The sequence below is a fragment of the Camarhynchus parvulus genome, chromosome 3 (assembly GCF_901933205.1).
Source record: "Camarhynchus parvulus chromosome 3, STF_HiC, whole genome shotgun sequence".
NCBI classification, from domain to species: Eukaryota; Metazoa; Chordata; class Aves; order Passeriformes; family Thraupidae; genus Camarhynchus; species Camarhynchus parvulus.
Genome location: NC_044573.1, coordinates 100,503,224 through 100,791,581, shown reverse-complemented (window position 1 = coordinate 100,791,581; position 288,358 = coordinate 100,503,224). Strand labels below are relative to the sequence as shown.

Here is a 288,358-nt window from a genome sequence, read left to right as displayed (position 1 = left end):
TTCAACATTTAAATTTTTTTTTAATAAGTAATAATTTTACTTTAAAAAAACAATTTAATTAATTTGCCCATTAGAAAACATATTCAAGCAGAAAACAAAATCATCTTTTACAATCAAAAAAACTCAAACCAAATAAATTTGTCAAAACTACTCTTGTAAACAATTTTGCTTTTAGAAGACATGTATTTTCTGCCAGCAAATACTAGGTCTTGTGCAAAGGTTTTGATTACTTTCATCAAAATTTGTATTTTAGTGACAAATGATGCTGACAAGTACTTTCATTAATCTGTATGATTAATAAGCAGTAGAACTGAACTTAATATTTTCTAAATTAAGAATTCAAATGATTAAGCGTCAGTTCTGTGTATTTGGTAGCAGACCTCAGATCAAAGCAACATGGTATAAGGGTTTAAAAAAGTACACAAATTCTTCTTTGTTACAACCAAATGCCAATAGGAAGGATTCCAGTACCATACAAAGCCCTTAAAGTAGGTACCTTCCAGAATTTAATGATGGAACTGAATTAAATAAGAAGCAGACTAAGTACTTCAATGTCTAGCATATATTAGTTTTGGTTTTAAGAAAAAAGGGTCCAAAGAACTAGAACTGTGCTGCCAGTACCTAGTAATAGCTAAATTTCCTGTTCCTAGTTCAAAAGGTTATAAGACCTAGACCAAGGTTGGTCATCACAGATGGGAGAGAAATGGCACAGTACTAGAAACCAATATTTCAAGAAAAGTCTTAAACATAAGTACATTTGCTGGATATTACAATTTCTCCTCTACAATTTACATTTCAGGGTGCTTTTCATATGTTCAGAATAGAACAAATCGCATGAGAAGCCAAGTATGCTGCTCTTGTACTAGGTGCAACATAGTTCATGTCTAATGGGATCCCAATTTCCTGCCAGATGTCAAGTCTGAAGTTCAGTTTGAAACTAACATACCTAGGTTTGGATGCCTTTAGATAGGTGCCAGAAGTGGGGGATATGTTAGAATCTTATCATGTTCAAGTCCTCTACGCGACTGCAGAAAGGCATGGGAATCTCCTAGATTTATGTTCTATCTACCAGCCTTTTGTGAATGTCTTAAACATCCTGTGCCATTTTAATAGCAGAGACAACCTATACATGGTCATCTGTGTCCATAACATATAAAAAAACATCAAAATTTAGGTATTTAAAGCTAAAGCAGATTTCTACCTTGAATATAACACCAGTTCTTAAGGTACATCTAGCTCAAATTGGTATAGGAAAGCTTCTGAGCAAGAATCATTGCCACAATCCTTTAAGAGGTACCTAAAAAGCCATGAATGTGGTGGAATAACTGCTTCTGTCTATCCAAATCTAGAATACATCATTCTTTCCATGGGATGTGTTCCCTGTCAGTCACAGAGCTTAAACAGTTTCAGTTAGCTGAAATGGTGGTGGCTTAGGCCTGGTCTTAGAATAGTCAGTGATGTAAAAGCAGCTGGAGACTGGATAGTAAAAACATAACTGAAGACTTTGCCAGGCATTTCTCCTTAAGAAGTCTTAGGTGACTGAAAGAAAGAAGTCCTAATTTCTTTCAGCCTAATAATCCCCTTTGCGTGGCATGTACTGACAAGTGGCGATAAGACAGACATAAGGGATGTTTTGCTATTTCACTAACTGATAGGAAAACATTGACAAAGGAATCAGTGGAAATTGCTGTATTACTATATACATAAAAACAGAGATAAATAATCATATGTTCTCTTAAATCAGTCCTCTTTGTTTCCCTTTCCCTTTTTTCCCCTTTCCCTTTCCCCTTCAAGCAGAAATGTCCTCCAAGGAAAGCTATTGTTCTGTCATGTTTCTGGAATGCCAGAATAGAGAACTCCTAAGCATTTCAACTCAATTCAGGTTGCTGCCGAAAATGCTTAGTAGTTTTTCTTGGTAAAACTTATGAAAGAGAATGGGAGGAAGAAGGGAACAGGAAGACAAATTATAGAGAGTAATAAGAGGACATATATGTTCTCAGTTTCCTCATTGTTGCAATATTTGTCCCCTCAGACGACTGAGTAACTTCAGGTAAGGAAAAAGCAAAAGCAAGAGCAAAGCCAACAACAAGACTAGGAAACGCAAAATAGCTTGCAGAAAACCAAGAGGGACTGTTAACTATCCTCTTTGGTATGCACCATTGCTTGTTTATTGGTGCAGATGGGATAGAGTGAATATGGCTGTGAATTTGGCATAAAAAGTGAGAATTCAGATTAATAACTCTCAATTCTAGAGAACAGAATAGCTGGTTATAGATTTTAATTATTCAAAATTTACTATCTTCCATTTGAAAGCCACAAGAGGACTTAGGCATTCCTCATTGTTTCAGTAGATTTGGTCCATATCCTTTAGCACTGAAATATTAATATTAAATCTGGAGATTGGTGTTTAATTTGATTTCATAGATCAGTTAGGCAACCAAGGGAGCAGATAATTGGATAGCTGCAGTCTGCTCTTCGCTGTAGAGGGTCTTTTACAAACCTGACAGTCCACTTATTTTTTGGATTTAGTGGTTGAATAATTGGCTGTAGAGAATAAATTTCAAATGTTGTAATAATTTCTTAGAGTCCTTTAAATAGAAGGAGCTGGTAACAAAGAAGCCATCATCTAATTTCATTTCTAATGTAATTGTGGGTGTTGATGACCGTATAAAACTCCTTAGTGACATTGATCAGACCATCTCAAATGTTATTTCTCCAACATGTGCTGATATGGCTGACTTGAATACTTAGGTTCTCCAGTTGAATCCTGGAAACTGGGTTATTGGAGAAGGATCATAACATAGCTGTCTATGGGATTCACTCCCTCTTGTGGCAATAAGTCACAACAATTGATATGGTTTACACATTCTGCATCTTTGTTTTTTAAACAGTTCCTGCTACTGTTATTACTTGAGACAACAGTTATGCCAGCATTCAGTCTGACAGTTTGTAAAGATAAATGAAACACTGTTTCAATTCCACTGGGTATCAGTGTCTGTTCACACATAGTGTGTACATATTGTTAATGTATATACAACTATAAACTGTCACATCACAAATATTTAAGCACACTGATCAGGCTAAAGTGGACCAAAACCAACCCACAACAAATCTTGCCTAAAATATTTTCTGACTACATTTAAAAAACCCAATCTACTTTCAAAGGATTTCTTATTGAGGCTAAACTGTCTTATCATTTCAGAGGCAGTCCGCTGCAGATTCTCCATAGGAACATATAAGACTTTGTAATACTGGATGTATTTTGCAAAGGTACTGCATGCACTACTGAATAATGAAGTACTCAATATTCTGCAGAATGTCAAGCCTTTCAATTTATGAGACCCAGGTTACTTTAGCATACTGGATAAAATTTTTTTTTAGTAACTTGGAATTAAAAATAAATTGGACACTAGATCATGCTTTAAAATCATGGCCTATAAAAAAAAGTTTTAGATGGAACTGTTAGGTTATCTGGAACATCCAATGGAATGGGCAGAAAAGTGGCCATATGCTAGTGCAGAAGATGTGCATATGCTGGGTCATAAGGATAAAAGCAATTACATTTTTGTAAGAACAAAATTGTGAGGGGCTCCCAAGATTAGCTGCCTAGTGGTTAGTGTGACAGGTGGAACCCGACTCATAAAAAAATGAGACAAAACCAGAGTATTTTGAGAACTTAATAATTTTGTAGTGAGAGCAGACTAGGCACTGGGTGCAGAGGTTTAAGGAGACAAAAGAAGCTCACCTGTCCTCTCTGCCTACCCTTTTACCCAGTTCTTTTCCATATGGAAATAAAACACAGTCATGATCATATTATGTACCATGCAGCAGGAATGGTAAGATCAGAGAAGTAGATTGTTCACACACAAAAGAACTTGCAGAGTGTGAACTATATATATGAAATGTAGGACACAAACAAAAAAAGGATGAACGGTGACAATTTTGAAAAAGGTCATTAAGTCTTCTGTGTTCTGAGCATACCAAAAGTGAAAAAAAAAAGGTATATTTCTTTTTCTTCTTCAAGAGTGCTTTATCTTCTATGAAGAAAAAATCTGAGTATAAAGAGACCCTTCCTGACAGCAAAAAATGTGTAGCATATGCTAGGTTTCAGGCAACCTGCAAAATGTTGCTGGTTGATTTTTTTTCTTTTGTAAGTTTAAACCTTGCACAGAAAGACTAGCAGTTGAAAGTGCTAAACTACTAAGAATGAAACATTTTCATAATTACTTCTGGCAATGGTGTCAAAGAAAAAAAAAAAGCTTGGTACTACTCTTTATTTGGAATTTAACATCTTGTCTCCATATTCTTTTCCAATTTTATGAAAAACACGGCTAAAATAAGGGGGTTTTACATGGCATCCTTTAAAATATTGTCTCCATTAAATCTCCATTAACAGTGTTTCAAGTGTAAAGACTAGAGATCATAGCAACTTCTGCTTAAAAAAAGCAGCAGCACAAGAATATCTCTAAAATCCAGTACCATCTCCAAATAAAAGAAACAAAAATCAAAGTAACAGAGCAACCAAAAGGTGACAAACGGATTTGTTGTCTAGAGATAATCGGAGCACAAGCTGGTGCCATTTAAACAAATATACTGCAATTGAACAGCAAGCTGGATCCATAGGAACAATTGAATGCTAAGTGAGATCCCTAAGAACTCTAAAGAGATTAGTAAGTGAATTTACAGGGAATACTGTATGAACTGATAATGACAAATTCACCAAATTCTCCAAGTAAATGGCTTCCACATGTTCACTGTTCCCATTATTGTTGGGAATCCAAAGACACATGGACACATATGAGGACATATGGGTATTATTTCAGGCCATTTTAAAACAAGCAACTTCATCACTTATGTAGATGCTCTTTGCTGGTTTTTGTGGGGTTTTTGTGGTTTTTTTTATTTTATTTTCTAATATTTCTGTTGATCTAAGGATCACTATATAGGGATATTTATGGGACTCAAGACTCAAGTATGTTCTCATTAGGTTTTGATATGACTAAATCTGCTTCTTAAAAAAAATCACACCATGTACCAATTTGCATTACAGATACCCAAACTAATTTAAAAATCTGGAAAGAGATATTACTGACTTGTGTGCAGTACAAATTTCACATATGTGAGAACTGAGAAGGATCTCAGACTTGCTGGGTTTTGTTTGTACCCAATGTCCTTGTGAAAACTTGTTTTCATTACTGTGAAGTACTTCCTTCTTCAAGTGATAGATTTATATTTAGTAATTGATTAAGTCTGAGATTGCTTTTATGCAAATTTAGCCATCAACACTGAAATGTCTTTTCTTAGTTTTCTGTGTGGACAATGAAGAGACATGTTCTTTCAGAGGGTGTTTCTGCCTATCCTAGTTAAGATATCAAGGCAGTGGTGATAAGTTTCTTTTAGGGAGTTTGCAATTTACCTTCAGATGGTCCTAGCTTTAGGCCCAGCACAAGGATCCTGGATGATTACCTTAGGTTTGACACATAACTCTAGTCATTGACTCCATATGTAAGGAATCATATCCTTAAATTATTACAAATATTACAGTGTGAAGGGCCACTCATCCATCTGCTGGATTCAATAACAGGTCTTTGACAGGGGCTTACAAGAGATACTTGACAGAATACACAAAAATCAAACCATGGACAAGCCAGATAAGAAACCGCTTTTCTGTTTGGTACATTTCAAGTTGATTAATCAGATCGTGGTTTATGTCTTTAAGCAAGTAGATGAATATGAATTCCTATTTTTGGGTGTTAAACATATTAATTATCCTTGAAGGTAAAGAACATAAAACCCCAAGAAAAGAATTTCCAGCACTTTGTTTAAGTGTGGTTAAAGAATTGTGCCACATATTTATAAAACAGGGAACTTCTGCTCCTCTGAACTCTACCACAGCACAACTCCTGGTGACAAATGAACTCTGTCAGAGCAGGTAGTTCAATGGTCCTTTCTGCTGCGGAAATACAATGTGACCACACTACTCCTAAGGCAAATATTATTCTCTCAGAATACTTTGCTCCAAGTTATAACTTGCACATTCCAACCAGTCATGCAATGAAAAGTTAAAGAGAACCTTGTAGAGGAAATCAAGCATATTGGGTTATGTTTTGTGATACATGGTTCAATATTAAGCGCTGGAAAATAAGATGTATATGATATGAAGAGAATTCCCATGTGCATTTGAATACTTCTTTCACATAAAGGCTTTTTTATAATAAATTGGAATGACACAAAAGGAAAGCTGTAGGGTTCATAATGTGCAAAAAACCTGTCACTTAAATTATCCTCTAAACATAGGTTCTGTGGTTGCACTAGAACTATAATATAATTGAATTAGTTTCATAGCAGTTAGAATGTATATAACCTTAGTCAGTGTTAAATAATGTGAAAGGCAGTAACCTCTGTACCAATGCGTTATGCTCCGGCGAGATATGAAAGTATATTAAATACTTGGCTTGTTTATCATTATTGTTTAGCCTATTATTAATTTAAAATTACAATTATAATTCATATTGTTAGACTTTAGGACTTGAAATAATGCATGACACTCCTCAGATAAACAATCTGCCTATATTGTATTTACAGAAATAAACAATTCTTACGCACTTTTACAGAATGAATGAAGGGCTAGTCTATGTTTTGCTTTCAATAAGTCTTTTGCACTACATTTCAGAGATCTATTTAAGAAATAGATGATCACACAAGTCTTCAAATTTTGTATTTTCAGAGATTCACAAGCTGAGTACTCAAAAATTTTTTTATTATTTTCTATTACATTCTTTCTGTTGTGGATTAAAAGCATCAGGCTGGACTCTTCTGGAGGGATCTTGCACAGAAGTTTCAAAATTGTGGGGTTAAGACATTGCAAATCTCCCAAAATTTTGACTTCTGTTGACTTTCTTTAAACATAAAAGAAACATGATGTGCAATAGTCAAGCTGACTTCCACTGGAGTTCCTAAATATGATGTGCTATCCTTATTTCAGGAACCAATTTTGATTTTTTTGCCCTTTCTCAGTGTTGTTAAAATGTGCATCTACTCTCTATTTTTGAATCAATGCTATCACTACAGTGATCCAAAGAATCTTTTTCTAGACTTTGCCGGTCGTATATTGCATTGCAGGAAAGGTCTGTTAGCACTGAGTGCAATGAGTAGAAAATGCCAGGCTTATTTTCATAGACAGATGGTGACTGCAAGTAGTGCCATCCATCCTACCTTTCTGTGTATGACTTTATGCAGAGTGTGATTTGAACTCATCCTTGTGCATTCGAATATCTCACTGGCAACACTAAAGAAGAAGAAGAAAAGAAAGCCAGCAATGAATTTCAAGTAGAGCCTCTTAAAGAAATCCAAATATTGTAATAAGTATTCCACCCTTTTCCTGCTAAACTGTTGTGACTCTGCATTGTCTCCAGTGACATACAATGTTTAGAGCTGAGACTCAAAACACTCCTTCAAAGGCTAAAATTCAACTGGAATTGATAGTTTAATTCCAGGGACTTTAGTACTGTATTACCTCTTGTTAGCCAGAGGAAATGAAATGCATTGGGCTTATGCCTAAATCATATGACTTAATACATGTAGTAAATATCCTTGAAATAATAATTAAAATGGGGATTTTGCATGATTCACTTAAAAAAAAGATTATTTAAAAAATAGTTGGCATGTGTTTTTTTAGGGGAAATTTTTATATTGGATTATGTGTGTGTAAAGTTAGTTACACGAGAGACTTTATTGATAAACTTTAAAGGTCACTGTCTTGGAAAAAAAAGTCCTGCAATTGAAAAATATCTACTTTAAAGTGTACAGTCATTCTGAAATTGAGGCAAGCACAATTTTTAAATTAGAGAAGTAGCATGTTGTTAATTGGCATGCTCACATTAAGTATTTAAGATTATAATTAATTACTTTCTATACTCTTAATTGAAACATTACAACATACTTGGTTACTATTTAATTAGGAAACACATTAATTATATATTAAGGTCTTCAATTGTTTATATAGCCAAGCCTCCCCTTAGTAGGGAATTCAGCAGTAAACAAGCCAAGGCTCAGCAGAGCATTCTGGCATGAAGATGCAGCAACATCGGTGTTGTTTTGACTTACTCTGATTTGCATGGGCTAAGCAGTGATCAGTGAACAAATTCATGGGAATTCAGCCTGCCCTGCTCGGATGAGTCAGGAGAGCAGGCGTGTCTCAGGGCACTCAGAAAGGGTTTTGTGCACTTGCCCAGATGCAGGCAATGTGCAATCACATGGAAAGATGCTGTATTAGCAATTACTGTAGAAAATCCTCAATGTCTAATAAAGGGAAGGAACCAATTGTAAAGGAAACAAATTTCCTGCTGTTAATTTCTTCTGATGTAGTCTATTCTAGTTCTCTTAATATTTGTTGAAAAATTTAAAAAAGAATAATAGTTGCCTTGTACAGTTATATTTAAAATATTTTTCACTTTTGGGAGGCAATAAATTTTGGTAATTTATACACCACCTATATAGGGGATTCTTGTATAAAAGGGGAAATAAGTTTAAATATCCTGGAAATGAAAATGCACAAGAAAATCTTTACTTTAGAAATACACTGAACTAAAAGAAAACCCAAAAGAGCCCCAAACAAGTACATGAAATAGCAAGACCCAAGCCCACAAAAGTGTCTCAGCAAGATACAGGCTTTATGACAGACAAAAATTAGAAATAAATTATTAGAAAAAAGAAAATAAGTTCAAAATTTTTGTTAGTCATAAAGGTATCATAGTAACAAAATGATTTTTAAAATTATCATGTGTATGTATCTTGTGCATTCAATGTGTGTTCAAGGTTAACTTCATATCATACTTGAGGCAAAGTAGAGACTATATAAGGAAAAAAGTTCTATTTTCTCCATTTTACTGCTGAACCTTTTTCATTTTTTACAAAGTGTGTACAGTCCATTTTTTAGTGTTATCATTCTTTTGTTTTCTGATCTCTTTTCAAATATAAAAAGACATAAATTCTAGACTAAACATGTTAGGATTCCTTTCCCCTCTTTGATCCCTCTAGTTTTGCTGACATTTTTCTCTGTGTTTGATTCCAGCAGTTTTGTCATCTCTGCCAGGAGACAGGGGAGTACATGGAACTAGGAGACTTGTTAGCTAGACAAGGTTTGACTGTATTCCAGTGCAGAGCCAATTCTGTGCTTCTTCCTATGGCTGAAGGGTGATATATTAGCTGATAGTGCTATTGGTATGCACACAAACCTTGTAAAGCTTTCCCTAAACACAGGAGAGAAGCGATTCCCAAAGTCATACCCTAATGACACAAAACCACAAAGCCGGGAGAAAAAAAAAGTGACAACCCCGCTCCCAGGAAATATAAGTAATTTTAAGATACACATAAAGTTCAGAACAGCTACCCTGTGTGAAATCCAGTCTTCACCTGGAAAGCAAGATATCTGTGGTTACTGACTTTATAATAAAGATTGTGCTTCTCAGTCCTGTTAAAAAGAAATTGTGGACTTCAGTTTGAATTATATCTTTCACTGAAATGGAAAGTTCACCAAAGTCAGCTCAACTTGTCCCTCAGGTATGGTTAACTAATTTGTGCCAGAAACCAGCACAATTCCAAATAATACAATTTTATGTAAGAAATATATAAGAAAAAATGTCCTATAAAACTGGAAAACCTGGACAATTCAAAGGACATGATATGAAAAGTGAGGCTGATGCTCAGCTGGTTTGAATTCCTGAATCTATCTCCAACTGAACAGTCAAGAGCTGGCTCATGGAGAAGCCATGATCCTTTTCTAATTGCTTTGTCTGTGTCAGTAATCATATCAGAGAACCTCCTTGCTAGGAAGACAGACAGGTGGGAAAAGACAAGTAAAAATATTTTAGGAATAACCTAAGATTTTGGGCCAATTTTACTTTGCTAAAATTATATACTATGGCAGAAGTTCACAAAGCTATCATCAGGATCTAACTGACTGAAAAAAACAATATTAGCAACAATATTGTACCAACAGTATGGTGAGAAAAGAAGGGATACTTCTATTAACTTCAAGGTCTGTCTATCTCACAGGTTATAATGTGATAAGTGTGAGTTGACATTATGCTAGTCCCTCTATTATATACTATTTTATTTATATTCACACACATACATGTATATATATATTATATAATATATATACAACCTTTTACTCTGTGACAAAAGTGCAGCAGAGCACCCATCACCCAAAGGGAGTAAATTGCTCTACCTCACATTTAATATGAGAAAACAAACAAGAAAAGTGGTTTCTTTGCAGTAATGGCTTGACTGATACAAATTCATTACATACCTTAGAGTGACTTTTCTTTATGTCAGTTCCTGTGGGACCATGAATGGGGTCTCTCCTATTTACACAGCTATAAAGATTTAAACTTTGATTTGTTATGGATATGTTTCAGCAGATTCTACATCAACTGCATTGGGAACTTGTAGTAAACTGAGTCAAGAGTGAAATTCAATCATGGTTGTGTATAAAGCAGTGAAAGTGATGGATGTTAAACTATGTCAGAGACAAACCATTGCAGTACTATTGTGTTGGAGAATATTTCTCAGTCTTATTATAGCCTGGGTTTAATGTGTCATTGGGTACAACACCATTCAAAATATTTAGAAATAGGTGAAAAATCTAAACAATGCAAATTAAGAGCAACTGAAATACATTAATTTGAATTCCAGTTGCATAAATCTGCTAGGGGCCTTGTTTCCCCTTAGGATATTTCTGCCATCACATATGACTAGGATTCTAGGGAGCAGGTCTTTTCCTATCTGGAGCTTTATAGTTGTGTTTGTGTATGAGTCACGTTGCCTTTTCTTTAGCTGATTTAATAAAAGCCTATAGAAAATAATGTTCTGACACTGAACTTGTCCCAGAAGACTAACAAACACTGGATATTTCATGATCAAAATTATTTTTTACTCAAAGTCTCAAGATAAAATGCAAATATATAAACCTGCTTCACTACATGAATTTGCATATTTCTCTCTTTTACTGCAAGTGTACATAAATTACAGCATGAAAAGCCACTAATGCTTAAAATGTCATTTTAGTTCTAGTGAAATTCTTTACAAAACCAATTCAAGAGACATACATTTTTTTGCCTCAAGATACAACAATGCAACTATCTATCTTTCTGAAATCAGTATGAATAGATTAAAATAACTGGTTTTGCATGCCACAGTACATGGTAGTTATCATTGCCAGAAACAAAGGCCATCAGTCTTTTAAGGAGATCACTAGCCATGAAACCTAGAAAACTCACTCTCCAGAATATGTCATGATAATACTGTGAAGTTATTCAAAAGAAATTTTTATGGTGTAGAATTCGGTTTCCACTGTGCAAATTCAAAGGCTTATATCTATTTTGAAATTGTATTCAAAATGGTATTTAATTGTATCTATTTTTCTTCTTTCTTTATAATCTCTGTTGAATCAAAAAATACATAATTTAATCCATGTTATTTCCTTGCATAGTCCTTGAGAGAGATGGAAAAAATATAACCAAAAAACTGACAATATTATGACAACTATAATATTGTGTGTAATTGTATGTTTCACCAAAAACACCCCAAATAGATACACCAAAACCACCTCAAATAGATAGGGTCATAGATTAGAAAACAAATATTCTTTAATAAGGTTTATCTGTTTCAGCTATAAGGCTGTGGACTGGATGTCAGATTTTCTTCTTGTCATCAACAGGAAATACAATTCAGTGAAGGCCAATTGTGAAAAAATTCAGTGAACAAAACTTGTGTGGGTGTCTCTTTCATAAGGACACCCTCACTGTCTCACCAAGGTGCTCTGGGGTATTTTCTGCTTGGTACTATTTGGACCTTCTACTTCATTGCTATCCCTGCTACAAGGCAGCACAGAAGGAAGGCCATAGAAAGGAATTTGTGTAAAATTTGCCCTGATCTCAGTCTGCCAGAAACCTCTGAATCAGATAGCCCAGAAATTATAGTCTTAATATGTGGAGCGAGGCACGATGTGTTTGTTTAAAAGAAATTAAAATCTAGCAGGCTTTCAAGGATAAAACTATTAATATTCAGTAATTTCAGTTAGAGCAATTACAGAGACTACATAACTGCAGACAGGAGACAATATTAATCTGAATTTACAAAATAGATGTTTCTGTCACATACAGAGTCACAGAGAGAAAGAAGACAGAAAAATATTTACCATCTAAAAAGACAGCAGGTTGTAAAAAACAAAAACCACCTGCCAAATAAGATCTTCAGGAATATAAATACGCCTTTGCCAAATTTACAGCTGTTCACAGAGGAAAAGCATGATGAGAAAATTCATCAGCAAAGAGAAACTTTCCAGAGAGGAACATTAGAAAACAGCAGAAAATCTTAACACATAAATAGAGATAATATAAGTAGAAATGAAAGAATGTTAAATTTTCAAACCAGAAGTTTAAAACATGAAATAATTTCTATATTGCACTTCTAATACCTGTATGAGATGCTTTTTAACTACCTAGGTCACTCAAAGTATCTCCAGTGGCCATTAGCCATCGCAAAACTTGTGGAGTTGAATTTCAGGGCAGGTAACAATCTAGTCTTTGTCAAGGACATAGAATCTGGATTGCCATTATTTTTCTTACAAAACTGTAGAAAACAAAGTATAAAGATATTCCAAACCTGCTGATATCTGAGCTGATAACAGATTCTTGAAAAGCCCTAGGAAGCCCCAAAGTGGCTTAAAAACAGCCTTGCATTTCTTGATCCAATCACAAGAACATGCAAAAATGAGACCCCTTTTTATTCTAAATAAATATTTGGCTGTTGTTTTGTTACCAGTTACTTAAGGTACCAATGGCATATTTATGATATTATAAGGAGAGGGATATCTGTAACACTGGTTCCCAATCCTCACAGATGCTTAATATAATTTATGATGATGAAAGACCACTGAGTCTATCTTTCATATAATTTCTTGATAAAGGGGCTGTTCCCACTTGTAAATGAAGCAATTTTAATGTATTCCTGTTTATTCACTTTGCATTCTATTTTGGCAATTTAAAATGACCTTGCAATTAGTAAATTGCCATTAGTAAATAATAACACTTCTCTACACCTGACGACAGAGATCACTGCAAATGTGAATCATGCAGGGTGTAAAGGTAGCATAAACTGATGACACACATAGGAAGAATTCAGTACAAGATATGCTTTAGAAATACTTAGAGGTCAAAGTAAAACAGGTTTAGTTGAAAAAAAGTTTAATATTTGCTTGAACTTTTTTTCAACTGAAGCTGAAAAAAAAAATTGAAAAATATGAAGCATGTTTTTGCTGACCAGTTTGTTACCCTGGATTTAGCCCCCTTCATTGATTCATACCAAAGCTTCTTCAATATTCCTTAAATTGATGTCTTCATTTTACTGCAAGTCAGCTCCAAGTCCAAATAACTTCTTAAGATTTCTCTGTCAAACATTTATGTATCAGTGTGTGTGTTTTCAGTGTTCATTATGTTTACACCATCTTCTAAAAAGCTTCAGATTACAATGACTTAATTTTTTATTTTATGCTTTTCATTTACTGGAGCAAACTGAAATGTGCTCTCTTCTCCTTACTTTTATTACACTGTTGAAACCTCTCGGTACTTGCAGGGGGAAGATAAGTCTGGAAAAGATATATCTCTCACTTGGCTATTGTAATATGCCAGTACCCAAAAGGAGGCCTTCGCGCTTAAAAAAAATTTTGTACTTGACTGCTTTCCTGCTGTAGAATTCCAGAATGTCACGTATTCCTTTGGAGGTATAAATAATGATGCCCACAGAGACTTAAACATTGACAAGAAGTTGAGCAGTTGAGTTTCTGCAGCTCCTACTCACAACACAGACATCATAAGCATCTGCTTCAAGCCATGGAAAGGAACAATAGAGAACAAAACAAAAGGAAGTAGCATTAGGGTCTGCCAGAAATGTCAGCTCTGTATGACTTATATCTACATAAGCCTTCAGAGTCCACTAATCAAACAGCAGCTAAAAGAATAGAGTTTACACATATACCTAGAGGAAAACCCAGTGGTGACTAGAGGTGGTTCTGGGACATGAAATCCTGCCTGTTTGCTGCATTACAAAGATAATTTTATGGGATTATGGACTACAAGAGTTAGAGACATTCAAAGAAACTGTCAAGGTGCAGGATTCAAAAAAAAAAAAAAAGCGAAAAAAAAGGTTACCAACGGACAAACATTTGTTTTTTTACTTGGGCAGTTTGAGTCACCTGCACACAGATGTTATTGGTCCTCAGATGTTATTAGTCTATCCTCCATGCATGTTAGACTGCTCCTGGCAGAAAAAAAGTGGTGTCTCCTCAAGCAGTGTTTGGCAGTGGTTTGGTATTTGGAGTGGTTTATTGACAAGGTCAATGAGGAGCAGTGACATAAGAGTGTGGTTTCTGTTTCTTTCTTTCACAGCAGTGATATTCTAACCAGACTTCACACATCTTTATTCTTTTCAGTTCTATCTGTACCTGTATTTTCCTCCTCCTTTCACAGTAAAAATGAACAGACTCCCTGTCATTATTTGTTGTTAATGCCTTTTTTCACAATGTCCCAAGGTGAATTTTAAAAAGGGCTAGAAGTGATCACAGTGTTTAAAAGAAAGGTAACACTATTAAAGTTCTGATATCACAGAATAAATGGATGTGGAGAGAAAAAAAAATAATTTAAAAAATAAATAGTAAAATTTCTTACTAGAGGTCTCATTTTTGTCATAAAATTACTGCCATTTTACAGACTGCCTTTAAAAAAATTTATTATTATATTTCATAATTCAACTTTCAATATTCTCTGTCAAACCAAGCACGTTATAGATTAGGCTGCCTTATATCTATAAAAATGTCCCAAAGTAAAAAAAAAAAAAAAGGCCCTGTAAATTTTGGTAGCTGTGACATATGAAATTCACTTGAACTTACTTTTTTAGTAGGGGATCATTATGCTTTCCACTTACTGTTAGCTTGATACATTTGATTAAATTTAAACAGCAAAAACCAAAATATATTTACTGCAGGTTCTGACCCCTGTTTTTTATACATCCTTGAAAGATCAGACCTGGAAAAGGGTTTGCAATTTGGCAACTCACGTCAAAACTTTCCCTAGCGTACCTGGGAATATAGGAAAAGTTGGTCCTCTGAAAGCACAGAAAAGGCTACACTAACACAAATGAAAATAAGTAAATTAAGGGAAGAACATATGAAAGATTGGAGATATGATACTAGAAGCAACAGGATTATGCTGATATATTCAGATTATTTAGTTTTTTTTTCCTAGTATTAATACCTTTTTAATCTTGGGGGGAAATGTTCAACTGCAGCTGAGTATCCAATGCTTCTGATGAAAAGGCTCCGAAAGTGCTATCTTAGCAATTTTAAGTATAAACCTTAGATTATCCCTGAATGTGAAGATTGCTTTTGTTTGGGATAAGATTCCTGATATAAAAAAATTGTTCTACAGGTATAGAACAGGTTCCATATTTGATGTACATAAAATAAATTGTATTGCAAATATACTCAGATGTTGGTTTACTAATTAAATATTTGATGGCCAAGTGACATGTGAACTTCTGACATCTATTAAATCTCATCAGTATTTTTCAGCATACTTTAAAAGGGTTGAGATATTAATTGCTAAAAACAATGATTTTAAGCTAAACAGTTTTGAACAAAGATGTCACAAATAATTATGACTCCTAAAACTTTTATTTTTTGTTGGCACATAGTATACACAGGAGAAAATATAGTAATCACACCCAAGCCAAAATGTCCTTTTAATTAATTATCCAAAATCCTTTCGACTCCTCAGATCAAAGCAAATATTGTTAAAAATAAATTTTCAAATCTGTCTGAATCCTCACGGATTTTACTTTTACTATGATGTTTATTCAAAATAAAAGGTAAATATCTCTTGTCTTCTGTAGTATTTAATTCTTTTATAAAAAGAGAAATAAAATCATCTGGAGGAAGCTCTTAAATCTGCTTTTCCCATTACTGGAACATGAAAAAATAATGCTTGTAAAAGAAATATGGCCAACTGAAGGAGATTATTTTATATAATGGAATTTTTCTCATCTTTCATTCACAGATAACTTTAGATTTGGTTTCAGCTGACAATAAAATTCTTTGTCTAAGGTTACAAAACAACAGTCAGACAAAAAAATCCAATGGAATTTATCAGTAGTATTGTCCTATAAAGATTTTGTCCTATAAAGATCTTTGTACATGCTGCAGAGGAACATGTCAATAAAACCTTTCAGCAGCATTCAAAAGCTCTGGGTTTTCCGCCCTTAATGTTGTTATAACTGTCTGAATGAATCTTAGGAAGTCATATAGGTCTGGGCAAATTCTCAAATGTATTCCTTGCTCTTATTTTGTAAACCAAGCTTCTCAGATATGTCTCAGGTGAGCATGTGCTTATGCATTTCCCTATTTCATGGCTATCTGCCTGTGGTTCAGATCCTGAAGTGCAAAAGACAAGTAGCAATACTTATTATACCTGTGAGAATAAGTCTGTCAATACTTATCCAGTTAGTTGAGTGACAGATTACTTAAATAATAAGAAAGGACACAAAGTGGACAAAAACTGGTTCCTTTTGTTGGGTCTTTTCAAATTCCTGATAAGGATTAAGGTCATAGTGATAGATTCTCAGATATCTTGCATCTCCTAATGTGACCCGGGATGCCTGTATTATTTCATGAGTCCAAATTCTTGCTTAGTTCAGTAGAGGGGTAGAAATTCTTAAAAGGTGTAGACACACAAAACTGTGTAATAGAGATCAGTTCTGACACCAAGAACACATCTCTATTAATGAAAACTGTGAATTACTCCACCTATATTCAGTAGTATGAGGTGGGGAGGGGGGCACTACAGTGCTCATCTGTTTTGTTGGTTTTGTTGCTGTTCTTTCTGTTCCATAAGACGCATTGGCTTTTATATAAGTGCTTGCCTGGAATTCACATTTAGAGAAGATTATTGTTATCATTTGGATTCTACTTTATTCTGGGTCTAATTGACCCAAAAATTAGGAGTTTTGCTTGTTTTTTCTTCTTTTGAGTGTGTACCAGCAGAAATAAGGGCTCAGGTGTTTTGAAGCTTATATACATCTGAGGCATGTATGCATCAGGTGTCTGGAAGCTGGTTACTCTTGGGTGGGTGCTCAGCACATTTGGGTCAAGGAGATTTGGAAGTTAAGTTAGAAAGAAAATAAATGGCATGTGAACACCAGATATACTACGTTTTTGATACAACATTCATATTGTTGTTCTAGTAAATTTATTTCTATATATACGATGCAGAACTCCTAATATTGGCCATCTGGACTAAAAAGCTGATTAAATATGAGTATATGATGGACTTCAGAGAAAATCACTTTGGGGAGTTTCTCAATTGTATATTTCTCATGGAAAACACAGAACATTTGTGTTTCATTCTGAGATCTGACAGATAGATACATTTATTTATCGTGAACGATGCTTTTAAAATTGCAAGCTGGATTGCTCAGTATTATAGGGAATGGCTTTGTATAGAGCAGTCAAGCATAAGAAAAACAAATATGATGAAAATGAAAATGTTAGCCAGTGAGATTTTGCACATCTCCCCTAAAGAGGACAAACAGTTTTCTGAACACTAGAGGACTTTGAAGGGCCTACTAAACAGTTATCTTGACAAAACAATTTCTTTACTTTTCATAGACTTAAAACAGGGATCTCTGTACCTCTGTAAGTCTACTGTGTTCTTATTTACCTATATTGATCCAAAACTTTTTCAATTTTAGAGCTAGAATACTTTCAGCTCTGTCTTCAGATTGACTCCCTAGTGCCAGTATTAACAGCTGAGTAGGTTGCTATATTTCATCTAAACACACTTTATCACAGTTTTCTATTGCCCATATGACAGAACCTCCAGGAACTTACTGCAGCTGTGCTGCTATGGACTGACCCTGTGAAGTACTAGGTGTCTCTTGGAAAGGTGCTCAGCATCCACAAACCCCGTGGGCACAATGATGTTCAGCAACTCTCAGAATCAGGTTCTTTGCCCTTAAAGTTGTAGCTTTTCAGCAGCAACACTCATGAGAGTGTGTTGTCCTACAGCTATAATATTGCCCCACAAAGGAAAGTCTGGAGAAGTTTCTTAGCATTTGAAATGATGATGATAATAATGACCTCTGTGTTGTTATTTATTACATCTATTTGCATTGAAATAATATGTTGTAAGCTGTGTTTAGGTCAGCATAACCCTCTGTAGCTGCTGATGGACCTTACAGGAGGGCCAATGAGTTTTTATTGCTTTTACTGCAAATTAGAAGAAAGTGATAAAATTATCTCCTAGGGCAGCATATTTACCAGAAAGGGGAAAGAAAGCCTAAAAGCAAGTCAATCAAATCATAATTTGCCCAGAGAACCCAAAATGGAAGGTAAAGGAACACTGTTATTTTGTAAGTAAACTATGTTTAAGATGCAGAAAGAGCTGAAAAGAGAGTTTGCTCTGTAAGAAGGAATTAGATTTTATTATTGTTTACCACCATATCTGCTGATTTTATTTTAGCTTGATTGCAAAGTTGTGATATTGGACTAAATTTTAAATGGTAAATTTTCTTTATGGTGTCACTATCATAAATTTCTTCTAAGAACTGTTTTGAGTGTCACAAGGAATTTTTTAATGCAAGTAATTTAATTCAAGCTCCACATGAGTTTGTCCACTTACAGCCAAATTTCACATCCTGGAATCCTCTTCAGTTGCTGTAGAATTTTTCAAGAATATAATCAAAAATTTCTTACTGTATCAGCACTGCTGCCCACAATGTATTCTCTGAACACTTCTTAGAAAATTTATTTGACTATTGATACCAAAGATTCTTTCACAGGTTATGGATCATTTACAGAAAATGAATTTTGAAGGAATTAAAACATCTGAATAGCCAGATCAAACCTGAGTCTATACATGCTATTGCTGACAAAATGTGACTGCAGGTCACTGGATCCATAGGTGATGTAGAATGTGATCGTCTGCTGTGTCAAATTACTTCCCAGTGTGGTCAGGCAAAAGGGATCCTGTGATTTTCAGTATATAAAATATTTTGACCAAGACTGGAAAAAAACTAAAAAATATATCTAAAACAAGCTATCAGCTACTACTGATTTGTCATGTTTTGGGTTTTTTTCTTTTTTTTTTAATTTTCATTACTAATTCTACAAATTTAAATTGCACAGACACATTTCTGTATCACAGCATGAGGTGTCTTCTAAATGACAATGGCTATTGGGTAAAATTGTCACAGTGGCATCTCATTAATAACCTTGTTATAAATGACAGAATATTCTGAGTTGGAAGGGACCCACAAGGACCATTGAGTCCAACTCTTAAGTGAAGCCCTGTTGTACAAGTTTAGTATGATATAACTTAGCAAATATATATAATTGTGTTTCACACATGAGGAAGGAGGCAGAGGAGCTTTCCTGTGCTGATTGAGATGTAGATATCTGAAAGGTGGTATTGGGCAACCCTTGCTGTGCTCCTGGAACAGCAACACACAGGCTTTTCTTAGTGCATTAGCCACACTTCTAACATACACTGGACATTTTTTTTCAAAGGTTCAGTGTGACAGTACTCTGTATGCTAAACTTACTTCCCTCTCCCTTTTACATCCAGTTCAATGCTACACCTCTAATCTTCAAAGCTCTGTCAGTATGGCTTTAGGCTAGTTCAGTGATTGCCTGCCACAGAACAATATGACTTTGCAGACAGTGATTTAGGAAATAAATATGTGTTTTTAAGGGTGCAGGGCAGAGTTAAATAATAATAATTCTGAATTCAGAATTTTCTATTTGTACAGAGAACACATTTAAAGAAGAAATGAAAATTACCTCCATAGTCTCCAAAACCAAGTGCCAAGGCTCAAATATTTACACTCCCTTTTTTAAAATTTATATCTTATTTGTGCAGGAAATATCTAGAACATTTCAGAAGCAGTATTGCAGTAGAAAATGTTTTGGGAGCTTTTTTGATTTTTTTTGTGGTTTTTTACTTTTTCAACCTTACCTAAGTCTTATTTTTTCCTTTAAATTTGTATTCTTTTCCAAACACATAGGCACAGAAGAGCTTCCCATAGAAAGAGGTTTATGATATTCAGCTTTCTTAAAATTACTGACAAAATTGCAGAAGTTTTCTAATGCTGCTTATCTCTACAGATCTAGTCCTGACAGAATGATTAAAAAACACCCTATTGACTACAGATAATTTTATCATTAAAGAAAGCCGGGCAGATCTTACATCACTGTAAGGACAAAATTACTATACATTATTTCATATAAAGCTACTTTAAGCAATCAAATTAAATATATTTTTGAATCTTTGTGTAAATATTTACATTAAGTCAGAAGAAGGTGATAACTATTTAAGGATGAACCATCTAGAAAATTGAAATTGGCAGATGTCATATATTAAATGTTTTTTTCAGAAAACATGTAATAGTAATATAATTTTAACAGTCTTGAAAGACATAACGTATCCGATATAAAATTCAAATATTATTTAAGTTACACTGGAAGAAAGAAGCCGAGAAATATATAGTGCAATTGATGTAACTATGAATCTCATAAAAACATAGCAAAAGGTGAATACCACAGAGTTTATGTATGATATAGTCATCTACAAAATGATCCCTGCTTTTCTGCAGGATCTCAAGCTAGAACTGAAGAATGGGCTTAATCACTGGAAAAGATTATTTTTAGACTACCCTGCAGTCAAGGTTGCACACAGTTTTTTGCACTACTAAACTAATTATTTCACCAGGATCAGAGTTTATCTGGACCTTTGCTTCACCCACTGGGTTTATATAAGGACTCATGAGCAGTTAAAATGTAGCTGCTTAGCTATCAAATGCACAAGTAGCAGCTGACAATATTAATACCTCTATGACTTAGGTATCAGACAGACTCCAACAGGCAGTCAGTTAAGGCATTGAGATCAGCAAGTCATTCTGTAGGTGGTGTATTACATCAAGTGGGTCCTTGTACAGTTGAGCATTGGTGGTTTCAGAGCAGCCAAATTTAGATTAGGAAAGAGATCATAACTGCCTCTCCCTATAACATGACTCCATAGGCATAGCGGTGATCATCTGCAGAAAAAGAGATGTTTGTAGTGTTAATGTGACACTAAAATAACAGCTGACAAAATTATTTCCTCAGAAAATGTCAAAGAGAGAAAATGGCTTGAGGATAATGAAGGAATAGTGTAGCGTTAATCCATGCTATATTTTAAAATTAATTAGCAATGTGATTAAAGAGTTAATTAAAGGTAAAATGTTTCTCCAGTAAATTGCTTTGTGCGCCTGATAGCATGAGATATGCCACTCAGACACTGGTTTACCCATAAAGCCTGTAAGTTTACAGCCTGCTTACAACATTTGTAATCATCTGTCTAATATGTTTGGGTATTACTAAACATAAGTCATTGAAAGAGTTACTTTTACTTGAATAAATGTCCATTGGTTGTGTAAACTGCCTGTTTCTAAACACAGACTTGGGTTGATAAATGCCAGGATTGTTATTTCTGAAACCAGCTGTATAGCTGTGACTTCAAGGAATAAGGCAAGTTCTCTCTTTGCATCACTGTAAGTTTGTCTGACCAGAGCAGCACCGAGTCAGATCAAACAGATTGATACTAATGCCATTCTTTCCAGACAGTTAACTTGTTGAATGACTCTAGGGAAGGTGAGAATGGGATGTGATTAATTTTTGTTTGTTTGGTTGGCTTTGATTTTGGTTTTTGTGTTGTTTATTTGTTTGTTTGTTTGTTTTGGTAACATATACAACAACAGTGTAGGCAAAATCCGTTAGCAGAATTCTTTAGCTTGCATGTATTGAACTAATAAGTGCACCTCTGGGTAAACTCAGTTTGTGCATCTTTGTGGTGTATTTTGGTTTTTTACTGCTCCATGGACTTTCTGTTACAGAAGGTTAAGAAAATAGCATGACTGTCTCTGGTCAAGTTAAACATAATACAAAAGCAAAAGGCTCACTTCTCCTTATGTGCACCACACCCATGGTTTCTGTTTTCAGACAGCTCTACTCTCTGTTCATAGGCACAGAAAAATATGAACACTTTTTTTCCCACATTTTTGGGGCCACATCTGTAATGCTACATCCAGTTTGGAACTTCCTAAAGCTAAAGATATGATGGAAAAATTGGAGGGAGTCCAATGGAGGGTCACCAAGATAAATGAGGGGCTAGTGCACAGGATGTGTAAAGAGATAGAGAGAATGTTTTTTGTATTGTCTAGAAAAGAAAATGCGAGAATAACACTGAATTTATCTAATTTATAAGGATAAGATTGTGCAGAAGAAAAGCTCCTACTCAGTCATAACAATAGGACACAACTCCAAGTTTCAACAGCTAAACCCTATAGTAGGATTACAGTATCTTCAGTTTTGGAGATACTTGAAACTTGTCTGAGCACAAGTCTGAACAATCTGATCTGACTTAGAAATTACCTCTGCTTTGGGCAGGAGACTGCTGTAGATGAACTACAAATTTCCCCTGTAAATGAATTGCGTTATATTTCTAGAAAGTCTATTTATTCTTTGATTTGGAGTCTGCTTGTGTAAATCCTTGTGATACATGATTTTCCAAAGAAAGCACCAGTGTTAATCTTTGTGCAAGGAAAGGGTGCCATGTATAAGCTTCTTGATCATTAACACATCCAAGACTAAAAGACAGATCATATGAAACGCTGTTTATAAATACAACCAAAATATTTGACACAAATTTGTATTTCACTTGGAGCCTCGGAGGGTACTTTTATTATTTTTATGGATCAAGCCCCTTTTTGGCTCTTTTTATGGAGACATTACACATATTTCCTTAAAAGACTTTCATGCCTCACTGTGTTTGGATAGGGGTAAGGTCAATGTTCATTCATTCCCAAATTCCATTGTTTCCCATAGGACAATCGTTTTTCCTTATGGAAAATTTTATTTGCTGTACTCTACTGAAAGACCTGCAAGCTTGATGTCTTTTTCCACCACAGAAATAACATGTTGATGTCAGATACTCCCAATACATTTAAGATTTTTAGCTATTCCTAGTTGACATGACTGGCTAACAAAGAAGGTCAGATCTGAATTCAAACTGAGCAAAGTGAATAGATTTATTCAAAATGTTCTGGAATAGACTAGACATACTCTGTCTTGTTTCTGATATTTTAGATGTGACCCTATATATCTCCTTTCTTTTGTGAAGAAAGACACCAGAGTTTGATAAACGGGCAATTTAAAGAGCATAAGTAATATCCTGCCCTGCCTGCTGTGAACACCACAATTAACCTGATTCATGGGACATGGGTGTCATGAAATACTTTGTTTGACATGCACCCTAATTACTTATACTAACAGCAAGTCTGAAGACTGCAGTTGAAACAAATCTGAACCCTATATATCATAAAGTTTGCTGCAGCTTTCTCCACAGTTTGCCAATCTTTAGAGGATACATTTTTTTGGAATTTTTAAATCTATTTTTTTAACCTCGAATTTTATAAAGTTTCAGACAAATTTGAGATTATATATTTATACAGAGCTATGTCTGGAATGGAAAATGAAACTTTGGATTTTGGATAGGATACTGAGATAGATATCAGAAACAAAAGAAAATAGCCAGAGTGGTGTTTTCTTTCTTTTTGTCTTTTTAAAATACAGTTCTAATCTTCAGCTGTGTACGAAGCTGTTTGCTACCGACATTTAATTTTCTTTATATGTCATTGAAGTGAATATAATATTTAGTCTTGAACTGTCACAATAATCAGAAGCTTGGCGTTTATGTTGTAACCTCTTCCCATATTTTCTGATTCCAAGTGTTTTCTTAGATAAATGAATTTTTTGTGCCAAACAAAAGAATAATAAGAAAAATAGCAGCCTAAACCAAGCATTTGTTTGTCCTTTTCAGAAGGATTTTCATCACCAGTGACACTTATTTGAAAGACTGTACTCTAGCTTTCCTAAATCTCTGCAGTTTTAAAATATAATTTCCACTGGGGGCTTGCTTGAATATGTGGAAAAATTTTGAACTTTTAGCTATTTGATGACCCACAGAAACAATTTTGTGGTTTAAATCCACTTCTTCATTTGCCAATGTCTTTATCACCAAAACAAAAAAAAAAATTTAGCAGCTGAAGTTATTTCTGAGAAATTAATCTGAATTAGCCCTCAGAATACATTTCAATCCATAATGATTATTTATCATTTGTGTTACAGCACACTCAAAGTATGATAGAAGACAATTTTCTACCTTTAAAGAAGAATTAATATTTAAAAAAAGATGGATTTTTTAGGAAGAAAGAAATACTCTTAAAGCTTGATTTTGACTTAGAGTGTTGCAATAAGATATCTGCGACAAATGGAAGAAACATTAGATGCATTAGATAATTTATTCTGAAAAAATATTTTATAATTTCTGTCTTTATTATTATAATCAGATATAATTACACTTAAATTATCTAATTATTGGCAGCATTTATATTCAGAGCTCAGGCTATATATTAGCTTCAAAGTAGCTAAAATAATAAATATGGAATACATTACGTATAAAGCAGGAACTGAAAATTTTTATGTGTGCAACAGCAAAGGTAAGAGGGAAGTACAGAAAAAAAAGTGAATCTATTAAAATGAAGCAGGCAGAAATCAAGCCTGGATAATAATTGGTTAGAGTGGACCTTGGAGATTATTATCAACCCTTCCCAAAAGACTTATTTTTTAATGCAATAAGATTACTCTCACAATCTACTTCTTTAATCCCAAAGTGAACACAAAAAATCAAAATGATGAATCTGTATATAGTTATGCTTACCTATGTGAGAGCCATGGTGAATACTTCTTGAAGAAGTGTTCACACAGCCCATTCATATCATCCATACAAAACATATTTGTGGGAAAGAATCATCAGTAGTTTAATACGAACTATTTTAATTTTGAGGAAACAAAGAAAAATACTTCAAATAGAAAGTTAAAAATGAAGCTTTTAAGCTGGATAAAGCAAAACATAATAAAGGAAAAAGAAACTCTAAATAGCAAGTATATGCACCAAGGAGCTAGACCTCAGGCAACAAAATGCTTAATAATTCCTCTTTATTGTGGCCTACATCTCTATCCATTAGTGTTAATCTATGCATTAGTATTAATGTTTGCATCAGCTTTGATGCACACCACATCTGGCAGAGTAATGGCAGAACCAGGCACATACCTGCAGGTAATTTACTGACATACATTGCACCTATGGATTACACACTTTGATCTGCACCTGTTTTTACCTTCTTTTAGGTGTGAAGATTCATGTTTCAAAATAAGTAGAGCACATTTAAAACATTTTACTGAGGTTTGATTTCCTCTCTTTTTTACACAGGATGTTTCAGTTTCTAACTCCAAATAAATTTTTGGCATTTCTTGCTAAAAAAAGACCCCCAAAATTTCATAAAACTTAATCAAAACCCTGTGATACTAGAAGTTTCCATGGATAAAATACCTGATTTTTTAAAACCATGTACTGTATGCAAAAATGCATGTATTTTCATGCCTGAATACCTACTGGTATATCAAGAGTCAGGCAATCAGTTTTGAATCTGTTCTCAAGTATAATTTACTATGAACATTGTAAACCTTTTATGCTTCTTGAAGGCATCCCACAGAGTTAGTGAATCCAGTGCCTTTGCAGTGTCGCGTGATCCGAAGTTCCTGCCTCTTAGATTTGGTCATTTTAGTATCAGAAAGCAATTAACAAATTTAATGCATAAATAGGTGTCTCAAACCTTTTTTCTAATATTGTGTTGACACTTTTACAAAGCAATGTTAAGATCCAGTTATTGAGAGATGCTTCTGTCTGAGTGAAGGTGCAAGTCAAATCATATGCCAAAGGCACTAGTATGGATTTTATTTAATAGTGCATGTAAGAGCAAGAAAGAAAATGGAATGGGATGGGGAGAGAGGAAGAAAGAGAGGGAGGAATTGGATTTTTTTTATTGTCATCTGCTCTGATTTCAATTTTTTTCCAGGGTTTTCGTCTTGTTTTTTTAACCCTCCAAGTATCTTATTCCAACAAATCATTAAAATTTATTTTCAAACGATTATTTTTTAATTAATAAATTAAATTAGGAAAAGCGTACCCAAAGGGTGGAGCTTTTTGTGTTCTATTTTTTTTTTCACTTCTAAACTTTCATTATACAATATTCTATTTACATATTTTTGCTATTCAAGAACACACAAAGCTGGGACTGGTTCCAACTCACAAAGAAGGCATTATTGCACTTCACTGAAACAAAAGCCGAAGCTCTGAACATTGTCACATAGGCAATAAATGAGGAAAATTTATTCTAGTTTTCCTAAAAGGGAAAATAATTTAGAACATGAAAAACATGGATTTAACCAAATGATTTACACCCTGGAGGTACACTAGTGGTCACAAGCACTTATATGGCAATGTGTGGAATGCCATCCATTGCCTTTGCACACAATAAACTATTTTTTGTTAAGAGTAAACTAAAAGTTATAAAAACAACAAACTTTCTGTAATTGATAAGACAAAAGAAATATTTATGTGAGTATTCTCCTGCCAGCAGTGGTGAAACATGGAGGCCAGAAACAAATTAGGTGCGTGAATATAAACATATTGAACACTCCCAAGTAAATAGTGATAGTTCTTCACAGTATCCTCCCCAGCTCTAAGAACTGAAATATCAGTTTTATCCTGAAGCAATGGTCATATTTTTGAATTACACATTCCTTTTAACTTTCCATGTAGTTTCTCTAGTTAACACAAGAGTTCCTGCAGACTTTTAGCACTCCCACATCTTGAGCCAAGGAGCTTAACAGCTTAACTGCAGACTGTCAAGAAATACTTGCTTTTCTTCTATCTGAACTTGCTATCTACTGCCTTTCCCTGATGCTAGTTTGTGATTGGCAAGGAGCAGTGAGCAACTGATCCCTCTTAAAAGCTCCAAAGAGCCATTGACATTCTCTGGGCCGCCCTTTTGATTGTTTATAGGCACAGACTTGGCAGTTTCCCGTGTATGTACAATTATTCACATTGATAAATATATATTTATATACATATATGTATTTATTTATTTGTTTGGTTGTTTGTTTATATCTATATCTGTGAATATAGACATTAGATAGATTGCCTTAGAAATATAAACGGCAATCTTTCACACAGATTAGATGCACATATTCCCAAGATAGATGCCTTTTCACTTACAGACATTACAGACTTACATTTTGTACTCTACAGGAAATAAAAAAGGTAATGGTCATCAGAGGATTGCACTGTAGAAGTAAACTCTTTACTGACTTTAAGCTGATGCAGGTACTTGGTGCCAGTCACCTACCACAGTGCTGTAGAGGGCAGGAGGAGTGTTTTCTGTCTGTCTGGAAGCCATGAAGCAAAACAGAAGCTAGATAAATTGTCATTCCTTTTAGGTTTTATCCCCCTGGATAATGTGGCTGTCCTTTACCGCCATTGTGATGAGTTGTTAGGATTAGCTAATTTATTGGAGGCTTGTTTTGTTCACTATGGACTGTTTGTGCTCATTTAGTACTTTTTGAAGCTAAATTTAAGGCTTTAATATTTTTCCCAGCATTCTGTAAATGAGCAATAACATTTATATTTTGTACTGTTAAGAATTCAGGATAAGGAATAAGAATATGAAATATATTTTTTCTTCAACAAAAAGAGAAAAGAAAATAGAAACATAGAATCATTTCTGTTGAAAAGGAGCTTTAAGATCATTGAGTCCAATCCTTAACTGCTGAGTCCACCACTAAACTATGTCCCCAAGTGTTGATGGTGGTCACAAGGGTGTTTGGGATGAAGGAAGAGATGAGATCCTTGACTCATGATCAGAAGGCTTGATTTATTATTCTATGATATATACATCTATTTAAACGATACTAAAAATAAAAAGAAAGGGAGAGTTTCCAGAAGCTGCTAAAGCTAAGCTAAGCTAAGAAAAGTATGATAACACACAAGCTGGCCTTGACAGACTCCTCAAGCCAGCTCTGCTGTGACTGGTCACTGAACCAAAACTTCCCCAGGAGACCAATCACAGACCCACCTGTTGCATTCCACAGCAGCAGACAATCTATTGTTTACATCTTGTTTCTGGGGCCTCAGCTTCCCAGAAGGAAAAAATCCTAAAGAAAGGATTTTAGAGAAAAGGATGTCTACGACACCCAAGTGCCACATCTACACATTCACCTTTTAAATAACTCCAGGGATGGTGACTACACCACTGCCATGGGCAGCCTGTTCCAAAGCTTGACAACCCTTGTAAAACAAAGTTTAACAAAACAAGATAAAAAGAAGACAAAACAACAGGTAAGAATATTTTCTTTAAAGATACCTATATATTTCTGGACACAACTAAAATCAGAAAATTTGTAAGAAAGAGAATGCAAAGAATTTAGCCTCAAACAGTTAAAATAAACTTTTTTAAGCGAGGATGGTGATATCATAAAAGTCAAGTTTCTCCTGAACTGAGATGGTTAATCTGACTTGAGATCACTCTTCACTTCCCTTCCTGGCATGGACCAGAGTCTCATTCCCACAGAGACAGAGCAGTTGAGATATCAGTAAGCTTGATATAAAGAATTCAGGTCTGAGCTCTGAAATGGAACTTGTACACAGCATAAAATATTACTGGCTAACTTCCAACACATAAAGAGTCTCAAAGCTTTTGATAGGAGCAGCAATGAACTGACTTGCAGACAGCTAATGATTTGGTTTCCAGACAAACAAATCCATTTGGGAAATGGCAAACCAACCATCTTTAAAAGGCCTCCAACTGTGTAGGTCACTATACCATATCTAATGGAAAGGTCATCTCTTAGGAAAGGTTAGAAAACAGTGAGAGCTCTTCACTTTTTTTCCTTCAGATCATTCCATTAAAACAGAGGGAAGGAGATGGTTCAGTCGCATGGTTGCACATCATGACTGCCTGGCTTATCAAGAGAGTGCTGAGCTTTAGCACAGAAAGAAGTATGAAGTGGGACAACAGAGATATAAACACCACTACAAAATGTATATTTTACTATTGCTGCAAAAACAGCAATTGAGGCTGGCTGCCTGATAACGCCATGATCAGCAAATTTTTTTTTAGCTATAAAAAAAAAAGGGATGATTTCTACTAGGGACCTTTTCAATGTTCCTGTTTTAATTGGCCCATAGTTCACAGTTCATTCCACGCGTCTTCCTACTTTTTGCCCTGCAAATCAGAAAAGCTATCTCTTTCCTAAGCTAAGAAGATAAAAAATCCCAGCCTACCCTGTCCCTGTGTACACTACAGCAATTTTTGCCTTCCAGTAACCATGCAGTTATAAAGTGAATCTTCCTGTTAGTTCCAGGTCCAGAAAATTTTTTAATGAGTGGCCTCTTATCAGGTGATAAAATAAGAATGGGCCAAATCCATGGTAATATGATATGCATTTACATACAGTCTGTTGATGAACCTTTGTGTCTTTTGCCAACATTTGTACCACAGACCATTTTTTATTAATGATTCATTTTTATTACTGATTTTTTTATTATTTATTCCAGGTACTAAGGGTAATTTTGCCATCGCACAAAATCAATTTCTTGTGTTATAGTGATATTGTAGTAGTGTGATCTTTTGGTGCCTTTTTGAGTGTACTCTGAATGTTTTGACACACATGGTTCTCATTTTTTCAGATCCATAATTCATCAACTGCTTTTGCTCAGTATTTCATAATTTTGGATCATTGTTGGTAAAGATCTGACATTTTATCTGCAATAATACTAATCCTGTGCAATTTCAGACAAGAGAAATTAAAAAGATGATAAGCTTTTCATGTTAGTATTAAATTATTCTTTGCCTCATTCTTTATGATGAAGATTGGCTTACATTTAATTTTTATTCATGGAAGGCAAAGGCAAGCCAAAAGGGCTTCACATATCGTAATTCACAAAATGACTAACATTTTCTTCAACATTTAATTCTAATGAGAAATAGTTATTTTCTGTCATATTTATATTTCAATGTATATTTGATGAAAAGAGGTATTCATTTTAAAGACAAATTAATAAAAAAGAAAAACAAAAGGAAATTAAAAATAACGATTATTTTTAATATCTTATTATGTGTCAAACATAAGTCCTAAAAAGTTGATGCAGCTTGTACCTTGTAGATTCTTCAAGGAAGATTTTAAAATTTTATTTGAATTGTTTCAAAATCAAAGGCATTTTTATTAATTTATATAATATGCAAATGCTGTATTATACTTTTTTGAGAGTCTGGAGAATATGTGACCAGGAGAACTTACTGCGAGAAGTCCTGTGAGTGTTTACTCCTCAAGTATAAGATTTCTTCTCCTTTATTTCTTGTATTGCTTCAGATTTGAAAACGTTAAAACAAAAAGAATAAAGACTTTTCACTAAAAAATATTGTTAGTGGGAAGGGTGTCAGAAGGGAAAATACATTACAAATGTGTGTAATTTAAATGTTCTTTTCAATGGTCATTTGTACTGAGAGAATAATTTTATAGCAATAATTATGAAAACTTTCTGCCATTTAATCTTTTTCTAATGTTCACCAGGTTTTGTTATTCAAAATTCACTTTTTTCCAGGGAGAATTTTTTTGGGGGTTGGAATTTACTTTAATCAAGAAAATTACTTTTGAATTCTCAATGGAGAATTCTCATGTAATAGTATTAGGTAAATAAATTATGCATTATTATTTGAATTTCATATAATCATAAATATGTAATTTCTTTATGAAAGCAACTGGTTTACTTTGAATTTCAAATAGCAGTTTGACTCTAACTTTAATATCTTGCATTATGCTAGTTATTTATATCCTTTGTACACATGAAGTGTAGATTACTTTAAGAAATATTATAGGTGGATACAGATGGAAAATCTCTTCTTCGGAAATACTGGCATAAGAAACAGTAATTTCTCAGAACATTCACACTATCATATATCAAACACATAAATATATTTAGAAAATACATGCAAAAGAGCTCTAGATTTGAAGTGCAAATCTGTGCCCATCATTCAATTAGTACTCGTTTCTGCACTCTTCAAGCAAGTGCATTTTCCTGCATGAGGTGTACAAATACTTGATGCACTTTAGTTTGCAGAATCATCATAGAATGATGATAGTTTGATGCACTTTAGTTTGCAGAATCATCACAGAATGGTTTTGTTTGCAAGGCACCTTAAAGATCATCAAGTTCCAAACCCCCTGCCGTGGGCAGGGACACCATTCACTCAACCACTGTAGGAGGTTTTCCTGGCCAAGCTTTGGTAGTGATGAGGAGGGCTACAGGGGTGGCTTCCATGAGAAGCGGCTAGAACCTTTCTCCATGTCCAGCATGTCCAGCATGGCAATCCCTGGCATCTCCAAAGATGGACCTGCTGCTGGTCGAGGCTGGGCCAATTAGAAATGGTGGTAACCCCTCTGTGATAACATATTTAAGTAGTAGAAGAAAAAAAATGTAATTGTGCAGCTGCATTTGTAACCAGAGAAGATCAGAGTGAGAATTTATGAGGAACAATTATGAAGATGCCAAGTTCAGTGGAGAAGGATGGGGAGGAGGTGTTGCAGGAACTGGAGCTGAGATTCCCCTGTAGCCCATGATGGAGACCATGGTGAAGCAGCTGTACCCCTGCAGCCCACAGAGGACCACAGAGGTCCAGAGATCCACATGCAGCCTGTGGTGAAGACCCACAGCAGAGCAGGTGGGTCCTTTACTCATGAATTCATTATATTCATCAACTCAACCTTTCATTATATTTTCTTTCCTCTGTCCAGCTGCGGAGCAGAGTCAGAGGGTAGTGAGTGCCTGGCATCCAGTCACTACAACCTAGCTGCTCAAAGCCCCATTCAACCTTGCCTTGAACACTTCCAGAGATTCCTGTGGACAAGAAGAAATAGCCCTTCATTAAATTTAGAGACTTCCCACTCATTCAGACTACTTTGTTTAAGCTAAATGATTGAGCCAGCATATGATTCATCTCTTTTCCTTTCAAACAATTTCCCTAAGAAGTGCAGATGGTGGTTCTTCAGAGTCTTCCTGGGCAAATTTGGTTCCTTTAAGTTGTTATTCAAACTGGTCTTTGCACTAAGTTTTATTGAAATTACAGTGTTACTCATGAGCTATCATTTCCCCTGGAGACTATTAAATCCTATATGGTATGGGTTTGAACTCTCACTGGGAAAGGAAGGGAGGGAAGAGAGAGCTATATATCTTTCATGTCAAACATTGATTCTTTTACTTTAATTTTCTAATCTTTGAACATTTTTAAGGTTATTGCAGGTGATAACAAAGAGAACAGAGAGTAGATATAAAATTGTATTTACTCCTTACTCTTTTAGCCATAAACATGAACATTAGTTGATGCTTTGCTTCACAGCATTATTGTTTCAGCAACTTTTTGCATCTGGTTTCTTTGTCATTGCTGATTTTTTTCTTCCTTGTCAGAACTATTGATTCAGTCTTTGTTCTGCATTATCTAGGAATCAATATGTAACTTTATGAAAATATTAAATTATTTGGGTTTTGTGATCTAAGCTGTGGATGTGGCTTTCTAATATGACATTATTCCTTTATTCCCTCAGTAAATTTCAGTGTGGCTTATCTACCATTGCAACTTTTATTGTCTAGAAAAATTGAATATTAGATGTCCATCTTATAGTCTTCTGTTATGCTTGAAAGTTTTTACCTCTTATTTTGAATGAGATAGTTGATGCTACAGAGGATTTCCTTTGTGACTGTAAAATGTTTTTGAATTTAAAACTATTGCATCATATATTTACCTTTTTTTTCTTAGTCAACAGGAGAAGTTAGAAATTTAATCTACATTTAGGCAACAATGTCCCATTATAGATCCTTTGCAGCTTAGCCTCAAAATCTTTCTAGCTCAATTTCCTATGAAGAAAAGAAACCTTACATAGTATTAGAATAAACTATGCTGTGAAACTGATAAGCCACTTAGTAATAGTATAATATGACATACATTAGATATCCAAGACCTCTAATAGGGCTGTTAAGGAAGTTGCAATTGTTTTTCTTGAAAATACTTACGTTTTTTTTTTTTTAGTTAAAACAACTCCACAATTAGCAAATTTGTGAGTTTTGTACTTCCAAAACACAGCATTTTCTATGTGACGCCACAATTTCTCCCCAAACAACAAAAACCCATGACAGGGGACTGATCTGTATTTCTACACTGTGACCATAAAAGACAATGGAAATAAAAGACATAAATAATATATATATATGTATAGTGAGTTACTTCAGGGAAGTGATAAAGTTGGAATCTTTTTATTGAATGTTTACATCCACCTTGAAATGTTCCTCGGTCATAAGTATAAAAGATATATTTGCTATTAATCTTAAAAAATTTAGAAAGTTTAGAAAAGTTTAGAAAATTATTTTTATATATTTAGAAGATGTGAAATTTATTAAAATAATTTATTCTCGCCTCTTTTTAAACCTGATCTTTTCTCTTACAGCACTTTTATTATATATATGACTCTGCCTTAGTGACTGTTCTACAGTTGAAAGAAGTCCTTAATTTATGGTCTCAACCACAGAGTGATATATTGTAAAAAGGATTCTGTACAGTTGAACATGACAGTGTGTTTTCTACAATTTTCATTATTCCCTTTCTAATGCTGAGAAATTCCTTTTTCTTTTTGACGTGATGGTGCCTGCCATTTTGTATTTCAGGTTAGACATAGAATATCAATTTTTTTTCAAACGTGAGTTTAAAATTAATCTTATGTTTTAAACTATGAAAGAAAATGTTTCTGTAAAGTCGAGATATTTTAAAAATAGTTTTAATTATCAAATGTATATATCCCAAAGAGTAGAAGCTCATATTTCTTGGTATACTTTTTTTCTCCTATTGTCTTATGAGAAGTCAGAATTTGCATTGCAGATCTGTCACACTCTACTTTTAGTATGTGAACTGTAGGTCAAACTCAAAAATGCAGCTCAAGAAGAAAAAACAAAAGAAAGTCAAGATTCATTCCAAACCTAGAAGAGTAAATTATTTTTAATTTTAGATCTTCTGCAACATTTTAAATTTAATTTACAGTCCTCTACTTGAAACTTAATGTGAAACATTTGTTCTTTAACTGGTTTCCTTAAGGATAAGAAGACTTCTAGATGGAATGTGCCCAGACCTGAAGTAAACTTTAGTCACTGCAGGGTTCTTCTAATTACTTTATGTTCCTTGGACATGACAAGTTTGTAAATGACACTAAAACCTAAAACTACATGCGTGTCTAGTTCATGTTTCCAAGCTGAAGGAAGTTCTTGGACCAAATTTAAGCTGCAGCTTAGAACTCCACATAAAGCTAGGAAGTCTCTATCACATAATCACAGAGTGGGTAATGTTGGAAGGGACCACAATGTGACATCTGGTGCAATCTCCCTGCTCAAGCAGGGTCATCCCAGAGCACATGGCACAGGATTGTATTTAGATGGCCCTTGAATATCAGTACCAATTCTGCTAAATTGAGCTGATGTTTACTTCAAACCTAGGACAAGACCCTTAATCCTGGATTGGCAAAATCACAGAATAAGATGGGTTGTAAGGGACTCACAAGGGTCACTGAGTCCAACTCCTGGCCCTGTACAGCACCATCCCCATGGGTCACACTCTGTGCCTGAGAGTGTTGTCCAAATGATTCTTGAACTCTGTCAGGCTTGGTGCTGCGACACCTTCCCCGGGGAGCCTGTTCCAGTGCCCAAACACCCTCTGGGTGAAGAACCTTTTCCTGATATCCAAACTAAACCTCCCCTGACAAAACTTCAGGCCATTCCTTCCTGTCCTATCGCTGGTCACCACAGAGAAAGGACCAGTGTCTGCCCTTCTTCTTCCCCTCCTAAGGAAGTTGTAGACTGCCATGAGCATTCTCTTCAGTTGCCTTTTCTGCAGGTTGAACAGACCAAGCGACAAAGTGACCTCAGCCACTCCTCAAAAAGCTTCCCCTCAAGTCCCTTCACCATCTTTTTTGCCCTTCTTTGGACACTCTCTAACAGCTGAATGTCATTCTCCCACTGTGGCACCCAAAACTGCCCCCAGCACTGGAGGTGAGGCTGCCTCAGAGCAGAGCAGAGAGGGACAATCTCCTCCCTTGGCCAGCTGGTGATGCTGGGCCTGATGTCCCCCAGGACATGGTTGGCTCTCCTGGCTTCCAGGGCACTGCTGACTCATGTTCAACTTTCTGTTGCTTTAAAAATATTTTTTTTTACAAGATGAATTACATAATTTGTTATAAAGTAACATCAGTCCTGGATGAAGCATGAACATGTTGATGGCAGACTGCTCAATTTCCTCAGTCAAGGATTCCTTCACTGACCAGAGAGAGCAGCACCTCCCTCCCTGCTATTCTTCATGACTGTGGATGAAGACCTGACACTGATGACCTGGACACAGGCCCATTTTCTTGTCATGCTTTAGCTGCAGGGAACTGCACATGGCTGTCTGACTGCTACCACCAGGCAGCGTCAGACACATGTCTGGACACTCTCTTAACACCTTTTCTGTTTCTTGGCCTTCTTTTCAACACCTTTGTTCTCTTCTTTCTCTGCTTAGTGTTTGCCCAAATAGACAACCTTCCCTAATTAACTTTTTCTCCTGATGCTAGATGTGGTACATTAAAACAAAATTTATTTCTGATAGTTACCTAGTTAGGCTCTACCACCTATGCTAGTGGTGCTGTGATTAGTTAGGTGCTACTGGTCTTTCAAGACTGGTGCCCGGTTTCCCTCAATTTTTCTGTGAATTTTAAGTGCTTCTTAGTTAACTTCCACCTTAATGTCCGTGAGATCTGGCTGGATTTGTAACTTTTGTCAGCTTCTCACACAATTTCTTCTGCTGTCCAATAGCTTTCCATGTCCTGCTCAGCTGCCTCAACCTTAAGTTGGCTGAAAAGTCTCATCATTTGGCTGCAGTCTAACGAGTCAAACATGCACTGAAACCAAGAGTGTGAACTGAAAAGCAGGTGCTGTCTTTCATTGTGTTAGCTTAGGTAAATGGGTTTAGAAAACGATGCAGTTAAACTGGTGTGACTTTCAGGTATACAGATGCTCTGAGAAAAAGATACACTGGTACTACCTAAAAGTTCTCTCTCTGCACAAATACTTATTTCTACACCGGTGATTTTTAGTGAATAAATATCCACAAATTTATCCCACCTATGCAATGAATAATTGCTATAACAATAACTATAGTAATAATATATAAGCTTCAGAAAAATTGCATAAATTCATACTCTAATTTTAGACAATATCCTAAAGAAGAAATGAAGGCCAAAACTAAATTATCTCCAGAATATTGATTTCTTTCCTTCATGCTGTAGATGCTTTGAAAAGCCATATATAAAAGATATCTCTCTTGGCATCAGTAAATGTGAATACCATGATAGTTCAGGCATTAGCAGATAAACTTGATTGAAAACATTTTTACATTTATCAGTAGCTAAATCTTTTCTGTTGTGGGGAGATGCAGTGTTTAAATAGCTTAAAAACTACGTTTCAACAAGAAAAAAAGTATCTATTCAAAGAAGGCTCCTGACTGTACACTAAAATATGACCCTTTTGAATGAGTCTTGCACGTGCGTTTTCTCACGTGCTGTCTAATACAGACATCTCCTGAGAATACTTTCCAGTTGCTTTCCCAGAAGAACAAGGATGCTGCATTATGATGTGGTAACAAGGAAGCAGAAACTCCACCTTCAACCTTCATTAGATAGGTTGTGACTTTTCTTTTATTAATATAAATTGCTTCATTATAAGAGATCATCTAATTATTTCTGAATTCACAAAAGGATATTCAAATAACCCCTAGGGAGATTTAAATTTCAGATTTTGCTAGAGGATGATGGACATTTGAGACAGTTGTCAGGGAGCCTCCTATTATAGGTAGCCTGAAAATTCCAATAGCTCTGAAATCAAGCTCACTGGATTGACAAAAGCAAAAGAAAGAAGTAAAAGAAAATGTATGTGTAAAACTTTGTGCAAGATAATCACAGTGCTTAGAATTGCATCAATCTAACCATCAGGGGTTTGTAACAGAGTTATAAATATTTTATTGGATTTTTAATCATAAAAAACTCTTAATGGATATAATATAGGGTGAGTGCACTACTACTTGAAAGCTTTGATGTATGGAAATTCCATCAGCTTTGAGCTGAATCGATAAATCTCACAAGTTTTTGCTATGATGGCTTAGTATCTTGTCATCTACTATCCAATTACAATAAAAAATGAAAAACTATAATAAAAACATACAGCTGTGTTTTGGAAGGTTTTTTTCAGAAATTGAAACATCCAGGAGTAGGACAGGGCAAAAAACTTTCTTTATTTCTGGGTAAAAGTAATTTATTAATTTTTTTTCTTTTTTATGATATCAGGAAAATTAAGCACTCATCTACATGGGGAAGAGAACAATTCCATGTTCATATATATCCCAACAGATTTAAACTATTAAATTCCACAAGGAACCCTGAGTAAGAGAGTACTTGAAAACTGTGCCTTCTCCTTGCATGATGCTGTCTACGTTCTTTTTCAAAACAAAATATGCACACAACCAAACCTGGACTCAGGTTTTGCCTCCCTTTAAAAAGAGAATTGCCAATATAGGCACTTATTCTTGTTTGCTTGTAGGCTCTTGTCCAGGAAGTATATAAATATTTAAATGCAAAGCAGAATTACTCTAATCAAAGGTTGTGTAGTGGCTCTGATTCAGAACAGTGGGTGGCCTGGCCTCTCAATTAACAGCGAGATAAAAATCTGTGTCCTGAAATGGATTCTGAGGATTTAAATCTTGACAGTGTGGTCACACCTTAGAATTATTAAGGCAGAAGAGAACATCACTGCATCCAGCAGTCTCAGCTGATAATGTTGAACAAGTTTTACATGCATTTGGAAGACATTTCATAAAAATAAAAAAGTGAAACATTTGATGACTTCATTATTTTGCTGCTTTCTTTATCTCCTCTTTACATCTAACTTTTTCACCACAGTTCTCTGATGGTATTTTGTTGAAAAGATAGTATATGTAAGTGTACCTGCTTCTTTATAAATTATTAAATAGGCAATGTTTCCATTTGGAAAGCAATAGGAAAAGAAAGATAAATTATTTGAATACAGAGAAAAATATTACTGAAGGTAAAAAATAGCTTCTAATAATAACTACCAAAACACCTAGTTGGCCTTGTTCTTGCAATTCTACTTGTATTAAACTACTCCTTCTTAAACTAAAATTTGTCACTGAACAAAAATTTAGGATATATATCAGAAGCTTTGAAGACCTTGTTGTATCAGATATTAGAAACATGTGAAAACTACTGAGGAAAGAGCTGCCATGTGTAAACCAAGAATTAAGCATTTGAGGGTTGGCCTGATTTTTATTTCTTGATACTCAGTGCTTTTCTGGTTTCCTGTAATTGACTGGGTCCATTCCTCCACCTTTAGCAGGCTTTTACACATAATATTTTCATTAAGAGTTCCTTTCCTGATGTATTATATACTTAATCTGGTTTGTAGGATCTCTATATTCAATTTCTTAAAGGAAAAACTCTCATAGTCCGAGTTTCAAAGAAATGTTTGGGTTTTTTTTGGTGTTTGGTTTTTTTTTTAATAAAGATAAACTGCTTCAGAGAAGCTGCATATCCAGTAGTGGCATCTCAGTGAAGCTGAAGTTACAGGAATTTTTCAGATGATATCAGTGGAATTATGGTTTAAGTTTTGATTTCCAATTTGGTCTTTTGCAAGCATCTATGTCGCCTTAACTATGTATGAAAATATCCAGACTTTTGAGAGAGTCAAATATTTGTATGGGAAAGTGGTCAATTAGTATAAGATTCTTTATCACTGTCACCTGACATTTATGACAAGTAACTTTAGTGCAATGCATCTTGCCTAATTTTATTGATTTCAGAATGTGTTCCACATGATTAAGGACTGCAGACTGTTCTCAGGAATCTTACAGTCCCTTTAACTTCTTTATACTTAGAGTGTGGATTTTAAATAGTATTCCTCCAAGTCTGCCAAAGTTTACATCAGTGCTTGTAATTCAAATCTGAGGATTCTGAGAAAAAAGTTTGCTATAATAAATCTAAGAAGAAAAATAATGTAAAAGTAAAATTCTGTTTTCTAATGATTTTTCTGTGGTATTCCATGTTATCATATGAAGCAGCTTAAATAATTTCTCAAAGATTTTGTTTCCTGCATATTTTATATTGAAAGAGCTCCCATTTGGCAAATACAGCTGTTGCATTTTTCATTCATACCAGAAAGCTGAGTTCAGCTCATGGGTCAGTTTGTTGAAGCGCCAACACACAAAGCTTTGGCACCCTTCACATGGAATTACAATTTCTAGGGTCACATATTGTACATCACTAAGACAAAGTAAGCAAAGAGTGAATGTTCTTCCATGTGCCTCCTTGATCAGGACAGGATTACTTTAAATATCTGGTGAAATAAAGCCTTTGTTTATTTTGTGCTATTTTGCATTCCTTCATGTTAACCATTTACATGTATCTATGCTTTATAGACTTTTTATCAGACCAACCCTGGAAAAGACAACACTTTTCTTCACCAAAATTCATTTTTACTTCTACTGCGGGTTTAAGGAACACGTGCTCTGTGTAGCAAATGAGATATTTGTACTAGCCACACTGCTAGTACAAATATCTGAAGAAACATTCAGTACTGAAGAAGCATTCAGTCCAGCATTTGTAATCAGAATTCTTTTGACTTCTCCTAAGAAACAGGACCATTATTTTGCTCCAATTAAAAACAAAATTAGCTTTTCCAGAATTTTTTTTGTTGTTCATTATTTGACTTTTCTGTTTCTCCCAGTCAGATTCAAACAGCTCAAATAATTCTGTGATGCTTGATTATTTTTAATTCTTTTGGTTTTCTTTTTGTAGTTGAATTTCGATAGTATATGGAAAAAGTTGTTGGGTGTTTATATTGTATTTCTTCATTACATGCTTGTTTAATTCACATATTATAAAACTATGTCTACCTAAATAGTTGTACTGAAATCTAGAATTAATAGCCAAATTTCAAAAGTTAATACACTTTATTCCTGCATATGTATGTATCTATAAAAATGTATTATATCCTTTGTACTAGATTATACAAAAGAGTTATCTGGCCCAGCGTTGTTTTTGCATCCAGACTTTCCTGGCTAAGAAATACTTCTGGATTATTATGTCTAGAGGCTACTAGAGAATGTCATGAACCTGGCCAACTATAGATATGTTTACCTTCCCAACAACCAGAGAGACTGAGTTCAAAAATTTCATTATGCATATTTTGAAAAATATCTATATTTTTCTTTTTCTTATATATATTGTAGAATGGGCTGTCCTTATTTGTTCTTTTTATTAAATTTGCAGTAAATGGGAACATAGTCCATGAAGGGCATACCAAATCTGGTTAAAAATTGCATGATTCATTGAGTAAAATCAAAAATCTGTTGAGCTACATCAAAAGTTCATAACTAAGCTTTTTCAAGCTTGGGCTTTTCTAAATGGTGTAGACTTTTGAAGCTGTGGCTGTGGTTGCAGATGCCTTTCTATGAAGAAAGAAACTAGTATAGAGCTGAGTCTATGTCTTCCATGAAAATGTCACTAATGCCAAGAGCTGAATAAACACAAATTACTTCTGCTGTTGCTTTTCTTTTATCAGTTTGTAGTTTATGTTCCCCTGAGGAACATTGTTTCTCTTGAAGACCAAGAGAAACAATGGTTATCTCTACGCTCTAAGAAATTGCAATAATAGTGAAATTTTTATTCTATATGAGGCAAAGCAAGAGAATGACAAATGCAATGAAATGTCTTGTGTCAGGTCATGCAAGCATCAGTTCTTCACTTACAGTGCAGAAATGCACAGTGTATATCCAGAAGGCAACTCAAAATATTTGAGGTTCTGGGCCTATGTGAATTTAAATAGCCCCATGTTTTTACTGATTTAATGGAAGCTGAAGATCTCCTATCAGTTCCAAGTAGTTATATGGACAAAGAAATAGAGCAGAAGCTGATCTCTGCGTGGGGAAGCATGCAATGTTTGCATCACCTTCATAAAGGAAGTCTGAGAGTACCTCGTTGTGTATAAATGTGTAAGAACTACATTTGGTCAGATATGCAACCTCTTTTGGAGGCTGTCATGCAGAAAGTAAACCATCAACATTCAGATAGGTTGATGATGGTAGTTATAGAAATGGATAGATAGATTGGATTAAGTTCAAATATTAAATTCTATCAAGATCATGAATACACTAGCTAGATGCAGGATACTCAATACCTCTGATGCACATGTGATGTTTTACTTACCAAACTATAAAGTGAAACTGACACCAAGTGACTGAAATCCAGCTACAATCTTCTGTCCCAGTTTCTCATTCACATCCTAGTGCTTATTGCTCCTTCTCAGCCAAGATTTGTGTACAATTTCTGCTGTCTTAATGTCTTCAATCTTATTCTAATGCACTGTGTGTTTCATCATCCTAATACAAAGCCCTTTCAGGTATCATATTAAATAAGATTCATGTAGCTTATTCTTGCTTGATATTTTTTCACAGTTAGTGTTATATTTCACAGATTTATTCACTGTATTATGAATGCCTCTTTCTCTGTCACCGCCTAGCACACACTGTGTAGGAAGAACGTGATGAATTCATGAAGGAGGAGATAGCTTCTGTGCCATGGCACAGCTATAGAAGTTGCTATGGACTATTTCTTCCCAGATGCAGATGATCAAAAGTGAAACCTGCTTCACATTATATCTAGTGTTATATGCAAGACTCTATTGTATCACACAGCAGAAAACAGTTAAATCAAGACTTGTGGGTGTGCATAAAGAACTCTACTCAGTCTAAATCACATTTAACTGGAGACGAAGTCCTGAATAGCAATCTATTGCCTGTATGCCTCAGGTACTTTTATACATTCCTGTTTTATCTTGAAACTTCTGTAAGCCCATAAACTTCTGTAAGCCCATAAACTTCCCCATCTCTTCTGTGATGTGAACTTGTTTTCAACTTGTGGGTGGAGGCATCTAGTGCTTCTAATTGATCTCTCAGCTGAGATTAGACATGGAGCCTTGCTTCTGTTGCTGCTTGACTTCCCACTACTTACAGAGAGAAGACATACTTGTGTTAGGTTGAGCAATATTGTCTCCTAAAGAGTTAAGTGACTTCTGACTTCTCTCCATTACCAGAATGAAGGAATTAGAGGATGTACTTGGGTAGCCTAGTTACCTTTTTTAAAGGATGAGCACCTGGAATTGTGTTGAGACAATACAACTGCTGGAAAAAATAATTATTTTTAAGTTCTATATAAATACAATGTGTTTCAGATATATACAGCTTCATGGTATCATGAAAATAATAATAAAAATGACATATAATAATATGAAAGAATCAAATTTAAAAGGTCGTTAAGAGTTAAAGGAGTGGCATTTCTTAATATGGACTATTAATTTTCTGCTTTATGAAAAGTGCCTCCCTTTGAACCTGAATTGCCATTTCAAGTATTGTAGATTTTGAACCAAGTGTATTTGTCTTCCCTAAGTTATTGTTGCACTCAGAAAATTATGAGGGAGCATTGTTGCCTCAGTTATAGTTTCAGGCTTTCTTCACAGTCATAACAGGTTTAAATTTATTTCCTTTTTAAAACAATCAAAAACAACCAAAGAAACCAAACAAAGTCTATAGACTTAGACAATAAATTTATTCTTATATTGAGATGTTAGCAATCTTCTCCAAGGTTCCTGCATAGTAGGAGCAATGGAAAACATTGGTCCCACACCATGTCATATCTTGTACATACTCCAACTTGATTATGCAATGGCACAAACCTCTATTTGAAGGTATATAAAAATATGAAATTACCTGTGATTTTATTAGGCAGTATTATTGCTTACTATCCAAGCAGACATTTGAAGCTACTATGTTCTAGTAATTGAAAATGTCTGCCTAGACTTCTGAAATTAGGAGTCTTGAAGTACTGCCAAAATATTGTATTTTTAAAAAGCAGATGAAAAGTCTAATGTCCAGGTTCTTTCCTCCTTGTTTGAGGAATAAAATTATTAAATCTGACTGAGCAAGGATTGAAAAGATGTTTATGTTGAAATAGAAAAAAAATGGTGTTATTTTCATGTCTCTCAAAACAAAGCAACAACTTGTACATGAATGATTAGGAAATTGATGAATTTTAGATCATCAGAGTACTTTATAAACTGTGATATGAGTCTAATTAAATAGATTAAAATATTAGTGTCGCTGAGTATTATTAGAATGAAGGTCTCAATTAAACCTTTAGCATCCTCAATATTTCTGGTTTCCCATTGGGTGATTGCACCCTTAATGTAGGGCAAGATTTATATATTATTAACTAATTAATGAGTTTCCACAATATGTGAAAACCTTTGGCATGAAACATGTCCCTAGATATTAAAGGTGACTAAAAGGACAAAGGGGAAGAATACTCAGTGTGAGGATCACACCCTCACTTGCTTTTGTCATAATTATAGCTTATATCAAGTTCAATTTTCATGAGTGGTATGCAATGAAACTGCCTTACAGTACAATGTAGAAAGTACCCTGTGGGCTTCAATTTACTGCTACTTTTTATATGCACTTTTAAAAGAAGCCAAGCATAAAATTTACTCATGTATGTCCCTCTGCACCCATTATAGGAAAAGGGCAGGAATCACAAAAGGATCTCTTGGTTATACATATGCAAGGTGTGTGACTTACTGGAATTTTGTATGTGAATATAAAATAAAAATGTGTCTCAGCATGTAATTTTCACTTTCTCTGCCTTTTCTGTGAAGGAGGAATAAAAATACAGTACACAGAATCATTTTTACTGATTACAGAAGAAAAGAGTAATTTGAAGAGAAATTGGCCCTTTACATGGAGAAAAACTTGCACGCAAACCAGCAAATCTGAAGGTTCAAATGCTGCTAAGAGATGGAGTGATAGCTTGTTATATCGTGTGGTACTATTTCTTAGAATATTAAACCATTTCTTCTTATCAAAATATTCCATAAACCTTCCAAATTATTTGAAATCCTCATTGAGAACAGCAGCCTACTTGTTTTTACACAACTTCTTCTCTGTAGGAACTTGGATGACAAAAATTTTTATAGCATGGTACAAAAATTGGTGGTAGTGGTCCTTACAAACTCTGGTTTTACAGAGAGGGCTCACCTATTGCAAACATGAACCACTGACTGGAACTGCTTCCTCTACGAGAGAAATGGAACTCTCTACCTGTGTTCAAACGATTAGGTACAGCTGGTATCCTCACCACAACCTCTTAGAAGATGTTCTGTGCCAGGCAGTGGGTACGCTGCGTGTTGGCTCCTTCCTGACACAAAAAGAGCAATATGCAGAAGTGATGGCTTAGTCAAACTGCTCGTGGCTCATACCACTTACTCATGAAGCTGTGTCGAAAGCAGCAGCTGAAATTGCAGTCTCACATGGAGATTGACTATACAAAAGCAGTATGTAGAAATTGGAGCTGTACAGGTAAAAATTAAGATAAAGCTGAAGTCTTTGAAAAGCTCTCTCAGCATTTCATTACCAATGCATTTTCTTCTTCTACTAGAACAAAAACAACTCATAATCAGCAGTCAGTAAAACCCAAAATCTTAATTTAAAACTTCTGGTTGACAGTAGATAGGTTTTTATGACAAATGAAACTTTTTTTTTTTTTAATTGGGTTCTTTTCGGCATAATCTTTCCTTGAGAAAAAGCTGACAAAATGACAAAAAAACCCATTTCTGATTAATACTAGAGACAGGTTGTAAAGGGTTTCAAACACAACCCTAGTAAAACAAACTATGAAGACATAAATAAATAAATAAATAAATGGGAAAAAACATTGAAGTATAAAATTCAGAAAATGAAAAAAAATGGTGACATTTTCAATTTTTTAATGAAAGGGACTTTCAATTTGTTCAGGCAGCTTTACTGGTTTTTCTGAAAAGCAGAAAATAAATTCGCATTATAAGGAACTGATCTATGTAACTATGCTTCCAGATTATTAACTGCAGCCCACATTGGGAAAATTGCAGCAAAACAGGAAAACCTATCACTTCCCATGTGTTTCAGGAGCCTCCAGGGATTTATTGCCCTTTCTGAAAATACCATAATCAAGAAAAACTTGATAAATAAACTCCTGTCTGGATAACATTGCCTTAAAAATTATTAAATTTCTTTTGCAGACCTGATAGCCTGTAGGGCTGAAATTTATAGAACTTTTTTTTTTCTTCTAAGCAGTTATAAACATTTACAATATTACATCACAAAGCATTTGTCCAAGTCACTGTTGTATTAACTGTATCAAAAACAAGAGGCAGGATATCATAAAACTGACAGAGAAAGAAAAAGCATGTAGATGTCTTTTCTCACTTTAATAAGGCACAAAACCCTTACAAAGAGAATGTTTTGGCTTCCTTAGTGCCAGATATGCCTGTGAAGTACATGTTGCTCCTTTTTCACATCTAAGATAATTGGTTTTTACTGCATCTTTGCTCCTTCCAACTGAATAAACCTATTTATTATCACTATCTATGTACAGTTGAATGTTTAGGCTGTTTACAAACTGATGCCCTTAAATGTAAGGTCCTCTCAAACCCTTTAAATCCACATGAACAGGTAAATGTGGAAGGCATAACTTGTAGTAGATGCCTAACTTAGCTAAATCTCTCTGGGGTTGGGTATCTGGGTCCATGTGAGGTTTAAAAAAAAATCCCCTTAAGTTCCTGAATAAAAGGGTCTGAGTTTTAGAAAGGACAAGATCTTACAGCTGTCATTTAATAAACTATTTTCATTAAACCATCACTAAAGCATCTTTTTTGCATGTTTTCCCCCAAGAGCTGTATCCCTTACTTTGATCTCCATTTATATCTTATCATCAAGGGTTGCTTTGAGTTTCCAGCATGTTTAAAAAGTGAGGTTAAGATGCAGTTTAAATAGAAATGGTGGCAAGTACAAAATGAAAAGTTGAGGAATAGGCCTTCTAAATTCTCCTAGCTGTTGTTATACCTATATGTTTAATAATAATAATAATAATAATAATAATAATAATAATAATAATAAAATATAAATACACTTGGTACTATAATAGTTTCTTAGATGACAAGACGATCTTGGTTAGTCAGAATAAAATTTTTGAAACTTGCTCTTGCTTGGACCCTTCAGAAATGTCAGGAAGAACAGACTTCTGTTGCTCTGCTACTGGTTGGCTTCTGCAGCAGAACTGAACAAATTATTTTGGGAAAGAACTGCAGGACATTGTTAATTCCTGGAAGAAACAAAAAACAAGGTTTTTTCCTACATGGAGCCATAGTATTTAGTTTTAAAGTGACTGTTTGTTTACTGATTTTGAATACATTTAAAAAGACTATTGAAATTCTCTCGATTCAAAGATGGCCTTGCCCATGGCTTAACTGTTTGAATCCTTGTTCATCTCTTTACAGGAACCAGGCTGCACATGGGCCAATTTAAAATTAGACACTTATTGAATTAACAGAACCTATTAAAAGCAATGAGTGCTTTATCGCCTTTTCAGTGGTTACATAGAAAGCAGGAAGATTTTTACTACAACCTTAAATTAAAAACTAGAAGCAGAAAACTTCCTCTCCTTGTGTATAGCAATAAATAACAGTCAATATGTGGACATGCACTTTGTAGATGTAAGAACAAAATGTAATTATGTTATATCTCAATGCTAAATTGTATGTGAAATTGGTTTTTAAATTAAAATAAATTTACAAACAGTATATAAGTTTATGCCCTATACTGGCAATATCAAAACCCAAATGAGATAATACATCTTGTCCACAGAAGAGCAAAAATTTTTTTCTACCCACATTTGAAATATTACTCTCTTCTATTCATGAGATGGGGAACAAGAAACAAGTAACAATTTCTTTTGTGTTGGAATTGTTCTTTATTTACACTGAGCTGACATACTGCCTAATCTTGGATCTTCCACAATATGCATACAATAAAAAACAATTAAAACTAACCTTTTTCCATGAACAATAAGATATATTGGAATAATTTCACACTCCAATGGAATAATTTCATTTTATCTAAGTTCATTGGAAGACTGGTTGCAGAACTGATTATTTCCATGAAAAAGTACCACTGAACTGGGACAGAAATCTGATTTTTTTTAAAATTCTATTTTCAAAAGAATTAAACTTTACAATTTCATTTTGGAAAAACAAGTGAATATGTTTGGGTACATATATATTTTATAGCTAAAGATAATCCCTCTGTTACGGTCATGCTGGGATCACTGTCTTTCTGTGTCTGATAAGTCTGAGTCTTTGCCTCAAGGTTTTTATTCTAAAGATGTTTGCATTTCCTAGATGAAAGGCATTCAGACACAGGTATGCTAAAAAATTTGGTGTTGAAGACTAACAGTCAACTTCTGATTCAATGATAAAACCAGCAAAACATAAGGAAAGAAGTTTAGCATAACCAACAGATTCTGTCTCTTCCGTCAACTGAGAGAATTGCCTGCCATATTGTAACTTTAATTTATCTTCCATGTGCTCCTGGCACGGTAACTTATACTACCCGTTCTGGTTAGCAATGGTGGCAGAAGGTGGAGAGAAGAAGGGAATTTTGGATTATTCAGTATTATTCTACAGACAGATGATTTCATTCATACCCCATAGTCACAGCACAGCAGCAAAATTTTCTTTTTACATTGTTCTTTACTTCTACTAGGTAATAAGTGTTTGATTTAGAAAACACTGGCTGAAATTCTGCAGTGTGTCTCATGTAGGAGGTTCTAAGGAAATATAATGATTCTTCTGGCTTGGTGAGTTATGAGTCCATAAAAAAGGGATTAGACAAAAACTGATGACTGAGAGCTACAAGGTCCTCATTATGCCTCATTATTGATTTTCTAAATGAACTGTCCCAGTAAATCGGGGTGGGAGTGGACGGTTTAATCATTTTTCTCTGGTAATTTTAATATGAGAAAGTACACAAAAATGTTAAAGATTGAGAAAGGTCAATATAAAAATCAGGCTTTAACAATCTGAACAGTGTTCTTTGGAGTCTTCCTGACCCAAGGGACCACACAGACAACTTTCTGCTCTCTGAGAAGTGGTGTCCCAGAATAACCCAAGTAAACATTTGAGGTAAAGAAATTGCTGATTTTTGATGTGAGTCAAAGAATCCTCCCAGGGCTTCTGTATCATGAATGTTCATGGAAAGCATGTAAAGGCAGCTTTCCCTTATATCCTGGACTGAGCTTGGGGAAAACTAAAACAAGCAAAATGAGTATGTTCCCTCCATCTAGAGGCTGTGCTTGCTTGATTGTGAAGCTTGAGAAAGAGGAGACAGAAAAGAACTCACTTTTTTTTTTTTTTAAATTTTAAACTGGTAAGTGACAATTAAATAAAAGCTCTTAATTAAAAGCTCTGTTTTCATAATACATTGTACAGCATTCACTTTCACCTACATCTCTAACCTTTTAAATGTAACATGATATGAATAGTAATTGATGGGCTTGAAATCACTTCTCCTTCATGAGAGAAAATTTTGGTTCTGTCTCATCTCTGTAATTCTAGAATAGAAAAAGAATTAATATGCAGAAGTTGTAAAAGGAAGCTGTGAAAGCTCTGAAAATGTAGAACTCAAGTTTCCTTTAAGCTCTAGGGAGGTGCAATAAAAATTACAATATTTCCACTTGAATAAGTAACATGACAAGTCCTGTAGAAGAGTGACACAAAATTCATATGACACATGAAATGGTCTGAAATCTGCAGAACTGACAGGCTTCCAAATCCAACTGCAAAATATGAAATTGGCATGAGGAAACATGTTCCAGTGCAATCCTTCAGGACCTGATTTCTGACCTGAGACTGTTTGACAGTTTTATCAGTTATCAGAAAGGAGGAATATGATGAAGTTTTCAGAGGGATGATGAATGGTATAAAGGATCATCTACTGATACGATGCAGTCTGGTAAAGTTAGGCTTAAATGCACAGTGGAGTCAAATGTTTCAGGAATAAAAAATGTAGAAAGTATGACCCATGTTGGGGAGTCAGTCTGGGCACTGGAAGGGGTTTGACTAGAGTTTAATGTTTATAGTGGATTATCCATGGGATACAGATGTCCAGTATAACATAGAAGCTATAGATCTCTGTATAAACCTATAGACCTCTAAGCAGAGAAGTATCAGGAGGTAGCAGGAAAAGTCCTTCCTACATAAATTCCCATAATTTCATATTTTCAATTTAACATAGTCCTCTTCTTGGGAATTTCTAAATATTCTTTATTTTTTCAGTTTGAATAATATACACCTAAAGACTCCTATCCTATTTCTTCTAGATAATTAAAATCTGTTATAAAGATAGAATAACCATATTTTTAAAAATTGAATCAAATTAAGTGCAATAATTAGATTTTGGAATTTTTTTGCTATAGATAAACATATAAATACCACATGATGACTTCTCAAGAAACTTCAAAAGTGCTCTCTAACACCAAAAAATGTTTCTCTTGATGTCGTTTTCTCTGCAAATATCATATTCCATCAAGAGGAGAAGTTAAATTTCTTTTATTTGAGATTCATAATTCTGCTAATTCAGTTCTTCATTCTTATAACAGAAAGTGAAAAAGACAATGGAATGTAATTTACAGGCAATCAATCAGTCAGTGAAACTTCATTTCATTCATAAAGAATCACCAGACTCTGATCTAATTAAATCAAACAGCTCGCAGGTATTCAAAGAATTTTTTACATCTTTTTTTACCCTTCCCCCCACTCCTCCTCTTGAGAATGCAGACATTCTTAATGTCATTATTTCAGTTAAAGGGTTTATTTTGGTAAAAGAATAATTCTAATATTCTAGAAATATTCTATAATAGGACAACTACATTGTTTGGCATATTAATTTCTAGGAAAAAAGATATCTCTATTAAATAATTCAAAAATTGCTTCCAAACTTAGTGTATTTTTTAATGTAATAAATATATAATTTTCAAAAGAAATAAGATATTTTATGGTTAATTATGTCCATTTATTGCAGTGGGCAACAAAATAAACTAAACAACAGGTTTCAATATAAACATTCTGGTTTTTAGAATAGAAATTTTAATCTGTCTATTGTGAATATTTTGTAATAAAAAACATCATTTAGAGATGCATTTCATTAATTCTGGAATAGTCTTGAGGATGCCTTAAAAATAAGAAAAAAAATTTAAAAACCACTGTATTTGCGCACAAGCAGAGATAAAAGCACAAGCACAGATAAAAAGATAATTATTCTTTAAATTTATAAAATTTATAAATGTTATAAATTTTATATTATTTTATTTAATATATTATATATATTATATAATTATCTTTTATATTATTTTACTTACAAATTTTATTTATTTTTTAAACACATCATTTGCATTTACATATTGCAACAAGGGAAAAAGACCCCACTTCAGCATATAGAAGCTCATGAAGGGTCTCTTTCTTCCAATCTTTATAATTCAGACCTGTTTGCTGAGTGGAGACTCTGTAGCCATTCAACCCTCAGTCTCCTGTGGCTGCAGGGGGAGAACTGAGGGGATGCTGCTCTGCGTGTGGATATGTACACCCCTGCTCACAAAAGAGCTGCCACTCCTGAGCGATTTGTGGCACAAGCACCTAAAGAGAAGCTGAGATTACCCAGAAGGTGACAGTGCTGAAGGCACACACTACAATGGATAGTCCCCTCTGACTTAGGAGTATGATAAGGTGTGCTGGCTGTTGGTGACAATGTGCTTCTTAGAACTTCAGCTGTGATATCAGTGAGTTAGAAAACTCACTCTGGAGCAGAAATCCTGATAGTGTATTTAAAGTATTGGCCTTGACAAAGCGCTGTGGAGTCAGCTGGCCTTTACATTTCCCAGGTGTTCATGCAAAATACTGGATATTTTCTCCTCCTTTGTATTAAAAGAATAAGGTCGAGTAAGTCCAAAATTAATTATTTGAATGCAGAGGAACTTCTGATACTTTATATAACCACCATTTCAAATAGGCAGCAATTAACTGTGATCCTCTTTATGCACTTCATTTTGCTTGTAAAAAAGAACCGCCCCACAGGTGTTTCAGTATGAAGCAATTGTACTCAACCTGGATACTACATGCATGAGTTGAGCAATGTTTTATTTTCTTTTAAAAGTGTTGACATTGATTTTTTGATATATGTAATCGAAACCACTCATTATTACCCACTTTTTATAAGCCTCAGCTCATAAACTGCAGAGGCAGCATTCCATAAATCCCATTAAGCAGCTAATACAATGCCCCGCTGATCTAAAAGTTGAGTTCATTTGCAAAACAGATATCTCATTTTTCAGGTTTTCAGAGGTTTAAGAATAAACCCCTCTCCTGGAAAAGCCAGAGGTAACTGCAGTCTTAAGTTTTAACCTTTGAGAACCTTTCACATATTACTGAACTATCAGCTGAAAGTGACATTTCAACACACTCAGTAGATAGTCGTGACTTATTAAATACCACCAACTATGAAACATTTAGTTCTCTAGTGCATCCAAGTTTTGTTTATATCTAGGGTAAAGTGCAAGCAGAAACTTTGCATTGTACAGTGTTCAGCATAGCAAAAGCTGCAGGAGTGTTGGTAACAAGAGATAGTGGCAATATACTCTGACATCAGTCTACTCCTAAATTCCCTCCTTTTCCTGTACCAGAAAAGTGCAAATTTCACCTGGTATAGGAGACTCTTCTGATGGTTTAAATCAATAGGAAGTGATACAATTTCTCCAGATGAAGTGAGAATTAGCATTACCCGGTACACTCCAAAAACTTACCTGGTATACATGAAATTACTGACTGATAAGGAAGCCACTCACTTAAAGAAAGTTCATTGCAGTCAACAGATTATTCTTATTCTGCTTTTGCTAGGTAAGTAAGACATGATCTCAAAGCTAGTCTAACCTATTTAGTTGAGACACAACAGAGGATGATTCATCCCACTTGTCTTTAAGATCTTTAGCAATGGGAGGGAGCTGAGATTAAGCCATAGACCTGCTGTCTAATAATACTTGAGTCAGACAAATACCACCATAATATTATGATTAAAATGAAGTTTCATTTGTGTGTCAGCAAAGCAATAAAGTTTCATACATCCTGGCACACCCAGAGATAAGGCGAAAGTCAGCCATGATTTCAAGTTGTTATACACTGCACATTGTTACACATGTTCTTCATGCAGCACAAACTGTTAAATTTCAGTTACCTGCAGAAATAAATTAGATTTTTATTAGTCAAACTTTTGTGGAAGAAAATCAGCAGAAAAATATGTGTATAAGTAGAGGATGAGTTACAGCTATTGCATTTCATTTATGTTTTCTTGTTTTAGTTTTTATAAAGAAATTTTTAAGGAAGATAAAACTGATGAGAAGAAAGGTACATGGGGAGGAATTGCAATTTTCCAACTTTACATTTTTCAGAAAATGTGTAATTCCCAGCTACCTATGCTACTAGCGCTAAGATCCTCCCTGTTCTTCAGTCATCGATGCCATACACTGCTAAACCAGAACTGTAAATAGCAGAGCTGTCTAGTGTCCTAATATTGTGGCATCACTGAAAGTTTACAGTGCCACAGGGACCTTTTATGTTGTCATCACACTGATACATGTCCTGTAAACACTGCTGAGATCTTACAAGTAAGCTTCCAGTATTTCTGCCCCAGTTTTAGGAGCTTTCTGAATCAAATAAGCCACATTTACAAGCACAAGTCGTAAATTCTAGGTTATCTTACTCATGTTTTATACTCTCTGGAGAGCTATACAGACACTAATGTAGAAAACTAGTCATTTGCTATTTTCTGGCATAGCTCTAGGCTGCATAACCATCAATAGTGACACAAGGGAGATGGTATGAATATACAGCAGCCTGATCTTGGATTGTGCTAAACTGGCCATGAAGCCACAACTTGCATTTCCAATCAAGTTGGTGAGATAATCAAAGTGTTGGCCTCCACTGAAAGAGGAAAGCCCCTATCACACCCAGATGCAAGTTCTCACTGCAAACAGTTTTCACTGCCCCAGCTATTTCCTACACCAGCCACGAACTAATGCAACTAATTAACCTGGAAGGAAATGAACCACAAGGAAGGTAAATACTTTTTCTTCCTTAGAGCTGGTGATCTGGAAGATGGTACACATATCAGGACTCACATGAAATTGTGACCATACTGCTAGAACAGCTGCAGAGATAGGCAGAGGAAAAATAAGGAAAAGGAATAAATGCTTTTTTTGTAAGAGTAGGTGGTTTGGTAAATTGAACTATTCAAGAAATCATATTTTGAATATCGGACCTGCTATATTTATATGAAGGAGTTAGGTTTATTCATGTTTCCATATGAACTTAATTGTAGAATATAATCTCCCTTTTTTTTTTCTGGATTCAACCATCCTATTCCTAAGATGCCAGCTTAGAAAAATTCTTTGCTGAGGAATGCAAACAGAGAGATATCTACTGGTATTTAGTGCTTCAAATATATACACACAATGGATGAAGAAAAGCAGAAATTCATCTTGAACAAACCATAAATATAAACAATAAAGTAGTGCAAATTGAGCCACAGAAGCCACTTGTGAAACATATAATTCCTAAAGAATGTCTTCAGAATCTAGATCTAAAGTGATTCCTATTCTTCATGAGTTTTTGGTTGCTTTCTTTTCCTTCTTCGTCTTCCACATACAGATTTTCTAAATCCCTTTCCTTTGACATGATAAAGGTAAATCCAGAGCATTCAAAGTTGCAAGATAGATTGATAATGCATTATTTTTAATACAGATTTTTGCTGATTCTGCAGCACAGATTAACAGAGGGGCTGCTAGCACATTTCATAGTGTTCTGGGTATTCTGGAACTAGGGAGTGCTAGGAGATTGATTTAATCTAGCCTTAGCTACCACAAAATTTAGTCTAAAGTAGTAAACTATGCTGTTTCTGTAGTTAGTGGAAAGAGGTGCATATCTTCAGAGACTGAAGCATCTCACTTCTTTTAAATGGGCATTTTGAAATGGGAAAAAATCCTCTTAGAACTTACCTATTTCTTCTTAGCACTATATTCAAAGCCTGAATTATTGTGTCATATAAGACACAGCTTTAATATCAGGTAATAGCCAAGATGACTCCAGAGAAATAGGGAACTGTTTGCAGGCACTAATCTTTTGGTAGCACTGTAGGAAATGTGATATGAATTAAAACTTTTGTTGTTTGCTAGAACCACATGATGGATAGCTTTGAAAAAGATTATGTAATCCATAGCAAGATTTGTAGATACTTTATCTATATATTACTAGCTGTGAAGAAGAGAGAAAAGAAAAACAAGATGAAGCATGACTTTAACATAATTTCATATCACATTAATATAAAATATTATTACCTTTTACAAAAAAGTAGTCCAGAACCACAGCAGGGAATTCTAAAGCATGTTCATTTGTCACATGTTACAAAATTTAAATCTCCATATTACTGGGAAATCTTATAAATAAATAGCTTTCTATGTTGGTTTTTTGAACATTCTACCATCTGGGTTTGATAGGACTCTGCTTTGAATTTAAAATCATAAATAAATTTCTTTAAAGTTTTACAATGTTTTTCAATAGCTAAGATGAATAGAAATTCTTAATTTATAAATCCTTTACAGAAATAAAAATGCACAGTCTACATGGGACGTGAATAATATAACAACCCCTTTATTTAAAATAGTTGCAAAATTTTGCCTGTTTTCAGGAGCTAGAAAGTTTTATCTTGGAATTTCCCTAACAGCCTTCAGAAAGCATTTTCTGTATTAATGTCACTGTCATTATCTCTTTAATATGGATTTAGGTACTGTAAACTTTTGTGGCTTTAGGTATTTACATCTTCACTCTTCTTTTATCTCAATTGTGACAATAGGGGCCATTAAATGTTGCTAAATTTTGATGAGGCTTTCTGGATGGTTGCTATCACAACATCATAGGAACTGTTTTACCTTCTACTGGTTAAGGATTGCAAAAACCACAGGAATTAATGCAGTCTTTAGAACTGCAGCACTTTTAACTACAAATTGTTAAAGAAGGGTATTTAAAATCTTTATTTTGAAACACTGGCTTTTACGCATTGGAGGAAAGTAATAATGGTTTTTCTTCTATCTTACATTCACTCATCTTTTCTGAATACTCACTGGTATCCAGTGAGCCCCTCATTGCTGCTGAACACTGATTTGGCAATTTCATGTGTATAGAGAGATGTTCAGAAGTCAACCAAAATCAGTGAAGCACAGAGAATCACCCAGTTTTTACTCTAAAGCCTTAATTTGTGATGTTTTTTCTAGTTAAGCACTAATGAGTACAAATCCACCCTGTGGAGGCAACCACATGCATCGTCATAGGCAAATTTAAATCAATACTGCTCCAGGCAGTTGTAGCAGAAGTTGCAGGTTGAAGGTGCAAGGAATCAAACTGTAAGTACTCGAAGGAATTGTCATGTCATTGTGCATCTGTAAGGTAACCCCAATCATCTTAGCACTATTAAAAAAAATTAAAAAAAAAAATAAAAAAAATAAAATAAAATAAAATAAAATAAAATAAAATAAAATAAAATAAAATAAAATAAAATAAAATAAAATAAAATAAAATAAAATAGTGAAAGAGAGCTTATACTCAATCTGTCAATCCTTTCCTGCATACATTTTCTGGAATCACAAGATTATAAAACTCATCACTGGAAAGTTTTTCAAATGTCCAAGTAGCCCTCAAGTTTAATATTTTATTTTCTCTTCTGATTTTCTATTTTAAAAATTATTTGGGAGTATTTTCTGCAGGAAAAAATAACACCAAATATTTAGATTTTGTTGAATCATTCTATTTTTAAAATATTCTATAGTTCCGTATTTTTTGCCCTGAAACATTTCCTCCTCATAAAAAAAAAAAGAGAACAAAGTTTATCTTTTGCCTTAAAAAAAAATTGAAAAAATCCAAATTGCATTAGATCAAGCAGACATTCCTCAGAAGTTATGAAATCCTGATGAGGTATCACATCAATAAAGCACAATATCACATTCCTTTCAAGTTACTGAATGTCTTATCAGATTAATGAGTTGTACTAAACATGTGTGACAAACAAACTCTTAATATATCATGAAATTAATTTGCCAAATTTAAACAGAAAATTACTTCTAGAGTGAACCTGTCAAATTTTATTATAAATTTTTGGTTCTAACAATGTGAGATAAAATTTGGCAATTCAATAACACATGCTGAAATATGCCTTTTCTCTTTCAGAAACATATTATGATATGACTGGTGAAACTCATTAGGATGATAATGTTATCATATTAGTGACAAAGGAATATATTAAAAGTGATTACCAATTCCCACCCACTTACCTTCACCCCCAAAGTCTGGAAGCTAAAATAAGCCTTCATCATTCAGTTAAAGTTGGTTTAGGGATGGTGTTTTTTGGTTGTTTGTTTTCCACATAGAATACTGGTTTTCAGTGATTTTTATTTTGAGGAAGTGTTTGTTTTTTCTATGAAAAGCTGTCTTACCTCCAGACCATAATTGTATCCATACAGCTCTTACTGTCCTCAGATTTCCTAAAATAGTGTGAATTCCTGTGAGGCCCTTGCAGTAGAAATATTCAAAGAAATACCAACAAACTGTCAATGCAATGGTATCAGTGTGATTTCATTTCTAGTAAGGCTAGGACCTTTTTCCTCTCTGATGGATCATGGACTCCCTTCAGTTATTCCCAGCTGCATCATCTCTGGGGTGAGAAATGCCCCATAGCACACAAATTCCCCATGGTACCCTGAATCATACAATCATAGATTGGTTTGCTTTGGAAGGGACCTTGAAGACCACCTGGTTCCAACCTCCTGCCACGGGCAGACACACCTTCCACTGGCCCATCCAACCTGGCCATGAACGCTTCCAGGGATAGGACATCCATAACTCTTTTGGGCAACCTGTTCCCACTGCCTGACCACCTCAGCAGCTGCAGAATACTGCAGTATTCTGAAGTAAGAAGTAGTGTCTACCCAATAAATCTGTCACCTGTTCAACATATTGCTCTACTCAGGAAGCATCCTACATTCAAGGTCTCTATCATCACCTTCAAGGCCACCCACAGCCAGCTCTAAACTTGTCTAAGGAAGCAAACAAATTGGTAATGGGCTTGTGGATCATATCTTCAGCTTTATGAAATAATACATTTTGTTTCCTTGCTTTTTAAAGAAACATTATGACGATATAAGTAGGAAAAAAAAATCTTTCTGGAATTTGTAAAAATACGTTGGTTTAATTTTCAAGTCAAATTAAGACAAATAGACCACAACTCAGTGAAAACAAAAAATTCTAGTCACCAAGGAAGATTTTCAAGATTATTTTGGTCTTGATATAGAAGAAAATAAAAGTAATTTGATTTTCTTTCTAAAAGTCCAACATTTCACTTGCTCAGAATGACAGGAAACGTAACATTTAAAATAGAAAACTGTAAAGATTTCAGTTTAAAGTGATCTTTATTCCATAAAAAACTGAATTAATAATGGAAGAAGACTTTAACGTATATTTGCCTCAGGTGTGGAAAAGGAAGGAGATGGCTGATAGTTGTTAACACTTTTTGAAGGTTGTATGAGTGATGAGAACAATAATAGAATGGCTGACTGGCTGGAATGTGAAAAGTAAGCATTTTGCTATGCAATTATCTGTACAGAATACAGAGATGGAAGAAAATATGGGTGAAAATGTCACGTTACGACCGAATTTGTGTTCTCATAGATTGCTCAGTGTCTTTTTCTTTCCAGACAACATTTCATGTGCAATAGAAATGAACTTCTATAGGACAGGCAATTCATCTATTTGCAATTTATAAATATATTTTAATGGAGAGCCATGTTTCTCTAGTTTTCAGTGTCATATGGAATGGTTTAAAATACCAACAGGTAGATTCACATAAGGTTGAAATTATTAAGCTTAAACAGCTATCAACAGTTTGCTGTCAAGAAAAAAGGAAAATGCTTGATGTGGGTGGCCCTGCAGAGATCTGTCTTATGTCCTGTGTTTTTAATGATTTCATTAACAACCTAGGTGATTTATTGGCCTTGACACTCAACAGTAAACCAATGAGTGCTTCAAACCCTTCAGAGGACAACTTGTGAATTTAAATTGATCCTGATAAATTGATGAAATGGTCAGAAGTCTTTAAGTCTAAATTCAACACAGTGAAGTAGAAAAACTGCACACATAAAAAAATGAAATAAAAATATACATATACAGTGACAATGGCAATGAGGCTGGGAAAGATGCAAATCTGAGATATGGAGGACTGGAAATGTGTCCAAGTAGACAACTACTCTTGTACAAACGGTATTTTCTAACATGCTAGAAAATGAGTTCCAAGCAGAAAATGAAGTGAGGTATAATTATTTCTCTAGAAATAATGTAGCTGCAGAACCACTTCCAGGTTCATATGTTGCTAGAAAACTGGAAAAACCAAGAATTGGGCAGAGGTGAATAGAATTTCAGTAGAACATGTGGGACAAGTGAAGAAATAATGTAAAACTTGGAGGACTGTTTTTATTTTATTTTGAAAGTAGGTGTTTGTATCCCAGGAGAGAAGGGAGAAATAGGTCCCAGAGATTTTATCACACTCTTCCAGGGTGAAAGCATTTCTTGTAAGAGAGAGAATGATTTTCAATCATAGAATCATAGTCTTGGAATACCAGGTTGGAAAGGGAACTCCTTGTCCAACATTTCACAGCAAAAGCACAGTCCAGACAAGATGGCTCAACACCCTGTCCCACTGATTCTTAAAAGTGTCCATTTTTGGGGAATCTAACAAAATTTCCCAGAGTAGCCTCTGGGAAGATAATTCCAATGGCTGGTTGTTCCCATTGTAAAGAATTCTTTTGGTGCCTAAATGGGATCTCTGCAGGACTAATTTGTGTGCATTACCCCTCATCTTTTCCACATGACTCCTTGGAAAGAAGGAGCCTCCATCTTTACAGTCACCCTTTAAATGTTAGAACATAGTAAGAAAGTCTTCTTCAAGCCTTCTTTTCTTAATGCTGAACAAACCCATTTCCTTCAGACTTTCCTCAACAGGCTTCCCAGTCCTTTGATCATCTTTGTTGCCTCATTTTTGTTGCCCTTCTTTGGAACATCACCAGCCGGTCTAGAACGTTTTCCATAGCAGGGATTAATACTGAATACAGTATTGCAGGTGTGGCCTGTCAAGCACTGAATAGAGTGGGATAATGATTTCCTTCTCTCTGCTGGTGATGCCATGGTTGATGCAAGTGAGAATCCCACTTGCTTCTTTGCTGCAGCAACACACTGCTCACTCATGTTGAGCTTATTGTCCAGTAGGACCTGCAGGTGCCTTTCCACAGATCTCCTATGCAAATGGGAAGATCCCAGTGCTGTACTCCTGAATTATATGTTCTGATGCGCAGTGCTTCTCCTCCAGTCTCTCCAGGCCTTCCTGCAGAGCTCTGAAGTGTTTATTTCCCCACTTGGTTTGTAATCATTGGTGAACTTTGTTGGGATACACTTGAGTCCCACTTCCACACGAAGATATCACACAGCACTGGGCCCCATACTGATCCCAGGGGGACACCACCTGGGGGTGACAAGTCCTGAGTTTCCAGAGGAGCTGATTATCACCACCGTCCAAGCACAGCCAGGCAGCCAAGTCCCCATCCACTGCACAGACTCCTTGTCTAGCCTGTCATACAAGAATTTCTCTGGGAGGAGACTGTGAGAAACCCTACCAAAAACCTTGGAGACATCCAAGTAGGAAATGTCCACCACTCAATCCATGCCCATTTTCTGTGTCCTCAGTTGTGATGACCAGGGTAATTTTTATTTTCAGGAACACTCGTTTACTTGAAGCATTAGGAAAACTTTAATCTTATTGTCAGTGTGTAAAGGGAAAAAGGGAGTAACGAATTTATGTAGATGATCTCTCTTTATTCCTGTGTTTCTAGTGGTGTTTCAGATTGGTATATTTTGCAGTATGTCTATTTGTCATTAAAACAAAATCTAATAGAGTAAAAATATACTAATCTTTCATTTCTATAAAAGGTTGGAAGTGTTAGCTATGTACATAGTTAACCATGCACAGTCTCAAGATTTCTAAGCAAGCAGCTAAAATAGATAGAATTTCAAAACTTTTATAATGGTTCTTTTAAAATCCACCACAGAATGGAGCTTCTTCACTCTTTTAATGATGTTTTACTCCATGCATTTAAGGAGAAAAGAGAAAATTAATAAGTTTAAAAATGTTAAGTATATTGGGATAATATCCTCTTATACATATTGTTCCAGGTTTTAGATCTTTCTAATAGTTGCTTTCATCTTGACAATTCATGAAAAGGCAGTAAAAATATCTCAAAATAAGGATTGTTAAAAAAAGTTCTTTGTAAAAATTTTTTGTCTAAAAGGAAAGATTGTAAAAATTACAAGGCACAATAGATTCTGAAAACTTTTCTTCCATTACAGATAAAGCAACTTAAGCACTAAGCAATCTCAAATTGGCACCAATACTCAAAAAAAAAAAAAAAGGAAAACTCATTAAAAAAACAAAACAAAACAAAACAAAAAACTAAAGGTCAGAAGATATAAGACATTTGTTTCTGCCCAAGATTATGATCCTAAATTAAAAAACAACCCACAAAAATGGTGCAAATGAGAGACAGGAGTACTGGAAATAAGCAGATGCATGGATGGACTATTCCTATTTTGGACCTGTGACTTAAGATCATGGACACAGCTTAAAGGAAACAACTCCTTTGCCCAAAACTCTTTCCAGGGGTCTTCAGGTGGCAATGAGCATATTATGACACTAGTATTGGAAGAGAAGAGATACATGACATCTCAAAGGACAAATGTATGTTTCCTAATTCATCTATGCTAAAGGGGTAAGACATTTGCATCTGTGCATTTCTGGTGTTGATTTCTGCATATTTCATCTCCAGGATCCCTTTCCCTTAGGGTGCAATGTCTGAGAGTGCAGCGTCTGACCTTGCTGGTCCCTGGCACATGTGCTCTAATCAAGTATATTTCTGAAGTTCAACCTCAGGTGGCTCAGGTCCGTTTCCCTGTCTTTCTGGGAAACCTGCTGCAGGGCTCTACAGCTCTCACTATGATTTATATATATATGTGTATACACACACACACATGAATTCACCTTGCTACATTATTTTGCTGTGTGACCATGGGAACTTCCTTAAGGAACTTGCCTCCAAGTTCTTGCAGTCATTCTTGATCATTTTGTGTCCTAGGGCCACAAGCAAAAGCCTACTTACCTCCCTTATCAGCCCTCTGTTTTAACATGGGAGCATAGCTGTACACAGGAGCTGGCTGGGCTTATGGTGATTCAGAACTTAAGAGTGATGTCATGATATTGCATTTTTGGATTTGTGTAGGGCATTTTTTTCCCAGCTAAATCACAGTAAGTAGTGTTTTCCCTGAGGGAAGAATGGGGTTTGGAAGCTGAAACAGGAGCATGATGAATGATGGGTGAATGGAAAAATTTAGTCTTCCCTCAGGCCTATATGCTAGGTAAATTTACTTGAATGGGCTTGCCAAAACCAAGTTTATTTCACATATCCTGGTTCTTAAGTCTTCACAAGCTAATTTCCACTATGAAGTCCTCTTTTTCTCTGCCAAGTATATTTATAAAACAACATCTTGTTCTCAGTCTCAGCAGTACTCACATACCACTTACAAGTTGTCAAAAGCTTAGTCAAGCACTAAGAAAACCCAAACTCACATAATTAAGTTAAACTCAGAACAAATGTTGTCAGCCTGTATCTCAACTGAAGTTTGCTACCTCTTTCAGATAGCAAGTGCCTCAAAACTCACTCTTTCATCATTTATACTAACTTGTCTAAAAAAAATTGAACATATTCTTCCTTGTAAAAGTTCAATCAACTAAACAAAGTCAATGTACAGCTTGAAATTTACCAAAGTGTAAAAAACCTGAAAATTGTCAGCAATGCCTTTTTGAAATCCAAAACCAGCAAAAATGAAATCTGCATAAAAGATTAGAAGGCTGCTCTCCCATTTATTTCTCCATTCTTCTAGGCAAGGCTTTGTTTGAGCAGTGCTTATTGATGAAGCTAATAATTTATGATGATTTTGTAATGTGTCTGGATTTCTCTGTTTGAACATGTAAGACTCAATCAAAATGTACCAGACCTTAGGCCAGGCCAGAATGGCAACAAAAAACCGAAACAACCAATACTTCTTCTCAACTTTTTCTTGAAAACCTTTCAGTATTAATAGAACTGAGTTTCTGAACCACATTAATCTATTATTCACTACATTGCAATGGCAGGAGACAAATTTTCATTTTCTGACATAGAAATTATCTGCTTCGTGTGAACACAGGGTGTCAGCTCTACTGCTTGTGTTTCTTTGGTGGCTGGAGCCCAAAGGCAGCCAAAAAATAAGGAAAAACATGTTATGCTTTTTCAAGATAAGCATGGATAAGTTCCTGGCAAAGGACCTGCTGTGATACCCGAAATAAATTTGCCTTACTTAGATCACTGTTAGAATCTAGTTTTCTTTCAAAAGTGCAGAAGTGCCTGCTCTGACCCTGGATTTTTGGGTTTTTCACTAGCCTTGTTGTGTCACAAGCCTGCTTATCCACAGAGGAAATTATAGGCTAAATCATTCCCCTGAAAAATAACATCTTGAGTTTTTGGTTGTTTTTTCAGCCAGGTGTAATTCACCCTGCAAGAGCAGAACCATTTGTGCTGTACAATGGAATGGAAGGCAAGACATGGAGAGATCATGGGGAGCATCAGCTGCAAGAGAACTGCAGTGGAAGGGAACTTAAAATAGCTGACTATCAATTTGATGTTTGAAATTAAAGGAATTCTTCTTGTTTTATTTTTGCCTGCTGATATAGTCTTAAACTTTCAAGAAGATTTTTTCTTTCTTTTCTTTATTCTTTTAGAAATTAATTATAAGTATGAATGAAAATATCAGATTATTGCATAAAAATGTCTTATTCATAATTGAAACTAGATTTATGACTATAATTCTCCTCAGTTATACTCTTACTGGAAAGACTATATCCTTTTTAAATTTAGGAAAAAAAATCCCTTGTGAGAAAAGATCAGAAACTACTTTGATTGTTGCAATTTCTTAGCATATTATGAGTAGGTTCACTAGATTGTCTGAATATTGTATCAAAAACTATGTTCAAACACTTAAAAAGTATTTGGAAATGGACTTGTGCAAGTTGTATTCACCTGAACCTTCTGGCCTGCTTCATGAGACCCTGAAGAGCTCTCAGAAAGTTTTCTCAGAATTCACCAAAATCTGTTGCCAACAAAGATGGTGAAATGCAGCGTTACAGTAACAGTAAACTGTATATGATGATACCTCCAGGTTTTAAAGAGACTCTGAGGAGCAGCTACATCTTCCAGCATTTCTGCTTCATTATGACAACACTAGTCACAGAGATAGACAATATTATTATTCAGTTAACCACAGTAGTGTCACATTATTAGATATTTAGCTGGCACAGCAGTGATTATGATGAATTTATCTACAGCCCATGCTTTTCAGAGTTTTGTCCTCTAAAATTTATTCTTTTTTTGTATCTGTTTAAATTACAATATTACCATTTTTGTTATAAATTGCTGCTCTGGCCCATCTCACTGCTTTACAGGGGGTTTGTATCCTTGGTCGCAGTACTCCCATTTTATATCCAGCCCCTAAAAAAAAAATATCCATAAAACAACAGGGAATAAAAATTAAAATAAAAATTAAATACAAGACAATAAAAACTACTACTCCAGCCTTTTTGTTTGATTGCTTGCTTAATCTATGTACACGTATTAGTTTGTAAGAAAACAGTAGTTTACGGCTAAATAGAATAAGACTACATTTTTTGCCGTTTGTTGTCATTAATGACTCATTACCACACCACCAGTTGCTACAGCATTAATATTTTTGAGCACTTGAGGCTCATCTTACAATGGGACACTTCCCATTGCAGCATGAATATACACTAGGGCAAATAGTCATTTCATTCAGCTGCAAAATGGATGTATTAGCAAATCATTGGTGACATATCAACATCCCTTCTGGCTTGGCAACTAAATTACAGAGGGTGTATTTAATTAAACAAACCCCCAAATTAAAACCTAAACCCCACAACTGAATGTAAATTTGTGTTTTTTCATGATCTATGGAATTACTTGTAACAGATACTAGAAGAAAAACCCATAAACTGTTCTTAAAAAAATACGTCTTCTATAATGTTGCTTTGCTGGCACTCTGACTAGGTATAACGTTTCACTACAAAGCTCCTGGGAAGGCTAAGAAATTTCACTTTATTAATACGGAGCATATAAGCTTTCATTATATGGAATTTCTTGACTCTCCAGGGGTGACAAGGATCAAGGTAATCCCCATCTGTAAACCAGAGGTATTAATAAGTTATTAAATTTTATGTTACGTTATATTAAGACTAGCATTATTTACATATTTTAATGATGGCTCATGAAATCTGTGCTGCTGATATTCTGTGACATGTTATAAATCTATCAGAACCCTACACAGAAAGAATGCAATGTATACATATTAAGTGTAAGGAACAGAGGTAGCCATTTCTTTAACTACAGCTTGGGATAATGCAGTTGCTTCGACATTCAGAGATTTGTTGATGTTGCCTATACTAATATAACGCCTCGAATCAAAGAAAATCTAAGCAGAAGCTTTTGTCACTGTTAGAAGGAGATTTTTTACTCTTATCTATCTAAAAAGTGATCATCTGCTTAGACTGAAAAATTCAGACCAAGACCTTCTTTTTGTGAAAATTAATTTTTATTTTTGCTTCTCCTACCATTGATCTCCACATCAGCCCATTATCCATACTGGCAGCTATGAATTAGCCTAATAAAAACACAGTTCTTGATCTGAACATTTGAGCTTACAACTTTTCAGAATCTGAATTTAGCAATTACATCTGGGTTTCAAGATGGAAATCTTTGTGCTGGAGCAGGCCAGCCATCCTGGGCACAATGAATATGTGTCTTTGATTGTCTCTTGAGGAGGTTTCCTACAGAAATTACTGATCATTCCTTATACACCCTGGAGCAACAGGTTATTGATGGGTGCTGCCCCTGGCCCACAAGAAAAAGTAGTCCTCAAGCCATCTGTGCCAGGCCATAATCAGCATAAATGTGCCTCGATGGGGCAGAAAAGTGGCAATCTGAGATCCCAAAGTGCTATCAACAGAACTACTGCCCTGGAAGGTGACCAGGGAAGTTGAATTTCCTCAAGTCTATGTGCCACTGAAAATAATGTAGCTCCGCAATTTTATATTAAGTAAAATGGGGGGGTGTCTAATTGCAAAGTTTTTACCAATATCTTGGAAAGAAACTGGTGTGTTCCATCATTTCTGATCAACCTAGCATATTCTAAAAGGATTTTTACCTATGAAAATTTTTGGTAGCACTAGGCTGCATTGCAAGTCTCAATAAAATTAGATCTTCAGTTAGATTTACAGCACATTAAATCATGAGCAGCTTCTCTAAAACTTCTAAAACAGCCTCTCAGAGTGAAGACTTCGACCCATGTCAAGTCTAATAAGCAAGACCAGGAGAGAATGCCATCAAGTTCTTCCCAATGTTTGGTTGTTATACAGAATGTGTATCCCAACTTAGCATTTTTATTCCACGCCTTAAAAGAAGGACAGGTAGTGAAATTGCAGTTTCATTTCATTCTACATAAAGCCCGAATTACAAATACTTTTTACATTTCCATTTCTATGCACGTTTGTTATTTCTGTTTCACATTTTGGTTAAAGTTTTCAGTGCCATCCATATATTGTGCCAGAACATATGTGACAAAATTGTTGTTGACATTTGACTTGAATTATGTCCTTTATTCCTACATCTTTGAACAGTAATGGTGTTCTGGTGTAATTGGTATCCTTAAAGCTTTACAGTTTTGTTTATTTGTTTTTTGTTTTTTTTTTTTAAAAACAACTGCATTACTCATCAGACAGCATTTCAAAACCAAAAAAATCTGAAGATACTGGTCTGGACATAATTTAAGGACCTCAGTTTAGCAAAAACTTTCCTTAAAAGGTAAGAGGCATAATGAAATGACACATCTACAGTATTTTACATGTGAAAATATTCGGATCCCAGTGGAAAGACATCATAATTTTATGACTAATTGTTAAATTACCTTGATTATTGTCAATTTTTTTGATTTAATTCTTTGTTTGAGAAGATGTCCTTAAAATAAAAATATGTATCTGCATTTTAAGTTACTAAATAAACTTATTTTATACAACAAACTTTATCCAACAAGCTGCAAATAAAAAATTTACATTGATTTCATTAAATAAGATGGATTGTCAGACTCCCTTAATTTCTGTCGTACTTTTTTTTAAACTTGTACTTTGATATAAAGAAAACTCCAACAAATATAATATTCTCCATTATAAATCCTTCTTGCCTGCTCTGATTTAAAGCGTTCCATGACTTCATCGGCTACAACTGTTGTATGTGGTACGTGACTGCCTGAATGCAGTAATTAAGAGGAGTAGTCTACTTTAAAATTAAAAGGAACAAGGATCTTTTTGCCACATATTCCCCAAAGCATTTATTAAAGTAGAAAACTATTTCATTTATCCTGGTACAAATTGTGTGGGCATCTTGTATGGCTGTATGTATTGGATTTTGTAGATCATAAAATCCTCTCTTCCTCCCAATTTTAATAAGACTATTTTCTTAGTTTCATAAATTCCTGTAAGTTCCACTACACACTTGGTAAATTCCTATTACTTTTAGTTATAATTTTTATTTCTGCAGTCCTTTAGAGACTGACTCAGGAACCAGAGCTAATGCAGTGTCCATAAACAAAATACTATTGAAAACTTAGACATGGTCTTAAAGGTCTTAAAATCAAAGGCAGCAACCTTGCAAAGACTTATGCAAGCTTTTAGCTTTATGTGTCATGAATAAAGGCAGGTCTATGCTACAATCTTATGTGAACACAGCTACATCAGCCAGGAATGGAAGGGAAAAATCTCACTCCCAGCTAACACTCACACCAGAAAAACTAACTGTAGACTCAAGTCTCCTGACAGAGCTCAATATGTATTATGGGATGACATGTCACATTTATACAGATAGAAAAACTCTTCTGACAGCTGCATGCAGAATTTCCATTTGAACATTTTTGGCAACAAACAAAATTTCATTTAACATTTGCTTTCAATTAAGAAAAATGTAGACAATTTAATAAAGTTATTGCAGTGCAAAATGAAAATTTTCTTTTCTTTAAAGTTTGATTTTAATTCTGATTTTTTTCTGTGCTCTGAGAATATCCCATATCCATTATATGAAAATTTATTCACTTAAAAATAGCATGACATTTATGAAAAGTATATCATTTTAACAATGAATAGCAATTTTCACAATTTTAAATGCAATTTTCACATGCTGATCAACATCAGTATGACAGTAATCACTACATGCTGCACTTTCACATATTTCTATGTAATTTAAATGTGATATTTAATTTTTTTATAGAAATACATCAAGACTAGAGTGTTTGTTTGCAGGTTATCTATTTAAAGTATTGGAAATAACTATCATGTTTAAAAATAAGCAACAATGTAAGAATAAGAATTCTGTCCTCAAAAGTGGTTTAGAAATAATCTAGATTAACAAAAATGTACTGAAATTAAGACAAAAGCAAACCCAGATGTCTGTATAAACTGCAGTATCCCTAGTGTTACCCTACAAGAACAATATTTTCCAAAGAGATCCTTAAGACCTCCATCCTTAAGACCTCCTAAGCTCTTCAGTAACTAACATTTTTGAAACTCATCATCTTTATTTTCCTGGTTAGCTGGTTAGTGACTGATCTGTCTGTGAGCACTCTATTTTGTCCCATTTTGCTCAGTCTAGCTTCCTATTATCATAAAGTCATAGACCTTAAGGATTTCCCCATGAAAAACTGGAAGATAAGCAGGCAGCCATTTATGTGCTTTTAATTTACTTTTATGTAAACACCTATGCATATTCACAAGCAATACAAAACTGAGATGAGCTGTTGACTTCCTCAAGGGCAGGGAGGCCCTGCAGAGATGCCTCAACAAATTAGAGGGCTGGAAATACAAAGTTCTACAGGGAAAGTGCTGGATTCTACCTGGGGTGGAGCAACCCAGGAGGTATGGACAGACTGGGGAATGAGATGCTGGAAAGCAGTGCTGTGGATAGGCTCAGCCTGAAGAAGACTGAGAGGAGACTTCATCATGGTCTACATCTTCCTTGTGAGGGGAAGAGGAGGGGCAGGCACAGATCTCTTCTCTATGGTAAGCAGTGATAGGACCTGAGGGAATGTAATTCCCTGAAGTTGTATCAGAGGAGGTTTAGTTTTGTTATTATAAAAAAGTTTTTCACCCAGTAGATGGGTGGACACTGGAACAGGCTCCCCAGGGCAGTGGTCACAGCACTGAGGCTAACAGAGTTCAAGCAGCATTTGGATAAAACTCAGGAACATGGTGTGATTCTTTGGGATGGTGCTTTGCAAGACCAGGAGCTGGACTTGATGATCCTTGTGGCTTCCTTCCAACTCAGCATATTCTGTGACTGTGATATATGTGCACATATTGCAGGACAGAAAAAAAATCGCTCATACAAAGGGACTCATTCAGACAGATGTGTTTACCCGCATATTTTTGAATGTGTCAACAGTTTTTTTGTTTCACAACATTTCTTTATCAAAAGGAAAATATTTTCATTGTAAATATCTATGTATCTGCCTTTCAATCTATTGTTTCAACCATTCTCTATATAATCTTAAACTTGCAGCAAACCAAAATCCAATAAAAAGGATAACTCAGTATTTCCCTAGTACAGGCTAGGCACACAGTTAAACATTCAAACTTCTTACAAATACTCAGCAAGAATAAATGAAACAGCTTTTCTGAGATGGTATTTCAACCCCTGTTTGGACCTTTCTGTTGCCACTATATACCCTGAAGAACTCTGTGACACTGGACAATATGAGTTGCACCATAATAACCTGTTCCCTGCTGTGTTGGTTTTTGAGGTTTTTTGGTTTAGGGATTTTTTTGAACAATTTTTCCTGATAGCTTCTGTTTAAGCAGCTTTACTACAGTGATAGGGTGTCCTCATGGTACCCAGGAGATTTTCTTTGTCAATAACTGAAAGATATAATAGCAGCCTGCTAAGCATCTGCTTGCTCAGTGATTTGAGCTGTATAGTAGCTGTCCTGAAATTGTCCTGGCTGGTTGCAGTCCAATAGCACCGTTTGCAATTATTGTTGTTACCACTGCCATTATTACTTTAGAGTGAAGTTCACCCTGATGCAGAGGACAGCACAAGGTCAGTTTATTTTATGAAACCCTAGATCAGCCTTTTCTGACACTGTTAAGGGAAACAAATTATGCTTTCCCCTGACATAGAATTGAATATAGCACATGTTAGGAATTTTCTGTAAAAATCTGTTGTGGAGTCTCTTTTCAGAAGAAGAGTAATGAACAAAATTTAGCATTCTGTACGATTCTATTCAAAAAACAGCCAGAGGAATAAGACCCTGCTCTATACATCTTCCTGAGGAAGTGAAGAGGCAGATGCTGACCTCTTCTCCCTGCTACCCCACGATAGGACACATGGGAATAGTTCAAAGTTGCATTAAAGGAAGTGTCGACTGGACATCAGGAAATATTTCTTTACTGCATGAAATACTGCATCAGGCTTTCTAGAGAGGTGTTTGAGACGCTGTCGATGTTTAAGAGGCATTTGGACAATGCCCTCAACAACACACTTTAACTTTTTCTCAGCCTTGAATTGGCCAGACTGTTAAACTAGATGATAATTTTAGGTCTTCTCTTCTCTTCTCTTCTCTTCTCTTCTCTTCTCTTCTCTTCTCTTCTCTTCTCTTCTCTTCTCTTCTCTTCTCTTCTCTTCTCTTCTCTTCTCTTCTCTTCTCTTCTCTTCTCTTCTCTTCTCTTCTCTTCTCTCTCTTCAATCTGGCCCCCACTACACATGAAAAAAAAGATAACAGAAATAAGCTATTGATGCAGGGAAACTAAGAAAGCAAGAAACCATCCAGCAATTTTAAAATAAATTCAGCCTCAAATCTATCAAAACAATAAAATGAAAAATTACACCAATGTCCCTAAACAAGGTATAATAGACAAAGCCGACTCTACGTGCATTGGCTTGGCTGTCTTAAAGTTACTGAGAGACTATCTTGCCAAATTACAGGTTGCAACAAGAATAAAGAGAATAAACTGAAAAGAAACCCTAAGCCAAACCAAATGAAATAATCTAACAACAAACAAGCCAAACAAGACTTCTTTAAAGAGGGAAATAAAAAAAACAATCAAGAAGAACATTTAGATAAATTGCTATTCTAAATATGATATAAATTCTGGATTAAACATAGAATTTACAGAGAGCAAGTAGAAAAGTCCTGTTCTCATAAACTGACAAATACTAATCAATATTCTCTCTTCCTCTGTAGAATGTTCCAATTCTATGAGATATAATGCTGAAAACACTATTCTTGAATTTAAAGAGTGCACAATTTATTCTCTGTATCTATCATCTTTTTCAAACAAGCAGTTCATAATCTTTATAGGTTAATGGCCTCAGGTTTAATCCATCTACACTGCAAAATAATTTTTATATATGGTGTTGCCGTTTCTATTGGCCTTTTTTGCTGAGACTCAGAAGCAATATGGCACTGAAGTGACATCAATATGAATGTTTGGGTAGAGTCTATATTTTTTGACCATCTGAATTTTTTAAACAGTTTTAGCATGAAAGAGACCAAATTGTATCACCAGAATTGCAGCTATTTTCCACTATTTATTCTTAGTTAGCCTGCCTCATTTAAGATTAGTGAATTAGCAATATATTTGCATTATTTCAGTTGCGTTTCAACTTTGTGCCAAGGCAGGGACTAGGAGGATAAAGAAATGCCCATTGTAGGAGAAGATCAGATTTGAGAACCTGAGATCTAAGGAACCTGACAGTGTACAAGTCATGGCACCTGATAAGACACATACACAGGTCATAAAGGAACTGGTGTACGAGGTGACTAAGCCACTGTCCATCATATTTTAGAAATGGTGACAATCCTGTTAAGTTAATGCTGTCCGTAAAAGGGGAAACATAACCTATTTTTTTATAAAATGAAATAGGGAAGACCCCAGGAACTTCTGGCCAGTCAGTCTAACATCAGTGCTTGGCAAGGTAATGGAGCAGATCCTCCTGGAAATTATGTTAAGGCTCATAGGAAGTAAAGAGTTGATTGGTGATGGCCAACATGGATTCCCTGTGTCTGAGGATCATGCCTGACAAAACTTGCGGCCTTCTACAACAAGGCTAGAGCCTTGGTGGATAAGGGAAGGACAATTGAGGTCGTCTACCTGGACTTCTGCAAAGCATTTGACCCTGTCCTACATGGCATCCTTATCTCTAAAGTGGAGAGGCGTATATTTGATGGGTGTACCACTTGGTGGAGAGGGAATTGGCTGGATGGTCACACTCAAAAGGTTGCGGTAAATGGCTGGATGCCCAAGTGCACAGCAGTGACAAGTGGTGTTCCTCAGACATCAGTACTGTGTCCAGCACTGTTTAATATCTTTGGCAGTGGTTTGAACAGTGGGATTGATTTCACTGTCAGCATTTTTGCTGACACCAAGCTGTGTGGTATGCTCAACACACTGGAGGGAAGGGATGTCGTTCAGAGGAACCACAACAGGCTTGAGAGGCTAGATGCAAACCTCATGAACTGCAACAAGGCCAAGTGAAAAGTCCTGCACCTGGGTAGGGGCAATCCCAAGCATAAATAGAGGCTGGGAGAATGAACTGACCGAAGTCCATGACATGTGAGTTGGAGGAGGAATGAGTTCAGAGGAGACCACAAAAAATAATCAGAAGAAAGGAGTACCTCTCCTGTGAAGACAGGTTAAAGAAGCTGGTGATGTTCAGTCTGGAGAAGAGAAGACTTCAGACAGTCTTCAGAAGGGAGCCTACAGGAAAGATGGAGAATGACTTTTTACAAGGCCATGAAGTGTTAAGACAAGAAGGAATGGCTTTAACCTGAAAGAGAGTAGGTTTTGATTTAAACATTAGGAAAAAATGCTTTATTGTGAGGGTGGTGAACTGCTGGAACAGGTTGCCCAAAGCTGTGGATGCTTCATGCCTGCATGTGTTCAAGTCCCTGTTGGATACTGCTTTGAGCAACCTTGTCTAGTGGAAGGTGTCACTACACATGGCAAAGAGGTTGGAACTAAATGATCTCCAAATCTACACCATTTTATGATTTATTCATTGCTCACAAAAATAACATAAGACCCCAAAGGTTTGTCAGAAAATGTTATTGAAGTTTTTCTTCTATTTTTCTTATTTTTGTAATTGACTTTGAGGGCAGAAATTGTCTGTTCTGCCATATTGAATGACAGTTTCAGGAAACTTTTGAGAGGAATGACATCAAAGATAAAGTAACAAATGCTTCTCTAAACCTTTATTTTACCACATTCAGAAGAAATAAGCTGATAGTCTTAAGTACATACCCAAAATATGTAAAAGACTTGAACTTCAGCCTGATTGAAGTATATTTTGTCATTGTTCCGTGTTTTGGTTTTACTTAATGTACATTACTTCTGTGAATTCTGATTTTTTGAGTAATGTTATTAGCTGCTAAGGATATGTATCTGAGACTGCAACCTTATCTTTCATATTTCTGCTCTTTTGAATACTTTATGTTCTCCATTCTGCTATTATCACTGAAAAATAGTAAATTATATATTCATGAGATTGAGTTATGTTAAATATGCATGGTAGAGAAGAAAAGAAACATGTTTTTAAATGTCAAAACATATTGTCCATGTTCAATTTGCAGGTTTTATAACAAAGGGTATCTATTCCTACCTGTCTCACCTGTATGACATTCTTTTGAGTAGTAATCTCATTCTAAACTTTTTTCTTTGAATTTGCACCGTCACACCAACTGTGATGACTTATAGAGTTTCTTTTAGTGAATACTGAAAAAAAAACCTCACAAACAAATATTTTATATTGAAACAGCAGAGTAACTACAGAAAAAAAAAGGCAAATCTAGCTATATACTGTGAGATGTTGTTGCATTTTGCAAGATAACTGTACTTATTTCTCTTTTGATCCTTTAGGGTTATTTGAGGGAAAAAGGCTGTTGCTTCTCACTAGTTAATAACTGGTTTCTTTCTCTTCAGGTGAGGCAAAGTAGACTGCCTTAAATACAAGTCTTATGGGGAGCAGCTGAGGGAGCTGCAGTTGTTTAGCCTGAAGAAATAGAGTCTTGGGGGAGATTTTATCGCTCCCTTAAACTACTTGAAAGGAGATTGTAGTGATGTCTCTTCTCCCAAATAACAAGTAGTAGAACAAGTGGAAACAGCCTCAAAGTTGCACCAAGGAAGGCTTAGATTGAAAACTAGGGGAAAAAGATTTGTCCTGCCTTGGAACAGGATGCCCAGGGGAGGAGTGGAGTCACCATTCCTGGAGATATTTAAAAGCTACATCACTTGGGGATATGCTTCAGTGGTGTACTTAAATATGTCAATGGTCAGACTCAACAGTCTTGCAGGTATTTTCCAACCTAAGTGATTTTATGATTCTGTATGCTTTTATTTACAGATAAAATGTGGAGGTGAGGGTGATGTCACTCAAATATTCAATGCAGGGAACTTGCACAAAAGAAAATTTCTATTTAAGAGAGAATTCTCACAAATATCTAAAATATACAAATATCTGTAATTTCTGTGGAGTTTCTCACATATGTGCTTCAGACATGCCTTATTTTGGATAGTTTATGATCTCATCTACAGGGTATGAGGTAAGATTTAGTTATGGAATGACTCATCATGCATCTTCTGCTACTGAAGTGTTTTTAGAGCAGGATAGGCAATCATTTGTGAGATTGCCATTGTGTCTGTGCATCAGTATTTCTTCTTTCAGCCTACGCCTCCAAGGAACCAAAAGTTCTCCAGACTGGGAGGTTGTTTTCTTTGGGATTTGTTTGTGATTGTGCTTGCAAATAGTCTGGTTTAACAGGTTTTAGCTCATTTTCCATGTGGTCTTTTGACAGTTCCAGATTTCAAGCACTTGAAACAGGAACTGAGAATCATATTTTGATAACATCTTCATCAGTCACAGCAATTTGCTTTTCATTCTTCAAAAGGAGACAAAAGAGGAGGATGTCTGTGGCACATTTCAGCATTGTCAGGGCTTCTGCCTTTGCAACAAACAACCTTACTACATATTCATCATAGAAATATTAGGACCTAGCACGTCAACCACCTGCCTGGGATACTGAGAAATCACAACACAAGTTTCAAATTTTCATTGAAAATGCAGAGTGAAAAGGCAATACTTTTAATCCTAGCCATCTTTTTTTTTTTTTTACAGGTAACAGTTTTGTGTCTAAGTAGCTCCTGTAGCACACATATTTAGATTAGCAAGGAAAATTTTGATAAAGATCTTATTTTCCACAGCTTCTTCATGCACATTTTGTTGAGAGAAATTGATATGTCAACAGTAAGACTAGTTATCCTCAGCTGGTAGGCAGGGATGGGAAGTAGAATGAACTCCCTGTAATCCAGAGGAAAGTAGTTAGTGACCTACTGAGCCAATTAAAAGCTCACAAGTCTATGGAACCAGATGGGATTCATCTTAGGCTTGTGATGGAACTGCCAGAACTCACTAAGCTGCTTTGTACCAAATATCTTTCCTCCCCTGACTAATGGGGGAGGTCCCAGTGTGACACCCATCTACAAGAAGGGTTGGAAGGAGGATTTGGGGAAGGACAAGCCTATCAGCCTGACTTGCTGCCCAGCAAGGTTATGGAGCAGATTATCCTGAATGCAATCAGCCCTACAGACAAGGGGTCAGACCCAGACAGCATGGGTTTAGGAAAGGCAGGTGCTACCTGAATAAACTGATCTTCTTTTATGACCAGATGACCCATCTAGTGGAAGAGGCTGTGGACATAGTCTACGTGGATTTCAGCAAAGCTTTCAACACCATCTCCCATGACAGATTCCTGGGAAAGCTGGCAGCCCATGCGTCCCAATCTGCATGTGCAGAGATGGGGGAAAGTTTGAAAATACTCAGAGCAAGATTAAGACACAAATGAGGTCAAATGTTTGTGACAAAAATGATAATTAACTTTTATTGACTATCAAGGAAGAGAGAAAGGAGGAAAGACAGAAAAGCAATGAAAAGCCAAAAAATTACAGAAGGGCAGGAAGGTCCTGAAGATGGACCTGGTAGGCTGGATTGATGGATTGAGATCAACAGCATGAGGTTCAACAAGACGAAGTGCCAGGGCCTGCACTTTGGCTATGAAAACCTCATGCTGAGCTACAGGCTGGGGAAAGAGTGGCTGAAAACTGTCCCAGTGGGAAGGGCCCTGGGGATGCTTGTTGACAGCTACTTCATGAGCCAGCCATGTGCCCAGGTGGCCAAGAGGACCAATGGCATCCTGGCTTGTATGAGGAGTAGTGTTCCCAGCAGGACTAGAGCAGACATTCTTCCCCTGTACAAGTACTTGTGAGGCTGCACCTCGAATGCTGTGTCGAGAACTGTGGCCCTCAATTCAAGAAGGACTTTGAGGCACTAGAGCAGGTCCAGAGAACAACAATGAAACTGGTGAAGGGTCTGGAGGACAAGTCCCATGAGGAGGAGCTGAAGGAGCTGGGATCATTTAACATGGAGCAAAGGAGGCCCAAGGGTGACATTATCACTCTCTACGTCTCCCTGAAAGGAGGTTGTAGCCACGTGGGGGTTGGAGTCTTCTCCCAGGCAAGTAGCAGCAGGACAAGAGGTCACAGTCTTAAACTGCACCAGGGGAGGTTTAGTCTGGAGATTGGGAAGAATTTCTTTACAGAAGGGATCATATAGATATTGCAATGGGCTGCCCAGGGAGGCAGTGGAGTCACCATTCCTGAGGGTGTTAAAGGAAAGACTGGACATGGTACTCCATGCCAAGATCTAGTTCACAGGGTGGTGTTCAGTCATAGGCTGGACTAGAAAATCTCAGAGATTTTTTTCTAATCTGACTCTGTGATAATGGGATTTTTTGATATAAGACATGAGTCTCCAGAGGGTGAGAACATTCAAATACTTTTTCTGATGGCTAATAAGTCTCTAGAGCACAACTAAGAAAAAGAAAAATGAATTCACTTCTTACTGTCCCTTTAGTCTGCTCAAGTTTGCAGGTTGAGAAACTCCATGTTTGTCAGTGAGTTGAAAACTGTGGCCAAAGGCATATCTCTGTCTCTATCTGATCATCACCATATCCCTGATTTAAGCTTCAAATGATGCAACTGCAGGGCATGAATAGCACCATTGGCCTTGATGTATGTCTATAAAGTTTTAACTGTGCATTTAAACTGCTAAATTATGAGCTGCAAAACTTTAAGTAGTGTCATCTTAGCTCCCAATGCCGGTTTCTATAAGATTGTAAGAGACAGTACGTTTTCCGAGCAATTAAGTTTATTTATAATTGGAAAACAATTCTGAATCATTTCCTCAGTGATGTGCAATGTTTGAGATTATGAACAGGCAATTATCATATCACATCTGATGAATTATAGATTTTAACTGTCAGAGAAATAGATTTCTAATTGGCCATTAAGTATTGCAACAAATAACTACAAGGAGAGACAAGTACAGAAAAAAAATTAAGTTTTATTCATACAACATTACATATTTATGTAGCATTTTAGTGCTGAGTAACTATGTAGACAGGAATTAGAAACGTGTGTATTCATGTTAATTTCTACCAGTTTCTTGGAATAAATAAATAGGTAAAATATTGTTGTTGTAATCCAAAGCGCAGAAAAATCAATCAACTCTCAGGTCTTTAATAGTCCTGATATACACAATCTTGATTCAGATTAGCATATTGTATTTTAAATATCTCTTTCTTTCTGGTGAGAAGGCTAGTGAAAGCAGGCTACACACACACACACACACACACACACACACACACACACAGTGTGTGTGTGCACCATAAATGTGAGTGTGACAGAGAGAGATGCTTCATGGTATTTTGCTAAGTTAAATATTTTTGAAAGGTGAAGAGTAGTATATACTTTTTACACTGTACTGGTGCTAGATATCTGTGTTATATGCAACAACTATGCAAAAAAATTCCCTGTAGATTTCATTGGAAATTTTATGCCATTCTTATGCTGCTGACCCAGTCAAAGGAATACATCCTTTGACCCATAGACATTTGACAATATAAATTGACATTAAAAAATCTTGTTATATACTACAAAAAGATGCCTCTATATTGAATCAACAATACTCTAGCCTGATAACATACACAGTATTCCCAGGACCTAACACTAAGCTTCTAGGTGCTTAAATTGGACAGCTAGTGTAGCTGTGGTTTAGATATCAGAGTCACAGGAGCAAGCAAATCACTAATGGAAAATTATATAAGGAAGAAATTTACTGTGAGGGTGGTGAGGCACTGGAAAACGTTGCCCAGAGGATGCTGCAAGTGTAACACTTCCCTGGAAGTCTTAAGGACCATGTTGGATGGAGCTCTGAGCAACCTGGTCTTACAATGTGTGGGTAAGAAATAGATGATTTTTAAGGTCTGTTTCAACAAAAACTATTCTATGATTCAGAAAGTTTCATAGAAAGGTACAATAAATTGACATGACTAGACACTAAAGCGATGGATCCTTAGGTATTCTAGGGTACAAGAGGATCACAGAGTCTATCTCTTGAGAGAATGGCCCTATGGAGATTGAACCCATAACTTTTCCATTATTAGCATCATGCTCTAACCAACTTATTTTCACACGCAAAAGCTACTTTGGTGGAAAGGAGCCCTTTACATTTATTGAAGAACAATCAAGTCTTCTAAGAAAATAGGTAAACCATTTGGTTTCTTAATTAATGCATGAAATAACTACAACTGTCATGAAAGAGAACTTTCTCTTATTTATGAATTAAAAAAAAAAAAGCAAGCTTTTATTTTTGTTTGACTCCTCTTCAGGGAGCAATTTATTCCTTTAGGATCAGGGTATAAAGGTCTCCATATGGGCTGCAGCTCTAAGTAGTTAGGAAGAGAGGCTAGTGCAATATACAGAAAATTATTATTAGCAATGTCTCACAATATAAATACATTTTGTTTTATGCTATGCTGTCTAGCTGCTAAGTCTTTACCTGGGTGTTTGTTTAAATCTTTGCATCTTCTGCAAGCCACTTGCCTAAGAACTAGACTCTTCCCTTTGTGGCAGCAGTACAGTAGCCATAAAGGGAGGAGAATGAAGCGGAGTTTCAAACTGAGTTTAAATGTGAAGGATTAACAGGAAGCAGTTTCTGTATGGCAGCCTTCATCATCCTGGCTTGCTACAAGAAGGATCTGTGGATAATTCAGATATTTTTCTGTGCTCTTTCAGTAACCTTGGGTTGAAACAAAGCTTGTATTATACTAATGTAGATTTTTGCCAGGGTTGCTTCATTAAGATTATCTATAGAATCATGATCCTATGAGCATTTTGTCCTGACATATTCTATTTAAATAAGTAATAAAATACAGGATTGCAAATTGTAATTTTTTTTTGTTTGTTTGTTTTTTGTTTTAATTATGTGAAATAAGCCACATACAAGTTTTGGTAGGAAATAAGTCTTTTGAATAAATTAAAACATGGTTTTGGGAAATAACATGACTATGTAAGAAATCCTGGGCCAAGATTTTGGTTTCCCTCCTATTTACTTCAATATCAAGTGCATTCTCATTTCTCAGTAGAAGACAGTGGCCTTTTTTCAGGGAAAAGGTACTCCAAATATTTAAAAATAGATAGTAAAAAAACCCAAAACATCATGCCACCCCTATCGTGTCTCATGATATGTCAAAGCAAAAAATTCTGCCACAATCACCTCTGTGATTTGGTGGGGAAGACCTATTCAGAGGTCAATAAATACCTTCATGATGAAACCAACGTCCTTTTTAATGGAAAGAAGATTGATTCAAACACTGAAGTTCCTTAAGCTTATTCATTGACTCAAGAATATATTGTATAGATTGAGTATCTCACCTGACCTTAGTGAAGCAGAGTACAGAGAAGAAGATGATTTTCAGCACCAAGGCCAGGCCAGAAAACCTAAAAGAAATTTTGTATTCACAATATGTGCATCATCTGAATTACATGCTGGGGTGGGTCATCATCCAGATGATCCAGATGATCTCATCTTTTTCTTCTTGTTTGCCTACATCCTAGTTTCCATGAAAAACAAATCAAGAAGAATATCCCTAACAAAAGCCAGTACATGTTGTAGAGTTACCCATTCTGGGCAATGCGGGGATCAGGTCAATACAAGTGCCCCAGTATGTCATAGATAAATGTGTGAGTGTATTGCTGCATAGAGGATAGTGTCTGCCTGTATTTGGAAAATGTCACTTTACATTCAGATATACTAGTGTAAATTAATGAAGTCCCATGTGGTAAATGTCAATCAATACCTATTCCAAGGTTAAAGTACAACCAGCAATTCTGTGATAGGGATTCAAAGCACAGAATCAATTAACTTTCATTTTGTTTAGTGCTTTTTTTCTTTTTGTGTGTCTTCTAAAGGATGTTTATGATTCTCAGTGAAACTTGGTGCAAACTTCCATAAAAACTTATTCAGTATGAATTTGTGTGCGTACATATATATCCATGTAGAAATAGCAATGACATGGATCATGTAGATTTGTAAATTTTTATTTTATCATTTGCTGATTTATCGCACAAAATTGTTGCAATATTATTACCAATTACAAAGCATGCAAGACTTCATAGTCTAACTATGCTTAATCTGCAATATTTCTCATAATTCATCTGAAAAGAAAATCAGATAAGGTCATTTAAGGCAGTTGCTGCTTTAATGAATAAGCAGCATGGATCTATCACTCTGGTGACAATCATATGAGACAGGTATATTTGCATACATACATAGAAAGAATACAGCATACATAGAAATACAGCTTTGCCTCCTTCATTTCAGTATAAGGCACATTCTTACATAGATGTATATGTATATATGGAAAGATAAATGAGTCACTGATGGGGTTTTGATTAATTTAATATTAATAATTAAAATTTATTTCAGAACACTAAAATTAACAAGTGCCAGTATCTCAAATGAAATGTGTTTGTGTTCATTTCAGGTAAAAGTTTGTCAGATTGTACAAAGCATGGAGTGAATTTCCATTCTGATGACAGAAAAATGCAGCTCTGCTTCAGTGGTGAATGAATACATCTATATCTGCCTCTGCTCAGCAGTCTCCAACCCTTTCAGACAGGGTAAGTGGGGTCAATTCTAACCAGGCCTCACAAGCACAGTTTAACCAGTTTGGAATATATTAAAAGTCAGTGCTAAGTAGGCAGTTTCTTTTAATGTTATATGAGTTTTTATTATGAGACCAGATATACCACCTTAATGCCCCAGGGCACTCTGGGGAGAGTCCAGAGAGATGTGATTAGAATCACACTGGGATTGCCATAGTCAATCCCAAAAAAATCTCTATCTGGATAATAATCAAAAGCAAAAATAAACTATCACATTATACACATATACCTCCATTTATTTGTTCTGCTAAGTGAAGCCACAACTAAGGAATGGGCCTTGTTTTAGTGTATTTTCAAGGTCACACCATGTACTTGTTTCTCCTGAAAAGGCTATAAATTTGCTGAGTGAACCCATAGGAGCAAAGAGTTGATAACAAATGGACTCTCTGAGGTAATCTAAGATTGTGCACTCAATTTCTAATTCTGTATCTTGACTTTTAAAATTACTTTGCTTTCTGTGGTGATGATGAGACTGTGAGAAAACATCCAGATAGGCCACAAATATAGCACACACACACAAAAACACACACATAGGGAAAAAAATCACTCAATCCACTGTGTTCTGGGAGAGAAGAACATAAACATATATATAGATCCTACAGATTAAAAATCCAATTAGAACAATGCTTACTTTGTTCACAATGAGGAAAGTTACTACTTAGCAGCAACCTAAGAAGTTTAGGGTCCACTGGGAACCAGAAAAGCCATTACATCTGATGAAGTCATAGAGATCATTAAAAAAAAATACAAAACCAAAGGGACCCCACCCAACAGCATCATCTTGTTTTCTTTCCAGGAAAATGATAGTGTTGCATGCCTGTAGCACCAAGGTAAGAGAGAGTGAAGAATCACACTTTCATTTAAGCACTGCTTTTCATCTGAGACAGTCCCAGGGTTTCCCTTTCAGTTCTCACAACTTGCTTTGAGGCCAGTGGGGGTTATTTTCCCACTTCAAACTAGCACAAATTGAGATGTGGAAAGTGTAATTGACTCAAGTTCATGAATCCAGTTAGAGGCAAAAGAGTGAACAACTGTGACAGTGGTCACAAAGGTTTTCAGGTGAGGGAAGAGACGAGAATGCTGACTCCATTATCAGAAGATTTGATTCATTATTTTATGATATATTTATATATATATATATATATATTATAACTATACTAAAAAGAAAAAGAAGGAAAGGTTTCCAGAAGATACTGAGCTAAGAATAGACTAGAAAGAATGATAACAAACGCAGCTGGTCTGACTGAGAGTGAGAGCCAGCTCTGCTGTGAGTGGTCACTGAACTAAAACATCTACACCGGACCAATCACAGATCTACTTGTTGCATTCTACAGCAGCAGACAATCATGGTTTACATCTTGTTGCTGAAACTTCTCAGCTTCAGCAGGAAAAATCCAGAGAAAGGATTTTTCATAAATGAAATGCCTGCGACAAACAACCTCCAAGAGGTTTCCATTCATCTCTTCTCTGAATCTCAAGCATAAAAAATCTTAATGTGCTTTCAGTTGCCAACGCTCTTGAGTTTTTTGTGCATGAATTATACTTTGTTAGTGTAGTTGGCTTGTGAATTTGGAACTTTTTCCTTCTTTATAAGTGTCTTTTTATTTCAATAACAATAAAGGGAATGCTAAAATGATCCCAATGGTTTCTGTCTCCATTGCTAAAAATATGAGCTCTTCATGAATGAATGTGAAAATAGTGTTAAAATTTGCTTTTATTATCCACAGAAAAGTTTTCCACACAATTATCTGTTTTCAGAGTCCAAACTGTAAGAGTTTTTATATTGGGTATAAGGAAAACATTTATTTGAATGAAATACAGGAATTAGCTGCCCAGGGTAGCAATAGTGGTTGTCACCATCCCTGGAGGTATTTAAAAGACATGCAGATATGACACTTAGGGACATGTTTTAGTAGTGAATTTGGCACCTGTTAAGTTAATGGTTGTACCTAGTGACCTTAGAGGTGCTTTCCTACCTAAATAATTCTATGTTTCTATGAATATGAAAGGGAAAGCGGTTTTGAATTTCTTTGTTCTTGCAGTGTAGTGTCAGGTGTTTCAACTGCTGTTTGGAGAAAGTCTCCAGGAGGGCGCAGACCTATGCATCTCCAAATAGCTGGATTATTTTGTGTACTTAGAAGGTTGCAGCAGCTGCCACTTCTAGGGAATGAATTATGCTGGAAAATTTATACTGCGCAATATGCTGAATAACTGTATTTTAATTTATGCATTGTTTGTTGGCAGCAATCTGTGACAGTATCAGCTTCTAACATAATTACTGACTATCTCAAACTGACAACAACTGATACCTTGCAGCAGACTGATAAACAATTATTATAGTGTTCACCAGAACATGCTCTGTGCTCAGTAAAGCCAACAGTGCAATACTTTTGGAATTTCTGGAGGTAGAGAGGATGTGTACATAAACCTGCCTTTTAATTAGATCTATATTAAATGCACTTTTCATCTAATCTCTCATCCTCAAAATGTAAGATACTGGCTACAAGCTTGTTGATATTTCTCTGGTAGGCTTGATGTTTCTCAGTACGTGCATATAGAAAAGCCAAAGAAGAAGCCTATTTGAAAGCACCACTCAGGTAGCTGTGACCCCCACTAGATTTGCCCAGTTCTGGCTGATTTTCAGATCTAGAAAACAAAGAAGGGATAGAGGAACTTTGTTGTGTGACTTTTATGGTGTTTACTTCACCCGTAGTGTTACACAGATAAACTGGAGAAGCAGAGGTTGATGCAAACCATCAGTTGGTCTCATATATGCTGAAAGCCAAAGGTATTGCCTTCAGCTTAATGACAAACAGGACCATTAGTGGTTTATGATGCCAATCTCTTCAGAAAATAATGCACAGCTGGAAGATAGCCCCTCAGATGTGGAGAGGAACATCCAGAGATTTGTGGTAGTGTAGTGGAGGTGGTGTTAGATGAGGCAGCCAGGTCACCATCTTCCTGAAGGGTGGGAGCAAGCATCCCTTTCCTAGATGTACCCTGAGTGCTACTAATCAGCATTTGGGCAGGGGGCTTGTTTTTGGGATGAGTATGTTGTGTGTCCTGTTCATTAAATTTTAAGCTGTGTGTCGCTGAATTTTATGGTTTAGTCCTTCTGGCCATACCATTTAAATTTCCCTGTAACAAGAAATCAGAGAGGAAAGGCTTGCTTTAAGAAGTGGACAGATGTGCAGTCAAAGCTAAAAAATACACTTAGAGAATTAAACTAAGAATAGCAAAAAAAGTAATACTGATATATCAGAAGATGATGTCGAGGAGGTGCTTAGATCCTCTACAGCATATCATCTCCTTTCAATAAAAACATCACAAAAATACAATTAAATATCAAATAAAATGAAATAAAATGTCAGGTACATATACAAAATATATAATTCTTAAGCAAATGAAGGACTTCAAACTAAATAGTAAAATGAAATCAAATAACTTGCGGCATCCTACATTACATATATTTGTCAGTGTTGCATGCATTTACTTTTAATGCATTTATTGGTACCTAGTTGTTGTGTTTTAAAGTTCTTGGACTTTTAGTTTAAGATACATTTTTCTGAATGGAAGTTACCTAGTTAAAATTTATTATGAGACATGAATGGTATGTAGGTGTTTCAGAGCTTTTAATGTTCCTCTTCTGTGTGGCTTTTTTTTTTTTAATTCTGTGTAGTATCTGTCATTGTAGATTTTCTGTGTTTAACCAGTTTTCATTCTTCCCACCTGAGCTTAGTCTGTGCACATCTGAATATTAAATATGCTGGAAAACAAATTAGCAATATTTTATCAGATCTTAAGTACTAACTGCATTTCATTTTACTGATATCTTCAAGCTGTTGCAGAGAAAAACACATCTATAAAATCCTAGCAATTTTGATATAACAGAAAAAAGGTGGAGAAGATGGAAACAGGAAATTGTATCTAGTGGCACTGAAGACAAATTGTATAATCAGAAATCCCTATGTGCCATTGCCATATTCATTTATCATTAAGAGACATACTTCAAAACAGAAAGGGGAGTAAACTTTTTCTTCACTTGTACAGAAAAAGGAGTTGAAAATCACAAAAAGGTATTATTTTTTAAAGATTAGAGATCTGTTGGTCCTTTGTTAATTTATCTATGACATACAGTTAAAAATACATTGAATCTTACTTTTACAAATAGTTTATCCATTCAGAACTGGACTTATTGTAACTGCAAATATCAGAAAATTGTACTGTTTTTTCTAAATTCCTTCCGTTTAGAGGAAATGATTTCTCTCCCTGGAATAAACGGTCCACAGGGTGAGGAAATAAAAATACTGGCAATGGAAAACTGCAAGTCTCTTATACCTGGCTATATTGCTTCTCAAATAAAGAGTTACATTTATGCACGAGTAGCAAACATTGCTGAAAAATACTTGAGGGTCAGTACCAAGAGGCAGCTCTTAAATTTTGTGTCACTCATAATATAAATGAGATTCCTGTGGGAGTGATATGCTAACACTGAAATTTTTTTGTAGTGACTTATGCTATAGTATCTGATTGTCAGGTAGATTTCCAGTTGACAAGGTGATTTCATGGAGAAGCAGTTCAGAAAGTATATTGAAGGCAGTTCTATTTATTTATGTGGCAAATAATCTTAAGTTCAGGGCTGTTAGTTTCACACAAAACAACACCTTAGCTATAGAATGAACTCTTGCAGTACGGTAAAGTCAGTTTATTAGTTACCTATTTATTATTTATGATGTACTAAAGACCTAGAAATCCCATTCAGGATCAATCCCTAATTAGGCCTAGGTTGAACAGACAGATAAGAATAAAGAAATTCTGGACTCCATAGGCTGTGCAGGTAATTATTTGCAACTTCTGATCCCCTTGACAAGAAGAAATCTGTTAGTTTCTCAGGAAGAAGTATGAACAGAGGGATTACCTTGCTGAAATCTTGAACATAAGATACTTGATGTATCAGACATGTTAACATTATAGTATAAGTATTACAAATCATGTACAGACATACCCAACACTGTAACTGAGAAGGGACTATGATCAGAAAATTGCAGATAAATCTCAGATCTGTGAAAATGTACTTGTGTGTCCAACTGCAAGACACCACTGAAATGATCCCTTGCACATGTGATATGAAAACTAAAACTTGAGATTTTAATCATAGAATCCTAGAACCATTGAGTTGGGAAAAGACCTTTAAGATCATTAAGTCTAACCATTAACACAGCCAAGTCCAATCCCAAATCATGTCCTTAAGTGACACATCAATACATATGTAAAATATCTCCAGGGATAGTGATTCCATCACAGACCTTCAAAACCTGTTCCAGTGCTTGACAATCCTTTTGATGAAGAAATTTTTCCTTCTATCCAATCAAAACCTCCCCTGGCACAACTTTGGCGTGGTTTTGTCTTGTCCTATTCCTTGTTACTTTGCCTCCAGGCAAGACAACTCCAGCTTTATCAGCTGGTCCCACCAGTCTTGTGCTCCAGACCCTTCACCAGCTCTGTTGCCCTGCTCTGGACTTCCTCCAGCACTTTGATGTCCTTCATGCACTGAGGGCCCTAAAACTCAGCACGTGATGCAAGGTGAAGCTCATCAGTGTCATGTTCACGGAGATGCCCTTATCCTGCTGGCAACACTACTTCTGATACAAGCTGCAATGCAGTGATGCATCTGAAACATTGGCCTTTTTGGCCATGTTCTGGCTCATGTTCTGCCAGCTGTTGACCAGCATCACCATCCTTTTTCACTAAGCAGCTTTATATATACTCTTAGAATCATAGAATCATTAGGTGGAAAATACCTTTAAGGTCATCAAGTCCAGTTGTTAACCAAGTCTGTAACACTGTATGGGGTTGTTGTGATACAAGGGCAGCACCTGGCACTTTGCCTTGTTGAACCTCCCACAGTTGTTATCAGACCATTGATCCAGACTGTTCACATCTTTCTGCAGAGCCTTCCTGTCCTCCAGAGGATCAACATCCCCACCCAAACTTGGTGTCATCTGCAAACTGACTGAGGAAGCACTCAATGCTATTGTTCAGGTCATTGATAAAGATCTTAAACAGGACTCACCCCAACACTGATCCTTGAGTCAGTGTTGACTCTGGTGACCAGCCGCCAACTGGATTTACCTCCATTCACCACCACTCTCTGGGCCCAGCCATCCAGAGACTTTTCTATCCCGTGAACAGTGCATTGACTGCATTCACCATGAGCAGCCAATTTCACCTGGACAATAATGTGGAGAATGGTGTCAGAGGTTTTATTGAAATCCAGGCCGGCAACATCTACAGCCTTTCCCTCATCCACTAACTGGGGCATCTTGTCATAGAAGGAGATCAAGTCAGTCAAGCAGCAGCTGCCTTTCATAAATCCCTGCTGGCTGGACACGATTCCTTGGTTGTCCTACCTGTGCCATATGATGGGGTTCATGATGATGTGCTCCTTGACTTTCCCCAGAACCGAGGTCAGGCTGACAGGGCTGTGGTTCCCCAGATCCATCCTCTGGCCTTTCTTGTAGCTGGGCAGCATTTGCCAACCTCCTGTCATCTGGGACCTCCCTGAGTAACCAGGGCTGCTGGTAAATAATTGAAAGTCTCTCAGCGAGTGCTTCTACCAACTTCCTCAATACCTTTGGGTGGATCTCATCTGTCCCCATAGACTTGTGTGTGTTTAAGGCGGGCAGCAGATCACTGACCACTGCCTCTTGGATTAAGAAACTTCATTCAGCCCCCTGTCCCTGTATCCCAACTCAGAGTGGTGGGTACTTGAAGGACAGCTGCTCTCACCGTTAAAGGCTGAAACAAAGAAAGTTTTAAGTACCTCTGCTTATTCCTCATTTATTACTGTTTCCCCCTGTATCCAATAAAGGGAGGATTTAAAATTAGGTCTTCCTCTGTTGCTTTTTCTAAAAAGCTTCTTTGTTATCTTTTATGCTAGTGGCCAGATTAAGTACTAGTTGAGCTTTGGCACAGCTGATTTTCCACCTGCATTACTCCAAAGCATCCTTGCAGTCCTGAGTTGCTGCCCTTTCTTCCAAAGGCTGAAAACTCTCCTTTTTCTTCCTGAGTTCCAGCCAAAAGTCTCTGTTGTGCCAGGTCAGTCTTCTTCCCTGATGGCTTGTCTTTTGGCATGTGGACATGGCTTTCTCCTGTGCCTGTAAGATTTCCTTCTTAATGAATGGCTGTTTTGCTTATGTGAATTTATAAAGAATGCTCTTATTTTACTGTAGACACAGTTTTGGCTTTCATAGGCTTGTTAAAGAATCTGGTGAAACGTGTTCTAGTGAGTTTACTGAACCAAAAATAATGCACAACATGATTATGCCCTTGCTTATTTGGTGTGTTCTACTATCCAGGTCTGGAAGAATATTGATTTCTATTTTTCTGATGAAGCAGGATTAACTGACCACTTATTGAAGGAAGCAATAGATTGTGGATATTAACTGGAGGAAACAGTTAATTCTCCTTAGCTGTCTATTTGCATATGAGTGCATGGCTTGAAGGCAGTTCTGGAAGTTCCTCTTAATGCTGTCCTTGAAATCTCATTTCCAGTGTTTAGACACGGTATCAAATATCTCAGCCTACAGGACCACAATTATCAGCTGCAAAATACACTTTGTATCTTATTCTCTCATTGATTTTTTTAGGCAGTACAAAGCAGTCCACATCCTATGGATAACTGAGCATATTTTTATCACATGTGAACATTTCCTTACCTACACGATAAAACTGTGGTTTTACAACCAGCTTCTTAATTATTTGCTTATTGACAAAACAAAATATGCAATTCCCCTATTCTTTTTAAACACTAAACTTTTACTAGATTCTTTTAAATGCTTTTTTTCATGTATATTCTCTGTCACTGAGAAAAAGTGATGTAGGGGCATATAACCATAGGCCATGCTATATATGTTTGTGGAAATCTATTGACCCTTAAAATAATAATAAAAAAACCCCACTAAGTTGGCAAAAAACTCCAAATATCATTAAAAATGTCTGTTTCCTGGTGTAAACACTTCTGTCCAAGGCATTGTCATGGTAAAACCATGAATCTTCAGATCTTTTCATGCTTGTCCACATGAACACTTTCACACATCACAGCATGCATTACTGAGTTGTTTGTCATATTCCCAAGTATTTGTAATAACCAGTTTTAAGTAAAATGACAGCTACAGTTATTGCTTGGGCAAAGAAATATTTTCAGACATGTCTGTACTTTCTGCCACTTCCATGCTCCTAGGAGTATGACCATTAACACAGTTGTTTGAAATTACTGTTGTTATAACACCATTTTTAGCATACTAAAATCAGAAACTTCACATTCAAGTTATTTCTACTTATTTGTTCATTTATTTAGTTAGTTGGTTGGTTGGTTGGAGGGGTGGGTTGATTTTGGTGTGTTTGGTTTTTTTTTCCTTTTGGCTTAACAGAAGGTAACTGCTGTTTTTAGTTTCAATTTTCTGTTTTAACACTCAAAGTTTCTAAATACTGACATTCTTGAGAGTAACTATTTAATTTTTTGGTATTCAGGTTTTTGTAAATTCCTAATTTCTAAATTAAATTGTAGAAAAAAATTCATCTAAATTCTTTATTGAGTAGGTTTTTCAAAGACAAATATCTTAAGATTTATAAAGAAGAAAGTATGGCTAGATTTGTGAAAATAGCATGTTGCTCACAATATATTTTGCATTTAAAACTGTCTCCTAAGGGCAAAAGCCATTAGTTACTAATCCCTTAATGAGAACAGACACTCTTAACTGTGTATTTTGCTGAAGAATAGTTTGCACTTTGCCCTCAACATTTGGCTAATTAGGTTTCTTTAATATTAATTCTACAGGAAATGTAAGATAGTTCTGGTTGCATTTGTGGCTTTTTCTGATGTTTCTGCATGCATTTTTTGTGTTGTTTCTGTATGTTTCATACTTTTCTTAGCAGCTCCTTGCATGAAGGTGATGATGGGTGTGAATGAGAAAGGGACAAAGAAGACATAATGCCTGATAGAATGTGATTCATATTGCTGTAATTCATATTTTCTGTGCTGGTAATGTGTTCACATGTAATTAGACTGCTAATGGTGAATTATGGAAATGTAGACCACACATTCTAACGGGATTAGAAATGGTTTGCATAATATTAATTCAATTTTTAAAAAAAAAAATTCTAAGTAATTATAATTTTGGGGTTTTTTTTTGCCCCCTCATTGAAAAAAAACCAACCAACAGTATCTGATGACACACTACTTGAAATCAATTACTAATTAACTGTCTGAATCAATGGGTATAATAATGAGCATGTTTCATCACAGTTTTTTTTTTACAGAAAAGGACTATAGGATGTAGTCTTAATTCAATAAAAATAATAGAGAAAATAGAATGAATATACTTGAAACCTCCTAAAAAGTCTATTTCCTAACACAAACTACTTTAATGACTTGCTCAAGACCTACTGCAGGCTTTAGCAGAAATGTCAGCATTGAATACTTAATGTGTCTCCCCTACCTCCTGCCTAGCAGCAGAGTTCAACAGTGCTTCAGAGGTATCTTATCTTCTGAAGTTTTAATACTCCTAATTTATTTTCTGAAGAGAAGGTAAAACCTTAGAGCAGACCAACTGCCTCTGACAAATTTGCTGCCGGCAGAGAGCTAAAGGGAAGAGGAATCCACAGCATTCATCTTTCAAACAAGTTGTGTATGAACCATGGATGACTGCACGTAGATGAATTTCAAAGGTGGACAGTCCTGTCTCATCTGGGTGTTGCAGGCTGCGGCAACTTAAAACCAGCAGGGATGCTTTTAAGTCAGGTTTTTTTACATGAAAAGCTAAATTTAGATAACAAACTTGATGCTTAGTTTGACTTTTTAACCACAAATGTTACTTGAAATTAGTGTTGTATTCCTTACACAAAAACAAATCTTTTACTTTTGAGGACCTTCATTTTTGGCTTCAGCCATTAGTTTGAAAACAGTTCCTCATATCAGAATTTTTTGGTCACATATAAAATTCTCTAACCAGGCAAACTATTAAGCATGCTATATTAAATTGTCCTGAGGTTCAAAAATCAAAGAATTTTCTATAAATTTAAAAGCAAGAAGAGAATTCAAGGTCTCATAAAGATATGCCTTTTTAAAGTTTAGTTTCAACCAAATGTTTAGTTATTTCATTATCTATTTGGAGCATCCATTTTATAGAGAAAATTCAGCTCAGCATCTTAGTCTTACACTGAGGATGGCAGTTCTTTATGTTGCTCTTGACAAGTTTTTTTTACTTGCACTTCTTGTTGGAAGCATAAGTTGTTCTCAAGATGACCCTATGGCAAAATAGACCTAGAAATATCATGGCATTGAAAGCCTACAATGGGACTCATAGATACTTGTCTACATATTCTTAGGAGTTGTAAGATCTTCTACAAACACAAAACGTGAGACACAGCAATAGACAAGTTTGGGTTTGTTCTTTTTACACTGAGAACTAAAACAGAATTCTCAAACTTTCAAATCTGTTTTAAATTGGAGGATGTATTTTACCAGAGTATTTTATTTATTGAAGTGTATTTTACCAGAGGACTGAGAAGCGATTATTTGAATCTACTCCATCTGTAGTCTTCCCATTGATTGCAATGGGACTTCACTTAAGCCCTTTATACACAACATTTTCTTTCATAGAAGAGCATCTGAAACTGGTTCATTTAATCTATTCTCACACTAATTTAGGGTTATTTCCCTATAGCACATGCATTGACTTGTTTAGTTTAAAATATCACAAAAAATTTTCACCAGTTCTAAAATTTTCCCCAGGACTGTTTTTAACTCATTGTATCATAGCAATTTTTAAAATTTTATTGAGCAATTAACAAACAAAAATCAAAGTTCCCCTCTTCAAGTTCCTTCACTCTTATTCTTTATAAAACTACTCTGCTTGCTATCTTGACATTTTTAAGATAGTAATATTTCTTTTTGTATATGTTCCATTACTTAATGGAATGGTAACTGGTTTTAACAGATCCTACCTGTATTTGTTCTTTACAAAGCAATATCAGATTGCTTTCTCATAGGTGTTCCTCCTTTATAATTTTCAAAAAATAGTTACTGCTGCTGTTTAATTAGTCACTGCACTGTGATTTCTCAAATATATCTGCAGGCAAAATTAGCTTTTCTCTTTCCTATTGTGAAAGAATGTGCTCCTATCTGACAGGGAGCACTGTACTTTTCTCCTAAAAAACCAGTTGTTAGAAAAAAATGAAAGGAAGGATATATCACAAATGGAACAAAATAAAGCACTACAATTGTGTATTTCTGGTCTTTTAAATCTCCATAGAAATTAACACTTAATTTTAAAACTGAGGTAATCATATTCAGTACAATGCTCAGATCAAATAGCAAAGTTTAGTTGAACATAGATTTTTTTTCATATTCTAAGATCTTGGTTGTAGTAACAATTAAGAGAACATGTAGAGAATAAACTTTCTGAGTGATCAAATAATCTGTAATTGTAGGCTATCAAATTTATCAAGCTGTATCTTAAGCATATATATCAACTTTTATAAGTGCTTTTTCTCATATTTAAAAAAAAATCAAGTTCAAAAGTAGTTTAGAACTTGTACCTTCAGGGTCTCTCCAGCAATTTTGTCATTAAATAGAATTATAAACTTCACAGTTTTTGCTTTCCTACTTCTCTTTCACAGTAGGTCCACTACTTCACTTTCAAACTGTATCCTGTGTTGCTGAAAGCAACAGGGATTTCCATGCTGGTTTCAAAGGCACAGAATACTTGCAGTATCCTCAAATATAATTGATCCTCAATAGATGGGCCATAATTTTAAAACAGTAAAATCATGCTTAGATGTTCAAGAGAGTTTACAAAGTGGAAAAAAGCATCTCTTCTAATGAAAGGAGCATGCTCTTCTTTCATTAAGAAGAAAAAGAGTCAGTGTAAGTAAGAACATGTATTAAAGGATCTTTTCCCTCCTTGTTTTTCCTAACAAAATACTTGCTTTCCAAATTGATAAGTAATATATAAGATCAAGAATAGGTGATTCTATTGTGTCATAAGTCAAGCTAACAGAACAGAAGACCAGTTTGGCTGAGCTGGGAACTTTTCATGAATCTCAAAAGGAACAAAAAATAATTACATGACCTCAGGAAGTAAGATTTGAAGGAAGAGCAGTGCTGTAGTTCATTCATGTGAAGTGAAGAAACAAAAAAAAAGCCATTTAGAGTTGAAACTGGCCAATGTTGTTTCAGAAACAAGAAGGACTATTTAAAAGCATATTAATAACAAGAACAGATATATAGCAAACATGAGACCAATACTTTTTGAAGATGGTCATCTGACTAACATGAATTAAGAAAAAGATGAGATAGTCAATGAGGTTTTAGACTCTGCTTTTAAAAGTAGTGATAGACCTTGGGATGCCCTTTCCCTTGAGTTGAAGGAGCACAAACATGGGATCAGTAGCTTTTCATTTGCAATGACTGCAAGGGTAAGGTACCAGCTGTATCAGCTGAATGTTCACACAGCCGTGGAATCTGAGAGGATTCATCCCAGAGTACTGAAGGAGGTAGCAGATGTTATGACAGGAGCTCTCTCAATCATCTCAAAAAGGGCAGTCCCTGCTGACTGAAAGCTAGCCAATGTACAAAAAAGCTAGCCTAAGTACAAAAATGGTTAGAGAAGATCCAGGGAACTATGGACCTCTTAGTCCAGGAAAATTATGGAGAAGATGATACTGAGATTGAAAGATCATATTGAGGCATATAGAAAAGCATTTTAAGAACAATTAAATCATCAGATACAGTCAACACAGTGTTCAGAAAAGAAAGTCCTGTTTAACTAATTTGATATCCTGCTATTAAAGTCACCCACGTAGTGGATGAATGAAAGATGTTGGATTTTTAGTAAAACTTTTTATATTTTCCATCACAGCATCCTTCTGGACAGTGTATTCACCTTGGGACAAGCAGGTTCACAGTGTGCTGAAGGGCAGAGGTCAAATGGTTGTAGTGAGTGGGGCTACATCTCACTGGTGACTGTTATCAGAGGTGTTCCTCAGGGTTCAGCTTTAGGGCCAGATATGTTAATAATATTTATCAATGATTTGGATGCCTGAGTTGAATGCACCATTAGCAAGTTTGCTGTTGATACTAAACTGGGACATGCTATTGACTCTTGAGGCAAGATGCCTTGCAGAGGGGTCTAGATAGATTGAAAGTTTTCAAAATAATCCTGGGATGAAATTCAACTAGTCCAAATGCCAGACTGTGCACCTAAGACAGAGTGACATCAAACACAAGCAGAAATTTGGAGATGAGTAGCTGGAGAGCAGCCTTGCAAAAGGATCTTTGTGTCCTGTGCAGTATGAGGCAGGCTGTCCTGCAGGCTCAGTATGAGGCAGTGCTGTGCCCTGGCAGCCCAGAGGGTAATCCCCATCCTGGGGTACATCAAAAACAGCAATACAAGCTGGTCAAGAGAGGTGATGAATCCACTGTACTCAGCATTGGTGCAGCCTCACCTGAGTGCAGTTCTGGTCCCCACATTTTAGGAACAATGAGAAGGTCCTTGAGCAAGTCCAGAGAAGGGCAACAAAACTGATGAAAGGGTTGGAAGGAGTTCTCATTGCCCTCTACAGCTTCCTGAGGAGGACAAGTGGAGAGAGAGGTGCTGTTCTCTTCTCCCTGCTACTCAGTGATGGGACAAATGGAAATGGTTAAAAGCTATAGATTTAGGCTACAGGAAGAATTTCTTTACTGAGTGAAGAAGCAACAGGCACTGCAACAGGCTTCCTGGAGAGGTGGTCAATACCCCAAACTTGTCAGTATTTAAGAGGCGATTGGACAATGTTCTCAAGAACATACTTTAAATTTTTGTCAGTCTTGAATTGATCAGGCAGTTGGATTAGATGATAATTATATGTCCCTTCCAACTGCTAAAGTCCTATTCCATTCCATTCCAAACTTCAAGAACAAGTTAGTCTTTGAAGAGTACATAGCTGTCATTGACACATGGATCAGTTCTGGAAAGAAATGCCAGCTATGAGAACTTCAGCCAGGGAGGAGGACTTCATTGCATTGCTTGGTGTGCTCCATGTGCAATGCCAAACAGGTCTCTGAGAACATTTATGCAAGAAAGGGGATTTAAAAGTTAGTATTAAGGCAGAGCAAAATTATTTGGACTGTAATTAGCCACATCAAACAAAAGAGACCATCTCAGTAGCTTGAAACACCATGCCTGAAGTGTTTAAAATTAGAACTAGACAGGATATTGAAAAGTATTGAAAAATAGTAAAAAAAAACCCCAAAATAGTAAAAAAAAAAAACCCCAAATAATAATAAGCATAATAAGTAATAATAATAAGCATAATCATATTGAGTGATTTTGATTGTTCACACATAGACTAGATGAACATTGTGCTATTATGTGTTACATTTTTAAAACTCAAACGCTTTTTGGAGAAATTTGCTGCTAGGAAATCACAGAAATTAATTTTTTTGATTTGTTATTGAGAGATGCAGGATGCCTGATCCAAAATTTTTTTAATAGTGACTGCGTTGATTACCTACCTTAGAAAAGCAAAAATAAAATTCATAATTCAACAGAATAGTTCTTTAGTTTTCTTTCAAAAGAAAAATGCCATAAAATTAAGCAAAACAGATACAAGATTATCTAAAAAGTGCATAAAAGGACAAAGTGTTTTCAGTAGGTATGAGGAATATCTAAAAAAACCCCAAAACATTAGGGTAAAAAAAAGGGACTGAAACTTAATTATTTAACCATAAGAGTAAAAAAAGTGGTAAGTGGTAATTTTTCATCCTAAAGTGGAAGTTTCCAATTGCATAAAAGGGAAAAGAACATTAACTCTTAATAACCAAATGTAGAATTATTATAAACCAGACCAAACAAAAAAAAAATTCTAAGAAGCAACATATAAAAACCATTGTAATTAAGTCCTTTTATGTGCTCTATTGTGCAAGTCAGATGACTGCTAGAGATGGCAGAACCCAAAACTGTCTACAAGAGGCATCCAACAATATTAAAGCCATAACAGACATTGCTGGTAAGGTGAGTCTGAAAAGCTCCTTTCTAACTGAAATGAAGTTGATGAAAAGAACATAACCAATTTGCCAGGAACAGATAGTATTCACCCAAGAGTTGTAAAGGAATTTGGATATGACATTGTTAAATTACTAATCTCAATTTATAACCTAACCTTCAAAAGAGCTGTTATGAGTGAGGTTTCACCAGGACTTTGTGCTCTGCAGTATATTTGCAAGCAGTCTCATAAAGATGATGAACACTGAGGTCACAGAAGTTGCTGATGAAACAATTAGAAAATTATTTTTAATAGAGTAAGATAAATGTGCATATAATAAGTAGTTGTAAGATCTTATGATACTAAGGATGGAATTAATGTAAGCTAAGTTTAGGTGTCTAGAAGTTTGATATCCATACTAAATTTGGCATTTAAGATTGCAGCAGAAAGTTTGGAAAGATATACATTAGGAAGCTGATTCGTCCATTTGTGCTTACAGAAAGAAGAATCGCACACTTTACTGTTTATGGGGAGATCTTACATAATGATCTTGGGCTTGACAATTTACTTTTTCACAGCTGTGAGAGGAAACCCAACAAGAGATCTGGGCAATGAAGTGCTAGACAAAATTCAATGCAAATAAATGCTAAGTAATGGATATGAGCAATAAAATTTCTATATATAGAAATGAGTCTATATATACATAGTGATATATGCATGCTAATTTATTCAGGAAATATATTTTTAATCCATGGATAGTTCTTTAAAATTGGTTATTAAGTGACCAGAAGAAGTTAAAAATGCAATGAAAAGTTGGTGTTATCTGAAGAGAAACACATATTAAAAGCTAGGAAAAATATCAACACTATGTAAATCAAAATCATTCTTATCTCCAGCACACAAGACAAATAAACTAGGGGAAAAAAATTCAGGAGAGATTGGCTGGAATCCTCAGACACACAGATGACTAACAGCCAGCCTCAATGGAGTTGCAATGTTTGAAGAGCCAGCTCTGAATGTTTTCCCAACACCCTGTAAATTTGCTAGTTGCTAATCTGACATCTCTTACATGTGTAAGTCCATTTCACAGACATTCTTTAGTGGGAGCATAAAGTCAGATTGCTGAGGACGTTGTTAATGCATGGCACACTATGACCATATTTTCTCTGAGTTGAAAAACCATGATATCTCTTTGGGCATTGGATTTTTACTGTTATTACTAGGCACATTCCTCTTCACAGGCTGTCTGGTTGGCAAAAGAAATTACCTCATTAGTCTTTTTTCTTGTCAGGATAATCTTGGCAAAAAAAACCCTAGTAGATTTCTGGGTTTATCTACTGATATTGTTGATTTATTCTGTGCTTTTAATCTGTGTTTGTTACCTATTTTGGTGAGTTTTTAGACCAATTCTTAAATCTGTATTCCTCCAAAATGAAATTTTACATTGAATTTTTAATAGCATAAAAATTGAAAAGATTATACTGTCTCGTGTATAACTGCAATTTGCTTTTTATCCCTTATGAATATTTTGGATCAAAATAAATGCCTGATACAAAGCATACTGAAATCAATCCCTAAATCCTCTACCAGACATAACATAATTGATGAAAAATTTTTCGTAGAAAACAGAGGAAGTGCAGAGGAAAACTAAAAGTTTCCAACAGATGAAGAGCCTTCTTTGATGGTAGCTTGATTCCAGAGAACCAGTGCTCTGCTTTTACACTTATATTTTACACATTTACATTTTACATTCTTTTCTTCTTTCAGTTGCACATCATCTTTTGCAGTAACTTTGGCATGGTTAGAGAGTGAACATATGGTGCTTTCCACAGAAAAATCTATGCTAAGTGACAGTAGAAATTATTAGTTAGCCATTATAGAAAACTTTTGATTAAAAAAGTGCATACTGTGGCTGCTATTTGTAGAAGCAAGCACCCTCAAGGGATTTGATTGAAAATGTCAATTGAGGTATGACAGATAGTTTGTGAAAACATTAGCAGTGTTTCATGTTCTACAACTGTTCATTATGTTTAAACTAAAACTCTACATAGATACTGCATGACAATACACATATTATTTAAAGGTCATTCCCAAAATGTTAGAGATGAAATAATGCTTCTTTTGGGTAAATATGCTTTGAGATTTGTTGTATGATTGATATTGGGAAAGGGATAGAACAGGTAATGAAAACAAGCCTGTTTTTCTCAAATGTCTTTTTTCAGCCTTTACAGAATTAGTTCCTGTGACCCAAACACCAGATTTATTATTGACTACTTGCATGTGAAAAGTTTAAAGACGTTGCTGAGGTTCTAGGAAGAAGACAACAGTTATGTTGTTTATTCTAGAAACTTAAAAAATTCCTAAGCATAAAGTCTTCTGAAAAAACCCACTTGGGAAGCCTATAAGGGAATCTAGTATGATTCTTGTAATCATATAATATCAAAAGAGTAGAAAATTGTATTGACACCCCCAATAAAAAGAGAAATATTAATAAAGTCTGCAACCAATTCCTTTGGAAAATTTTCTTTTGGAAAAATTTGGCATAAAAAATATAAACTAAACTTACAGTTGCAACACTGTCAGAGCTATTTTGAAAATACCATTCAATTTTACACATTTGTGAATGAGACAAATACTAAACTAAAGAAAACAAAGCATGTCATAAGTAGAAACATGAAAAATGTGACACTAATGGAATAGAAGTCAAGACACTAATTCCTCTGCTGCTCAGTTTACCCCTTGTACATTGTCAAGACAAATAGGTCCCTTACAGTCCATATGTTCTTATTCAAATGTGACCTAATATTTTCATAGAACAATGTTACTAGGCCTCCTTCCTATTTCTGTCTAACTGCTCATAAACTTTGTCATCTCCATCATCACTCACCAACCACTCTTCTGGCAAAGATGGTGCTGAGAGATTAAACTGCTTCAGACAGACATCATGAGGGATAAAGAACAGATAGCAGAGAAATTCTTAGGATACATTGTTTCTTCCTGATGGGTAAATGGCTGTTACCATGCTGTTTACCAGATTGAGAGACAGAGAGACAGAAAAGAAGCAAGATAGGTTTCCTTCCCCAGACATATTCTCAAAGGTAGAAAAACATCATAATAAGAGTTTCATTAATGTATTCACCATTCATTTATCTTTCTGTTTTGAGTTCTTGAAAATATTGTTGAACAGGGCTCCATCTGAAATTGAACCAAGTAAAATATTGGAATCAGATGCAAGCCTAGACTGAAGTGGGCAGTCAAATGCTCAGTGATACTGCCACTTCCTAACACTGAAAGAAAAGAGGAGGAAGGGAGGGAAGGAGAAGGGAGGGAGGAAGGAAGGATACGCTGCTCCTTTATACAAGTTATCATTTAAACCAACAGACATTTACAGACTAAGACTCAAACACATTTAACATTGTTTTGGCTAGTCAAGTGAAGTAGTCTAGAATTCAGAAAAATTTGATTGATGAATTCTGGCTGTTCATGCCTCCAGTGATTACAGAGGAAATGTAAAACAATTGGGATCTTAATTATACCTGAAAATTATGTTCTTTGCATAGTGGACTATTGGTTTTTACACTAATGACTGTATTTCTGATTCCCCTGTGTTCTGAGTTGTTTAGTGTCCAAGAATTTGAGCTGGTGGGGGCCAGCATGAACCTGGCATGAATCCTGAAAGACTAAAAAGGAGTGCATCCACAAGATAGAGACACTTTGTATGTGCATTTAGAGCATATTGAAATTGTTGTGCACATGCAAATCAACTTCACTGTTTGAGTACAATAGCTTTGCCAAATATTAGAAAGATTTTTTCCTCATGTGTGTGAAAAAGATATGCTTTACACACTTAGAGGGTCTGTTAGTTTAAATGAATATTAGGCCAAATTGCTATGCAGGAAAGCATATCTGATCTTTAAAAAAATAAGTTAATTTATAGTTTAAGAAAAGGGACAGTTAAAAGTATCAAATGACAAGTTTGTTTTAATAATGTTTGGTATGTGGAATCCAGTAAAATGCATTCAAAAATATTCAAATAGGTAGCAAGGCTTGTTCAATATCAATTTTATTCAGATTCTGTTCAATTTACAGTTTTGTTTACTAGTCTAAAGAGCTGTGTATTGTCAAATTTCTGTTTCCCCATGGTTCTTCATTATCTTCCTTCAGTCTTGAATCTCAGAATGTACATAATATCCATGTAATGGTTTCTTTACTGCTGAAAATAGGATAATATGCACTCCTTATTCTTACATAGTCGACCTTGCTTACCTTGAAGGAGTCTATCTGAGGGTAACATTAGCTTGTTAGTCACAATGAAGCACTGAGTTAATTTCCAGCTGATTATCCCCCATGGCTAAGTGTTATTATATAAAATAATGCAATTTTATGTTAATAACATTAAAAAACTGGAATCTGACCCATTCTGAGTAAGGGCAGCAAAATTTTACCTCCAAATAAAATTTAAGTCAAAAAATCTGACTTAATCTACTGACCCACAGAGTGAAATCTTTGGATTAGGGTCAGCCTCTGGTAATCAGAATGCAAGGATGCAGATACAATTTAGTATTCCTGTTTTACATTAAGCTTGGAAAACACATTTCTTTTTACTGCCAGATAAATCTTAGAGAATGTGTTTTAGCTGGAAAAAAAATCAAAGTCCTTAAGGAAAGGTTGACAAGAAGCAAAACCACCGAAAACCAAATTAATAAAGCAAACAAGATTAAAATAATTTCTTTATGAAAAACAAAGGAAAACAGCTCCAAATGGTGGCAAACACAGTTTTTTTATGTAAAAGGGCATGGCATAATGCAAGTGTATGCTATTTGCAACAGCTGTGTTGAATGGCTCACAAACAATTCTGTCCTCGCTTCTTTTGTTTCAATTCCTTTTCCACCTATAGTTGAGCAAACATCACAGAGGTCAGTTGTATGCCAAATCTGACAGGGAAAAACAAGCAAGCACACAAACCTGGCACAAAAATTGAAAAGAGAGTGTGAAATGAAAGAAATCTGTAGTTTTTATGCAACATATTTTCCTTCCGTCATTTAAATAGCTGTAATTTTATATTATAAATCTGGGAAATGCCCTAAGTAAAATAGTAGTTAAGAAGGTTTATTACGTTTTTCTTAGATGGATAATGTACTTGTAAGTAAGCACTGTGTTTTGGATCATCTCTAAGTCAGTACTCCCAAGTACAGATAATAACATGTGTCTTCAGAAATTCTTCTCTAGCTCCTCCCAAAGATAGTTAATTAACCAGAAAGCATTATTAAATGCCTGCATGCTGAAAAAACATATGGATTTTTATGGAAAATAACATGTCTCTGAATAATACAACATATTCTTTCTTGACTACCATCTTTGTCACTTCATATGTTGTCTAGCTTTATCAGAATAAGCACTTTTATATAGTTCACCCATTAAATTATTTCAGCTTTTGAATTCCTAGATTTTCTGAAATTAATGGCTAATCATAGACAGTGCCTGACAGCTATAAATAAAAACATTCTGGGAACCTACTTTGTTATTTCAAATTTTCACATATTTATCTCCTGATTAATACTTTTAAAAAAATTAGGAGATACATGAATACTCTTCACATAATTTTTAGTTAGTTTGAGCCCAGTCTAGACCAGAAAAAAAACCTTTACACATGCTGCAAATCAAATATTCTAGCTATGTGCTTTGAAAAGATTATATCTATTCCATTGGTCCAGAATAGTGGAGAGAGGACAATTATATAAATTTCCTCCTTTTAAATTGCTGCTTTTTCAAAATATACATCTGCTTAGATTTCCTCATTTCTTTCAAAATCATTTAGTTTCCTTCTGCATAAGAATGACACTGGGGCCCCAACTGTAGCATTATAGGGTTCCTGGATTGTATGTATTGGGATAAAAAAATCATATAGAGAACATATGTAAGTTCTATATACTATGAACACTCTTCACACACAATGCTTGTGAGTAACATCTACAGTTCAACTGTATATCTTCTTCATGTGTTTCTTCTTCACCTATATTAACAGCACAAGATATATTTACTTTGCTTTATGGAAGGGAGGAGGTGAATTCAAACTATTGCAATACCTATTCAAGTGATATTTGATGTGATACTAGAGTAATTGTGTGTGCACGAATATAAAGAGAAGCACAGTTCAATGACCATTATTACTGAAGTAATAGTCTTCAATTCCCATAAAACTTGGTCCAATATATAATAGACTATTATGATTGTGATTTTTATACTGTCTTGGCTCAAATTACAAAGCAAAGCCTCTGTAATGTTTTCACTCTTAGATTGCAATAGTATACTCAATTCTTTTGCCTGGGGCAGTAAAATATTGCAAAATACTATTATGCTCTTTCCTTGTTGGTCAGCCATTTGTGACAAAAATATTGACAACTTATGTACGTTTAGAAGCCAGATACATTGGCTTATTGCCCTGAAACAAGAGGTGAAGAAATTTACAAGTCTAACTCTGGAATGTGCTGATATTTACGTTTGCAGTAGGTAGTTGTATTTTGAACTCACAACTTGTTGTTTTCACACATGAGAAAGCAGACATCAAGAAAAAGGAAACAGAAATTTTTATGACCACTTCTGTTGTTGTTGACATTATTTTACAATATTGTTAAATTATGAGAAAACCTGCCAACCTCAGGCCTTTGCTGAAAAGAGTCTCTCCTTGGGATTTTGGAGGATGGTGGAATTCGTATGACAAGCTGTATGGGAAAAGTACATTCGCCACGGGATTAAAACAGAAGGAAGGCCCATATGAGGTTCCTGCTGTGGTTGGTGATATGAACCCACCTTTGTTATATGAACACAAACCCAGCATATGCAGGTATATTTCTTAGTGCCCTTTCCTAGCTATTAGACTTGATGATATGTTGTGGCTGGTCTTATTGTCTCTTCCACATAAATACATGCTATTCAGCTGTGGCATTCTTTAGCTGCTGTATGAGGTTCTTCTGTAAATATACAAATCTTAAAATGTTCTTCCTGATCCCTATTTTTCAGAGGAGGACTAGACAGTCTGGAAAAATTATCTTTGGTCTTCCTACATTTTCATGAAGAAAGTTTCTGGATCTTTTATCAATCTACATTATGTCAATTTCCTTCCTTTAGTTTGCACAGCAGCTCAGTCTTACTTTAACATCACTTCATCCTCTCCTAAAAGACTTTTAATATCAAAAACATTTTAAACTACTTCTTCAAATTACTTTTTTCCCATTTGAAATAGGTTTTCAATTATTTATTTTGTTAAAATGGCTTTTAAAATCCTTCTCTTGTTTTAATTTTTTTCAGAATATGTTAAAACGTGGCACCCAGGATTTTGTAATATCTATGAAGATTTTTGTGTATTGCAGTGGTTAGCATTACATTGTCCAGTATATATCTGTTCCAGCTACCTACATCATTTATGTTGTCTTTGGACAACATTAGAGTCAAGGTTACCCCCAACATACATGAGAAAATTCAAACTCTTAAAAATGTGTCTCAAAAACTCTAGAACTTTTAGATCCTCTCACTTTTTTCTTCCCCCCTACCCTCTCACTCCATAAGAAGAATAGTATGTGACTAGAAATAACTTAAACATGCTTGTGTATACTTGTACTGAGTTTCAAAATATTCCAGCAGAGAATGCTTTACACACAAGGGTTGGCAGCACTGAAGCCTTTGACTGACACTGACCTAAGCTTGAGAAAAGAGTTGATAATGAAAACAGTGAAGTGATATGCACTGACTTCAGTGAATATCCTGACATTTACATACAGTGTTGAAAAGTGCATAATGGATTCAAGAAGTTGCTACAAATTTGTGAATAATTGTGAAGTGGAATTCTGTAGTACACTTATCCTAGTATAAATTCTTGGAAAATCCATGATGGGTAGACATGTACCAGTTCATCTTTTGTCAGACATGCATCATGAAAAATATTTAAATTCTATTAAATCTACAGTTTCTTTGAGACAGCCAATCATACATCATGCAAAAGCAATTGACAGGTTAATTATGCAATGTTTGAGTATTTGAATCACATTTTCTTATGCCAAGTTTAAACTGTTTTCTTTACGTAAATATGTTGGCACCTGGCAGGTTTAGGAAAAAAATAACAAAGAAAATATCAAAGAAACATTTCCTAGAGAAACAAATATTTAAAGAGTCATACTTTGACTTGCATGTAAAGTATGCCATTTGAGTTTAATGTATCCTGAACTTTTCACCTGCTAATGTGATTAACAGAAAATATTAACAGAGGCATCATTCAAATGGAAATGAAACAAGAGAAAAGATACAATTGAGGTGTGGGGAATAACCTCACTGTTAGATGCATACAGGGAATTGTATGATATTTTCCTTATGAAATACTACTTGAGTTGTATAGCTGCCTGTCTTCTGAAATACGTGCAATAAACAGTACCAAGATGATCATGACCTCATTCCAGTGAGGTGAGGAAGTATCATTTCTATTTTATGGCTAGAAAAACTGAGAAAAGTGTAATTGGAATATGTTTTGCCCAAGGTTATAGGAGAAGTGCATGTGAAAGGTAGATACAGAAAGCAGATATCTTCACAGTCTTATTTATTATCTAGAAATCTCACTTTATTCTTTTTTAGAAGTATTCCTGTAATCTTCTACTGACAAATATACAAAGTACTATTATCTGAGCAAAGAAAATACACATATACATTTGCTCTATACTGAATTGTTATTTCCTTCTGGTCTTGGAAATATCACCTTAGTGATATTAGAAATGTGCCCTTAGTTGTCCTGTTATCTTTTCAAATATTTTTCAATAATTTTTATAGCTTCAGTCAATATACACATTATTGACAGAAGAAGGGGTCTTTTTATCTGTATCATCATGAGGAACCAAAGCAAAACATATATTTACAAGGGGCAAGACCTCTGCAAGTTTACCTGCCAAAATTTCACTAGTCATCCTTTTTTTCCCCAAAAAAATATTTTGAAATAGGACTTCAGTGTCATTTGAGTCTGAAATCTAGTTAGATTGACACCGACAATTAATGTTTTATGAGACCATTCCCATGGCCACAGAAAACTGTGTGAGGTGAAAATAAGGCATGGTGTTAATTATGGCTGTAAGATATGGATCAAACTGTGCAGTCAGCACAGGTCTTTTCTGCTCAAATATTCCAGATTCCGAAGACTTAGTGACAGTCTGGATGTTAGTTTTTCTATTAGTGTAATCAGAACTATCTTTTCTTTGAGGTTTCAAGTTTATCCTACATTTTTTCAAGAAGAAAATTTAAAGTTGATAGTTGCATTAACATTATAGGTTGTATGACTGACAAGTATAAATACATGTGTACTGCCCTTACAACATTTTATAGAGTGGAGGGTAATAAAAACAAGAATGAATTAGAGAATTTGTGAGTAAGAGACATGGACATTTGTTATGAATTGGTGTTTATACATGTGTAGTTTGCAGAAATAACTTAGTTACAATTTTTTTATGTGATGTTTATTCAACTTTTTTCACAAGTCCTTAGACTGATAGCATAAGAACTGGGTTCTCTGGGGATATATGAAGTGTTGTAATAGATTTTAATGCTCTCAAATTTGGATGCATTTTCTACATAGTATATATGTATAGGTCTTTCTCTGAGTGGCTTATTTCTACAATAAAATTTTTTCACATGCCAGCAAATAGTTTCCATTCTCTGCATTCATTTATACACCTTTCTAGACATTTTATGAATTTCCTCTTTCTTCCTGAAAGAGCAAACACTTTGGAAATGTTACACACTTTTCATTAGCTACTAGACTTTGTCAGAATGGCAACAGCTGCAACTGAGATGGAAAACAGTTTCCATTATAAGCCCCTATATTAAATAGCCATTTTCTAACAAAATATTCTTTTAAACTGACTGTCCCATTCTTGGTACTTATGGCAGAATTTATTTTCCTTGAAGATAAGAAAAACAGCTCAAAAAAACTGACTCAGCCATTTTTTGACTTGGTTAAAGCTGCCAATCAGTTAGGCCATTCTTCTCAAATGTACAGTGAGAGTTTTATTGCTGACGTCTACATTAGGAAAATATGAAGCATAAGCTTCAAGTCTAGTCCACACCAGACACATTTCTAGTCCAAGTCAAAATCTGCTGAAATGTGTCTGGACTGTGAAGCACTGTGATGACAACCAAAAAATGGAAAGTGCTGGCAATAAGGAGGTTTCCTTCCATGATACATCCCTCACCCAAACCTAACTGCAAATATAGGCACATGTTCCTTTCCCCATGAAAATTAAAAATGCCTTCTAATCTGGTGTATTTGGAAAATCTATACAGCTTCATTAAAAGCAGTATAGCATCATTGGTTTATTTGAATATTAGTTGGCTGAAATAATATTTTTGGGGAAATGAAAAGACAGCTGTCTTTCAACTAGTCAGCTCTTTTTTGTGTTACTTTTTCTGTATGACTGTGATGGGGTCTAGGTTTACTAGGTGTAGTATTAATTTCGCTTTTTTACCTTCATTGGTCTCCTTTTTATTTTCTCCTGTACTGGATTTTGATTATGTTACTATCTCTGTTCTTGCCACTTCACCATGTCCTTTTCTCTACTTCTGCAGAGAAGTATCAGTGAGGTGCTGGGAATATTAACAGAGCTGCTGTAACAGACTGGGAGTGGGAAACAAAGATAAGGAGAGGACTGATGCTTCATCTTAGGTGAAGATATTGAACCTGGATTCCACTGAAACAAAATGAGCATTTACAGAAGAATTAGCTAATCTCTTCCTGTCCCTCCTCTCCTATGTGCAGCATACATTTCAAAAGAACATGTCCCCATGAAGAAGTTTAATGACTCAAATAACATCCTGGAAAAGTCTTAAAAATTACACTACTGTTTGTAAAATGAGCTTTAAAATTGAAAAGAACATTAGTAGTGACTCCCATGTGGTGTGAAATAATATCCTGCCCTTTCTGGGAGAGTAGAGTTGGAAAGAGAAGAGATATTAGGTCAGGTTGAGTATAGCAGTCCTGCAGTGATAAATAAAAAAGCATACACAAAATGCCTGGGTGTCTTCTAGTCCAGACACTGAAAGCAAGAATAGCTTCTATTTCTTATACTGGTAATCTCCATTTACCAGCATTTTTTGATGAGTACACACTGACAGTCTATGGACTTGCATGGGCAGAGAGTAGGATAGATGCTTTAAAGCATGAAAACCAGGTCTCTTGGGCCAATGGACACATGGGAATAATTTGCCACTGAACACCTTTGTGCTAAGTTTCACTTGATACTAGAAGTGCTCAGTCACTTAACTAACACTGCCTTTATATATGTTTGTAGGATGTATAAACAGGGCTTGCATTGTTTCAGTGCTGGGAAAGTCTGCCATGTGAATCAACCTGCAGCTCACACCTTTGACCTTAACAGTATATTGCATAATTCTTCAATTACTGTGTGCCACATATAGCTCTAAAGAACTTCTTAATACAATAAGTGCTATACTGTCCAGTGCTTGTATCAGTTACTCCTGCATAACTTGTGATTGTCGCCTCCTCCAAGTCTGAGTTTCTAGTATAATTTTTTCTAACTGGGTATTCAGTTAGATCACAATGCTCTTTTCAAAACATAATAATAATAATATAATAGAGTGGAGGTTCTCTGTAGCATATATTCTTCATAATTTAAATAGAAATCCCAAATAGAGTAGATAAACTTTAATTAAGGAAATATTTTAGCGTTTTGGAGAACACAAGGGGAGAAATCCTGGAATTGCAAAGCTTTTTTGGATATGTGTTTCAACTCGTGCTATTTGGGATGTTCAGCCAGATGAGCCACTGTCTTTTCAATTTACATTGAGTGCTATGATATGCCTGATGAAAGGTTGTTCTGATCCACCCCAGAAGGCCAGGGCAACTGAGGTTCTTGTTAATAGATCCCTTGGGGTGGATTAGAGTGAAATGACACTGAATGATTGATGCTTAGGTACATACATGGCAGGTTTGTTTTAGAACAATTTCATTGCTGTTGAAAGGAGATTTGTAGTGTTTTGTCTATTTTCTGTAGAAAGGCAACAATTTATATTGTGGAAAAATATTGCTTAAGAAAATATATAAGGAAAAGAAAGAAAGATAAAGAAAGGACAAGAGGTAGATAGAGGAGAGGAAAGATCTAATAGATCTGGTAATGAGACTTGGTTATTGCCATTTAGATGCCTTGATCTGTCAGGGGTGGGAAGCCCACAGAACACAAATTTCAGAGGGTTAATAATCATTCAGGTGGGAATGCCAAGGTACCTCCCTCTTGGGGGAAAGTTTTACACTGTGTGCTGTAACACAGCAGATCATGAGCAGTTCTCTGGTGGAAGGTCCTAGAAATGTGTCTGAGGGCACTTTGGGTGACTTTGATGTGTTGTCATACCCTCTAAGGCATGGCAGCTGCTTCTTATATAATTGAGCCAGTTATACCCCTTTGGAAAGGGAAAGGATGAATACCTTCAGGCTGATGTGTGCATGTCCCCATACTTACCCCAGAGGGGAGATTCACACCTGAACCACTTGTGTAAGAGGGGACATTGTCACTATAAAAAGCATTATTCTACATCTGTAGGATGTGTTTCCTATCAGCCTTTCCCCCAGTCTGGCTCAAAATCCAGCTTGTTGCTAAACAAAGGTTGGTTTGTCATGGTCATTCCCAGGTGCTGGGAGTGCATCCCCTCTGTCCTGTGTTGCTCAGAAGTTTTGTCACAGCACACACAAAGCTCTCCCCACCCATTAGATTGGGGGGTGCAAACCTGACCTTGGTAAAGCACCCTGCTGCTTCTGTAAATGGCCAATTGATTTCCATTAACCGTTAATATTTCAGTCTGTTACACAGGTGCATAAGCAAATGAGTCCTGATTTCACCATACAGCAAAACTGATGAGATCTGTGAGTAGTCTGAGGGTCACCTACCCTTAGTTTGTAAGGAGAAACATTGGACACTGAAGATTGCATGGTGGAATAGTGAAGGTAAACCTTGTGTCTACATTGGCAGTGCAACAGGAGCAAGTATTGAACAAAGTAGTTAGCACCGGAGAGTTGGTAGGTTTACTGTATATATTTTGGTGGATTTAATTTCATATTACTCTAATCCATTTCCAGGGACTAATGTCTATTAGCAGGCAGAGAGCATTTAGGTGCACTCATGAAGCACATCTTCTGGTTTAATTTCATCAGAAAGGAGCCCAGGTTGTGATCTCTGAGCTCATGCTAATTTATATGTGCAATAATATGCAGCAAGTAGGATTATCAGGACAGCTGAGTGAAAACTGCAGTTCTGATTAAAATTAAAATGCTAATATAGGCAACAATGTAACACTGAGCACGAGTGTGTACTGCTTTTAGAATGAACTGTATTACATAGAGCACAGATTTAGCCTGAATGTCTCGGCAATTGGTGTTGATCACTCTTCCTAGTGTTAGGCAGTCTGCTCATATCCATGTCTCACTATCCCTCCCTGGGAGCCAGTGTAAGTACTCAGATAATAATCAGATAGGATTAGGAAAGTCACAACACACATTTTGGGCATATTTTCACTATTTCATTCCTAATTCTGAAGTGATAACTAATCCAACTTTTTGCATTTATTTTACTCTGTCATTTCTTTTAGTTCAGTGACTGTTCCCTAATAAATGTTTGTTTCAAAATGCAAACTTCTTGCAATGTTCTGGATTTTATTTTTTCCAATAAATTGATTTTCTACTTTCTCCTCTGACAACCTGAACACAGGAAAATGATTCATTACAAATTTTGTGTCCATTATATTGTCTTCTGCTGAGATGACTGTACACACATTTACCAAAGAGTAGTACACTGAAAGGAGTGCTACTAAGCTCTCCCTTATGAAAGGAGGGCGTTGTGAATTCTTTTGTTCCTAACTGCAGGTGCTTCTAGCTCTGAAAAGATCCTGTGATCTGATAGCTGTTTTTCACTTTCTGTGATCATGGACAGCTTGCATAATACAACAAAGGTGGAAGATTGTTGCCTTCCCCAGGGTTGCTTTAAGTTACAGTCCTGATCTCTTGACCTTTAATTCCAGCAAGTTTGATTGCCCATGGAACCCTGGTGCGCATACTTGGAGCTAATATAGCATTTTGTTGTTCAGTTTGTTGTAAGTGCTTTAACACTGACATAGTTTTAGAGGAGCATTAGTTTCTGGGGATCTCCTGCACATCATGGAGTTAAGGAATAAAGAGCAACTGACAGCAAAAAATAACCCCTAGACTCACAGTATGCCATGGGCAACAAAATATTCTGTTATGGATATTACAAATGTTGATGTGTCACAGAACAATGGTGCAAATGTCAGAGGCTGCTTGTGTTGTATTCCCCAGTAGGCACTCTGCAAAGATAAGACCCAAGCAAAGATCAGTAGAGCTCAGAGAAGAGAGCTCAGAGTAGAGGTAAGGAATAAATTATAAAAAAAACAAACAACTTTTTCTATGTTTTAGCTTAACAGATGAATAAAAGATCAGCAATAGTAACAAACAATGAAATAAAATTTATCTCACACAGACTTACTTGTTTTCTACTTTCTTTTTTTTCCATATAAAATAAATTTAAAATCTTCCAGTTGAAGATTCAACAATGTATGTTATTCAGCGTAAATTATTTCTTTCTGACTTGTAATGAAGAAGTAAGACGAGGTTGAAAGAAATACAGTTTAGATAACCTCATAATAAGGTTAGTATGTTCTCTTGTAGGTAGAGTTCATTACCACAGGGAAAACTAGAAGATGAATTCATATGTTCAAGGAATGATTTTTGAAGGACTGCAATGATTTTTGGACTCCTGAGCAAGAAAAGAAAAGTTTTACTCCCACTTCTGAATCTCTGAACTGATGTTTTCACTTTGCTGAGAATCCAGAATGTAAAATATTCTTAAAATGCCCAAACCACATTTTAAAATATTTTTTAAAAACATGTCACTACTATTTCAAATTTATAATTACTGCAGTTATTAGAGATTAAACAAATGAAACTGCTTTCAGTCATGAATCATTAGCCTATGTTTCACTGTCTGCCCACTTGAAGAATTGCTGATCCATCAAAAGATCAGCACAAACTGCTAGTGGTTTCCAGCAACAGAAGGACTAGCGGCACTGAACTCATAGAAAATTGGTTTTTTTGTATTAGACTACTGGTAACAATTAAATAAAAATCTAAGTTTAATCCATAGCAATGATGGTGAAACATTGTTATATTACGGTGTAGCAAAATGCAGTTGAGCTACAAAGGGAAATACAATGGGACATAAAAAGTAGAATAAATGAGTAGCAAAGGCTACAATTTTAAAATGTTTTTAAAGCAATTTGAACCAAAGAATGGTAACTGAAAACAATGGTAAGATTCACTTCAGACCAGTCTTAATTCAGGTTTTAAACAACTTGTGCAGACAGACCCACAAAGACATTGAGATTCATGTTCAGCTCCCCTATTTGACATCCCTGTATTATGCGGTCCTACTTGCACAAACCTTGAGAATCTCTCAAGTCTGCAAAAGAAGCCTACAAGACGGTATCAGTTTGTCTAAACCATCCAGCTTGAAGGGCTAATTAGCCTAGAGGCAGATTGGGCTTCTGCAAACCAACTTTTTCTTCACTGTATAGTAACTTGGCCACTTTACTCATCGGTACTGTGATTTAAAGATCCCAGCTATTCAAATCGTAGCCAGTGTTAAAAGCAATTATTTTAGTAACAATTTGCTAAGATCAAACAACGGAAATCTTGGTGAGACTACACTACTTGTCTGCATTCTTCCTCTGTTGCTGGTGGATTTAGAGTCATGAAGTATCTCATGCATTCTGATAGAGTAAGAAGGTTGCAATTTGTGTTTTATTTCTTTCACAGGTCTTATGTAGATTGTCCTTTTTTATGGTCTTTTTTTTTCTTTTCTATCCCTTTATTTTTATATTTGAGGGGTTTTTGTGGGGTTTTTTTAATATATACTTTGGAATAAATAAATTAGGTGTTAATCCAAGCTTTTATGTAAAAGTTAAGGTTTTAGTCCTCATGATTATGAGGCAAAACTTGAAAACATGACGTGAGTACAATTGCAACAACTCAAAGCCATATGCAAAGGACAAAGCACAGCTTTTATTATTATGTGTGAAAAAAACCAACTAATTGGGTTATCTGTCTTATTTATATCTCAATGAGGCAACATGTCAAACAACTATCTACAAACACACACAAAGCACAGTGATTCATTTCTGCAGGTGTTCACTGAGTCCCTTGTGTTTCTCAAGCAGATCCACATTTGCAAAGTAAAGCTCAACAAGTTTCTGAATGGTAATTTAATTAAATTATTTAGTTTTGTTTTGCACATCACACAAAATAAAAAATGGATTGTGTTTATTCTGAAGAAACACTGTTTCTAAGAAGCAAATAAAAAACCCATAATGAAAAACTCCTCGAGTTGAGTTTGTGCTTTCACCAGTTTATTTTCTACTTATTCTGTACTTCCAGTGGTACACAGAAACAGAGTGAATTGTCCTGCAATGATAAATCAGTCTGCATCTATTACTGCTCTCATTATATTATTCTTTTAATGTAGAGCTAACACTTCAAATTGTATCCACAATCGAGCTGCCAGTACAGTGGGATGCAAACTGCACAATGGGGATGAAAAATTGAGCTTTGCTGTGCAATTGGGAGTTTCCAACTGAATCCACATATCACATATATAAACTGGGACTCCTGCTCAGACTTCAAAATCTTGCAGTGCTATTAGTTTTCATAATGAAAACTGCTGAACAATGTCAGCTATCCCTATTTTGTTTTCAGTGGAAATCTAATTACCCAGTGTTCTTAATTCTGAATTTCTAGCATAGCCTTGAAATTCCATTAAAGTCCTGATGTTAGAAGAAATTTTTAGTTTGCTAGCAGTGGAAAAGCCAAAATGCCAGCAGTATCTGCATCCACAAATTTTATTTGTTGTAACCCAGGATGAAAGGATTTTCATCTTCTGCTGCATTATTCTCTTCTTATTTTCCAAATAATGAAAAAACGAAATAAAAAAAAAAAAATTGTAGCAGTATTGCTATTATTTTCTGGTAGCTCTGTATAACTCTGCCAAGTTCTGTCAGTGAAGACAAACTGACCTGGGAGGGTCTGGCTGTCTCTGAGACAACCAGTTAAGTCACCTTTATTTGTTTAATAAGGACAATTTCAATTTCAGAATAGTTTTTGAGAACAAATGGTGGAACACAGTGTTTGCTTTAAGAACAGACTTTCAAGTATTGAGCTGAAGAAGACTGATCTGTCATAAATAAAACATCTATCAAGAAATTTTTACTCCTATTGTAACACCTGAACATATCCAAATGCTCTTGTCATTGTACAACCACAGGTATTGGGTAATTCTTTTCCCAGGGAGCATTAATTCCTTTGTCAGGTGCAAAACTTGTCGTCTTATCATTGGTCACTTTCTGTAACTTTAACTGTTCTGAAGAATGACCATAACAATTTAAGAAAGCAAATATGTATTATGGAACTGAAGACAAGTAAGTGAGAGGTTTCTATCTTTAATATCTTTGCTGAAGTTCAAAAGTATTGTGCATAATGGGTTTTGAGAAAAATCCATAAGTGCTTCTTGATATTGCCTAAAGAGAATGCTACAAAATGATCAAAAAAAATAAAAATAAGAAAATAATTTTATCCAAAACCAAAGAGGTTTGATTTTTCTTAAAAATAAAGAATATGTTAAAATAATAATATGCAATATAATTATCAAAATCTTATTTTCAAAATTGTTCCTAAAACAGACAAACAATATTTGTACACCTGACATATTTCTTTAGAAATTATTTCATTTAATCAGAGCCCTACTTAACACTGATTTCAGACACAGGAACCTGTCCCATTTGAGAGACAATATTAAACTTCACTCAGAAACCAGCACTTTTCAATGTGAATAAGCACATCATGAATCTGATGGCTGCTTAATAAGAAATTGTCTGAAAATGTAAGTGCTTCTGATTGATCCAATTGATTAATGACCCTTAATTTTCATAAGAATTTGGCATCTCTTCTCAGCTTCTCCATGCAACTGTAAATCACTAAACAGAAAATATATTTGACTTATCATTACACATTATTTACCTCTAATATTAATCACTGATATGAGAGGTGCCTTCCCATCCAGGTGAATAACCTAGAGATTACATTCCTGTCTGACAAAAAATGGTGCCTTGGATTCAATCATCCAGTCATGAGAAGTTCTCAGATCTTCTCAACAAAATTTTCACCTAAATCGCTCTCAGTTTCTCAAGTTTCCTTGCCTGGGCAGGGGAATGGGAACCAAAATTAGTTCATCTGCATCCCAGTGGAAATTGTAGTATCCATTATTTTGCTTACACTTGTATAATTTTAGTGATCTCTAATTAAACTGTAGAGCAGTTGAAGATATTTCTGACCCCAGAAGTGGAAAAAAGCTTGTTTGTTCTTTTTCATTTGTCCTCCTGTCAGAATTATTTAAGTCTACCATAAAAATAAGTACATCAAGGAATGGGAACTGTCCATAGGCCTGAGGAAAATTAATGAAATAGTATAAGAATCTCATTGTTCAGAAGATTTTACTTTCACTATGTAAATCTCACGATTCCTAATTATGAATGTTTACCCTTTACTCAACCATCCACAGCTGATATTTGTGCAGACCAAATAATGGAGAGAGTAAGCATATTTTTTTGCTGTCCTGATAATATTTTAATAAACTGTATACACAAATCTTTTTTCTCCTTTCAACCATTTTGATTTTTCTTCTCCTGTTTCATTAGTAACTCACCAGTGTCAAGATATTTTAAATATATCTATATTCTATCAATGTGTTAGCTATATCTAATGCATATTGACATACTCTTTTGCTGGTGCCCTTTGCATATATCTTTATCACGTCAATTGATGACAATAAAATGTTTCTTTTAAAAAGATCCTCATTGAAACAATGACTGTGTTGAAAAAAAAACTTTTCTGTTTCAATTTTGGCATCCCAGTATGCCTTCCATTTCTTCTAGTTCTTCTCTTCTAATATTTTAGATCATATCCTTTGAGTTTTAACTGAGATCCTTACTTGACCTGAGTTTTCAACCCTAAGCTGAGTTGTGCATTGTCTGATAGTAGTCCCCTGTTAATTTTACAACAGAGTGAAGATGCTCATGATGGGTCTTGCTGTAAATGAGTAGTACCAGGTCCTTGAGAGAGGACATAATAACTAGACACTTAATATATTTGCCCCCTCAGGACCCTCTGTGGGTGGTCAGCCATTCCGGATTACCTTTGTTGTCTGGTTTTCCTTGCTGGTGCTATACTCTAGGGTGCAGTGTTTCTAGACGTGCTCAGTCTTCAAGAATGTCTAACAACCCCACAGGGTTACTAAATATAGATATTCATGTCATAAGGGATCACTTTGGTCATTTAGTCTGGCCTGACACATCTACAAATTGTCTCCTAGAAAGCTTATTAAATGCTCTTGACAAAAGCATAACCTAATGGTGAAAAACGCATGCAGCAAATTGAACTAACTTCTGGTAATGTGTTGGGTATTTTCCTTTTTTTTTTCCTGTTTCGTTTGTTTGGTTTTGTTTTATGGATTTTTCTTGCTGCTGTTGTTGTTTTTTGGTGGTTTCTTTTTTTTTTTTTTTTTGGGGGGGGGGGTGGTTTTTTGGCCTTTCATATTGTCCTCCTTGCCTGGTTATTTAGCATTCTGTTCCTACCTTTGCTTCATGAAGTCTTTAGCCAAGGCCATGGTTCTATTCAAATAAAAATCCCTTTCCATTTACTTTGACATTTTTGAAATTAGAATCCAGACTCTGAAATGAAGGTCCTGTCTCATGTCCTTTTTCTTGATTCTTAGCTTGTCCTTTATTTAGCTGCAGGCTAGAACATGCTTGGAATTGCTTCACAGAGAAATTAGGGTTAGTGGAGTTCTGGCAAAACCTGACCACAGCTAGATTTCCATTTCACTGCTCTACCTTTCAGGTACAACTTCATACATCACTGGTGTGATTTGTACATAGTGTACACAAGTGATATATAGACTCAATAAACAGCTTTGATACTCCAACATAAACCTTACTTGTACTTGACCAACAGGGCTAAAGTAGAGGATTTTGTTACCTTCAACTTCTTTCTGGACCTACACTTCTAAAGAAAGACATGCATAGTCCTTAGTTCCAGGGTCTGTACACCACTTGTTTGTTCATGCACTTTCTAACAATGCTTTTCAAATTATTTTCTTTTATTTAAAATCTCTGAGTTCAACCTAGGAAGAGGTAAAATAACTGCAAGTTCTTGGAAGTATCAAGGATCATGAAAAAAATGTAGTTTCTATGTTCTTTTGATAGCTTACTCTATGAATAATATATAGCAGATGTGAGTTAATTTTGCCCATTCTATTGATTTATGCACCCTATTAGAAAAGAATGTAAATTAATTTAGAAATCTAAAGCAATCAGAACCATTTACTGTTGACAGTTTTTGTAAAGTATTCTTTTTTAATTTCCTCTTTCCTCTATTTTTTCTATTAACTCTGAATTTCTCCTTTTATAACAAAGAATATTCACATAAATATTTTAGTTGCCCTAATGGACAAAAATTGTTCAGTTACTCACTTAGGACTTGAGGAATGCTGAATCCTACATTCTATCCTTCCTGGACTCGTACTGTCCATTTCCATCCTGATGATTGCTCGTCAGTAATTGCATATTTCCACCATATTAGCATCAAAATTTTTTGTTGCACAGAGAGGTCATAACTATTAATCTATAATTATGTTTTCTAAATCTTCTTTTTTTGGTTCTTAGTTCTCCTTTCACTTCTTTTGTGAAGTGTAATGTCCTGTGAAATATAGCCTATTGTTGATTCTGTAATGATTCAGGGCCATCAATAAGTTAAAGAAAACCACAGAAACCACAGAAAAAAAAATATAGAAGTTCTGGCCTTCATACATTCTCTTGCTTCATTAACTTATGTGGAGATGATTTCTTCCTTAGTTTAGAGACTACTTAGGCTGTTCAGTTCTGAAGAAGACATGATAAAAAGGATGAAAAGATTCATAGGAAATAAAATATTTTTGGATGAAAAGTTTCATCGGAAAGAAAATTAAGAAAATTGATTTAAATAAAGAGTTACCATCAGAAGAAAGAAAAAAAAAAAAAAAAAAAAAGCAGCAACAGAAAAAAAAATCAAAAGAGAAACCCCAAGCATAAAGCAAAAGAAGGTGAACCATGGAAATGTAACACAAAAAATGTATTATTTTTGAGCCTGCATTGATGTAAGCTGTATATTTTAAGATATCTGAGAAATACCATAACTCTTCCAGTTATTAAGATAGCAGTGCTTTCTTATTAAGATATCTGTTGAAGATGTCCTGAAGCTCCAAAAGCATGTGATAAGCTCCAGAAGCTACAGAAAGTTTCACAGGTAAGTGATGGGCAAGAAACAGAATGGTAAGACAAAAATAGTTCTGTTAATTTTTTTATTTCATTGTGGTAGGTTTTGTATGTTTGTGTATTTTTGGTTTTGTAATTAATTTCTTCACTTTAATGCCCTTTCATCATCATAATATACACACAAACCACCTGGGATTCTTTCTGTTTATTTCACTGGGGCTTGGATTAATCCCATGGTTCTAGGTTAGGTGAAATAACTACTTAGCTCCTGACAGTAAGAAAATTTGAAATTCCTCATATGTGTAAGAAATCCAAGTGAAGAACTCCTTAAAATATCTTCAAGTTTGTCTCTTTGTTGCCTTAATTATAATGTAGGCAAAGGAACATAACAAACTTTTTCTATGGGCCTCTTCATGGAAATGTTTCAGGCTAGGCTTTTCAGTAGGAATTTAGGTGAATTAAGGATCCAAATCCAAGAGAAATTGAAGTCCAGATCCAACTGATCTATTGTCGCTTTCAGCCTTCATTTCAAAGTCTTTTGCTTAAAATTCCTTGTCTACTGGTTTTATTCAGATTGAATTCTGCAGTCCTTACTCAGTGAAAATCTCCATTACTTCTAAACTGTCAAGGTATCATGAAAAACATCTCCATGATTCAGTAACAGAGAAATCTGAGCATCTAGTACTGTTGTCTCATCACTAAGGCCATTATATCAAAATCAAGGGGATAATAAAGAGAAAGGAATGTTAACCATTTGTCTCACATAAAAGAGACATATTTTTGAATATTTGAACTATAATTACATGTTTTATCCTAGTGTTTTGAGAATGTGGGATCAATGTAAAATGTATGGTGGGTCCCCAGACATTTCTGCACCTCGTTTCTTGGCACTATTTTGGACAAAAAGTGACAGGGCAAATCATAAAGCTCAAACGTGAGATCCATAAAGCAGAGGACCCAACAGATTGACCCAACTTCAACTTGAAGATATCTCCTGCTTTGGTGACAAAATTATCCTCAGTACTTTTGATCTTTAAAGATGCTTAAGGGAATCACAAGTCTTGCTTTGTCATGTTTGGTTTGAGTGTTACCTCTTCCATACATTCTTTACAGGATCACTCTTAAGTCTTTCGAGATAACCTGTCTCTCTTCAGGCAGATTTTCTTTTCTCCTGCTGCCACTTTTATCTAAGATCATGCAATGTTTATCTTTTATTTAGCACCTGTATTTTTCCCCCTGCAGGAACAATCATATCATATCTATGACTTGTGCTTTTTAAAGAGTAATATAACTTGAAAGAATTTAGAAGAAAAATAGATCTGAAAAGTAAACAGTTTATGTTCAGGCCTGCCTTTTCTTTTCTGTCTTTTAGAACAAGGTAATGCCCAACATCATCAAAATCTACCCAGAAAGTCTTTTTTTATAAAATCTGGCATCTTTATGTTTTGTTGTTTCCCTTCCTCGCACTCCCATAATTACATTTCATTAACCTGAGAAAATACGTTCAAAATCAAATTGTGCAACACCATAAACTTTTCTTACCTGACAGCATAATAAATTCTATGAAAATTGAAGATACATTGAAGGTAAGAATGTGGTAAGGATGTACAGAACAGATTGGCTTAACAAAAGAGTTTGTGCTAAGTTTTCATATTCCACATTAGCTGCACTTCAAGGCTGTAGGTTGTTGGGCCTTTTTCAACCAAATGCTCATTGATGACATTAGAGATAAATACCCTCTTAAAAGTAAAACAGCTATTACTCTTTGACATCTCTCCAGAGCACAAAGCAGAAACATTCAGCATGTATGATGGTGAGATTCCCTTCAAACTCCCTTTCCTGTGATTATGAGACAATCCAGGGAGATACTGGCAAATCTGACAGCAGGACCGTCATGAATGCAAGGGGAAATTATCTGCATGACAGATTCTGCTGCAGAGAGGTAAAGAAGCTCAGAAAGGTAAGAAGCTCTGAAAGTATTGAGAAATGAGATCCAATAGAATGTAGATGCCAGAATTTATACTTTATTGCTATCATTTTCCAACACAAGAAAATTAAGGGAGATTTTTTATAATGTGCCCATCATTCCAGTTCACCATGACTACTCTCAGAATTTACCTCAAGTGGCTAAAGGTCTTTCACCTTGCAAATCCATCTGAAATTCTACAGAGGAAGATATCCCCTCTTGAAAAGAAAAAAAAAAAGATTATGAACTAGGTGAGTGGGGGTGTGGTATGTGTGCATGTCTCTGTGCATATACAGTGAATGTAATGCCCTTTAAAATGAGAAATAGCTAAAAGCTCTTAATAAATGATATTGTGAGATATGTTTTATACATCTATGGCAGTATAAGCAGATAAACGTAATGATAGACTGTGAGAAAGTGAAAAAGTCAAGTAAAGAAATAGAGGGGCAAAATGGATTTTAGGAGGACAGAAGAAAGTACACTCTCCACACACCCTCAGTATTTCCTGATGAGTAAAATGCAAAATGTACAGTTGAACAAAAGCTTAAATCAGTAGATTGAATGTAGATTGAAGCAGGCCAGCTTTCATGAGGTCAAAAGCCCTGTTTTTAGAAAGAGGCTTATTGCAGATGAACAGATCAAAGCTTAATATTGCTCTGTAAATATCTGTGTCTGTTAGTCCCTTTTGAGTCCACTTTTGCCATACTGAGGTTGATGCTTTAGGCTGGCTGCCTAGAGCAGAGGCTAGACAGAGTTAGCGAACAAAGTAGATATTTATTAAAGGCCTTCAATAGTTACACCTTGGACAGTACAAAAACCTTGCAGAGGCTACACCCAAGATGGATGATGGTCAGGAGTTTTTCAGACAGATATAAGATATACGTTTGGTGTATTTGCATACCAGAGGTTCATTGTCCAATTATAGCTTCAGGTAATGAAGTCATATTCCCCAGGTTTGCTTTTTCCCCTGATTCACTTTTGTTTATACTTTTTGGGGCCTGAGGCTATGAGGTGTCCTGGCTTCCCAGGCCTGGAAGGATTGTTTTATCTGACCAAAATGTGAGGAGAGCTTACTAACACTCTATACAGAGTTCAGCGTTATACACTAATGCAGCGCAGGATCTGAAAAATATAAAAGCTAAAAACTTAAGGCATCAAGATGAATAATCTTGTGTTCTTTTTAAAATGAAATATGAACAATTATTGAGGCATTAAGAAGGGAAACATTTAATGTTGGCAGAGAAGGCAAATATTGGAAACTTTGGTGCAACTTTTCACACTGTGGGAAATGTATACACGTATAAGCCAATAAACATTCATATAAGCCAATTCAAAATAAAGAAAAAAGAAAAAAGAATGGTCTATGAAACAGACTAAAAGAGTGAGATTAAACGAGACATTGAGACAGAGAAGGAAATTAAAATGAGAAAGAAATAGGAAAGCTATATTATAGCAAACCTATACAGCCCCTCTGCATTTCTGACAGGAGTACTTGAACCAGTACTTGAACACGTACAGCAGACATGAAAGAATTACACTGGCAAGAGGACTAGTACCTGAATTACATGAAATTTAAAAGGAAGGAAATAGAAGACCTTATTCTCGGGAAATTGTTTAACTTTTTCAAGTACTGGAAAGTATTTTTTCTGTATAGTTTGGAAAAGATGACTCAGTAAGTTATTCATTTGTCACTGTTTCTTTTTCCCGTCATTATTTATTGTTTTTTTTTTATAGGTTTTAACTATGTTTTCATGTCTCATAACTTTAAGATGATTTCCCTTCCCCAGACAGTGAACAAGACTAGAAATTTTGGCCTTCACCTGTGAGGTAATCCCACAGGATGATCTGTGTCCAGACCACAATAGCTTTTTGGGACTGAATAGGTTTTCTAGAAGAGTTTCCTAGCAGTAGTAGTATTTTGTTACCTATGCATTTCCAAAGGTTTTGGTTTAAGGATTACTTTGCCCAAGCAACAAAAATTTATTCTTGATTTTTTTTTTAATTTTTACTATTTCCCAAAACAAAACCCCAATGTTGTGGGCAGCACATTAAAATCATAGGTCTATCAAAATTAGTGGCAGTTTTTCACTGATTTTGGAGGAACAAGGGCTGTGATTTTTGGAGTTACTGATTGAAAACAGGCATTATGTAAGTGCTTAAGAATATGTGATTGAGGAAGATCAGATCTCATTGTCTAATAACTCATTGGTGACTACTAATCTTTTTCCTCCCTTATTTTTTAAGATCATTCATAATGCACAGCTTAGAGAAACACAACATATATTTGGTCTCAGAGATGGGTAGCTATTCTTATGAACACACATTCTAATTCATGTACTGACATTGCAGTCAAAACCACTTTATACAGAAATGCAAACTACATTGTCTATACAACACTGTTTACTAGCAAAATTTCAGCCGCACTGTCATAATAAAAATTACTGCTAAAATTTATATTGTATGAAAACTCAGTATTCGGAAAACATTCATAATCAAGGCTTGTATCGAATGCTGAGAAGCTCAGTTCATACAAATGCAGTCCAGGCAGCACCCTGGCTGTTCCAAGGACATAGACATGAAGTGTAACTAGATAAATTGACTAAGCTGGAAGGGTACTTTAATATTATTGGCATGCTAGTGAGCACAAAAACATTCTACTGCTCCTCAGAATTTTTATGTTCTCTATTTTCATTCCAGGTAGGAAAGTGGTCAGTGTTATTCCAGTAAAAGTTCCAGTACTTCATGCAAACTGAAACTACTTAAATTTTTGGATTAAAAATATAAAAAGAATCAACTCAACCCAAATCAAAAACCCACAAGAATCCCCTAAAGAATAGTGATATAAAGTATATATAGTCAAATGCTTTCTCTAAATTGACTAGAGAAGTCCAGCCCTGTATTCCAGCTGAGTTATTCAAACCAACAGCATATACTGTTTGAGTAGGTGACTAACAGGCAAATCTATTTCCACTCTATCTGCCAGAAACCTTCATTGGAGAACCAATCAATAATCTGTCTCTTATTTTTCTCAGAAAAAGGTCTAAAATCGAGTGGTGCTGTCTGAGGTTATTATGAGAAAATTCAGTGGAAAAAATATAGCACCTATAAAAGTTTTCTAATAGATGTCAGGTGTATAAAAGTGTGTCCACTTACAAAAGCAGTGAGAAAATAAGGAAGGAATTATATTTTATTAAATATTGAATAATTTTACCTATTAGTGAGATTGTATCTCTGGCTGTTTTATGAGTAATGTCTTAAATGTGTAATTTAATGTGTAAAAATACTTACAAAACCCTGTAGTGTTTTTTAAGAAATGCTTTAAATTTTTTTTTTAATTGACCATATACAATGATTTATTTTAAAGGCAATATCCCCCCGCCCGCTCCAAATAAGAGCTTGAATCTATGTGATAAACAACAGTAATTTATGACATTGCAGTATTACTTTTTTTTTGTAATTAACTCATGTTTATAGTGTGAAAATGTTGTGGAGATACCAGGCTGGGCTAAGCACATTAGGATGTGAGGATGGCTTTAGAATAACGACACAAACAGAGTAAGATAGCAATGAAGGAATGTGAAACCATATGGTACTAATACTATACAAACTAGTTCTGACCAAAGTTCATTTATATTTTTATCCAGTGTGGTATACATTGTTGTAAATGGTTATAGATTTTTTTCATCTTTTAAAACTGTCCAGGTTTTAAGGCGCAATCCAGCTAGGCAGAGCAGAAATCAGTCATGGGAAGAAGCAAAAAGCTAAGGAGATAAGGATGAAGAAACTGATACAATATTCAACAGGAAGGAAATACAAGAGATCAATGTTTCCATTCCATTGCAAAAGTAATTGCTAACAAATGCTTCAGCACCCTGTTCTTTAAAAAATAATCCAGGAACAGAAATTCTGCAGCATTACTTGGCAATCATTTTCAAGGATTAAATGCCTTCACAGTAAGAAGCAATATTTCTAGTATCAGGCCAAATTGTTCCTTATCGATGAATGGTGCCTTCCAATACACTTTTCAGTGCCATTTCCAGTACCATTTTTCAAACATGCAGCAAACCATTGATTATTTTTGACTCCCATCTTCCAGATTACAAAACCATAAATTGTGCATTTCCCAACTGCTCAATTTTTTTAACCTGTTGGACCAGCACACATGGATTTTGGAGTGAACCTGAATGTTTGACGATGCTTTTGGGAACTCTAAGCTGAGTGAAATTCTCCTTCCTATTTCTTACACAGGATACTTAATTTATACTGTCCATAAACAGTCAAGGAAACAATTCTTCATACTCCCACTCCAAATTCTATATCCAAAATGGAGGGTCTTTTTTTATTCCTTTTATCAAATACTTTTAATTTATCCTCATTTATAAAGCCAAATCACTTTTACCAAGATCAATTAAATAATAACCATCTCTATTACATACTAAAATTATGCCAGTTTTCATAAATTTGGAGAAACAAAGATATTTTAGTTAGTTTAGTTTAGTTTTGGCTGAATATTTTCCTTTATTTTTACTTATAAATTTGTTAAATACAAATTTATAAAATATTAAAGATGCATTGCATATATAATAAATAATATATATTTTATATTTATTTACATATAAAAGATATAGTTCAGTAAAATATGCTTCCTAGTGTTTCAATTTCCCACTAGGAAATTTAAGCATTTTTAGAATAACTGAGGCATGTATTATTGTCTGTTGCACCAAACTGAAACTTTTTATGTTGTATTACTTGAAGGAATCTCCTTATGATGTATATGACAAATGTGAAAAATTAGCAGCATTAAGTGAGATTATTTATTACATTTTTTAAGAATTCTGAGGAAGATCTAACAGGTAAGCCAGAAACTGAATATGCAAGCAATATCATAATTAAAATAGATGTAGCACAGAAAAGTGGTCAAAGCTGAATATCATTCCGTAATTAGGTTTTCACCTGGTATAATGTGATTGCCTTAAATGTCCCAATAAATGCCTGAGAGACTGCAACCTCTCAGGCCATAGACTTTCTCTGCCCCATCTGTCCCTTAGTCAGGTAAAGAAGAAGATACTGTCCTCCCCATAAAGTTTAGATATATTTACTATATTAACTGTTTCTATAACACCAAGAACTCACAAAGAGATATCACGCAAGATAATTTGAAATTTTTATTGATATAATATGGCATAAAGTTCATATTACTTTTGTTTTTTCAGGATAAACTACCAGCACCCTTACTTTGTTTTACAGAGAATTAGCATATTTGACCTTCCGTCCTCTTCTGATTGTGGATCCTGGAGGGAGAGTTGCAGCCGGAAAAGAAAATGTTTTTCATATCTCCTGGCCAAAACTATTGTAAGTGTGAAAAATACAGAATAGGAGTTTACCTTCTTTGCTGGTATCTTGAGGGAGAAACAATTAAAACTATGTCTTGGTGTGACTTTGCATAGCTGGAAAGTAAAATATTGAAGTAAACTTTTAATGAAGTAAAATCTAGTAAATATTTTTTTACATTAACTTAGTGTATGGCTTCACTTAGAAGTTTCATTTTTCAAATACAAATGGCAGTCACTACTGATGCACTACAACTTGAACAGTTGAAAAGGATGTCTCCTTTAACAGTAGCTCTGGCTCTGATAGAGCCAGAGAGAGGGAAGCTGTAACACTCTTGGCACTTCACTGTCCACTAATTTCAATGTGTCACCCAGATACTGCAGTAAGCAAGATACTGCAGTAATGTTTAGAGATTATTTATTTAATGAAAGGTATATTTTTTATCTATATCTACACCACAGAGTACACTTTTATTCATCTTTAAATCTTTGTTTATTAAGAAATAAATAGTATTTCTTAAAAGGAGACAAATGTCAGTCACAGAAATTAAAGGTCTCTAACACTTTAGCAGACATATCACAATAGTAGCAATGTGAGATACCTATCTTTAATTCACAATTTATTCCATCTCTGATCTATAAAATATGAAATGTAGGGAACTTACAGTTTCTTGATAATTGGTTTCAATGCTTTATGTGCAAAGTCTTGGCAGCTCTGATGTTGTATTCTCTCAACATGTTTTGGTGTCACTTTTGTTGAAATACAGGACAGAAAAGTACATTTTAGGTCTTACAGTTCATGCTTTTGCTGTCAAAGCCATCACGTCCTACAACTATCCCTAAATTTGTAACTCTTGAAGGGTTGTGGGTTTTTTTATTTGTCTTTACTAGACTTAGTTAGTATCTACCCCAAATCTATATTTTACCAAAGTTAAGAATATTCTCATTCTCAGCCCACTGTTGCCTGGTGTATATCCATTCATTCCTATGTCACCCTGGCTTATCTATTTTTTCATCTTTTGTTTATATGAGGCAATCAAAACACTTTCCTTTTCTACACTAAGAAGATCAAGATTTTCAGTTCTTTCTTGTAAATTTTTTTTATTATCTCATACTTTATTCTGTTCAAGGTTTGAATAATATTTCATGTAACTTCTGGGAAATTGCTATCAATGGCAAATCTTTTCAGGTACTTTTTTGTTAATGTTATGGCAATGTCCATTCAAATACCTACTGAAAGCAAAACCAGAACCTTGTCTTATTTTAAGAATGCGAAGAAGTCCATGACTCCTTAGAGAATCTGCCAGGCTTGAACAGATTGTCAAATGCTGTACACGTTACTATTGGAAGAACAATGAATTTGGATCAAGATTCCTGAATAGTTCAGCTGGTTTTGTTGTCTGTATTTGAAGAAGTCTGTTTTTTCACTTCTTTCTTAATGACTTGGAATAGATCTTCTCTAACAGCAGCTAAAGCTTAAGGGATTTCATAAATACTGTGGAGAAAAACAACCAAACAGCATAAAAGGTTACCAAAGATAAGGAAAAAAGTTGAACTTTTTTGACTTCAGTTTTAAGAAAATAAGACTATTCTGAACATTTTTACCTTACCTTTTGATAAGGAGTCACTTGACAGAAAGAAAATGTTTTACAGCAAGGGTTGTCTACTAAACAACCTAATCAAAATATTATTAAACAATTACACTGCAGTAGGCTGTTTAATGAAGTGTTTTCAGTGCAGTTTGTACATTAATAGCAACAGTGTTAAGCTGCTTTGTGCTCTGTGTATCAAACAGCCTGGGGTAATGTGAGCTGACTAAAAGTCAAATAAAATCTTGAAGTGCCTTTGACAGACAATATACTTGTGCCAGGCTAAATGTTGTCATGCATTATTATTGAGCATGGAAATGACAAAAAGGAATGTCAAGAGTTTCTATGTAGCATATATCATAGTTAGCTCTGTGATAACAAGGGGCTTTCTGCATTCTTCCTCATAACTGTCCCATGCTCTAACAGGGATTTGAATCTGAGAAGGAGTTTGAAGTTGCATACTTTGTAGCTGTGAGGAAAGAAAGTTTAGATTTCTGTTCAGATTCAGAAACTCCTGGGCTGTATCTAAGGGTGCTGCAGCCTCACATAATTTAGAGGTAGTCGCTGGATCCCACAGGATCAATTGCCTTTAAAAGAAGGAATATTCAAGCAAGTCAGGAAAAGGTCTGTTTGAATCTGCTGACTAAAATTCACCTAAAGCTCTGAGATTTGTACTTGTTTTAGCAAGAGGCCAACACAAGGGTATCCAGTTCTTGAATGGAGAAATAAGCAGAGTATTTAATGTTTTCATCTGCAAAGCAATAATCTAAATTTCATTAAGAAGATCCAGTGTTACTAAATATCAAACAAGAAGGAAAATCATAGAGTAAGAAAGAAGAGCCAAGTCTGACTTTCAATCTGGACTTCGTAGAGATAGGTTGCATTACCACTAACATAAGTGGAGAAAAATAAGAGCGGATAATGTGAACTTTTGCAACATTCCAATAAACTTTCATAGTTATTCCAGCTACACAACTGAGAATAATAGCTAATGAAGTGTGGTGAATCATCCTTAAAGGTGATTTAAAGTTACTGTCAGCTCCACCTCTCTGCCACCCTGAAACATCTGAACTGAGATCACACTTTCTCTTCAAGTAACTCTGCGGCATGTGGTGGGGAAATAAACAAAGGTTTTCACTGGTTAACAGAGTAAGCATCTAAGGACTGCAACTACCTCTGTAAAGTGGCTGGGACATTGCCTTCAAATTGAGCATGCGTCAGTATGGAGGACACAGTTTGCATCAGCCTAGATGCAGTCTGCACCCTGGGTGTTTTACAATGGTGCTGCTCACAGGCCTTGCCAAAGCAGAGACCAACTCTTGCCATCTGCTTCTCCTCACGTTTAAGGGGAGGCTTAGCTCCAATAATAATGTCTTTTAGTCCCAACCTGTTCTGTCCCTTCATCAATGTTTCTGTACGTGTGCTTTGCCAGGAATGTGTGTGGGCTTTTATAATTTTATCCCCCTGCCACAGCAAGACCGTAACTGTTGATGTTAAGATGAGGGTAACAAGCACTGTTCCTGTGGTAAAATATAATGTCATCTTACAGCAGTAAATCTTGCATGCTACGCAGCCCACTCTACTGTGGAGAGAGGAGCAAGTTGCATCACAGTTGCGGCAGGGTGAGAGTGTAGGAAAAGTTGCTGAGCTCTAAATCACTTACACAGCTTACTTTATGAACACCCTACAGCAGCTTGCTCAGTTTCTTATGACACCTAATCATTTTTAGTCTTCTACAAGAAAATTTAGTGAGAATTTTGCTGAAATGTGGGGAGATCAGTGCTGAAGTACTTTTGCTTAACATGTACAGAAGCCAGCAAATTTGGAACAACATTTTGTCTCTCTTTTCCAACTCAGCAACGCATTGCACAGATTACAGCAATTGTCTCTTCTAAACAACTTCTTTCTCCACTTCCAAAAATATCTTTTTCCACACACCATCAAAGTGTTTCCTAATAGCAGAGAGAGGACCCTGGGGGGGTGCTTGCCATGAGATAATTGGATAACATACTCCTGAGATTTTGAGGTGTCGGAGGCACGGCTTAGCTGTGCTTTGCTTCACAACACCCCAGGGATGTGATAGAGGCAATTGAAGTTTCTGTTTCCACTTATGCCTCATTGCCTCAAGCATGCCAGACCACTCTCATGCAAACCTTGATGGTACTTCTGCGTCTAATATAGTCTAGGCTCATGGGTTCTGCAACAAAACATTTTCAACAGCAGTAGCTATAGCATGACACAACAATATTAGACCTAGCCAAAAAAAAAAAAGGGGGTAAAAGCATCTCCAAAACCCACAGACTTTCATTAGCAGACGGGGATTTTTGAAAAACAAAGCATTTTATGGGAACATAATTTCCCTGAAGGAAATTACCAAACTATTTATTTGCTCTTCTAATCATGCCTGTTGGAGGTCTTCTACTGTCATATAAATATTTAAATTTCCATGGGGCAACATGGAAATGACTACATGGTCATGAATTTGGGACACACTGGGTTAAAATCCCTGCTTCCTTTCTCTCCAGGTATCTCTTTTTCTGTGACTTGGAGACTGTGAAAGATGTCACAATACCTGAAACCACTGTTAAATCAGAATGAAACTTTAGGTCTGAACATAGTTTTGGACTCATGGACTAAAAGGAAAATCATCATTGTTTTGGATATTTGCCAGCTCTATAAACACCTCTTATCAAGAAAAATCCCTCAGCACAAATCACAGGATTTTCTTGTGACAATGTTTTCTCATCAAAAATCATGCTGCTATAAAAGATTAGACAATGATATCTACAATAGAAGAATATAAAATTTTGCTTGAAGGAACAAAACCCCCCCTAAAATCTGGATCCACAGAGCCTTAAAATGTAACAAACAAATATTGAAGAAGAAGAAATAGGAAATGCAGATTTTCAGATTTTCACTTTTCTTTGTTCGTTTGGTTGGTTGGTTGGTTGGTTGGTTTTTTCCTGGAAGACATTGAGTCAAGTCAAAAAATAAGAAGAAAAACAATCCCCTATTTCTGTCACTCCAGGTTTTCCAACCTGTAGGGCACAAGCAGTCAAATATTTACTTCCAGTAAGGTGGTTGAAATAGCTTTTTCAGAAAAAGGAAAATATTATAGAAGACTCTGCAAAGACATTGTAAAAACATTCAGCTGATATTTCCCCAGAAATGTCATGTAATAATCTGTAATGGGAAAGTCCCTTTCATGATGGTATGTTGCATTGAATTTTCTTTTCTTGTTTTTCCTTTTCATTTACAGCTGATCTGTTTGGTGTTTTTTTTGTTTTCTTCGCTGAAATCTAAGTACTAACTTTCACAGTGCCAGTGACAATGTCTTTAACTTACTAGAAATGCAAGCACAAGGCTCTTTAAAAAGCCTAAAATCTGAAACCACTCAAACTAATTGATTTTTCATACCCAAGTAGTGGTATTACTGAAGGCAGATGGTCCCCAGTATGGCACAGTTTCTCCTATTACCTACACTTTCATAGCATTTCACAACATAAAAAGAGTTTTTCTTCTTTTGTTAATTGTGTTGATTTCTTAGCATGCACTCTTAGGAGAAGAGGTGATTTCATGAATTTATGTGGTTAGAAAGCAGAATTTGTTTCTTAAACATTGACTGCCTTGCTGTCATTGGTTAATTAAAATATAAAAACACATCTATCACAAAGCATTCCTGGTACTCTTCAAAAAACAACTTTAAGTAAAAGGGTGAGTAGGTAATATGCTGCATAATGTCAGGATCATAGAAGTTTTTTCCCCTTTTTTTGCTGATTTGTATTGTGTTTGTTTTTCCTCTTCAGACAGAAATAAAGCTCAGCATAGCTTTGTATCCAATTAAAAGAATTAACTCACTCCAGTAATGAGAGAAGTGTGAATTATAACACATACACCTATTCATATAATTTTGAAGTATTTACTTGTGGAAACATTTACACAGTGGAGATGTTTGGGTGTGTAGAATGCAATCACATTTATCTACCTAATACCTACCTACTCACATTTCCTACACACCTATGGCACACATTCTGCCACTCAATACCTCTGTAGCTACTGATGGGGCTGCACTTCTATATCACTTATAGACCCTACATGGGTAAAATGCATTTATCCACCAGACATTTCTAATTGTTTGGGTGGTTGCTACATAAAAAGAAATTGTATTATGAGGCTTGGATGTTGCTTATTAGCTGCTGTCACACTTCATTGTTTGTTAATCTGCTGTAAATGAATAATCCATGACTAGATATTTTTTTCAAAGAGGGTGTGTTTTGAAGAGCAAATCATATATAAGCAAAAAATCAGCTTAACACTAAATCTACAACTATGAGTATCATACAATGTAATTAACACATTTAATCTGTCTAAGATGCTATCTTGGTGTTCTAAAAGTAGTGTCTTCACTTGAACTCTTTGTGTTACATTTTCTTTCGGTAAATAAATATTCAAGATGAGGTGCTTGGCCTGTTTTGTCAAACACACCTAGAAATGAAGCTACTATGACATGACTCAATGCTTAGTCAATTGCAGAAGTAGTCTTCCTTTTCTACAGACATGAAATAAAAAAATCTCTAAATAATTTTTTACAGACCTTTGAATGACACTCAACATTCAAATTCCAAACAGAATTATTAAAAAGAAATATTTTCAGCCTTAGAAGAAGGCTTTTTCTACAGACTAGAATGACATAACTGGAAGTACCAGAACTAGAATGTCAACACATTGCATCATTTCTGCTCGGTAATTAAAAGGGAGTTAAAATACTCTCAGACCCCAAGAAAACTCAAACCTAAATATCTGGAAGGGTTAAGTCCTCCTTCATGTCTAACGTCCAAGCAGATAGTTATAACCAGACAATTCTGAAAAAGTCATGCAAACTCTTCCAAGTTGCCTCTGGAATTTACATCCTTTGTTTTGACTCAAAAATGCATTTGTATACTATAACATCTTCAAGCAGATATTGGAATGATACTGTCTTAGCTGCTTTTTTTAAAAATTTAGACTAGGTTCATTATACTACTATGCTTTAATACTTGGCAGAATCTAAAATTTTCCTCATAAACTAACATCAAATTTGGCTGCACTGGAGTTACACAAATGGTGCTTTGAATTTACGAAAGGGTTGAGTAGATGTGATACTGAGGATACTTCCATTCTTCCTGAAAAATCAACACAGCCTTGTGTGTCTTTAACTTTTTTATTTTTTCACATATTAATTTTGTAAGCATCAAAATGAATTTATAGACTTACAAGAGCTAACACAGGTTATTTAATGAATTTATGGATTTTCTTTCTCAGTTGGATCTCGAATCTCTGAGACTATTACTCTTATATGATTTCAATGTCCATGTTGACAATGTATGTAAGAAGATATGTTTGCTTTCACGTTCATCCTCTGCTTTATAGGTAAAATCAAGTGTTTATTTGGTTTATCTGTTGTCCCTTTAAAAATACAACACTTGACTGCAAGATTTTTGTCTTCTCTCCATACTTATTGGAATAGATGACAATTCTTCACACTAACCAGTTGTGTGTAGTGTCCTGGCTTAGGGCAAATTTGGGAGGAAACAAACCCACCACAGGTAACACTTCCAATAATTCTGTCTCATTTAATGTTACATTTATGAAACCATTTTAGCATTTTCTATTTAGTTTCTGCCATTTTCTGTTTTTTTTACATCTGTTTGTGCTCAGTAAATGGAAAAAATAGTCCTGACAGTGTCATTCATGTCAATCCACACAATATTTCTTGCTTTTAAAGTAAGCTTTTAGAGTTTTTATTAACTTTTAGTTTTCTATTTTTTTAGAATTAGCTTTATCAGCTAATTCTATTACATTAGCTTTCTTTTTGTTCATATCTTATGCCATTAATATTGTCTGTATTGCTTTTAATTTCAGTTCTCCAGTATGTTTTAATTTTTGAGATTATTTTCTTCATATCTTAATATTCACATTTTCAATTATTTTATTCACACAGTTATTTATTTTTAGTTTCCTGGGTTTAATTAATTTCCTGAATAGGCTTTTTTTTTAATGTCTTTTCTGATGTTCAGAAATAACCAGTTTCTAATAGTACTGTGCCAGTTTTATTATAGATGTTTTTGGCCCTACTAACCCTGAGGAATAGCACTTGGATTTACCATAGACTTGGGGGAGGGAGGAATTATGTTCAGCCATCAGCAAAATGAACAGGACATAAAGCAGGAGCTGCAAAATCTGATGTAAAATGAAGTTGCAGGATCAGACTTTTTTGTTCTTCAAAATATAACTTAATGGCTAATGTTCATTCCTCAAGTTCATCTTCAGAAACTAAAAGTGTCCTATAAATTTTCCTTAGGAGTAAATTGTGTCCCAGACACATATCTAGATCTAAGCACACATTTTCGGAGCTAGTCACAGAAGCCATGAGAATAGGAAAACTTTTAAGCAATCTTCCCTTGCATGCACATTTCAGGCAATTCATAATGCATGCCCTGGTTTGCTTTTCCTTTGGTGCTACACATCAGTAAGCAAAGGAGGAAGGAGACCCACTGAGGATAGTTTTCAAGCTCTGGCTTCTTGAAATTCTTTGGTAAGATCCTTGTCAGTGTGATGAGATAATCTTTTTCTCACTTGCTCAACTTCTATGTGTTTGAAAGAAATATTTTATCTTTTTTTCTTGCATGCTGGCAAGTTTTCTATTGTTGCTCTATTCTCTTGAGAAGGATTTAGGTTTCTTCTGATGTTGTCCTTGCATGGCACACACATTTTGTCTTTTCTTGAAAGCCAGAGAAAGCCGGGCTTTCTCTGCTGTTTAGGGACTAAGAAGCTATCGTACTAAAAAATCCTGTTGGAAAATCATTCCTGATCATTGCAAATAATGTTATCATTGTTGCTTATTTATGTAATGATATGAATAAAACTGTTAAAGGAAAAGGATTTCTGGAGCTGACTTTTGACATCATGCAAATTTTTCATGTTTCACAACATCTTTAATATTCCTATTGGTGTCTTGGAGATTTTTATCACTCAGTACTATGAGAGTTGCAAAATTCCTGAAATTAAGAGCAGAAATAATAACCTGTGGAGAAACAAGTATGGAGTCATGAAGTGACTTCTTGAAAGTCAATGATGAAACAGAGAAATGAACAAAGAATTTCTTTTCCTCAATCTGAGAACTGAGCTTCTTGCACTAATGTGCTTGATTTCACAAGCAGACCTTGACAGCCATAGTTAACAGCATTATTTCACACACAGAACAGTTATCCTCTCTTTCTGGCTGCCTTAGGTAAAAACTTCCAGAAGCATATTGCTTTGCCTGTATCTACATAAATAATCAAAGTTAAACAGACCTAAATAAACCAATGCTAAACAGACCAATTTTAGGACAGACCTGCCTTGTTTTTTTCCCTGCATCCTAGAACAATAGATGGTAATTTAAGGGGTGTCAAGCTAAGTAGCATTCTCAAGCAGTATTCAAGCTCTGTTTAGGTACAGTCCAGACAGCTCACAGAATCCCCACATTTGTGTATTGACAACATCCAGGATTAAACACTAAGAAAGTTTTACAGAGGTAGCCAGACTTTGCTATTTGGTCCAAGGTTATGAAATAGATCTCATTTAGTATATTAGTATAAATTTAGTTCTTGTACACCAATCATTTTATATGTGTTTCAAGGTAAAGAGCCATATTATTATGCAGATGCAAGAGTCAGCATGCAATCAAAATATAATAAACCACTTTGAAACACACTGAGGACTTAAGGTTTGGGTTTATAAAAAATAAAATTAAACGAAATAATGAAAAAACCAGACAATGTAGGAGATTTCTTTTTTCATAAGTGTCAAATAATGTAACAAGGGGCAACAGACACAACAGCTTGGAAGGTTCCAGATGAACATTAGAGAATTTCTTGGGGGTTGTGGGGGAGAAGATTCAGTACTGCACAACATTGTCCATATAGGCTGGAAAATCTCTAATTTTGGAGTTTTACTCAGGTAAACACAGCTGACGTAATTTACTGTTAATCTCTCCCTCTTTTACGTCCAGATAACCATCCATCTAGTTCATAGCAAATCAAGAAAATATTACCCCAAAATATGAAGAACAACATTGGAGGTAATTTGGGAATGATTTCATTTGTTGAATGCTTCTACTTCTATTTATGTGCATTCTGTTTAAAATTGTCTTTCATGTGGAAATATGCAGGGATATAATTTGGATTCCTTATAGCCATGAAAGCCACTAGGACAATTATTCTGCTAATAATGAAATCCGGGAAGGGTGATCAGCTTCATCAGACTGCTTCTGTTTCAGCCATCCACTTGTGATTACCTCTTCCAATTTTTTCCATTCTATTAAATTTTTCTCTTAACTAGGTTCTTTTAATAGGGCCTTAAAAGCTCACATTAAAGAATGAACTTGTAAATGTCAGGAAATGTATAAACTTTAGGGGTTTGGGGTTTGTTTTTTTTTTTTGGTATTTTAAAATGTTGCCAAGAAACTATATAGGTATAGACATACTCAAGAATAGTCTCCCGAAGGTAGCAATAAGTGTTTTTCATTCAGTACAGGAAATACATTCTGTCTGTGATTTTTATATTGCTGTGGGTGAAAGAAGTAATCCAGGCTCTTTTCACTAAATTTAACAAAATAGTAGTTATCCTTGCACAACTAACATACTTGTATAATCATCTGAATAACAGCATGATGCACAGCTGTTTCCTGTGAATGCACATTGTAGACATCTACATTTGGTTGAAAAAGTCTTGTTAGTAACTCACTGTTAAAAATGGATCTTAGATGTCTACCTGCCTCATCCTACTTATGTGTGGACATGGCACTTGAGGGCATGGTTTAATGGTCAGCATGGTGTTGCTAGGTCAATAGTTGGACTTAATGATTCTAAAGGTCATTCCCAACGTAAACAATTCTGTGATTCTATGATAACTCTCATTGCCACAAAGTTTCAATAGCCCAGAATTTATCCATATCCATTTTATGCTCTTCAGCCAACTATACAGAATCCTGCTGCCACTTTTTGTCCATAAGACAGAAGCTCCAGGAAAAACAGAACGAGAAAGAAGCAGGCCTTTGAGTACTGTACCTATGCAGGTCAAATACCAGAGAGGACTGTCAAGTATTAGCTTTTCCACAGTTACTGATGTAACTACAGGTGAAGCAGTACTAACATCATTGAAAATTTCATATACTAAAAGCCATAAAACCCATATAGCACATTTCTAGAGGCAGCTGAATGACAGATTCTAAACAAGAACCTTGTGGAGACTTACTTAAAATTTAGATAATATTGTGTAGAATGGCAGTTCTCAAATTATGTTTGTTAGTTGCTAACTATCTTTCTAAGTACTAGGACCCTCTAAGTATGTCAAATGTTATTTTTTTCACCTAAAAAAAAGTAGATTATGCAGACATGCAGCCCACTATTTTTTATCTGTTTTCCTTATTAATTTTTGTTCAAATGACTGAAGGACTGCTGTTGCGACAAGCCTTCACAGGGTACAAAAATGCAGCTTAACAAACCTGGAGCTGCAGAGTCTCAGAACCCATGGGTGCATTCAGCTCTTCAGCAAAGAAGGTACAAAGTCCAGTAAAGACACATAACACCAGCCAAAACTAGTGTTGTCTTTTTATTCGCTGCAAAGATAGTTTATGTAGATGGAAGCTAAGAACTCTAGGAATGCTATCAAAAAGTATTGGAGAAGATGGAAGAATTGTGGTGAGAAGAGGCTGCAGGAAATACAAGTTCTCACTGAAGTTTAATTCAGTTAAGAAGTCAACCAACCTCCAATCTCTGGAAATTAGGCTTTCTGATGTGTTGAAGTCAAAGATTTCCATGTGGTTAATCTTGTGCAGGTGATAGGTCACTAGCTCTATGATTACATTACATTTAAACTCTGTCCACTTTCCATGTGGTGGGAAGTCTTGCAGTTACTTTCCCACAGAAGGACTCAATCTTCAGGACGTCAGCCATGTTCATTTAATAAAGCATGTTTCTGTTAGAATTTGAATGCAGTTTCTTTTAAAGATACCAAAAAGAGACAACTGGTATATCTATATTAAAAAGCTCCATGCTTAGAGCACATCAGATGTATTAAAGACACAAAACTTATTCTTTCCTCTGCAAATATATATTTTTTCAGTGGAATATTTTCTGATCTGAAAAAGGAAGAGCATGCAACATTCAACTCACTTGTTTGAAGTATCTCAGGTTTGGTTTAAAAGAATGGTGACATTGTATAGGAAGGAGTGTCTATTATATCTTCTTCTATCAAAAATGTTTTTGTTACTTAGCCACTTTTGGTTTAATGCACATATATAAATAATAAAAAAACCCCAAACTTGAAATGGTGATTTTCTATGACATAGGATGAGGAAAATATTATTCATCTACCGAGGTTTCAAAGATTAAAATGTATTATTAAAATATTGGTTATGATCTGTGCTCACTTTTTAAAAAATGCAAATATTAGTTTGTCAGTCATATAAAGCACTGAAAACTGAAAAGGCCTTCTCTGGAAACTATTATGTGACTAGTTTGAGATTCCTTTCACTCTTCCTGACATCCTTTGCATGGTCGTGTTATGTTAGCCATGGCACAACCAGTCCATAGAGGCCCAAAGGTTTATCCCCTTGTATTTATTTCTATGGGAAAAAGCCAAGCTGTACAAGCACAGTTTGTCTGTACTAGTATAATAATTGGATACTTTGATGGCTTTGATTTTGCATGTCTTGAAAAAACCTTAATTTAAATTGTTTTCTGTAGTTTGGTTTGTCAAACAGCAATGAGATTTTTCTGTCATATAAAAGGGGCAATGTTATGTTATGAATTATTGGATATGAATTTAACATCTTTTGACCATAGTGAAATTATGAAAATACTCAATATATTTTTATAGACACAAATATGCCATTTATAATGAAAATTTTAAAATTTACCATTAAAGGAGGGAGATTTAAAAATTGTCACACTCATAATAAATTTTGTAGACTGTAAGAGTCATTTATCTATGCAAAACCTCTTCATTCTATCTCTATTTAATTATGTAGGTCATTCCACTAACTCTAGATGTATTCTGCATTGTACAATGTATCATTAAAGAATACCTTTTAAATGTCTAATCTGTATTCATTTACTATGCAACTGACTCACTAAAGTTAATTAATTAACTGCATTGAATCTGAAGCATTGAGAATGTGATCTCAAGAAGGTCAAAATCAGGTTGTAATTTTAAAAAATATTCTAATAATCCATTAGATGTGTTCATATAAAATAAAAGAGTTTTCCGAGTTCTGCAGTATTTCCTCCTTTTCTTCTGCCCCAGTATATTGGTAGTAGTTATTGGCATAACTACAACTTGATTTGATTTTGATTCAAAAAAATTAATGTTCATCTGTCATCACACTCTCCTGCTGAGCTGTTTTCTTTCATACTTTTGATGATACGTCTTCCATCACTTTTTAAATTGTTTTGCTTAGTGCAATTGTAAGATGGTTAATAATTTAAAAAGAGAGATTAATAAATAAATAGCATAGGATACAATTTAGCTGAGTTGGAGATTCCATCAGCTGTGAGTCAACATTTACAGTTATCAAAAAATATTCATGGCTGTTTGAAATAAACTAGCAATTGAATCTGTTTCTTGATGATATCTTAGTGGGAAAAGAAATATAAAAAGGGCTTCCTGAGAACATGCAGTTTTGGCTAAAAAATAAAAATCCTCCATTATCATGTGTTCTAAAACAAAAGGGTACTGTGTATTCATATCTCAAGAGTACAGCCAGACATGTAGATCTTCAGCCTTTTGAGCTGTGATCCAATAAGGTAAAACTGATACTTTTTTTATTCATAAGCCTAATGTTTTTCAGCAGCAAAATACCTTATTGATTAAAAATGTTTCTCTTAACAAAATATGTTGCATGCATTGCACAGGCCTATTCTAGCAAGTAAAATAGACAGGCTATGTCTCGTCTTAATCCTTAAATGAAGATTTATTTTTTGCTCAACAAGTAATACATTTGTCCGTGTTCAGCAGGTGACAAGCCAACTTTAATTTCCACACAGGATATTTATGAACCTCATGAATGATACTTAAAGAGCCTTTAATTTGTATCTCTTTAGACTACTACAAAACATATCATAAAAAGTGATCTCTGAGGGATCCAGGATTAAAAGCATGTAAATGCTATTTTGTTTTGCTCAGGTGCATAGATAATAATTTTCTTAAGTTTTATTTATTAAATTGACTGTGAGTTGAGTGAATTGCAATTCATTCACCCTATGGACATTCAGTCTTCTGGGACAAAGAATGTGTCTTTCCTTATTTTTCACATCCTAGGCAACATAGCCATTTTTGGTGTAGGTCCCAAATACCACTAGCAATCATGATAATTTACGTACAAGGCAAGGAGGATACATTACACCAACTCACCATTACAGAAAAAGAAATGTTATAACTCTGAAAAGCTTTCAAATAAATATGAATCATAGTCTTCTGCCCTGCAAGAATATTAATGCCTTGCCAATTTGAAGTGAGTTTAAATTTCAGGTTTTAAGGCCAGGAGACCTAAAAAAACTGAATACTTTTATCAAAACTGACTTCCTGTATAGTACTAGATATAAAGTTCCACCAAGCAGTGATGGTACCAGGTTCAGTAAATTGTCGCTGAAATAGAACAACGTCTTCAGGTCATAGAGTACATGTCAACTGCTTTGCAAATTGTTACAACACTGAAGGGCATATGGTGATTTTTTTTCACTTTTCCATTCATTTCCTTTGTTTATTTTTCTAACTTCTTTTTTTTGTATCTTGAATTCTGTTAATACATTTTCCAGATCAAAAAATTCCCTATCTCCTCACGATGCAGCCTCACCTTGAATACTGTGTGTAGTTTGGGCAACACAGTCTAAGAAAGATATTAAATTATTAGAGAGCATCCAAAGTAGGGTGGCAAAGATGGTGAAGGGACTTGAGGGGAAGCTGTATGAGGAGCTGCTGAGGGCGCCTGGCCTGTTCAACCTGGAGAAGAGGAAACTGAGAGGAGACCTCATTGTGGTCTGCAACTTCCTCATGAAGGGAAGAGGAGGGGCAGGCACTGATCTCTTCTCTAGGGTGATCAGTGACAGGACTCCAGAGAATGTCCTGAAGTTGTATCAGGGGAGGTTTAGGCTGTGTATTAGGAAAAGATTCTTCACCCAAAGGGTGGTTGGGCACTGGAACAGGCTGCCCTGGGAAGTGGTCACAGCACCAAACCTGACAGAGTTCAAGAAGTGTTTGGACAATGTTCCCAGGTACCAAGTGTGACTCTTGGTCCTGTACAGGGCCAGAAGTTGGACTCAACGATTCTTGTGGGTTCCTTCCAACTCAGCAGATTCTGTGGTTCTGTGAAATGTACCGTGTAAAGATCACTCTTCTGGGTCAGTCATCTCATACTCTTATCTGATGTAAGTAGATGGAGCTTCTCGAAGTTTCTCACAAAAAAATGTTAGAAATTTAGAGAAGCTAAGTTTTCTGTTGTGATCATTGTCTTCCAAGGACACTGATCACTCTCAGAGTGACACTGATCGCTCTTCATATGACATCTCTAGAGAAAAAGAACAGTTTTACTGTGGTGGTGTCACTCATGCTAAATTATTACACTGCCTTCTGAGTAGAGGCAATCAAAAACATTCTGAATTTATTGAGAAAAAAAGTAATTTGGTTGTCTGATAACAATTTACCTGTTAGAGCATGCCAAAAATTTTAAGCAAAAATATAATCATCCTTATTAGGCATTAGTTTGACAGTACAGAATGGTACACCCTATTTTTAACTGTGTGTTAGGAAAAAAGCTATCAGCTAGCCACAGTGGCATTTCTGCCTGAGGAAAAATGAAACCACAGCTCCCACTTATCAGAAGTTATAAGGTACACAGTCTGAGCATGTAAGAGATGTTCTATGTTTTCTCTGTTCACACTGTTCTACAGTTTATGAATATTTAAACATTCATTGCTGCAGTGTGGAAATACAGATAAACTCTTTTTCAGTTCCGTGTCCTTGGAGGTTTCAATCATTGGTACTCTGTTTCAGAAATAATTTAATTCCAATAACAAATATTCAAGGAGGCTTGTTTTAAAAATGCTTGCAGTTAAAATACTTGTTTGAGATGTGGGAGTCTTACTTTCTTATCTGCTTTCAGGCTGATTTAGAGTTAGCTTTTTGTGTAATGCAGTCTAGGAACAGCATTTACTATTTTCATGGCCACCTTACATTGAGGGATTTACCATGAGCTTTTCATCTTACAGAATCCCTAACACCATTTTAAACTTCATGTCTTCTCAAACTATACTATCATTCACTCTGTAAAAATGACCTTACAGCATTCATTGCTTCATTTCTTTAAGGAGTATGTAGGCTGATCATAATTAGCAACTGTTTATGCTACTTTGCCAGTCTTAAAGATGCTTGGAATTTATTTTTTTGATAAGGAAACAAAAAGGTATCCTTTTTTGCTGGTATTGGATAAAATACTTTACAGTCCCTAGGTTAGGAAGTAAAATTGCAAACATCCCATTAAATCAATATTGTAATAATTCATCACAAATTTTGTAATAATTCATCACGGAAATTTCATTTAAGCCTTCTTTAGAATAATATTTTTGACAACTCAAAGTGTTTTATGTATTAAATACATGATTTTAATAATTAGTGTTAGGAGTTGCCAAATCTGGAATAGAGTTGAGCCTGTCACAGTGCCACAATCACAGATGTATCCAATATTTAGATTTAATATGCATTCTCATAAGCACATGCAATCCATAGGCACAAGACAGCTGTAAAGCTGCCTTGTCCTGATGAGTGTCGTGCCCAGCCCCTGGGGCTGACACCCTCATGGGATGCCCTGGGAAGAGCCAGGTCAAAGGCACATTTCTCCAGACTGTTGGGGTTGCACTTAGCACAGCTGTGCCTCTGCACATCCGTGTGTACATGGATTTTATCTTAAAATCACATGCTGTCCTGCTAGACTGGGACTGGTTTGTCCACACTGTGGGTGGGATTCACCATGAATTTCAGTTTGCACAAAGATCAATAACACCTGCAGTACTTCCAGATCAAAGCAAGTGACATACAACTTATTTGATTCAGGTATAACCCAATAGTAGGGATGTGACATGAGAAGATGTTAAAGGGGAGAGCTGATGAGAAGGGTCCAGAAGTAAAACAGACAGCCAGTTAAAGGGGATACTTTCCGTAACCCAGATGCACTGTTTCAGTGAATAAAAAGGTTTATTTGACGATCTTAGGCTTTAGTTAGTATTCTGAAAAAACTGAACATAATCCTAGGTATTATGTCCTTTGAAAGCACAAGTATAACTAATGCCTAAGTGTTCTTAACATTTTCCAGCATACTCGCTTACTTGACTTTTTTTTACTATTATTAAAAAATAGTCAGGTCCTATTGACTGAACCTATTGCCTATTCAAGAAAGAAGATGCAAGCAGTTTTCACTGTTTATCATGTTAAAATGACAAAAAATATTGGTTATCAATAAGAAATTAATCAAGCCTAATTAAAAATATAAACATAAAATGCTCTTCTGCACATTTTTAAATGCATTTTACAAAAGTTTATATTTTCCAAGTAAAAAGACTTTCAGAATGTAAACAAAGCCAAGAAGTAACATTTTCTCTTGAATTAGTCAAAATTTAAAATTCTTGTCGAATTTGTCAGCAAGACACATACAGTTAGGTTTATTACCACCTGCTTCATCGGTTGTAGAAGCTACCATATTGAATGAGCTAATGTAATCAATTTAGCCTCTGTATCATGAAAAATATAGACTACATAGACTATTCAGAAAATAAAGTCCATATACTCTCTCTATATTTAATCCAAAGATCGAGTGCACAGGGCAGAGTAGTGTGGAGTCACAGTTGTAATAAATAAAAGATGATTTCCAGGCTGCACTCAGATATGTGTTTTAATTGGAATACTTTAGCTGATTTTAACTTACATAATTTGCTGTTTTCCAATTTTTTGGTTCAATTTCATGTACAAACATGCTAAAATATCAACATTTAATAAAGTGTTTCCCATCAGGAGTGGACTTTTGAAACAAATTTCCACTTTCCATACACTGATTTATTTTATGGAGTGCATAAACTGGATTCATTTTTCAAGGAACTAAATTAAAGGCCCTGGTCAAATCTACAGGTTCAGACTGGGCTCAGGTCAGCTAATACCCTTTCCTTTTCATGTTAGTGCATAGTTCTTGTAAATTTAGAAGAAAACTCCAACACCAGTACAGCTAAGAGCTCAAACCATGAACTAGAACTACCCACAAAATGAATTGATTCAGCCTCATCATGGAAAATCAGAACACAGAGCAAAATAAAAATAGCCTACAGATTTGCATATGAAGAATAAAGGTGTCAGGACAACAAATGTGCCATCTTTTTTCAGGCTGCAAGGAAACAGAAATTTCTGTATAAATCTTGCTGTTGAGGACAGGCTGCAACTGCACAGCAGTTCAGCAGTGAACCAGCTCTTCCTCCACACACAAACGCCAAATAAACCTGTTTGCCATGCTTTAGAATAAAACCCAGGCATATGCAAACATGTGAGCAGATTTTGCACCTGGCTAAAAGTTAAGCATGCAGTCAAAACACACCCAGCTCTTTGGTTGAACTGGTTTTGACCATGCACTTAGGCTTTGATACCAAGCTCTACCAATGGTGTGATACAGGCTACAATCCAAGCCATTAATTTAACATTCTTTCATGCTATAAGACCACTGTTGAAGAAAAAAAGCAATGCAATAAGAAGAAGACGAAGAAGAAGAAGAAAAAAACTTTCTTCATTCTTTGGAATTATATTTAGCAAAAAGATGTCATAAAGCATGATGAACTACTGTAACTTACCTTAATTGAAGCATTTCTCTAACTGTAAATATTTCAACAGGTTTTTCTTAAAGAATGACATTTTGAAATACTATCTTGCATCTAACCATATATATATCTGCCCTTATTCCCTGAAAAAATATTTTATGGCATGCAGTCTACTCAGTTAATTTTATTCTCTCCTGTTAACCATGTTGAGACAATGAAGATTACACTGCACAAAAGTCACTTTAAATTCAGTTTAAAAAATGAATAAATTTTAATTTTAAATTTCATTTTTAAATACTGTGGTAGTTAAGAAAAATGAAAAATTCTCCTTTGGCCTCTTTGATTCAGTGTTCTGAACTCTGTAAGATATTCCCTATGTTGTGAGTTATACTTCAGACTATGTCTAGCTTAGTCCCATTAACTATAGTTAAGTTTTCATAATGGTTACAAAGAGATGTCATTATTATCATTTAACTCTACGAACTCTTGATATTTTTAATGAAGACTCAGCTCCTGTTTTGAATTTCCATGAAGCTGTTTCATATTGCCACATAAATAAAAGAAGAATTTTGCTAAGATATGTATGCGTGAAGCATCATCATATAGTTAATAATTATTTTTAATGAAAATAAAACTGTGGGAAATTGACACACATCTCATTGAATTATATGAAGATAGTTTGGATTTTTTGTTTCTTTCCATTGTGACTGCAGTAATATTTTATTACTTTTAAACAAAGTAAAAATTAAAAAAATCTAATGTATTATGTCTATTTCAATGGGAATTGTTTAGATAGTTTGGCAACTCTGGCAAACTGAGGTTTTAATTTGGCATTTCTTGTCAGTCTTCCCTTTTTTACTTGGTTAACTGCTATATAGCATTACAACCATATTCTCTTTCTACTAATTTAAGATATTTTAATTAAAGATATAAAAGACAGTACAGCCTCCAACAGGATACAAGCTGACTATATTTTTAAAAGTTCAAAACTAAGAATATTTGTCACATAATCATGAAGAACCCAAATGTAATAATTCATATGTATTTATAAAGAAATTAATATATATCTATAAAGAAATGTTTCATGGTACAAATTCAAATTAGACAAGAATCATTTGCCAAAATATGAAGGACCATGGTCCTGATCCTGTTAATATTCTCTGCAGTTCTGAATCCTTACACTTAATGGGATGTATGGAAAGAAATATTATGTTGTCTTTGTATTCAGTGTCTGTCTTAATTTTGATTAATCTATAGCACAGGTAATCATTTTCGAGTCACGCACACACACACACACACAAAATGCCATTCTTATAAAATATTAAGCTTTTATTTATTTGTTTGTTTATCTTTCCAGAGTTTGAAGCATCAAATATGAATTCTCATAGTCTCAAGTTTTTCCTAAAGAATGTCTTTTACTAACTTGATTTTGTTCAGTCATACCCAGTGATGTCTCTGGTGATATGTTGTGGACAGATGGACTGCCTCCCTACAACCTCAGAATTTCTGAACTTACCCACTGCCAACACATATTTCTGTTTTCAGGACAAAGTGTTTTTGCAGTAATGGACAGACTTGATGTGCTATGTTTGTAATTAGCGCTTTTTTTTTTCTTTATATTTTCAATGAAGCAGGAATATATCTCTTGAGAAAGGAAAAGACCCTCTATCTTTTTCAATGTCTGAATGACCTTAGTTTACAAGGATTTGATTTTTTTCATTTTTCTAAAGTCAGGTTACTCAGCTTTTAAGTTTTTAATGCACACTTTTTTATTATGTAAGAATAATAATGATGGACTAATAATAATAAGTCTCTTCTTTAAGACACAGTGCTTCCCAGGTTATCTGTCCAACCATATGCACAACATAATTTATATCTGATGATTCATCTGTCTTCAATAAAATTTTCTGGAATGATGTTAACTCTGACAGCACATTACAAAAGAAGAAACCTGGTACTCTGCATGGCTAATCCACCAGGTGGTATGATTCTAGGATTTTAACACATTTTATGGTGCTGTTTTTTTCTGTCATATTTATATTACTTTTTCACTGGAGAGAGCAAAATGGGCTACACTTGGAGAGAATGGAACAGCTCAATGGAGGGCTGAGGAAAAGGCTACATTTTGTAATTAATGTATAATCACGCTATTTGCATGTCATTTAGCTAGTAAAAGGCTGCATATTAAGCACTTCAATTGGTATTACTTTTAGGCGGCAGCAACTGGAAAGAACAGTTTTGGACCTAAGGGTATGCACTGGAGTACTCATACAGTAAATGGAAATGAAACAGATGTACCTCTGTTTTCATAAAGTTTCACTTGAAGACTTGCCAAACTGTAATGTAAGTTTGTATAAAGTCATAGTGCATATTTTTGAAGTAGACAGAAAAGGAATTTCAATACTTTGGTTGGTGGAGGCATGAAAAACATTTTTCTAGTTCAATGTATGATCTGTTATGATCCAGTTGTTTTGATTTTTCCAGCATAAAAAAAAGAGGATTTTTACATGCATTAAGCTAGACAAATTTCAAAACAGTACAAAGTGGCTCCTCATTCTCAATGCAGACTTGAGTATGTGTTCCCAACACAGAGATGGTGACAGGGAACCCTGTAGAAAAAGATTAATGACACTAGAATTTACCAGCTTGGTGCTTACACTGCACTTTCAGTGTGCATGGGTAAAGTGTTTGTTTTCCTTTTTAGATTGCTTACCACTGCTTGATTTACTGGGCAGCAGAGTGAAGACAAGTTTTTAAATAACTGTGGCATGGCTACCACCCTTCTCAGCAAGCAACTGAACTTGTTTTAGATTACTTGTTCAGTAATAATGTTCAGAAAATAATGTTATACTTCTTACTACCAGGATTTTCCTCATGAAACATGAACTTAGAGGATATTGCCTTTACAACTCACTTCTGATTTCAGATATCTTTGAGATCCATTGTCCATGAGGGCAAAAATTTATGAGCAATCACAGAATCTGTGAAAGGATCCCTAAAATATCATATAGGTAGTAGTAATTCCTTTCAACTATACGAGGTATGTAAAAGTCAAAATGATTAATGTTGGTTTTCAGTGAGTTTAAGAGGTTTACAAAGGCATCACAAATTCCTAAGTGACTACAGTGCAACATGACATTGAATGAAAATCTGATTCTTGGTTATTCTGTTGAAAATTCGATTATTTTAATTCAGCTGCAACTGAGGAATTGTAAACAACTCATGTAAAAAAAGGCAAACTGCTTTCCTCATATAATCTTATTAGAGGTGTAACTCTACTGATATTAAGGGGGTCACATAAAAAAAAGATTTTAATCCATTCTGTTCCAGCTGGTGGAAAGATAGATAAAATCAGAGGAAACAGAAGTTTCATTCAAATCCTAACAGAGGTTATAATGGTATGGAAATTACAGGGTAAAATACAGTTGCTACTTGCTGGATAGGATGCAGTTGGCATCCTTGAAACCTCTTCCATGGTGATTCCTCACACCCACAGTCTGCAGCCACAGCACCTGCTGAGGGGATGGAGCAGAACGTGGAGCAAAGTGGAGACTCCACAGCCAGGCTCTGTGGAAATCCTTGCAGGGAGGGAACCCGATGGAACTTTGCAGCTGAGAAACTCATAACACCTGTCAGGCAGGGGAGAGAGGGGAATATGTCCTGCTGCTGAGCCAACAACTGGGTGAAATCACTCTCCTCAGATTAACGTGGTTCATTAAAGCCTAATTGTAATGCTAACCCACACCTCCATCCCAAAGTTACCTGACTACAAAATACCACCATGCATGTGTTCCTTTTTTTGGACTGTATCCTTAAAAGTGAAACAAGAGAATTTTGCACCAGTCAGCAACAAATGATGTTGATGAGAGTTACTCATGTTCCAATTAACCATAAAGCAATTGTATAAAATTCAAGAATGGGGGGAAAGTTAGAGAAAACTCCACTGTAACTGCTGGGATCATGCTGAACCTGTCCTGTAGGGACACCTGTTGGGCAAGAACCACACTATCCATGCTGAATACTTTTTCTGGGGGTTAGAGCTTGTCTGTATTCTTCTTTGACTGTTTCTGCAGTACAGTACTTGAATCTTCACCTGTCACAATTTTATGTGAATAAAGAGTGTAATTATGCAAACTGTTAGTGTGAGTCCTTCCTGGGTGCTGTCAGTCACTGGCAGCAGGGAATATGCTCAAATAAAGAGGAAGACCCACTGAGGAGTCTCCCTTATGCTGTTGGAATGTCCCTGAATAAGTCAGTCAAACCACCTCCCAGTCTAGCAGGACTGCTCAGGGAAGGGTCTCCTGACAGGATGCTCACAGACTGCTCATGCACAAGGGGCTCAGCTTTCTTGGGTCATTGAAAAATGCTAAGAATCAAGGAAATCTCCCTTTTTCAGGCGATACAATTGTAGATCATCATTCTTTACAAAACATTACAGGTCCTCGTTGCCCTCCATCTGAGAAACTCCAGTTCCTCTTAGTCTTTTATTTGCACTTACAGTGGATTTTGTGAGGGAACTGTCATTCTATGTGGATAAACTGAGCAACTTAACAAAATATTGCAAGCTTGTTACTGGAAAAAATGTTCAAAAACTGGCATGAATTGAGACACTTTAACAGTCAGAGGTCTGTCTGAGACATGCTTCATAACAAAAATTCATCTTCCCAATTAGTCAGAAATTGTAGTTACTCAATATCAACTCCTCTTTTTGAGTGTGCTTATAGACACTGTCAAGTTTGAATTGCTCTACCTAAAGAAAAAACCAACTTTCAGAAAGCAAATCTACTTTCAGAAAGACTTGCTGAAAGTACGGACAAAGGTGGGTAATCACCTGAGGGAGAGGGAGAGCTCATGGTCTGTGATTCCACTAATGAATCACCCAGAAAGGGAAGACTTAGGCTGAGGTTATCCAAGGTTTGACTTTGATGTCATGCATAACACCAAAAATGAGAATCTTATTTTTTAAACAGTTTTGCTTAGACTTTTCACAGCAGGTGAGCAAAGATTATATGAAAAACCAGCAAGTGCCCCAGGAATGAAAAAAGAAAAGGTAAAAAAAGGTGCCATCAACATCTAGAGGACAGGTTACAAGAGGGTAATTTTAGAATGACCCTGCAGATACGAAGATCAGCTAAGCAGAATGATAATTGTGGTTTGCATACTGTAAAGAAACTTTAGCCCGGCTTTCCTTAAACATCTGCACTTTATTTACAAAGGTGTAGTCTAGTTCTCGGAGACATGAGTGGTAGAGTGAAATGAAGGTGTACTCTATATAAACAAAAGTATACCAGTGAAATTAGTGCACAAAATATCTAAAGTTTCAAAGGTCATAAGGGTATTCTGAAATGACACCACATTTCACTATGAGAAACTGCTGCATTCTCACGTAATTTCCATTTTGGCTTTTAGTCTTGGCATGGGAATATCTCACTACTGACAAAGGCAATATTTTTATGCTTTAGTATAATTTTCATATGAAAAATAAAACATCTTACATAAATATTTTGATAAGAGCACAATGTTTTCACTACATCTGTCTATATCAGGCTGTCATTATATCTCTAAAAACATATTATCTGAATAATCAGGGCCTGCAAAACCATGCCGTGGCAATGACATGACTGATTCTTCAAGTGTTCCTCCTCCTGGGAAGGAATAATTTTAACTTCCTCTATAGACAGCTTCCTCCAGCTCTTGGCCCAAACTGAGAAGTCTAGGGCCAAGGCTGGCAAGTTACTCAACTTCCTTTAGGATGAACACATATCCCCTTAGGGTCAAAATGGGGCAAAAAAGGCTCAGGTCAATTTCAAGTGTATTTAATTTGGACAGTTTCCTTGGAAAGTATCTCTACTGGGTTATCTCTCACCAGTGATATGTAGTTTTTACTTGCTCCTACTCGTGTGCAGACACATAATTTAATATGAATGTCCAGGTTGTAACTTCAGAAAACTCTTTACCTTCTGACTCCTGAAAGCTGATGTCCTATGACTTATTTAACATCTGTCTCGAAGGAGGATCTCTACTCACCACATTTTTAAACTGGCTCAATCAGGAACTTTTGTTTTGTTTTCTGTGTTTATCCCTCTACATTTATGAAGAGCAACCAGAGCACACCATGCCCTTCACTTTGCTAAGTTCTTTAAATTAGATTCTCAAAATCATTCATTGACCTAGCAGTTTTCCCTCCCCTTTTATATAATTTGTATTCCTTTTTTTCCCCATGTGACTTTATGCAAATACTGCATTTGCATTCTTTGGAAATGTCTGAGCCATTAAGGAGCTCACTAGTTTCCCCTGATAAGAAAAGATTCTGCCTTGCAATAAGACTGTTGCCTTGAAGTGAGGAGGATAAATGCATCATTCTGGATGACTCCTCTACACCTCACTATTAAAAAAATTGTGAGAAACACAACATTGTAGTCTAGTTAAAACTGTATGAGTCCTTCTGCTCATTTAAAAAGTTGAGAGTTTGGTGATTTCCTTCAGGAAAGGATTTCTGGCTTTACAACCTGATCTGCCTAAGGGGCAGAAGTACTAACATTAAGTTACAACTTCATATCAGCGTTTTTTACATTGTTGGATAGTGAATATTCAGGATTTTTGCATAACATTCTGAGGAATACATTGTCTATACTGTCTGTACTGTCAACAGGTACACATAACATATTATTTAAATGAGCATCTAGTAGTAAATTTTATGAGTGAGATCCAGCTCACTCCATTTAAATGTCTGTAATGCACTTCAACTTTAGGTTTGTGGTATAAAGGTCCTTTTAAAAGTTTCCTCTGTTTTCAGAAGGACCATTCAAGTTGCATCTTGTTGAAAGCCCCCCCAGAAAGACTGGTGACTTGTTAAGCTTCAGCACCTTAATGGTGGAATGCAAGTAACCTAACCTCCAAATAATAATAATGCCTTATTTTTTTGATAGCAATCACTTGCCTTTGAGAGAAGCCCATTCATCTATTTTAAAATAATGTTGGATTGGTATTTTTAGCCAAGTGTGTGATCTATTGATCCAACAGCCCATCTGATACTCCTGCATTTACATGAGTCCCCTAGGTATACCTTTGATATAAAGCCATTCAGTCCATACTTCAAAGGTTCAGATTGGAAAAAACAAGCCTGTACAGTATTCTACACTAAATTAAAAGCAGACATCAAATAAGCTAGTAAAAAACATAGATTACCATTCAGATAAGGTCTTAAGACACATCCTAGTATGTTCATCTTCACCCTTGGAGGTTACAAAAATTAGTGACAAGCAAACAAATGATACCACTAAAGGTAAACAGCATGTGGGAAGCAGCTACATCTGCAGTTATACTTTCAGGGGGTGCAATTGTCAGTCTGCAGCAGGCAGCAAGTGTGTGGGATGGTGATGAGGAGCTGTCAGAAGGCTGTGGTCACCTCTTAACCTAGATCAGCCCCAGCTGAAACAACACATCCAACTCTGCTAATAGGTCCCTATTATATTTAGGAACTTTTGAATATTTAGCACAGAAGCTGTGTCTTCTACATAAATTAAAAGGTACTGCAATTACATTTCCTCATTCCACTGATTTCATTAACTATTAATTATGGTTCAAGTGCAGCCATGGACTGAGTCAGATAAGGCATCATAAGTTCAGTGCTGCTTTACATGTACAAGAACAAAATGTTCCTTCTTATACCAGTCAGTTCTATGAAATGACTTTTCCTGCATTGCAAAAAAGCCAAGTGCAGGGTAAATCAACAGCACTGAGATATGAAGAAATATCCAAAACAAAAAATGACAGGGCATTTCTTGCTTAATTAAAAATTACAAAACAGATTTATTTCCACTTCTTAAATTTTATTTTTCAAACCAGATATCTTCTTTTTTTTTCTTTTTTTTAATAAGCTCTTGGAAGGTCAAGGAAGATGGGAATCTAGTTTCAATGGATAAATATAAAGGGAAAAGCTTACACCTACCATTATGAAATAAACATCACAAAAAGGCTCTGTGTGTGTAAGGAAACACAGAGCACTACAATGGAACAAGAAGAGGGCATGAAAGTAGCATCAAAATGGTTGTGCAACAATAAATGTTATTCCTGTGCTTTTAAAAGCTCACTGAAGTCAGCAAAAACTTTCCCTCTGCATAGCAATCCATTAGTAATATGCTTGTTCCAAAAAGCTCTGTGTCCAAGAAAAATTGACAAATATTTATGTGAGAAAATATTTTTTAAAAGTAAGTTTAACCATAGAACAATGGAATTTTCAGTTTGGGTCACTATCTGTCTCTAGGGAAAAGTTACATGGGAAATTCTAGAAGTAAATCAACAACAAAATTTCATGTACTTAATTCTGTATCCCAAAGGACCAATTCTGAAGAAAAATTGAGAGATGTTTGTCCCACCATATTTCTTATAAAATGGGTCTCCAGTGAAGGAGGAAATAAATTCATTGCTGCTCGGGGTTTGAGGCAATGAGTGGATATAACATTTTTTTTAAACAATACAATTGTAATTTCAAATATAATCTTTCAGAAGTTCATATCTTACCTCAAAATAAATTTACCTTGCCATATATTTATTCATGCACCTGATTTCACTTGCTGTATAGTCTAATAATATTAATTAATGAGAAATAAATCTCTAAAAATAAAACTATCTCTACCTTTGCTCCCATTTTTTACAGTGAATCTATCCACTGAAAAGACTCATTTTTCCAAAATTCCATAAATTTAAACAAAGTATTCTGCTTACAGAAAATATTTCTTTTAAATGTGTGTGTTTCAAACTCCTTGTTCACATGGTTAGAGTCATTTTCTGGTTAAAGCAGAGATGAGAGTCAGGAAATCTCTGTTCTAGTTATCATGCTGTTACTGATTTACTGTGAGATTCTGGACAAATTCTTTTGCATTCTGTGCCTCCAATTCCCGTATAAAAACGAAGAGACCATTATTCATTGGGCTTTTTAGATTCCTTTGGAATCTTCCATAGATGCTCAATATTATGATTAATTATTACTATCAAAAATATATATATATATAAATAAACACTGACCACATTGTAATGGCAAAGCTGTCTCTGGGATTTGTTCAGTATTCAGATATGAGAAAATGAGAACTATTCCAAATGTTAATCTAATGGTATTTGAAATTTGAGACAAACCAGAATGAAAATATTTTTTTTCTTTTACACAACTGCAACTTTTTAAAAGACAATCCCACAAACCAAAATTAGTCTGGTTAGTTTTATCTTTTGATTAATATGCCCATATCTTTTAAAGAACAGCTGAACTAAATGTGTAGATATTAACTAACTATAGACTACTAGAAAAGTGCATAGCTTCTCTTTGAATGTATATATCACTAAAGATGGTGGGGTTATGGTTTTAACTTTGAAAAAATAATTCTGATTTCCTTATTTATGAAGATGCACTTAAAATAAAATATGAGTTTGCAGTTTTAGAACTGTGTATCAGATTTAATGGCAATACAGTATAAATGGCATATTAATTGCTAGTTTAAGTTTATAACCTTGCCTTTTAGAATCTCCAAAATTGGATCACTTCATACAGAGTAACACTGACAGTTAAAGTACTCAACAGGAAAAAAACCCACCTGTATGGTAGTCCTAGTTTTGATTTAAATGAGACCCTGGCATGATATTGACTTTTTTTTTTCTGTACCTGCTTAAAAAGTTCTGCCATTGAAACATTAATTACCAATGACCAGAAAATGAAGGATTTTGTCTTATAAATTTTTGTACTACAAGTAAAAAATGAAACAAAAACATAAATGCAATTCAGCCATGGGAAATAAATATGTGAGTTCTTTATCATTCATGTTTTATTATCATAGGAATTTATTCAAATTGCTGGAAATTAATTGTAATGGACAGTCTGCAGCCTTGTCTCATTCAGTGGTGCAGGGGAGGTGACATTCCCACCAGTTCTATAGCACAAGTCACTTATGTTTGGCTTGGGCTGGGAACACAATCCTTGTTTTCAACTGACCCCTTACCATCAATGGTGACTGAGAAGGAAAACCTCTTGTCCTGGGTTGATCCTAAAGTGTCAGCTTAATTGTTTGCCAAGCAGCAAAGTAACAATTGTTCCCAGTCATTAGAGAGATTCATGTTAAATTGGTTTCCCACTTCCAAAATTTTGGAGTAAAAAAATATTTTAAAATAAGCAGTGTCTCATAAGATTAACAGCTTCAGGAAAGCATGCTTTATATAAAACTGATGTTGCATAAGACAAGATAAACATTGGGCCATATGTTTCAGTAGTACTTAATGCTAAAATTGCTTCAAAATCTAGTACACAAGATGAAATTGCCTTTGTTATTAGAGGAGAACCATAAGACTGTGCTAAACCTAAAAGAAACACTGCAAAGCAAAAATGCATATTTTTAATGAAAGTGTGGAAAAGATCTAAGTAAGGTCAACAGTCATGTAAGGTTATTGGAAAAATTATGCAAATTGCTAGAGAGAAAAGAATTATTGCCCAATGCAGTCCAAAATCTATCATCACTCCTTTGTTTTGTATCTCAGCATAAAACTGTGTGTGTGTGGGTGTGTGTGTGTATGTGTGTCTTTGGTTTCCATCTCACACGACAAAATTTACATTGCACTTTGAGTTTTTTTTCTCTTAGAATGGATTTATCAGTATTAGCTATTAATAAAGGGTATTGAATAATTAATAGCATTAAAATATCAAATTAATAATAAACAGCATTAATGCAATCAATAATTAAAGACATACTAATTGAATGATTGGTTAACTGTAATTGTGAAGCTTAAATTATGGTTTGCTAAATTTCATATGTTTTTGTAGAAAGGCTGTTCGGTGGATGAGGCTCATTCTCTTCGTATCTCACACGAATTCCTCATTTCATCAGAACTAGATGAAAACCAAGGTAAAGGACTGAAATTTAGTGAAGATACCACCAGCGACTTTCATGCAAACAGTCACTATCAGGAGCTTCATTTTTACTCTTTTGAAAGGATTTGACATTAGATATATTGACTTTTAATACCCTGTATATAATGGAGTTTAGAGAACCTAGAGGATGACTCAATTGGCTAACCAGTATGTGTTCAGTTTAGCTATCTAGATAATGATGTTTACTGGCCTGTGAAACACCCCAGAGCACCTGAATTGTCTGTGTAGATCTGGCAGACATAACATATGATCCACAAGTGACCCCCATGTATTTACAGAGAGGAAGGCAGAGGACAGGAAGATAACCTAAACTTTTAAAATAGTAGAAATATATGTGTATTTTTGTTCTCTAAATGTTGTTGACTCTGACGATTTGATTTCAGTTGAGAATTTAGACTCATAATGTAAATACACCAAATTTTAGAAGCCCCAAATGATGTCACATGCCACACTATGTGTCTGAGTGTCTCTCTTTGAGGCTTTTGATACAGGAAGTAGACAATGTCAACAGATTTGGATGTAGTGGAAGTTTGGGTTTGAAATCCCATTATCTAAAGATCTGAATGATAAGGTTGAACTTTCAGAGAATTGACTTTGAACCTGTGCTTTAAATTTCTATTTTCAAGCACCCAAAGTTTTAACAAGCTTTGGGAAGATACGCACAAATCCTGAGGAGAAAAAATGCTTTTGTTATTTCATGATAGGTTTGGACCAGGAAAGGAAAAGAGTAGTGGCCAATTCAGATCCAGCTGAAGAACTTGAAACGTTCTGACTCATTGTTAAACTTCTGACAATTATATGTTTTATAAAATGGAATAGAAAACAATTCTACCAGAGCAGCAACTAAGTGTTAAATGGAGAAAAGACTTCAATTGTTTCCTTCTTGTAAGCAAATGTAACTTAAACCTCTGACCCAAAGAAATTGAAAACTAATTAAACACTGAGCATATCTGAAAACCCAAAAATGTATCATTGCCCTTTATTTTAAAAATGAAAAAGTGAAGTGTTCAAGTCAGTAAATGTTCTATCAGGCTTGGATTGTAGAGTAAAATATGAAATAATATGAAACAAATCACACATATGAAAACTATAAATAGAAATTATCCAAAATCAAAGTACAATTAGAGGCCTGATTGATAGCTACTGAAATAAAATAATAAAATATAAATAAGCATTTTATTACAATTGGTGAGGCAGAAAAATAATGGAAGAATAATTTTGTGAATCCTGATATTCAGAACTTCAATCAACATATTATTATTAGTTACTTCTTTCCAAGGACTTTCAATCTTTTTTTGAATACTCATCCTCCAAAAATCCAAGTTGGTGAGAAACTTGGTAAGGTCGTGGACAGGTATAAAAAAACCTCAAACAAACAAACAAACAAACCACAAAAACACCCCCACACACCAGTTCAACCACAACAAAACCCCAATCCAGAAGAAGCAGTTCCCTCTGACCTGCTGTAATAGCCAGCTCTGTTTCATGGTAGGCTGTTTATGATGACAATGCAGTAGCCAAGTTTTGCATTTATCAGTTCAGCGGATAAATAATTGCATTTTTCCAGGAAGTCAGAGTATCTCTTGCATATGTGAAGAAGCACAATTGTGTTGCTTTAACATTTCCTCAGCTGTATTTTATTTCTCTATTGGGGCACCTTCAAGCTGCAATGTTTTTGTTCTATTAGAGGAGTTTACTTCAAGTTCCAGGTGGAGTTTTTATCGTTCTTCTGTCAATATAGTAACAGGAAAAATAAAATTAAACTCATGTTTCAAAATTGTGGTTTCCTCCTAGACCACTAGCAGTAATATTGAGAACTTGGAGGAGCTACAAAGGATGTTCTGGGACAGCATATTTGTCCCTGAAAAAGTCCCTGGCAGCAAGCTTTTTGCTAAATATTGCTCTTTGATAGCACAGTATTCCCCAAGTATTGCTTTTTGGAGAAGTATTTTTAAACTTATTATTTCTTAATCTCACACCAACTAGGAAAAGTTAAAATGGTGCAAGAATGAATTTTTTTCTCAGTTTTTTTTCTTGTTAAATACTATATTTTAAACATAATTGTTTAGCCCTGATAAACTACACTTTAGCTAGAGAAAGAAAAGTACTGACAGCTGAACAAATACCTGCAAAACCATTTTGGACATGCTGAAAATTAGCTCACAAAAGAGATATGAGCTTCAGCTTGCTTTCATTAGTAGTGGCAAAATTCACCTCTGACTTGACCATTTATGTGTCCAAAGAAAGATTAAAGAGAAGAACTGTGTTATTATATTTAAGATTCATTGGGTAGCCTTCACTTTTGTTTATTAAAAAGTAGGAAAAGAGAAAACAAAAGCTGAAAAGCAAAAAAAAAAAAACCAAACAAAAATGAAGAATGAGAGAGCTATGTAGAGGGAAAAGAAAATGCAGCCTATTGGATTTAAGCATCCAGTTTGATTTGTTGGACTCTAGAGGAGGTAGGAGCAGAAAGTGAGGTGCCAGATTTTATCCCCTTAGGAATCCTGGCTAATGAGGAAGTTTCCAAGGTAGGTAAGATATGTCCTCATTCTAAAGTATCTTGTTCCCTCCACCAAAATCTCTATAAAGCTTTTGAAAACTTTCAATCACTGTTTTGGAAAGGATCAAAATAATGAAGTATCTTGCACAAGCTCAAATTCACAGTAGTGATTGCAGCTCAAAACACTGAACTGTGGACCAAGGTGCTGAGACCGTGTTCCTCTGCTGTTTAATTTAATGGCAGAGAGAGGGATTTTTTTTTTTAATTGCTGATTATATCTCACAACTTGAAAGGGAACTTTTCCACTGTTATCACAACAACAAAGGGGAGCTGGGGAATAATGGAAAAAAAGGTGAGACAGTGCATATCAGAGATGGAAAAAGCACAGGGTGTGAATGGCAGGATACAAGGAGATAGCTAGAAACTTACTGTATTTATTTCTGCTGTAGAAGGTGCTCGATCTGTGGGGTTATGGAAAAAAAAATGGGGTCTTGTTAAAACATGCTATTAGCTTTTTTTCCTGGATAATTTTCATTTTCCTTGAAGCAATCATGCTACCCAACAGAAACCCATTTGTTTGCTAATGTACTATGATATTTCCCCAACTTCTTACTCATTAGATCTATATTTTTCAGATTAATAGATATGAATAAAGGAAAATATGCCACATGGTCTCCTTGTGTTGACTTTTATAGACATATAGAAAGAATTACAACAAGAGAAGTAAAGTCTTGCACGTACCAGCTGTGAGGTTTGTGGGGCTGCTGGAAGTGTTGATAGGGTCTATATCAAGCTCTCAAGTGAAGTGCAGTATTTTTTGTTTCCAGCGGTTGTCTTGAAAAGGACCTCATGTTCACCGTCAGACTTTAGAAAACCTCACATTTCTTTTTAAGCAGTTAAATAGCGTATAAGTTAATTTTCTTACACTGTATTATCAAGAAAATAAACAATATTTGATTAATCGCTTTTGGTTCTTCTTATGTCATTTGTCATGTATGATCAGTGCTGCCTAATACATTGAACAAAGACAACAGATTCGAACTAAGAATTTCTAATTGATAATGAATTGTTTTTCTAAAAGTTATTTACTTTGCATTATTGAGGTATTAAGATCACTAGGACTTCTTAAGGAGGTTGAAAATACAGTCTGAAATGAAAAAAAGAATAATATTGATTCTCTTGTTAAAAAAAAAAAAGAATACACAAGAAGAAGATTCCAGAGTTTTTTAAAGTGTGGGGTAGTTGTTTTTTTTCTTCTTCTTCTTGTGCCTCTTCTGTCCTAGGTATTTTCAATCAATTCCTAAATTAATGTCAAGGTTTGAATCGTTAAATAAAAGTTATTATTTCATAACTCTCTCAGTAAACAGTCCTGAGGTTGTGACTAGTAAAATTATGTCTAGATACACAATGTGCTGTGGTAGTACAGGCAGATCTTTTTTTTTCCTTACAGCTATCTAAACAGAATTTGGAAGGGGAAAGTGCATACACATATATCAGTCTAGAAGTGACAAGGACAGCTTTGCAAAACAAATTTTAAATCAGTGAAATATACATTCAACCACTGTGAAAATATACACTGCTTATTCCTGAGGTAGACACAAGAATTGAGATCCTAACACAGGCTTTAGAAGTCTTAAGAGTTATAGCAACATATTTAAGGGTCTGATCCTTCTTCCAGTATAATCAGACAGACTTTTTTTCCAATTATTTCAAAAAGACAGGAACCAAGACCCAAGATTTCTTGTAACATAATTCTTCCCATACATCTCTAAATCAATGTAGCCCTAGTCTAGTGTATGCATATTGATGTCTTTTCATCATAAACCTTGTAATTTGCCCTTTAGCTTCTTAATGCAAAATCCTTCCTTTAAGAAATTGAACTTGCTTCTAATGGTTCAGAATCAGAGGTAGATTTTGTTACACACAGTGTAAAAAACCAAAGATTTTGTTACATACAAAACGTGTAGTAGGTGAAAAAATATAAATGCAAAATACGCAGAGGTTGAGAAAGCACAGCAAGGAGTAGGGACAGAGATTTGCCATACTGCATGTTACAGACTTGCTAATGATGACTTAGACTTGATTAACACTTGGGGGCCTTTATATTTCATGTCAGGATTGGGAGAGAAAAGCTGGGCTTTTGGAATTCTGTATGGTAAAGGCTTCTGTATCTTTCTAAAACCCACCAAATTATGATGGAATCCCACAGATTTCTTTAGACTTTGCGCAATTTCTTCCTTAAGGAATACTTGTACAGCATAATGGAAGACTGCACGTACATTGATGTGCTATTTGTATGACTTTGTATTTATTTGTAAGATTTTGTATTTTAAAAAATACAAAAAGGCCCAATCTAAAATATTATTACTATTTGTGAATTTGTTGTGATCTAAATCTTACTGAAGAACCAACGTATGTAAATAAATTAAACTAATATTCAGCAAAATCATAAAAGAATACACCTCAGTATTTTCCTGAAATGTAAGGACTTTGTTTATGTCCTAAAAGTGGAGACAGTAGATATCCAGGTCCATAATGTACAAATATAAAGATTTATCTATCCCATTCTTCCTGCTTGTTCCTCAACAAGGTCCTATAAAGTAAAAAAAAAAAAAAAAAAAATCAAATTCCTTTAAAAACCTAAACTTCGTATGAAGGTTCTTTACAGAAAAAATGAAGGATCATACCACCTTTTAAACTACTGCACTTTGGATCTGCATTGCCATGCAGATCAAAACAGTCTCTCAAAATCAAGCAGGCTGGATTTTCGAAGAAGCATTCCCAGAAATGCTTTCAAGTCTCTCTGTGGAATATGGGTATACAGCATCATGCCATGTTTGGTCATCTAATACTCAAGCTCAGTCTGGGAAATGCATCTTTAAGCCTCTTAGAAAAAGATTTATGAAATGGTGACCTGAGTTCCCTGACATGAAGTCTGGAGCTGTCATTTTTTCTGCTTTGAAAAGAAAAGAAATAAAAAAGAAGAAAGAAAAGGACAGAAAAAGAAATTTCCAAGATGTGCTGGTTGCTTCTTGAAACCTAAGGAGGAAAGAAATTGTACCTATAAAAAAAAAATTCTCTCATGTTTCTGCTATTTGTTTGTAAGGACAAGAAATAATTTGACATCACGTAATTCCCTCTCAATTTTAAGATTATTTCAGTAACTGCTTTTTAATCCAAGGCAAGTACGGTTGGAAACATTTTGCAGAGACCTGGATAATTATTTCCTAGTTAGATAACATCCCAAAGAATGCATTTTAGCAAAGTTTTCCTCTGAAGTAATTGCTAAATTGATAAATTGTTCATGTCAGATTTATAATCCAGTAAACACAGATTTCAGAATTTTTGATGCTGTGGAACTTCTTACTGCCTCCTCAGAGTCTCAGTGATTTCCAGCCCAATCCCTTCAGAGCAGGGACTCCTAAGATGTGCAGACATATTAAAGAGCTGATATAATGTTTATATAGAATAGAGAGAATATAAAGCTGATTAAATGTTTATATTTTTACTAAAACTGCATAGCTACATACTATAGATAAGGTGGCAATTTATGTGAAAAAAATCTTATCCTTGAGAATATAATTGTTACCTATCAAACCTTGTAAAGATATGAAACTCCACAAGAAGCCTCAACATTTAATTTCTCACTGTATATTCTCTCTGGCAGCACTTCATGCCAATAATGTACAGACACTTATATTCAAAGTACCATTTTTTTGAAAGGGAGAAGTTTTTCATATTCATATTCAGTGTTGTACTCATACAGTCGTACATTTACTCATACTCATACATTTGTAAGTATGAAATCAAGGTAGAGGGTGTGTGTTTGGTTTGAATAGAGGAGTAGTTTTAGCAGTTTGAAACTATTTTATTTAGATTTTATTCCAGCTCCTAGAGGTTGTCATTCGAAGTTCTGTTGAAGAAGCAATAACTAAATCTCTGAGTACAGGGAGATCAGAACTGAAAAATAGCTCAGCACAATCCAGCTACAATTTTGAGAACACAAGTCACCAAGTGCTTGGGCAACTTCTAAATATAAACCATTCCCAATGGGAATGGGTGAAGCCTTGGCTCTCACAAAATCAGTGGTTCCACATACACTGGAGCCAAGACTTGATTCAGTAGCCTTTGAGCGCTCACAGTGAAGTTGTAGGACCATATGGACTCTGAAACAAATCTGTTCCTAATGAAACTGTTTGGCAAAAATGAAGAGATAAGAAAATAAAGTGATATCTCATAATGGTTCAAAAGGTTGTTGTTCTCTCTTTTCCACATTGAGAAAGGGAAAGATGAAGAACAGTGCGTAGGATGACAAATCTTCCCCCACACAAGTTAGAAACAAAATATGCAAGAGAGAAGTAACAGAAGGTGAAAGGGATTGATTAAGTGAGAAATAACAATACATAATTTTTTTTCAGTTCTGCAGAAACGTGGGTTTTGCAAAAATGGTATCTGTAACCCAGGAGCACCAATTTCTGGATACGATAGAGGCAATTTCTGAACTTAGTGTTGTACTTTATTCTTTATTTACTGAAATAAATTTTTTCCTTCAGTTCTTTCTGGCCTTCAAGTCAGAACTAATATACCCACTTGCACAAGAAAACAAATTAAAAACAAAGAAACAAAACAAAAAATAGACGAATAAAACCAAATAAAACATCTTCAACCAACCAGCCAAAACAAACAATCCCCCCAGAAAAACCAAAACAACCCCCCCAAACAAAAACAAGCAAAAACCCCAGACCAAAACCCAAAAAACCTCAAATAAACAAATGAAAAAATAAAAAAACCCCTGCCCCCAAAAAAACCAAACAAACAAACAAAAAAACCCCACACAAAACCAAAAAACAAGGGAAAAAATAGAAAAATGGAAGATGTAGTGGTTTCTTCCTAGGCTCTCTAATTTGGTAGTCAAGAAAACTGCCTGAGAGTAAAGGGTCTTGTGCAATCTCAGCATTTTCTTCGAGTCATTCCGCTGCTTCACAGAAAGAATAAGTTACTTTGTTTCCTGGCAGCACTGGTAACTTCACATCTGTGAATTTAAAGCAGGCTGATCCTGGCCTGTGTCTGCAGAGAGGCTGAAACAGTATCTTCAAGAGATATGAACTGTACTTGTCATCTGCCACAAGACTCAGTGGATGGTGCAATTATGCGGCTGATTAATTTGGCTTTTTTCCCCATGTCTTAGAGAGAATTCAACATTTTTGCTGTGCTATCCTCTATTTTGCTGTCATTAGGCATCAGAATTTTATATCAGTGTACTGCCTTTGCAAGCCATTTCGCTTTTCTTCCTCTTGAACCTCTGCTGGAACTACCGCTCAGTGCGCAGAACAGCCCATCTGACAGGGGAAACTAGAACTTGAATGCGGTCAGTTAGGAAGATTATTTCCTTGCAGCCAAATACAAGTGCTCCCCCAGTAAATATTACGGCGAGAAAAGAGAATTCTGCTTCGTCTCATCTAGGAACTTACCAAAAAAATAAATACCCTCAAATCTAATTCTCATTGCTGATAAAGCTATCTGAAAGCCTGCAACTGTAAGCAGCAATCTTGTCTGCATTACAGAGGAACAGAAAACAAGCTGAAACAGCACAAAATTAGTAGTCATTCCAAAATTAGTGCTTCTGGAAACGAAGGGAACTTGCAGCACTAAATGTGGATACCGTTAGCTGCAGAATTTGATTTTGTTCCAACACAGCATAGTCAGGGCACCCAGGCATCACAGTGCAAATGCAGAGAGCACAATAAACTTTCTCTGGATTCAAAATTATCACATTACTGCAAGCAGTTTTCCTGTTGGGCATGCCATTGATCTATTGAGTCACTGGCAGGGAAACTGCAGCAAGACACAGGTTGACATCTGTATTCCCCTTAGGGCAGCAAGAAAAAGGTCTCCTGGGAGAATTTACAATATATTTAAAGACCTCAGTTCATAATCTGAGCATGAGTAGCTTCCATTAAAGGCTGAAAGAGCTATAAAAATGTGAATTTTCAAAGGAACCTGGCGGGAAAGACACCGTTCAAAGAGACTGTGCTTCCATTGTAAAAATAGCTATGGATTATTAAAGAAGTAACAGCTAATATCAAGAAAGCACATGCATAAAATATAAATTATTTACTGATTGTCCTAAAAAATAACAGTCTGAGATGGAAGCTCCTCTGTGGGTTGGAAAAGATACTCTCAAGGAAGTAGTTCCTGGAACTGAGTCAAAATTGGACAATAAAACAGCTACAGTTGAAAAAGAGCACAGAAAAAAACTGCAAAAGCAAACAAATAAGAGAATTCCATTTTTATAATTAAGTTTGTGTGCACATGATAGTGACACATTTTTTTCCTATATCTTGAATCTCAGTATGACATTCATGTAACTCTTGATATGAATGAATCCATATTGTTCTGAGGTTCTAGGAATAATGCAACCATGTTTATGGTTGGTCATCTCAACATACATTTTTGTTTTAAAGACTTATGCAAATAGTGGTAAATTATCTAATAGTTAAAAATCTAAAGAAGCTGAAAACCCTGGCTACATTTCTATTTTTTTAATAACTAAACCATTAAGAAATTGCAGTGCATTTTTAAAACAAAAATAAGTGCATTATTAATCTAGTTATTCTCTGTTTTGATATAATTTATAATTTAATATTACTTTAATTAGGAACCTGAATTACTGTACATATTTTTTCATAATAATTATATTTCTGAATGAAAATACAGGTCTGAGTTTGTGGGGTTTTTTTAATTTAGGAAACGGGAGAGTCAAATTTTTTTACAGAATTTGTATAATTCCATCTGGGGTCAGTGTTTTTTTATGAAAGAAAGAAAGAAAGAAAGAAAGAAAGAAAGAAAGAAAGAAAGAAAGAAAGAAAGAAAGAAAGAAAGAAAGAAAGAAAGAAAGAAAGAAAGAAAGAAAGAAAGAAAGAAAGAAAGAAAGAAAGAAAGAAAGAAAGAAAGAAAGAAAGAAAGAAAAGAAAGAAAGAAAAAGAAAGAAAGAATATTATTAATAATGCTTTTAACATTTTTGTATTTAAATTGTGAGGTACAACACACATTTAAAGAAATTTAAACGCTGACTACAGGGAACAAAAATCTCAAAGTAGATTTTTATACGTTAAAAATTATTGTATCACTCACTTTGAGTAAAAATTTGGTCTTTTCTATCATACTGCTTTGAAAATTAGAGTGCCTTAGCTGTGTTTCTACAGATGACTGATCTATCTCTCATAAATATATACACTAGGATGGCTGTTTCCATGTATGCTAACAATAAACAATATATATCCTTTTGGAACAAACCTAACCAGTAGCTATAAGGTACAATTCAGGTCAGCAAAATCCCCTATGTTTAGATGAGAGAGATGGAGGAGAAAATTAGATTTCAACAGACATTTTATGAAATAGCTGCCAAAGACTGCTACAAGAGGAGTCTGTAAAAAAAGACACTTCCAATCAAAAAGAAGTAAAAACCAGAACGTGTGGGAACTTGCAGACAGAAAGCTCTAACTTGATCTCAGCACACATCAGCAGTTCTCAAAACTTTGCTGAGGCATGGGGAGGTAACTTGAAGGACCTTTGTGTAAATACCCATGCCATGTGGGGCATAAAAAGTGCATAATGAATACCACATCTTTGCTATTAATACATTATTAAAAATCTTTCTTTACAGAAATGATTGAATTTTATCAATTTCATAGCCTTCATGGTTGCATGCTTGTTGAAGAAAAGAAACTAGGAAGAGATTCTAAGAAAGCTGGACTTGACAAAGATTTTGCATTCCAATAAGTATATTAATACTTTAAGTTCAGTAATTTTCCATATTTAATAGCCCATTCTTCAAAGAGCCTTGGGACCGTTACTATAAAACAAGGAGGAAAAGGATATCAAGATAAAGCATTAGTGAAAGTTAACTAGGGAGAGATATTAAAATTGTTTAAATTAGAAGTCATCCTTATTCTTCCAGTATCCTCTATTTCTCTCTGATGACAGTCCTGGAAAATCACTTGGTCCTTTGAAAAAAATAAGAGCATTACTGCTTTCTATGAGAAGGAAGATTGTAAGGCATGTCAGCTAATCTAGCCAACTGAAAAATAGGCTTCTGCAAGGTCCTTTTGTGGGCTTAATCCCACTTTTAGATAAAATCAGAATGAAATTCCTATTGCATTAATCTTATACCCTTGCTAATATCAAATGGGGTTAGCTAAGTAATTCAACAATCCTGCATGAGCTCAAAGGATTAATAAGGTACCATGACTTATTTTGAAGTGTTGCCAAATCGCCATCTCCTCCATCTTTTTTGTGTCGGACTGATTACATTAATAATAACACAACAGTTTGATTCTAATCTCCAAAATCCTGAACTTTACAAGGCAAACAGTTTGCTGATCCATCAGCATTTATGATCACACCAATTACGCTGAGGCCAAATACCATGATTACAGTGTGTAGTGCCTATACCATGAGGGAGAGAACGAATTTTTGTAACCCTGCAGAGAACAAGAGTCTCTTTTGAAAGAGCACCTATGCCTGGAGGCACCTGATTGGAAATAGCAGATTTCTAAAATAGTCTAAAATGCCTTATACTAGAAACCAAACCAAATAAGAAACCACTAGAATTATCTTATACTAGAAACCAAAGAAGGCTTAAGATAATCACAAATTTTTGTGACTTTTTCCGCCTCTGTTGTAGTATCACCAGTATATGATAATTACCCAAAATTTTAGAATTTATCATAACACTCCCTTGAGAAAAATCAGATAATGTTATGAGACAGGGCTTTAGAATGCAAAAGAATTGGAAGAATAAGAGATTTATCTGCCAATCTGATTGTCTATCTACCTACCTATCTAATCCACAGTTCATTATCCTTTTGTCTGCTTAACTATTTTTTCAAGATCAGTTGAACTTAGAGGAGAATTTAAGTCTCAAGTATAAAGTATAAATATCAAACTAAGAAAATGCTATGAGCTGTAATCTAACTGTTACCTGAAGGCCTGTCCAGCTTGGAAAAGTGTTTCTGGACACTGCTTTTATGAAACAGTCTTCCTCACAAGGACAGATTTTAATGGCACAAGACAACATAAAAATAGGATTTTCTCTGGTGTCAGCCTATGAAAAACTTCAGGTTTTTCTAACGAAACATGTGCAGTTTCAATCCTGACTTATGAGATTAATATTTTAAACTTGAATAGATCAGAGAAAGGGAAAAAAGAAATATGCATAATAATTAAGGACAGACATGGTTTTGTATTTTTGGAAATTGTCCTCTCACTAAGATTTCAGATGCCTATAAAGAGTCTTATGCAAGTCTTTGCTGTGATTAGAACAGGTCACAACATAGAAGCTGATTACTTAAATTCTTATTCAACAGATTCTGCTTAAGCAGAAACTTATCTTTGCATACAGACTGTAAAAGGTGGTGGTATCTGAAGTAGAGGAAGTGAATTTCCAGCTATCACAGAACTGACTGATAGTAGAAATGCAGACGGAAATAAAACTCTCACAGTTTGCTCTGATCATGCTACTCCACTTTCTTGGAGAATGCTAATAATGTGTAAAGTATAAGTACAAATAACTTGGTTAAGACAAACGTTGCAAAGGTTACAACATAAGTGCAAAACTCTGTATAACATTTGCAGCTGCATAAAACAAAACCTTAAAGAAAAGTGAGATACAAGTAGGTAAATGGTTGATCAAAAGACACTGAAAAATTAAAATAAACCAAATAATAAAATTAGAAATGTGTTATTAATATATTAGAATGGGAAACAAAGGACAGTACTCTGCAGCTCAAAATTTAAATGAAAACAATGTGTTCTCATTTCATTTTGCTAATATTTTGAAATGTAGATATTAACGACAATTTACTGCTGAAGTTACGATCTATATAGAATTGTGAGAAGATAATTCTGCCATTATTTCAATAGGTAATTTTTTGAGCATTTTTTTTTAATGTTGACTCATATTTCAAATGTGTTATCCCAAATGAACTTGTAAATAACTCATTTACATCTCTGCCTTTGCTTACAAAGAGCTCTCCTGAGGCCTCTCCATGAACTATGTCTTTTCCTTTTTTATACTGTGTTTGTTCCCTTGTTTCTTTAGGTGCTGACAATTCATTACCTTCTGATCTCCCATCAGACACCCTTGCTAATGAACCAGAATGTTTATGGGCAGTTCACCTCCTGCAGCTCTAAAACATGTTTTTCTACTGAATGCTTTAACTAAGTGACAAAGCAATAGCTTTGATTTACCTTCAGAAACCGAAGAACAGAAGTACAAGAACTTTTGGGAGAAGATTTCCTGCAGTTTCATAGACATATATTGTTTTTCTAATAATGAAAAACTCATTTAATTAAGAGAGACAACTGGGTTGTAATTGCATTAACAGGTATTTAATTGTTACTTTCCTTATATTGTAGATTCTTGAACATTTTTACAGCTTTCTAATTAAAATTTATGCATGCATCAATGAACATGAAGTATGGATGTTAGTTATTCAGCTTGTTAGTAGAACTCTTGTAATAATGCCATGTTTGAAAATGAAAATATAATCTGTTTATAACACATGTGGAAGAGTACATCAGGCTCACAGTTGGCCTTATTCAATAAGAAACTTAGAAGCAGTGTACTTCCAGAACAAATACAGAGATTACATTCCAAGTAATGTGGAATGGAAGGTTATTTAAAAGCACAGGGTCAAATTGATATGGAGGTAATAATAACCAGAATTCATCGTCACAAAATGACATCTTATCTGATAAGAACAGAAACAATTTTCTGTCTATTTACTTCTTGTATCTAAAATACTGGAGCTGTGATGTGGTTATGTTTAATAAAAGGAGCCATAAACATTTATGGCTGAACTTCTGAAAAGATTATGGCAGACTCTAGAAGCAGTTATAAAAGTGTGCAAAATAAGCATTTTATAATTTCCGTATTATAGAAATTCATGTATAGTTATAGATATTATAGAAATTCATATATAGATTTCCAAAATTACAAAAGTAATACAGGACTAGTATCTAAAATAGTCATGGGTTTGGTATGAAAGAATAGATTAAAGTTGATAAATTAAAAAATGCAGTTATTAAAATATTTATTAAGTTTATTCTCTGCCAAAATAACTTCAAAAGAAAAAAAAATGAAAATTTAAATTCAAAAGGTCTGTAAAGAAAACTTAATATGCTAAACATTCAGAAAAACTGTCATTCCACCAGCACTTGCTGAAACAAACCCTTTTCTGTTTTCCCTCAAACTGGTTTGGCTCTAACCACTTCTGCCATACCAATGCAAATGAGGAACCTTTTTTAGCTCATGTCCTTTAACATTTTCTTCAGATGCAGCTCAAAAAAGTACATCCTTTATGCTGCCAGATATTCATATTCTGAGGATTCAAAACATTTGTGACTATAAGAAATTTCACTCTATTTATCACCTAGAAGTAGTTTCTTCTTTGCCTTATGGCGCATGTTATGGTTTGCTTGTTCACCAGTAACATGCCAAACACTCTCACTGTTGTTGAATGTTCTTTTCTGGCATTCTGAATAAAAGCCCTTCCTTTCTTGCCCTTCTACTTCCTCTTCTCCAGGAATGCAGTCCTGCACTGAAGAAAAATGTTGACAATTTAACAATTTTGACTGTGAAAGTCCATCTTCAATGTTTTGTCGTTTATGCCAGGCTAAATCCGTGTTGCTATGGATGTTCTCTCCCTGGGGACATTTTACTGCTTCTGCAAAGTGAATATTAAAATTTGACTCATGGTATTTCTTCATCAGTCCATGAATAAAGTTAATCTTTTTTTCCATTTTCTCTCAGATCTCTTACAGACCACTTCCCCATTAATTGAAAAAAATGAAAAAGAAGTTCCCATTTCCTCTTTATATGTTCATGGACATACAGTGTGAAAAATGCTTTTACATTTTTTTAATTAATACTAATCACCTGATGCATTTTATAATGAGACCTATTTAATGTGAAACTTTCTAGGGAAATATTAGGCTCCAGATTATTTCCTAAGTGGGTGCTTTAACTTCCAGGTAAAAAAAAAAGAACAAATTTCATTTCTTTGTTAATTTTGTCTGGAAGACCAGAGTAAGGAATATATTTAAAACAGCCACCCCAAAATATTCTTAGAGCCAGTGGCAAAGTATTGACTCTTCTGATGTGCAAGGTCTCATGATAATGAAGATGTGTAAAACAGATGAATTACATGCTGAAAATGTTTATGACATTATGCCTAATGCCCTCACCTGCACTCTCCCTCTTTCTCTTCTCACCACCATGGCTCTATCTTCTGCTCTCATTCTCTAATGTACATCGACTGTTTGCTTGAAATACTGAAAACCCACTGATCCAACTTACTAGGCAATCTGTAATTCATCCAGAGCCCATAACCTGAAAACTAGGACATTAGTTACTAGACAATGTGCAAAATTGTTTGCAACGTGTATGGATGAGAACAGAAGTGGTTCTGGGTCTTTCTTGGGAAGTAGCAGCCACTTGTGTAATAGCTGAGTGCTGAAGCCATCTGCAGCCAGTCAAGATGGCAATGAGCAGAACTGTACTTTACAAGGCAGAGCAGTCAGCATTTAAATGTCCTGACCACCACTATTCAAACCTTACAAGGGACCACCAACAAGTGCTGCCACTGACTTCAGAAGGAAACTGGAAAATGTACTTAAACAGCATAAGGAACAATTGACATACTTGCAAAATCTTTGATGAACTCTTGCCCTTCACGCAGATATGCTGAAGTGGTAGAGTCACATATGAGCAAGATCTCAAACTTCTCATAACTTTCAGATGTTTGCAGGTGCTCACAGAAGTATAGCCTTAGTACTTAGGCTCTTTTTTTTAATATTGAAAACCCTTGTTTTCTGAAATGTCTCTTCATTAAGGGACTTTTTGAGCTGCCTCCTCCAGCCTAAATGCAGAAATCTTTCCAAGAAATGAGGACTGAATGGTATTTTGACAGTGCAGGATCAACTAGTGTTTAACTAATAATAACCATCTATCTGGTATTCATGGCAAGTTTTCAAAATGAAATCGCAATTAAAAATTTGGCTTCATCTGTTAAAGATTTGTGGGATTTTCCCCCCTCTGGTCATGCAGCCTGCTCAAATATCTATTTTCACTTGTGAATATTATCATAGATGAGTGATCAAATCACAGAAATTTCCATTAAAGATTTTGAAACTTTCAGGACTGTCAAAATAAGAAGTCTAAGTACTTTTAAATCTGTAGGTATATACAAAGTACAAAACCTGATCTGTTATGAAGTTCAACCACCAAGGTACATCTGGAAATCTGATGAAAAGTATATTCCTGTTTCACTCCCTCTGGTAGTTTTATAATTGAGTCTGAATAGAGGTAGCTGAATATACAGTTGTTCTGAGGTCAAGAGAGTACAGGGATGATAGTTCATATAAATTACATGTATTATACTACCACATTCCAAGGATCAGTGCATTCTTAGGAAATTCTCGTTGCTTAACTTTTGCACTTTCTCTGCAGATATTGCATTGACACATACATAGGACTATGGTTAGAGCTGATCTCCCCCTAATATGATCAGTCTGATGACTTTTATTTCATTTTGACAGCTGTTATACAGTATATGGCTAGTGAACCTGATCTTCATTATTTCCTCTCTCATTTTCTTTTGTGCTCCCCTTTTAACTCCAGAAGGCTGATTGTTCCATTCATTTCAAGGCACCATATAGTGAAAAGAGCAGGGAACATCACACAGCACATGTGATCCCAATATGCTGAAAATTCTACTTATATATTTTGTAGAAAACTATCTAAGCCCTCAATGAACTTCTATACTTTTTAAATATTTCAACAACAGGTAAGATAAAGGTGTCACACATTAAGCCCTGGTACTACCTGCCTTTAATGTCCTGAATTGCCATTGAATTCAAGAGGATTTCTGTGAACTAGAAAGGGGAGGGGTAGTTAAGCCTCTTATTATCCTTGTTATGCGAATATTTAAAAGTGCTCTGCACATATTTTAAAAGAAATAGAAATATTTTGAATATAATATTGGTAATAAACACATATTTAGAACTTAAACTCCATTAGTGACCAGCCAACTCAAAGCCTTTCCATTACTTCCTTTTCCCCCTTTTTTCCTCCTTTTTTCTTTCTTTTTGTCATGTTTAGTCAAAGAATAGAAAAGAGTGGCTATACAAAAGCAAAAAGATTTCCATTAAAAGAGAAGAACAGAGAATCAGTGTTAGACATCCTTCTACGTTGGAAAAAAAGATCCTCACTATGCTAATTTTTCTATGCAGTTTAAATACAATCCAAAGACATTGCTCAGGTACATTTAAATCTCTTGACAATAATAACAGTGATTCTTCAATGATATCAATAGGTAATCACGTTTTATGTTTATCCCCCATTTATGCTACAGATTAGCACAGCTCCAGAAGGATGAGATATTTAATAGAAAGACTATAAATTACATGACTGGGAAGAAAGTTTCAAGGACAATCAATTCTCATTGTTCAAAGTAACATTCTTTGACCAGTTAGCTCTGTGACTGAAAAACTCTCTTTATTTTGTAGCACTGAATGGCTAGATGTCTATTTTAGGCTATAACTTACTCCAAAGGATATCTATTTGTGGGTTTTTTGAACACTAGTTACTACACTGAAATGTGGTTAAAAATTTAAATATTTAATACATTTTGGGGTGAACAATCCTAATTAGATTAACTCAGCATGGTCACCACTGATGCCAGTGAAGTCAATAGATAATTCTGTAATGTATTTCTTTATAAAAATTTTGATTTATGACTATTAAATTATGTTAGTACACTTATAAATTAGATTAATTTATGCTGAAGCATAAATCCATGAATCCAACTTTCATAGCATAGAAAAATATAACTCTTAATTTGTATTTTTCTTGGAATCCCATATTAAAATATTTTACTAGATAGTGACATTTTAATTATATTTATTTTTGCATCTGTCCTAATTCAAGGAAAAGATTAAATATAAATATATTTTTTTTCCATCTATGTACATTTAATATGTTACTAAAATTACAGAATTTTTTGCATTAAGGTAATGTTCAAAAAAATAATTAAGACATCCTGTAAACTTTGCTGGGTATCCTTCCCTCTACCTTCTCTACTTTTGGTAGCCACAGGTGAATTAAAATTTGCAGGGTCAAGTGTTTCTGTTAGAACTACAAGTGTCCATGGAATGGACACACAGATTGCATTAGCTGTATTTAAATATTTTTCTCATTTGGCAAAAATAACAGCCAATCCACACCAAGACACTCAGCAGCTAAATATATCCCTTTGTCCATTAAATATGCCTGTGTCCACTTCCTTAACAAAACTGCTGCCCCTGTCTTCCTTGTGTTTGATGCACTCTGACATTTCATCAGGCCAACAGCTCCTTGGATGCTCAGACGTTTGTGCCATCCTTATCCACATCCTGGCCCCTTGAGTGGACAGAAACACGTGGTGACAACAGAGATGAGGAAAAATTTTATGAAGTGGATGCTTGGCTCAGATCATCCTTTCTGCACAGGCCAAAGCTCAGCACACAGTGATGGGGAGACCCCACAGAATCTTGATACTCTTTTTAGGCTTTGCTGCTGTTGGTGTATGTACCAACATACACATCCTTTCTGGACAGTTGCCTGCTCATTCACACAAACATTTTGACCCTGTTCCGCCAGTTCTGAAAGAAGACAATCTCAGCTTGCTTCAACTACAGTGTCCTTTAGGTAGCTTTCCAAGATTGCTATGGGACAGTGTGAATACTGAGGATCTATTTAAGTCAGAATTTGGTATATACTGCTTTTGCAAAGCCAGAAATACTCCATTCAGACCAAGGATAAATGAGAAGGAGGAATTATTGATGTATGCTGTTCGGTATTTTTTTAGGACCACAACATTCCTAAGAAAGGTCCATGTATGTACCTCTTTCTGCTGTGAGCACAGAAGAGAAATGACCACGTTGGCTCTTCCCAGGCAGCCAGGGCCCTGGCAATGACACAGCCATTTTCTACTGCAGCACTTACACATTTGTGTGTGTGGTGACTTGTACCACATCAGTACAAAGTAAGAATCACTGAAAAGAAAAATAGGTCTGGAAAGACCTTCTGTAGGCAGATCAATTTTCCTTCTGTCAGTCTTTATGGATATTTCTGAAGAATCCAGTGATTCTTCAATCCACAACCTCCCGGGACAGCCCATTTCATCCTATCACTAACTTCACCTTCATAAACACTTATTAGTCTGAATCTTTTTCACACAGCTCCTTTTCACCTTGCATTTGTGCCTAACAAATTTAATCATACTTTTTCTTCATCCTGTCATTTTGAATTCTAATCTCATCTCCTGCCTGCCTGACATGCTTCTCTTCATGTTGTTTGAAAACTTGAGATCTACTTCTTATTGCATTATCCAAGTTAGTAGAGCATATAAATAGATTATTGAAGTCTAAACATCTCTTGTAAATAGTGGTTTGGATGAACTGTGCCTGGGGCTCTGCAGAAGAGGGTGCATTGGGAAGCTCAGTGTTTAAGATAATATATAGGACAGAAAAACAGAAGTCATGCCCTTCTGGGCTTCTGTTTGTATTTGCCAAACATGGATTTCTTACCTCATTTATTTCTTGATCAATGAATACATGTGAAAAAACCCATGTGTGTTCTAGCCCAAGTATGGTCCTTCCCATGTAACCTACATGCAGGCTACATGCAAGCATTGCATGTACTTGTTAGATCAATTATCAGAGTTGTGTGAGTATAGACCAAAGGGTGCTGGGGGAAAACTGCCAGGATCTGTCAGAACAGTTCTCAGAGCCAAACTGCACTGCAGTCTTAGTTTACTGACTTGTCAGTAAACCATGGGCTCAGACGTTGTTCATGAGTGTCTCAGACGTAGTTTATTGAAATTCTATCTCCTTCTGCTGTAGAGGTGAGGTCTGCACAGTTCAAAATCAGTCATGATCTACCTGTGAACTGTTAGACATTTCCCTCACAGAAACCTTATTCACTGTAAAAACCAGTCAAATGTGATGTGATGTGATGTCCATAAAAGTCAAATTAGATCCCAAGCTTGCAATCTTGTTTTAAAAAGTCTAGAATTCCAGATAAACTTATTTTTATATGCATACAGACTCACATGTAAAATTTCTTGTATAGGTAATATGTTATGCTGTGGCTTTGTATTGATATTTAGAATTTTTTCCAGAACAAAGGTTTTTCACTGAAGCATTTTGCCCCTGATTGTTCATGGCATTCTTTAGCATTTCATGTAGCTATGTTTTCTTTTTTAGTATTGCATAAGAGGTATCCTAGAATTATATTCTACCTTTTGATGCTAATGAATTTATCTAATGAGCCAGAGTGTCCATCACAGTTGTATGGTGTTAATACATTGGTGTTAAAGTGCAAAGAAGAAGTTACAATGCCTACTGAAATATCAGTCAATTCAGGGCCAACCGTACAACTTCCATCCTGCCTGTAGGAGTGAAGTCAGCTTCAACTCCCTGAACTTTTCATACCAGTAGAGCCTGTACCTACATTCCAATGTTCTGACTATATATACCCAGAATTCTAGAAAGTGAATCTGAGAAATATTTTATATTTGAAGGCAGTCTTGATATGAAGTCAACATGAGTCATGTGTTTCAGAGACACAGCATATGTAAAATAATAATTATCTTGTTTAAACTGGCATATACAAAACCAAGAATTGTCATTACTCCAATCGCTTATGAAAATAGTTTCTTCTGTTTTCTACTTTCCATCTGAGATAGTAGATCTAGCAGGGTTCTTTTCCAAAAAAGTTGTTTGAAAAAAGTTTTTTATTTTAATGATTCAAGTTGTTAGTTTAGATAGTGGCTTTCCTTCAGATCAAGTTACAATACAAACTGCCCCTTCAATATTTTTTTTCTCCTCCCCAAAATTTAACTTTCACCAGAAGGAAAGTCAGAATATACCACTATATTTAACTGGCTGAAATAATTTTTAGAAAATAAAAACAACAACAACAACAAGAAAAAAAGCTACCAAAAAAACCTACAAGAAAACAAAAACAAGTAAACTGACAAAAAAATCCCCCCAAAAAATCCCAAACTATTTTAGGATTCCTTATTATGAATTCCTTATTCTTCCAGAAAATTTAACATTATTTTTAATTTGCAGGTCCATTGATGACAGATAACTTCATTAATTATATTTTTTCCACTCCTTTTTAGGTTTTTAAATTAAATTTGTGCTGTGAATGGCACTGGAAAACAAAGTGATATATTATCATCTCTGGAATTTTGGAAGATTAGTACTGTGTACAGAAGAGAAAATCAATATTCTTTTTAATCATCCTGAGCTTGAGCTGGCATTTTACACAGCCCTTCACTTGGCAAATGGCAAAGTCTTAAGCTGTGGGAACACAGTCATTCTAAAAGTGTGTATATCTTTATAGTATATAATGCCTCTGAGAAATAGCTAAGGTAGCATCATGACATATTCCTGAATAGAGTACAGTCTTCTTGCTTTACAAAATATCAAGACATGCTTTCATTGTGGGAAAAGCACAGATTAGATACGAAAGAAAAGATTCATTTTGGGCTCACCTTTAAAAAAAAAAAAAACAAAACAAAACACCAACCCCTTTTGATTAAATAGCAGACACAGAGTCAGAGTTATAGTATTTGGCATCCTAGATGAAAGGACAGTCAGCATTCTCCTTAGTGCTGCTGCTGCCAAAAGATGCTTCCATTGAATTACAGTAGTGAGAATAAAAACTGAAGTCAGGATTTTTTCAGAATGGGTCATTAACTGCTGTTGTTCCAAAGTTGGATGGTCTTCTCTAGGCAATAATGACAGTATTCAGAAACAGGGACATACAAAACTGAGAATAGGCTTCTCTAAATATTAACTGGAAAAAAAAAAAAAAAAAAGAGCCAAGTAAGCCAAAATTAGCAAGTAAAGGATAAGGTTGCAAAGTTGTATCTCAGATAATTTAAGTCAAGAGGCTGAAGGACTAGCAAACTCCGTATGATCATTCATTTTAGAGACAGATTAAGTCATAGTGCCTTTGCTCTGGGAAGGGAAAGAGAAGGAGAGAGAAATTAAGGAAAGACTGGCATATGAGATAAAACAGTTTCGCTGCAAGAAATGTCTATAGATTTAGAGCTTGGACCTAAGATCATTTGTTTTCCAATTTGCACTGCAGGACCTAATACATGAAGTGATGTAGAAACACATTTTACTATCTCCTGGGTAATTTGTTTCTCAATTTCAGGACATTTTAGCATCATGAAACATTAAAATAGACATATATGAGTTCTGCAACCTTTTAAAGTCCTTCTATCCCCTCTGGAGGAGTACTGTAAATATCCTTGACACCTGAAATAACTGGACATTGTTAGAGTGATGCTAACAGAGTGGGTTAACAGCTTGTGCATGTACAAAATACTTGAAGTCAGACAGAAAGCCATTATTATGACCTTGTGCTGACCACATTCTATGAAGTGTTACATGATCAGGGACAGGGAAGTTGCTTAATGGAAGTTATATAGTAGCTAGATGTATCCTTGTCACACTTCATCTAAACTGATACATTGCAATGGTCCGCACTGCTCAGACCTGGCAATTACTGTCCAATTCCAATCTATTCCACACTGCCACTATAATGAAAAATAATTAGGACCCTGAAAATGAGTTTTCACATGAAATGGTTTCAGTACTTGGACACAATCGCCTTTGGCAGATGGCTTTGGGTTTGCTTTAATATAATAAAGACAGTTAATCATCTCTAAAGAGTGCACAGAATGAATAAACTTTTAACACTACTTTCTCCTCTGAAACTCTCATATTGATCAGATGTTTAATACTATAGAGTTCAAGTTTCTATGGGTGGTGTTCCTGATAGCAAGGAATCTGCGCACATTCTTATACATCCTAGAGAAGAACCAAATTAACCCAAGGGCCAATTGTTTGATACTGGAGTTTAGAAACCAATATCTAAGAAAAAAAAGAAGTTGTTCTCCTAACTACTGTAAAAGAACAGATCTTTAGAAAGTTTCCATGAACCCTAAAAAATTATGGGTTAATTGAATTGTGGGAAATACCACAACAGAATTATTGGTAACTTTATTTGGTATAATTATTGGTAGGAAATAGCATAATAGTAATAGTAGGTATAATTATTGGTAACTTTCAGAAAACATGTGCCTTTAGGATACAGCATGGAAATTGATGAGAGTGGGAAGCATTTAATCTGATTTCAGTTATCTACAGTGCAGTTGTTAGTCACTTTAGGCTCCCATTGTAGCCAAGGTAGAAAAATAGGCACTTTTAAGGTGCAATTGCTATGACCTGTGTGAGATGCCTGCTTTTGGTTGAGATGAATTACACACCAGAAGGCATATCAATTTCTCTTGCCTGACTATAGCCCAGAGCAATTAGCTCAAATGTAGATGTCAATAGTGTTTAAAGTTAGATTCAATATACCTGTCTTGAATAAATGTTTGATTTCATTAAACCATTTGCTAGGTTTTGTAACTTTTTTGTATTTGTATCTAGAATACAACTTAAGAAAAACTGAATGATGTCTCATTTATATGATATAAATCATACCACACAATTTCAATACCAAAGAATATCTAAAATTCATTGTATCCAGTGAACTCTGAGTTTTACACCTAAGTAATTCTCCTGACAAAGAAACTCCCCCACCCCAAAAAAAAAAAAAGACCCTTATTTTCCCAAAGAACTTAAATAAATAAACAAGACAAAACTATGAAAGTTGTATGACATGTGCAGTTTTGACTATTTTTTGTGGAAGAAGGATTAGCTAAAGGGCAAGAGATGTGGAAAGACATGTAAAGAAGGCTGGGAAAAAGAATGTAAAATGGCCCAGTGTTACTGTTAGTGTGTAATGGGGCTGTGGAGACAGAGAACAACGAATGCAGGAAAGCTTATTAACAACATGGGAAGTATTTCAACAGTCCCAGATTACTTATTTTGTCTATACAATACCTATACAGTTCCTTTCTGAGTTTTCAGAGCAGCAGGAATAAGGAACATGTAATTTTAGTCAAATTTCTGTCAAAGAGAATTGTTTTCCCTTGGAAACATCTGGTTGCAATGTCCCCTGTGATGCCATTCTTCTGTTTTGCTTCTCTGCAGAAGTCCTTGTTTTTGATTGCTTCTGTAGAAGCCCAGTTATAAAAAGAAAGGAAAAAAACCCAAAAAACAGAAAAGAAAGAGAGAGACAGAGAAACAAATATCTTCAGAAAAATCTAGATAAGACTCTGGACTATATAATTTTTAGTACATTATTGATTAAAGGTAAAAAAATGAAACAGTCTGGTATTGTTTTACTTTCTATATAATTTTTTTTCTTTGTCTTATACCAGTTGTTATTATTATTGTTGTTGTTACTGCTCATTTTCTTATCTCATTTCTGTTTACAGTACATTGCTTTTTATCAATCCACAAGTTTCACCTTTGTGTCTCCAATTCCCAACTCCAGGCTTGGAGCTGGAAGAGGAAGGGTGGGGACCAAATGCCTCGTCTGGGAGTCTTGATGGTGAGACTGCAGTGGGGAGTATTACCCTTATGGCACAACATTTATTGCTAAAATACAATTTTAGTGCATTTATTGAATTATTCAACATACGTTTTGAAGCACTTTTTACCTGCCTTTTATTTAATTTTCAGTTGGGTAAGAATTCAGCAATTTATAAACTTGTGTGTCACTATGAAAATAATGTAGTATTCCAGTAAAATAATTAGCACAGGAAACTAAAAATATTTAATACATGGCTTCAGAGACAACAGTTATGCAGTGAAAAATAATGGGCAAAAAGTGTATCTCTTTTCTGATGAATTAGTAAGAGAAGCTCTAAATTGCCTCTTATAGAATTTAAAGTCTTCAGTGCTCTATGGCTTTATTTGGCTTTTACATTTTTGCTTTTAGTCAGTCCTGACAATTTTTAACCTCTTTTTAACTACTTCACCTTCATCTTTTCACAGCTTTGTACCTCCTCACTAATTCTGTGGATGTCATTTTATTCTGATAACTACTGCGATTCCAGTTAAAAAATATCAAGTGAGATGGGGTTTACAAGTAGAAATAATAAATCAAATAGCTTGATTTCAAATTTATGATTAATTCTAGAAATCATAATTATTTATCAATCAAGCATATTTATTAGAATACGTATTTTGGAAGAATGTTGACTGCAAGTTATAAGTGAGTTGAAGACTGACAAGTATAGTTCATACAACAATTTAGTTTTAGTCTTGCTTCTATCTAGTGCATTCAGCTCTGTTGGTTGTCAACCCAACCACATGTCATACAAAATTTTTGGATACCTTTTTTCTATCCAGTTTAAATGTATTCATATGTCTAACACAAGAATCCTTTTGCCTCATTTTTTTTTCCTTATTGTGGACCTTAGTTCTCTCTAAAAGACTATATGGATGTCCACAATGGATTATCCTGACTGATTTAAAAAATAGCACAAAAGCTATGATAGAAACTTTGCCTTTCAAGATTGATAAATGAAAGTGAAAATGGTTGTGAAATCTGTCCATCATGCACCTCAGAACAGTCATAGGCCTTTTTGTTGCCAAGCATGAAGCATGTTTCAAATTCTGCTGATACTGTTGATTTTCATAACCTTTGCTCCAAAAAAAAAAAAAAAAGTAGTTATATTTTCCATCTTTTTTTTGGACTTATCTCTAGAGCACAATGAGTCATGAAACACCTGAACCACTGCATGAAAATAACACAATATAATAATACAACAACTGTGTGTTTGTGTCCTCTTTTTCCATTCCCACTCCATGAAGAAGATATCTTCACCTACATTATCTGAATTGAGGTGTTTTATTGAGAAAATGGAAAAGAGAATCAGTAAAAGGGTAGAAAGCAGTGGAGAAAAATCCCTGCAGTCTACAAAAAATGCCCTTTAGAAATTGAACTAATTGGTAAGCTAATTGAACAAATAGGTATAGAGGGGTGTGTTGGGAAGTGGAGGTGGAAGGATATTGAGACTCTACGATTGAAACATTTTCTTGGTGTTGTTCAACTAAATTATGCAGGAGCGGGACAGTAGCAAATTTAAGATACACAGACTTCAGAGGGGTACTGTTGAGATAATTCAAATAATTTTGTGTGGTATGTTGAGTGATAGTCCATTTTGAAAGTACACTATAGCACCGTTGGAAGACTGAAGCCAGACACATTTGAAACAACTCAGTTGCTATGTGTGTGAGTTCCTTAGATACAAGTAAAATTTGCCCTATATTTAGAAAACAGAAACAAAGAGATGTAATCAGGCAGTCACAGTAATGTCATCAGTCCCAAGGCGCCTGTGACAGGTAACCACGACGGTGCTGCATGGATCCCATGGAAATCAGCACCAGTGTACAGCCCTTTACATAAAGTCAGTGCTGTAATCCAGGCCAATGGACCTCACACAACACTCTGACATCAATGACAGCTTTCTCCAACTCAGGATGCACCTAGTGCTTAAACATCATCCTCTCAATGACCAATTTCCCTGTGAAGCTGCGTCATTCCAGATGGGACACAGCTCCTTCATGTCATAACTACAGTATATTAAACATGTATTTGTTCATTAAGTATGTTGGATGAAAATTTTATATTGACTGTCACATAAAATGACATGCAAATAACAAGCTAACCAACATGAGCACTTTAAAAGAAAATGTGTAGTGATTTAATATATGCCAAAAATAAATAGGAACTAAAATGTTCCACTAGTTCACTTCCTTTCACCATATGTATCAACCTCTTTAAATCTTACTGGGTTGCACTCATAGCCACTGAGACAATAATTTACACCTCTAGTTTCCAGAGGACAACACTTTTCTGATTGTACTCTTAAACCTCTATGCCAGGTTTAAACATTATGTAATCAATGTATAGTTGGCTACTGAAGTTTAAATATGGAACACCTTTAGTGTTAGAAGTATATTTGTCTGTCATAATAATGCCTCAGATACTCTGCTACGTAGCTAAAATGAGCACAACAGTATGCTAAAAGCTTTATTTTCCATGTGAAACTTTAGAGGGACCACACAGAACACAAGATCATGACCAATTTTCCAGTAGATTGGCACTCCAACTACTATTGTTTCTGCCAAATGCTATATAAGCTTCTTTGTTTTATTACTACATTTCATCTTTAAATCAGGGAAAAGAAAAGGAAAAAAATTCATTTTGGATTGGGCCAGAGTGTCCATCACCTTCCCCAAAACCTTGCTGTACCCTTTATGAGTTAAGTAATAAACAGAGTAAGGCCTATTAATCTTTATGCATGCTACATATTTTTCTGAACACTGGCAAGGATATTAAAAGTAGCCAAGTCATGCATAATGTCATCATCAACAATTTAAATTAAAATGGAAAATGCTTTGATTTTTTCCTTCCATCATCATGTCTGGAATTAAAAATTATAGCTACATTTGTAGAAGTCAGACATAACTTGCTCATGTTGTCACTTCACATATAGTTTGCCTATATTACACCATATGCCAAGAACTCTTACTGGCACATGTAGTAATGTAATATAATTGGTAAAATGTCAAAATCTATGCTTACAATCAATTTCACAATCAGATTTTGAGCAGGCATAATTTTAAGAGCTACAAATAATTTCTGCTTGGTACTTACATCTGACTGATATCTAATTTCAGTTTATAGAAGAAAATATTGAGCATTTGTGATATTGATTTGGGAGAAAGTAATGAATTGTTCTGACTAACTAGATAATTGCATGTTGGAAATGTACTTTTCCTCTGTGTGTTGTTTTTCAACATCCTACTAACCAATGACTAATTATTTCAATTGTTGCTTTCACTTCACTGTGCGTTTTTCCTTTTTTAATATTATAGTTTATGAAAGCATAATATACATTTCAAGGTCTAATTATACATTTTCTCTTTATTTACTTAACTCTAAGTATTTTTTCACTGGATTAGGTAAAAATTTTAGATGCTTAGCCTAGACAGATTTATTATAGTGTGTATTTCTTTCTTGCTATAATATTACCTGTCATCTATTTTACAATGTTTTACATGTTTTTATTGGTAAGAATTTGTGGCATGAAATAAATATTTACCATGAGATTCATGTTATCTAATCTTAGAAGTCTACATTGCTTATGTTTGGAGAAGTCATTCAGACTGTTTTATAGTCAAAACCATCAAATTTAGTAGTTTTAGGATGCTTTCCCTAAAATCTATATCTAGATCAGATTGTGGATTGCATCAAAAGCCTCTATCTCTCTCCACTAATTAGGAATTGTATAAGCAGCAAGTTTGCACTTATATTCTATGTGATAGATAGAGATAAATCTATCTGATCAGACAAGTCTCACCCAGAGTCTAAAATCCTAGATTAAATTTATGAACAGGGGAAAGATCATAACAGAAAAATGTACATATATATGTGCATGTGCGTGAGACTGAGAGCGTGTGTTGTGTATACAAATCTTTGCTTCTTGTCAACCATTATGCACTCAGTGCAGTTTTTAATTACATGATCACATGCTATTTTTGTATAGGAACCATCTTCATTAAGGCACAGATGGATATGGGGATACTGTTCAATTAATGAAAAATGCTCAATTTTTTTTCCTTTCACGCTGAATATACAGGCTCAAATTTTACTCACTGCATATTTGCTACAAAACCTCTTCCAAAGGCAGAATTGCTCATTTCTTCTCCTGTGGCAGTCTTTACCGCAATATCCATCTTAACACAGACTTGAGTGATTTCAGACCTGCCTAGTCCTGGACACAGCAGTTGTGAGACCCAGCTGGATGTTTCCTGCTTTTCAGCCCCTGAGGTAGCATTATCATCACTCTGACATGAGCAAGGTGAGGTTACAGCTTTTCTCCCACTTCCCCCCAATCCATGTTTTGCCAGCCAGCTCTGCAAGGTCACACAGGTAAGAGTAACCATGGCAGGTATGTGGGGGCTACACAAGCCCAGCTGGGGCTGCTCTTTGCTTGATTCACGCAAGTCTTGTAGATGAAACACTCACCAGATGTCACTGCAGGTGATATGGTATGAGCCATCTCCAGTGCATGCTCCTGCGTACCAGAAGCACCTCCTGAGTTCTAACAAAGCATGAAACTCCTTCACAGATCAAAGACAAAGGACCTTAAAGCATGAATGCATTTTCACAACACTCTCTAGCAAGGAGGACGCTTTTACTCTCCATGAACTGAGACAAAGAGAAGAAGGGAAGAAGCAATGTGTCAAATAATACACTAAATCAGATAAGGCATTTGAGATTGTCTTCTAGAATATGGGAAGTACTTCAAAATGTCATATGGCTTTTTAGGTTCCTATAAATTCATCCACATGATGAGGACTAGAAAACAAGCAACCACCTATGAGAAGTTCAGCTCAAATTAATTGCTTATACTTGCATAAAGAAAATGAAAAATCAAGATGCAGATATTCTGACAGTTTTGGAGCTCCATAGTGTTTTGAGACGATGGGAGAGGAGGATCGTGTAAAATTTCCATCAAAAAAAAGGCAAACTCCAAAAAGCAGAAAGCTTGTCATGCAGTGATATCTCACAGCTTGGCTGGAAGCTCTGGATGGATGTCACAGACCTCTGACACTCCATGTAATGGAGTATGGGATGGCAGCAGTTAATCCCCTATGCAGATGCCAGCACTGCACTAAAAAATTTGGCAAACATATTTCAGAGGTTTTTGCTGAAAAATTATAAAATATAAAAAAACATACTAAGGATTGCAATTTAAGGTGGTATTTCACACTCCATCTTCTGAGGTTTACTGATATGTGCTCTATACTTTCAATCTGTCTGCTAGAACTTTTTATTTCCTCACTATACCACCAGCCTCATCTGTCTGGATCAGCCATCACCCTCTTTTATTTGAAATTTAATCCCTTTCCAAACATTCTCCCTTAGGCTACAGTTCTTTACTCACAAACTCTTTGTCCCTTTGGTCTCTCTACCTTTCACCCATCTCATCTGGTTTTTTCACACTCTGTCTACACTGCTCAGTTCCAGCTTTCTTGCTGGTTTCACCAATTTTCACATCACCTGATGATTCAACCCATTTCTTTTCATTGTTTCCCATGTCAAGCTTTTTGCCTAGTAAGTCTGTCTGGGATTTAGCCAATGCCAAGTGGAATTCAGTTTAAGACTTCTTGAAGAGCTGTGAGAATTTTATAGGGACATTCAGACACATCTAAATATCTGTTTGCAGATAATTGATCTGGGCCCATGATGAACCCTAGGATGAACTGCATTGCTCTCTCTTTGGCATTGACTTTATTGACCAGATCTCCTTTGTTTATGGTAGTTTTATAGCTGGAGGGTCATCCTTGGATGCCCTGGAGATGTCAAGGTATTGAGCCCAAGGGATTTTGCCAATCCAGAAAGTCATTGTTCTATTATACATCTGATGGCCTGTCTGGTAACCTTCACTGGTTACCCAAAAGTGTCTGACACAGTTTTGAATACCATTTAGATGGCTGCAGACTATTGCTGAACTTAGAAACTGATTTGTACCCTCCTTGCATTCCTGACCCTGGGCCCAGACCTTGATCAGTGCAAGCAGCTAAACTTCTAACAAAGTTCTAAGCTACTGAAAACAAAATATCACATGAATGCTGTATTACGGCTTGATAAATAAATAATAATATTTGTAATACTAGATCTGCTTGAGATGGAGTATGTGACCTCTAACTCTTGATTCATTTTGTAAGACAGTTTATTAACCTCAACACAGTAGGAAAAAAATACAAACCCAAGGAATTTTCCTAACTTCAGTTGTCAGGTGTGATATTCCTGTGGTTCTGAACCAAATTTTTGGCTGCTGACAAAGTCAAAACTGCTTCTTTAGCTGTCTGCTGGCTTTATCTACTGACATTTTTCCTTTCAAGCATGCATAGTCTGATTACCTTTTTCCATGTAGCAAATAACAAAATGAGGGAATGGCCTCAGGTTGCACCAGGGGAGGTTCACATTGGATATTAAGACAACTTTTCTCACCTAAAGGATTATCAAGCACTGGAAGAGGCTGCCCAGGAAAGTGGTTGAGTGACAATCCTTGGCGGTATTTAAACAATGTGTAGATGTGGCATTTAGGGACATGGTTTAGTTGAGGACTTGGAAGTACTGGGTTAATGGTTGGACTCAACGACCTTAAAGTTCTTTTCCAACTCAAACTATTTTATGATTCTATGAAGAATACCCTACTACCCTTACTAACAATCCTACAGAAAATTTTATGTGTAGAATAGAAACCTCACAGAACATCTTCATTACACAAGCAATTTATTTTTACAGCTGTCATTTCTTAAAGAGATAGGTTGGGGTTTGTGGGGTGTTTTTGTTTGCTTTTCTCTGTTTAACAAAAATAAGACTGAAAAGCCTATTAGTCTTACCAGATTATCAAAACCTACTCCTGATGGCCTTCAGTAGCATCCTTCATAAAAAGTAACATACATCCCAAAGAGAAAAAAATCTGCATTCAGTTACCAAGTTATGCAGTGCCTTTATTTGGCATAGTATTTAAACAAATATACAAAAGTGTTGAAAACTTTATCTTTTGATTAGCTGCTTCCCTAAATTTTGGCTTAAACTAAACAATGTGTCTTATGGTTTATATGGTTAATTGCTTAGATCTCTTACTAATGTTATAGTACTGTTTGTGGGTTCCTTCCTACAAAGATGTGAGTTACTTTGCCCAAGCCAATGAATTGGAAAAATGATGGAATTTTCCTCTAAATCATTAGAATAAGTAATATATTTGGTGTGCAATTTTCTTTCAGAATTAAATTTATCATGCATAGAAGATTTCCACAAGGAAAAATCAGCCCAAACTTTGAAAAAAGAAAATAAAAAAATTAGGTTTTTCTCAAAAGTCTAAAGCTGAGGTGAAGATATTTCACTTTCAGGGAAAGTCTTATAAAGACTTCAAGGCTAATGTCACACCCCTTCTAACTTGTCAGTAAGTGAAAGTCAGAAAAGTAGAAAAGTCAGGGGTTTTTTCATCGAAATTTATGAAAGATCTAACTCAAACTAGTACATCTATTAAGGGATTTTTCAAATTGACTCAGAATGTTCAGCACCATTTAAGATCAAGCTATGTGTTAAGAAATATCAACCTTTAAAGGTAAGATAGGAACATAAAATGGGTCCTTTTCTTTTAAATACATCTCAGTCAGAACTTGATTTCACATGAAAGATATCAAGATCTGTTGTAGGCTGTAAGGTTTTTTTCTTAGTGGACGTCCATCAAATGGCCATGTTGGTCTATGCAGCAAAGCTATTTGCTTTGATAATCAGGCTATGGAGTGTTTTCTCATTATAGTAGCTTATTCTGCAGGAATTGCTCAACATGGTGTAATAACATAAATACTCATGGGAACTGCACATTGAGCCTGGATCATTTGAATCATAGCTGAGAGTCTTAGTAACTAGGTAGATTGTTGTTAAACTCACTCTCTTGCATTTAATGACTATCTATGTATTTGAAGAGCAAGAGCATAGCCTAGTGGTTGGGTTTCTGGAGAAGACAAAGACTGGTGTTCAACTGGATGTCCCATATCAGATAGGGGGGCTGAAAAACTCTTGTCAAGAGAAGTTCCATCATTGCTGAAAATTATCAGGTTTGGATATAGTTTAACTCTTTTGTTCCCCTGTTACTTTTGCTGCATCAGTGTTTCCAACCAAATAAATAAACAATGTCTGATCAGATTTCTGGCTGAAATAATTTAGCATATTCTGTCTACAAATTTTTTATATTTTTGAAATTATTTTCTTTTCCTATAGGGCCTTTAAAGCATTATTTTAAAAGAAAACATTACAAACAGAGATATCATCCGAGAAGTAAAACAAATGAAGGCTGACAAGGCTGATGTGTAGAATGTTTCTACATGTCAAAAATAAACTGGACTCCTTTGTTTTCTGAGTTAGCCCTCCTGTCTTCACAGACCATAAAATTTTTCTTAGTTTTTGAGCAAAGTGTTAATCAAGCTGTAGAATGATAGATATATGGGTCTTGTGGTAAGGTCTGTGGTTCCATTTCACATGACAAATTCCTGGAATTCCTTACAAAATAAATTATAAGTTGCTATTGGTGACAACGTGTTCTAGGATAGTAGCTTTAGATAGCAGTATATAAGAGATAGGAGAAGGTGTCAAAAATTATTTTAAAAATAGTCATGACTATCCAAATTAAACATTAGTCATTACAAGATATATTTTAGCCTGGGAAGTACCAGGAAATCCTTTTGCATAACTTTCCAGGAGTTGCCTCCTGCCATATGTGGTACACACCTATAATTATATTGTACATTCCAGTCTTTAACACGGCCAGGGAAACTTCCTGCTTCAAATGACAGACGTGAGGCAGATTAGTAAATATATCTGTATGGCTCCTGAATTCAACACATGGCAACTTTGATGTAGTGCACAACACTTTTTACCTTGGTCAGCATATTTCAGTCTTTTAATGCAATTGCACATGTTGAAAAAGAGGAAAAAAACCAAAACAACAACAAGCTCTTTCTATCCTCCTTTCAGTATTTGCAATTTATTTTTTTTTGGGGGGGGTGGGGGTTAAAAATGTGGTTTTAGAAAATATTTCAATTTCAAGAGAAAATATTCAACATGTTAGTCATAAAAGTTCAGATAAAATTATAGATAACTCACATAAGCCACTAAGTTGCTCAACATCCCCATTTCTGCTTTAATTTTTATTAATTTTTATTTCAAAATATTTTCATAACATATTGAAATGAAATATTAAAATAAAGTTCATTCCCTGATAATTTTTTTAACATTTAAAAATTGGTTTTGGCCAGCCTATCAGGAGTTTTCACTGATGCAGTAAAATCTCAGACTAAATGGTATAACTTGCTGCTAGAAAATAGTTTTGCGCAGCTTTGGGTTTTTGACACATGCTAAATGAATCCTCCAGATATCACCCACAATGATGAAGTTTAACCCTGGTATAAAAAACCAGATTATACATTTATTTCCTATAGGGAAAAGGGTAAGATTTTGCGGTTTAATTTTTTTGCCTTTTTGTTTTGTTTTGTTTTAATCTGCTCTATTACCATAAAAATACTCTGCTGGGAGTTGATGGTAAGTGACTCCCTGCGCACTTACTGCATGGGTGCCTGAAAAACACAACAGTTCCATGTCACTCCAAAACACTTCTAGTTCTGGATAAATAAGTTTCCAGTATCACTGCCAGTAAAACAAATATTTACATAGTTTTGGGCATATATCACATTTGTAGAGCATCGCTTTTGAATATGTAAATTCTGGTTGCCAGTTATTTAATTGTGAACTCAGTGAGAGCTTTTTTTTCCCCTTTATGTTGAATTATATGTTAAAATATTAAACACTGAGATTATATGAAATTATATTTCATATTATAACTGAGATAATATGAAACAAGAAATACATTCTAAGTGCAAATTTTCAATGTTTGATCTAAAAATGCTTTGAATCCCTAAAAGTCTTGGCCTTGTAAGTCAGACAACACAAAATTTTATCTCACTGAAATACTGGCAGTACACATTTACACTTGATAATTAGAAGGAATTTGATATCCAAATGTCTTTGAATATTTTCCCCACAGTTATTCAGGTATCATTTAGAGAACTGAAGCATAACCAAAGATATCACAGGGATCTATTGACATGCCTTCTGGAAAAGACTGTTCATTTAGAAAGGGAAGAACAATGTATTATAATCATGCCCTTGAAGATGTCTGAACGTCTTTAAATTGGAAATGCTGAGCTAAATAACTTCTCATTTGAATATAAGGAAGATCTTGCTCTCAAAACTTCAACTGATCTACCAATGGCTATGGATCATCAAGAATGGAAATTTAATTTAAGCTGTAAAATGAAAAGTTTGAATTTTAAAAGTACCTTATATTTTTAAGGAGTATAGGTCCCTTCATATTTACTTTTGTGAGTTTACTTATTCATCTTTAGAAGAAAATTACATATACTGCAACTATCTGTTGACGGATGTGTTACAGATTGTACTGGTTTAGGGCAATTTTGGGAAAAAATCAACAGGATGATGAAACTGGTAAAATGGGCAAGACTAAAACCCCTTGTGGGTTTTGCACTGAACCTCAAATACACAGAATCAAGTAGCAAGGTATTGAGAAGAGATATTTCAGTATTAGCAACAGGATGAAGTTGTTGGATGTCTTTCAAATTATTATGCCAGTCCAGACATTTTTTGCATAATGAGAACATCTTTCATGTGTCAGAACAGGTTTTGATTATAACTAAATAAGTGAAAGCAGGGATATGTTGATAAGGTCACCTTTAATGTAAAGTTTGCTCTGAGTTGTCTAAAGTATTTATTGGAACAGGGAAATCTGCCGATGAAGTGAGGAATTCAAAGAAAAAATATTTTAAACCATCATATTTTAGAAGAAAATATATACATCCCCTTCCTCAAAAAACACACTAAAATGAACACACCAATACTGAGAAAAGAGAACTGTTAAAATAAGCAAATAAAATATCAATAATGAAATATAAGTTTTGTTACTTACCATTAAAATTATTTCTTCAAACTCATGCTACTAAATTGGCTTTATTTTTTTTTAATTATGTTTATTAAATTACCCAGGGAAAACTTTGCTCTATATATGTTTGAATAGTCTCTGTCTGCTTGTCGTTGGATTTTCCTGAAAACTGTCATTTCATGTGTTCAGAGAAAACAAAAGAAAATGTTGATTTGAAGAGCACATTATTATACAAAGAATGTACATCCAATTGGTGCTGGGTGATTATAGGCTCAATGTATGAATTTTTTTATGTTATCCTATTTATATATAGTATCACCTAGTAAGATTAGTATGTTTCTTTTAAATAGCTCAGAGGCATTTAATAGCTAAAATCTGTCCTCTAAGATAAACTTGGGAGATATAAACTATAACAGTAAGGGATAATTAAAAGACTTAGAGGGTAGCTTCATGGATTGTTTTTCTAGATTTTTGCCAGAGATTCTGGAGCTCACCTTTGGACAGGACTTGAAGTCCACCTACACTGGACATTTTTTCACCTTGTGCTTGCTCTTAGTACAAGGTGAAAACACATTTTCTGAAACATAGTGTGAATGCTTCTAAACACCTGCTTTCTCTTTTTCCGGATGCTCATTTGTTCTGAAAAAAACCAAATTGCCTTTACACATAGCTATAGCCACTATATTACAGCAGGTGAAGTCCATGAAGTTTTACTGTAACTGCTGAAATGGGAAGGGTGCTAGGACTAAAACTAGGATAAACTTGGAACAAGCGCTACAGAGATCTGTCATTTGACAATCATGAAAAACTTTGAAAGTAAATGAAAGTATTGGAAGTCAACAATTACTGAGTTGTAATAGCAGTGCAGCATAGGAAAGGCTGTTTCAGAGAATATATATACATCAAGCTTACAGAGCTAACAATCATAGCAGAACCTTTAATACAGCAGTGAAAATGGATTAGGCTCATAGAGCCATTGAAGGACAAAACAGTTTGGGTTGAGAAGGACCTTTAAAGATTATCTAGTCTAACCCCTCTGCAATGATCAGGGGTATCTTCAACTGTCTCAGGTTGCCCAGAGCGCCATCCAATCTGACCTTCAGTGTTTCCAGCAATGGGGCATCTACGACCACTTTGGTATGTGCTTCATATAGATGCAGGCACAAACATATTTTATATGTAGCAAACATTGTAATAAAGATCATTTTGTTGATGATGATCAAAATTTGAGTGCCTTCATTAGCATATTTTAAAATTGATAAATCCTAGTGATAGCCTAGTAAGCTGTGTTGCCACAGGCCTAGGATCAGAGAAAAAGTCAGACAGTCCTTTTCTTCTGAGTTGTGTTTATGTGTTTCTGGAACAGAAAAAGCATGTCTCACATACCCTTCCAAAAATCATATTCCCTCTTTTAGTCTAGTTCCAAAATTGCTCTGAGAACTTCAGTTTTCATGCTAGTATTATTTTTAAGTTATATTTTGGAAAGGAAAGCCTGAGAGAATGTTCCAGCACTGAAGTTTGTTACTTAACATTAAATAATTAAATGACTGTACTTAGTATAGAAATGTTAAGGCTATATCTTTGAAAGCTAGGAGGCAAATCAAACCTCCTTAAGCCTGCTTCACTATTATTAATGGAGGTTGACATACAGAAAAATATAACATAAGTATGATCTTTAAGCTCCTCTTGTAATTCTAAAGCATAGAACACATGGCAGTGGCAAAACTAGAGAGCCTAGTTAACTAGGCAGGGGTCAGGGAATTGCTTAACTAGGAGTCAGGGAATTGCTTTTCTGTGTTTTAATCTTTTTTCCTGCAATGCTACACAGACTAATTATTTAGATACATTATGATGCCAATTTGAGCAAAGAATAAATGAGTGTAAAACAAGTTTCTGGAATATTACTTCATTATGATTTTTCTAAAGATTTCGTTTACATGGTCTACAACATTTCTTAACCAACACTTCCAGGTGGGCTAGGCAAATATGACTTAAGGAAAGGATTGCACAGAAATTTTCCATTTTTGTTTCCACAAATATTGAGAATTAATTTATTCATTTATTTGTTAAACATACTTCCTCAGAACTTTGCAGTCTTTCTACCCTGCCTTCATTTCCAGGATGTGTGTACCTTTGGGTGTGTATATATACGTGTGCAGATTCGGCACATACAGATAAAAATCTGCATAGATGACTAATATATTAACACAGCTAGAAACTGTAATGGGGAAGGGTCTTAATCCAGCCTTTAACCATTTACTCGTCTTTCTGTGGAAAACAGAGTTTGGAAAAACATCAGTTGCTCTGCCTGTTTTAATTTCATTGGGGTTTTTTGAGGTTGCTTGTTTGTTTGGGAGTTTTTTGGGTTTGGGTTTTTAATGCAAGTAATTATCATTATAACAATTTAAGCATTGTATTTTTTTTCCTTTGGAGTGTGGTAAAGTATGTTTATTTTTCAACTACAAGTCAAATCTTTGAACAGATCTGGTTTTCATTTAGAAAGAAAAAAAATCTTGTGTGCTTCCCCTCTCATTTCCCTCATCCCAGATTCCTAAGTCTGGATGAGCAATATGAATAACAGGATCAAATTAAAGTCATCCCCTGAGAGAAATTATCTTAAAAACCGAAAATTAAAAGATGCCAGAAATACAAAAGAAAACTCACCAGCATACATGCCTAAGACAAATGTGTGGTTCTATTTCTATTAGTAGTGTGTGCTGATATCAATGTTGGGTATTAATGATATATTAATAAAAAAATCTAGTCTAATAGTACTGCATATACAGATGAGAGAAATGTGGAAGTAATTCCTTTGATTTTCCCAGATCTTTCAGGCTACTTTGTAAGACTTCTAATTACTCCAATATACAATTCTAAACATTTTAAAATTCTTACCATTCCTGATGAATAGGGTTTTCCTTTATTATTTCCAGTCTACAGATAATTCACTACTCATCCTAGCTGGTTGCTAAGTATCCTTCTCTAGGAAAGGTAGACACCAAGAAAAAACAAGTGAGTTCTCATAGCTTAGTCCAGAATTGGAATTGAAATATTTTATTAATTTATTAATGACATGTAATTAATCCACAGTGAACTTTAGACTCGGGATCAATATCGGTAATACAACAGATAAATCATGTTACCAAACCTCTAGAGAGAACTAATAAACAGTTACATATCTCCCAGCCCCCAGAAGCACCTCCTCCCCCCCATCCCCTGCACACCCCACGTCCCAGGTAGCTCCTCACTGTCACTGGGCAGTGGCAAATGCTCCCTGCTCTGGTGTGCACCCCTGCAGGTGTCCTCTTTCCAGCCATGGGCTGCTGCCTCTCCTGGTAACTCTTCATGCTGCTTCAATACCACTTTTCCAGGCCGGATCCCTCTGTCTTTCTATTTCTTTTACTGTATTCAACAGAATTTCTCTTCTGGTTAGTTCTCTGGATAACTTGGCAGATAGTGGCCTTCCTTTTGTCACATGGTTACAAGAAGCACATTGAGGCGCTGAAGCATGTCGGCAGAGAGGAAATGAAGCTGCCAGAGGGTCTGGAACACAAATCTCCTGAGGAGCAGCTGAGAGAACTGGGGTTGGGATTGTTTAGCCTGGAGAAACTGAGGCTCAGGGGCAACCTTATTGCCCTCTTTAACTGCCTGAAAGGTTGTAGAGAGGTGGAAGCTGGTCTTTTCTCCCAAGTAACAAGTGACAGGACAAGGGGAAATGCCCTCAAGTTGCACCACTGGAGGTTTAATCTGGATATTAGGAAAAAATTCCTCACTGAAAGGGTTGTCAAATATCAGGAACAGGTCACCCAGGGAAGTGGTAGAATTATCATGCCTGGAAGTATTTAAAAACATAAAGATGTGGTGCTTAAGGATATGGTTCAGTGGTGGATTTGGCAGCATGGACTCAATGGCCTGAGAGGTCTTCTCTCAGGTACGTTTGGAGCAAATCCCCTCGCTGGTTCTGCGCACACCACACCCCACAGATGGGGTAGAAACATTCCTCTCAGAGAAATATTAGAATATATTTCATACAGACATAATTTTTGTTTGTTCAGCTTGCGTCATTCTGTTAATTTTACCATGTATAACCATACTTTGAGATTAAAGTAATTCACCTGGGTGAAGACAAGGTGGGGAGGTGGTTAAAAGAGACACAGGATGAAACTTAGAGGGATAGCAGTAGAAAAATTCAGGTATCTTAAGACTTTACTGCTTAAATATGATGTGGTTGTCCTTGAATTCTGAAAAGTCAAAGAGATATGTGACATTCCTGTAGGAAAACTGGCCTGGCCTGGTTTAGATATTTTAAACATTTTGGATGAGACAAGATGGCTTCTCCTGTGTAAGTGATTATTTCTGCCCAAAAAATCTGAAAGGAACTTAAATTGATTGTTTTAGACTTACACAACAGTTTAAGACTTCTGAAGTTAGACATGTAAACATGCAGCCTTTACTGTCTATGACTAGACATCAAAGCAGAAATTACTTGAAAAGTCTGCATCAAAGCATGGTTTCCTGCTTCATTCCACAAAATATTTCCAGCAGAATGCACAGTGGATTTCTATCTCTTTATAGATCATGAGCCAACGAAATAATAATCAAAATGAGCTTTCAACTGAAACAAAGCTCCTCCACACCTCGTTCTGGTTGTGCTGGATCTTTAAAGACTCTCTGTACTCCTAAAGCAAAATGAGCACTGATTTCAAGAGGGGAGAGAGACAGAGTATTTGTTTCACAGATGATCCAAAAGAGTTTTGCTATAGGAACAGATTCTTCTCTAGAGTAAATTGGCCTCTGCCTTTATGCTTGTTATTCTTTACCATTGGTCAACAAAACCTGTTCATAAAAATCTCTAATAATGGGTAATCCAGACCCTTCCAGAGATTACTTTTTTCCAATATTTAGGGTCGTAATATTTTTTAATGTTTGACATTTATTTTTGTAATGTCTAATATAAATCACTTTAGCTAGTCTTACTCCCAAGTGAGATACGGAGAACAGATTTTTCAAGCCTTCTTCTGTGTGCAGCAATAATTTGCATATTTGATGACTGTTGCTACATTTTCCTTCTGCATACCCTTCTTAAGGCTAACTGTTTTTTCCTGTCTATCCTCATCATCATGATTTTCAGACTGTTGATCTTACCTGTTATTTATCACTGGATTTCTCCAGCTGGCCCACAGCTTTCTTGAAACACTTTTCCCGAAACAAATGTTGACTTTAGTTAAAAGTGCTGCCTACATGCTTTTTAACCAGTCTTTCAACTGCTTCTAATGAGGAACAGTTGAACCAGATTTAAAAGAAAAGTCATGGAACTGTTTTTTTTGTTTAGTTGGTTGCTATTCTTTTTCTTACAAAGGTTCTCGTAATATAAAGACTGTAGTGTCAGAAATAATTAAGACTGATGTTACATATTGGATAAAAAAGCACATCAGCTCTTCTCATTACCATGTCTGCGTTGCTCTAAAATCTTTAAGGACCTCTATACCACAATTTTTTTCAAAGGCTTCTGCTTATTGTAGTATCATCTGATGGCAACAGAAACCTACTTGTTAATTCATTTAATGAGGAAAAAAGAACACAGAAAATAATTCTCATTTACTTACAATGCCCAATCTGGCATTGTAGTCACTGGGATCAGGCCCTTGGTCAATGCCTGTAGCCATTGCCTCCACCCTGGAGCACAAGAAAAGAGAGTGAGGCCATGGAGGAGTCGCAATATCACCGTTCCCTTAAAATTCCCTGGATATTCTCCATCAGACTGACTCCAGCAGTCAAACGCCACCTGCAGAAGGACCAAATCCCAAATTTTCCCAGGAGAAATTTGCCCCACCCACCCCCTCCCACAGCTTCTTGTTGCGCTCTTGCTCCAAAAAGTCGGAACCTGAGGCTGCCAAGAGGAAAAGAAAACCCCAGAATAGTTGTGGGATGAAGGATGATGCCAAAGCATGCTGCCAGGGAGGTTCTGTGGCTCCAGGGGAGAGTGGAAAAGCACCTCGAAGTGGCACAAACCCTTCCAGAGCATCTGGAAGTGGAGCAAGCCCTGCCAGAACGCATGGGGGTGGAACAAACCCTGCCAGGTGCAGGGCCAGGGACTCCAGTGTGGCACCAGCCCCTGACAGTCATAACTGCAAAAAAACAGAAACAAAATCATCACCTAGACAGAGGAAAATCCAGCCCAAAATGGGGAATCCTGTAAACCCGAGGCTGGAAGCAGTCAGCAAGGAAGAAAAAGAAGATGAAAGGATGATTCCCCGCAGGATCAAGCATAGATAGCTCCTGAGGAGGGGTCTCTCTCTGTCCCCTCTAAATCTGGCACCATGGAGCCTTCCAGAAAAAAAGGAACTCAGCCTGGGAGAACATTTTTGGATTCCTCCTGTGAAACTGCCTCCGATGGGTTGGAGAAAAGCATCAGCAGTGAGAGTGAGAGCCTGGCAAAGCAGCTGGATGGGGAGGAGAGAGGCAGAGGGTGGGAAACATCCGGATGGGGCAGGTGTGGCCTCAGGCACAGAGAGGAAATTCAGGAACCACCCTGGATCCTCACCTGGGCCTTCTGGTGCCTTCCCTCAGCCTCAGGAGAAGGAAAACCAGGATCCCTCCTCACACCTGGCTGGGAATAAAGCCCCTGACTCCAAGGAAGATAAAGGGCTGGAACCCTCTGGCATGTCTTCCAGGAGCGTTTCCTCAGAAAGCCTACTTCCACTCTCACCTCTGGCAGATGAAGAGAGGAAAATTTCCCAAGCATTCTGTCCCATTGAGAACCCAAATTCTTCGAGGAAGGGATGTTGGTGTGGTGCAAGCGGCAGCGGCATCAGTACTGGCCAGTGGGTGAAAGCAGTGAAGAGAAAGCACCAGAGGGCCTGTGTGCTCTTCACAGATGGTACCGCAAATGAGAAGAAAAAAGTTTTCTCAGTGTCTCTGAAGAGCCTGAAGCACTTTGACTGGGAGGAGAAGCAGGAGCTCATCGAACGAGCCAAGAAGAACTATTGCAGGGAAATCGAATGGTGCCTCCAGCTGATGCTGACTATCGGATCCGAGTGGGCTGTCATTCTTTCACCAGGTCCTTCCTGGAGTATTTTGCTGCTGATATCTGCTACCCAGTGAGGAAAGAGGGATACCAGAGTGTGGTGCAGATAGCATTCCCAAACACAGGGGAGAAAGGGGCTGGACTGTCTTCCTCAGACACATCCCTCAGAAACCCCTGAGGAAGCTCCTCCCTGACAGGACCAGAACTGCCAGGGACAGGGACAACAAGAAGCTGGTGGAGTTCATAGTAAAGACAAAAGGGGGTGAAGGGTGTCTCCTGGGGATCTTGAAAACTGGGAAACAATCCCGCTGGCTGAAGAAATTCCTGAATTCCAGCCGGTACATGACCTGTGTGGAGACTTGGAAGATGAGCATCAGCTGGACCTGGTGGTTGGGTACCTGAAGGATGTGTACAGGAAGATGGACCAGGAACCTGCACCAGATCCTGGGGATCGATAAAATGACTCCATGTTTCAGAAGGTTAAAAGAAAGCTTTTACTAATAGGTAGCATCCTTTTACAACCAGGATTGCTAAGGCGAAGCCTGATTGGTCTCGAAGTAAAAATCTTTCACACTATTGGTAAACTATGAATAGCAGACTCTGAAGGTACATATCTATAAACAACATGAACAGAAAAAGACATAAAAATTGTTTTCATTCTTCCTAAGTTTCCCAGGCCTGAAGCTTAGGAGTATTCTCTTTGACTGAACTGAGAATCAATCTCCAAAAGTGGTGCCTGGTGGCCTCTTTGCTCCTGACAAAGCCAGGACGTTCCTGGCAGGGAAGGCTCCTGGGGGTTCCCCCTTCCTGCCTCATGGATCTCCAAAGGTGGGAAATCAGATTGGTGCCCAGAGCTGCCACCTAGATCAGAAAGATTTGGATTCTTGTTTTGTTATGACAAGTAAAATTCCATGGAGAAGGAATCCAGGTTTGCTTAAACAAAAATACTCCCTTCAGATAAAGCTGTAAGATCCTGTCTGTCTCAGTCTCACATTATTAATCACTGGGAAACAAACTCACAAAAAAAGAAAAAATAATCTCACCGTGTGGCTGAATAACACATCTGTGGACATTATGCAAAGGCCCTTTTTACGTCCTTATCCTGGACTATGCTAGCAGCAATTCAGCTAGCAACAAATGCCAGCTAACTTAATTTTATACAGTCTATGGTTTTTCACATTTGTGCATCTGTAAGCTTTCCAGCAGCTTCCTTGTGCCAATGAAGAGGAGAAAAATTTCCAGATATTCCTGGTGCTGCCATGTACGCTCACTGTACTTTTTTCCAACAACTCAGGTCAGAACTTAATATCCCAGGACAAGTTAGATTCCAAATATCTATGATGACTTTTAAACCGAGGATTAATGTTATTTAAATGGCTGTTCTTAATGACCTTGGATTCTTACAATATTTATTATGTTAAATATAGAATTGCCTTGGGATATGATATTGCATATTTCAGAATCTATTTGCACAGATTGGAATGGAGCTTTGAATTGGTGATTATTGCATATATTATTGGGTAATAATATTTATTATTATAATATTTGAAATCTGATTTGACAAGTGCCAATGGGAAACTTGTATTCTTGACAAACTTCCATACTTGTACTTCCTACAATTGCAGCAAAAATTCTAATGTAAAGGCTTATCTCTTTTCATTAGGTGAAACTGTAACAGAGCAAATAATAAAAAATACAGCCATGCATGCATGTTCTAAATTGTAAATAAAATTCTCTTCTTCTTCAGTCATAGCTTTCTGCATTCCTTTCACTGAGTATTATCATACAAGGGTTTACTAGCAGATTGCTCCCTCAGAGAGTTCATTTAAATGAAATATATTCATAGACATTTGTAAACACAATTATTTGAACCAAAACAGAAAAGTTGAGCTGATTCACTTCTGGAACAAAATACCTTATGTGCTTCATGGAATTCAATCAGAAGTAACCAATGACATTCAAAACTCTGATATTGATTATTCTCAATTATTTCTCCCTAAACAATCTAAAAAATAAGAGGTCTGTGAGATTATTGTGTGAATAGCAATTCAACTAGCAAAAAATCTAAGAAAATTATAAAGGGTAAGTAATGCACAAGATGGACATGGAGAAAGAATAATTTATATGGAAAGGTTATGAAATACAGAACTCAGAAAACACCATTTGAAATTAAGAATAGATTTCAGAGTTGGAAAAGAAATGGATGGAATTGATTTATGAAGCATGGAAGTATATAAATTTGTTTAGAATGTGGAATCAGTTACATTATTCAGGTCTAGTATGTTTATTACTTTAACCCATCATGCTCTGCTTCAGTGCTCAGAGTGACAACATATTAAAAAATATCCCCATTCTGTTGTTTCACCCAGGAAATTTGTATACTGGAAATGTATTTCTGATGCTGGAAGAATAAAATATTTACTTGCAAATAAAGTACATATAATGCCGCTTTGAAGCAAAATTTTCTTATCAGGTAGAGGTATATTAAATTTTTGATCTGGGTAACATTTTTCTCTAGGACAACAACTATCTGGCAACAATCAAAGTTTATTTTTCCGTAGTCACTGTTACATGTGAGATCTCTTTGTCAGATGTCTGTAGACTCAGGATGCGGAATACAGCAACAGATCCCTTTTATTTTATTCTGCTTAATGGTGTGATTTATTTAAAAATTAAAGTGTTTAAAGCTCCAGGCATTCTGGGAAGTCATTGTGTCAGGTGTTGTTCATTAATCCCCACAGCAGATTAAAGTTGGTGGATGTAAGTAACTGATGGAGTGAACTGGAACTGTCTGCATAAAGAACAAAATAGACTACAAACAGTAATAAAACCCAGGACTTTTGATGTAACCTGTTAAAGTAAGTAATAGCTGGGGATCTTTGCTATATTGAAATAGTCTTGAACTCACACTTTGTAATAAATAGAGGTATTTTAGTGTTTAGCTTCTGACTTTCCTTCAAATGAAATGTATTTTAATTTTTTACCCTTTCCTGTGCCCATGAATTACAAAGGCCTAAAATAAAATCTGACTTTAAAATGTAAATTGGTAGATACAGTGTTATGCAAATCAGTGGGTATCTCATGTTTTGAGATAAAATTATGAAGAGTGGTAAGGCCAGAACTGGAGAAGAAACTTAATATTCAGCCTTAGCGAAGGAGTTAATTTGGCAACTAGTTAACAGCTCTGCAGTTTACCAAGATCAGGATAGACATTCACACAGCTAAACTCAAGTCTGGATGTGAACCTGCTTTGCTAAACTTTCACATCAGTATAAAAATGTGTTGCATAAATTGTGGTTCATACAGGCAAACTTGTATGGTTTTGCAAGGGGATTTACTTCACGTTGAAAGAGTAACAGTATTTGAGATATGTCTCTCATACCTTCAGTTTCAAAGCACTTTTCTCTGAACACTTGTGTGTCTGCTTCTGAACAGACTTCAAAGATGTTGTCCAAGCTTTTATCCAGGCTATATCATCTCTGGTTTTCAGTCAAAACTGTCTGTTATAATCCACAAACTTAGAAGGAGCATAGGGATTAACTTCCTTTCCTCCCCCATGCTCTTCTGAGGAGATAACTTTAACTGATGATACCATTCTCCATCCTAGACCTTTTTCTGGGAGAGGAGAGGACAAGGAATAAAGATCAAGTAGGAGAAGGTCACTGATTCCCCCGATTCAAATTTACAGGGACTTTTGAGGTTCTTTTAATATAGATATTAGTATCTGACTTCTCTTAGAGGCACAAATCTCAAGATGGATAGTATCCTTCTCTATCCACTAAACTACCCACCATCCAAGGTACATGTAATAGAATTATTATTGTGGCACTAAAGGACAACATTTTTTATATAACTGCTGTGAAGAAAAGACTGGAGATGGGTGCTGCAGCGCCAGTGTCACTAACAGACAGTGTCTTTATGTTATTTAGGTGACACCATGCAACTGCATATGGTTTCAACTCTTAAAACTAATTACTGATTGGTAAAGGAATATAATCCCAGACAAGGCTCTTAATAGTGTATGAATTTTCCACTAAACTGAAGTGTCCTAATACTGATAAATTATCCCATGTGAAACAGGCTTCATGTTTTTCAAAACTTGGCTAATAATAAGTCAGACTTATTGGTTAAAGTGTTAGAAAAAAGTTCCAAATTCCTCTGGGTCTAATATTTGTAGTTCAGAATGTCTCAATTTATTAAAATTATTATATGTGAATCCTTCTTTTTAAACCTAGAAACACTAGAATATACAGATACTAAAATGTCTATACTTAAAATATTTTTAATCATTTGCTAATATTATATTATAGTGTTGAATAATTGCAATATAAATAGGTGCATATAAAACTAACGTTATAACATAAAAATATAATACTACAACATTATAGGAGCAATGAGACTCTTAAAGAAGAAGAGTAGACAGATATTGAACATACATCCTACACTAAGATACTAAGCTGAATCTGAGATTATCCTTCCCTTAACAACTATTTAAAGGTAGTTATTTGTAAGATTACCCTTCAAAAGCCTTTTTTGTGATTTCAAAACTTCATCAGGAGTTGTGGCAAAATGATTGAAGCTGAAGTAGCTATGGAACAACTACCACTGCTAGAAAATAAGTATAATGAATCAAAGGAGTGACAGCCACAGCTCAAGGCAAGCCACAATTAGGATTCTTAAACAAGGATTTTGATTAAAAAATTGTCTTAATTTGAGAACTTAAAAACCCTTAATTGTTCAGAGAATGAATTCTTAACATATTCTGAAATTTGACCCATAGGTTTTGCCAATTTATCTACATTATATCAAGCTAATTCTCCATCTCTATATTTTTGATGCCTACAATAATTTTCCTACGCATCTTGGCGAACAGCCTGGAAGGGACATGTTATATGGAGTGGCTGAGTGTGGTTCTCCTGCATTCACAGAGCAGTGGAATGCCACCTAGCAAAGCTCCCTGAGTGACCGAAGGGACACACAGGAGAGGCTGCCCCTGAGCCTCTGCCAAGGCTTCTAGGTGGCAGCAAATGCATCGGCATGGGTGACACTGCAGCAGTTCACCACGAGGATACCAAGGCAAAGAACTGAAGGAGAGGACACTCAGATGACACTTGCTCACACTCCCAAGAAGCTTTATTCCTGGAATAAGTCAGGAATGAGCAACAAAGAAAAGGGGTTTGGCTAGGGTTCTTAAAGGGAGCCACTCTAAGGGGTGGGAACATCACACAACCAATGGGGAAACACCTGGGGAGGAGGAATATGGAACCTGACAAAACCAATGGAGTTAACACAGGGGAGGGGAGAAGCTTTAAGAACAAATCAACTGTTAGAAGCAGGCTGATTGACATAGAACATTCTGGAATAAAATGGGTGGATCTGGGTTGACAGACAGGAGTAGGGGCTGGCACAATTTGGATTGACAGGGCCATACAAGGAAAGGAGAGGAGGAACAGGGAGATGGACACACTGAGTGACAGCTGAGTGGCAGGAAAACTTAAGAGTCAACAACTTGGGAGAAACCATCATGAGGGGATAAAATGGGGATACATGGACTGAACCATCTATACCTAACTAACATTGAATAACTCACTTTTACAATAAAACAACGGCAAAACTCATAAGAACACACTGCCACGGCTGAGGTCACTTGGTTTGTCCAGCCTGGAGAAGAGGAGACTGAGGGGACACCTCATTGTGGTCTTCAACGTCCTCACAAGAGAAAGCAGAGGGCCAAGAACCAATCTCTTCACTTCATGCCCAGTGACAGGACTCAAGAAAATGGCGTGAGTTTATGTCAGGGGAGGTTTAGGTTAGATACCATGACAAGGTTCTTTACCTGGCTGCCCAGGGAAGCGGTCACAGCACCAAGCTTGGCAGGGTTCAAAAAGAGTTTGGACAGTGCCCTAAGACATATGGTGTGATTCTTAGGGAACCTTGTGCATGGCCAGGACTGCATGATCCTGATGGGTCCCACGCAGCTCATAATATTGTATGATTCTCTGATTCTACAAAGATTTTGTCAATAGAATTGTATATAGTAATCACTGAACTGAGAGTCTGGAAGCAAAGGCAAAAACATTTGAAACCGAAAAAGAAATTTTAAGGAATAGTAAGTCCACTAAGATGCTCCTCTGCTGAATTTAAAATTAGAATGCAAATTAATTGAGACCGATATTGGGCCATAATGAATAGGACACTATTCACTGAAGAGTATTCACCATTCATTACTGAAGATTCATGCTGAAGATACAGCATGACCAAAAAGCTAATGTTTGTTCTGAGTAAAGCAATATCTCAGCTGATCAGTAAACCTTGAGAACTGTCTTATATTTCTGCTGCTTAATGCAACATTTTATTCTGTGAGTTATATTTTGCTCACTACTGTGAGCAGAAAATGGTGTGTAGAACTGTCTTTATACCCAGAGTGGTCTTTCACACTGTTTGGTTTTCAGCCTCTCAAAATAGATAAACTAGAATATAGTTCTGCAAATAAATTCCAAACTACAGTATGAAGTTATCAATTAATAATTTTCTCAAGTAACTTAAAAATAATTTCAAAGAAAAGACAACTAGATATATATGTTTGCTATATGAGCTCATTAGGCCTAAAAAAAATTGAAAAATACATCTAAATGTGGACACAATGAAATTAATTTATACATAAACCTGCTATATTTAAATGTCTGCATCATGAGAAGCAGTTTTCTTTATCTGCCCTGTGTTATATCTGTGTATTTGAGCAGGGCTAACTAATTTTCCTCTTTGCAGTCTTATTTTTTTGCGAATGTACTTTGCTGAACTTGCAAAACATCTGAACTTGCATAACACCACACACAATCAATACTTTCCAAAACTGAAGACATCTTGTTTCTCTGAAGCAGTATTAGAAGACCATAGGTAATTTTGTTGGGAGTCTGCAACTCTGTGACTAAAAGTGTTCTTAGAGGTTTTCATTTTTCCTGGAAGGATTTATTATTCTATTCTTCAATCAAAACTGAATGTCTTCAGTATCTTAAATGTTATCCATCTTAAAAAGTGTATTTTTCAACTAAATTGTAGCAGATCTTAAGGTAGCTTAAAATTTTTGAGTATGCTAATAGATTGCATAGGATGCTATTGATGATTTACAAAGCCAAGTATCAAGTTTTTCTCCTGTAAAGTTTTCTTTATTATTATTAATGGGTAGTAATTTATAGTTAAGACAACAGTACTAACTCTCATAATTGAAGGTAGATAATAGTTTTGTGGACCACATTTTAAAATAATAGTTCCAGCACCTTCTGGGTTTTGTCTAATAGATTAAGATTCTCAACTCAGAAGCAGGGTAAAGAAGAGAGGCATTTCACAATTTTGTGCAATGATGACCACTTTAGAGAGAGTATTAAGAAATTGTAATATCCCCAAATATTTAGGCTTACATATTTTGGTCCAAAATTTTGCATTTTTCTATAATGGTTGAACAGGTGTAACAGTTTTGCTCATTCCCATCTCTGCATGCAGGTCTTGGCTAAGCCTGCCAAGAGCTTTCTTGCTCTGTTTCCTGAGTGCAGTGATTGTGTTCATCCTAACTTTCAAAAAGATTAAAGAAATTTATCTGTTTCTCTGATCACAACATAAATTTTGAAATGTGATATGAGTCCTATATAGAGCTGCAAAAGGTGAAAAAACATTCAGAGTATGTACATCACAATTTTCTGAAGCTTGATCTCCTAATAGTTTGGATAGAACATTCTTCTTTGCTACTTTTACTGACAGTATGAAAAGAATGGAGAACACTAACAAGGACTTTCTAGACTTCTAAAAAGATAAATCATGCTGAATGAATCACTGTCAGAACACAATTTGACTCTCCATTTTCTTTTTGACTGCTTCCTTTTTCTTTTTTAAACTGATATTAATGGTTATTCACATGAGTCTTCCTCTCAGTTTTTTATCTCACTCCTAGCTGGACATAAACATCACCAGGATAAAACCATAACATTTGAAGACCCTAGATGAGTCTTGTTTGTTTGCTTTGAAAATTTTATTCATTTCAACATGTATCTTTTAGTCTTTAAACTTTGGACACACATATTTTTGTTGTAATCAACAGGGGCAAAATGCTGTTTGATCAGCAGCTTGCTTTCCCTGGAAATCCCTTCAAAACTAACTAATCAGACATCTATTCTTGCCCCCTTTTCTCTGTTTCCACTCTTTCTATGAGTATTTCTATTAATAAAAATAGCAATAGTAATTATAACAATGTGAAGCAAACAAAAAACCACAACCTAGCATACATTTATTTCTGGCAGGCACTAATTTGCCAAGGACATCTAAGCAATCAGAGAGTATTTCAAGGCAACTTCAGAAAATATCTGCTTTACCAACACTTAGAACTCTTAATCTGCTGATGTGAGATTCTGTGATTTGACTGTGAATTGACTTTACAGCTTAACTTCTGGAAAAATCAGGGAAGCCAAGTAACTGGCTGTAATCACAAATTACTCACTGTCTTGGATTTTCGCCTTGTTCGCATCAGTTTACAACAAAATATTCCTGCCCCACTGAAGAGTCTCCTGTCTGATATTGTTACTGAGGGGATCATTCTACTATCTTTAGCAGTACAAGGTTGAAGTCATGGGACATTTACATTGTCTCTAACTACAGCTACAAAATTCTTGTAATTTTTTTAGCAAGTTCATATTGTGTCCTGTATTTTTATTTAAAGTGAATAATCTTATAGCGCATTGAGAGGTAGAGACAGATACAAAAAAAAGAATCTGAGAATGGGGAAAACTTCTAGATCTTCATACTCAGCCAGGTGAGGCATTATTAATCATAATAGTACTGAGCATAGTTCCAGAAGACTCTGTAATGAAGAAAAGAGGTCCTTCTTACTCTTCTACACCAACTCATCCGTCCCCCCCCCCCCCCCATCCCCCAAAAAGCAATTAATCTAATGTGAAAGTCATGGAAGAGGCAAGAAACCTTTTTTCTCCAGAGCAGAGAGATTAAGTATATATTAATTTATTAAGAGGTATTAGTTAATTAGTATTAATTTATTAAGAAGTATATGTATTGATTTATTAGAGGTTTATCTAGGGGACAGAGACATAATATCTAAGTAATGAGTTACCATGAGTGGACATGTGATGTTTCACCTCCAGAAAATCAAAGGATAGATGATGCTACATGCAACTGTAGTAACCCTTCATCATTCCCCTTCCCCAGCATGTAAATACATCTTGTACACACAGCAGAAAGAGTAATTGAAGATCTCAGAGGATGAGCTGGGAATTATAAAACATAAGGCACAGGATGTTATCACAGGGGTACCTCAAATGATATTGAAGAGGTTAAGGTAAAATATTTAATTTCTATGGAAAAAAAATGCTAAGCTGTCTGACAGAACAGTTCGTGTGAGAGGACATGTCAAAGCTTCTTTCCACCAGACATCATCTTCCACAGCCTATATCTGCACCAAAAAAAGCAGCCAAGTTTACTGTAGACATTTACTGTGTGCTGTAGACTGCTAATTGAAACTTTTTGTCGTGTGACTTGTATCTGAATACTAGCTGTGATTATGGATTTTTTTTTTCAATAGGCTCTACCTCTATGCATTCTTTCCTCTTGAGTGAGGTTATCTAGATTTAGTAGCCTATTTTTCCTGTGACCACATTTTTTTCTCTTCCTTTAATATAATTAACATTATTCTTGGCTTCACTTTTTAACTCATAACATACTGCTATATATCCCTCAAAGAATGCTAAAACGTGCCAAATACATAAACAAGGAATATGGACTAAATTATATTTTCATTTTTGTCGACTTAATTTAGTCTCCTATAATCCTTCTATCAATAAGTCCCACAGTATTTTTTTTCACCCATTCTAATAACATTTAAACCATAACCTTGATTGACCTTTAAGGGTGAGTGGCTTAGGAAGAGGGAGAAATGCCAAAATACTGTAGTGCAGGATGCAAGTCCTGAAAAATATATTTCAAGCTTTATCTTTTCAGATCATGCTTTGCCCAAATCATATGGGACCTAGAAGATTGAATTCCATCTTTATTTACAACTGCTTGAATCAATTCTGAGGGTAATAGTACTAAATAATAAATTTTTTGTCTTTCATCAAACTCCATGCTCAGACAGTGTTTGAATTGCCCTACTGGATCTATGGTTCCATGGATGAAACTTTATTAATAATTTCACTGTATTCACCCAAACTTATTTTCACTAGTTTAATAAGTATTTTCTGCCCTCATATCCCTCCCTGAGGCACACCACTAACGATTTTCCTAAATCCAGACTTCATGCCACTTATCACAACCCTTTGAACCCAGCAGTTAACCCAGTCTTAAATCCATGTCACTGTCTCCTTATCTGGTGTATATGTAGTCAGCTTGTATATGATGACAGGACAATGTTGAAAAATTTACAAAAGCCAAGATAGCCAGCATTCACTGGTATCCCTGGCTACCCAGCAGGCCAATCACCTCATTGTTGAAGGCTCTCAGGCTCGTAAAGCATATTCTTCTCCAAAAAACCATGCTGACTATTTCCTTTGTTGGCTGCTTCCTGCAACAAGGAAGAATGGGAAACCAAAGAAAAGTGACCTTGGGAGAGTACTTGGACGGTAATTTACCTTCTTGGGCACTTTTTTGTTTTGAAGCATGGATTATTTTAAAGTGTAAAAGAAATCTGTTGAGCTCTTTTTGCCATAAACCAAGGGTAATTTCTGTCAGATACTTTGAAATTATCTGTAATAGTAATAGATAGTGAGCAATTTTCTGCAGAGAACATGCAATTAGTCCTTTTTATCTCTATTTTAATTATGTGATTTATAGAGACAACTCATGAATACTTCTGCACCATCCAGACAGACAGCATAAAGTATTCCCATGGCAACATGAGATGGGTCTGCTTCTTGTTATCCTTGTTTCCCAAACCACACATGCTGGCTTTCTCTTAGAAGAACCTTTTGTGAATTAAGAGTGATCTGCTGCAGATACGGCCCTTGGGCTGTTCACAGTTCAGTTTGTGAAGTTTCTCCAGTTGTCTGTAAGATTCCATGTGCTATCTATTATCCTTCCGGAAAAGCTTAATTCCTACAGAAAACAATAACATAAAATAATAATTTAAATGAAGAGCAGGCTACCATGCTTTTGGAAATAAAAAGACACTGATACTAGAAAATGAATGCGGGTAAACAGCCGCTGAAGCCCAGCTCCTTTAAAGCAGTCCATGGTAAAACATTCAATTGTCATACTATGCTATTTCGATGAGGTTCAATAAAGGTGTGCTCTGAAAAAAAAGTGTAGTAGGAGATTGCCTCCTCAAAACTATTCAAAGCTGAGACCATGAAATTTAGCACTGTTGGTGCCTGTGACTTCAACCTGAATGTGAGTTGTTGTAGGCCAAAGCTCTCAATTATGTGAAATAAAGCTGATATCTCATGCTTACATAAAATAAAACAGTAAATTAAAACCAAATTAACACATGGCACACCATAACCAAACTGATTAATCAAAAATCAATGTAGAAATAACCATATTTTAACCTAGCTCCTGGAAGTCTGAAGAAGATTTCAAGAATGAAAAGGATTTTAGAAATATTAGGGATTCTTATTTAATTGCTTTAGAGAATACTTAACTCTAAGAAAATTGAAAATTCAAAACAAGGATATAGGGACATTGATTCTATTTTGAACCATTCTCCTGGGCTGCCACATGGCTGCGTTTAGAAGTCTATCTTGGGTGGCAAAGTATCTGGGTGATATTAACTGAGACAGCACAGAGACCTCGTTGTGATCTTCATCATCTTCACCGTGGGAAGTGGAGAGGCAGGTATCAGACTCTTCACTCTCATGACCAGTGACAGGACTCAAGGAAATGGCATGAAGTTGGGTCGGAGTAGGTTTAGATTGGATACCAGGAATAGGTTCATCACCCAGAGGGTGGTTGGGCAGTGGAACAAGGTCCCCAGGGCAAGTGGTCACAGCAGCAAGCCTGACAGAGTTCAAGAAGCATTTGGACAAGGCTCAGAGGCTCATGGTGTGATTCTTGGGGTGTCTTGCATAGGGCTAGGAGCTGGACTTGGTGATTGTGATGGGTCCCTTCCATCTCAGCATATTCTATGATTCAGATTCTTTGATATATGAAGAACAGATTGACTGTTCTGTTACATAAAGCACCAAGATCCGTACAAAAAGCTACTGTCAAAAAAACCTTGAGGATTATTGCTTTCAAGTAATTTAATCAGAATTCTGTATTATGCCTAGTGCTCCTGTGTTTCTGGGCAGACAAGCACCAGCTGATATGTGGGAGCACGAGCCATGCAGCACTTGAATAATTAAGCCTTATGCATCTGGAACTGGTGACCTCTACTGGGCATGGTCAAGTGAGCTGTGTGGTCACATGAAGGCAAACTATGCATGCACAGTGGTCATTTGACTGCAAATTCAGAAAAAAAAAAGACCAAAAAAGACTTATTTTCTTTTCAAGCCTGAAGAAAATTGCAGTTAAGCAAAGGAAACAAAGATATATGACCACCATGGTTTTCTTGTCCTTGAAAATATGGTCACAACTTTTCTTTCTGTATCAGAGACAGTAGATATCAATCACTGATGGAATGGGATCTGTTTTAGGAGAAATGAGGCTACAGTTCAAAGGGTTTGTGCCCCTTTGATAGCAGATGTGTTTAAGAATACAGCCTCAGTCATTTGCTGGAAGATGTTTCCTCACTGTTCTCATTTCCTTTGTTCCTGTTTTGAGCTCATCTCTATTCATCTTTTGGAGACTTTAAATTACTGTGATGATGCTGAAATCAGTTACTAGAGGGTTAAACTTTGAAAAGTTAATGTGTCTGGCTAGTTTTGGCATGAATATACAATGAATGAGTTAAAATGTACAAAGTTTCAGCAGCTGCCCTTAGTGGCCTGTGTAGCTTCTCCTGAGCTTATTTTCTCTTCATAGGAGGTGTCATTAAAATAATATGAAATGCAGTAGAGAATGCAGGAATTCTTCTTTCTCTTTCTTTGCAGAACACAGATTTGACCAAACAAAGTCCTGAGTAACTTAATCTGATCAGACTTTCTTTGTACAAGGGTTTGGACTAGATGATTTCAAGCTTGCTTCCAGCCTGGATTACTCCACAGTTCTGTGATCTACAAAAAGCACTGAGTTAGGCAGTGTAATGAAATTGAAGGTTATCCCTGCATTGGGAAAATCAGCAAATGCTGGTCATATGAGTGCAATCATCCTAAGATTTTCTATCTTTCCAAAAAAACCAATATTTTTTTTTCAGAAGGAAATGTATAGAAAATTTGCACTCAAAAGTTCAAGTGACAAAATACATTTTTAACCAGAGAATTAGTAAATATCAGGAGACCTTAAGTTGGGGAATTGTAAATTGCAGGCAAAATTCAATCCAGACAACTATGCAAAATGAAATTGTGCGTAAAGTTTTCCAGAAACCAGGGGAGTGTAGTTTATTCATAGTTATAAACTTTGCAATGTTTTTTACTCCGAGCTTTCTTACTACCTCCAGTAATGTCATCTATAGTTTAAGCAATTACTGACCATGAGTGACTATTTTGTAATCTGGTCTTCAAATACACATTTGCTAGATGTATAAATATTTTTACCAAGTAAAGGAAAAAAGGGGAATTTTAACTGAAAAGACCAAGCTATTAAGGTAAGATTAAATTTAAAGTCATTTTTTCAGTAAACATGGAAAATAGATCTGACATGTAGTTGTATCTAACTGATTTTTGCAGAGTTGAATTTCGAAAAATGGCTTTCCATTACTGGAATTTGGTGTATTTATGCCAAAATATGTTTTTGCAGCAATTCAAAATGAAGACATAAAAATGTGGGGTTTTTTTTCTATTCTAAAACAAAAATATGGTTTAATTTACATGAATACTAATTTAGTTTGAAAATTGATTTAAAACCAGGTATGAAAATAAATGGGGAGACAATGTTTCTTGCAAATTATTCCAGGTGGTGATAAAATCATTAAAACCAACCCTAATACTGATCTCAGCCAAGCCATCAGAAAGGTATCCTGTAATCATATTTGACCTACAAGTGTAGAGAAGTTGAGAAAGCTTCTCTTCTCCCTTCTGTAGCAGAGCACAGAAGGAGTGCAGGAAGAACAATCATGTCTGTCTGGGCAGGAGCCCACTGTCTGGCTCAGCCAATTTTTTGACTTACAGTTTCAGGCTCAGATCCATGGGTATGTAAATATATAATTGTTTAACTTTAGCTCGTAATGTTGCATGGCCCAGCTCTGTGTGCTTGAGTTTCTGCTGTTTCTTGTGCCACAGCATCACTATGCCAGGTAAATTTTACAAAACAGATTGCCTCTTTTTCTGTTTGTCAATATAATTTGCGCAACATTTATGATAAAAGACCAAGTATATTCATAGTAATGTTTAGGTAGGTAATTGTTAAGTATCTCTGGTCATAATAAAGAATTTATCAAAATATTTTGTGGCTTTCACCTCTATTTTTGATATCTTCTGAAGGAAAATAAAATAATTATAATAAGACCATATCAGATCACTTCTAAATCCAGATTAGTGTTTGAATAACGTAGCTCACCCAGCAATGCAGAGGTAACTGAAAGTTAATTATTTATGCTTAAGTTCATCACCCAAACATTTCTGTGGAATTAATAGGGATAAGTGGGCCTCTGAGAGGAGTGATTCTCTTCATTTTAAGATAGGAGCACAGAAAAGCCGGATCTTCTGCAAAAAGTCTTTAATACTTACAAGTTGTGAATACTGCCTGGAAAAGTATGCTGGTTAAAATCACCAGACAAAGTTTTCCTGGACAAAGGATAGTTCTACACACCTTTTCTGTTATGCTTTCCACCTTATCATGCATCCCTTGTCATATTTGTTTATAAAGTATTGAACAAGACTGACCATTGAAGTGACACAATATGGCCAGTCTTACATTCAGTGCATTTATTACCTCACAGATTTATAATAATTTAGGAACATAAGCTTATCATTTATGTAAATGTGGCAGCAAACTTCATCCAAAAAACCCCAACGTATACATGCAGTTTTGTCAACTGTTCTGGAGAAGGCAAATAATAAGCATATCTCCACATCTAAAGCATTATATTTTGTCTAAGTGGCATGAAATGAAGATATTCTGTCTGGAGACAATTACAAAGAGTCCTGAAGTAATTGCATCCATCTTTTCGATCAACTTTTTTTTCTGCTCTTCATTATATAATTTGTGTGTATAAATTTAATCATCTTGGTGGCTGACGAATTAAAAATAAATAAATAGGGATGTGTTCTGTGGTTTATACATAACTTGTCAAGCTGAAAGGTTGGAAACATATTTCTTCTTTCATTCAAAGGAAAGCAGCAGATACAGGATACATTTCTTTATTTTCATGTGACAGTATACTTCTCCTTAACTGTGGGTGGCGAGTTGCACTGTGGTGTAGATCTGCTTTATACAGGAAATAAATATGTGAGATAATTGTACAAAGGAGGAAAAATTACTGACAGAGGAAGTGAGGAAGAAAAAGCTTTCCTAACATCTGTTCTTTGCATTACAAAGGATCAAATTCAATTATGTGCCAGACCCCTAAAATTATGAAACTTTTGAAATATTCCTTTTATGATTTTTAATCTCTGCTTCTCTTGAACTTCAAGGCTGCTGTCTGCTTTTATTTTTAGATAACTTTTTCATCTGTAAATTTGAAAATATATTTCCCAAATCTCAATTCTTACATTTAAAAATAGGTAGTTCTAACACCTGGTATTTTTAGAAATGTACTAAATATCAAATGTGTTTATAATGAGCATGTAGGATATGACAGAAGAAGAAATTAATTCATATGCAGGATATTTGTGTTTATTTTCTGCAATTATTTCAGCAAATAAGCACCCTGTCAGAAATGCTCATGGAACTAAAAAGTAGAAAGGTCAAGAACTGTACAATGTATAGATGTTTGCCCAGCAATGAAGCATAGAAAAATGACACTGATGTCCACTTACATTTAGCATTTAAAAAGTTTACAAACTCTGAACAACTGAGAAAAGCCTGATACATAAAACCCATTTCTGGATTTAAGTGCATCCAGTCCGGGAATATATCAATCCAGCTACTTTTTGGTTGTTTCCATTAAGATGTGAAGTCATCAAAGCTCAGACACCAATACCTTACCTTATCACTTTAGAGAACATCACTGACACTTCTTTTCTGTATCCTAAACAGAAGTCTCCTGCTTGGCTTCAAGAATAAAGCACCAAAAGAATTAACATTAAAGTATTTTAGGAGAAGGACCACACCTTTCTATTGAAAAACGCACCTCTTAAAAATCACCTGGATTGTATAATTGAATTTTCTATGCAGGACAGATTAAGGCTTCACTAGGAATCACAGCAGAAGTCAGGGTTTACAGTTTCTCATTCTTGTTGCAGTGACACATGGATATTTCAAACAACTAAAGGAAACAGCTTGGATAGGGTTTTTAAAAACAAGTAGACAACAATGAAACAAAAATCAAACAGACCTCATGATGGACTGCAACATTTTTTCTGACTTCCTTCTCAGAGCATTTTATGAGTTCTTTTCAAGAGTTATCCTAAAAATCTTTCATTGTTATAATTCTTTTACAAGCTTGTTAGGTAAATGTCTGGTGTGCCAAAAATCTGTATTTTCATAACTGCAGCTAAAACCATCTAGGCAGGCATTTTTCTGCTTTCTTTAAAATGTAGAAATAGTTAATATGCTGTTCTTAAAGATGGTGCCAGTGTCTGCATTTTAAAAAGTAAGAGATAAATTAACTAGTGAAGCACTAAAGTGAAAAAACCCAAACAAAACTATTAAGTGCTTTATACTTTAATTTTGCTGATGGAAGAGTTTTCATACATAATCCCCATGATGGTAGCTAGTCCTATTAGAAAATTTAATTAGTTATTAACAACTACATTTGCAAAGAAATTTTTACCCAAATAGACATATTTGTAAACACTTCATGTGAACTATCAATTTCTTGCATGAAATCTTATTATTTTGTGATTATTTGGAAAAAAAAACCACCAAAAGATGGATTACAGGATATGAATTACAATGCATCAAAATATACCTTAATGGAGAAATACCCACATTTGTCCAGAAAACCACTGGTTTTGTTTATTATAAAGAATGAATCCTTTATGGTCAAAGCAGAGACAGATGAGCAAAGTGCATTCATGGAAAACATTGCTGCACTCAATACAGTTGCTGCTGTTACTTATTTGTCTTCTGTTTCATACTTCAAGTGATGCATTTTCTTCATGATCTCCATCTGCTGTTACAGGAAAAATGTGCTTAAACTTGGAATCTTTTGTTTCTCAGACTAACAAAATCCACTTGCATATAAATATATGATTAATAAATATGAATTCTGAAAAAAAAAAGAAAACTGTACAAAGCATCTCATTATTCAATAAAAATGTGGATTCTAGATACCAAAGAAAACAAACATTCAAAAATGCCAAAATCTAACTTTTAAATGTACTCTTACTAACTTTCTAAAGGACAACACTGAATGCCTTGTAGTCACTGAGAATTATTAAACTTTATGACAAAGTCTTAAGTATATTTTCAAAGAAACAACAAAAGTAGTAAGAACTAGCCTCACAATAGATTATATGAATACTATGGAGCTTTTCTATTTGGTTGTGGGTTTTTGCTTTGTCGGTTTTTTGGGGTTTTTTTCCTACAGTAATAAGATTCTGGTAGTGAAAACAAGCAGTGGTGACATCCATGTTGGTTCAATGAAATGAAGTTTGAAGTTTGCTATTATATGCAAAGGAAAACAGGTGAGATGTCTTTCAAACTGGGGGAAAAAATACCTATAGAAACAAAACATGCTCATTAAATAAAAGGTGAGGAAAATATATTTTAAATCATTATACCTTTAATAATCTACAAGTATATTAAAATTTTTACAGCTTTGGATATTTTATAATGTCAACATTATTCTCTTTTCATTGAAACTTCTGTGTCTGGCCTTAGAGAAATAGTAGCCATCTTCTTTACAACGTATTTAATCTATCCTTTGATTTCACTGCTTACTTGATCATGTCTTCCCTCTAACCTTTCTGCAGAGGAAAACCAAGGGACTATCTAGCAATGCATAAGTGGTACGAGAAGCTGTGAAATAAGAAAATATAATCCTAATGTCACTGGGTCTCGGGAGTAGTATAAACTGAGTGTCACAACCTGAATTTCACTATCCAAAATACTGAAGGATAAATTTCTCCTCTTGTTTCTTTTCTGCTGTCAGGGAAAAAGCTCAACTAAAGTAATATGTCAATAAAAGATAACATCCCTTAATCAATCTGGACAATGGCATTTGAGAGTGGAGTTGAATTTCTGTCCCGTTCACTCTTTCTGTCTGCTTGCATCCTTTTCTCCTCTGCTAATTTCAATAAAGCTACACAGGAAGTTCTAGTAAAGATAAGATGCTGATGCTAATGTGTCATTTCTGTGGCATAGCATAGTCCATGCTGAGATTTATGCCTAGGTATAAATCTGCTCTACAAATTGATTAAGAATAAAGTATATATTTATATTTGACAGATCTTCTTGTGCACAGCTGTTTTTTTAAAATTATCTCTATTAATTTAAATAGATTTTTCCCTCCTTCATTTGTCCCTCACAAGATCAAGATAGGTATGAAAAGGGAACGTCGTCATGTTTGTACATTGTCAGAAGAGCTCTTAATTTCTAATTACATAGTCACATGCTCTCCTGCACTACCATAACTCATTTAAATTACTGAGATGACACCAAAGCTATAATTTGGTTTGCATAAAATTGTTCATGTTGTTGAGGAGGAAAAAGTCTGAACCTAAATGAGGTAGGCAGACTGTTATTTAGACATGTAACCCACTGGATTTCACCCAGAGAAATAATGGGCACTCTACAGCAACACTTCTAATACCAAAGATTTGCACTATTTAATTATTTCATGCTTTGATTATTTTGTTTCTAATTAGTTGTTTTCCTGTTGCACTTCAACATTATAATAAGAAAATCAGATTAATTAAAGATCTGAATAACTAGAAAAATGTCTTCCCCCTTTAATTTTTTTTTTCTAGAAATGGCACTTTTTTCCAAAAACTGTGCTCTGTAAAGCAAGAGTAATTTTTTCTTTCTAATTCAGATAATAGTAATAGTGGCATTTAAACAAGCAACAAAATCAAAACAATTTTATTGCAACAACAGGAAAGCACCAGAAACTCCCTGGGTTTCATTTTGGCTTTCCCTTTTGGCTCCTTTTTTACCTAGAAAAGGAAAGGTTCAAAAATAACTGGCTCAGTCTAGAATACTAGAGAAGAGATCAAATTAGTGTGAATGTTGACCAACTCCAGAATTAGTGAAGTAGCTGGGAACAGTTTCTGGTCAGTAGTTGCTTGAACCCCTATCTACGCTGTTGCCCTTGATTTTAAATAAAACAAAAAATAATAAAAGATTGTGATTATCCATTAAAATTATTAATGCTTATGTTATTATAAACCATCCGCTCTACAGGTTATTTCCTCCATGAAGCTATTTCAGCAGCATATGATAATCCATTATCTGCTACAACTTGCACTTTCATAATTAGGACTGTGTTATCAAAAATCCGGAAAAATTGCAAGGTGAGCAAATAAGATATTTGAGTTTCTAACAAAGGTGTTTAAATGCTACACTCTCTTATTATTCATACACCTTTGTTTGAAATGTATATTTCTGGAATAAATTTTATTATACTTTATGCTGTAAATAAATATAAATAAATAAAAGCTTAGCCTGAATTTATTGTGAAATGTTAGGTAGATAGTTTATGATTTCTCAATGAATGTTTTTGTTAACTTAAATCTTATTTAAGACTATTGTCAATTTCTCTCATACATACTTGAATCAATCCTGCTAACCTACTATATATTATCTGAAATCTGGGTATTATGAAGCATCTGAGCCTCTGGATGTTTTTATAAACTCATATGGGAAAACTTATTACATTTTGTTCATCACTGACACATGGAACAAATTAAAATGAAACATTTTTATATTGTTATACTTAGTGTAAATTGAAAAGCTAGATCATATCTCAATCAAAATGTTTTTGCTCCCCTAGAACTGGCAGACCTCTTCAATGTATGTGAGATTGTCCAGCTATAATATGTCTTTAAACTTTTGAACGTTTATGACTATGAAAGAGGTTTCATAAAATATAACGATCATGAAAGCTGACAAAAGTGGGAATGGCCACAGGCAAATTTGGAATCACTAACCATTGTGTCACTGCAATGATGCAGTCATAAAATAATACTATGTTGAGATGTGCTGATTTGATTTACATTTCACCTGGAAGTCGCAGTAGGCCTATTATGCACATACAGAGAAAGAGAGAACAGCTGGACAGAAGGACAGAAAACCTCAATGCTGACTTATCTGCTCAATACCATGGGCAAAACACAGAAAATGAGCCCATTTTTATAGACTAAAAATATTTCTGAACATTTTGTACAGTGTTTAATCAAATGAACTGCTCCTTTGATAAATCTGCAAGTGACCAGGGAAAAAGACTTCAGTTAACCCACAGGTCTCAGTGAACAGATATCCCTTGGAGAGACTTCTTGGAATGATATTTTTGCCAAACATAGTCTGTGTTTAACCTTTGTAAATGTCTATATATGGTCTGTAAGCATTTTTTTCAACTACTGTGTTGCAAAATCAATCTAGCAGTCTAATCCAGAACAGGTGTCCTATGAATGCCTTTGCAAGATTAACATAGAGAGCACAGCCTTATGGATGATTTTAGTAACTATGATTAGCATTAAGAGGCAAATCCCCCTCCATATTCTTGGTGTGAAAGGATCCCATTTCAGCACGTGTGCTGCTCCTCCACACAAGAAAGGGAGCAGGATGTGGGGTCAGGCTTAAGTGGCAAGGCTAAGCTGGAGATGGAAGAATCAATGTGCTGCAGTGCAGAAGGCAGCAGTCAGCAGAAAAATGTCATCAGCTTCAGAAATTCTCCATTTAACATACCCCAATAACTAGTAATCAAGAAATGCCATAGATGTTGCAGAGACTCTAAATGAGCTGTTTTAATTTCCTGGTCTTGGCAAATTTATTTTATTTTCTGAAAAATTAATACTAAAATGATCCAGAATAGTCTCATGGTGAAAATTAGAGATAAAACATCACCACATTAGGAATATTTTAAAATTCTTTCTCTCTGTGTAAATACAGACAAGCAGTTAAAACATTTTCTGGGTTTAAAAATCTTCCAGATTTTAATCAATCAGGTGGAAAGTTTTCAAATACTCAAAATTATTAACAGGATAAAATAATAAGAGTTACAGTAAGTACTAGTCATGATTTTAAAATTAATTATAAAAAAATTCTGACTTTTCAAGAAGGTTTTGTTATGAATGTTTTGATTTGTGAAAAGAAGTTTTGTTGACACCATTTTTGCTCTCATGTGTTCCCTGTAGATGTAACCTAAATATTTAATACAACTAAACTTCATTTAGCAGAAAACAGACATTTCCCAAATGCTTATCTCTGGCTTTGGCCACATTCTGTTCTCATGGGAGCTAAACAGTGCCATAAACCCCACAACCCTCCCTTCCAGGGCCAGCTGCAGTTCTTTAGCTTTTCCTTTACTAGTATAAATGCCTGATAGCATATAAATGTGTGTCCATTAAACTACAGTCTTTTTTACATATTATTTTAAATTAAAATAATTTATAAAAGGGATAAAGAGAGTTTAAAAATATTATCACATTGTCATAATTTCTTAAACTGCAATCAGAAATAATTTCTTGTTATCTAATTGATCAAAATGAATCCCATAGTACCAGACCATTTCCAGTTACTTAGGGTAGAAATAAATTACATGCCAACAATAGAAGTTGGGCCAAATTTTCATTTATGCCTTTGGTAACCCTCAGTGTGTTGCTTCCAAATGAAGATCTCCCTGAATCCAATGAAGTCCACAGAATCCTATTCAGGAGTTCAACAGCTTTGTTGCAGCAGCAGAGGATAGCTTTTTGGGGGTTGTTTTGAACCTGAGTCCTAGATCTTTAGTGGCTATTCTCTTGTTCTTCTGATGCAGAAGACACAATAAATGAAAAAGAGGTCTTTCAGCATCTCCATGCCCCATGCATTTATGAATCTCTTTTACAATAGTTCTTAACTGTCTCTTCTCAAGAATGAGAACTTCTAATTGAATCAATTATTCCTCTTACGGAAGTTCAACACTTTTGATATTGCTTGGCTGAATCATTTCCTGGTATTTATTTTGGCATTAATTCATCTCAGCATATATAGTACTCATAATATAGATTTATATGGGAGAATGGTCCTATGATGTTTCAAGTTCTCTTTCCTTACAATCTATAACCTTTGATTTGCCTTTTTGACCACCTTTGAATGCTAAGCTGATGTTTTCACTGAACATTCCTTGAAGTCTTGTGGCAAATGTTAATCATCTGCCCGACATTTTGCACATGAAATAATTATTGTTTGTTCTCTCACTTCTTGCCAACTAGACACTCATCACCACCCAGTTGAATTGGACTTTTTACTTCCTAGGTGCTCTCAGTTTTTAAAACCTTTTTGCAGTTCTGTTTGCAATACCACCTTGAAAAACTTACTGTCACCAACAGACCTTTTAAGCTTACTAACTTCTCCACATTTTCAGGTTATTCTCAAACATATTCAACAGACTGGTAGAGCACCAGCTCAGATAGGTTCTATCTGAAAAATCTAAAATAAAAATCAAAACAAACAAACAAACAAACAAAACCACCACCAACAAAAACCAATCAAACAAAAAAAAAAAACCCCAACCAAACAAAAAAATCCCCAACAACAATGAAAAAAGCCATTGCAGAACAAAATAGAGTATAACAAAATTTCTTTATTTCTCGATAATCTCTAAGAGTATGACATGATTTCACTATTTCTTGATAATCTCTATCGCTGGCTACAATGTGCTCTTAAACTAGGAAGAGAATATGGATCAGACAGGCAGTAGCTTTAAAAGGATGGTTAAATAAAATTTAAAATCTGTTTGAAGTTCAGAGACAGCTGATGTGATACTCAGCTTACTTGGGTACCATGGAAACACCATGATTTATTGCTTAGCTATGATGCCAAAATACTGTTAAAGCCACCTGTGGGGGGAAAAAAACCCTGAACAATAAACTCCATAGCTTTATAGGAGCTTATTTCACTGTTTATTTACAATTAGTGTAGGTATAATCAAGAATAATTTTGTCTTTATTATTTCCATAAACTGTGATTTATAATTAAACCTGGGAATGGTTATTTTTTGTCATTTTCTTGTAGCAGAATAAAAATTTTATCGTGTCTTGAAATCTTTCATGAAGAGCTATTATAACCAATTAAGCTGTTGGTGTGAGATTGGATGGGAAGTATTAAGACCTGTATATTTTAATTATGCTGAAAGTACTTTCTTCAGATATTTATTTCCAGTTAATGTGTAGCAGATATGTGTAGGAGAATAGAATAAAGGAAGCAAAGTAGTGAAAACAGAAATCATTAACACAAGCAAAACAGATTCATTATTGAAGGGACAGAAAAGTTCCTTCAAATCAGCTCTTTTCTCCACCATAGATGACTGAGATATTTCGATGAGCTTTTGCATATTATGATAATGCTCTCTGCACATTTTCATTCCAGACACTGGTCTGTGGCATGCAAGGTGGATTACCAGCAGTTTGTTTGAGAATGAGTACAGTAAGAACCATCTTCTAGCCAGGGTGTGGATTCCTTAAGGGAAAATGGAAGGTGCAGGGAATTCTCAACTGCAGTGTTTAGTGTGAAGTCCACCAGGGTAATTAAACACAATGAATCAATCCATGCACATCAGCCCGTGGGGTCAGACATTCCAATCCATGTGGAATGCTAATTTTTTCTTCTTACTTTTCTTCATTAGGCAAAGGCAAAAGGATGGTGAAATGGAGCAAACTGAGCATGAATGTCTTTCCAGACATATTTCTGTAATGGAGACTAGCCAGAAGGGTGTTTTAAAGCTTGCTAAACTGGTATTCAACCTTTGGCAGGAGCAGCTAATAAGGCAATGGCTTCAAAAGAGATCTGGGCACCAGCAATGTCAGAGGGATTTTTTCAGGCAGGTAAGAGTTGCCACCCCATCAGAAATTTCTGGGATGGTAGATACCTGAAATTAAGCTTGTTATCAGGGTCTGTGCAAGTCTGCACAACCACTTGATAAAGAGCTGTCCTGCTGTTCTTTATGGTAAGTAGTAGCAATGCTGCTACTACTACATTTCACCAGTGCGTTGGTATCTTTTTACTGTATTAATGAGAGTGGCATTGCTACATAAGCCAGAAGTACTGGAAAGCAAAAAATTCATCACAGATTTATGGAGAGATGCAAAGGCAGCTGAATCCAGAACTGCTGGTGTAAAAATGTTTTCCACCTTTCTGGAAACTCGGAACAGGCTTTAGTGAACCAGAAGATGAAGTCATGATCCCACATTTATTGCAGAAACACCTGGAGTAGAATTTTTTTCAGTGAGCAATACAGCTTCCAGGACACTGTGGATGCTGAAGAATGTAGAAATAAAAGCTATCCTCTTCTTGCTTTTCTTCAGTCTCTTCACCTCCTTCAACCTGGAGTACTTCTGCCTCATTCCATTTTTCTAAGTCCAATGCTCTATGAAAAATAGGGGGCAGTTTAGAGTGGATTTCAGACAGATTTAAGACCCAAGCTGCTCTCTGGGTTAGATTAAAGAATCAAGGAGCATTTCAGGAGCTGATCATTGACTTTAGAAAAGGATTTAGGAAGACAGCAAAAGAGAGTGCTCTGGCTGTCACCAAAACCATGTGATGTGTAGTAGAAGTTGCGTAGGCCTTGTCCCACCTGAACAGCAAGTACAACCCAGCACCTCAGACTGCTTAAATGTGACATTAATTGTTACACAGGAGTTCTTCATCAGATTAGATTATTATGGAAGAATTCTTCAGCCACTACTTCCAGAAGTTTTGGAGAAGTTCCCACTGCCTGGTTGGGCAGACAGGAAGAGTCTAGGACAGTTGTTATTATTTCATAGTTCTAATTCTGTGGTTTGACTATCTTAAAATATTCAGAGAAAAAGCTTATGGAGAAAAAGTTAAGATGAGCAGAAAAAGTTTCTTTATGTGAGTTCTGCCTTAGCCTTCAGTCTGGGGCTCCTAAAAATGGGCAAAGGAAGGAGGAGGTCAGAACTGATAAAGAAGTGTAAGACTGAGGCTTGCAAGAAATGCAAGGCGAGTAAGTTACCCTGAACAGGAAAAATTAAGACCTCCTTCCCCTTTCCCCTGAATGTCCTTCCTCAAAGGAAGTACTCTGAGAATATGAAAAAGGGTAGAGAAAGCAGGAGACAGCTCTTCCCATCATGACTGATCCATGTCATAAACCAGTGTGAGGTTGCAACTGTGGTCCATGGAGACTTTGGGTCTGCAACATCTGGATAATGGTGTAAGGTCAGCAGAAGGAGCTGGACGATGGCAATGGCACCTGAGGTTGTGATGTACTGGGTGCTGTCATGAATTTCAGAGACTTTCAAATGCAGAGAGGTAAGGCAGGGGTGGGGGAGGGGGGAGGGAAATCACAGTATTTCTTTCATATTCTTTTTTCTTATTTAGGTAACAAAGAACAACCAAGTGAAGATCAGAAGGAAATTTTTAGTTATTATAATTTAGGGAATGAATAAATTGGATGAATTAATGAGTGGCAGAAAAAGAAAGTGAATCTCCAATTTATTTAACTTTAAAAAAAGACATTGATAAGGTCAGGCTAGATGCTACCATGAGATGCAAAAGATCTTTTGCTCTCTGGAACTGTAAATTGGTCTAATTGTTTTTAATGCTGTAAGGGAGTTAGAAGACGGTATTGTTGTATAGTTATGACTTTTTAAACAAAAGTAAGATTTAGGTGATGACATTATTTAACATGATAGTGAGAGGTCTTACAAGTTTCCCTTTTGTCAGTGGGGACTAAAAATACAGAACCAGACTGTCCCCAGTGGTGCCCACTGACAGGAAAAGTGGCAACAGGCACAAAATCAAATGTCAATTTGAAAAGAAAAAAATACATTTAAACATCAGAAGACAGCTTTATTTCTTTGAGGGTGGTTGAACACTGAAGAGCTTGTTGAGCTGTTGCAGTTTTAGACCAAAAGACAGTGTGAAAACCAATGCTGACACACTAGCAGTGTAATCAGACAAACCTATCGTTTGCTAAATGCTACACCATAGAAGATGTGACATCTCAGTCTTTGGAGAAATCCTCAAAACTCAACTGGACGTAGCCTTAAGCAACCTGTGCTAACCCACCTTTCTTTGAGCAGGAGTTAGATTACCCAGACACCCCTTCCAACCTTAATTATGCTGTAATTTTGTGAAATTTTTCACTAGATTGGAAAAAATTAGTTAACTTTATTAATGTAAAGAAATATAATTTTCTGTCTGAAAAAGAATGTAGATGCACTTAAGATTTGGTGATTTATAAGTATGATTTACTGTTTGCAAATATGGTTGTCTGATAGCCTTGCCTGCTCACTTCTCTAATGGTTGTTCAACTTATAGTCACGTACAGAAACAATAATGTGATCATTCTGTCTTCAGGACCAATATGAAAATAAGATATATATCACAAGATAACAACTAAGAGGGGAGTTGTTTGGGAAATGGCTCAGGACACATTGATTTTTGCTGTATTGATATCAATCTTGGGTAATCAGTAGTACAGCTGGTTGCAGGAAATGAATGGCTAATCTCCATTCCTAGAATAATTTCAGTCTAACTAGTGCAAGCTATAACCCCTCTGTATTGGGCACCATTCTTTACTTTATCAAAGAGACACTGTTGTGATGAGTGAGGGAATGAGAATGACCATAAACAGAGTGGGGTTGAGAGGAAACAGAGTTTGCTCTAGGTAGCACAAAACAATATTTAAAAGCAGAGCAGAGTACGTATAAGCATCCATGACTACATGGGAGTAAATCCAGGTTCTGTCAGGTCCAGGATATGTCCTCAGGAGCACGTGCAGTAGTGATGGTGAGGACTGGGCTTCTGCCTGGTAGCTCCCAAGCAGCCTTCATTCTGTCCAAGTGACAAGCCGCATGGCAGACAGGCAGGAGGAGAATGAGGAGTTTTTCATGCCTTTCATTTCTCCAAAGCAAATTTCCAGGATGAGAGATGAAGGTTGTTAATGGAATGGCATGCCTGCTTCTTGCGTCCATATGTTGAGACTCTTAAGACAAATTGACAATAGGAGAAAAAGACATTGAAGATTGATTTGGTAAGTGGAAGAAAACAAACACATTATGAAGATTAAGCAAAAATATGCTGAACTTCATTGATATTAATATTTTATGTGATATAAGTACTGTCACAAATTTATTTACTGAGATAATTAAGTCAATAATTTGTCAAAGGTCTCATTTTCCAATCTTATAAGCAATATTGCATTCATAGAATCATAGAATCGTAATCCTAGAATGGTTTAGATTGGAAGTGACCATTGGCAGGGAAAATTTCATGCGGATGTAGTATAGATTCCCTGACTTTTTTCTTTTTTTTTCTGCAGCTGGGGTTCAGTTTTCCGGAATCTAGTGGAAAAAAGGTAAGTAATACCAGGAGCTTGAAAACACAGCTCAAAAGACTGAGACACTAGGACATCTAACTACTCTGCTAGTCCACATAAGCCACAGAGTCTCTGTCTGCAGAATATGAGGGAGAAATATTCATTCTGGGAGTGTAATCTTTTCATTATAATATATGCTTATGACAAAATGAGGATGAGAAGAGAATCCCAGGTTAAAATTCAGCCTTGAATTGATAAATTGCTGAAGCTGGGAGATAAAATGGCTCTTGTCAATTTGAAAGTTATATATTCCGGGTGGCATCAAGAGACTCAGTAATTTCTAGATAAGTTCTATGACCTGTATTAAACAATAAGTGCTACTTGATCATCCTTTTAATCAATGTGTGATCACTAATATTTTAAAAAACATATGTGTGCTCTAGAGATACATCCCAATAGTAGATTTTTTAAGCTAATGACTAAGATAATTTTTGAAAGACAGAGAAAAATCTTAAGAATATTTCTTTTTCATTCCAGTTTTGATGCAGCTTTCATTGGATTGCTATTTACCTAAATATCATTCAGCTATGTTATTCTCGTATGTTACATGTGAATACCCTTGTTTTCAGACAAAAAAATCAGGAGTGAATAAATTTGAATTGCTAAAACTATTGGCTGCTGTCTTCTTGTTTTAGAAGCAGAAAACTTGGTCCTTCTTTATTACAAGCATACATGTGTATTCCATCAAGATGAAGCAACAGTATTGAGAATATTCCTTTCTACTGACCATCTGGAACAAAAATGCGCTCAAATTCACTTGAATTTTTCTTGCATGAGATTCACTGTGTGAAAAGGTTTCTTACATGCCACTTGAGGAAGTGTTATAAAAGTCAGTGAGTTAAAAGTGATGGGAAGAAACTTCTGTGTTCATTAATATAGAAAACAAGAAAGATTAATAGATGGAATTTCATCAGTAGTCTATAAGTGGGTGAAATTGTCTCTGCCAATGGTCACTTCCAATCCAAACCACTCTAGGATTCTAGGATTCTACGAATGCAATATCATTTACAAGATTGGAAAACAAGAGCTTTTGACCAATCATTGACCTAACTATCTCAGTAAATAAATTTGTGACAGTTCTTGTTCTTGCTCTTGTTATTGTTATTGTTACTGTTAGTATTTATTGGAAAAAACACCAACGAAGACATTGTGCTCATATGAAAGGTAGACTTCCATATACAAAAAATAAAAATCTTCAAAATACCTTTTAGTAACTATCAGTGTTTGTCAGTATTCCAGGGCTCAGAAAAGGGTCAGATATGTTTGTGGCATCTTTCTTTGGTCACTCTGCAGTTGTGATTATCTGTTGAGGACCTATCCTGGTTCTGATCCCTATGATGGGAAGCATAAGAGATCATGTCAAGAGAAAAGAGTTTTTGACAGTCCTAAGGAAGGCCATCCAAGGAAAAATAACAATATAATATGCTTTCTTTATATTTTATAGCCTTTTTTATCCAGAGGAAGAGAGTCAGAATGCTAACTAGGAGCTCCGACTTACATAAAGGTAATCCTTTATGTCCTAGGGCAAGAAAATTCACAATTCTTGTATCTCCTAGATACGTGAAAGAAGAAAAATATGTGTCTTTGAAATTAAGACATAAATGTTTAAATGCTCTTCAAGCATGCAGAATAATACCAAGCAGAAGAAAACTCTGGGGTAACTTTCAGGCAGTGGAACTGATCATGGGACTGACTTTCAGCTTGAGATGTGCTGTATTAGATTACCCTTTGACCTTCAGCTCCTTCTTCCACTTTAATATACAAATTTTTGGTTTCCCAGTTTAAAAAAAAAATCAATTCTACAACTAAAAAAATGTTTTCAGTTAAGTCAGAATTCCCCATAGTGCCTCAAAAGCAATATTTTTTTGCCACCCTCTCATTAAAAACAACACAAAGCCAAAGCTGCTGTTTAATTTTATGTATATAAAATTTTGCCTACAGGTCCATCTCTAGCTTTACTATCGCATCCTAGAAAGTAAAAGAATTAAAACACATTTTCAGGCCATAAAAATAAGCACAGGCCATCAAGGAAAAAGAAAATTATTATAAAACCTCTGAAACAGTCTGAATGCTTCTCATAACCTCCACTTAAAAAGTCTGTTATTATGTTCTACTCAAATATTACAAATACCTTATGATAGTAAGTAATAGGCATGCTATCATTAAATTAAACTGTACAAATGAAAAGGGCTATTTTATTCAAATAATGAAAAGCCAGAGAACAAAATAGGAATTTTAGCATGGGCATGGTACAATGCTAAAAGTGCAATCTATATTGGTAAATGCCAATCTGACCCAAATTGCCTCTAATAGAATGCACTGGAGAATCATTTCAATTAGGTGCTAATAATGAAAAGCCTTTTTTTTTAATATATTAATGACTTTTTTGTGTGTTTGTACTAGAAAATTCAGAGGACAGTTATTCAATGTTCTTTGTGTTCTTTGTAAAGGCAGACACCTGGCTTAATATGAGAGAACAAGTGAAGGAGTGAGGAATGTAATTTGGTGAAGTATATCCAGGAACACAGAGGACACTGTGTAGGTATTCCAAAATTTTGGTAATTGCCCCATCAGTCTGTGACCCAGTTTCTTCTGAAAAATTACTATTTTCACAAGTTGAAGGTGCTAATATTAAAAATATTGTATAATACATATGAAATTTTCTTATACTCTCACTTATTTTTGAAAAAAAAATTGCATTTCTATTAAATAGAAATTATGTTTTAATGTATTAAATTCTCATTATCATTAATCAACATGAACTGCCACAGGAACTGTGTCGAAGTGTCGTGGTGAAATACATTGGTGTTCAAAATATTTTCAAAAAAGTTTTGTGTTCGGCCTGGCAAGAGTAATTATGTATTCATAGAATTATGGATTCATTAAGGTTCTAAAAGACCTCCAAGGTCATCAAGTCCAACTTTTGACCAAACACCATCACGTCAACTAAATCATAGCATGCCATGTCCAGTTGTTTCTTGAACAGCTTCAGGGATGGTGACTCCACCACCTCCCTGGGCAGCCCGTTCCAATTACTAAACGTCATTTCAGTAGAGAACCTTTTGCTGATGTCCAGCTGAGTCTCCCCTGGGGCAGCTTTGAGGCCGTTTCCTCTTGTCCTGTCAGCGCTTGCCTGGGAGAAGGGGCCCACTCCCCCCTGGCTACAGCCTTCTCTCAAGTAGTTGTAGACAAGGTCTCCCTCATGCCTTCTTTTCTCCCAGCTCCCTCAGCCACTCCTCACAGGACTCAAACTCCGGACCCTTCTCCAGGTCTGTGGCTCTCCTCTCGACTCTCTCCAGAACATCAATGTCCCTCTTGTTCTTCCACCCCAGAATTGCACACAGGAGTTGAGGCGCGGCCTCACCAGTGCAGAGTACAGAAAGGCAGTCACTGTCCTAGTCCTGCTGGCTACACTATTTTTGTTACAAAAATGTATTTTGAAATATGTAATCCATATGTAACAAAATTTATGTGACATTTACCTCTCCTAAAATGTTAGACTATTTTGTAACTAGGGTATATTTAATTAATTAAGATTTTTATTCCTTACCTCTTTTGCTTTGGAGGGTAAAAAAGTTTGCTTTTTTAGTGTTGCTTAATTAAAGATAAAACAATCACATGTAGGGAATAAGTACGATTCCTTTGACAGCTTTGCAGATTTTGCTGCATTAAGCATTTTTGTGAAACTTCTGCAGATTTTAAGAACAAATGATGCATGAAGCCAGAGCAAATTGGGCCCTAAGCTGGTGGGTGGGTGAAATAGAGGATTTAAAGGATTAACATTTATTGGAGTACCTTGTATAAAAGATTTTTACTGTATAATAATGCAAATCAAGAAGATAAAAAAGCAGGTACCTAGTCATTTTTGAAGCGGAATGTGATTTTAAAAAGAACAAAGAAAAAGTTAGAAGCTCTATCATGAAGATAAAACTTAAATAAACCCCTTAAACTGATCCTCTACTGAAAAGCATGAAGAAGGCTGGGGTAATCTGGAGAACAGAAAAAGGCTGGAAGAGCTTCCATTTCCAGCACTGCCCTCAATAGACACAGAACTGCAGGGCTCTGGGAGATTTACTGAACCCATCCAGCCACACAGAAAATATCATCAGGAGCTCCTAGTGCCTAAGACAGATATAAATTCCACATAGTAGCTTGAAGAGAAATCCCTGATACAAACCAACTTTAACTTTTGAATTCTGCAGAAAATATTATTTCTAATGGTGTAAAATCTGTTCTTGGTCAGTCCTGCTTTGCAGGTATGTGGGTAACCAGTAAAGACAGATTAAGTTTATCTTAGAAAAATTTATATACATTTCTAGACAACCTAACATCTTTGTTTTGTAGGCTGCTCTCCACAATGTGACAGAGAATTCTACTCCATGGTATAGGCATAAGGCAATATTAATAATAAAAGATTAACAACAACAACAAAAAACCCTATCTACATTATTTCTCTCTCTCTTCTTTTCATGTGTCTTTAGGTGAACTTTAATACAACTTCACAGTATTCAGGTAAGTGCAAAAAAACTCCAAAAGCCCCGTAAAATAAAAAGGGAAAAGCATCAAACCACAGGCAAACAGTGGATATAAATTATGTCTGGATGCATTTTAAAACTTATATACATTTATTGTGTATCTTTCTTCTAAAAATATATAAAAATATTCCATAACTAAAGTTATTAGTTGTAAAAGTGACAAAAAATTTGAAATGTTTTTGTTTAAAGAGAGGAATAGAAAGGCACATGAAGGATATTCAAAACAATGAATACAATTAGTAAGTCAATCTGAGTAGTCTCTTAGGAAAAGAGATCACATGGCTTCTGGGTTTTAATCAGCCTAAGCAATTCCTCTTACACAGGAATTAGTTAAACAAATGATAAAACTAGATATGTTGTCACTTTTAACCTTCATTCTAAATTATTAATTGCCTTATGTAAGCCTTTAGAAATGTCAGAATTATTCTTGCACGGTTTATGTAGGTGCACAAAGTGGCAATCCCTGCACTAGACATTGGTTAAACAAAAGAGGCACAGAGAGGTGAAAAGGTTGGTTAAATTATTCATGCAGGATTCCTTGTTGGGGAGCACACACGTTACTGGTGTGTGGAAAGCTTGCACCATGTAATCTTTCTGATTTTTAGTTTACCCCTAAAGGAAAAGCTACAGGCATGAACAAATGCTTTCAACATGAATACTTAAATCAACTACCTAAGCACATATAAATATTTGAGAGTTAGTCATATTTGTTGTTTTAAGTTTATGCGTGCCTTATAACGCAATGACAAAGTGGCCATATATGAGAATGAATTTTTGAAAGAAATATTTAAAATCAGTGCCATGAAAATCTCGTCAGTGAGACTATCTCTTGGATAGTTTCTCAAGAAAAACAATTGAAGTGAATGTGATTGAAATTTTAGTCACCACTTTGACTACTTTTCAACATGTTAAAATTTTGTACAAATGGAATATTAAAGAAGAAGATATCAAAAAAGATGATAGAAGAGCTGAATAAAGAACCCAGATTTCTGGCCATGAAAAAAAACTATTCAATTACTTTATGTCTATTCTTAGTAACCTATATAGATTTTTCTTCATTAAATGCATAAACTGTGTATTTATACTGGAAGATGTAGCTGAAATGGTAAAATAAAGCCAAATAAAATATTGCACTATGAAGCAGATACCTAACAAATGTCACACCACTCTTACAAAACAAAACAAATCAAAACAAATCCTCCTGTGGGTTTTGTTTTGTTTCTTTTTCTTTCAAATAGAACTTCAGTCCACATTTTCATCATTATTACAAACACCGATAAACAAACTTCTCATAACTTCTAATCTTTAGGCACTACTATGGAACTCATTGCTGCAAACCTGGATGCATTCCCTTAGGCCCATACTGAGGTTTGAACATAAAACACTGACGATTGCACAGAACCAGTGGGAAATTTATGCTGCATTTGGGTATTCAAACCAGTCGAGTTGAAGTGACTGGCAGTATTCAGGGTATGAATATTTTGTTAAGATACTTTTCTACGTGTACTTTTTGTGTGGTCTATATAGGTGCTTTCTAGGCAGGCTAGGGGTTGATCTCTATCATGCTGATTAGGCAGGAGAAAGAAAATTGAAGAGTGTGTGACTGGAATAAGGGAACCTGCAGAAGTGAGAAGTGTATATTAAAGCCAAAGCAATTTCTTGGTGTGAAAAAAAAAGGTGATGCTTCAATCTAATGTTAAAAAGGCAGATATATAGCACTATGTCCTAATGAATCAATTACTGTGCAAAAATAGACAATACTTTCTTTGATTTCCAAACATTGTGAATCAAATAGAATACTTATAAGTTTTTATTTTGAGGCTTAATTGAAAAAAAAATGAACAGGCTATGGCAGAGAAAGAAAAAACCAGCAATGGTAGAAAATGAGTAGAAAGTCTTTAAAAAATTAAGAACTGTCATTCTTTTTCTTCATGTTTACCAAAAGCTGAATATTGGGGTGCAGTTTTTTGAAATCAGTCTCAGCTGCCATGTTCATTTAATTTTTAATAAATTTAGTGATGGTTCAGTAAAAGATAGAGGTTCAATATTGTACCAAAAGAAAAATAATAAAATCATAACTAAGAAGAAATTTTAGAGAAAAATGTCCATTTTTTTACACCTTAAGAAGAAGTAACACAGAGTGAGTAAGGTTTAAAGCTTGTTGGCTTGGTTGTTTCAGCATCTCTGAAATTCCTGTGCTGCAAAGAGTTTTGCAAACAGTTGCAAACAAGGTTTGCCTTTTAAAAAATCATAATATTTTGGACAGAGTCTTCTCTATTATATTTCATAAGAGGTAGCTTTTTATATTTAAGAAGAAAATTATATGAACTATTTTTTTCTTTCATTTTTTTCTGAGTTGTATTACCACTTACCCTGAAGTTTGGGAACAGCTTCTGGAAGTAGATTCTGCCTTCACCTGAGGATTTGCTCAAATTGATGTTATCTTGAAAGGTCGTTTGTATTAAAGAACAAATAAGTTGTCACAGAAGTTCTAATTTAGTGTCTTTATTTTTCAGGAAGAAAAAATTCCAAGGATAATTTTGTAACTCGATGAGTTCTGCTGGATCATACTGTACTTGCTATATATTTAATCTTTTACTGTTGTTGTTGCTGATTTTTTTTACCATTCTATTTTTCTGGTTTTTTTTTTATTTTTTTTTCCTGTTTATATTGAACTGAATTCCTTAAGGATGGGGCTTCTCTTTCTTACTGTCTTTCTCTTTCCTCTACCTGCTCACTACCAAAACTACTCAACCAGCATCTTCAGTGTGTACTTCTGCTCACATTCATCACTAAGTTGTCATTAATATGCTGTTCTACCCTGTTATTGTTGCCCACTACTGCTAAATCTCCTTTGTGCATTTGGACCTCGAGAAACACAGTTCTACACTGGAGAACTAATTTATTTACTTCTTATTCCTCCCCTTGCAGCTGATTTACACATTTCTAGTGCAGAAGTATGCTGGGAGACAGGGTAGTTGTACTCTTTACTTGCCACCTGTGTGTTCAAAAGTGAAACAATAAAAGTATGCATGTTCTATAATTCTTTCTAGCATCATTTGGATGCATTCATATATCATGTTTATGTCTTGACTGGGTTCTTACAATTCACAAGATTCATATGAAATTAGTGGCAATAAGGTCTTCCTCAAAGTTTAATTCCTTACCGGCTATTGGTACTATTCCTTACTCCTATTGGTACTATAATCATGCACAAGGTACAAATGCATTTTATTCATACAAAGCTAGACTCTACATTTTTAATAAAATCACCTTTTATCACTATGTACTTCATTAATTATCTTATTGTTGTTTCGTTGTCAGAGTTTTTGTTTGTTCATTTGGTTTTGGTGGGTTTTTGGGGGAGATTAATAATTTTTTTCTTGCAGGAAGAACAATCCTGACTAAAAGTCAAAGCATATTTTCCCCAGTTTAGATTTAACTGGAATACAAAATGTACTAGAGATCTATGAAAGAAAAAGCCCATGTAAGTTAAAAAGAAACATGAATGCAAATGCACACAGAAATTCACACTCCTTACACATGCCCCACAACACACACTCTTTAGTGTATGCAATTAAAAACTCTGCAAAGCACTTGGGCAGATTCTGACTACTAAAAGTGATAAATAATCAAAAATTAATAATAATTTTCAGAAGTACTATTATCAATGTTCTTTTACATCCTTGTGTGGCCTCAGGCAGGTCAGTAGAGCTCTCCTTTACCTCAGTAAATCTCCATGTGAACCAGCTACTCCATTGCCTCAGTGAAAACCAGAAATACATTAATTCAATGTGAACAAAAGGGTTAGCTTACACATTACACACATGGACAAACACAGAACCTGAGTCACTGCATAAGCTTGAAATCATGTAAGTTTTTTCACATTTGCAGGCACAGAATGCCAAATCGATTTTCAGTGTTGGGAACATTTATGTTTTATCACACAGTGATGTAAAGCCAGGTTGTATATGTTCAACAATTTAGAGCCATCTGTTTTGCAGAAAAAAGGTAACTACTGAGTCAGCCTGAGGTCAGAGATAAAGTATAACTTGAAGTGCAGCAGGCAAAAGTAGGCCTTTTCAGTTGAAGCTAAATTACCAGTAAGGTAAACCACCCATGATGTATCCAGCTGGGAAGTGAGTGAAGTGAGCAACAAAAACCTCAAGGTGAAACTGCTTCCTCTACACATACTGTCATTTATATTGTTGCAGGCCTCCTTAAATTTTCATCAGCATTTAGAAGGGGAAAAATACAAAAAAAAAAAAAATCATATCGATGGCAGGAATTTACCATTGAAAGAATACTTTATAAATAATGTAATGGACTAATTTGATGCAATATTTTGAGACCCATATACTTAAGTTATTAAGCAGAAATCTCATATAGCCTTTTGAAAATGCCTTTGAAATACTGATATTTCATTTCTTAATGAAATTATCTGCATGCTTACATATTTAACAAATGAATATATATCTACAAAATATGTTGCAGTAAATTTCTATTAATTGAAGTAAACTGCTACAGTTAATAGTTTGTTTCCTTTGAGAGCTTCTTAGCAACGATTTTTGTCTTTCTGGCTTGATTCTGGATTTTAGTGGTACTTCCTTCAATGTATGTCTGTATATTAATAAGTAGAAATTTATAAAATATTTTCCTTTCCTACTTGTCATATATGCCTCATTGTCATATTGCACTACAAGAAAACATAAAGCCTGCGAAATCATTCTTTTGATCTCTTTAACTAAAATGGGTGCTGAATCAGCAATTCTGTTTGTACATCTGTGATCTTGAACCTATGTATATCTAAGTAGTGCTAACTTTGACTTTCTGTCTTTATTAAGATTGCATTGCCTTATTCTTTGATCAAAACTGATCACTAATATATTTAAATCTAAATACTTAGGCCTTTTTTTCAGGTTTTGAGTGAAAACTATTTGAGAGTGAAATCTTGCCCGAATAGAGATGCAATTCATTCTTCTCTAATGTGAGGTTTTGCAGAAGACTTATTTAGCTCACATTCATATTGCTGATGTTGTTTGAATTGTTGCTTCAAATAACAGCAACTAGAACAGCAGAGGAGAATATTTTTACATTGTTATAAATCACAATAAAAAGTGTTCAGGCCCTTGCATTATTGCTGAATATACAGGCATTATAAACACCATGCAAAACCAAAGCTGTACCAAGGATGGATTCCCTTTCTATGCGCATGTTTTATTTATGTCTGTTGTGGTGTAACTTCTCAGGCAGCTTAATACCACACAGCTGCCCAGTCACAAACACATACCCCCACACACCTCCCCACACCTGTCACCCCCCTCTGCAGTGGGATGGGAGTGAAAATTTAGTAAAAACAAAAAAATAAAATTTGTAGGTTGAGATAGACAGTTTAATAGGACAGAAAAGGAAGATAATACATTAACATTAAAATTGACCTTAAAACTAGCAATATTATTATTATAGTCATCATTATCATTATTATTATTGTCTAAAAATCAAGGGATGCACAATGTGATTGCTTACCACACACCAACTTTATTCCAGGTGAAACCAAGACAACATCTCAGACACATCTTATTTAAAGTGCCTAATTTTTAAGCATATTCAAATAAGTTCTCTGTTAAACAGGCTACAGGACAGAGGAGTTTTATTTTTGCACCAACACTTTTAATCTCGCTTATTCATAAAAGTTTTTAAAGTGCGTAGATTGCAAGTGGATTTAAAGTATCTGAACTGTAATTACTGTCATTAGTGCTGCGCCATCTGCATCTTTCAGGAACCAGCAGTTTGAACTAATCACCAATAATTGTTTTCAAGATGTTTAGCACATCTTAAATTTAAACATCAAAACAAAAGCTTATATTTGGCACTGATTTCTGCCAATCCTCTTTTTCCAACACCCTATATCTACACTACTTTGGTGTGCTGGATTAAGCTCTACATGAGCTTCTCCCCCAGCTAAAACCTGATACATAGTTTTGGAAAGTGTTTGATAGTTTCTGGTTTCTTTTTTTCCCCTTAGTAGCCCACATAACAGAGACATCATACATCATTGCAGGGGATGAGAACCCTTGCTGGGATCATAGCATGCAAAATTAATTACTTTCCAATACAAACACAGTGATTCCTTCTTAAATCACCTCTTATAGTCACTGAAGAAATGTCTGGGGAAAGTTTTATCTGTGTAAATCTATCACACCTGACACAAAAGGAACAGATCACTTCAGATGTAATAGAAGCTGCCATGATGCTCTGACTAAGATAAAAGCATTTTTAGCTAATGTATAGGTATGCACTTTTAATAATTTTGCTCTTTACTTTGTCAAACAATATTCTTACTTTTTATGGTTGCTAAAAGAATTTGACAAGCCTCATGTGAAAATGACTCTAACATTGTAATTTGTTTCAAATACAAGTACTTTTAGTTCATATATTCAATATTTCCATATAAGACCACAAAAAAGAAGACATTTTAATGAAACAGGATTTTTAAAGAATGTTTAACAAATGCAAGTTAATAGCATTATCTTCAGGCTTCTTAATGTTTTATTCCTTTTCTTTTTGACAGTTAGGCTTTGACAAACTGCAATAGGTATCTCTTACCTTTTCATACATAGAACTGCTTTGCAGGAAAGAGACTTTAGAATGGAAATTCTTCAGGGCAAATGTATCATGGCAGCAGTTTTATTTCTTAACCTTAACACAATCTACTGATATATCAGCCCTCGGGGTCCTAGTGATATTGTGTAATCTTTCACCAAATTCTTCTGATAGAGAATAGATAAGAAAAGGTTCTGTCTCCTTCAGCCCTTTAGTTTTATGGTATTGTTAAGACACAGAATAACCTGAATTATTAAATAGCACAGATAACCCTGTGACATACAAGAGAATTACCTCAGATACTTATGAAATATCCTATCAAACTAAAACCTGAACTGTACAGGCCTGTTCATTTCTGCTGTCCTTCCTACACCAGCTGTACCTATACTGAGTCTCATCTGTGTTTTATTCTCAGCTCCTTCATCTGACAAACAGTAGGATCAGAGCCTCAATGTGACTTTAACAAAGAAATAGTCTCAACTCAGTCTTCGTTCCATATATTGTGGCCAACATCTAAATTATAAGTTGTAGGATAATAAGCAGCTAATAGCTCTCTACCTCCTGAATCAGCATCAATATTTCATTTCTGATCAGGAAAATACTCCTGAAGAAAATACAAAATAGATGATGCCCAACACCAGCTTTGTTCCTTTCTCAGATCTGCCCTTATTGTACTGCACTAATGATTACAACCATGGATCATATGGTTGGAAGAGATTTTTTTTCTTTTCATGGAATAACAGAATCTGTTGGGTTGGTGGGGTCTTGTACAGATAAGCCAATCCAACCACTGTACTCAAAACAGGTCAGCTACAACAGATTGCTCAGATCCATGTCCAGTCACACACTGAATGTCTCTACAGACACAGATGGACACTTTACAGATTTTCTGGGCAATCTCTGTCAATATGTACCCACTCTTCAAGAACAGAAGTCTATTTTCTTGCATTCAGATGAAACAATGAATTTCCATTTGTGCCCATTGCCTCTTTTCCTGGCACTTCCTTCTTCTTTACCTCCCATCAAACTTTGATATACATTGATAATATCCATTCTGAACATTCTCCAGACTTAATGGTCCCAGTTCTCTTAGCTTTTCTACATGTCAGGAGCTCCAGACCACTGTTGTCTTTGTTGTCCTCCACCACACTCAGTCCAGCCATCCATTTCTTTCTTGTCATGGAGTATCCAGAATTAGACACAGCATCCCAGACATCACTTCACCAGGACTGTGAAAAGGAAAAGGGATCGCCTTGCTAGACCAGCTGACATCAGTCTTGGAGGAGAATGTTGGTTGCCTTTGCAGTTTGTTGAAGTGGTCCCTAATTGATGATCTTCCTCTAATGTAAGTTCTCCTAACTACAGATTTTCTCTCTGATCTCAGAGGCCTGTGACACCTGTAAGGCAGTTTAACTGATAAACACTGAAGTAAATAAGGCATTGAGAATCTCAGCCTTCTCCATATCTTTTGTCACCAGTTTCTCTGCCCCATTCAGCAGGGGGATCACATGAGTGCTGTTTTTGCAGTTTAAGTATTTATGGAACATTTTATGGGTCCTTTTCTGACATGTGGATTATTATAGAAGAAAATAATTGTAAATCTCATTTTTTTAGGTCTTTTTTCTTTGTTTTCAAGAGGTACAGATCCTCTTAAGAAAGCAGTATTTCTTGTTTTTTCAACAGCTCAAAAGTTCTTTTAGGGAACAGTTCCATGAGTCTGAAACTGCTAGGAAGGCTTTTAATAATTTGTACATACCTGGGTAGTGGTATCCTGGGTTCATTTGAATATTAACTCCCCTGAATCAATCCAAATTCTTGGAAATTGTTGTAGTTTAGGAATCATATTCCTAATTTAGTGTTTTCTCTGAAGCACTCCAAACAATGTGGCCCTCACTCCTCTCTTCTCCCCCACCATACCCCTCCATCCCCAGTGAGATGGAGAGGAGAACTGGAAGCAAAACATTAAAGATAAGGGTTGAGATAAGAACAATTTACTGGAAGCAGCAAATGAAATAAGAAAATGAACAGTAACAGCAGCACTGTTAATAACAGAGTGTACAGGAGAGGTGACTGAGCCACAGACAAGGGCTCACCATATGGAACCTGACATTACCCCGACCACTCACTTCATCACCGGCCAGAGCAGAAGGGACCTGTTCCTCCTCACCTCTCACTCACCCCCTGCACATTATATTATTATTCTATATGCTATATTCTATAGAATAGCCTCAGGGTCCTGACCATGTGCCTCCTGGCTGCTACATCAATTAACCCTATCCTAGCCAAAACCATGTAAGGCCACCTAATTAAACAGAACATTTTTGGAACTTTAAGATATTTTGTTATCCAATCATGCTAACAGTGCAGTGGATTATTTATTAATTTTTTTCCTTTTCTTGGTTTGATTTTAAAGATTTCTATCATGTTTATAAGAAATTCTTCAAAAAAATTTTATTTCCCAATAGAAATCTTACATGAAATGTTTCCAAGTGACAATGGTTACTTAAAGAGCAGAGGATGGAATGAATTAAAAGCAGAGACTGATGTCTTTCAGCTTGCCCCTAATTTCTTAAGCCTGATAAACATATAATTATGTATTCTGAGTCTCTTTAAATATATCTATATCATTTTCTGCATATGTGCACACACAAAAAAGTCTCTGAATGAAAGATAAATATACAAATAAGCTTTATAGCATAATCAGGCTAATTTTTCCAATTTTTAATCGGTAATAAAATCCAGAGCCCTAAAAGTAAAAGTCTGTAAAGCTACTTCATGCAAAGCCCGAGATGGTTACTCTGAAAGCTATATCCTTACATTTATAGATATAGAAAAGCACAAAGGTTATTTGACTTTAACAGTCAGAGAGATACAAACATCAATCAAGGTATTTTATCTAAAATATGTATTTTGATTAACCATTTCAAGTTTTCAGATCAATAAACAGAATTTGGATGTCATTGATCACAAAATTATAATAAAATGAAAACTATGTGTATGATTTCACACGGATTTTTCACTCTTAGATGTGTTTTGCCATCTTTATTACCCATAACCCTCTAAGATTATAGATTTTTAAAAGATATAAATTTTGTTTTCTTTCACCTAGCAATAGAATCCTTGTGTATTGCACAGTGAAATCTTCAAAGAGGAGTAGCAGTTTACTCTATTCATAGGTGATATGGATCACTTGCAATATTTATTGACAGGTTTATTACAAGGAAAATTTTTTTAATGATCTTCAAAATAGAAAGATGATGATTTCTCACAAAATTTTCAAGCAAAGGGATGCTCCTTTACTAAGGTATCTCTACACTGCAGCAATGACACAACATAAAAGTTAGAGGGAAATATTAGTTTATGAGAAGTATGGACAAATATTTGGAATTTAGAAGTAGTTCATAGAACTATATCCTGCCCAAGTCTCTTGGTTGCAGAGTGATTATTACTTCATGCTGCATCCATTTACCAAGCAACTTGCGAGCTCGCTTTTCCTTTAGAGCAAAGACATATAATTTTTGGAATATATTACATTTATCATCACTTATTACATGTATTGTCAGAGGATTTAAAGATTAAATAAACAAAATTAAGCACAAGCTTAATTAAGAGATAAGGAATCTTAACAGATGAGGAATCTATTTTCCCCAAAATACTTTAAGATGCAAAACAACATATTGAAATACCAAGTCTTTTCAATTCTGGATTACTACTACATGTTACATCCTTTGAAATCCTTGATCTACAAATTTTAGTGAGGAACCATAACACTATCAGCGTCCATTTATTTTTTTCCAGTAGAAAATAAGCTAAACAAATTCACAAGTTCACTTAGGACAGGATGATAACAAAATAACTTAGATGTGTATCTACAGAAAAAAATTCTCTGTGTTAACACATCATTATTTTGCCTTTGACCTCAAACTTAGTTGCATTGTGACTGCAATCAACCTCCAGTACCTAGATTACAAAATTATACTTGATTAGATACATAGTTATGATCTCTAAAGCAATTTTTAAAAATGTTTTAGAAGAAAGTAAAGCCAACTTAAAGTATATATTTCAGATCCATTCAAAATAAATGAAAAGACAGCTGTCAGATATGGAATAAGTTAATTTAGCACTTGTTCTTTGATTATTGGAACAGGTCATTCAATGAGTAAATAAAGAGACTATTTCTTTTTATTGAAGATGACATATTTTCCTCAAAATATATTAAATTGTGCTAATTTTATTTGTACAACTATGCATATTTGGATGGAATTCCCAACAGAAAAAATACATCTGCAGGAAAAAAACATTAGCAACACTCGTGGAAATTAAACGATGCAGGGGAATTTAGGTAATCACTATGACAGTTTGAATTTGGCAATCTTTTAATAAGCATGAAGAAATAGTACTCTATGACTTTGATGATCAGAAACAACGCAGCTATTTTAGTTGAAAATAGTATAACTCCCAGCACCATGGCTGAAATTTTCTGGAAGTCATACTTGAATATATTTGTGCAATCCCTTTATGATGTAAACTTTCTTAAAAAAAAAGTGACAATTATTTCTTCTGGTAATTACACAACTAAAAGGCTACCATTCATCCTGAATTCAACGCTACAACAAAATTTATCAGGTCTTTGTTGGTTTCTGGATGCATTACATGCAAGTAAGTGGGGAAAAAAATGCTTCTAAGGATCTAAAACTGAAGGAAAATCTGGATGGAGTCCTGACTGAAGCAGAAAACAGAAACAAACTATCTGCTAGACAAATAAATTGTAAATAGAACCTTTATTAATAATTGTTTGGTATATTGTCATTCTTGTAAAGACTAGCAATATTATAGAAATAAATATTTTGTACTGCATGCTGACTCAACAGAATAAATGCAATAAATTAGTTGTTCTTTCTCTTGGGTCATTACTGCAGTTTATGTGGTTACAGTTGGACCAGAAAATGGCATCAGACTTTATGACTTTTAGGGTTCTAAGCTTGTTTTGCATCAATATATTAGATCAGAAGTTGACAAATATGGGCTTTGCCATCAGCCACGGTGGCAGAACACAGCGCCCCTGTTGAACAGCTATTGTTCAAGCTGTTCACTGAGACTGTTCACTGTTATCAGAGGCTTCCAAATCATCTTATGCCAAGAAAAATGGAAAATCACTATTGATAATAACTGTATTCCAATAACGACTTCATTTGTAGGATGTTTAGCAACAGATCATCACCTTGGGAGTGTTAACATCAGGATAAGTGTGGGGTGTTTCAATACGATAATGTTTTGGCCCAGGGAAAAATGTATGTTACAAACTCGTAGGTGTAGTCAAATATTCCTCATTTTATTTTAATTAACCCATTATCTGTATATGTTATGAACACTCACATCTGTATAAGACTGAATTCTCATTAAAGCTTCGATTACTTTGCTTGTTTCTGTTATTGCTGGGTTTTTTTGTTTTTTTTTTCTGTTAAAAAGAACATAACCCTCTCAAGTTTCCATTTATTTTCTTTTCATAAAGATTTTATCGGCCTCAGAACAGGTTGAAGTAAAAGATACTTCAGCACTGGAGCCTTAAATAATATAATTAACACAGGCATTCACAGTTTTTAATTTTTTTTCTTTAACATTTCTAAAATTTTATCATTTGTGACTATTTTGGTGATTTCTATATCTCTTTTCTATTTTTACTTAGAGATATTCATGAGAAGAAACAGAAAATAGAAGCTCACAGAAATATAGCAGAGAATGTTTTGAAATTCATGGTTATTTGGGATGATAGACAATAATGGAGCTGTTACTGTTGCTCGTGTTAGGGCGTACTCAGAGTGTAATCCATGGATTACAAACACAATGGACCAGAGCAGATCCTGCTGTATGAATGGCTGCTGATGTGCATAAAACCCAACCATTCTTCAGATAATTATTTTGTCTAAATTTGAGAATGTGAAGCGTTGGCACTATCAAAGGTACTTTTGCTTGGGTGTCAGAGTAGAAGATGTTACAGGACTTAGCATGTGTTAGCATTAATTGACTATTATGTCTGTCAAGCAAATAAAGTCCTAAATAATGGAATTAAACAGAGCACTAGAATGAAAACTGCCTGGAATGCTACCATAAGAAAATGTAGCTGGAAGATGGGTATTTATAAATTTTGTACAAATTTTCTTCATGTACTCTGGTATGAAGTCATGTTTCACTGTACTTACATTTAATTTGTGTTTTGTGTTCTTTTAATGCAGCACGTTTCTAAGGAAAAAAACTTTCTCAAAAGAGAATTACATTTCCATTATAACATTCTAAAATGTCAGAATCTTGCTATTTCATTTTTAATTGGGGTTTTATACTGATAAAAAAAATTGCTACAGGAGTGGTTTGTGTGTGAAAAAGACCTTCTCCTTTACTATTGTGTGGAATTTGTAATTTTTTTACTTCCTTTTGTTTTGGTTTGTTTTGGTTTATTTGCTTTTGTTTTTGATACCTAGACACAGGCAATTAATTTTTTTTCTTAGCTAGATACTTTGAGAAACAGATGTTTTTTAAGTTGGAAAGAAGACAAAATTGTAGTAAACTTATAACTGCATGTCTGTGTTAGCTTCAGCAGTAAAACTTTGCTCAATTGGGCTGACAGACAAAGTTACAGTGAATATCTGACTTTCTGCCATAAAACTCAGCATGTAATAATAAATGCCAATAACAGTTGTTGTTATTGCTCACTGAAAAGACAGAAAATTATGCTTTCTAAAGGACACCTTGAGGAATAAGGACACTGAGTTAGGAAATGAAATATTGTGAAGGAAGTAATGAAAAAGATCAAAATACAAAAGTGTTATTAGTATCAGGGGTCTTTAGCATATTCACAGATATGACAAATATTTTTTCATTTCATTCTTCTTATAATCAACATGAAACTATGAAAATCATTAAGTATAATTTTATTTTTTGTTAACTCATAATCTGTTGAGCATTAAGCTGGAGAATACTATAGGAAAGCACTGAGTGTACTTGAATGACTATGAAATGGCCATTCAGCAGCAACCTACTCCTTCAATTACACCCTATTCATTAGGAAAAGACTCTGTATCTGGATACAGTATTACAATGGCAACATAACTTTTTTCTTTGTGTAGGTTACTTAGTTACAGGGGGAAAATTTTACAGCCTCCATGATACAGATTTTGTGCCAACGGGATTTCAATGAACTTTAATGGCAATGTGCACAGATACAGGAGGAAGGGAAAGATAAGCAAAAGCTCCAGAAATATTTGCCTGGAGAGACAGAGTGAAGTTCTAGAAGAGTCTATGTAATTGTAGTCATTAATAAAACCAGAGCAACCATTATATTTGAGGAATATGAGACTTGAGTAGGTGTGAGAATTTTACATCAGCTACTTAGTGATTCAAATTGAGCAGGCCTCTGAAGAAAATAGCGCATGCTGAACACACTCAGGGCTTTGTTGGGTACATTAACATGGTCATTCTGGTTTCTGAGGACCACTATTCTTTCTCATTCATGCCACATCTAACTGCCCTCTTCTGTCTTCATAAAGTCACTTGAACATCGTTCTTGTCCTGTGGTTTACCTCTGAAAATATTCCATGGGTTACAGAGAGCTACAAGAGATCCATTTCTCATTAATTTTTGTTGTGGAACAGTGGATTTTTGCAAACACTACAGATGTGGGATCTGAATCAGTGGTTTCTGCTGCTAGTTGCTCAAGTACAAAAGTAATGTGCAAATTGTGTCCACAAGCATAAAAGAGGTTCTCCCTCCTTCCCCCACACACAGCCTATAATTCTTGATAATTGATTTACTAGTTGCAACAAAAATGAAGATTGATTCTGTAGATGAAATAAATTTCCAGTTGGTCAACTGATAGTACATCCAGAACTAAATATTTTTTCTTTAATTAAACTGGTAGTGCAAGCTGTAATATTTCACTGGCTTAATGCTTTATCACACTTGTGCTTAAGTTAAGTGTAACCTCAGATTCACAAGGTTTATTTTTCTGAAGATCTGAATTTACAGGCAGGAAATGTGCAGATATTTCACAGAAACTTCCCTGACCATTTGTACAAAAATTTAATCAGCACATATATTTTGATATTTTTAGATAATATTTGATATGTTGATTTACAAATCTTTTTTAAATCAGAAATACCTTATGTTCTTAAAAATATTTTAAAAGTGGTATGAGAAAAATAAATACATTAATCCATGTGAAAAACAGACTATATCAAACCCTGCTAAGTCATATTACACATCTTTGTAACATCATAATACGGAAGATATAACAATGATTTACTTGGGACTGCAGTATCATGAACTATAATGTGATCATAAACTCATAAAAAATAAAGAAAAATACTGTTGTAGTTTAATACCAATTTCTCATTATAATAAGATATTAATTACAAAATTAGATAGGAACTCTCAATGGAAAAAAACCCCTATTTTATTTTTTAAATACTTTTTTGAAATGAAGAATATTTTAATAAACAATATCCAAATGCCTGCAGAATGACATTTTAAGTTTTTGCAGCTTAATTTAGTATTAAAATGTAATAGTTAATTTTAGATGTACTGAGAGAGTAAAGTAAGAGAGTTTTAGTGAAAACAAATTATTTTACTTGAACTAGAGAACATAAGAAGGAGTCATACACTAGGAATCAGAGCTCTGCAAGCTTGGAATAAAATCGCAGCAAAGCTCACACCACCACTGACATTGTATGAGCAGAGTGATTCCTATGAGACTTTTCATTACATTCACAGATGACCTCTATTACTCTGCTCTTTCTTGACAATTCTGCAAGGGAAGGACATTCCAGAATGCTATGAAATTGCAAGCAGAAGAATACATATATATAAAAAAGAAGTTGAAAGTTACACTCACAGCTCTACAGCTATGTGGACCAGTGGTCAAATGGTCAATTATCTGTCAGCAAAGTGCTTTTGGAAATATCTCATCTGGCAGCACAGCTCATCCGCAAAAGTATCCTCAGTTATAAAAAAGTGAAAATAAAATGCAATATAATGTTATTTTTAAAGGATTATGAGATAACTTGCATGGGATGAGTTTTAATTCTAGTTTAGCATGTGGTTTTATCCCATCTTTCAAAACACAAATTTATTAAAAAGGCAGTGCTCGGAAGGAAGGAAGGAAGGAAGGAAGAAGGAAGGAAGGAAGGAAGGAAGGAAGGAAGGAAGGCTCTTTTTTTCAAATATCAATGTCACTTTTTTTAATGAATGACATTGCTTTTAGACTGGATTAAATTATTCCCCTTGTAAGCTTTGTGTGGTCATGGGCATTTGTTGTAAAACTTATGAAGAATGAGAAGTAAATTCCCATTCTAGTGAATCCAAACCACAACACAAATAAAATAAAACAAAACCTGTCAACCACATCAGCTTATTTGTAAAAAGAGACCTGTAGTCTTTTGTGTCATCCAAAAAATGGTAGAATCTTGCATTAAATGCATTTAGAGAGGATTCAATTTTATCAGAAAATAAAGCTAATTGTTTCAAGTTATTTAATATCTTGAATGAAAGTGAATGTTTAATTCTTGCTGAGGAATCTAGAATAGGGTGAGCAAAAATTCCTTTTGTACTGTCCATACTTTCTGGTAGACACTGTATTACTCCTTTTCCCTTAATGATAAAGACTCCTGCAAGGGTATTTGACCTTCTTTCCCTTTCTATGAAAAGAAAAAGATTTGTTATAAATTTTCTGCATATAGAAAAGTGAATCATTATTGCTAGGAGATAAGAACAGTTATTGTACAACTTTTGTATCATCTACATTTAGTCTGGTGAAACATCATGTTACTTTCATTAGACTCCTTTTTAATAATACATTTTTCTGTAGTCAGCAGAGAAAACATATGTCCTCTACAAAGGAATTCAGAGCCAAACACACTAAAGAGAAAGAGCACCTGAAACGGAAAGAAAATATTTTACACAGAAATATTGTCTTAGTAGGATGATGATTTATAGTATGATAATGAGAGTTACAAAACCACCAATCAGTGATGATCAGAATTAAGTCTGGAAAGTGAGATTTGCCTTTGCCATGAAGAAACATTACCTCACCTTTGAGCAATGCATCATGGCAGTGAGAAACAGATAAACAAGAGAAAGCATTTGTTGTGGAGAAATAACAATATCCATGCAGATCCCTGTCTGTAGTAATATAAGCATGTATCCTTTGGCAATAGCAGTTTTAATCTTCTTTTATGCTTGATCTGCATTAGATATGAGCTGTCTGCTGACAGGTCTTGGCTCTTTAGTTCAAACTGAGGACACTCAAAGTGCAGGGCTTTCCCTTCAGTGCCAGTGGCTGGTAGAGTTAATCCCCTCAGTGGAGTCCAGGGATGAGGGCACAATTTCTCTATACAATTCTATATCCATAATTAGCACTCCAAGCCCCATATGCTCTTTCTCGTAGTGACACAAAGGAAAAGAAAACCATCAGGCCATTCTGCTTTCCTTAGATTCCTGCTAGGTAAGATGTTGGTGACAGAAGGGCTTCTCCTGACGGTGCCATTGCTCACAGCTGTAGGTTCAAATATGTGTATGGAATAAGTTTAGGCACAGAAACTGGAAAAAAAAAGTATACTTTTGAACTCATCTTCTTATTGCACACTTGGAATTCTCTTCTTCCTTTAGACAGTTGGATGTTTTCCCTTTTTCTTATACTGGCAAACATTCAAGGGCAAGCAGTCTGACACATGAAAAAATCTGAATTGACAGACATTCTACAAATCGGCAACTCAGCTAGTGAAAATAGAGAATATGAACTGAAACTCACCCTGGGAAGAAAATCTTGACCCAACACGGTGGGAGAAAGAGCAAGCCAAGCAATTTCAAAATTAAGGGATCAAGGTGAACTGGATCATTTGATCATTTTCCTTGAAGAAGTGCCAAATATTTGAAGGCAAATTGAATTTGCAGCAAAGAACTTCAGCACATCAGGTAGAATATGAGCTAGCTTGAAGAAAAAAAAATCTATGAAGAGGTGGGAAAACATCAGATGAGATCCTCACTCCTGATAACGTTTCTTTGAACAGCTCTGGTTTCTCAGAGGAGCTGCTAAATTATTCTGACTAAGCATCTGAATACCTCTTCTGCAAGGGAGAGGCAGTGGCTGCTTAGTTACACAGCAATGTTAGCTGTCTTAAGGGACCCTAGAGCACACACACAGCATTTATTGGATACTCTGACACATCAGAAGAGTTCCAACTAGTGTTTTAATCCTATTACTTACAGTAACTAAAATAGCACCAGTATCTATTCTGCAGACATTTCAGCCTAAAGGGTAGTGGAAATAAGTTGAGGAAACAATAGCATTGCTTTTCTGTTAAATTTTGCCCCAAAAAAACATGAGTGATGGGTTTTGGGATGTTTTTTGGTTTTTTGGGGGGTTTTTTTGGTTTTTTTTTTTTTTTTTTTTTTTTTTTTTTTTTTTTTGTTGTTGTTGTTATTGTTTTGTTTTGGAAGGGTTTTTTGGGTTTTATTTGTTGTTTGTGTTTTATTAGTTGTTGTTTTGTTTTTTTTTGTTTTGTTTTTGGGGGTGGTTTATTTTTTTGTGAAGAGAAAAGTAATGAATAGCTAAAGGAATTTCTCTTTACTTTTTTAACTTTTTTTTTCTTCCTTTCCTGTTCTTTTAGCCAGGAATTTTACGTAAAAGAACATACCACAATAATATGCATCTCTTAAAAGCTGCATGATGTTGCTTAAATGCAGATTAAGTACCTAATTTTAATTGCTCATGCTAGCTCAAGTCCTAGGGAAAAAAAAAAAAGAAAATGTAGAAATGTAGGTTAAACCATTAACATGGGAATCACACACTACTGAACACAGTTAGTTTCCTGACTATACAGGAAAACGGAAAAGAAACATTTAACTCAAGTGAGTGGTAACAGGATATTTCTGTAACTGAGGGTTCTAGTAAATTCCAAATTGCCATACATTTTGCACACAGCTTCTCTAAGTCTCATGTTATCATGGTGTCTTTTTTAGGCTAACAGAGCCAGAGATTTAGAAGGATTTAGTCTTCTCTGAATGCAGTAAAACCACATGCATAGAAATTCTACTGCCTAAATAAATTTTTAGTTTTGAATGATTTGTGTGCTGCTTTGACTCATGAGCATGACAGTATTCCGATACCTAAGAAAGGGGACAAAATTGGAAATTAATCCAAATTTTCTATAAAAAGAAAAAAAGTACTCTATGCTACAAACAAGATGATCACCTCCTTCACCTCCTGGCTGTCCTGGTTACTCAGGTCTCAGGAGCTGCTTAAGGTGCATCTACGGACACTCTCAAGCTGCCCTGGCAGCTCCTGTCAGACTATTTAGTCTCACCTCTGTCTAGAACATTCCTACATACCCCCATATTTCCAGCTTGACTCTCTGATTAAGCACAAGGATTTTGTATGGTTCTTGAACAGCTCCTCGTACCCAAAAACTTCGAGAGCAAGGAGGCAACTAAAAAGAGAAAGTTGAAACAAAATTTGGCCAGATGTAATTCCCTTTATAACCTGCTTTTCAAGGAGAGAGTGAATGGGACAGTAAAGTCTTTTCACACTCTGAATCAAATGGTTTTGTTGGCCAGCAGCTTAGCATGTTAGTCAGAATGGTTGTTGATCATTCCCTCTTGGAAGTTTGACAAAATTTAGGATTATCCAAAATTGTCTTCTCCCTTCCAGCAGAAAAAGAAGAGAGAATTAAAATTTTGTTATGTGCTTTATCTGTTGCACAAGGCATGGAAGGAATTTCACAACAGATAGACTTTATCATTTATTTCCCCATTCAGCATCTGAAATTGAAAACGGCCTCTACTACCTATTCCATAATCTTACAAATACAAAAAAGCAAAAAAAAAAAAAAAAAAAAAAAAAAAAAAAAAACCCAACCAAAACAGCAAACAAAACAAAAAAACCTCAAACAAGAAAAAAAAAAGAAAAACACAAACAAACCATTTTTAAAGGCTCTTCTGATTATTTAGCACTGAAAAAAATTAAAAGCAACAGGAAAACACATACATATACTGTGAACACTATCATTACTGTAATACTCATGCAAAGAATAATCTCACTGTGAATAATGCTTATGTTATACCTTTGAAACTCCTTTTGATAGGACTACATTTTTGTGCTTAAGAAACTTATCTCTATCTTTCTTAAACACCTGAGAAAGGACCAAGAAATTATCAAGAGATTTGATGTAAAATAGCAAGATTATTCTTAATCCTTCCAAAAATTGTCTGGTTATACCCCAATATTTCTGTTAAGCAATTGTAAGAAAAGTTGAAAAATGTGCTTCTATGAAATGGAATTTTCTTTAGTTAAATTCCTATATAAGAAAACAGTAAATTCCATCAAATAGAATCAAGATAAGAGATATATATTAAAGATAAGAGTCAATGACTATAAGACATTTTGTTTGAAATAGATCTCTAGGTACTTTTCATTACCTGAGACAGAGAAATACTCTCACAAGCCATGACCCCTTAAATGAATTTCCTACAGGGTGAACTGTCACCTGCAAGTGTCCATGACAGAATTCAGCTAAATCTCTAATTTTAGATGTCTTAAGCTAGCCATGGTATATCTCACCCCAAACTAAAGAGCTGCCTGCATGATTACCTCTTCTGAATAATGTCACTGAGAGTGAGATCTAGCCTACACAGACTTTATTATTTAATATAGAAATTTTATTTTTTAAAACAATATATTATTAAACTTTCTTTAAACAGAGACACTGGAAAATTAAACCTGAGTACAAAAGGCTGCAAATTTACCCAACTACACCAGAACGACATTTTTTCCATGAGTGTTTTTGTCTTGGTGACAATAACATATGGATGTTATGGTGTATGTTCTATGATACTAATTTGGACCTCTTAGTCAACCTATCTTGCAAAATTGCACCGCAATTTAGCAGTGAATCTTTTGGTAAAATCAGAGATTAATATAGAGTTTTCTTCCCTAGAGAAAATACATAGCATACAGAACACAAAGACTACAGGATATAAATTTGGGATTGTTTGTTGATGTATCCTTTTAAAACCTTCTAAATTAAAATAAGTTAACCAGGGGCATTGAAAACACAAGAAAACATTTTCTTGACTGTCAGGAAAAAATGAAGTTATGGATGCATAAAAAAATAAAAAAGTCGTAGATGCATTTGACATTACCATGACCATTAATTGATTCCTTCACATGAAGACCAAATCTAGAAAAAATCCTGGGTGAGGAAAAGAGATTTGTGCAATGGTTTTATAATAATGGTACACCTAGAAAAGAAGAATAACTGAAATGCTGACAAAATGCTGGATCCAAATGGATTATTTCCAAATATTTATTAAATATAAAAGAAAAGGAGATGAGAAAAAGTCCTTTCTCAAGGTTTTTCATCACTTACTAAGGAGCAAAAAACTAATATAGGGGACACATATTTGTTAGCACATTGTCACAAGTGTACTTGTACAAGAGTACTATTGTACTCAGTACAATAGTTTTGTGTGTACCATACATATATAGATACATTTACCCATCAGATAGTTTACATTGAACCTCCAGTCACAGTGCAGAAAGCTGTCATGGATTTCTCAGGAGCAGAGTCTGGTCTTGAAGGAAAAAAAAATTGAAGGAAAAAAAATCAAAACAAGAAAATGCCCATGTTGGGCACCAAAAAGTATTTGTCGTGGTTTAGGAAAAATTTTGGGAGGAAATTTTTGAAGGAGTCTCTCTAGACAGAAAAATTTAAGCAGCCCCTCTCCTTACTGGTTTGGGAGGAAAATTCTCCTTTGAGAACAATGGAAAAAAACAATTTATTTAAAAAGCAAAGTATTCACAAACATGAGAAAATGAATCATATTAAACAATGGAACTTCTTGTTGTTTTGAAGAGATGGTGAATTCAGAGAGAGTGCTTTTTGTGGTGTGTAGCTTGGCTCACTCCGTCTTTCATCAGTCCTTTCTGTGCTGGAAAATGCCACATTCCCAGGCTCCGGTGGTTCACAGGCGTGAACTTCCAGTGGTTTTTTGGGTTTTTTGTCTAGAGTAGGTTTGAACAGTTCTAAGAAAAAGAAAAGCCACAGTTCGGGAAACTTTTTTGCCTCAGTTAGTTAAAAAAACTGACTAAAAGTAAAGGAGAGCTCTCTCCTGCTGTCCACGCTGCAGACAACACAGCCCAGGAGCAGCGATGCAGGGAAGTAAGTGCAGTGTCTGCAGACAACCTGTGTGCTCCTTCCCCCTCCTTTGGCTCTCAGAACCAGTCCTAAAGGCACAGAACTCATACCCAGCATAAGCAGAACAGGTGATTGGGGATCCAAGCATCATGAAATCACCCTAGAACAATCACACACATCTGTCTATAATGGAACTATTTGGAAAGAAATAAATCAAAATTAGACACATTCCTCTCAGGATTGGAAAACTATTTACAATAGAAAAATGAGGGTGATTTATATAATTGCAAATCTTACAGTCTTACAGGGAAGTAGCAAAATATGTGTATACAACACAAAAAGAGAACAGTGAGAGAATGTATACAAAGGGCAGGGGCATTCATGAATGTTTAGAACAGTATGGAGGTTTTTTGGGTTTTTTTTGAAATGCATGAGGGCACATAGTGGGCAGAGAAATAGAATATTTTGAGAGCTAATGGATTCCTCTCTCAGTTTTAAGTCTGAGCCTGTTTTGTCAACTTTGCTGAAACATTTAGCCTTCACAAATCTCTCTTTTCCATTTTGTAGGAACAAGCTATCTGATTCTCATGAGTATTGAGAGGACTAATTAATTTTGTCAAATCCTTTCAAGTCCTTGGATGAAAAACACTTCATGTGAGGACTACCAACCTTATATTTTTAAAATCACAATCAGCAGAGGTTCTTCTTTCCTTTGTTTTAGTTGTTGGACTCAAAGGATTATTTGAAAGCATCATTTTTCATGAAAAACATACTCTTTCTATGTAGAAAATACATCAGAAATAATTTCTGTAATTCACTAGAAGGGTAACTCTCCTTTGGTTTTGCTTTCCTATTGGTCCAAAGTAATTCAACACTCTACATACCCTGGAGTGCTTCCAAAGGAGGGAAACTTGTGAACAGTACTTAGAGGTTTCTTCTTGTGTGTGAGAGCTACTGTATTAAGCCTGATATTTTCACCTCCACAGAATAAGTGATTTTATGAGGTGATAAATTTTTTTCAGTTTTTGGTGGTTTGGTTTGGTTTGGTTGTTTGTTTTGGAGTGTTTTTGGTTTGGTTTTTGGTTTTTGGTTTTTTGATTTTTGGTTTTTGGTTTTGGTTTTGGTTTTAGTTTTGGTTTGTTTTTAATTAATGGCTTTGTTTTAATGAGTTACACTTGAAAATGGAAAAATAACTTTTGTTTCCTCAAAAAATGTGTTTGAGATGCTATATGTTGAGTGGCTAGAAGCAGTTGTTGGGAGTTGAGAAGCCCTAGATTCAATGATGAATAATTTATTAGCTTTAAGACCACGCAGATTCTTTTACATGTCTTTCTGTACTGCTTTCTTCTCTCCATGTCTTTTACATTGAGTTTTGGCTATTTTCTCAAAGCTATGAATATTCTCTTGGAACAATTGCTACAATTATTATAATTATTACATTACTGACACCAAGATACGCATCTGATATAATTGGAAATTTCCCATACCATGTCTATTAATTCAAGAATTATAAAGAGGATATAAAATAATTGTCATTACCATTATAAAGAGGATATAAAATAATTACCATTACTGTAAATTCTAAGAGCCATATTCATTCTCTAACACACATATCCTTTTGGCATCAGTGCAAGTTGCCCGTGTATTCCAATGGTCAAGAATATTCTTGAGGAACAAAAAAGGTGTCTAGGATGATCTGAGGGCATATTAGCAAGAAGAACTTGGATGAAACTGTGTACAGCATAATGGTGGATGAATATCAGCAGAAATATCTCTGTAAGTCTTTAGAAGAACTGGAAAAGGGTCATGGAAATGTAGACTGGACAAATTATTCTGATAAAGTATTGTCAAAAAAAACAGTGCTGGAATAAAAATAGATCAGATGTCCTACTCTGTGACTTTGACCACTAATGTATGTGATTCTTTTAGTCTAGGATAATAGAAAATGAAATCACCAAAAAAATCTAGCATGTGCAACTGAAGTATAACAAAAACATTTAAGCTTTTTAATATCCTTAGATTTTTTTCAGTTTTAATGCTAGAATAGACACAATAAAAGTCACAGAATAACTCTTCAACTTTACCCAGCAAGATGATTATAATTTTCCATTACACTATTTAATCAGATCTAATGTAAAACACAAAGAAATGGTGAGATTTAATTTTGGCTAAATCAGAAAAGTGCTAAGTAAGGAGAAAGCAAGAATTTTTTATCACAATGCAAGAGACCAAAATGCATTTGGGAAAGCTCTAATATCTAATACAGGAAGACAGGTTCTCTTTCCTTTTTTTTCATTGTTATTCAACCAAGCCAGAGAAGAACAAAACCAATGACAAAGTAAATGGGAATAAAGAAAAAGAATTAGAAATGTTGTAAAGTGAAAAAAAATAAGATACTGAAAGCACACAAGAAATGTTGGTCAGAACTTTTAGCAAAAAGGGAAGCAAAATACCTAATCCAACAGAAAAGATGAGGTTAGGTTAAAAAAGTATTAGAGAGGTGGTTGGCTACAACAGACTCTGTTACATTTTAAGCAAAAAAAAGACATAACATAAAGTTCTATAGCAGCTGTCACTAGTTAATAAAGTGAAGACTGATTTTCATTCCTTCAAGCTGCAGTGCTATAACCTGACTAGATAGCACCATCACACTGCAAAGAAGTCTTGCAACTCATTCATGTTATATTTCTTTTGCCAAGTTAGAAATGTTACAGTGAAGTAAGAGGAAAAGAAGTCGTTGTAGTTCAGGTCATAAACTGCTATGAATTAATTCCTTTCCCTTACAAAGCAGGATTGGGATCTTGTATGTAAACTCTACCATGTAAAAAATATGTTTGCACACATAATGACATAAAAAGTGAAGTTGCAAATATCATATAAAAAGAAAGGCCCATCAGGTGCAGAAAGAATAGAGTTCACTTCTGCTGGTCAGTGAATGGATCAGTTCCATAATATAACCCCTATACATCCATAAGTACCATAGAAATATGTCATAGAGCAAACTGAAGCAAATAAATTCATCAAAACTACATGCCAACTGGTCAAAGCTGTACAGAGAGCATAAGAGAATACCTAATGTAGTTAAAAAAAAGTCTTAACAAATAGAAATCAATTTCACATTTAGAATCTTAACACCATGTATTTTATTCCTTGTGATTTATGACACAATAAGATCCATGTTGCTTCAGAACTTCTGAATTTATTTTATTTAGTTCATAGTCTGCTTTTTTTAATGAAGAAAGAAATACGAAGTTGCTTGAATTTCCTGTTGACCTGAATTTAGTATTTCACAATATCTCTGTAGAGTTCTCAAATGACTGAAGCAATTTCTTTCAACTGTATTGGATTTTTTGGCTTAAAATGGCATGAAATATTTTTGTGTTTGTTGAGGAAAAGGGGAGATATATTTTTGACAAGCAAAAAATTTGAAGGTTTTGTACACAATTAAAGAAAAGGATGACTAAGGCATTTACAAAAGAGGAAAATCACAATAAGAAAAATGTAAGGATTCTGTTGCAAGGGCATCTTGATAAAAAATTCTTGCTTTCTTTCCCAGAGTTTTTTACTTTCTGGTTGGTAAGAAATTATTTTTGCCAAATGTTTTATTTCCCTAGACCCAGTTGTATTTAAAAGATGTAATTAATCTATGGAATAGATATGCTTGCATTTTCTTGTTTTCATCCTTGCTATCATAAAAATGCTTTTTGGTGAAACAATTGATTTCTAGAGAGCCCTTTAACTCACCAGACAAATGCAGGTAGCCAATAACAGAAATGGTCAAACATACTTTGTTTTCATTGCAGACCACTGGAGGTTACTAAGTTTATCAAGGTAAAGAGGACACATTCTGAATCTCTTAAATCTAGATGAGTAAACTTTTTTTTTTTCAGGAGAGGAAGAAACTGGCTTACCAGTTTTTGCCAGTTTTTGTAATAGGCATAGGCATTCACTTTTGGTTGTTTTTTTAAAGGTCTTCTTTTTTTTCCCTCCTCTCCTTTAATTCATTCAGCGCTGTCATAGGAGCATCTGATCTGGCATTCAGCAGAAGCAGTAGAGTCAGAATAAGCATCAAAGAAAATAAGGGTTGCTTTTAAGCAGAAAACAGATGCAGTTCTGAAAGTTCCTTCCTTTCTACTTCCCTCCACCTCCTGTCCATCTATAAGGAATGGCAAATGAACCATTAAAGTATTAAATTCAGATAATTTCTGCCAGAAAGTATGTGAAGCCTAAACCCCACAATTGGTTTTATCTTTTTTTTAAAGATTTTTGCTCACCAATGTGATGACTAGGTTATCCACTCAAAATTCAAAAATAATAAAAATTACACTCTAGTACAGCCAGAGGGAATAGGCCTACTGCAGCAATTATTGAGCTGACTTTTATTTCTAGGAGGACTGATTTCATTATAATTTCAGTCACTTCTGAACAGAGGACTAGGGTTTCATTGCAGATAATGTAATAGATATTCCTCAGACTATGCTGAAGCAATTGGTCTCTGTCTTTCTGTGATACAATGCAATCAGTATGACTATTTAAGTTTCTTTTGTCTCTTCTTATTTCCCGAAGGGTTCTCTGTCTCCAGCACTCTACTCACACTTAATGTTTATACATTCGTCGCTGCTTGGATACCTGGTATCCATTTTAGGATAATGGAGCTCTTGCAATCAACTCGCATCAGACCACCCAGACAGTTCCTCCTTTTTTCTCCTTGAAGCTGCAGCTTCCTGATTATCAGTTTGGTTAGAGCCCTCCAGGCTGCATTTCATCAGAGGAACTAGAATACTTCCAGATTATTTTTAGATAGCATTCAGATGAAGTTTTCTAACCCTTACATTTTACTAAAGAAAAATGCTTATATTATTCTTTGTGTATTTGGAGACAATTTAGCTTGTAATTTGCTAATTTATTCCTACGGTACTTTGAAAATTGATAGTATAGACAAAATTGCTTCTGACTTTATACGTACCTTACAGTAGGTGAGGATTTGTGCACGCCTAATGAAAACCACCTAGAGTGAACTATAATTTATCTTGCTGGGATTTACAGTCATATGTTCCATTTCCACAATAATTTGAGGTAATGTCCATGCAGTTCTAATGCATTTACAAGTTATGTTCCAAAGTATTTACAAGTATATGTTCCAAAACATTATTATGTGATTACACTCATACATTTGCCTTATTGCCTGTGATTGCATGAGAGAGTCATTTCTGAAAATATTTTTTGAAGCTTAATTTACATGGTTTGCCATCTCCAGACTTCCCTGCTAACAGACTAAGCCATTTTAAATCTACAGTTTCAGCACTTGGTCTAGACTAATTTGAAAAACTCACCAAACTGGTGGTATAAGCTCTTTTCTTCACAGTGTTTAACAGTGTGCTGATGACTGAAAAACAATTCTGAAGTATGGACATTACTTACCTACAGTGTGTATCTCTCTCCCTCCAAATATGTATAAATAAGGAATAAATGGCAATGTTATGATATGTACTGGATTAATGCCACTGGCAGAGTAAGTAAGTGTGTATTCATGATTAATTCTGTAGTGACAAAACTGTTGAGCTGACAAATGTGTTATCTAATTGAGATTGCTCTATCATTAAGTACATTATTTTGTATACTGTAATTCAATTGCTCCTGGATCTTCAAAAGGCCTCATTCTGTTAAATCCTGACTTTCTTTAAGCATTTAATTAAAAAGTAGAGTTGGTATATGATTTTTTCGTTTCAAAAGAGACCTAAAATAATATTTTCTTCTTCACCATAAGAACAAGCAACCAAACCAGAAATGTTCACTGCATTCAGAATTCTTACTTCTTCTCTCTCTCTTAAGTTTAATTTTCTCATGGGAAAAAAAAGCAAAAAGCAACTTTTTTTCATTTTGACCTTTCTTTTAGAAATATCACAACTGTTTGTTTTGTTTATTTAAAAAAACAAACAACTTTTTAAGGAACATAAAAGGAGTTTTACATGTTCCCATCCTACTGTGTTTATTGAGGCAATATCATACTAGATTTTTCATTTAATGAGGCAATATCACACTAGATTTTTCATTTTTCATTTCTCCATTTAGGCAGAGAAATAATTTTTCCAATATACATTGAAAAAATACACATGCTATTGTAAAATTAAAGGTACGTAGTGTGTAGTAAGTGTTATTTGAATAAATATGATATTTTCTATGTTATTTACCATTTACACTGATTTCTCAGAAGGAATAATGGATAGGAATTAGGTTATAAAAGTGATCAGAGGTCAAAGTACAAAAATAAAACATCATGTACCTAATATGAGACAGAATGACAAAGACATTGCTGATTCTGTTAGATGCCACAAAAGAATTGTTGAGGTAGATATTTTATATGTGAAACATAGAGCTGTCTTTTGGGATGCCATAATATAGAATAAGCAGTCATTAAAAGCTTTGTGACTCTGTGGGCATATTTTCAGCAGGTAGCGAAATTCCATAGATCATTAATCAGTCATTAATGGAAAAGATTGAAATATCTTCATTTTAACAGATGCCAGAATAGATGAGGGAAGAAGTCTTCTCTGATGACTCAGCTAAGTGTCATTGCTTTGATTCTCCTGAGTGCATCTTATACCTTTCAAGGCTTATTAACTGCCTCATCATGAGCTGAAACAGTTTCTAATGCTATAGCATGATTTGTGCTGCCTGAAACACAACTTTAAATTGTGATGTCCATTGAAATGTGCATTAAAGTGAAACTAGAAGGCAATGAACCCCCTGAGAGTCTTCTCATTGGTTTTTGCATCCTTCAGACTGGATACAGGCTTATCTCTGCAGATGAACAGAGAATATTCTCTTACAATAGCGATATTACCATAAAGAAAGCATGGTCCAGAAGTTAGAGATTAAGTTTAGGCTTCAATTGCCACAAATTCCACTCCTGGTTTTCCATTACCTTTCAATGTTTATTTTTATAGCAGAGGAGATGATTCACTCCCACACTGACACTGCTGGCTCTCCAGAGCTGCTCCATAGGTGCAAAAAGTTTCCTCCATGGCAAAGGTAACATCATCTGCACTATCTCAGGTTAAAACCCAATGGAAGAGGAAGTGTCTGCATCATTTACACTGCCAGAGAAGTACTGTGCATCTTTTTTTCAAGGAAAGTGGTCAAGATTGAGTCCTGATCATACCAGTCGTGCATTTGTCAAGCAGTTGGAATAGAATGGTTGTTGGTAACATATCCAAAATGAGACAGCTTCTGTCATGAAGAAGAAAATGTTCTTTCATGTCAAATGATTCCAATAGACATTCATATTCATATCCTCTGGGCTGATGTGAGCGTAGCTGAAGGAGCACTAGATGTGCTTCAAAACTGGTTTCGTGAATGTTCTTTTTTCCAATACAAGCTCACTGTTTTTCCTCATGCTGCCTTTTGGACAAGTGTCCCATATGCTGGCTTTTGTGACTCCAGCCCCTAACTCCCCCTGTGTATTGAATAGGCAATCCTAATATTCCTAAAACTGTGGTTGGACGGGGTCCAGACATTTCAGTCTTATAGTAGTGAAATGCTTTTGATAACTTACTACTCTACAGGCAACTTCACCAACATTTGTGAACACAAGACAGTGAAATGGAAGCTAAATTTAGTACACCTGAAAGATATACTTTTATCTTTAGAGTTAAAATGTTGGCTTCCGAGAGCTAGGAAAAAATCCAACAAATATGTGTTCACAGGAGTCTGTGAGAAACATAGATATAAATTCTGTTATCACTTATTAATTTTAGAGCACTCTGCTCACACAGAGTTCAGAAAATTAACCTCCAAGATACTCAATTTTCATTTTTTGCAAAAAATAACAAGCAGATAAATAGAAAAAAAAATTTCCTTGTTCTATTTCAAGTTGTCAATCAAGTCAACTTGATAGTGATGCATAAGCCCATCTAAAAACAAAAATAAGAATACTATATATACAACATATAAGCAAGTCCTAAAGGCAGACTGGAGCATCTCTGCAACACCTAAATTGAGCTGTATAAGCTTCTGCTGCCAGATGCATTCTTATGCCAGCTATCATTTTTAAAGCAATGAATAAATACAGTTTCAATCTGTTTGACAGGAAAATAGATTTACTCTAACAGAGTAACTGGTCAAATATAGTTCCAAATGAAGCTTGTACTTCAGCTGATTTGTCAATAATTATAACATAACTGATTAGTATAAGATGTGAGCTGGTTGGATCCCCTGAGTACTCGGTTATAAAAAAAAAATCCATCATATTTTTGGCAGCCTACCTGGAAATTAATGAAAAGTTCACACAGAAATAGTGTTCTATGATTGCACACAAAACACATAACAGCAATTATGGAATAGATCAACTAACTTTGTAATAGCAACCATGTTCCACATGATCTTCCTTGCTGGTTATTTAAAGACTCACAGCAGTTTATAAAACAATGAAGTAGGTTATTTATTGGTGTGGTTATGCCATGGTCTCATTTCATTGTAAATCTCCTGATTTTTTCATTCATTTCAATGGGATTTAAATGGTACCTTTAATAATTGAGGCGACTGATGCGATCACCTTTGTGGTCACTGGTTTTTATTCCTCCTCAGCTGGGAGTGACAAAAGCTTTCATAATTAAATTGACTGGAATGCTATCTATAATAAACCAGTATGATGGGAGAAACCAGCCAAATGAGACTTCTGAAGGTTTCCTCAGTTGCTGCAGTTTTGTTTTCTGCCTCTTTCCCTGTCTGTCTCACAGCCTTGCCCCAATCAATGCTCCTGCTCCTCACCTTCCTAAGCACATGAGCTCATGTCACCCCTTAGGAGAGCGTTAGGTTCACCTTAGTAGTGAGTCAAGGTGACAGAAACCTGAAAATCAAGGAATTAGTCTTGTTTGTGAGTGCAGCTTTCAGAGGCACTCTGGTCTCAGATTTGTTTTTATGTGGAGGAAAAACACCGTCCTTTCTTTTCAATCTATTTTTTTTTTCCTTCTCAGGCTGCTGGGCATACTGAAGCCCAATCCAAACTCCTCATTTTCCACTTACTTTCCTCAGTATGCAGGGAAGGAACACAGAATTTCAGTTTTAGGAAATACTCACAAATTCTGCTGTAGTTTTCTTTTGTTTCCTAAAGCAAAAATAGTAATGAACTTGAAACACATGCTTTTCCTGTTTCCGCTGCTGGTACCAGATGAAAGATTGATATTTTCAAATACGAGATATTATCTCATTTTCCTTTTCCCATCCTTTTCCTTTTTCTTTTTCTTTTTTTTTTTTTTTTTTTCTTTTTCTTTTTCTTTTTCTTTTTTCTTTTTCTTTTTCTTTTCTTTTTCTTTTTCTTTTTCTTTTTCTTTTTCTTTTTCTTTTTCTTTTTCTTTTTCTTTTTCTTTTTTTTTTTTTTTCTTTTTCTTCTTTTTTTTTTTCTTTTTTTTTCTTTTTTTCATTTTATTTCTCCTCTTTTAACTTTTCATCTTTTTATTATCATCTTAGAAGACATTTTTGATTTACCCGTCACTATACTTTTACTACTTCTTTTGTCTGTGTCATTTCAACAGACTTCCTTTTCCAGTTCCTAATATAGACTTCCATCACAAAAGCTCATCAGAAGATCTTTTTATCAAATATTTCATAATATAAAAATCCAGGAACACAAAAATATTTATCTCTTTTTTACTAAATTTTTCTAATAAAATATTGAAAGCTTTGTTTCTTAGTATTTTTGGTTAATTGTTTCTTTTAAAATATCTGCAATTTTCTTAGAACTTTCAAAGATCATAGAATTGTCATCTGTAAAATAATTCCATTATAAATTGTACTATTCCATTTGCAGAATTTATGATCTCTCTTTAGTGTTCTTTGCCAGGACAAAGCAAAATAAAACACTCCTGTTATCAATACTTCTTCCTCCCACACTTTCCACGAAAGCTTCTCCCTAAACAGATTCACATTTCTTGCTTTGTATTTTCCTCTTATTTTGTCATTCATTCATTCATTCATTCATTCATTCATTCATTCATTCATTCATTCATTCATTCATTCATTCATCTGACCACTCCTTCCCTGCAGCACAAGTCCCTCTGAATATTGTGGCTTGCCAGCTGATTTGCTCCTTCAGTGTCACTGAAGCACTGACTAGGAAACCTAAACATGCAGCACACATCTAGACCTCTAAATATAGATGGATGTCTTAACATTAAACTTTACACCAGCCCAGGGGCTTGTGCATAGGTTTTTGATTCTGTTTGAGCTGCCAGTTGGGCAGTTAGTACAGACACCCTCTCCAGTTAGCAAATATGATGCAGGAATCATATGGGAATGTTTCCCCCTGGAGCAGCAGCTGGAGGCCATGCAGCGAACCCAGAGCATATCAAAGGTCACAGAGCATCTCTCCATATGCAAGGTGCTGGGTCAAGTCTCTTGTCAGTACTGTCATTTGGGCCAGTTCGGTTGCCTAAATTTGTGCCTCTGGCCGTTTAAAAGGGTCGGAGGTACGTCACCTGGCTTCCATCTGCCAGCACAGAAAAGTACAGATGTCCTTAGGTAGTATTCAGTCTTTTTTATCCTCATAACTGAGAAGTAGCCCATTACTCCAATCTGTGGAAAAGCAGATAAACAGAAGACTTCACCTGTGCAACAATTACTTCAAAAGCAGATTTGCACAAGTTAGCACTGCAGATGCATTTTTCTTTTCCTGTGAATGTTAACTAAATTACATAAAAATAAAAATTCATCCTGAGGGATTGGAGCAGCCTTCAACTTTGTTTAAAGAGTCTGATACTAATATAATATTGCTTTTGAGAGCTCAGAGGTCCATTGTGGTTATTACCTGACAATTCTTTATCCAGGACTGCATTTTTTGTGCCATTGTATACATTTGGTAGGCCAAGACTCTGCATGCACTTCTTTAGCAATTATTCCCCATCCAGCAATTCTCTGTAATCTCTCATTTTTTACACAGAAAACCATTGCCAAATTTTCAGATCCTTGTGTACAGCATCAGATTATGGTTGTTGTAAAATGATCTGAAGTTATATTCAGGGGAGATAAGTACAGCTGATAAGCGTTACCATGCATGGGAGGGACTGAGATACATTTTTGGGTGGCATAGATGTTTCCATTATAATTCATTAACTTCTGCAAAGTGGGTTTTCAGCTGTGAAGGGAGCACATATTTTGCCTGCTGAGGGCCTGACTTCCTTTGTGTACCACAACTATCGAAAGTCTGCATGGAAATGTGTACTTACACATTCATGCCTCTCCATATATATCCAAGCATATAGTTGGATGTTTAAAAAGCAGCAGGTAACTGTGGATATAAATACTTACAGAAAAAAATTATTATTTGATCTTGAGGTACTCAAAGCTTTAATAAACACCATTAGCAACCGTCTGAGATCTCAGTTTTTTTGCAATGACAAAAAATATTTTTTGACATAGTTAAGAACAAAAGCTTTACATTGTGCATCCTAATACTTCAGATGTTGAACACATAGAAAACATTTGGAAAAAAACCTTAAATGTATTAAAGCCAGAAAACCAGTCAAGTTCTTTTTAAAGTCAGAATACTTTAATCAAATGCCACGAATTACTAAGGAAGGGAGAAATAGATGACTAACGATTTTTAAATCTCCGAGCTAATAATATTAGTAATCACTAGAGAGGAAGTGACATCATTACTTCATGGTCAAATCACAGCAAAACTGTGATACAACCTAATATTAATAGTAGACAGAATTTTAATTCCCAGCCACATTGGCAAGAGAAGGGGTAGTAAAGAAAAAAACAAACACTGACACCATGATTCAATGATGGGGGTCAAATTCCAAGGGATAGTGGGTAAACCTGTTTTTATAGAAATATGCACTTTATCAGAGCCAGAGGCAAATTTATATTTTGCTGACATTTCCAGTAGGCTATCCTTGGCTAGCAGCAATACTTCCACTCAGCTGTTCACTGATTCTTCCTCCCTCTTTGGCCGGACAAAAGAGAAGTAAGAAAACAGAAATAAAAAGTTTCACAGATTGAGATAAAAATAGAGTTTGTTTACAAATTACTGCCATGGAGAAAGGAGACTTGATTTGGAGAAAATTGACAAATAAAATAATTAAGGTAAGAGGAAACAAAGATGAGGATGTTGCAGGCAGTAGACAGTCCTTGCTGTCTGCTGGTGCTTCTTTTTCACATTTTTCTTTTGCTCCAATGTGTGTTCTCCACAGCCTGCAGTGTGTAACTGCTCCATCGTATGGGTCCTTGCAAGGGCTGCCAGGAATGCCTTCTCCTCCACAGAGCACCTTCTGCTTCTCCTCTGGCCTTGGCCTTGATATTCCTCTGCTCTTTCTTACCCTTTTTGCTTCCTCTTGCTCTGCCTTTGAAGAGAATTTGCCCTCACAGAACATCTTCCCCTTCAGGCTCTCACTTACAGCACCTCACCAGCTGCAATCAATGCAGAATTTTTAAGAAATTTTTCTAACTTAGATACCTCCTGTAAATAATATATTGCTGACAGGCATTCCTTCTACCACAGCCTCTAAAGTCTACTTTTTAAAATTTTTGACATTTGATAATTGTAACTTTTCTCAGATCCTATGAACCAGCTCCAATATTTATATGTTCATCCTACAATAACCAAGATAAGACTTTTAGTAATTGATAATTTACTGTGACAACAGAAATTTTGCAAATAAAGAAAAAAATATCTATTGGAATAAGTAAAGCACATTATCTGACCTCTATAATAATTTTTTTTTTTAAAATATGGCAGTGTCACAATTGCACAGGCTAAAACTAAGGTTTTTTTCTTGTGTAATGAAATGACTGCAGAGAGAAACTGCTGTCTACAAGCCACAACATCTCAATTTTTTTCCATTAATTGAATCAATGATTAACATAATTTAATTTTAATATTTTTAAAATCTCATTTAAAGAGATTGCCCTATTTTGTTCACATCCTATCAAGTGTTAGCACTGACCCCAGCATTATTGGGTACTGGCATAATATTATAATGTTGTAGTGGAATATATCTGTTGAAAATTGATTGATGCCTATTCCTGCTCAGATGAAACAGAACTGTGCAGTGCAAAGATTCCAGTGAGTCACAATAAATCCTATACAAGCCAGGAGTGCAGCTCAGTACACTGCATTTGATAGTGCTTGATTTATCGTATGTAAAATACAGTTATTGGCAAATCATGAAAACAAGATTTATTATTAGCTGCTTTTGTGGTCCACCTAAAATTGTGGTATGTGAGTATGGAATGATCAATAGGAATCATTGTTTTAAAGAAAACATTAAAAAGATTTTATGAGAGATTATAGGACATAATCACAACTGCAAAGGTTGCATTCAAACGTACAGGTTTTTTTCCTGTCTCATTTGCAAATTCCATCCCCCTTAAGAGTCAGTACTGTAATATGATACTTATTCTAACCACTAAAAATTACATAAGAAATATAGTGAGGAAAAATCAATATGTAATTATTCATTCCAGAAAATATTTTCTGTGCATAGTGCATAAAATTGGCTTAAATAATTTTAATATAAAATTAAAGGGCACAGCTCTAGAGAATATCATAGTCATCATAATAAAACATCTTCATAACTGTGGGATTTTGGTCTACTAACTAAATGCAAAATATTAGCACAGAAGCTATTTCTACCTGTTTGCTGTTTCTAATTATTTAGATTATATAGACCAAAACATATATATTTTCCTGGGGCCCTCATATGTATTGTAGAACCTCTTCCTTTCTGCATAAATTGCAGTATAACTTGCATTAGTCAGCAGCAGACTAGGCTCACCTGTCTACTGTGACAATAACTGGTATAAGGGCAAGTAACTCACACCAAATTCCTAATTTTTTTACTTCTAAACTTGGCCTTGATGCCATCTCACTATCACTGATAAACACTCTGAAAAGTGGAAGGTTTTTGGAAATAAAAGGTTCTCAGCAAATTGGTACAGACGGCTCCATCAGAACCTAATTATGACTGTGGAGCCGGAAAATAGATTGCATTTCCCATACATTATTAATGCTCTTCAAATCCTCATTTGTCATGTTCAAGGTTATGTAGAGACGACATTCAAGGAACCCAAACTTCTTGCTAAACTCATTTCAACAATCCAAGTCCTTTATAAGAGCAGCTTCTTAGGCTCTTGGATAATATTTAAACTATAACACCATCCTCATGGGACTGTACAGAAACCATAAAGTTGTAAGAAACTTATTGATGATGAAAATTAAGTTCAGCACTATAAGAAATAATTTCATTAGCAGACTTTCACTTACAGAGTGATTAATAAAATGTATATATAAAGAAATAATTTGTTTTGTAGGACAAGATCATGTTTACTACATGCACACACGTTACCAGTTAGGCACATTAAGACCTGCAGTTAATACAGAGGCACATGACCAAAAGGTGACACAAAATATTATTAGTAAATGAAAATTTAAAAATTTGTAAAATTTTTAATAGAAGAAAACACACTTCAAGTGGAAACCATAAAATATATGAACAACTTCTGCCACTAGAAGTATAGGAGACATTTTATAAAAAAACCCTAAAAACATATTGTATATGCTTACTTATTTAAGTATTGCAAAACAAAGTAAGATAAGTTTTGTACAAGTAAAATAAGTCTTAGGCTTTCAGTATTCTGACACTTCAAAAATAACTTTGAATACAAAAATGAAATGAAATGATAATGCATTTTCATAGTATCCAAATTCCTCTTAGTTTGCTGGTGTCCCAAATAATATTGGAGGAGCCATTGATGTTTCAGGGGTTTTACCGTGTCTTGGTATTTCAGTACAGGAAAGTACTCTGCTTTATTTCAGCTTAAATAAACTAATTCCTAATGGAAGAAGCATTCACAGCTATCTGTGATGAAAGATGAACAAAAACCTACTATGAACACAGTAGATATCTAAAACATCTGAAAAGTATAAAGCTTCTCCCATTCTATTCACCACTGTTTATACTTGCTGAAGCCATAAACCACTTGTTAGAAGAAAAACTGTGTAACAAATTAGGTACTGGCATGTAGCTGTTGGTCGCTTACCACAGAGTTATCCTGAAAACAGCTACTTAAACTTTTATAGAACCTTATCATGGGAAGCCATCTTATCTTACTTTACAATATTACATTAAAATTGAAGGTTAATCCATTTTACAGATTTACTGTCCAGATAAAATTAGATGAAGTCCAATGGACCAAATTCAACATGTGTGCAACTTCTATCATCTCTGTACAATTTCATAGATGATAACTACTCCTCTGAAATCCAGTAGGTCTTAAATTTATATCTAAAAAAGGCAATTGTAAGCCAAGGGAAATTTAAAATAGTTAAACCCGTACACTTATTGGTCTGCCTTTTTCAGTAATCTCTTTGATATTGTTTCAGATGCTAGGATTTGAGTAAGTCCTTATTATTATCATTATTCTCTCATATCATGATTCTCTATCTTCTTGATCTTGCTGAGAAGCTGTTACTCTTCCAATGTGTATGTGTCTGTGTCTGTGTCTGCGTCTGTGTCTGTGTCTGTGTCTGTGTCTGTGTCTGTGTTTGAAGCAGATGTGCCAGTATATTTTGCTAATGCAATGAGGAAATAAACAACAGATATACAACCTCCTCATGATACTGAGAAGGAGAATTAAATCTCTCTTTAAACAAAATATCCTGAGCACCAAGGAAACCTGAATCTGAATCAACATATTTGTCTTTTTTTACAGGCAAATGTAGAATTGAGACTGGAAAACTTTGTTTAAGTAAGGATACTTTGATTCTCATGTCAGTATACAAAACTAGATGAAATAAAAAGGAATTGTAAAAAATTAAACCTACTTAGTTGTCATATCAAGTAACAGCAAAAGCCAGCATACAGATAGGGGCAGAAAAATAACCACTTACAAAGATGCATGCGGCCAAAGAATTAGAAATAAACTTAATTCAAAAAACATAGGAGCCAAAGACATCCAGTCTGTTTTACACAAAGAACTAATTGCAGTCAAAATTTTAAGTGTATAAATAAGTGCTGAAATATACATTGGCTGGGAAAACATGACCGTCACACGTCTCCAGAAGAGTATTGAGCACATCTATGTGAACAACGCCACAAGTTCTGTCCCCAGGTTTGGTGATTTTTTGATATGACCCTTTTGACTGAAGTGAATGAATATGTTCCCACAGTTTCTACAGAATTGGATCATGGGTCTTGTAATTCAATATCTGCTTAGTCAAACTTGCAAAATGAGGGTTTATCGATAGTGATAATATTTGGAAAGATATTTTGAACACTTTTTGTTTTAATGGTCATTTTAGGGCACTACCTTTTGCTTTCTTTTGTCTTGCCAGTACCACAATGTAATTTATTGCTTGTTTTGTATGGTATCTTTTCTTTTTCTCCTTAGACAACATGAATTTAGAAATATAAAGATTTATTGCTCTTCAACAATAAACCCAAACATTTGTATTTTACAAGGAATTGTTTTGGAGTGTTTTAAAGCTGTCTTCCAAGCAATTACATGTTCATTTTGATTGCAGAAATTCTTACTTTTTTTTTTCTTACAAATATTTTCAAGTTTTGCTTCTTTGCAAATTCTTGAGAAAAAAAATCTCCTGTCTACAAAAGAACAAAAAGGAAATGCAATGTGCAAATTGAATAACAAGACTTTAAGCAACATAAAATTCACAAAATCTTTAATGTCTATATTGGTCACATAAATTGCATACCTAAACTTTTAGTTCCAATTTAGTTAGTGAATGCCTATTATAATTTTTTTAATTTTTCCCTATAAATTTCTCTGTTCTTATGTTTATTCAAAGTGTCCTTCCTTGAATTCCTGGGTTCCTGATGTTGTCTGGAACAATGAAGTGCCCACAACTGCATAAACATTCTGCATGAATGGTCACATATAACTATATGGAAAGAGGTTTTCATTCCTTTGGTTTCTGATTTGATTAGTTTACATACTATAGAAGATAAAACTGACTGTATTTTAATCTTTTCCTCCATAATATAAGCAGCTAAAAGCTTCCTTGTTTCTAACACTATCCATTTAGAGCAGAAAGTCCCACTCAGTGTTACTGTGCTCCATGCACTTCATATCTGTGAATATCTATGTTTTGGTTTATTAACCCCCCTAGGTGCCTGTATGCAGGTTTGCAAGCTGAAGACCCTTTAATTATTTCCAGTCCACAATTAACTTCTTGGTTTTTTAGATGTATTTCTCATTTCTCATTTTTTGCATCAGCTCTTAATATAGTATAAATGGAAAATGTAATTAATGCATTGTTTGCTTTTTCTTTTTCAGTTCATTAATAGAAGTAAGTAAGGATTCTTTCATTTCACTCAGGCATAAATAACTGAAGTAATCAATATTGAGATTACATTGAAAATTAGAACCCTATTGTAAAGATTCATCTGAAGCTCTAAAAGTTTGAGGTGAAAAAGAGAAAGATTCAACAGACTGTATTTAACTAAATGTACATTTTGCATATAAAATGGTGTGATAGGTGTATTTCTAAAGGAAACATAACTGCTTCTGTTAGTTTCAAATCTTCAACAGATTGTGATTAAAGGTCATACACTGCTGTACATCTTTATCTTTGCATGCCAGTGCAGTTTGCTAATCAGTTTAGCACAATGCTGAAGGCAAGGAGCACAGTATAAGAGAACAAATTTGTTATAACCAAGATAGGCATGTAGATGGAAGTCCTTTAATCTTTATAAGTTGGTTCCTTCTACTGCTGGTCAATCAAGTCAGGCACAGCGCCATTCCAGTCTCTCAAGCATTTCATTCCAAGGAGTAAAACAAGACCTTTATTGGTTTGACACATCAGTCAAGTGTTAATTTGGTATTTGTTGGGCCAACATTGTACCAATCTTTGTGATAGTCTCCAGTTCTTCACTTGGAACTACTTTGAAGATTCATACCCTCTGACATATTCTTCTCTGAAATTTTTCATGCATTTCCTTTTTTTTTCTCTCATTTTGTTGTCTTTCAGTACTCAAGCTCCATAAGGACATTGTTCTTGATGATTACCACAAAAATATAGTTACTTATGCCCAAAAAAATTGAAAAAAATGGAAAAAGGATAAAGTAATTTTTTATTTTTTGTCTCCACTTTAACTGTCCTTTTTCAGGGAGAAGTTAGAACATTCAGGCCCAGACTGATGGATTGTCTGACCCAGTATTTTGTCTGCATCAGCAGATGATTTTTTTTCTACGTAAGGCCTGGGAAGTTATATTCTTCTGCCTAATGCTGTCTCAGTCCCCAACTTGTTTTTAACAGGAAGCATCTGATTCTGTATTTCTTTTACATGAACTCATCTTCCTTTCTACTCCTGAGTCTGTGTAAATGTCCTGTTCATGCAAAGGGATTACACTTGTCTGCTCCAGCTTCTGAATATCTGCCTCCCTCTTGTTTTGAATTGGAATCTGACTGACTTGGTACTCTCAACTTGCTAGTACCTTAGCCATAAGATTCAGTGAACATTTAATACCTGTGTGCACAATCCTGACACCGGTCATAAATTTGTAGGGGTCTATTATATCTTTATTCATTTACCACTTTTCCACATTCAAGATCTTTGGGCTTTTCTTCATATGGGTGTGGCTCCATAGCCTCAAACTGCCTTGTTGCTATTTTTTTCTTAACTCTGCGCAATATTTTTGGGAGGATAGACCAAAACTAAGGACATTATTCAAGACGTGGCTGAATCATATATTTATTGAGAGAAAAAATGCTTTTTGTCTGTAATCACAGCTGGTTAACTTCTCCTCATAATGCTGAACTTCGAGCTTTACAGAGTTTTCACAGCCCAAGATCCTGTTTCTGATAAAGAATAGTTCAATCCAGAAACAATTTTCCCAAATTTTTATTTCTCTTCTACATATTTGTGTGCTGTGTTTCTGTGTGCATAGATATAAAGGTACATTAATCAATTCACATTCATCTGCCCTGAGTTTAATCTGAAATTTATTTCCAATTTTTTTTTTGCTTGTGAATATTCCTAGTGAAATAAATTTAGTATCCTATAACTTCTAGTGTTATACAGTTTCTTCATATATCCAAGTTTTTAGAAAAGGACTAGAAAGAAAAGCCTATTTTGAATAATAACAAGTAAATTCAAAGGAATTAATTGTAGCGACTGTTTGAATCTCTGCCTTCTGTCCTAGGAGGTGTTTCCTGTGTCCTTCTCCTCCTGGATTGGGTAAAATCCTACATAAACACAGTATGGTGCTGGTGAAAGCACAGTTTGAATTTAATGCAAATGCTTAAGAAGACTATCAAGCTTTCAGGAACAGTCAGGATAAATACATTCCCTTCAGTTATGTAGCTTTTAGATAGATGCTGCCAACTGCACGATTCTAGTACTAAGTTTATGCCATTGCATCAGGTTTTTTTTAAGATAGGTGCCAGTGCCTTGCTCCAGCTAAAACATACATGTACACATATTCTGAAAAATAGTCTGAAATATTCTCAAGACAAAAAGTGAAAATGTGCTTGCACATAAACTTGTTAAGTGCGATCTCCTTGTGAATCTATGTATTATCTGAAGAATTTCAAACTAGGCCATTACAGTCAGTCCCAGTGCAGAGCTGTCTAGCTCATGATTTGAAGGGATATGAAGCCAGCTGGGTGTGTTCTTGTCTCCATCTCCAGGATGCTTATCTAATGTCATCTGTCATATAATGGATGTATTTTGGGGTGGGAAAGTAGGGGGAATGCAGCCTTGTCTGAATTCTTTGTAACAGAAAAGCATGGACCCTGGGGTGTCCATATGCCACAGATTTTCTCTGTCTTTTCCACTGAAAACATAACCAAAAAGCACATAATAAAGACTGAGTGATTTCAGATTTTGTCCTAAGATACAGGTACTGACCTAGTTCCAAAAAGGAAGTAAGAACTTTCATATAAGGAACCCACTGCTGCACAATTGAAAATGCATCTATATTTTATCTTTGATTTTTTAGGCCACATATTAAAATATTAAATAAATATAGAATATACTGAATAAATTATTAAATTAATAAATAATTCAGTAGATTCGGTAGCAACCATTTAGAAACATAGAATATTCATAAATAGTTCAGTGTGCTTTAAGATATTTGTTCTTTGAAGGTAACATTTTGGGATACATATTGAAACATTTTCAGTACAGTTACTGTCCTTGACTGCAGGACATATTGCAGTCTGTATTGCAAAACAGTTGAAAAACATTTCATATAGCCCAGTAAAATTCACCTTTCTCAGTTTCAAGGGCATGCATACCCAAGTTTCTGCATTATTCTGTAGTAGAAAGAGATAGTTGTCTATTTGGATTCTGTTGCAGATGTTTTGGTGACTAAATTTTAATGACATATTCCCTTTTCTCCTCATGGTTTTTGGTGATAAATAATAGCTGCTGAATTTTCTGTTGTGCATTGTTTGGTACAAGATAAGGTTGTTCATGCAGCCTGTCCTCATTATTTGAAAAGCAGGAATCACAGACTTCTTTGAAGCTGTGCATTTTTCACCTTTTTTTACAATTCATTTCCTCACACAAGTACAGTGCTTGATACTAATTTAATTTAGCACAATATGTTGCCGTGTAATGTTTAGCCTGTATGAATTTTTAAGAAACATAAAAGAGACTCAGTGACATGGGGATGACTTACAAAACAAAGAAAATCAAAGAAGTAGTTGAAGAATTATTTTGCTATTATACTCAGCCTTCTTTTTTCTCAGCTGGGAAGATGATATGTAGTTGTAATGCTTTGTCCCCTTTGCATGTTCCTAACTTCATTAGGCAGAAGGAGCATGGCTGTGGAACTTAGATCCATATGTTTATCTACCAATAACTTACTGATTTACTGGGTTTTACATAACTGTGTACGTCTAAAAACAGAGAGACACATATATTCCAGTACTTCAGTCTTGAGAAGTTAGCAGAATTTAGTATGCTTCAAGGGCTTTTAAAGACTTTTGAATGATATCTTGCCATCAAACATTAACATGAATTAATACTGAGAAAATGGAAAAAGACTCATCAACACTGACAGAAAGGGAGGCCTGGCAGTACAATGTACAATAGTGATTTCACCAATCCTTTTCTTGCTCCGCTTTTCTTGCCTTCAAGAGTTGTTTAGCTGGGTTAAGACCACTGATTTCTACTTTGAAGGGCTACATTTTGCTAAATATACTTATCTTCTCAGTTTCCTCAGGCCATTTAGAAGATTAAAGTTTTCCTTGTGAAACAGTTCAAAGAAAGGCTCTTGATTTCATTTCAATGTATATGTGGGATGAAGAGCAGATTGAAGTAGACCAGGATGTTGGGCATATATATGTGTGGGACACTGGTAGTTGTCCTATAATCTAGGTGTTTCTTTAATCAATTAATAATTACTGAAAAGATAGAGAATACAGAAGGCTGTAAGTGTACATGTGGAAAGGAAATGTGATGACAAAGCAAGAGACATAGTGGAAAAATTCCAATATACAATATTCCAAATCAATCATTTCTGAAAAGTATTACTGGTCATGATTAAAAGGCTGTATTTATTGGTTAGATTGTTCTTAATTTGCTTAAGTGCAAGTGAAGCATCATGGGCACTATCCATCTAAATAAGTCCTCCATGAGTTTTTCATACTATCCCTCACTTTATAGCTCTTGCAGTAGAATCCATTTCAATAACAGTATTGCTTTTATTACTTGGCTATGTGTGTGACTCCTGTTACATTGAACATTAGTTAAATTAAGTGCCTTTTATTTAATATCTTACATCTTACATTGGATTGTTTTTGCTTCTGGTGAGTTTCATAGCTTCTATAGATTGCCATAGTATAAAACATATTAAACTGGAAAAAAAAATTGAAATTATGATGCTATCTTTCTAAATGGCTTGAATGACTCAATCAGCATTTATATCAGTGATTTCCTCTGCTAGAGGGAAATTTTTAAAAAACTGAGTCATTTAAATGATACTAAAAAGCATGAAGAGCAATTAATCACACAAGGGATTTTTCTTTCAACTTCATTGTTGTAAAATTTTCATTGACTTTTCTTGCCACATGTCATCTACTGCTGGATTGATATGACTATGTGTGACAAAACTGCCAAGAAAGGTATTAGCTATTTTTTCTGTGAACCCTTTGGCCCTGCACAGAGGTAAATCCAAAGATTATCTTGGAGTAGCTCAGAAATATAGAGAAACTAATTTATCTCCCTGAAAGATGGGAGGTCATAGGAAGGTTTCAAACATGTTCCATTCCATTTCAGCAAAGATCAAGGCATCTGAGAAGAGCCACACATAAACTATTTTATGCCCCCACTATGCATAACAGAATAAAAAATGACACCTTATCTCTTCCTTCAGGATATCAGTACACTTAATTTTCCAGTTAAACAAATATAGATGTCAGTTTAATGCTGTAAAATAAACACAGCATAAGCCACCTTAATATGCTGCTACCATAACAAATACATTAGTGCTAGGGCTCATGATAAGTGTTAACTTAAAAGGGAAAGAATTTCTCCCCCTCAAGAAAGTTAACTATAGTAATCCAAACGAGTCAAACTTGCAGAACCTGATATAAGAGTCTGCCATAAAAAAACATTTCTTCCCTGTTCCCTAATGTCCTCTTCCTGATTCTATAAAATGCAAGGTATACTAAAATCCCTAGAATACTTAAAGTAGCCTGATACTCACAGGCAAAAAGGATAGTAACAGATTATCTTAAAGACTGAGATCTTATATATTATATAATAAACCATGTTAAATACTGACTTAACAGTATATAAGTAACTTTAGCACTGTTTTTTTTTCTTATTCCTGCTAATAAACAAAATTTATTCTTAAAATTCAGTCTCAATGTGTGTTTATCAAGAACAAAAGAGACCCTCATAAACAGCTTGCTGTTTTGTTTGCTTGATTTATGATTAACTTTTAAAGAAATATTCCTTGAATTATACAGCCTGTTACAAATATTTAGTGTTCTAAACATACTATATTTTGACATTTTATATTTTGATATTGTGATCTCCGAAATTACTGAATACCTGCAGCTCCCATGTATTCAGTATGAAAAATTCAATTTGTACTTTCTGTCCTGTGAAACATCATGACAAAAAACAAGCTCAAGTATTCTCTGGCTGATGGGTAGCTATTAGGAAATGGTAAATCTCATTAATTTCTCTCATGAAATTATCTGGTACTAATGTGATAACAAAGCAGCAGCAAAACAACAAGATACCTGTTGTTTTGATGTTGATTTGCTCTGTATGTTTTCTTGGTTTTTTTATAATTTCAATCAAAACAACAATTCTTTTACCTTTATGACATCTGAAGTAGATTCTGAGATATTTTAATTTTTTCTACTATATTTGGATGATTATTCTAGAGAAAAAACATGATAAAATAATTATGTCTTTTGACTTATTTTAGTTTCCTAGTGCCCATTGCTAAAAATCCTTTTAGACACCTGTGATACCTTTAGAAGCATATATTTCTTTTGTGAATTTTGGTGAAGGACTAAAAACATATTCCAGTGCACACTACAAACCTCCCCTTCACACCCCAATATTCTCTATTTCTGTTTCATTCTAACCATCCCATTCCTTACCCTCTTTGGTCTGTCCTCTCCATTAATCCTAATAGCATGTTCAAGGCTGAGTATTAATTTCCTCTTGTTCAGTCTTTTATGTTTTGTTTCTTCCTATTGGTGATTTTGATGTTTTTAGGTATGAAGCCATAGATTGGAACGCTATATACACCTGATAGAAGTATAATTTTAGCTCACCTAATTGTTCTTGGAACATATAAAATGAAGTTTAGTGTTTGGCATATTTTAGGAGAGCATTTTGTAGCTAAAATATGCTCAGAAGATTGCTATTTAAATGACAAGATAACTGCTTAGTAAATGGTGCGTTTATTTTAAGACCAGAGGATTAGTGACTTTTTTTTAATCTTCTTTGATAAGTTAAAGTGGTGGCTTTCCCCTTTCAGAATTCACGCATGTTTTTTCCTGTGGAATCAATATGAGACTAGCAACATTTTCTGGATTAAAAACTCAGTGCTGCTTTAGCGAAAATTTTATTTCTTTGCTTGAGTAATTCCTCTGACCTTTTTTTTGTATTTCATTTTTTATTTATATAGAATAAGACATTTGTTATTTCTCAATTTAAATTGCTTTTTATCCATGCAGGACAAATTAAAATAGAACTCTTAAGAGAATCATATCATCTTGATTACCATAATAAAGTAGAGGCAGGTTCCACCACTATTGCTCACTGACCTGTGTCAATGAGTTCTTATTTCAAATTCCAGTTCTGTAAGTGACTTGAGGGTACTTAGTTAATCTCTGTGTACTTGAATTTCTTCCTCTGAAAATTATCTATTGTTTTTTTTGGAGCTTTACAAACAATTTGGCTTGGTTTATAACAACAAACCAGGTCAAAATTTTGTTTATTATTTCAATTATAAAACATTAAATTTTCATCTAGTCATTATATTATTTCAATTGTAAATTTTCAAAAGAAGTCAATGAAAATGAAAAACAACCTTTAGCCTGTAGCTCCAAAAAGACTGTGAAGATGACCATGAGCACAGGGGGTTGCCTGGGCTCTTTTTCCATCATTGGCTTCGTGACTCATGGCAACCAATCTGTGTCACTGAGCAAAGGTCTGAACACAGAGAAAAACTGGAAAAAGCAATAGAAAAATCCCATCCAGTCCAGGATACTCATGTGACGAATCTCCTTGCCTACTCCATTCATAGTTTTACTGCTTTCCAGCTGCTGCTAAGTCCCTTTCCTTCCTTTCCTCTTACTTCAAACACTACACCATATTTCACTCAGCATTCAAGACTATTGCTATTTGTAATGGGCTATAAGTATAAGAAATGACTGTCATTCACCCAAGAAAAGATCCGTTTTCCCCTTTGAATATACAGCATCTATAAAGGTTTGTTTGATCCATGGTTTTCCGGGCTTGTATCAAGCTAGAGCCCTGCCTAGACATGATACACAAAGATTGGGCCAAGGGAAACTAAGGAATGGGAAGGTAGTGGGGAGAGAAAAAGAGAGAGAGAGAAAGCAAGCAACTTTCCAGTAGGTTTTACTGTGTTTCTTAGTATGCTTATTTTTATATTTTTTAAATTTACTTACTATTTGCTAATAAGTTCTAAATCAGAATTCTACATGGAGTGCTTTTAAGTCATAACTGTCAGCAGCTGAGGAAGGACCATAGGAAGGCAGTAGAAGATGGTGCTTCAGAACAGAAGCCTTACTGAATGGGCTGAAAACACAGCATAGCTAGGGAAGGTGAATGATTCACATTTGCAGAAAAAAGGAACTTTCTCTTTCGATATGTTCTTCCCTTGATGTGGATTTCCTATAATTTCTCTGTTTCCTTATATTCTTCTCCTTCCTGCCACTAATCCTTTTAAATGACACCTCTCCCTAGCATGATGCCTCTAGCATGAGGCCTCCAGCTTTCACAAGGTCACAAAATAAGCCGATTTAATGAAATTTATTTTCACTGCATTATTTTTCTGTCACTTTAATCATCTCAATTTGCCATGACATCATGAGCCATTCAGATTCAGCTCAATGGAGGCAGTAGGTCTATTCCACTCTAACAGGTGTTGATCTGGTCCATTGGCTGCTGGATAAGGGTCCAGAGGCAGGTCTCTCAGACTCTGTAAAGGACGCAGCCAAAGCAGATGTCTGTACACCAAGAAATGATGTGTATCAATCACAATATAAATAGCATCACTTTGTATTGATCATTTCAGCAACAATATTTTTGCTTAGAACATATCTTACATATTAAAAGGTGTAAGTAAAAGCTTTAGTTAAACATTTTTCACATCTGGGATGAAACAGTCATACAGAACAAGCTTCAAGTATTTTTCACGAGCATGTGGGATATGTGACCACTAAAGGGGTAAAGATGAACAGATGTAGCTCAACCTAGGAGATACACAAGCTGGCGAAGAACAAGATATGAATAAAAGAGTGCAAACAGACAGGACCTTCTGCCAAATTTACAGGAGACAGAAAAAATCAAAACACAGATCAGGATCAAATGAGACATACCCATTTGGGAGGGAGGCAATAACATAATAGCAACGAGTGTAACCAAGAAAAATAAAATAAAAAAGATGACAGCCCACTACAGGTCTGACAAAAGAGCCTCACCCTCAACAACTAAAGATTATCAATGGCACTTGCCATCTGTACCAACTATATAAACTCATCCTGGTGGTAATGCACACCCACAACTATCTTAGGACATAAATATAAAGACTAGGAGTTTTGTAATAGTAAGAGTTTATCATTACCATGATTTATGACATTAATGAAATCTTTATCCCCAGGTTAGTACCCTGCTGGTAGTATCAGTTTTTTATACATTCTTATCACAGCAATCTGCAATTGCCTAATTTACATATTTAGGTGTGTGTGATACCTAGATATATAGATGAAGATGATAAATAGATAGATAGATAAACACACATACATACACATAGGCATATATATAAATGTTCAGTTGCAACAAAGGACTGTGGATAGCTTACCTCTAAGACAAATATCTTAAGTTAACCACAAGATTTTTGTATTGCTCTTTTATCTGTAGAGCCATTCTGTGCAAATTTTCATTTCACTTCTTATTTTCACCATCCTCTTTGGGGTTTCAAATGGTTTCTCTTTAGTTTATGAAATTATTTTAACTTAGTGATACAAGGACTATGTGTATTCCAAATTTTACTTAAGTATGCGAGCCATCAGGAATGAGAACTGGTCGAATGTATCATAGGATGTACTATTGATCGTGTATGTGTGCTTATGTTTCTAAAAATATCAGCATCCAGGGAATTGTGAACAACATAGACACCTTCTATCACTTTATTTGTTTGTTATTTTTGAAGATATATACTCACTCTTCGGCCATTAAGTTTTCATTCCATTCTTTAATACAGCAGAGGGTAAAACTCATTAATCATATGCCAGGCTTGGAAACTACAGTTATAACTCTCAACTTTTAGAGCAGCAAACAGAAAATGTTATCTTTAATATAGAAACAGATTTAGTCAGTCAATGTAAAGCTATCTTCAGTTTTCCATTGAATACTGCTCTCTGCTTTTTATTCAGTGTATTTGCTCTTTCTATAGAAAATTAAAATATCATTGCTACAGTATTCGGTATGCTAAATATATAGTTAGTACCTAATATTTGCATTGTGCAAATAAAAATGCTTAATATTCATTTGATTACCGCTATTATTGGCTTTAGCATTAGAAAGCAGAAATATAAGAACTTTATTTATATGTATAAACTGTACTACACTTTAAATAATGACTCTGCATAAATGTGTTGTCAAATATAGAAACTAGAGATGACTTCACAAAACCTGTCTCTCAGAGCAATCAAGTATTTCTAAGATAGGTTTTGATGCAAAATAGATTTCTGTTTTCCTAAATGTTGGTATGGACTCTGTTGCAGTCAGATTTGCATATAAATACCCATGCATACATTTGAATTAGGAAGAGATGGGTAGCATCCTTAACACCAATATTTATTAATACTTTTTTTTTTAGCTGGGGTAGATTTAATTTTATCCATTGTAGTTGTTATTATTGCAGCAGCTTGGAAAAAAAAAAACAAAACAGAGATCACTGCTTGTTCCAGCAGGATCCATCTTTATTACACCCACTTCAGTATTTGTATGTTTCTACTATGGGAAAGTTTGAAGAAAGTCTTGGGAATGGGCAGGAGGAAAGACAAAACAGCCAACACCTCCAAGCACTCCTTAGAGCAGACCTTTCTGTCCTTATCAGTCCCTCACTCAAACATGCAGTCCCCAGCATCCTGGGATACAAACAAGGAGGCATCCACACCTGGTGTTTATGGCTGTAGTCATTCCTCTGGTATGCACCTTTCCCAGGAGAACAGAGAGTGTTTATCAAAGTGAAGATAAGTGTAACAAGTTGCTCTTCTACGCAGGGGTCTGGTTAAGGCCAGAACGGCTGCTGCAGGCCGTCTCTGCTGCAATGTTGCTATGTTTTGGATTTATCACTAAAACAGTGACAAACACACACCTTTTTATTTGCTGAGCAATATTTACGCATCCATTATCAAAGAATAACTTCTTTACAACTAGCAATCTATATAACTGTTCCTCAAAAAACATTAAAGTCTGACTTATTTCAATGTATGTCAGTATAACTATTATATTTAAAGGATTATTTTTATTTTCATTTTATTATATTTAAAAGGTTTCTATTAAGATAGCCTTTCTTATATGCATGATATGTTGTCAGACTCTTGACTGACTAGTATCTTAATTTTCAGTTTATCATCATTCCTTAACTCAAACTTCTCGAACTTTTTTCTCATTCCAAGTGATGTGAACTGATTTTTACATTGTCATAAACTAACTGTTTTCCTTTCCAAAGGCAGTCATGCTCTATTTCTAAATTATGTCTTCCTTCTTTTTTATGTATGATGTTAAGCCCCACACATGGTTGATTTTATGGACACACCTCAGTACCTTCATATTTCCACATAAATCGGTTTCTTATACAGGAACTACAATAACTATTCAGAATTAGACACCTATTCTTTAATTCACCTTCTACAGTAAATGAACATTTTCAAAAATCCCTGTTTACAAGAGACAGGAAAAATTGCATTCAGGATGTTGATGATACTGAAACTAAGTTACATTTAAAAGGGGGATGCAAAATCACTTTGTTTACATTACAATTTGCATGTAAAGAAAACCTGCAGCTGGTGCAACTCTAAACTTGGAGCAGGCTGAGATTCCCCACCATGACTTTGATGCCAAACAGACTGTCTTTATGTCTCTCTAGCAAAGAATAAAGCAGAACTAGTCTATTTATAGCTCTTGATATTTTCATGTGAAGTCAGTCAAACATGGACAAGGCTATAAGTTTGCTGGCAAACACACGAAAGTCTCTGAAAAATCTGTCTTTCATAATTCCCATTTAGGAGGAAATTCTTAACAAATGATTATAATATGGATTATTACACTGGCTGCAGTGTTACCAGTGGCAAATTGCACTGTGGGGAAAATCTGCCTCTCTCTCCGAGTAGCAGAGTGATACTTAATTTTATGAAGGATAGATCTTGCATGTAATGCCTCGCACTCTTACGACCCCCAGGCTGAAAATACAGGGGCAGTCTGAAAAAGTTGCTGTTGGTGTAAGATCCAGACGATAAACTTAGAGGCACAGATCACTGTGAACAATCTCCTGCATGTTTTTGTCTCTATTCCAATTTACAACTAAATATAAAGAATATTTTTCAATGGGACTGACATTGGATACTTGCGAAATTCCCATCTGAGGAAAAGAAAGCCAGACAGCTGAATTATATAAAGACAAATAAATAAACTTTAAAAAAAAACTCCATCAACAATAAATTAAAACTTTTCTCATTCATAGGAGTCAGACTCAGCAACAGTATACCCTCAGTAAGGAATAATAACTACTGAATCCAAAACCATTCAGAGTTAATTTCAAATTTTTTACTGATTTAACTTTCTGAGAGTAAGTTAGCTTGCTGTCTGTCTGTCTATCTATCTGTGCATGCAATCAATAATTGCAACTGATTACTTTTCCCTTTTCAGTAAAAAAACAGAAATAGATTTTTTTATTGTAATGTCAGGAAGGAACTCATTTAAGGAGCAAGAACTACCAGATCTAGTAGGAGAGTAAGTGTGATATGGGAGAAGGGAAAGCAAGCCTCAACCTAATAAGATGGGGTGTTTTATATAAATATTAAGATACCTCTGGGAAGCTAGAGGTGTGGGGTTACTCAGAGAAAAGGACACTAGAGAGAGGTTGCCTCTGTACTTTCTAACATACCATATGGAATTTTAGACAATGTTTTAGATATAAGTCACAGACCATAACCATTGCTTACAGGAAAAAATCAAAGGCAACAGTACTTGCCAACAGGGTGACCAATGAGTTTTAGAAAACTACCAGGAAGGGATATAATTAATAGTAATCAAGTAAGAAGGTGGCAGAATGGGCTAGAAAGTTGAATGTGCAAGTTTATGCACTTAGAGTGCAACCTCTAGAAGTTTTCAAATGATTCCAACTTAGGATCAGATGCCAACACACCAGTGGGTTGTGCTGTCATTCAGAAGGACCTCTACAGGCTGGAGAAATAAGGAAACTGGAATCTTGCGAAGCTCAGCAACAAAAAAGCAAAGTCCTGCTCAGGCTGTCAGCCTGGACAACAGCTTGGCAGAAAAGCACCTGGATGTCCTGGTGGACAAATTGAACATGCTTCCCCAGTGTGCCCTCCTGTGAAAGAGCATCCTGGGCTGCGTTAGGAAGAGAATTGCCAGCAGGTCAGTGAGAGTGCAAAGACAGTGTATAGACTTTCACCTAGGCAAGAGACAAGTAACAAATGTGTGGAAGGTAAGCGAGAGAGTTACTGATGACAGAATATTAGGATTTCCCTATCATTTATTGTCACTGGAATTGGGTTCTGATTACCTTGAAAAAATACAAAATCTTTGAAAATATATACAATATCCTTATGTTTTAATCTTTTTTAGGGCTTTTGGACTTTTAAGAAATAGAGATTAATTCTATGGAAGAAAGATCCCATCTTCAATTTCCAAATAGAAAACCACTGCAATAAATTTTAAAAATATTCAGTCCTGAGAATTATAGGCTAATATCCCCATTTCATTCTAGGAAGACAAGGGGTACCACAAAGAAGAGCAATTCTCTAGAGATAGAAAAAGGAGCAGGTGGCTTTCCAAGCATCAGTAATGGTCAATAAAAAGAGTTGATTCAAAATAATCTTCCCAAGGGAGAAAAAATTAAACTTATTGGCATAAGGCAAAGGGTGTAGTCAGTGATGCATGCATATTGGAATTTACTCACTTTCTGGAATTGCAGAGATTATTTACTAGCATTAGATTAATGTGGTCATTCTATCTACTGCTTCTGGTTCACAGCCCGTCTTAGAAGATGGAGGGGTGGTTAGATTTTTAACTGATAGTGAATTCAAGAAGCCTGCCTTTTCTTTATAATTTCTTTTTTAAAAAAGAACCAAAACCATAATGCAAACCAAAACCAAACCACCAATCAACCAAACAGGCAGAAATCCAACATAAACCTTTTCAAAAAGTTTTCGTACATGCTGTGCAAATACTTTTTAATATGACCAGACAGATAATCTGTGTTACTTTGTTAGAAAAGTTGCTAGGTCAGGTTTTAGTAAGGTATATTATATTAGCTATAGAAATAAAAGGCTGAAAGCTTCAGTCTGTGAAGCTCAAATACCAGTATGACACACAAACACATTAAAATGCTTAATGACCAGAGGAAAACTAAATTACTCTAGAGAATAGATTGTAATTACCTCAAGCAAATACATATGAAGCTTTATCTTGTCATTTTGATCCCATTAATCTATGCAATATTGCATTTTATCCTTTTCTGAAAGTTTGTCATAGCTCTTCCTCTTTTTTTATCTCAAGACTGATTTCTAGCTCTTTCCATGTTGTTCCTTCTGTTACTTAATTACATATTTTGACCTTCTTGTTTGTTAAGTGACTCTGGAAGAACTGTATTTAGGATAGTTATTAATTACAATATTTCTTTTAATTTTTCATGTCTTTGTATACTACTGCCCTGAGTAGTTTATGGCCATAAATTATTTCTTTATTTTTCTTACTATAGACACAGTCATTGCATTCCCAAGAAGAAAGTCAGCACCTACATCCCACAACTATATTCACTAAGTTATGAGCCATGCTTGCCACATTTACTTGAACCATAATATAACGATTCTAAAGATTTAAGAGCTAAAAATACAAAGGTGTCTGAGACTCAGTGACAAGATCCCTTTATTATGTACTCTGCTGCTCTGTGAAATCTGCATTGCCACTTGATGGACACAGGCAGAACAATATTGAGGAAAATTTATAATCCTTTAGAAAGATTTACAAAGTAGAGCATGCAGAATATGGAGAACTTTACTCCACAGAAAATTTAGATGGGAAATGAAACCCTGCTTACCTCTCTCAATGAAATAAGCATCCACCTTGAGGCTTATTTCAAGCCTCCAGAACAGCTGGAACTGTTCTTTATGCTACATTCTCACTGCTATGAATACGGTGTTGGAGATAAATATGCAAGGTCTTCCTATTTTTTTTTTGATCAAACATTCAATAGTCTAGTAATAAATGTAGTCAGATAAAGTCCTAGAGGCAGAAATTCAAGTATTCTTGTTTCTGGTTTGACATTAGGAGTTTTATTTATATGGTTCATTATCCCACAGGCATGGGTTTAAAAATACACTCAGAGTTGTGTATCTGAACCTGTTCCACAAAAAGGACAGCCTGGTTTATATTCATAAAAGGGTAGGTCTCTCTGTGTCTATATAAATCAACTTGATGGCACAGCTTAAGTCACACCTTTAATCAAAATTTTTGCCACTGATATTTAAAGAGTTTTCACAATGTCAAAGAGCAGTTAGAAAAAGAATTTGAATCAGCCACTATTGCAAATTCAGATTTCCCACTCAAATTTGCAATATCCCAGTGATTCTGTAAGCATTATATTATTGCTGAGGGGTTCTACATAAGAACAAGTTTGAGGAGTATGGCTGAAATCATGCTATGCAATCTTTTCCTTCTGATTTGCAGCTAATACTTAAAAGATTTGTTTTAACAGGAACTTATACATCCAGGTGTTTTGGGTGCCAGGTCACTGATAACACTGTGGATTGAACTTGTAATTAGGCAACAAAATCCACCAGGAAACCTAAACTTGAAAAGACAAACTCTTTATTGAATGTTGACTAAATTCTGAAATCTTCTAACACATAAACATGGTCTGTGTTTTTAAAAACCTTTCCTTAGAGCTAGTATTTATTTGCTACGATTTCTAGCCAGTTATTACCATTTAAACTTTTTTTTAATTTGTGGGGTTTAAATTATGTTTTTTTTGCCTTCTACAGATTCATTTTTGTTAAAGATTCTTCTTGTCTGCAGCTGCTGGTAATTTTTACCTAAAGCATGTATTTAGTTTTAAAAGTTTTTAACATAGTATCATAGAATGAGGGAAATGGACCATTTCTCTAATAAAAATTTCCTGACTGTCTTGAGCAACACTTTCACATGGCATAGTTTCCCCATTTGTTAATTAGTGTTCATTCCTAAATTTTTAAAAATGCCAATTTCCCATAATTTAGAAAATAATTTTTAAAATATTATAAAATTTTAACATAGTTATTAGTATTATCCTATGCAAAGACTAATAATTGATGTGATTGAAAATTATTTCTCTTCTTTTATTCTTCTATCAAACTGGGGAGTTTGGAGTTCTATTATTGAATAATACTCTGACAAATATTATTTTCTGCAATTAAATGTTACTTACCGCTATTACTGAGTTTGAAAATGTAGGGGCTTTCCTTTTATGAAGAAATACCCACTTTTAAAGATAAACTTGTAAACCAAAAACCCACGTGTAGATTTTGACGAAAATTTTGGCTTTCAGACAGATCAACACGATCTATCCACAGTTTTCTTAATGTGTTGCTTTGTGGTCCAGCTGGATCCTTTCTTTGTTTTTTGCTCCTTATTGATGTTTTCTTTTCTTCCACGATCTCAGTTGATACACAAAAAACAATATAAGGACTTTTTTGTTTCAGAACTGTAATAGTTTTAAGTCCCTCTGACAATGTTATCCTTTTAAGCTAAAAAATTCCTTCAGTGATAATATTTCTAACAATTTCTTCAACCTTCAACATTATGTACAGTCTTTCATCTCATTTTCCTTCATTAATTTAAGTTACTGCTTTAGGCTGCCTGCAAGGTTTGTAATATCAAGTGCAAGTACAGTAAACATTGGGATATGAACATCATTTGTTTTAATTATCCACATCAAATAATTCTATTCTTGTCTTTCAGAAGAAAACATTAAGAAGTTTCTACCCTTTCTTCTCAATTTCTCTGTTGTCAAAGGTATATTGATTCACATTTTAGAGATGTCTTTGGTGTTATGAATTGTAAGACAATGGAATAAAACAGCAGTCTAATTCCATCATTCTATTTTAATTAAAGAGGCATTTTCTGGAATCTCTTCATGTTAACAGCTCAGACCTCTCAGTTATTTAAAGGAAAAAACACATAAAACCCCTTTCTGTTAGGATGAGCCTTGTATAGCCATGTTTACATCAAAGAGTATAAATTCATGTTTAAACACACATTTATTAGTTGCTAGGTTTAGCATATGTTCATTATTCCCTGTCCTGTAAGAACTTTATTTTTCAGTGATTACTAAAGCTTTAATATTTAGGGTATTTTAGAGAGAAGAACTTACTTTCTCATTGCTAATCACTGAGTATTGGATTGAAGGGAAGAGAAGCAAAAAAGTATTTGACCTTCTAATGTGAGGTTTCAATTTAATTTAGGAGCTCAGATCCAAATCTGTTATAATGAAAATTCCTATTCAGCTAATTTCTAAAACTTAACACAACTTATCTCTTAGGGGCTTTCATAATTTTTTTCCAGAAATCTTCCTGAATTTGAGTATAGAATTCTTCTCTTTTGATAGAATTAAAGAATAGAAACTGTTTGGCAATTTCTAACCCCCAGAGAGGAAAAGCATTTTATTTTTTAAATCTCATGGTGGTCTCAATCTACTAAACTATTATATTTATGGAAACAGTCTCACAAAATGCAGTGTTGATAAAAAAAAATATTCTTTTTTATGACCCTTTTTTGGTCATCAGAAGGCATAACATCAGTTTAAGAATAATTAAGTACCTGTGAAGAAGAACGAGTTCAATTTTTTTGTGATTCTACTAAAAGAAAATTCAAGGTCCAGATCCCAAGAGATGATAGTCTTTATAGACTGAGTTTTGCTCTGAAGAGAGAAATGTGGCCTGCCTCATTCCTTTGTGCACTATGTCTTGTCAAACAAATCTCGGTAATGATCTGTAACTTTCTTAATCCCTTTAGGATGTGAACAGTAGGTTGAAGGAGGTGATCCTCCCCCTCTACTCTGTTCTCATGAGACCCCACCTAAAGCATTGGATCCAGCTCTGGAGCCCTCAGCATAATGACATGGATCTGTTGGAATGAGTTCAGAGGAGGCTTATTGGGGTGATCAGAGGGCTGGAGCACTCTCAGAGTAGACAGGCTGAGAGAGCTGGTGTTGTCCTATACACATTACAACAATACTTATAAATTACAGAATACATTTCACCAGTTACATTACAGAATCCATCCCCTCCAGGGGCTTCTCCGGAAGCACGCGGCCAGAAGCATCTGCAGCTAATCTAGCAGCGATCCAATGAAGGATATTGCTGCAAATTGCTACAGAGCCCTGGCATGTCCATAGGCTTCAGAGTCCATCCTCTCGTTGTGATTCTCCAACCCTCTCCTGGGGTCTACCCTCTTCTGGGATTATCCCCTCCAGGGGAACTCACCATCTTCTCCTAGGACTCTCCTGGTCCTCCCCTTCTCCTGGGGTCCTCTATCTTCTTCTCCCTTCTCCTGGGATGCTCCACCCTCTCCTGGGGCTCTCCTATGACTCTCCTGAGCTTTTGCAATCTTCTAACTCTTACTCTGACTCCACCCTTTTATGCTACTTGTTCTTAATTGGTTACAGGTGTGGTTCTTAATTGGCCCCCGGCTGCAACTTATTGGGGGATAAGATTACATTGGGGGATAAGATTACATACTGTGCCCCCTTTCAACTCTCCCTACAAGTTGGGACTATGAGGCCTGGAGAAGAGAAGGCACCAGGGAGACATTCTAACAGCCTCCCAGTGTCTAAAGGCTGGCTGGCTGTCCATACAGGAAGGCTGTCCAAGGATATCTTCCAAGGGCTTGTAGTGCTGGAAGTATTCAAGACTAGGCTGGATGAGATTGTGAGAAAGCTGATTTATGGAAGGTGCCCCTGCCCATGACAGGGGGATTGGAACCAGGTGATCTTTAAGGTCCATTCCAATCCCAAACCTTCTGTGATTCTATGTAGATGGAGTAGAGAGTCAACATGAGGATAAACTGGATTATTTTTTGATTGGTACTAACAGGTGGCCACATTACTTAAGCCAAAATGCTTTTAAATTAAGGCAATGCTCTCATCTGCAAATTTATCACTCACAAAACCAGTCCAAAAACCCCAACATGACAAAAGGGTTCCAAGGTGGCAAAGGTCTTCATACAAATTTTTATTCAGCGATGCCTCCTTTTATTTAGTACATCCCCATTTTCCTCAGATTTTTTAGTGTCACTAAGAAAGGACTTCTTAGGTCAAGAATAACTCACCATTACAACACAGTGGCAAAGTTACAGATGTATAAGGAGATTGTAAACTCACATAGGTATAATTCTGCTGTTAAATTATATATTATTTAGAATGTTTGAAAGAAGAAAAAAAAACCAAAAAACTGAATTTGTTCTCTCCCTGACAACTAAGATCTGCAGACGAAATAAAATTTTTTGGTAGAATTTGTCACATGTATTTTATCCCATAGGAAGACCACAATTCATTTACTTAATACATTTGAATTCCATCTTTAACTAATTAATTGCCTGTTAACTCAATTTACCTAACAACTTTAGGCAATGAGTTGTGTTGGGCATGGATAACCTGTATACCTCATAAATCCTGTGAAAATTATGTCAGCAATTCCTTGATACCAAAACAGGATTCCCAAAGCAAGTTCATGACCATCACGTTTTTTAGTACAGGCAGAGACCTAAACGCACACAGTCATTCTAATTTTGGGCCTAAGCCAGTGACACACTTTCATGCATAAAGGCTTTCCTGGAAGGCATTCATTATTAATGAATATTAGTGCCATCTCACCCTGTTTTTCAAGAGCTATCTTTGGTTTACAAGCAGTAGCATTATGTAAGTTTTCCCATGGTTTGGAGTGCTCCAATCCTCCCCTATTGTTCTTAATTGGAAACTGACTGCATGCATTAAGTCTGCAGATTGTTTGCAGAAGCTCATTCCAGGAAACAGGCTTCAAGGCTCAGTCCTGTCAAGAGTAGGATGACTGACACCATAAGGATGGCTGATCTTCACAATAAATCACAATTTTTTCATTTCTTCAAGAATGTGCACACTCATATCTCAGTAAAAATACTGGTTAATTCTGGTTATTTGGCAACTGATTTGGAACTGTTGTCAAACTGAAATGAGGAAATGATAAAGCGTTCTGAGACCCTTGTAAGGATAAACTATTGTCAGAGGAAATCCTGCGTAGAAAGAAGCTGTGTTACTGTCTTCTCTGAAGAAGCAGTCATTTGGTGGTTGGAAAACAATGCCTTTTACTTCTGCTGTGTGGAGCACCTGTCACTACATTTGCAATGTCTCTGTGACATGTTTGCTCCCTTGGAGGCTTTTACTTGACTTTCCCTCCCAACTCCCAAGCCCAAATGATAAAGAGCTTGTGTTTATTTGACATTGAATTTTAATTTTTTTTTTAATTCTTTCAGAGTCATTGCCCTCAGAACATCACCCAGGGAATTATAAGTCTGCCTTTCCTAATCTTACCTCAGCATGGTGCCAATTACCTTATCTATTCTCAGCACAGCAATCACCTCCAGACAGCCATATAAAGAGCCTGACAATATACATCACTGTCTGTAAAACACCTCAAAAGTCTGGGCAACAGCCAGATTTCAAAAGACCTTGGACAAATTTTTGAATTGTGTCCCATACAATTTAAAATGATTTGGGAAGATTTAGTCCACATACTTGAATTTTGAATTATCTTTCAATACTAGAAACAAATGGCACACCTTGAAGGATTTCTAATGCTCTCTTCTTGTACTTAAAATCCCTAGATCCCCATCCCACACTTACATTTATGCCTTTCTCAATATGTGTAAGCATTTTTTCATGTGTTAGGCATTCACTCTTTTCCTTCTTCACCCAACACTGGATCAGATTCCTCCTTTTAATGTTTCTGGAAGCAGGCATACTGCTGCCAATGGTAAACCATTGTTCTTTTTATTTTAATGGGGATTTATCAAGTTTCTGACTGAATGGCTCATGAGCATGCAACAAGCAAATCCACTGCATGTGGGTCAGTTGATTGCATATCCACCACAGTGATGGTGCCTGCTTGCCCAGCTCCCCTTAGTAATGGGAGCTCTGCAGAGCAATGAATTAGACCATTATATTTTACCTTGATTTGTTATCCTTTTTCTACTTTGTCATATTTTGCTCCAGTCTGTTTCCCAACTCCTTCTTGAGCTTCCCAGCGATATCTGGAATCTTCAAATTTGCAATCCACCCCTGTGCCCAGTGTTGGGGTAATAGGGATACAAATGGCAACACAGATAAAAGTGAGGAAAGAGTGTTCTCATGCTGATTTTTCAATAGAATTGAAGTGCCTAGCCAGTGTGAAAAATGCCATTAGTCCAAGTCCGCTTCATTAGGCACCTAAATGCTCCCAAAGATCCTGCTTTAAGAGATATAAGAGAAAAATATTCTCTGCTATCTCTGAAAGCAGAGATGCATCTAAAGAGGAAATGGAGCAAAGAACAGTGGAAAAAAGTATGGAAAAGAAAAACTACCAGGACTCAGCAGGAGCAGTAAATCCCCAGGTGGAGTGGCAGGGGTGCCTCAGGTCCACCAGGGTGGGATCCAGCAGACAGGGCACA

The 288,358-nt window shown here is 35.2% G+C and overlaps 1 pseudogene; it reads left to right on the top strand.

The window, feature by feature from the left end:
- Positions 1 to 75,790: 75,790 nt before the first annotated feature.
- LOC115901811 lies at positions 75,791 to 225,876 on the top strand (annotated as a pseudogene).
- The last annotated feature ends 62,482 nt before the right edge of the window (positions 225,877 to 288,358 follow it).